The following is a 288,358-nucleotide window of genomic DNA, read 5'->3' as shown; positions in this document are numbered from 1 at the left end:
TATTTACCTCTCTTATTGTTTCTTTTGCTGAGTAAAAACTTTTTAGTTTGAGTAAGTCCCATTTGTTGATTCTAGTTATTAACTTTTGTGCTATGGGTGTCCTATTGAGGAATTTGGAGCCCGACCCCACCGACTGTAGATCGTAGCCAACTTTTTCTTCTATCAGACGGCGTGTCTCTGATTTGATATCAAGCTCCTTGATCCATTTTGAATTCACTTTTGTGCATGGCGAGAGAAAGGGATTCAGTTTCATTTTGTTGCATATGGATTTCCAGTTTTCCCAGCACCATTTGTTGAAGATGCTATCCTTCCTCCATTGCATGCTTTTAGCCCCTTTATCAAATATAAGGTAGTTGTAGTTTTGTGGATTGGTTTCTGTGTCCTCTATTCTGTACCATTGGTCCACCCGCCTGTTTTGGTACCAGTACCATGCTGTTTTTGTTACTATTGCTCTGTAGTATAGTTTGAAGTCTGGTATCGCTATACCGCCTGATTCACACTTCCTGCTTAGCATTGTTTTTGCTATTCTGGGTCTTTTATTTTTCCATATGAATTTCATGATTGCTTTCTCTGTTTCCACAAGAAATGCCGTTGGGATTTTGATTGGCATTGCATTAAACCTATAGAGAACTTTTGGTAATATCGCCATTTTGATGATGTTAGTTCTGCCTATCCATGAACAGGGTATATTTTTCCATCTTCTAAGATCTTCTTCTATTTCTCTCTTTAGGGTTCTGTAGTTTTCATTGTATAAGTCTTTCACCTCTTTTGTTAGGTTGATTCCCAAGTATTTTATTTTTTTTGAAGATATTTTGAATGGAGTGGTTGTCCTCACTTCCATTTCAGAGGATTTGTCACTGATATACAGGAATGCCTTTGATTTATGCGTGTTGATTTTATATCCTGCCACTTTGCTGAATTCATTTATTAGCTCTAATAATTTCTTTGTAGACCCTTTTGGGTCTGCTAGGTATAGAATCATATCATCTGCAAATAGTGATAATTTAAGTTCTCCTTTTCCTATTTTTATGCCTTTAATTTCTTTCATCTGTCTAATTGCTCTGGCCAGTGTTTCGAGAACTATGTTGAACAGAAGTGGAGAGAGAGGGCATCCCTGTCTTGTTCCAGATTTTAGAGGGAATGCCTTCAGTTTTTCTCCATTCAGAATGATGCTAGCCTGAGGCTTAGCATAGATTGCTTTTACAATATTGAGGTATGTTCCTGTTATCCCTAGTTTTTCTAGAGTTTTGAACATAAAGGGATGCTGTACTTTGTCGAATGCTTTTTCCGCATCTATCGAGATGATCATATGGTTCTTATTTTTAAGTCTATTGATGTGGTGAATAACATTTATTGATTTCCGTATATTGAACCAGCCTTGCATCCCAGGGATGAATCCTACTTGATCATGGTGTACAATTTTTTTGATATGTTTTTGTATCCGATTCGCCAGAATTTTGTTGAGGATTTTTGCATCTAGGTTCATTAGAGATATTGGTCTGTAGTTTTCTTTCTTTGAAGTGTCTTTGTCTGGTTTAGGTATCAGGGTGATGTTGGCCTCATAGAATGAATTTGGAAGTTCTCCCTCTTTTTCTATTTCCTGAAGTAGCTTGAAAAGTATTGGTATTAGTTCTTCTTTAAAGGTTTTGTAAAATTCTGCTGTATACCCATCCATTCCTGGGCTTTTCTTAGTTGGTAGTCTTTTGATGGTTTCTTCTATTTCCTCAATTGATATTGGTCTGTTTAGGTTGTCTATATCCTCCTGACTCAATCTGGGCAGATCATATGACTTAAGAAATTTATCTATGCCTTCACTATCTTCTAATTTATTGGAGTATAAGGATTCAAAATAGTTTTTGATTATCTTCTGTATTTCTGAAGTGTCTGTTGTGATATTGCCTTTTTCATCCCTTATGCTAGTAATTTGAGTTCTCTGTCTTCTTCTCTTCGGTAGCATCGCTAAGGGTCTGTCGATTTTGTTTATTTTTTCAAAGAACTAACTTTCAGTTTTGTCAATTTTTTCAATTGTTTCTTTTGTTTCGATTTCATTAATTTCAGCTCTGATTTTAATTATTTCTTGCCTTCTACTTCTTTTGCTGTTGTTTTGCTCTTCTTTTTCAAGGATTTTGAGATGAAGTATGAGATCATTTATTTGTTGGTTTTTTCTTTTTTTAAGGAATGAACTCCAAGCAATGAATTTTCCTCTTAGAACTGCTTTCAATGTGTCCCATAGATTCCGATATGTTGTGTCTGTGTTTTCATTTATCTCTAAGAATTTTTTAATTTCCTCCTTGATGTCTTCTATAACCCATTGATCATTCAGTAACCTATTGTTCATTCTCCAAGTGATGTATGCTTTTTCCTTCCTTCTTTTATCGTTGATTTTCAGTTTCATTCCATTATGATCAGATAGGATGCATGGTATTATCTCTACTCCTTTATATTGTCTAAGAGTTGCCCTGTGACATAATATATGATCTATTTTTGAGAAGGATCCATGTGCTGCTGAGAAAAAAGTGTAACTGCTTGATGTTGGGTGGTATACTCTATATATGTCAATTAGGTCTAGGTTATTAATAGTGTTATTGAGTTCTATAGTTTCCTTATTCAACTTTTTTTGGAAGATCTGTCCAGTGGCGAGAGAGGTGTGTTGAAGTCTCCCATGATTATGGTATGGTGGTCTATTAGACTCTTGAACTTGAGAAGAGTTTGTTTGACGAACATAGCTGCACCATTGTTTGGGGCATAAATATTTATGATTGTTATGTCTTGTTGGCGTATGGTTCCCTTAAGCAGTATGTAGTGTCCCTCTTTATCCCTTTTGATTAACTTTGGCTTGAAATCTATTTTATTTGATATGAGTATGGACACTCCTGCTTGTTTCCGAAGTCCATATGAGTGATATGATTTTTCCCAACCTTTCGCCTTCAGCCTATGTATGTCTTTTCCTATCAAATGCGTCTCCTGTAGGCAGCATATTGTTGGGTCTTGTTTTGTGATCCATTCTACTAGCCTGTGTCTCTTAATTGGTGAGTTTAAGCCATTAACATTTAGGGTTATTATTGAGATATGGGTTGTTCTTCCAGCCATATTTGTTTATTTCTGTTACTAAACATGGTTTGTTTTCCTCTTTGATTATCCCCCCCCCTTTACTGTCCTACCTCCCACTGTTGGTTTTCATTGTTATTTTCCATTTCCTCTTCCTGTAATGTTTTGCCGAGGATGTTTTGAAGAGATGGTTTTCTAGCTGCAAATTCTTTAAACTTTTGTTTATCATGGAAGGTTTTAATTTCATCTTCCATCCTGAAGCTTAATTTTGCTGGATACACAATTCTTGGTTGGCACCCATTTTCTTTCAGTGTTTGAAATATGTTATTCCAGGATCTTCTAGCTTTCAGAGTCTGTGTTGAAAGATCAGCTGTTATCCTGATTGGCTTACCCCTAAATGTAATCTGCTTCCTTTCTCTTGTAGCTTTTAAAATTCTCTCCTTATTCTGTATGTTGGGCATCTTCATTATAATGTGTCTAGGTGTGGATCTCTTATGATTTTGCACATTCAGCGTCCTGTAGGCTTCTAGGATTTGGGATTCTGTCTCATTCTTCAAGTCTGGGAAGTTTTCTCGTATTATTTCATTGAATAGACTGCTCATTCCTTTGGTTTGGAGCTCTGTACCTTCCTGTATCCCAATGACTCTTAAGTTTGATCTCTTAATGTTATCCCATATTTCTTGGATGTTCTGCTCATGGTTTCTTAACAGTCTTGCTGAGCTGTCTATGTTCTTTTCCAGTTGAAATACTTTGTCTTCATTGTCTGACGTTCTATCTTCTAAGTGTTCTACTCTGCTGGTAGTATTCTCCATTGAGTTTTTAAGTTGGTTTATTGCTTCCTGCATTTCTAGGATTTCTGTTTGTTTGTTTTTTATAACCTCTATCTCCCTGTATAGTTGATCCTTTGCTTCCTGGATTTGTTTGCGTAATTCGTTGTCGAAGTGATCTTTCATTGTCTGATTTTGCTGTCTAATGTCTTCCTTGATACTCCAGATCATCTGAAGCATGTATATCCTGAATTCTTTATCTGACATTCCATCTGCTGCAGCTGTTACCTCTTCTAAAGTTGCGTTGACCTGCATTGCTTGTGGTCCTTTCTTTCCTTGTCTTTTCATACTGCTTGCGTATTTTTCCTGCAGGTGTGGGCGGCGGCTCTGCTCTCTGCTACCATGCCGGCAGGTCACTGGGCCTGTTCTGGGCGCTGGCAGCGGCTCTGTTCTGCTCCTACTCCAATTGGGGTGACGAGTGTACCACGCCGGCAGGCCACCGGGCCTGATCCGCCGGTCGGTTGCAGGTTTGCCTACCCTGCAGGCACGGGCGGCGGCTCTACTCTGCCCCTACTCCAAATGGGGTGACGTGTCTGTCGTACCGGCAGGCCACTGGGCCTGTCCCGCTGGTCGGTCGCAGATCTGCCCACCTTTCGGGCACGGGTGGCGGCTCTGCTCTGCCCCTACTCCAATTGGGTTGTCGTGACTACCCCGCCTGCAGGTCGCTGGGCCTGTTCCTGGCAAGGGCGGCGACTCTGCTCTGCCCCTACTCCAATTAGGGTGGTGTGTGTACCACGCCGGCAGGCTCCTGGGCCTGATCCGCCAGTCTGTCACAGGTCTGCCTACCTTGGAGGCGCGGGCGGTGGATCTGCCCTGCCCCTCCTACCACGCCCATGTACCACTGGGTCATGGGTCTGCCCACCTTGCGGGTGAGGGTGGTGGCTCCGCTCCTCCCCCTCTCCAATTGGAGTCACGCGGTGAACATGCTGGCGAGCAGCTGGGCCTGCTCTGGGCCGCTGGCGGTGGCCCGGCTCCTCCCCTCTGGCTAGACGACACATTGAGGAGACTCGGGTGTCTGTGCCTCACCCCCGCTACCAGGAGACCAACTGTTTCTGTCGCCGCTGGTATTGATGAAGTTCTCTCCTCTGCCGCTTTCTGATGACATCAGATCTCTGCCATGTTGGTATCCTATGCAAATGGCAGCATTTCGTTCCCCTTGCCGGGCAACCAAAGCAACGGGTGAGTCCTGACCGGCCCTCAGCAGGACCCGGACCGAGAAGCAGTTTCCGTGGGCTCCTAGCCCTGGGTCAGGGCAGTTCCAGGAGCCAGAACTCGGCCGCTCCGCACTCCATGTAAGCTCCGATAAGAGTAGGCTCCTAGAAGCAGTCCCTGCGGACTCAGTTCCGGGAGCCGGAATTCGGCCGCTTAGTGCTTGGTGTGTGCTCTGATAGGAGCAGGGTCCAAGAAGCATCCTCCGCAGGCTCCCAGCCCTGGGCCAGGGCGGTTCCGGGACGGTTCCGGGAGCCGGAACTCTGCCGCCCCACGCTCGGTGTTCTCTCCGATAAGATCAGGTTCTAAGAAGCCCCCAGGCACTGAACCCTAGCTATCTGTCTGCAAGCCGCAGGCGAATGGCAGCCTGAAATTACCTGTTCTATGGCTGAATCTCTTTACTTCTTAAGTAGTCTGTTTCAGGTATTATATCATAGCAATGCAATGATGACTAATACACACCAAGCAGTCTAATTTTCACACTCAAATTCATGGTGTAGATTATGTAACTCAGAAAAGAGACTTGGTCAACAGAAGTGAAGTTAGACTCCTTAAAATGTGAAGATTATCCCTGCAGGCCAAATGTAGAATAGACAATCCTAGACATGTGGCAACACAGGAAGAAGAAAGGGAGATTTGTGGCTGAAGAGGGTCTTGGACTGAGGGCTCCAGAAGCCAGGAAATAAAGATAGTTTCTAAAAGCTGGAAACAACCCTAATCCAGCAGTCAGCAAGCAGACCCTAGAACCTGAAACCTACAAACACAAGGAACTGAGCTCTGCTCACAGTGTGAATGAGTAAGAAAATGACTTCAATCTAGTATATCTCTGTAGAAATATGGTAATGCATGTTATTGTTAGTGTAGATTGCTTTTTTTTTTTTTGAGAATTTTAATATTTATTTTTTAGTTTTTTGGCAGACACAACATCTTTGTTTGTATGTGGTGCTGAGGATCGAACCCGGGCCGCACGCATGCCAGGCAAGCGCGCTACCGCTTGAGCCACATCCCCAGCCCCTAGATTGCTTTCTTAACCCTTGTATTTTTGATAGTGTTTCAAAATAATTTTGTACTCATAGTTAAAAATGATCATGCTCATCAGGGAGTCTTGACTGATCAAATGAAGACTATAGTTACAGAAAATGCATGTCTTAAGAAAAAGAAAAAAAAATACAAAAGTTTTAACATATATTTACAATAAATTAATACAAATAGCTCAGAGGTTAGCCATTGATGATATACTAAATAACTTGTTGTTCAGGTTATATTAATAGATTTGTATGGAGATTTCTTGGAAAACTTGGAACGGAGCCACCATTTGACCTGGCTATCCCTCTCCTCTGTCTATACCCAAAGGCAATTCACAATAGCTAAACTGTGGGACCAATACAGATGCCATTTAATAGGTGAATGGATAAAGAAAATGTGGTATATACACACAATGGAATATTATTTTTTATTAAAAGAAAATAAAATCATGGTGTTTGCAGGTAAACAGATAGATTTAGAGAATATAATGCTAGGTGAAGTTAGCCAATCTCAAAAAAAAAAAAAAAAATCTGAATGTTTTCTCTGATTTAAGGATGTTGATTCATAATGGGTTTGGGGGAAGGGGGAAGGGGAAGAGTAGATGAACTCTAGATAGGGCAAAGAGGAGGGAGATAAAAGGAGGGGACATAGGTGTAGGAAAGATGGTGGAATGAGATGGACAACATTACCCCAAGTATGTGTATGAAAACATGAATTATGTGACTCTACTTTGTGGACAACAAAAGATATGAAAAATTGTGCTCTATATGTGTAATATGAATTGTAATGAATTCTGCTGTCATACATAACAAATTAAAATTAAAAATATGGTAAAATAAAGGAATTGTGTTTATAACTAAAAGAAAAAAATTAAATATAATTTTAAAAATCTTGGAATGAGATATGCTTTATTATGTTGTTAGTTTTTCATAAAATATATTATTTTTGTTGGATTCATTTAGATACATTCATAGGCTGAATAGTTACCATTTTTATTTAGAGTACTAATTCAAAATGCACTTTTTTCAACTTACAATTTTCTCCTGAAATCAGTGGTTGTTTCCTCAATTGATTTGTATATCATGAATGTTAGCATTTTCAAAACTTTCAGAGTGTACTTCTTTAATATATATATATATATATATATATATATATATATATATATATATATATATATCTAATATAGTTACAGACCACTTCCCTTATTCATAATGTGTGCATACCTGAAATCTTAAGAGACAATAAATAATTGGTTGAATTTAATTGTTAATAATAATGTATGTAAATTCCCATTTTAAAATTTTGCATGTGTATATTTATACTCATATATGTGCATGCATACAGTGCATATGTATCTACTAAATGCGTGTTATTGAGTTCTTGCCAGATTTTTATAAACGTTATAATATAATTGATGTAACACTTGTATTGATAGAAATTGCCATTTTCTAAAGATTTTGTCTTGAAATGTTTTATATTTATTCCAAAATAACTTTGCTATAATTCTTTTAATCATTTATCAACTTTGTGATCTAGAAAAAAAAAACAACATAAATCTACACACCATAGAATATAATATATAAATCCTGTTTTGCTACAATTGCTGAGGAGGATGAATGAGTGATTCAGCAGGCCTACCATGTCTCCTCCTTTTGCCAAGTTCCTAGACCACCATTGTTATGGTTGGAGCTGAAGTGTCCACCAAAAACTCACATGTGAGACAATGTAAGAAGGGTCAGGGAAGAAATGGTGGGGTTGCGAAAGTCTTAACCCAGTCAGTGAATTAATCCACTGATTGGGATTAAATGAATAATAACTAAAGTGGTAGGGTGTGGCTGAAAGAGTTGGGAATTTGGGTCATGGCTTTGGGGTACATATTTGCATATGGCAAATGAGACTGTCTCTGCTTCCTGATAAACATGTCTGCTGCACTCTTCCGCCATGATGTTCTGCTTTACCAAGAGCCCTGAGGAATGGAGCCAGACTTCTGTAGACTAAGATCTCTGAAACTGTGAGCCCTCAAATAAATTTTTCTTCTCCATACAATTGTGCTGATTGGGTCCTTTAGTCACAGCAGCTGAAAAGCTGACTAAAACAGCCTTGTAGAAAATGTGAACTGGGAAATCAAAATGTAAGGAAGGCTCCAATAGTAATCCAGAAGAATTAAATGCAAATTATTTAATTTTAAGATAAAATGTGGATCTGCATAAGTATTAATAACTTTCTCTAACCAGTGTGAATTTAGTTCATGCAAATGATGTTGATAACATCAAAGATAGTCTTTTGTTTCTTTTTTAATATTTTTTTTAATCTATCTAGGGTAAGTGGTAATCTGAGAATTTTTTTTCTTCTTTTAAAACAGATCAGAAAAAGCCATTTTACTGACCTGATTTTTAAATTCAAAGCAAATCATAAAGCCATATAAGAAAAATATAATAACTAGCATTCTGATGAGTGTTTTCTTCATGAAGTGGCTATTCAATATCTAAGAAAAGTTGAGGAGAGACCATTCAGTAAAAAAGAAAGAGGGAATGGTGGGCTTAGGGAGAACTCACTCCAGTCAGTGACCATTAACATCTTGTAAATTTCATGAAGTATCGATTACTAGTTTTTACTAAAAAAGAATCTTCTGTATATATACACACACATATATATACATATATATATATATACACACATACATATGTATATATATACATATATACATATATATATATATATATATATATATATATATATATATTATTTTTTTAGTTGTGTTTCTCAAATAAATATTGTATTTTTTGTTGGATTAAGAATTACATCTGAAATGGTAAATTAAAACCACTTATGAGTGGCTCTCGTTTTCTTACCTAGATAGCTCTCATTTTCTTACCTGTCTCTATATTTTGACAGGTAATTTTGATGTGTGTGTTTAAAAAAGTATAACAATGTTATTAATAGCACTAATGGTAATTAACATTTCCAACTCTTTAAATGCAGATAGAGAGGAATATGTTCCAATGTTGCATGACACAGCAGGATGACTATAGCTTACAATATCTTACTTTATCTTTTATATAGAACAAGAAGGGAGAGGTTTGAAGACTTCTAACACAAAGTTTTCACTTGGTTATACTGGTTGACTCATAGGCTTAATAAAATTTTGAAACAAAATTGTTTTTCCTTTCATTCTTCCACAACATAGAATTGTTTCTCTTGTTTGCTTCTGACATCTAGAGATGGGTGATAAGTTTGCAATTTTGGAAAAGAACTCCCAAGAGTAAATGCTGGTAAAAATCAGCTTCAATATGAAAGATTGGACTTGATAGCAAGATATTAGTTGGGAACAAAGGTATTATTGAGAAGGGAAGGCTTTTCCAGGTTATTTTATCATTCTTTTAGCTGTCAAGATCCACGATCAGAGGTCTGAAGTCCATATTTATATGCGGATTGGGATATACACCTCCTTTTATTGTCATAGAAGATGTTGTTCCAACTCAGAATGAAGATGTTGTATGGACTCTGGGAATGACAAACAGGAGTGAAAAGAGGAAGAAAAGACATTTGCATGGGTAGAACTGATGATCTGTTCCTTCCCCTGATCCTTTACTAGGGAAAAGAAGGTCATGTTTATTAGCAAGTAGAAGACTTCTTGAAGCTTTGTGTTGTCTCATGAAGTAATTTCCTGTCCAGGAATTTAAAGGCAACTATGTAAAGAGACCCAATACTAGAGAGTTACTGTGGTTTTAGACCTGAAGTTTGGTACCACAAGACGTTTTTCTTTCTGGAAGAAACCAAGAAGTCCTAAGATTTTTGTCTAGAAAAACTGCTAGACAGATCATAGACGTTTTTAGAGAATGCTTCTGAATGAATTACAGTGTCCCACAGTGTCAAGGATTTAAAGGTCACCTGAGCCAACAGGTATAGCCCCCCCTAGGGAAAACTATGTTCAGTAATTCTTGAGAGAGGTCATTTCAGTCTAGGACCACCTTAAATTTGTCCCCACAAGATTTACTTTAGCCACAAGATTCATTTACTAATAACTGAAGTCATATATATCTAGACCTATATCTATATAGAGTTTTAGATAAAGCTTTTGTAACATTAATATTATTTTGTAATAACCTTTTCTACTTAATATTTTTTTACATGTGGAATTAAGTCACCTCTAAAAGTTATAGTTCAAAATTCTAAGCCCTGGTACTTCATAATGCAACCTTATTGAAAGCCAGTTTCTTAGCAGAAGTAATTAAGTAAAAATAAAGTCATTAGGTCAGGCCTTAATCCAACAGGACTGATGCTCAACTATGAAGGTTAAATTTGGACCTATATTGTGAAGATGAGCAGAGTAATGCTTCTACAAGCCAAGGAATTCCTAGTATTTCCAGAAAACCACTAAAAGGCAGGTAAGAAGCTTAGAATAGAGGTCAGAAGAACCCTACCATAACTTGAGTCTTACTAATCAAAAGTTTGCCAGGCATATTGGCACACACCAGTAATCCAAGCAGCTTGGGAGGCTGAGGCAAGAGGAATGAGAGTTCAAACCCAGCCTCAGCAAAGATGAGGCACTAAGAAATTCATTGAGACCCTGAGACCTTAAATAAAATACAAAATAGGACTGGGGATGTGATTCAGTGGTCTAGTGCCCCTGAGTTCAATTCCTAGTATGAAAAAAAAAAAGTTTATATCGTTCTTTTTACCATACAATGACTCAAAATACCAATATTTTACTTTACTATTAAAATTTAAACTAGCATTATCTATATGGCATACACATGAAGAATTTTAAGACCTTCACATTTTAATAAAGTGGACTATTATGAATATATGAAGTACGGTTCAGGTCAACACCACTTAGGAATTGAATCATTTCAAATTGTTTGCTAAAATTATATATTATATCTGTACAAAAGCCATATACAATAACAATATGTATAACAATTAAGTTCTTGATAATGGAACTAATTTGGATGTGATTATACTAGATTTTGCAAACTATGGATATATGTTAGTACATAAATAAAATTTTGATACTAATAGGCATTTCTATAGTTAAAGCATTCCTTAACTAAGTATATAGTTTGGTTCAAAGACACTCAGCACTTTAATATTACATAAAAAGAAACATTAAAAATAATCAAATAATTTAAAACAAAATTAGTATAACTACCCATATAGAAGTTTAGGTGTATAAATCACATGATAATTTACATGTATTTTTGTCAGTCTTCATGACAGTAGTATTTAAGCTATCTGCGGATAGAACAAGATGACTTTCCTGCCTCTCACAATAATCCAACAATTATTCAGAACTAAAAATAAAAGTTTTCCTTCATTCAAGGCAACTTTGATCTAAAAAAATCTATTTTGAATTTTATTTTAACTTCTTTCCCCTCATCCACATTAATTTCAATAAATTGTTCATGAATGAGAGTATACTAAAATCAATTTTTACATTCTTATAAATAGAAGAATATTAGGAAGAAAGGAAGAAAAATAATAGAAGAAAAGGAATGAGAAAGAGAAAAAAACACCTTAACTTCTAAGATATTTTGATGAAAATTAGTCTTTGATCTTTGTTTATGAAACTAAGATGTCCAAATTTTTTGTAGATTTTTTATTAGTTATTTTTATCTATACATAACTTAAGGATTCATTTTAATATGATTATTAAAGCATGGAAGATAATTTGTTCTAATTCAGTCCCTAGTACTTCACTTTCACTCTCCTACTCCCTTGACTGTCCTGATCTTTCTGATATTTTCTTACAGTTTATTTGTGTTTTTAGGTCCTTGTGGATACACATAAAAGTGAGGTTCACTGTGGTATGACAAGTATGTATATGGGAAGGTCAGGTCACATAACCTGCATTGTATTTCCCAAGCTTTTAAGTTTTAACTTTTGCATAATACACCACTTTTTAAAATTTCTTTTATTTTTTAAATATATGACAGTGGAATGCATCACTATTCTTATTACACATATAGAACACAATTTTTCATATCTCTGTATACAAAGTATGGTCAGACCAATTCATGGCTTCCTACTTGTTTTTTTGTTTTTTTTTTTTTTTTTTGATAATGATGTCCATCACAATCCACCATCATTCCTAACCCCCTGCTCCCTCCCTTCTCTACCCACCCCTCTGCCCTATCTAGAGTTCCTCTATTTCTCCCATGCTCCCTCCTGCTACCCCACTATGAGTCAATCACCTTATATCAGAGAAAACATTCGCCATTTTGTTGGTGGGGGGGTTTGGCTAACTTCGCTTAGCATTATTTTCTTCAACCGCATCCCATTTACCTGCAAATGCCATGATTTTACTGTCTTTTATTGCTGAGTAATATTCTATTGTGTATATATGCCACATTTTTTTAAAATCCATTTGTCTACCAAAGAGCATTTAGGTTTGTTCCACAGTTTAGCTATTGTGAATTGTGCTGCTATAAACATTGATGTGGCTGTGTCCCTTTAGTATACTGTTTTTAAGTCCTTTGGGTATAGACCAAGGAATGAGTGGGATAGCTGGGTCAAATGGTGGTGCCATTCCCAGTTTTCCAAATAATCTCCATACTGCTTTCCAGATTGGCTACACTGTTGCAGTCCCATTAGCAATGTATGAGTGTGCCTTTTTTCTCACATCCTTGCCAATAGTTATTGTTGTTTGTATTCTTAATAGCTGCCATTCTCAGTGAAGTGAGATGAAATCTTAGAGTAGTTTTAATTTTCATTTTTCTAATTGCTAGAGATGCCAAATATTTTTTCATATATTTGTTAATTGATTGTGTATCTTCTTCTCATATACTTCTCTTCAGTTTCTTGGCCCATTTATTTGTTTATTTTGGGTGCTAAGATTTTTGAGTTCTTTATATGTTCTTGGGATTAGTGCTCTACATGTGTTAAGAATTTTTTTTTCCAATTAGTAGGCTCTCTATTCACGTCTCTGATTGTTTCTTTTGCTGAGAAGAAGCTATTTGGTTTGAATTAATCTCATTTATTAATTCTTGCCCTATTGGAATCTTATTAAGGAAGTCCAACCTAATTCAAAATGATGGAGATTTGGGCCCACATTTTTTTATAATAGACACAGTGTCTCTGGTTTAATTCCTAGGTTCTTGATTCGCTTTGAGTTGAGTTTTGTGCATGGTAAGAGATGGGAGTTTAATTTAATTTTGTTGCATATGGATTTCCAATTTTCTAAGCACCATTTGTTGAAGAGGCTATCTTTTCTCCTATGTACCCTTTTGGTACCTTTATCAAATATAAGATAAATGTAATTGTAGATTAGTTTCTGTGTCCTCTAATTCTGTACCATTAGTCTACAAGTCTATTTTGGTGTCAATACCATGCTGTTTTTGTTACTATAGCTCTGTAGGTCTGTTATAACAATGCCACCTGCTTCACTCATCTTGTTAAAGATTGCTTTAGCTATTCTGAATCTCTTACTTTTCCAGATGAATTTCATGACTGCTCTTTCCATGTCTATGAGGAATTCACTGTAATTTTGATTGGAATTGCATGAACTCTGTATAGTACTTTTGTAATCCAATATTTTTTTTAAAAAAAATTACTTACAAAAGACCCAAATTTGCAAACAATCCAGTACTGTATCATGGAGAAGAAATATAAGTTCTATGTGAGTCAGGGTAATATTTTATAACCAAATTTTCAAAAAATTATCAGATTAATGGGAATAGCTCATTTTACATAAATAAAATACAGTGATAGTTTATAAAATTTAAATACCAATAAGGTAAATTTGTAACTGAATCTCTATATATTTATTGCAACTTACCTTTGCATGGCCATGACTGGCCTCCTCCTCATTTTCCCTCTTCTCCACTATTTTTTTTTCTGTGCCCTTTTCTCACTTGTGCAAATAGAAACACACTTTCTGTTGAAATATTGGACTATTCAGTACCTACCATTTATAATACCTATTTGGTTTTTGTCATAATATTCCATGATATGAGAAGCTATGTAAATTTCTTTCCCTGTGTATATTTAATCACAGAGAAAACTGTGATTCAATGTACTGCTACCACAGTTATGATATAAACATTGATTCAGCAAAACTCAGATTTGCAGAGGGTCAGCACAGAGCCTGCCACCAGAGAACAAGAAATGCCTTAGAACATGCATATTTTCAGCCAACATTCTTTACAGACTTACAGACCAATGAAAATGTCAACTCAGCTGATGGAAAAGAATAAGAGGACATTTACAAAAAGAATGCATGAGCAAATCTGCTTTCAGCAAATATTTTCTTAGCATTAGTAAAAATGAAAGATTTCAGCAGTGTGCCACTTACAATGTGATTGAAATGAGATTTAAAGAAAGTGACTTTCATCTTGCACAAAGATGTACCGCATTAAATAATTACAGAGAAATGAATGGCAATGTATGGAAATGAGAAATTTTAAGAATTTGCTCTGTTAAATTCCTACATTATTGGTTTCATAGCAAGGATGAAAACAAGAAAAAAATCACTACTTCAAAGAAGGTACAATGCAAAAACTGTGATTCATTGGTTGCATATTAATCACTGTTGAGTTAAAAGTCATACTCAATAGAATTATTGATATAGTTGAAAGTGATTAGATTTTTATTCCTTAACATGCTCTACAGAAGAGCTACCAGTGTGTGCACATAAATTAGAGATAAGATTCTTTTAAAACTTGAATCATGCCTATAATGGAAAACACTTCATGAAAGCTATAAGACTATCTCAAGAGAGGGATTTCTTTTTTAACATTAATTCATTGGCCCTGAAAGGTTCTGGAAATGGAGAATAAGGTACACTCTTGCCTTTAAGGGAAGACATAACATTTCAGATTCACCTTATGCTTCTTCATATTAATAGAATTCACCACTCTCCATATGGTTCCTTTGGTACAACTCGTATATTATGCTGCCTACCATAAATATATGAGTGTGCCATTGCTTAAGAAATAGATACAAGGGCAGTGAACAATTATTAAGCACAGAACACATAGCCATAGTTTAACTAGTCATTTATATTCATTCATTTTTTTTTTTTGGTGGGGGAGAAATGGTGGGGGCAATAATCATGGGCACATGATTAGTAAGTCACATCCCCAGCCCTATTTTCTATTTTATTTAGAGACAGGGTCTCACTGAGTTGCTTAGTGCCTGGCTTTCTCTGAGGCTGGCTTTGAACTTGCAATCCTCTTGCCTCAGCCTCCAGAGCAGCTAGGATTACAAGTGTGCACTACTGTTTTTACTCTTATCTACATCACTTATATCACTTGGTATTTATTTAATATCCCTGGTGGTAATTGCTGGACAGAATTAAAAGGAGTGCAAGACTTCGTTATTAATGTCGTATGGCTTTCGATCTCTATTAATTTGCTAGAACTGCCATAACAGTATAATAGTAGGCTGGATGGCTTAAAGGACAGAAATTCATGTTATCACAATCTTTGAGGAGCCAGTTGGGTTGGTTTCTTTTCAGTTCTCTCTCCTGGAACTGCAGATATCTGTCTTCTTCCAGTTTCCACACATTATTTTCTCTCATTGCATGCAGGTTTCTGGCATCTTTATCTTGTATGTCTTGATATCTTCTTCTTATGAAGATAGCAGTGTTGATCGAGGGCTCACTCTGATTATCTCACTTTAACATACATAATCACTTTTTCAAGTGTCTTTCCTTCAAATATATTTATGGATTATGGTATTGGAGTACTAGGGATTGATTTTGGGGAAATATGAATTTGGGAGAAATCCCATTTAGCACATGACCTAACCTAATTGCTCATAGGAAGTTTATTCAAAGAGATTTCTTTCCAGATTGTACTTATTCGTTCTATTTTTTAGCAAACTTTATTAAACACACAAAAGTGAGTATGTGTATGTGTGCATGTGTGTGCATATATAACTTATACCTGGACCTATTTCAATTTGGCAATTCAAGGCCTTGCTTTAGAAAACACCTTACCCTCCTGCATCAGTTTTTATTTTCTGCTGAATAATCAAATTTACCTTAAAAATGTACAGTTATTTATACACAGAATGATACCAACTCTTGCATTCATTTATTTCTCCAAGTACTGGCACATTTGTCTATGCTTCAAAAAGAAATTTCTTTCTTTTTCTTTTTTTTTCTGTTTATTCCCTCTTCTACTCACTAAAATAAAGGCACTGCTTCATCAAAATGCCACTCAAGTTCAACAACGAACACTATTTGGGAAAATACAATAGCTAATTCAGAGACCTAACTTTAATTTGTATTATTAACAAGAAGTGATCAGTCTTTCAATCATTCCTTCTCTTGGAAGCTCATTATGGATTCAAGGGTGGAAGACTTGATTGTTTTGAGGTATTTGCTTGTTTTATTTTCTTTATATCACTGGCTTCTCATTTCTTGACTATTTTGCCAGTTGAGCCTCATTTTTCAGTTTTCCTCATCAAAATACAAAATATTTAATGTCCAAACTTTAACTTATACTCCTTTGCACTCAAACACACACACACACACCACCCTGTACCTCCCATCCAAGCCTCAGGCAACCACTGCCCTTTCCCAACTTTTAGTATTGGAGTTCCACTTTAGTCAGCTCTTTGATTTTTAGTCTAGGGACTCTGCTTCCCTTAAGGGAGTATTCTTACTAATTAAGAGTTTGCTCTCCAGATGGAGAAGTCCCACTTCAGAAATCACAGCTTGGTGAGAGGATAGCTTTGATTTCAGCTACTATTCACCTTTTTAGCAGACTGCTCTTATGCGTCACACTGCCAGCATATCCTGTTTTTATAGTTTAGATATGAAGTATCTCCTGAAAGTTCATGAATGGAGCAGTACAAGAAAGTTTAGAGGTAAAATGATTGGGGTTATGTGAGCCTTAAACCTATTAGTGAATTAATAACACAGATAGGGATTAACAGAGTGGTGACTACAGGCAGGTAAGATGCAGCTGGGGGAGGTAGGTTATTGGGAGTGTGCCTTTGGGATATGTATATTTTGAGCTGAGCTGAGACCCCTTCTCTACTTCCTGGTGACCATGTCCTCACCTGTTTTCCTCTACCACACCCTCCCACCATGAAGTTCTGTCTCACCGCAAGTCCAGAGCTATAAAATCAGCTGTTTATCGACCAAGACCTCGGAAACTGTGAACACCAAATAAAAATTTTCTGCTCTAAAATTGGTTTTGTTGCGTCTTTAGGCTGCAGTGGCAAAACATCTGACTAAAACAGCTCTCATGATTCTGCCTGTATATACCTCCATACTTAGCCATCTCACATAAGCTCCTAGCTTTACCTATAAGTTGATGTTTCTCATGTTTGCATACCTAACTTAGAATTTTTCCCCGAAGTCCATATTTATGTAGGTACTTAAATATAAATAGATATCTGAGATTTAACACATTGAAAACTGAATCTTCTACCTCAATAACTGCATTATAATCTCAGTTACTTGCAAGGCTCTTAAGTCAATTTCATACTACCTTCTCCTCCCTACCTGAAAAATTAGAATCACTTGTTATTTTTCTTCTCTTTATCTACACGTTTAATCTGACAGAATATGTTGTTAGCTTTATATTAAAAATATATAAGAATCCTGTTTCTCCTCCTCATCTTCAAATAAGCTACTCATATTTCTTCACCTTCAAACATCTCCCTATATTGCTTTTTTATAGTATATTTTTGCTTGTATCATCTCCTTACCATTTTCATCTCTTACATGTATTGGGACTAAGATTTAAATTAGTTTGTTATTACAGCATTTCAGAACACACTGGCATATTAATAGTAAGGTTTTATCCAACAAATTATGAACATCCATCTCAAAAGTGGTCAGTCTGAATCCACTCAGGTGGAGCTCAGGTAGGGCATGGTGACCCCAAAAGCTTCTTGTACTGCATTAGACTGTACCATGAGGTTTCCCTAGTCCCTTTTACATGTTTGATTGTTTTACTCATTTTAACTTAGAAGTTCTTTCTGCCACTCTGTGCTTGATGCAAGAGGGTCACCTCTTCTCTTTCCAAGAACAAAGAATATTATCTATATGTGATTAATAATTCATTCTTACAGGGTTTTTCTTCTACTTCACATATAATCCTGTATGTGACCTCTCTGATCCTCTTGCACTTTCATCCTATTTGAAAAGACTCCTTCTGGGTTTCATCAGAGTATTAAACCAACAAAAGATAAACTGACTTGGTCTGTAATGGCCAGACTAGACAAAAAGGGCAAAAGCATTGCCCAACAGGGTGGTAATGACTATGGATCTTATAATTCAACACTCTTCACAGTGGAATTTCAACTACCAACACTCTCACAATGAACAAAATGCATTTCTATCCATATTTCTTGATTCTGTTTACATTTTTTTTCACTTTTGCCTCCTGCATAAGTTTGAAAATTCTTATAATCTGAATCCATCTAGGCTGAGGCTACTACACCCCCTTGATCAAAACTTATTTATTGTTTTCATACTATTTTTTACAGTTATATAATTCTATACTGCTGCTTTGTTATATAATTTTACTGAATATGTTTGATACGTAATCCATATACATTTTTGCACACTCTACCCAAATATCCCTTGTGGAATTTTGATAAATTGTGAAGAATAGCAGAATATTTTCCTTTCTATTGGTACATATGCTTTTGACCATAAAATGATTTCTTAATAGAACAAATAAACTGTTGTCATAGGAGATTCATATCTCTTAATAGCACTTCGGTTATATTTAACCCTTTGCACCATATGGCTCCTCCATGGTTTCCTTATATTAAAAATAATCATCAAAATCTGAAATTGAAAAATGAGAGAATTTCCATTTGTCAACTAAGAAAGCTTAGTCCATTAAGACACCATATGTGTCAGATAGACATCTTTCCCAGTTTATGGCTGCTTACAGAGCAACTTTAAACTTTCCATTATGGTGTAGTGATTGAAGATCTGAAAGGCAAAAAAGGAATCTAGATTTTCACACTTTGAACATGAGGTAAACTTTTGAATCTTCATTTTTCTAACATAAGGATCATCTACAATTTTTTGTTTAGTTTTTAAGTATAGAATTTTTATCTCAAGATTGTTTGAAAAATGTCCCTGGCCACCTACTAATGATCAATTGGAATAAATTATCAAATATTCTCCATTTGTTATGAAAGGAGGAAATTGATGTACAATTGGATTTAGCTGAACTTTAGGGAAAAAGTAATTCTGGTCTTGTTACAGGTATTGTCACCCTAATTGTCCCAGGTGGACTGAGTATACAGTAAGTCAAGAAAAAAAAAAATCATGACATAAGCTTTTGTTCTGTTGTCTTCTGCAGAAAAATCACTTCAATTTCCATTTAAAATTAAAATTGGGATCCCCACTATGCTTACTTATAGGGAAAATTTAAAGAGAGTGTATCTTTGAAGATTAGAATAGGACATAAATAACTTTTTGTGATTTAGACATAGAATGCAATTTGCTCCATTATTTGATTCTACAGAAAAATACAGTATTAACTTAAATTTACTTTCCATCTCATTTCCCTATCATTCTAAGAGTTTCCCTCCAGTACTTTTCCAAGGACAAATGGCACAAATCACTTTAAATATGACTAGATATTAAGTCTAGATGATCTACTTACTTTAGGATGAAAACTTATCTATCTCTATTTATGGTTTGTTTGTTTGTTTATTTTCTTTGGCTTTTGTGGTCAGATTGTGACCAGTTTGATCCCAATTTTATAAAATCAGGATATTTGCATATTTTGCATGTTATTGCTTCCTAAAAGTTGTTAAAAAAAACAAAAAAAACTTTAAGGTCCTTACTAGCAGGATTTTACTATTCATAAGGAATTTATATTAAGTATATAAAAGAAAGGGACCATCAATCTTTAGGCCCTCAGATTTAAATTAGTTGTCTTCTTTGCATGGGAAATTAATTGCTTGTTAATAATAATAACTGGTCAAGTCAATCATGAGAGGTTTAAGTTAAAATTGTATGATTTGTTGTACTTGTAATATTCATATTAATATCCTCACTTAAAAGGTCCATTATGTAAATTTACACTATTCATGATAACAACTGTGTTTAGGTATAAAAATAATTGGAATATCCTGTTTCACTATTTACTATATCATGCTGATATGATATTGTCATCCTATTCAGTTGTAGAAAGAAAGGATACATACATTGTTACATACATGTTGTTACATACATACATACATACATACAAGTCATGTGATATATATATATATATATATATATATATATACATATATATATATATATACACATATATATTACTTAAAATTTAGTATTTTTTAATAAACTATCATGAAATATATGTTTTAATATAGACATATTTGCTCATGCAGTTGTTTGTATTCTATTTCACAGTGACACAACAATGAAAGAGTAATTATCAACCATAATCAGGCTTGTTAAGAGTTCATTCACAAAACAACAGAATATATATACAATTATTGTTTCTCAGGATCACGAACTATAAAATGTTCTTTAAATTTCCATCCATTCCTGTTGAATTTCTACTGTGTACATGATCTATTCTAGCATTTGACTAAGATCCATTTGATGAACTCTGTAGATGAGGATAATTAATCACACTTTAAAGGATTTTTGTAATTTGAAAATATATAATTCATTATCAACTTGTAGTTTAAATGAATTTGTAAATTCTGTTTCCTGTCTATACAATCATAAGAAATCCTTATTGGAAACTGAAAAGAAAAGAAAGTAATGCAACAATAGTTTTTAAGGGTTATAAACAGTCCCATAAATAATAGCATTACTTATCAGCAATTGATTTTGTAGCAATCTAATGAGAAAACAAAAATAAATAAGGAGTAGAAATTAAACATAATCTCTGTTTGATTTCTAATAGAAAGTTGCTATGCTTTGTCTAATCTTTCCATACTTTCTTCTTGGCATAAGTACTTCCCACAAATTCCAACATATCATCATTGTAGTTGATTACAACTACCTCATTTTAAAACTGGTCCAACAGTTACCATTATTAAAGTCTATCCTTAGTACTTATGTTCTGACCAGTTTCTGATTTTGCTTACATTCCCTCAGAAACTTGTAGTTTATTTGTAGTAAATTACATCACTATATTTTCAATTTGATTCTTAGCCACATTTTATTTTTTTTACAAGATTAATAAATCTTTTCCAAACAATTTTCTCAATACTCTAGGGTCTCTCCAAGGCAGCAGTACTCTGGTACTTATAGAGGTCATAAAAGAAATGAATTAAGATGTTAATGAAAAGTTGCCAACAGTGAATTTCTTCACAGCTAATCCCACTTTTCATTAATGTTCTCCAAGATGAAAAAAAATTCAAACTGTAATGGAGTTACTGTTGTAAGTATTACTTACCTAACAAATTTATTATTCAATGTTAAATATGTAATTTTATGGTGGTGTTAATAATGGTATTCCATATGTCAATTTTTTAAAAAATAATAAAAACTGTGATTTCTTTTGAGTCCATTACATTAAAGACCTAATAAAGAATTAACAAAAATGAACATGTGAGTTGTGAAAGTCACTCAGTGACTATCAATCTGGATCTTAATATGTTTAATTAAGTTAATACCAGCCAATTAGTCAAGCAGCTTAGCTTCATATTTTTCTGGGCTCTGCTGATGATAGAATTATAAATGTTTATAGATGAGAATAAAAGAAGTCTGCCAATATTCATAGAAATAAAACAAAACACTAACATTGTATTCTAAGACAGAATTTCAATATCTTTAGGGAAAATTCTAACATTGAAGTTAAATAGGGTCAAGTAACTTGTAGTCTTGCTTAAAAGAGATGGGATTAGTAGTTCAAACATCACATTCAGTAATGCATCATTGTCCAACATACATACCTTAGGTACATTGGATTAGATAATTAACTTGAATGTAAAGAATTGGATTTGTTTAGAATTAAAAAGTTGCTAAATGGCAGATGTTGGACCTTTCTAAAGAGAATTAACATATCAGGAACAGACAAACATGGGAACCTATCTGGTTTTAGATATCATAATTGGAATGAGAAAAAAATGGAAAAAGAATCTTGGAAGAGTAGATGACCAAGCCTTGAGGGTGCACACTTACCACAAACTGCCATGTCAATCACACTTTTATTCTCTTGTACATAAGGAGAAGTCTTTGTGACTCTAGTCATTTTCCCCTCTTTTTCATTTCCCCACTCACTCTTTTTTCACTTCCTCTATCATAAACTGCCACTGGGAATAGTTGTATCTAGGTTTATATCTAGATATACATCTCAGTTTATGTCTATATTTATATCTAGGTCCTACTAAATACTAGTGCACATTTGACTGACTCTTTCATGCATTAAAGAATCTAGTCACTGGGCTTGGGCTGTGGCTCAGTGGTAGTGGGCTCACCTAGCATGTGTGGGGAACAGGGTTCAATCCTCAGCACCACAAAAATAAATAAATAAATAAATAAATAAGGGTATTGAGTCCACTTACAACAAAAACATATTTTTAATAAAGAATCTATTCATTATTTAGTCAAAACCATTTATTCAACAAGAATCTATTAGTTTCTTTGGGAACACTGGCTCATATTCATGAAGGGTGTATAAATTTTCATTCAAATGCACAGATTTCCTATCTTTATATTGTTGTTTCCTTTTCTTATTTTGGTTGGTGTTTCCTTCATTTTCTTTTTCTTTTTTTCTCATTCTCCACCATGAATATTATTGCGTTAACTGGCACATCATAATCAAATTGTCCAGAATGTAATGTCTGTATATATAAGTGAATACAAGAAGACAGTGTACAGTTAATGGCCTCTGAAAATTCTCACAGTTTATTGGATAACCAATAATTACTAGTTGGCAAGATGCCCAAGAACACAAGTCAAACAAGTGACTTCTTTTCTTTTTCTTTTGTTTCCTTTGGTACTGTGGCACTTAACCACTGACTATATCCCCAGCCACCTGTCCTTTTTATTATTTTGTATTTAATATAGAGACAATGTTCCACTGAGTTGCCTGGGGCCTTTTCAGTTTCTGAGGCTGGCTTTGAACTCATGATCATCCTGCCTCAGCCTCCAGATGTGCCAGGATTATAGGTGTGCACCACTGCACCCAACTTTTTTTTTCTTTATATACATCATTTAAATTTAACAGATGATCATAAATTCCTCAATTTTTTATCAGTATATCATGTTGATAGCTAGCATAGTCTCAGAATATTAGGCAGTGGGGCCTAATAGTTGGTGCAAAAGACTGTTGAAAACACACACATTCAAACACACAATTCTTATATACATATACAGACTTACATATACCCACAGAGGGAGAGAAACACATGGACACACCCATGCATACACAGAGATACATGGGAAAAGGTTGTTCTACACAGTCAACATGTGATCTGTCCATATAACACTGTAACCTCTACTTACTTATATCAATATCATATTAACTTCTTATTAAGAAAAGCACATGATCAAACATTTTGAAAATACGGGAGAATATCACCCAGCAGGGGAATGCTGCTCAGGTTGTAGCAGGCTCAGACAGCCGAAAAGAAATGTTTTTAAAAACCTACATTTAGAACAATGCTAAGCAGGAAGTGTGAATCAGGCGGTATAGCGATACCAGACTTCAAACTATACTACAGAGCAATAGTAACAAAAACAGCATGGTACTGGTACCAAAACAGGCGGGTAGACCAATGGTACAGAATAGAGGACACAGAAACCAATCCACAAAACTACAACTACCTTATATTTGATAAAGGGGCTAAAAGCATGCAATGGAGGAAGGATAGCATCTTCAACAAATGGTGCTGGGAAAACTGGAAATCCATATGCAACAAAATGAAACTGAATCCCTTTCTCTCGCCATGCACAAAAGTGAATTCAAAATGGATCAAGGAGCTTGATATCAAATCAGAGACACGCCATCTGATAGAAGAAAAAGTTGGCTACGATCTACATACTGTGGGGTCGGGCTCCAAGTTCCTCAATAGGACACCCATAGCACAAAAGTTAATAACTAGAATCAACAAATGGGACTTACTCAAACTAAAAAGTTTTTACTCAGCAAAAGAAACAATAAGAGAGGTAAATAGAGAGCCTACATCCTGGGAACAAATCTTTACTCCTCACACTTCAGATAGAGCCCTAATATCCAGAGTATACAAAGAACTCAAAAAATTAGACAATAAGAGAACAAACAACCCAATCAACAAATGGGCCAAGGACCTGAACAGACACTTCTCAGAGGAGGACATACAATCAATCAACAAGTACATGAAAAAATGCTCACCATCTCTAGCAGTCAGAGAAATGCAAATCAAAACCACCCTAAGATACCATCTCACTCCAGTTAGATTGGCAGCCATTATGAAGTCAAACAACAACAAGTGCTGGCGAGGATGTGGGGAAAAGGGTACACTTGTGCATTGCTGGTGGGACTGCAAATTGGTGCAGCTAATTTGGAAAGCAGTATGGAGATTTGTTGGAAAGCTGGGAATGGAGCCACCATTTGACCCAGCTGTTCCCCTTCTCGGTCTATTCCCTAAAGACCTAAAAAGAGCATGCTACAGGGACACTGCTACATCGATGTTCATAGCAGCACAATTCACAATAGCAAGACTGTGGAACCAACCTAGATGCCCTTCTATAGATGAATGGATAAAAAAAAATGTGGCATTTATACACAATGGAGTATTACTCTGCAATAAAAAATGACAAAATCATAGAATTTACAGGGAAATGGATGGCATTAGAGCAGATTATGCTAAGTGAAGCTAGCCAATCCCTAAAAAACAAATGCCAAATGTCTTCTTTGATATAAGGAGAGTAACTAAGAACAGAGTAGGGTCGAAGAGCATGAGAAGAAGATTAACATTAAATAGGGATGAGAGGTGGGAGGGAAAGGGAGAGAGAAGGGAAATTTCATGGAAATGGAAGGAGACCCTCAGAGTTATACAAAAGTACATACAAGAGGAAGTGAGGGGAAAGGGAAAAATAATACAAGGGGGACAAATGAATGTCAGTAGGGGGGCAGAGAGAGAAGAGGGGAGGGGAAGGGAGGGGAGGGGGGATAGTAGAGGACAGGAAAGGCAGCAGAACACAACAGACACTAGTATGGCAATATGTAAATCAATGGATGTGTAACTGATGTGATTCTGCAATCTGTATATGGGGTAAAATGGGAGTTCATAACCCACTTGAATCAAAGTGTGAAAAAAGATATATCAAGAACTATGTAATGTTTTGAACAGCCAACAATAAAAAATTAAAAAAATAACTACATTTAGGCTGGGCATGATGGTACATGATGGTACATTCCTATAATCCAGGAGACTCAGGGTGTTGAGGCAGTAAAGTCACAAATTTAAGGCCAGTCTCAGTAAATAAGTGAGGTTCTGAGCAACTTACTGTGACTCTGACTCAAAATAAAAAATAAAAATAAAAATGTCCTGGGATATAACTAATTAGTAAAGTGCCTCTGGGTTCAATTGCCCAGTACCAATCATCATCATCATAATCATCATCATCATCCAGCAGTTTGAGCAGAAAAGTGAATGTAATAGTGAGAGCCAAGAAAGTGTACCTATCAAAGAGATTACAACCATGAAAGAGATGCTAAGTACTTTAATCAGAGGCAATAGAAAAGATACCTCAAAGACATGTTAGGAATTTGAAGGCTTAAAGCTGTAAAAAGGAAACTTTCTTTAAAATTTGAGAGCACCATGCTCACACAGGGTGCTGGTTTTGCAGGGTGCTAATGTTAAGGAATCGGGGGGCTTTCACCAAAGTTTCAGAGGAAAGCATGAGAGGTCATGCAAAGTTGTGCAGGATCAGAGTTCCTACAGGCTGCCCCTGAAACAGTGATGCATAAAGTTGTGCAAGTAAAGCTGAAGCTGAACTGGAGAACCCAGAATTAAGGAATGCCAATAATATGGACAGTCAGTTAAGGAAAGTTGCTGGCTGCAGAGAGAGCCAGGCAGAAAGGAAATCCATGTGTTCTGCAATAAGAATGGCCAAGGGGCAGTGCAGTTAAAGCCCTTTGGAAAGAAAAGGCTGTGGGCTGGGGATGTGGCTCAAGCGGTAGCGCGCTCAACTGGCATGTGTGTGGCCCGGGTTAGATCCTCAGCACCACATACAAACAAAGATGTTGTGTCTGCTGAAAACTAAATATATATATATGTATATATATATATATATATATATATATATATATATATATATATATATATATTTAAAAAATTCTCTCTCTCATTAAAAAAAAAAAGAAAAAAGAAAAAGCTGCCACAATTTATCTAGGTGCTGGAGTTTCAGGACTCTTTTTCCTTACTGGGTTGAGGTCTGGTTTTGGTTCCATCTTTTCTTTCTATTCTCATATTCTCAAAAGTATTCTCATATTTTTCCCTTTAGAAATGGGAATGCTTATTCCATGCTACTGTATATTGAATATGTGTAACTTGATTTTGATTTTCACAGGAGCTCACAGCCAAAACCATTGCCTAAGAGGAGATATTGGACTTTACCATTTTGGCAACATTGGAATATTTAAGACTCTGGGACTCTTGGAGACAGGCTAAATATGGCTTTCATTGTTAGACTGATGTGAGTGTTAGGAGACCAGGTTTATGTTATGGTTTGGATAAGAGATGTTTCCTGTAATTCCCTGGGTTAATGAAACAATGTTTGGAAGTAAAATGGTTGAACTGAGAGCTGTAAGCTGATTAGTCCATTCTGGTTTGAATGGACTGCATTATAGCTGTAGGTAGGTAGGGTATGACTGGAGGAGGTGGGTCACTGGTGGCTTGTACTGGGACAGTGCTTCTTCCGTGTGGTCCCTTTCCAGGCTTCTCTGTCTACATCATTGCTCCCATGAGGGGAGCAGCTTTCTTCTCTTATGCTCTTCCACCATGCTGTTCTGCCTCACCTTGGGCCCAGAGTAATGTAGTTAATTGTATGTGAACAAAGACCTATGAATCATGAGCCAAAATGATTTTCCTCTTCTAAGTTTTTCTTGTTGAGTGTTTTGTTCATAGCAAAGTAAAACCTGATTAAAACAAGGATGAAGTCCATGTTTGAGCTCGTTAATGAATATTCGTTGTAAGATTTATGCCAAAAAAGAAAGAAAAAGATAAAGGGAACACCCCCCCCCAAAAAAAAAAAAAAAAAAAGTTTTGTCTGGTGAATACATTCAGAGCACCTTTGAGATTATTTGATGATTATGGACTTTTCTGTCTACACAAAAGTGTAAAGCTTTTGTCTATATTTTAATATATTAAAACAACCACTTTATTATTTGTGTTAATTATGCATTCTTTATCATTTCTCCAATTGATCTGGTATAGCTATTTGATCATTTAACAAAATTCCAATCTATACTTGTCCTAATGAACACAGAAGTTGGACAAAAATAATTTCTAGAATAGTATTCTGGAAGAAAGTGGAATTTCCTTGTAAACGTAATAAAAATAATATTATTCCTGTTAAAATGTATGGTTTAGATTTTCAATTAATTTCTTTGTTGAGATGCAAGCTTCACCTATTGCCTGAGGGAACATGTGAAACAAAACTACAGATCTTTACATCCTCAAGCTCCACATACTTAATAAGCACTATGGATCTCTGCATCTTCTTTACTTTATTAACATTATTGAATGAAGGCTTGCTTTTGAACTTCTAAAAATATAATTTTTATGCCTATTACATTTATATTCTTAATGCTATAAAATATTTTAAGAAATTGTATGGAATTATTGTGTAAAGTTCAAGAGAAAAAACTGATGAAAAGCTTCAGCATGCTGCAGCAATTTTCTAAAGGAGAGATCATTTGTGAGTGATGAGCTGATACAGAAACAATTCAGTCTGTGGCTCCTTGGAGAAACATTTGAGCCAGATCACATTTTAAACCCTTTATATACTTTAGTTTCTGAGTTACAGAAAGATGGTAAAAGTAATGGCAACTTGTTGGGAAATACTATGTAGTTTTTTTTAAATTTGTGATCACATGGCAATCTGTCATATTAGTGTAAAATTAAATTGTCAGTTATTTATTTCTGAACTTGCAGAAAAAAAATCCACAGGTCAAAATCATGAGCACATTAAATAATTTCTAAAGAAAATTTGGACAAAAAGGAGGCAACAGCCAATTGAGTTCATTCCAAGCATATAAAAAAAAAGTTACATTCTTATTAAAAAAAAATCTATGGATGGAATACCTAGGTTCAATCCCAGAACTGCTAAAAAGAAAAAAAAAAGAGACAGAGTGAGAGATTTTAAAATAATAATAATAATAATAATAATAATAATAATAGACAACAAACACTATCCCCTGTAGTATAATTAGATTATTCAATGTTGTCTTCTGATTTTGAATAATATTTGAGGTTTTTGTTATCTGTCCATTTCCCTTACTCTTCTTTTAAACTTATGTAGTTTATTAATTTGGAATTTGTACTGATTTATTGATGATTGATTTAAAATTTTATTTTGAAAGTCATTTTGCTCACACTAATTTGAAATGTCAGGGTTTTTTAAATCAGAAAATAAATTCCCATGTGTACTTGTGTGTATTTCTAGGTTTTCCATTTCATTCCACTGGATAATGTATTCTAAAACACAACCTGTTTTAGCATCTTCAGCTGCTCGTCATCCTTCACACAACTTCTCCTTTTCAGGTTTCTTGGCTCCTTCTGCCTGTTTAACCTTCCAGAGGAAATTAACTTGCTAGTCAATTATCATAGCTTCAGAAAATGAAATCTGATGTTTTTATTGAAATTGCATTCTGTTTATAAATTGATTTAGAAAGAATTACTGGTGTTTTGTTTTCAAGTTTTTCTATCCAATGACATACGACCCTGCAGTTTTTCAAGGCAAAACTTGAACAAACTAAAATCAACCTTATGAAAATGCTGGAAATCAGATTTTTCAATCAATATGAAGAAAACATTCAAAACAATTACAACCACTTGGTAGTGGAAAGGAGTAACCTTTTCATGATAGTTAAGTTTCCATTATTGAGACAGAGAATAATGTAGTAGCTGAAATAAAGATTATTACATTATACTACTCTCTACAAATAATTTCTTTGGAGTGGCACATAATTCCCAAAGTCATTTGATTCTAACAACCAGGTCTTATAGAAAATGCTTTCCTTAATTGCAGCTCTGATAAACTAAAGATGGTATATACAACTAGCTTTTGGTATGCCTCCATGTTATTCTCACACAAAGAATTGTAGCTATACAGTTGTTTTTTTTTTCTTCATTGACTCACTGGGAATTTGAATTAAAAAAAAATGAAGTCCTTGTCATCTAAAGTACTATTTCCCACAAGGTTTACTAAAAAAAATTGTTTCCTTTCATTGTTACTAAGTGTTACCCAATTAAAATAAATTCAATTCTGGTCAACCATATATGAATCATGCTGTGTGAGACAGATTTCATTGCTTTAGGAATTCTCTAAATATATACTAAATTAGTATGATTTAACAACAAAGTTTCCCCAGATAAACATGGTCATATAATTTTATGTAAGATTTTAGATACTAAAAGTAATGAAACATGATAAATTGAATACATTTATGCATTGTCATCATGGCAAATATAAGTGTCCAAATAAATGGCAAGTGTCCATACTCTGGTCCAATGAGAGTAACAAAATTTCTTAAATGCCTAAGTACTATCTACAAATAGATTTTGAATGTTTTAGTTTACTTCCAGGAATAATGGCTCATGGTTATAATCCCAGAAACTGGGGAGACTGAGGCAGCAGGTTACAAATTCTAGGCCAGCCTCTGCAACTTAGTAAAAACCTTAGGGACTTAGTAAGATGATACAAGAGTTACTATGGATAAAAGTGTTGAGGATATAACCCAGGGGTAACTCAGTGGCAAAATGCCCAAGGTACAATCATATACATATACAAAATGCCCAAGGTACAATCTTATACATATTTACATTATACATATATAATTTGAAATTATTTAGTTACATATAATTTTGTAAATAAATATGCTTAAAATATCTTTTCCACAGTACATGTTAAATACTCAGTGGATTATCTTTCATTTTAGAATAATATTGTTTATTTCTCAGTTGCATTTGTAAGTATAATAACAACTTGTCACTTGAAAATAAAGATAAAGCTAGAGCTGAAATTTCTCATGGGAACAGTTCATATCTGCTGTATGATTTAATCATCTGAGCTGGTTAAAAACTCAATTAGAAAGTTCACTTCTAATATGTCCCAGACAGGAATGGCAAGGAAATATCTAGTTGGTGGACTGGAGCTCAGCTAGAGATATTTTAGAAAGGCTTGGTTTTGTCTGTGTCTGACACTCATGCTCTATTAACTGAAAAAGTCACAAGACCACACACCTTAAGTGGAGTGGGGTGGGGTGTAAAGAAAACCATTATTTATATGTGGAGAAGTTAGGAACTTGCAAATATATATATAAGAATATCCATGAAAATACAAATAACAATAAGTAATATTATGTTTTCAAGTTTCTGTAAATAAGGAACATTATTTAATTTAGGAATATAACATAGAGTGAAACTAGTATTTTTTAGTATTAAAAAGTATCTGTAAGATTAAAAAACTTAAAAAATTGCTGTGCATTAGTTATTAACTGCTGTATAACATTATTACCACAAATATAGCCTGTTACAGTGGTACTTATAGCACATTTTTTGTGTGTCAGCAATCTGGGCATAGCTTACCTGGGTCCCCTGCCTTAGGGTCATGTAAGGCAGCAATCAATGTGTCACCCATGCTGTGGTGTCATGTAAAGACTGGAATATGGTAAAGTCTTCAATCTCTCTTTGTGGTTGTTGATAGTATTTTCCCGTGGCTGTAAGAACTTAAGGCTTCCATTTCTTGCTATCAACTGGACGGTACTGTGCACTTCTGGAGGCCACCTGAAGATCCCTGCCCCATGGGGTTCCCAACATGACCATTTCAGTCCTCAATCCTGAATGATATTGAAAAATTTAGGCTACATGGGAATATGATCTTGTGCAATTTTATTCCATAATTATGGACATATGATCACAGAAATTGCCTGGTCTTTTTTATTGTGTAAATAGCAAGCTATGGTTCCCACACAACTTAGCATAAAGACTTCACACAAGAGCAAGAGCAGATGGTGGAGACCATAAAGTTCAATGTAAAGTTCTGCCCACATTATATAGGAATTGGACGACAATCCCAGCTGCTACTCAGACTTAAATTTGGTGAATTTACTTTTGTTTGTGCCAAACTAAATTAAAACCATAACATCGTTTTTGTTTCCTTTGTCTTGTCACTCTCTGAATCTTGTCAGTTGTCATGTTCTGTGGATTATTTCCCTAAATTGTGGGTTCAAATTCAAAGACCAACTGGATCCAGGCTGGAGGTGTATGTGATTGTGGTAGTCTCAGTGTTAGACTCCAGAAGTACATGAAGTCTATACCATGAAAGAGTCCAATGGGTACAGTCCCACAAATTTGTGCCCTCCAATTTAAAATATTTCTCAAGCCTATTCCTTCAGCATATCATTTATATGCTATATTTGCTGAGAGCCATAGCCAAGTAGGAATGACACATGGCAATTTCCTTGTCAGCCTACCCAATGTTGCTTAGAGGAAGGACTCTCCATTGTGGAAATGGGCTTGCCTTGGACCCAGGTCATTTGCAGTGACATTGCATGAATGTTTGAGAAAGGTGACCCTGCTCAAGGACCAGGGTGAATCAGGGTTTAGGGAGGATCCTGCTGGATTAGGGTGGGTCCAGGTTTAGGGTTCATCCTGCTGGGAATAGGGAGTATCCTGCTGCCTCAGGCACCCGCTCCTTGGGTTTAGGGTGGTTCCAGGTTTAAGGTGGACCCTGCTGGGAATAGGGCGGCTCCTGCTGCCTCAGTAGCCTGCCCACTCCTTGAGTTCCCCTTGAGTTCTCCTGGGATTCAGAGAGTATTTTGGGATGCAGAGCCCGGTGGAGGTGTGGATTTTCCCCAGAACGTGCGTGTAGAGTGCCGGTGAGAGTTTCGGGAATAAAGAATTGCTGTTTGAATCTACAAGGCTGTGAGTGGCTCATGATTTTGTGCCCAGCCAGACTGCGGCATTTGGTGGCCCGTACACTGGCACTCTACATATATTCATAAAAATGATATAAAATTATTAATTTAAAATAAGTTGTGAATATAACATATAAGGTGAAAATGACTCTAAAAGTATAAATAAAAGAATTAATAATATTTAATGTGAAAATTTGATATTATATATTTGAAATTATGAAATATTTGTCACTAAATATACCATGATGTTCTACTGAAAAATTATTCCAAAACAAATGATTTACTTAAATATGTACTATTTTTACTTAATATATACTATATGTTTAAATACATTTTTTTTATTTTTTAAGATTAAAATTTTAACTTCAAAAAATACATTAAATTTAAATGAATGGTTTGAAAACTGCAATATAGCCTTTATCCTCATTAGAAAAGTGCCTTACATATTATTTCATAGATAATAGATGCACACATTCCCATATACACGCAATTTTATATACAATTCTTTTCTTGATTATTTGTCATTTGAGAGGAAACTACAGACATCCTACACCTTTAACTCAAAATACTTCAATATGTGTTCTATAAGAAGAATATTCCTTTATATACACACCGTAGTTAATTACCAAAATGAAAAACTCCCCTTGAATACATATTGGTATGTAATTTCCTTTGAGATTTGCCACCTTTTACAATAATGTCCAATATGTGTGTGATTTTCTTGATTATATACCATATTTAATTGCTCCTACATAATTTTTCTTCATTCAAAAACAGAGTTCAGTTATTTAAATGAACACTATCTTTATTTGATATACAAAGCATGTCACATTGAACAATATATTGATCTCTTTTGTGAATGTTTCTCATAAAAATCTTTCTAAAATTGCTCCAGTGCTTTCTAAATACCACCTTAAATACAACTAGCCTAATTATGCCCATTTTTGTTTATAAATTTCATATAATGTTCTCTTAAATTATACACTCATTTTTATATCACTCTACCTACATGTGTACTATATCCTAATGTACAGAATTTTTTCCTATTGTGAACTTATATCTTTGTTACTTGCAAAATAATTTAAAATTCTGTGCCTATTTTTCTCATTTAGCTTTAAATTTAATTAACTGTTCTTCTTTATTATTAAACCTTCTTCATTCCGGAAAACTACATTGTACTTCCTTCTACTAATGCTTCATTGGACCTTAAACATTGTTCTCATAATAGCGCTGTCAATCTTTCTTACATGGGCCTACATGGAATATGTAATGTATCTATGTTTCTATACTGTAAGCAATTACCTTTAGGAATCAGTCTTTAGACTTACCATGTCAATTATAATTAAATTGAAATAGTCATGTTAAAAGTCCAGTAGGATTCTTATGAGGATTTAATTTTATCACATGAATGGAGACCAATAATTTTTAGCACTTATCATTATTATTTTGAAGATTAGTGAATGGAAGAAACATTGAAATAAATGTATAATAACCTCAGGTTTTGGGATTTGTTTTCATTGACGAATACTAATAAAAGATTTCAAACGTTTTCATGTCCTGTGTGAGGAACAATGGATAAAAAATAAATAGATAAATTATTATGTGTTTAGAATGCTTGAGTGCTTTTAGCCTCTCTGAGAATACAGATACTATGAAACTGTATATCATTGTTCCTCCCACTTTAATTAATATGAAAGGAACAGCTGGGAAATATGATGGAAGATTCTCTCTTTGCAGCACTATATTACTCTCTAATTGCCTTTCTTCATGTGTATATGACCATCACTCCTTTTCTTCTAAGTTCAGACTAGCATTGACCTTTGTCTCAAGAAATGAGAATTTATTCTCATTAAGCTTAATCGTGTAATTAATGTTTTCATTGAGGTGCCTGTTAAGCTCTCTGTGACATTTCTAGGATCACTTAAGGTTCCATACTTGTCACAGAAAAATGTCAGCCCATCACAATGCCCAATCCTCTTTTACAAATGTGCTACCCTGACTGATTCTCATATTTCTTTCTAGTAGCTTATTGACCCTGTTCACAGACCTGCTTTGATCATTTACCAAGAAGCTTGTTTCAAGGACCTCTGCTATGCTGTACACTTTATTTGTTTGTCAAATTCATGACCATATTTACCATTAACCTTCTAAATACCATTATTAATTTTTAAGCCAATATATGAATTAATATGTGTTTGCAAAACAGGTTCATCCATGATTGCTTGCTTTTTGTTGTTGTTTATTTGTGTTTTTGTTATTTTTAAATAACATTCATGGGGAGCAAGCCTTTGTAGCAAGTTCCCTGAGCTGATTGTTTCTTGTCACAATTCATTAATATGCCACTAATATTAATTCACTGAAAAACATGGAGAATGACTCCATTTCGCTCTTCCTTCAGAGCACTGCTTTATTTTTGTTTGTTTAATTAACTGTTGGTTAAATATGAAGGAAATTGTTGAGATAGTAGTTTTGATTTTTCTTATTGCACTTGACCTCTGCACTGTGTAGTACGTCCCTTACACACATTGTTACAGGCTTAGTATGTTGAGTATATTCATCTTCAGCATAGATCCTCAAGATTAAGAGAAAGTAATACACTGAACAAATTAACTTCATCCTTGGAGTAGTTCAAAGAAGGATTATGTGAAAGCAATCTTTATTCTTTAATCATTCTAACTTTTGCCAAATAGCTCATCATGTAATAACCCATATCTAGATTTATTACAAATTGGGACAGCCATTAAAAAATGTTTCTGAGCAACAATGTCAAACAGGGTTTTAAATAGTGACCTCCCTAATTTATTTTTTCCTCTGAAAAATTTATTTGACTTTCTATCTAATGGCAAACCATAATCAATTATTTACCTTCATGAGATAAGTGAACTCCTTGAATAAGGTTATGTCTGTGTATGAACATGGGTTTTTTTTTACAGAAAAACCTTGTAGTCTGATATTTTACTCAGAAAGTTTCACCCTCACTATTCTTTAATTATTTATAAATAGACACAAGAATTCTTAGGTTATTCTTATTCTGCAAAGTGTTATGTATGCATATAAAACCTCAAGATTTAGAATTTGGTAATATTGAATGATAAGTTACAGAAATACTTGACTACTTAGCTATGTAGAACAAAAGCTCTAGAAGAGTACCTACCTGTGCAGTATCATAACACTCCTTTCATACAGCAATTATATATATACACATGAATATTGTTTTTTTAGCAATTATATGATTGTGCATATTTAACACCTTTATATACTTTTAAAACTAAAATTATTTTGGAGATTATATTTCACTGCATGCTTAAAATATAAGGAAACTGATATTAGGGAAATAACATGAAGTCACTGGGCTGTTTACTGGCAGAGTTCACATTTTAGTTCACTGTGTAATGTCATACCAATATTTGGAAAATCATTACTCAATTGCCCAAAAGGTTCAGAATATTTGTGTCTCTTTTTGGTTGTTACTCCAATTGAGTTTAATAATATTAAAGTTAAAACACAAAATCATTTCTTATAAATTACCACAAACATTAAAAATATAAACAAATTTTAGCCTACATATAATAATTAAATGACATTTTTTTAATATTGATATTGATATTTAAGTCATTCATACAACTAAACTCAATGATTTGAGTTTAATTTTTTGGTGTTTATATGGATTACACCATAATTATGTCTCCAAATTTCAGCTGTTAACTTTATCCAAACCTATATTTTAACACATGGTAACAGCAGTAGAATCTTCCATTTCATTGAAGTTGTTGCTGTGTAGTCAATATCTCTAACTGTGCCAAAATATTTATACAATGATATTTTAACATTTACAGAATGCCTACTGAAGGAGCAGCTAGTGTTCAAAAAATTCAGATTCCATTTTTGTTTTGATAAGGAATTGCAAATATATCAGAACAGGTGTTCAAAGAAATTTAAAGGAGAGAGGTAGTTCAATTCTCCAAGTTCTCATGCGGATTCAGATCTATTGTTATTACTATATCCTGGGATACTTAGTATTTAAAGCTTAAAATTTGGCTTTTGAAATTCAGCATTTGTTTAGAAAGATATGTGATTCAAAAAACTGAGGCATTGTTAGGCAATCATTTGCACATTAGCACAACTAAAAAAAAAGTGTTTTCCAAAATGTTGTATTATAATCAAGTTAATGGGTGCTACTACAATTTCTAAGAAGCATTTATATAAATGTATTTCTCTAGAAAATAGCACCAGCAATTTAATTGTTTGAGTACATATAGTACTGTAGAGAATCATATTTCAAAAATATTTTCCTGTATTTGATATTAAGATGTTTATTTTCTGCAAAGCAGAACATCATAGTGACTATTTCTCAAATTTTCTCATAAAATATAACTTTGGCACATGGATTTAGGGCCAGTGTAAGTCTAAAAGACCGATATTTATATCTACATCTATAAACCTTTACCTTTATTCTAATTTAAAATTCTACATATCATCATAGGTGAAATATAGTTGGAAATAATTCATACCATTATTTTTTGTGATTGTGAAGGGAGCTAGCATGCTCATATATTATTGGAATAGTCTTGTGTATGTAAGAAAACATACGTAAATACAGAAAATAATTTGTCAATAGGTAGCAAATTAAATTATTTTATTAGATTCATATACTACAAATCTAAACTTTTATTGATTAGCTAATGTTACAGGGCTCTGAGACCTTCTGAAAAACTGAGGCAGCACAGAGGCCTCCCCTTCACCCTGTGTCTTACCATCATACCAGAAAGGTTTCATAAAAGTAGCTTAGTGTAACAGTGATGAGTTTACTAGAAGGTAAGAAAGGAGAAAAAGGAATACTTTCAAAGGAAAGAGAGGTTTCCCTCAGAGAGGAGAGGGAGGGTGTGCCTCTCATGCCATCCAATTTAGGCTGAGCAGGGATGAAGACACAATGTTTTTTAAATGGGAAAGCATGTGGGAGGTCAGCATATTAGGCCCATTTTACAGAATTACTCCCTTAACCTCATGTTTCCACCACTCACAGCTCTCTGTTCCCACCACTGTACACATAAAATACTACTTATCCATTCATGTCGTAAATTGTCATTTGTTGGATATTACCATCTACAAACCTATTAGAAAAGAGATTGATCAAAGAAAACTAAGTTTATTAGGTTTACTGTTTTAAGGCAAAGCTTTATTCTTCACTGTGTCTGAGCTGTGAAATTGAGGGCTCAGTTGTAGCACAATGGTAGAGTACTTGTCTAGAAAGTATGAAGTCCTGGGTTCAGTCCCAGGAGTCATACCCCCCAGCCCCCCCCCCCCCCCCCCCCGCCAAACACACACAAAGAGAAAATTAGGCAGAGATCTTTAGGGTTATAGGTTCTGGAGACATGTTGGAATGAGACAGATGTTAAGACAATAATTTGGAGTTAATTGAAATTGAGAAACAACAGGCTAAAACAGCTCATTACCTTGAAGGTGCTATTATTTTCTTGAAGCAAATAGACAATGAGAAGTATTGATTAGAATGAGACGAATTTCTAAATCAGAAACCTTTAGTATGTAAGTTAACCCAAGAAATTGAATTCATGCTCAGTACAAAACTCCACAGATCATGATATTTAAAAACATTTACATATCCTTTAAACTACAGCTTAATTACACAGTAAAATAAGTAATGGTGATTTTAAATTGAAACTGTATTTAGTGACCACTTTTTTTATCCTCTATTTTGAAAATGTGTAGTTATCCAGATTATGTAATTAAGTTTATTTAATATTGATACAAAATCTTAAAGTTGACTGAAGATCTATAAATTCAATTTTGGAAATTGCCTTGTCTTGATCATTTGTAGTATTATTATGCTCACAACATTAAACATGAGAAAAAGACATTAATTATTACAAATTTACTTAATTTATCCATGTTTGATATTTTTAATAACCTTTGGAAATAATATTTACATATATTGGGACTAATATAAAATATGTTATAGGTTTAAATCACCAGAAGTTTAATTGAAATTTTTTCAGATAAGCTATTCTGTTCTTGATATACTTACATAGTGATGAAATTTGGAAAAAAATTATAATTTGAACCTGATATAATTCTTTTTTTTTCCAGAGATCTGTTTATCAAAGATTTAAAAAATGAATTTGTTTACAAATATACAAATACCTTTTTGTTGTTGTTGTTCTTGTTCTTTTTCTTTTCAGGTGGGTTGGGTAGGTACCAGGAATTGAACTCAGGAGCACTCCAACAGTGAGCCACATCCCCAGCTCTATTTTGTATTTTTTTATTTAGAGACAGATTCTCACTAACTTTCTTAGCACTTCCATTTTGCTGATGCTGACTTCAAAACTGAGATTTTTCCTGCCTTAGTCTTCTGAGCCACTGGGATTACATTCATGAGCCATGGCACCCAGCCTGTTTTTTTAATATATAAGTACCTTTATTCATACATCAAGTGAAGACCACCCCAGCCCTGCCTTAACATTCACAGTTTCACATTCTGAACTTTCAGTTACTCATGGTGTGGAAAGCAGGCTGTGCACTATCAGAGCCACTTCATGATGTAAACAATAGTTGTAGGGCTGTGTCAAAACCTTAATTAATCTACTTTTTAAAGCAATAGTTTGCCACGAGCTACTCCCTTTTAGTTACAAGTGCCAAAGTAGAATGACTCTATTCCCTGTTTGTACAATTAAAGAACCTTCATCTGCCCAGCAAAACCATAAGGAATAAATTGGTTTAAAAAAATGAAAAGAAAAGGAAGAAAAAAAAACTTTTGTGCCAACTTATAAAATTAAATCACGGAGTACCTGGACACGTGGACATCCCAAGTCATATCCAGAACACCAGACACTGGAGTTAATCAATCTCACTAGACACCACTCCCTCACCTAAGACCCATAAAAGAAGAAACCCTCAAAACTGGATACTTGCACCTGACCCTATCACCTAATCATTTGTCAGAAAACTTGCCCATGAAAATCACCACAGTGACAAACCTCCAAATCTCTGTCCTTGGGCTAGCAGAATGCAGTTTCTCCTGCTTGTGAGGACCACACAAAGCCCACTCCTAGTTGACACGGTCCTTTGACACTCCAAGATGACATTTCAAGCTGACATTCTGAAGTATCTCCAAGTTTGTCAATGTTGGACTGCATTCATACCTCCCTTGCCTCTCCCTATGCTCTTGGAACAAAGTCCTTTAAATCTGCTGCCAGCTTTATTATTCTTAGTCTTTTCATGGCCTATATCTATCATTGCATAATGTACAATGTGTGATGAGTGCTATAGATATTGGAAATTAAGATTAGAATAAAAGAGATTGTGTTTGCTCAGTTTATGATCATCAGGTGACCCACAAGTATTCAGTGAAGTGTCAAAGCTGAAAGTGGTTTAACCTGTGAATTGAGTAAATTCTGACATTATGGAAAGACATAAACATGTTTGCTCTATGTTAATTACAGCTCATTCATGACACAATCTCAATTACTTATGGTCAAACACAGTCCAAAAATGTTAAACAGAAAATTCTGAAAATGCACAAATCATAACTTTTGAATCTCATAATATTTTGAGTACTCTGATGAAATCTTGTAAAGACCTTAATCATCCCTTTTGTTCACCATGGAATATGCTACCTAGTCTTTGTCTTTTTATAATTGCTTTAGTTATTACATTGACCATTATGGTACCCACAGTGCTTGTGTTCAAGTAACATTTATTTTAATTAATTATTGCCACAAACTTCAAGAATATTTTTTGTCAATTTTATTACAGTATATTTGCATAATTGTTCCATTTTATTTTGTTATTTTTGTCAATATCTTACCATACCTAATTAACTAATTAAACTTTATCATAAATATGTATGTATCCCTTTGCATACATATAAAGATGTAACATATATTAAGTTTGATATTTCTATAGTTTAGATGTGGTTTGTTCCTGCCAAAATTCATGTCAAGTGCTAGGCTCTAACATGAAGGTGTTTAGAATTGGTATGACTCTCAACAAGAAATCATATCATGGTGGCTTCACTTTCAAGAACAAACTAATGTAGATCCCACAAGAGAAAGATAGTTTTGTAAGATAAGTTTGTTATCAAGTATGCCTCCCTTCATTCCCTTCCAACACATTCTCTCCTATACCCACATATCTCCCCTTCTAATTTTCTACTGTGCATGATGCATACAAAGCCATCACCAGAAGCTACACTTATGTTGGTGCCTCCCCAGCCTCCAGAATTATGAGCCAGAATAAATATATTTCATTTATATTATACCAAGCCTTCAGCATTTTGCTATAGCAACATAGAGTGGACCAAGATGAGTTCTATGTATAGTTTTGGCATCCATTGAGGGTCATGAAACATTTCCCACACATGTAGAGAACTACTATAATTTTCAATTTTCAGAAAATATGGAAAAACAAAGGAGGTAAATCTCAATAGAGACAGGGAATAGGCTTCAGATATGTAGAAAACTAAAACTATATATAGTCAATTATCTTAGGTATGAAAGGAAGGTCACTTAGCTGAAATAAAATATATTTTGATATATACATAAAGGAGAAAGAGAGGGAGAGAGAGAAAGTCACTACACTGCTGGCATAAAGACAGTTATGGACTTGATAGTTCCTTCATATCATAAGAATATTAAGATAGTATTTACTAATTCACAAAGAATGGAACTAAATAAGAATATTGTCCTAGTCCATTTGGTCTGCTTTAATAACGTATCAGACTAAATCATTAAAGGAAAAGAAAGGTATCTCTCATAGTTCAGGAGGTCTATTTGACAACAGATTTATCTCTGGTAAGGACTAATTTCCTGACTCATAAGTGGTACTTTTTTGATATGTCCTCATATCATAGTAGGGAAGGTAATTCTTTGGGGTCTTTTATTAATGGGACGTGTCCCAGAGCCTTCAAGACTTGATCATTTCTCAAAGGTCTTACCTTCACAAACCATTTCATTGATGATTAGATTTCAAAATAAATTTTATAGGGAAACCTACATTTTAGACCACAGCATATATTGGCCTTATATCTAAATGAACTCTCTTATAGAGTATATTCTTACCAGGGTCTTTCTTCTTTTTTTATCTATTTTATGAAGTGTCATTTGATAAAAGATCTACCATGTTGGAAGGTTATGTGTAAACATAATGCACTTCTAGTTGTCTACAAATATTTTGAATTTGTACAGTATTAATTGATTATCTGACAAACAAATAGATAAAATCAAAGATCTTAAAATGGCTGTAAGGGGCCAGGCACAATGGCACATACCTGTAATTCCAGGGGCTCAGGAGGCTGAGACAGTAAGGTCTTATGTTGAAGAGGAACCTCAGCAACCTAGTGAGACCCCAAGCAAATTAGTAAGATCCTGTCTCAAAATAAGTAAGTAAGTAAGTAAATAAATAAATAATAAAAACGGGCTGAGGATGTGGCTTAGTGGTAAATTGCCTCATGGGTTAAATCCCCATTATATACCCCCCACCAAAAAAGTAGCTATAATGTTCAAAAACACTTGGATCTCATTACCTCCCAAGTCATTTTACTAATCCCTACTTATTCCACATGAGCCTCATTGGCTTCTAATTCCATCATGATCTCTGATTTTGTTTGCTGCACTTTTTTAACATTATCTTTTCCTCTGACTTTCTGAAAGGTTTACTCTCTTCATGCTCTTAAAATATCTTTGTTGATAAAACACCTCTTTGGGGCCACCATGCCAATCCCTTCACCACTTTCCCACTAAAAACTGCAATCCCTTCCTGAGGGATTTCTCACCTTTTAATAGACCATAAACTACTTATTTGTTATAACAAGTTTATTGCCTTTATCTGTCTGCCAACCATCCTGCCCCATTCACATGAGGTGAGAGACAACTCTTTAAAAATTCTCCAGAGAACAGTGACTTCATTATAACAAGTATGGATTAACTTTTATTAAAAGATTTATTAAAAGATTGAGAAGATTGAATTGAAGAGCACAAGTGGTTTTTCCTATGCCACCCATGTACAGTATGAAGACCACATTTGTAACATCTGCGACTCTTGCAATGTTTTGCTATAGAATAATATTTCCTATATTGGTTTCTAACATGAATAATTAAGATTACTAAGTATTGTACCACAATTTTTATCATGGGTATATTTGAGATATCTATATATCCAATTCTATGCTTCCAGGGAATAAATACATAAATAATATCTATTACTCTGGATTCTAGTTTTCTTTATTTGCTTTTTTTTTTTTTTTGGTTAGCAATATCTATTACACTGATTTTTTTCCTAAAAAGTTACTATGAGAATTTTTCCACAGACTTTTTCATGTTGGAAAGACAATATAACTGAGTCTAAAATATGAGCACCACATTCTTTATAAAAACAATGGGCTTTAAACCACTGCATTGCAGAAACCTGAAGGAAAACACTTTCCCCTTGAGCATTAATTTGCTTTTTTAGCCCAGATGTTTTTTGACTTCTTAAAATCCACTAATAGAACAAGTCTCAGTGTTCATTGTTCTACATTAAGATTTCTTACTACGAGAGGTGCCTTTTCAATATTCAGATATATATCTATTTTAGAATGCTTCTATGTTTTTCTGTCCCGCTCCATTCTTCTCACAACTTGAGAAATTATATATGGACATTTTGCTCTCATTGTTTTGCATAATTATTATCTTTTTAGAAACCGATTTCTATTTGTCCTTTCTATGTTACTGTCATTTTTGTACTTTCCATGTTATTTTTATATTGTGGTGTATTCAAGGTATATTCTATTCTGCCAGATTTTTTCAGTTGCATTTGTAATTATAACATGGCTATTTTTTCAAATATGCTTTATTTTTAGTTGGTATTTTCTAATTATTTTATTTTAATTCTGATTTCTGCAAACTCAAAATTTAAATCTCATGTGTCTTACAGTCTCAATTTACCTCATCATGTTGATATCTCCTATTAAAGAGAGAATAGGCTGTTAGAATGTGAGCTGAGCATAAGCAAGATTCTGGGTACAATCTCCAGTGAGAGGTGGGGGGAGGGAAGTAGTTACTAAGTCAATGGTGTCTTTGTGATTACCAGGTCAACTATTACTGAAAACTCTTTCTTGTCTCTTGGGAAATTTCTTTCTCAAATTGTTATTTCTCCTTGTTTCTGTGGGTATGTGTGATAATCAGATGAGTTCTTTAGGTTGAGCAGGGTGAAGTAAGAGATGGAAAAGGGGAAATTAAACAGGGGGGGTATCCAGCATCAGTAACGGTTTGTCATCAGTATTGCCATATTATCACTTTTTTTCTGAGGCCAACTTTAGGATAGTCCCAACCTGAATATATGTTAAGCATAATTTTCTGTAACTTTTAATCATATTCCTCCTCCTTTGGATAACTTATATCTCCTGGTTCAGAAGACATGTGAATAGTCGAGGGAGTTTAAACTTTACACAACATAATATCGAATTTCAAACAATCTCCTAAATATTTGCGAGAAGTAGAGAAAAGGGAAAGAATACTGATTTTGAATGAGAATTTACCTGAGAGATTTTCAAAGTGGAATTGTTTGAATTCTCAGAATCTTTGAATGGCCATATATTCATATTGTGGAGAAAATAAATGGTTGGCATTAAGGCCAAGTTGTGTAAAGGTATAAAGAAATGAAGCAGCTCAAGCTGTCATGCTTGGAACATTTCTATGTACTTTCACATATTATCTGCATTCTAGTGAAATAAACCTTAAATCCAACAAGCTCCAGTGATGCATAGTCACTATCTGCTGCCCTCTCTGCATCTCTGCAGGCTTTTCTGGCAAAGAATCAGGGCTGCAAATAGTTTACATAGCACACCCTCATGTCTCACCCTCTATATGTTGCCTTTGCAATTTCTTATTAATGGTGTAGTTTCTTATACTGGCATCTCTTTCCTCTATACCCACGGGTGCTCCTGGACTGCATTGCTCTAGCAAGAGTAGCCAATGGTAGGCGGTTGGAACTTAGACTCTGGTTCACCTGGTTATACCTTCCCTTCAGAGCATAACTTAACCCTTTTCTTTTTCACTTCAAGGCCTTCATACTCCTCTACTTTCCTGCAAATCTACCATATTTATGTCTCATATTCATGTGCCTGACTCTTCTACTGCAGCAAGCTCTGAGTAAAATAGCCTTTGTTCTCACTTGAGAGGTCTTCACTTATTACACAGATAGGAACCAAGGAGTAGGAAGAAAACAGCAAGACAAAAATCATGGATTTCAAATGATTGCTTGACCTGGAAGGAATACCCAAAGTACAGGGCATAAACAGTTCTGTTTTTAACTTATTGTCTACTTAATCCTGTTTTAAATTTCTTTGATCTCAGTGTAGCTTGCCTTCTTAGGAGCTGTCATATATCTGTCCTTTTCAAAGTTTTGTCTTCTAAATAAACAAATCATTCTCAGCAGTGAGCAAAGAAAGATTTATGGAGGCATCTGTGAGCTATTGGAATATGTCTACATAAACATTTAAAAGAAAAGTGAGGGATCTAGATATTTAATGAATTTAAAGACATATTTAGCATTCTTTTGCATACTCTGAAATCACTGTCTTATTATTTGTATAATTACAAATGCTAGAAATATTTTATATTTCTCATAAATTTTATTTCTCTGATTATGAACTTGATGTATTACTTTCAGCTGTGTCAAGAATAAATTTTTTTGTCAAATTGAAAGGCAAAGTTATTTCTAAATAAACCTAAAAGTGAAACTTTACCAATGATATTTCATATGTACAATATTGAGATGACACATAACTGGAAATTCTGTATTTTTCATATAAATCCTTGGTTTTTATAATGTAGTAATCTTTCCACAATTTTTCTAGAAGTTCGAAAACCAATTAATTTTAATTGTTAAGTGTGTTTTAAAATATTAGTTAGAAAAACAAAATCAATAAAATTTTTGAATAATAAACTTGTCTATATTCAGTCAATTTTTTGACTGAAAGTTATGTTTCAGAGCCCTTGCCTAGCATGTGTGAAATAATGGGTTCAATTCTCAGCACCACATAATAATAAATAAAATAATGTTGAACGACAATTAAAAAAAATTAAAAATCACATGATATATTCATTGAATTTGTATCATTGTGTATTACATAAGGTTATATTTTATTACTTTTTTTGGTCAAAAATCAAACAATTTGACAAACCAAACCTCAAAAAATAGGTTTCCCGTGGCTCTCAGAACACACAAATGATTTCTTATAAATTATCAGCCAGAATTGGTGGAGACACCTGTGATCTCAGTGACTTGGGAGGCTGAGTCAGGAAGATTGCAAGTTTAAAGTCAATCTCAGCAATTTAGGGAGGCCCTAAGCAACTTAGCAAGACCATGTCTCAAAATAAAAAAAAATTAAAAGGTCTGGGGAAGGGCTGAGTTGTGGCTCAGCAGTAGAGCACTAGCCTAGCACCTGCAAGGCCCTCAGCACCACATAAAAATAAATAAATAACATAAAGGTAGTGTGTTCAACTACAACTAAATAATAATAATAATAATAATAATAGCAATAATAATATTAATAATAGGCCTAGAGATGTTAATATCCACAGTACAAAAAGCAAACAAACCTATAAAATAAATATCATGTTTTCTACATGACAGAAAGAAATCCAAGCTTAGAACAGGATGAACACAAAACACAATGACTACATTGTAGAAAATAATATGGACATATGATTAACTCAGTAAAAATTAAGTTAGAAAGAACAGGGACAATAATGGATATTATGGCAACTGGACTCCAATATTTAAGGAAATACCAATGTTTTGTTACATGAAGTATCTTTGTGATGGTTAATGTTATGTACCATTCTCAATGCACTATGGTGTTGAGATATTTAATCAAGCATTATTCTTTATTTTTTGTGTGAATGTGTTTGTATGAGGTTTGCATTCAGAACCTTTGAATTAAGCATTGAGTTAAGCAGATTGAGTTAAGCAGATTGACCTCTAATTCTGGTGGGAGTAAATCCATTGAAGATCTGGATATGACAAAAGATTGATCTTCCCTAAAACAAAATGAAATTTTTGAGCAGATGTCCTTTAAACATGGCTGAAAAATGTTGGTTCCTTCCTGAGTCTACATCTTGATGATTTTCAGACCTGAATTGTAATTTCTGCCCTTTACTGTGGTACAGTCCTGTGAGACTGCCTGCAAATTTTGGACTTTGATCATTCTCCATAATCATGTGAGCCAATTCCTTAAAATGTATTTTTTATATGTTTACGTACACACTCCTACACTTCTTATTGGTTCTGTTTCTTTTGAGAACTTTGACATACACAATGTGATTTTCATGCCTGAGACGTCAGAATTGCTGAACGTATAGTGTTATTATGTTAAGTTCCTGGTTTCTTTGCTAAAACAATCAAATTCAACTCAGAAATTTAATGCATGTAGAATGATGAAGATCTTACATAGTATTCATTTTAACTAAAATCTTTTCAGACTATTAACAAACCCAGAGTACATTAAACATTATAAGGGGTAAATCCAGAGATATTTTAGAATATTAATTTTTGTATAATACTAATTAGAACAGAATACTGAAAAAGTGAAAGTGTTATGTATGCCTTCAGTGCAAATTAAAAGTGCATCTGTATTTAAATTTACAAATTATTGTGTCTTGAAAATAAAGTAACTATCACTTTGAGTACTTACATAATTTTGTGAGAGGATCTACTTACTTTTCATTAAAAAGAGAAATCATTATTTAATATCTTGTGTTCCCAAAATTGTTCTTGGAGGGAAGTTAATTATGAGAAGAGCTGAAATTTATAGTATGTTCACTATATGCAAGGAATTAAAATTTCTCATTTACTCTTGTAAGAGATTTAAAGTGTTAAATGTTTTAGGGATATAGATAACATATCACAAAGGATAAAATTTGTCACAAAGTATAAAACTATTTCCCCAGGTCCACCAGCCACTGACCTACAGATTCTGAACTTGACCTCAAATCCCGGACTGTTAATCTCTAAGTGAATGGCAGCCGTTATGTTTATGTTTCTATTCAGCTTGTCCAAGACAAGTTTACTCTGTCTAAATCATAGCTTGAAGGTCTTTATTAGCATATCTTTATTTCATCTTTATATTTATCATTCAACTGCTTACTTATGAACGTTTCTAACTAAGGTTTTCTTTTACAGTGTATAGGTTTCCAACTTTTTATTCCAAAGTTGAATTTTAAAACTGATACAGGCATATAATTGGATTTAGAGATAATCCTTAGGATTTTCTCATTCTATTCTCTTGAAAGTCACAGAATCTCTTTAGCTATTACTTATTAGAAAAATGTAAAAAGTATGAAATGTATTACCAATAAGGTTTAGGAACATTATTTCCTAGATGAATTTTCAGTTTTGTGATAATTAAAAAAAAATCTTGGCCTGGGTTTGTTTGGGGTAGGTGGTTCAAATTATTGGCTAACTAAATGTTATTGACTTGGAATTCTTTAGCAAGAAGCAATTGCATATAATTAATCATTTAATATCCTGTCAGAGAGAAAGGAGATTTTTCTAGTTTATGTATAAATGATAATTAACCATGTAAGAATTTGAAAACTAGTTATTTCATTAGTATTTGGAAGCTACACAGGTTATTATAAAATATTCAATGGTATCATTAAAAAAATGTTTAATTACTTGTTTCCTATTGAGAATGGGGGCACCATACACCTTTGCCAAAAAGCACAGCAGGGTGTCTGACTTGCTTCCTTAACAATTATTCTGACCAGCAAAGTGAGGGCTGCCTTGAGCTCAACCACATTTGGAGAATGTTGAGTCAATTTTCCATAACTCTGAATTTTGCATTCAAAAGGTAATGTTGAGATATAAAAGTATGAAAGGTAATGTGCAATTTAATTTAATTATTAAAATATACTAATATGTATGCATTGTTGTACATATGTGCATGGAACATAGATTTCTATACCCTGTATAACAAGATAACAAGACCTCAGAACCACAAACAAAAAGGCTATTGTGTTTTAGCTCCAGTATAGACATTATTTGATTTGAGTACCTTGGGGAAGAAATAGTTTTAATAGGTGCAAAGCCATCAAAAGATCACCTTACAAAGCTTTCTATATGATCTTTGCTCCAAATTTTGAAGACTTAATTATGAAGCAAAATTCAAGGGATCTGAATTACTTGCATGTCTTACCATGCTGAGAACATTGAATGACTGACACACCTTGTCAAAAAAAAATATCTTTAAAGAATATAGGAAAATACTTCAAGTGCTTCTTCTTGAAGAAAGTACTTTTAACATGATAATAGTATCATATATATGTATATGTAGACATGGTTGAAAAACAATATGTACTACAAAATTATCAGCCATGCATATGCATCGAGAAATGTAAATAAAATATTTTGTGTGCCTATCAAATATTTAGAATTCCTCAATATATGTCATAGCTTTTGAAAATACACAAACTTGATGAACTTTGAAATGACTAAAATAATCCCTTTTCTAAGGAAAAAATATGATATTTTCAGATGTGCAAGTTACAAAGAAACCAATGGCATCAATGGAAATGACAGGCAGGACAGCCAATCAGCCCATGAGAGGGATGGCATCCCTCAGGGCAACTCCAGATATTGAACAGCTGAGCTGACTTCTTCATTGCCTTATGCCTAGCTTTGACATTAGAATCTTGAACTGAGGTTGAGAAAATACATGAAAATTAAACACAGCTTATTTATCTTCATGCCATTTAATGTTTGATATATTTAATAATAGTATACATGTGTGGAAATGTACTTCACAATTTCATGTCTATTACCTAACACACAATTCAAACAGTTAAATTAGGTAGTATTTTAAATTAACTCTAGAACTTTTATTACCTATTTCCACCTTTAGAAATAAAAAAAAAACTTTTGATATATGATTGCTGTATAGTGATATTAAAATATACTGAACTTCTAAATTCCAAATTCTACTACTTTATGATTATGTATTTAATAGTACCTGGAAGTAGATATGTAAATACATGTGTGGATGTTTATATAGTTGTATATTCATTCTCTAAATAAATTAAATGTCTTATCATTTTCAAAATAAATGTTATTGATCTAGCTCTGTAACACCAACATTTTCACTCAAAAATTAAAAATAAATCTTGAAACCCACTGACATATGTATATGGAAAAAAATAGGTTTGTATAAAAGGAGAACGGTGTAAGGAACTGAAAACTGTGGGTTTCTCATTCATGTTCAAAATGGAACATCAAGTAGAGAGGTGCATCACAGTCCCTGGAGGTCTAGAGGAAAGGAGCTCTGACCTGCTGTGGCCCCATTGTTTTTAGGTTCTGCCAGGACATTGGTAGTCCAGAGGTCCAGGAAACACTGAAGCCAAAGCTGTCGGTGTTGCTGCTGCTGCCAGAGCCACTGTGCATTTGCACTTAAGTAGGCAGAGGAACGTGAGCTCCCTTTCTGCAAGTGTTCTCATGTCTGCTACAGCTCACACTTGGTCACAGCCACTTCAAGAAGAGCATCCTCTGCATCTTTGTCATCATTCCAACTTTCTTCTTAGTGCATCTCAGTGACAAGACAGCATCTTGAATATATACTGTTATTTGAATAAAAATTTAGGTAACTCCTTGTTTATCTCCCCCAACCCATGAAATGCAAAAACTCATGTAATAGTAATGGAAAATGTTGCCTAAATCTGTTAGATAACATCTGGTACCATACATGGCTTTCCTATTTCAGACCAATACATACGACTTTTATACAATATTTGAATGTGAACACAGCAATGGGAAATATGATACCAGCCCATTTAATATACTAAAGTATCAATTTGGTTACTAAAAACATGCTAGCTCCTTGTCAAAAAAAAAAAATGTAGGTTCAAATTAATCAGCCCTTTTTCTATTTCTATAGAATACCCATCCTCATTTAGATTTGGGTTCAGTGTCACTGTGATAAACTGAAACATGAACACTAAACAATCAAGAGGACCATCATCATCTAATGTCTATAAAATAAGGGAAGAGGAAAGTAGCATGCATACAAATAAATGCAGGTGCGTGTTAATATTTATGTAAGTGAAACATAATATTCCATAGTTCTTATTTCTGCTGTTGTTCACAAGAATATAATTGGTCTTCATTTTGCTCTTAGATATCACTTACACTTCTCAGTACTTTGGACTTAAGCAAATGACTCAAAATTCCAATTTCACAGGTCACAATCCTTTTTAGTCTTGTCTATTTGGCATCACTCATACAAATGGACTTGGGACTACAAAGCCTCACCAGAATTTCCCATAGGTTCTAGACATATGCTTCTCTTGGTTTGCTGTGGTTCACCAACCTTCCTTCCTCTTGTAAATCAGGATCAGCCAATCTGAAGAGCAAACACTTTGATGAGGTAGAGATTCAGGGGTCAGAGGATCCTCAAATGGCCTATAGAGTCAATTTCATCCCTTGTTCTGTTTAAAAATATTTCATATTTGTTTCCAATATCCAGTAGTTTAAATGTCAGATTAATCTAAGTTCTATGCATAGTATGAAATTATTCCATAATTTCTTATAGTAACATTGATATCTCTTTCCTCAAGATACTATTTTACTTTCGAAAATTCATCCTCAAATTAATCACTGAAAACATAGAGTTGTTGTTTTTTTTTAATTTTAATATTTATTTTTTTAGTTTTCAGTGGACAGAACATCTTTGTTTGTATGTGGGGCTGAGGATCGAACCAGGGCCTCAAGCATGGCAGGCGAGCTCCCTACTGCTTGAGCCACATCCCTAGCCCTAGAGTTGTTTTTAAAGAGGAAACAAATCACAGTTTTCCACCAGCATACCTAAAATTAAAAATGCATTAAATATTCTTCACACTACATCATTTCTATCAACAGATATAAATGAACAATTTGAGACAAAATGTGTGAAAAAAACACCAGGAAAAGTTGACTTGAAATAAACAAAATTATTAGTTGAATTTTATTCAACCTCACCAGAATTTTTTACACATACATATGTACATATGAATGCATACATTTATAGCAAATATATATTCTATACACAAAATTTAGTTTTTCATATTTTAATTTACTCAGAACATCTTCATAATATATTTTTATAAACACTATATATTATATTATTTATCACATTATCTTATATTACACTATGATAAAAATAAAAAATTTATTGCTCATTCTTTATATTTACAACTAAACTTAGGTTAGAATACATAACAGCATAATTATAGACATAGCTGCCTTCTTCTTGGTATTTAACAGATTAACCAACATTTAAACTAGAAAATCTAATTGTGATTGTTAAAATCAGTGTTCCATAATTTGCCAATATTCATGGTAATAGTAATAAATTTCTGATTATATGTGACTAGCTTTTGTGTTTATATATTTATATTTGAAGAAAGATTAATTATTTCTTTCTTGTAAAATATGTGAACATATAAAATTAGATATTTAAAAATAAGGCAACAATTTTAAAATCATGAGAATGTCTCAAATTGACCAGCACAGAAGAGATCAAAACCACATGAAAATTTTTACTCTTTAAAAATATTACCAACATATATCAAAAAATATAGTGTGTATTGATTTAAAATATGATGCAGTTAATATAATAATTTAAATAATAAAAGAAAGACATATGTAACAAAATTATCAAAAAAAATTAAGTCAATGTTATCATTCTCTCAAGAGTTTAAGAAATATTTTTTGAAAATAGTACTGAGCAAGTACTTGTAAGATGTTTGCATTCTAGTTAATAGAACAAAGAAAATAAAGCAATTACACAGTAATTGTAATGAGAAAAAATTCCATATATACATATCTTTCAAATTCCCTATACTTTGAGAGACTTTTTGAAAACTAGTTATTACTTTATTCTAATTTCCATTTTTTTTAAATTATGTATAATAAGAAAGTGCTAGTATTTATTGCAGCAATCTGAAAGCCAAGATTCTAGGAAAATCTTGGGCTTTCCACATTCTAATAGAGACTATAGAACAAATTGACTCAGAGACATAACAAGACTGAGTATGTTTTTAAAATTAAAATTATTTTATATGTTTGAAATTATAAATTTAGAACTTTGTTATATAGAACTATTTTAAGTGTCTCTCACATAAATGTTCCTTCACTATGGACTTGACATTGTGCAGATGTGATGACCTGTGCAAACACTGGCCTTTATTCTTCATTCCATGCAGTAAGGAGGCAATATTCCTTACCATATTGAATTTTAATCAATGCCCAGTATCAGATTCCAGAAAGATAATGGGGCTCCTCTTCTCTTTGTTAGAAAAAGTTAACACTTTGGATGGCCAGACACCATTACACACTTGTCATTTTGAATGAAAAACCCACAGAATAAAAGTTTTTATTAATTCATGCCAGCAGTCAATTTTAACACATTGGTGAAAAGGTAGATAGAGAATGGAAACAGACATGTCAGGAAAGAGAAAACAAAGACAGAAAAATTAATAACTATAGTCATAATATGCCTGGGGCTTGAAATAATGGAGAGAATGAGATAGACAGATGCTACTAAGAAAGAAATGAAAATATTCATTTTTTTCTATCTACCCATCTTACCTTCCAGTGTGTTATTGTCATGTGTCAGAATCGTACCTTAGCAGTAGTCTCCCATTTGACATCTGTACATCATACAGTTATGTTAAAGGCTTAGCTTTTATGTTTTATTCCAAGAAGGAGAAATAGTTCAGTTGGAGGCAGTTAATACTTTTTTTCTTATCATTTTCACTGAATACCATTCCCCCCAAATACTAACTTATACCCTTCCTGCTTCTGCAAAACTATCCACAGAGTATTATAGGGAAAAAATTACCCAACAATTCTTACATCTTACAATTTTAATTTAATTTAAAATATAGCACAAGGAAATTTAAATAATAAATTACTAATCTCAAGCATTTGGAAATCTCTATTAACATAAAATATGCAATAATATAAATTCCACAGATTCATTAAGTATTAAGGAAACTGGATAACATAATAACATTTTTATATATTTAAAATTGCTGGTAATCTTCTCTGCAATAGATACCTGGTATAGACACTAATGTGTTAAAATTATTTAATATTCAAAAAGAAAACATTTCAAAAAAGTTTTAAGAACATAATAAAAATCATTCATAATTTGTTATATTATCATTTTAACATCATGTAACACTTCAAAAAGCAGCACAAAATATTCTAAATGTCAATGTAAATGCAAACATTCTAATCAAAATAATAGAAAATCAAATCTAAAAATAACATAAAACACATTTAATAGATATAATAATTGGGACTCCCTTAGTACAGATGAAGAAATACAACTCAATCAGCTTAAGCAAAATTGGATAATAATATTATGATAGTCAATTCCAAACTTGGCTTTAAAAAGTCCTTGATTCTTGTCCACTTTATATTCAGATTTCCTTTATGAGAGTTTCTTTTTAGACAGTTTTTCTTTGTGATGACCATGATGGCCAGCATCAATCTAACAATTACCTTGTATTACATGAGTAGCTCCAGTGAAAATAATCAACCTCAGCGAAATCTACGTGAGGGGAAATATTTATCAGTGGGTAGAGTGCTCACCTAGCACATGAGGGGCACTGGGTTTAATCCTCAGCACCACATAAAAATAAAATAAAAGTATTCTGTCCAACTGCAACTAAAACTATATATATATACACACACACACACATATATATATATATATATATATATATATATATATATATATAAACAGAGAGAGAGAGAGAGAGACAGAGACAGACAGAAAAGAAAATCTCAACCAGTACTGTGACTAAAGCCATACATGTAACAACCTCACTTCTGGAAACAGATTTGAAATTTGGAGCTTAATTCAACTGATAGGTTAAAAATAAGGAATGGCTTTCTCCCCAAATGAAATTTAGAATTTTGTTACGAGAAGTTATTTGAGCGAGGAACTTCCCTGAGACATGTGACTTTGCTTTGCAGCAGATGGGACCATTGTTACAATTTCATAATTCCAGGCAAAACTAAATTTCCTCCAAATAGTCTATGTGATATTTTATAATTCCACCTGCCTTATTGTTATATAAGCCACTAAAACATACTTCTGTATTTGCTATAACCAAAGCATGTTCTTCTCTCCTGATTGAATCCTGAATAATATCATAATCAAAAACAAGAGGTGTTCAGAAGAACAAGGGCAAACTAAACATAGTATTAGGGAAAATCAAAGTTGGCCCATTTCACTATTATAAAATAGACCATATAGCTTATATAAATTTTTAGTATCATCTTTCTAGACTAAAAAAATAAACAATAAAAAACTTTTAAAATTTACAATGACTATGAATATGTATGGGTATACATCTTTTAATATCAATAACTTTCCTTTGTGTCAACACCAACCACTTGAAATTTTAATACCTCAAATAAAAGTACTAACATATAAATATTCATGAATGTGTCTTGCACAAATTTGACGATGACAATCTCTGCTGAAAGCTTTCCTAGTTATAAACACAAAAATCTTAAACTTGACCTACTAAGGATAGAATAATTTAATGTCTACATTCTCCATTTGGCTCATTTCTACTAGTGATTGCCAAAGGTCACAATTCCCTACTTGACATTAACTTTCTAGGATCTAATTGTGTCTGTCCTTTCATACCTCTATATCAATTACCTTGGTCAATTGTGAGAAATTCAGTAAATGTTTATTTGAATCATTGATGAAACATGAAGATATTTTTGTATAATGAAAAATTAGAATATAAAAATGTTAGGAAATATTTTATTATTTTAGGTGAAAAATCAAATATTGTAAAAATTCTTAATCTTACCTAATTATTTTAAACAGTGAATTCAAATACAGTCAGATTCCTACCAGGCATGGTAGTACAAGATTCTTGGGAATTTGAGGCAAGAGGATCACTTGAGCCCAGGAGTTTGAAATGAGCCTTGGCATCGTAGGGAGACCCTCTTACACCTACCACAAAAAGAACCCCAATGGATGGACATTGTTTATTTTCCAACAAAATTAAATGAAATGAATGTTCTTGTAAAAATAAATCAGTATACACAGACACATTCATACATGTAATTATGTTTAATCATAGACCAGAAAAATCATGATGACAACTTCTATTGACTGTTCAAATATATTGTATAAATTATGTAACTGAAATCAGTGTGGTTCTGATATAAGAATATGCAGGCGGCATAATAAATAAGAAACAGCCAAGAGACACACCTTAGTATGAAATGTTGACTTTTTGGTTGCAGTACTGGATATTGAACCCAGGGCACTAAACCCAGAGCCTGTGAATGCAAGTATTCAACCACTGAGCAACATTCCCTTCCCTAAATTGAGTCTTAAATGAATAAATTTACATTGTTGGCAAGACAAAAGCAGAAAACACTGGTATAATAAATGCATACCTTGTGTTAATTGATACTCACTGCCTACTAACTTCTCAATAAACAGCAAATAGGCTGAAGATCCAACAGCAGCCCTCTCAACTGCTTTTTCTGACTCCATTTTTCTCCTTCAGGTATGAGGTTCACCACTTCATTATAGGCATTTAAAAAAATTATTTCATTACTCTCTGTAGGTCAACTTGTAAAATGGTTTCTCTTGGCCCCATAGTTTTCCTAGCCAGTGTTAAATAATTTGACTATAGGTTAAGAGCTGATTCCTATATTCTGGGAATGATAATTGATTAAATGATCTTTGCCAGGCATGGAGTCACATGCAAGGCAAAGGGAACCAAAGCTCTGAGATTTAATTTGCAGGAAATAAATTTAGAGGAAATAAATAGGATCAATAGTGAGGTAGAGTTTCCAACAATGAGTTAAGATAATCAATGACAACAGCTGGGAAAATGAGTTAAAACTTTTGAACAATATATTAGCTTAAGACCTAGTTCTCAAAGGTAAACAAATTTTAGTTGGATAAAATAAATTATGAAATCATCAGTATACTAAAATAAAATATAAATATTACAGTCAGGTCTTGGATTGAAGATCTTCCTACGCACAACATAAGACAAGGAAATGTTGGGCAGCATATAAAGTAAGTTCCCTATTTCATCAAACAACATGGGTGACAATGAAAACACAATGGCACTTTCACAAAGATTGTGGGGGATATTCACAAACAAAATGATAATATTCTTGCTACTAAACAGAACTTACAAATCAGTAAATTATATAAGGCATGTAAGAAAGAAAAAAAAAAAAATATATATATATATATATATATATATATATATATCAACTACCTTGGCCAATTGTGAGAAATTCAGTAAATGTTTAGTTGAATCTTTGATGAAACATGGAGAGATATTTGTATAATGAAAAATTAAAACATAAAAATGGAAGAAAATATTTTATTATTTTATGTTTAAAATCAAATATTATAAAAATTTTATAATATTTATAATCAAATATTATAATTTTTTATTGTGCTGAAAATGTAACCCAGGGTCTCACCTATGGTAGGCAAGCACTGTAAAATGGAGCTATACCCCCAGCCCAAAATAGCATATTGAAAAGCAGGAAAAAAACATAGACAATAAGTAATCTTGAGGACAAAATTACCTGACACAGCTGATCTAGAAAGGTGAGATAATTGGATATCTAGGCACCATAATCAAAACAGCAATAATCAACAAAAACCTTAATTAACAACAAATCACAAAACTATTTTGACAAAGAATATATAGTAAACAAGATACCATGGCACATTGTTGAAACTGTTCACTGACATATTTCAAGATAGAATTCAGGAATTTCTTTAAAAAGACAGAGAAACATGTAAGAACTCAGAATATAGTAACAGGATTAATGTACTCTATATTTTATTTTATTTTTTCTCTTTAGCACTACTGGGAACTGAACTCAGGGGTGCTCTGTCACTAATCACATCCCCACCCTTCTTTTCATTTGTTATTTTGAGACAGGGTCTCAGCACATTGCTAGGCTGGCCTTGAATTGGCAATCTTCCTATCCCTGGAATTGCAAGCATGCAACTCCTCATTCAGCTCTGTTCTCAACATTAGAAATGCAGTTGAAGTCAACAAGCTTACAAGCAAAAAAAAAAAAAAAATAGTATGAATTGCCACAATATTACAAAGAACAAGATAGGAAAAATCCAATGCCAAAAAAGGGAGTTAGTTAGCTTATGGAACATTCAAACAGTGTAATACCATAAAAAAGAACAACTTGAAGAAATCTATCTACACAATTTGAAAAACTTGGAATACTAGATTAAGTATAAAAATCCTATCACAAAATAATGTACTAAATATGTTTTGATACTATTAGCTATCCACAAAAAATAAATTTGAAAAGACTTACACTGAGATGTTAACAATATTGTGAGATATTGAGCAGGAATGATTTTTACTTTTTTGGTAATTTCTTCATTTCCATATCTTAATAAATATCTTTGAGAAGTTGAAGTACAACAGTTTCATCAACAATGAAGAGAAACAATTAGTATTATGGTCTGACATTGAAGAATGAATAGAGTCAGCAAGTTTAAGAGAAGTGACATTAGGTCTTAGAGGTAATGAGGCTATCTATACTTTTTAAGAGGACTTGTTTCATGTTTTGAGGGAATCAGGAAACCAATGAGTATTTTGAGAAAAAAAAAATAACCTCATTTGAGCCCACAGAATGCCTACTACATACATCTCAGACAGAACATTGATCTATAGGATATAATAAGTGCTCAAAAAAATACCAAAAAGCAAACAGCACAATCAATTACTGGGATATGTAACTGAACACACACTTGACAGAAGAAGACATACAATCAGTCAAAAATATATGAAAAAGGTTCAATATCTCCCACAATTAGAGAGATAAAAATCAAAATTACTCGAAAATTTCATCTTACTCTAGTCAGAATGGCAATTATCAAGAACAAAAGCAACAATAAATGTTGGCAAAGATGTGGGGAAAAAGGTACACTCATACATTGCTGATAGAACTGAAAATCGATGTGACCACTATGGAAAGCATAGATTATTCAGAAAACTTAGAAGGAAACCACCATTTAAACCAGCTATCCCACTCCTCAGTTTATATCCAAAGGACTTAAAATTAGCATATTAAAATGATGCAGGCCCATCAATATTTATAGCAACTCAATTCACAATAGATAAAATATGGAACCAACCTAGATGCCTTTCAACATATGAACAGATAAAGAAAATGTGGTATATATAAGCAATAGAATATTACTCAGCCTTGAAGAAGAATTAAATTATGTTATTTGTCTCTAAATGAAAGTAACTGTAAAATATTATGCTAAGTGAAACAAGCCAAACCCTAAGACCCAAGGCCTAAGGTTTTGTCTAATATGAGGATGCTAATTCACAATGTGCCAAGGTGGGGCTAGAGAAGAGTAGAGGTACTTTTGATTATTTAGAGGTTAGTGCAGCGAAGGGAGGGGGTATTGATATAGGAAATATAGTAGAATGAATCAGACCATAATACTCTATGTATATATATGACTACATGACCAGTGGGATCCTATTTTATCTACAAGAAGAATAAGAAGTTATACTCTTTATGTATGATGTGTCAGAATGCATTCTACTGTCTTGTTTAACTAATTAGAATAAAAATAAAGTACAATAAATATTATTAGAGTGAATAAAAAAGAAAAGTTGAGTCCACAGGAAGAGAGCATTCAGTTTTATTTATGATAAATAACCTCTGACAATGGTCCTTGCCTTTAGCACTGGGGAGCTGAGATGACTTCTCACCAACAACAGATTCAGTGGAGTGGAAGAAGAGAAGGCCCACTGATATGGATACAGGAGAAGTAGGGAGGGGCAGAATTGTAAACAGGATGTGAAGATTGATTTACAATGATTTTAGCTGTAAATGAGGTGCCAAGAATGGTGGGGCAGTTGAAAGCAGAAGGTGAGTCAAGTGAAAGTATATTTGGTGATAAAAGGGACAACAGCATAAGAATGGTCTATCAGAGGATGGAAATTGAGGGCATTACAGAATAGAAAGCAGATTTGCCAGAGTGATGTCTTCAAGCAGGAAAGAGAAGGTTCTCACACTTAAGAGTTGTTCAGCTCAAAGATAATTTATCGAATCCTGAGGTCAGGTGGAAATGATATTGTAGCTCCAGTGGTTTTACCTTAGCAAAAACTGAGTCTTCTCAAAAGGAGGACAGGCTCTTCTTTGCATAGAGATACTGTATAAAGATTAAGGCCCTGGAGCAGGGTTTGGGCAAGAGTGCACAAGTACAGAGGCTGGTCATTGTAATACACACTGATGGCTAAGTACGTGGGTACAGATGGTTTCAGGAACATTGATGTGAGGGCAACTGACTGGACTTTACTTCTCAGCAAAAGAAAGTGAGCTTAAAGAGAGCATGTGGAGAAGTGGGGTATTTGAAGAAGGAAAATAAAACACAGAATCGTCATCTATGAGAAGAGAAGAGAGAAAATAATATCTTAACTATTAAAGAGAGGTTAGACTGAGATCAGGTGGCACGGTTGCTTTTCTTCACCATGTCAGTGCTCCTTAATCAAGTCTAACTTCTCTTTAATCAAGAACAGGTTGTTAAAAAGTTCAATTTAAGTATAGCCGAGGTTATCCATGTGGAATGAGGAAATTAAAGAAGAGAAGTATAGTTGAGGGTCCATGCAAAGGAGTCGTTTAAATAACTGATCATAGAATGCACACCCAGTTTTGATTAAATATGAAAATATAAACGTGCTGAGGGAAAGTAAAAATATTGTAGGATCAATAAATACACTTCCCAGTGGTATGAATGCTTATCAGAGTGGGATTGCTATAGGCAGCAAGCTATACTCAAGAAGTCAAGAAGTCGAGCTGACAGAGTGTGAAGCATGAAATTGAGATTAGGGAGGAGTGGCAGTTATAGACATTGACAAGGTCCAGGTCATGAGTATTGAATCACATAGATGAGGGAGTATGTACTATGAGTTCATTGTAGTTCAAGCAATGGACAAGTCAAACTGTAGGTAGGATTCCTGATCACTCTGAGAATTGAAACCATCAGAACTCTGACAGAAAAAGTGATAGTGAGGCTGGAGCTAAAAACATCAAGATTTGAAGTGAATTCCAGATGTCATTGGATGATGCAATAATGAAGTGTACTGAATGATAACATCTCATAACAGGGGATTCAGATCCCTTTTTTTGTTGGAGAACAGACTGGAAAAAACAATGAGGAGTGTAAAGCAAATAATACCATTGGACTTTCAGGCTCAGTGATAAAAGAACTATCAAGCATAATAGTAAGACATATAAAAAATCCTCTACCACAAGGGAACTCAGCAGGGGAAACAGTATCCTCAAGGAAAACAAAACAAAACAAAGCAAAACAAAACAAACAAACAAACAAACAAATAAACTCAAACCTTTATTAGAGCAAAATTGCAAAGTGCACTTTCAGTGAAAAGGTGGGAGAATGAAGGATATTTTAAAAAATGCACTTAATATAGGCAGTGTCTAGGAAAGAAGATAAATGCTTCTAATTTTCACTTTAAGTATTGTATTTTACAGAATATTTTCTAGTTTAGTATTTAAAAAAATATTGAGTGTCTTTTAAATATCAAGATATAAAAATGAATAGAATAAATATATTTTCTCAGGAAACAAAACAGCAACATGATGTGATAATTGAAAATGGTTCACGATGTACATTTCAGACTAGGGATACAAGGTCTCTTGAATCTTTCCCATCACTCAACCTTCTTTTCATTATCTTTTTGTTTGGTTCAATGTCAACATTGTTATTGTCTGCTACCTGCTGCCATTCTGTTGCCAACATTACTGTTACAGCCTGTGTTGTCAAGAGACTAGAAAATAGTAATTCCGAGATGACTTTACCCAAGATAATAGAATGTATTTGGAAATAATGGCTTTTTAGGTTGACTGCTTTCTAACATTTCTGAATTCCTTGCCGGAGGGCTGGGGTTGTGGCTCTGCAGTAGAGTGCTTGCCAACCATGTGCAAGAACCTGGGTTTGATCCTCAGCACCACATAAAAATAAATAAATAAAAATAAATGTATTGTGTCCAGCTACAAATAAAAAATAAATGTTAAAAAAAATTCCTTGTCTGATTATTGTAGTATAATTTTCAATGCATCTTGAATAACATGTCTTAAATTTATCAACCAATCATATATCTTATTACCAGGTTTAGTCTATTTTTATATGGGCCCTACTTAACGCAACTATTGAGTAAACAGCTTAGCTGCATAATGACATAGTAAATTCAGTAGTGTCAGACTATATGGCTAATCTACCACTGACATATTTACTCAATATAAGGTGAAAGAACCATTATCTTACAAAATCATGGTTTCACAGGGGCTGTAAATTATATCCTGAAGGTTGTTAGAAGCTATTATACAAAGGAGAAAATGTCCAGTCCTTAGTTGGCAATGCAGAAAATTCTTTTGAGAGCAACTTTGCAGAGACCTTGAAAATATATAAATATTTATCAGCTCATTTGGAAACTGTTGTATTTCAAAAATACAGAGGAGCATGTCTAAAGGAAAGGAGAAAACATGATGTCTTTGTCTGATTATTTCTAAGGAAGTGGAAGGAATCATCAAAAGATGAGTCAAAGATGCCAACAAATGTCAGAACCAGCATCTGTAATGACAACTGGAGAAATATACTCATATCTTGTTGAAAGTGAAAAGAAATTTAAATATTTTAAATAGGGAAAATGCCTACCAGTCAAATGTGTCAAAAATCAAATCTGTATAAATAATACTAGAACCTCAAGTCATTAAACCCTTCTCATGGAAAACTTTTATTTTTTTGTATTATTTATTTTTGCATTATAATTCTTAATACACTATTATACCATAATTTATCATATTTCTGATTCTATATAAGGTATGTTGACACCAAATTTACATCTTTGGAGGCCCTCATGAAAACTTTTAGTATTCCTATTTCAGTATTTGGTAAGAGTTACATGTTTTTTAAGCCAAAAATTAGGAAATCATTCCCAATTCTTTCTTTCTCCTGTCATATTCAAAAATATAATTACACACTCATTGACTACTTGATTCATTAATTAATTCACTCAATAAGCATGGCCAGTATTCTTGGTAGAGTGGTAAAAAGATCTTACATTATAGTAAATGTCATTTTTGCTCATTTTGCTCAATCCTGATGCAATTTCCATAGTCCATTACTGATTTATCCAACTGAACAACTGCCAAATTCTCTTGGCAATTTTTAAATTTTTTGATTCCTAAAACAAATCTCACTTTTTGTTCTCCATTTTACAGCCATAACACTATTTTCCTCAATACTTACTTTTAAGTGTTATACCTTGAACTCTGAATGAAAATATTACATTCAAATATGAAAAAAGAATCTTCTCAAGTTTGCCATTCTGAAAGGCAGAATACAATGCATTAGTATTTGAGGAATTACCGGTTAAAGCAACAATATAAATATAAATTGTTAATTAATAAAGGCAACAAACTATGTGCTATCAGTTAACTCTTTATTATACACTTTCATTCTATAGTTGTACTAGTAAAGACATAAGAAAACAGTGGTTTCAGTCACATATGCATGGGTGGGATATTAAGCAAAAGTTTCTGTTATACTATATACATGACTTCAGAGGTTTTTTGATTACTATTATATTTTTTTTCAAATACTGGCAAATATTTTTTTTTATTATTCTTAGACCTTCAGGGAAAAATCTAGATTATACCAACAAATATTGAATGCAATTTTGACTTTAGAATGAGAGATCTAAAAAAAATATTGTTATCTACAGTTATTGTTATCTATTCTGCAGTGTTTTGCAGAATAGCCAGATTGTCTCATACATTTACAGAATCAAATAATCACTCTTTTCATTCATTTCATTTTTCATTTATTTTGATGCAAGTTTTGAGTCCACACAATGGTACTGGGTGATCTTCTATTCTGTTATTATCCGTTTCATATTATCCCTCTCCATTTTATGCAACCACACAAAAAATACCTTTATTCACCAGCTATAACTTCAGAGTATTTATTAAAATATTTACTGATCATTTTATGAGAACTAGGAGAGTAGAATGCATTCCTCTTCCCATTACACCAATGGTAAAAACTATTAAGATTTTAAGTTGGCTGAAATGATAAGCCTGGCTCATTATCTATCTGTGATGACAGGCATGATGAAAGAGCTTAGCAAAGATGTCCATTCCTCTAAAGTATGAAAGTCCTATGCCTCACCCAGAATATAAACAAGGAGAAAAATTCTATTAAGATTAGTGTCACCAATGATGCATCACTCCTTGTGGTGAAAAGACAACTCACAACAATCAGGTTGTCTGTACATAACTGGCATTAGAACAAAGTGGAATGTGTGGCTGTGACTCACTTTGTCTACAAGGAGCTTCACATAAAGATGATTTAGTGATGGAAGGAACTGCAACATTCTGAACTGCGTTGTAATTATGCTCTTTTAGCCAATATGTGTTTATCTAAAACTATGTAAAATAAATTGTTAGCTATAAACATGCTTTAAGATGCAATTTTATGTTCTAATACATAATTTATACTGTGACAGGGAACTCAGATTCAAATAGAGCTTCAAGGCTGCAAGATTTTATTGATTTTCTGATAAAGACCTTCTAATCTCAAATAAGAAAGGAAATCATGTAATGCACAATTATACCCCTGCATTGTACAAGTTGTGGCCACATAAATCAGTTTACTTTCACTAATTACACGGAAGTGACTTCTCATTCTTGATAATCATTACTCACTGATAATGAAAATGGCAAGGAATGCAATTATGCCTAATTTAGAAGATTTTTAAATGTTCATAGATTTGTAAGGATGATTAGAAAGCGGGGAAGCTGCCTTCCATTCTGAACAAACAATATGGACACCTATTAGAGACCAGACAGCCCTTTCAAGGGCAGCATATATGACTGAAACTACTGTTTTTTTATACCTTTACTAGGATAATTATAGACTGAAAGTGTATAATAAAGAGTCAGTCTACTGATAGCACATAGTTTGTTGCCTGTATTAAATAACAATTGATATTTAAATTGTTGATTTAACCAATAATTCTTCAAATACTAATACATTGTATTCTGCATTTCATTTTCTTAGAATTATGATGAGTATATTTGCATTTATATTATTGCAAAATTTGAATGGAATTAAAATACAAGACATTAAAAAACTTATTATAGTCTCTCACAGAAAACACTTATGATCAATATACCACCATTATGTTCATACAGATTCAATAAACACAGTGATATCCAAAAGTTGATATATTGATCAGTAGTGCTAGATTCAAATGGTGATTAAAATATATTCAATGAAAATGAACTTTATAATATTTGATTTAGTTTCAGTTCTCTGTAAACCATTTCTAAATATCAAACTAATCAGTAATATTATTTGCAACATTATATGAATTAAGGTATTGGTTACCTAACAAAATTATTAAAAAAAAATGTAACTTGAAGATGTCGCTAACTTTTTAAATTAAGCTTCATTTTTTATAAGAATATGGGTTGTTGCTTATAAAATATTCTGAGATAAAATGATGCTTTTATATTTAGCCATATTTATAGTCTTCTATAAAAAAGGAAAGGTAAGACTTAATTTTTGTTATTATTCATAGTTTGCAAGAGTTTTTCTTATTGACGATTATATTGTTGTGATTATCAATAGCTGTAACTGATTCCTTACTTCAATCTTTCCCTTCTCCAGTATATACTGGTCTTCCCTTTGTATTTTACTCTAAGTATCCTCCTCCTCATTGATTCCTCTATTCATTCTTATATGTATCATACCTGGGGTATAACTTGTTTGTGTAAAACATCACCTTACCCTCTAACCCTGTTTGGGCAACCTCATGACTAACCATCCATTCACATGTTTTTGAAAATCACAATTAACTCAATACCTCTGTTCCTTTTAGTTCTCACCTTTAATCAACATTTTTATACCTAGAATTGCACTAATCCCTTACTGCTCTACTGAAATTACTAGGAAACTTTCACCAATAGCCAACTAATTATGAACTCAGATGTCTTCTTTCCCATTCTCATATTCTTATTCTCTTATGGTATTCCATACTTGACTTTTCATAAATCTGAATTGTATCAACTTTTCTTCTTTCTTTCTTTTTTTCTTCACTTCTTTCTACAATTTTCTTTTCTTCTCTATTTTTCAATATAGTCACTTTCAAGGCTTTATTTTCAGCACAGCTTCTCCTTATCTTCTCATTCTCCATTGGTATTCTGAATTATTCATTCTGTTCTAGTAATCACCCCAATGTTGATAATCCACAAATATATTTCCTTTCACTTGGGGTCAAGTGCAGCCTCAGAATTTGTAATGTAGATAACCCATAGAATTTTTAAATGTAAGAATTGAACATTATTATTATCTTCTTGAAAGTCTCCTCTGCTGTGTTCATGTCTGAATTTCTACTTTGTTTTTAAAACGTTTTTTTTTTTACTTTTTTATTCATTCTCAATGTCCATATTTAGCCCCCTTTAATTTTCAATAACCAACTTTGATTTAGTCAGCATTTTTTTCTGCTATGACCAAAACACCTCACAAATGCAAATTTATAAGAGGAAAAAGTTTATTTGGCACTCAGGGCTTCAGAGGCTTATTCCAGAGATGGCCAAATTTATTGCTCTGGGATACATGTGAGGATGAATATTATGTCAAAAATCATGACAGAGAAAAACAGCTCAGGATATTGCACCAGGAAGCAGAGACCACCTTCACCATGGATATAATATGAACCAAAGGCATGTCCCTAATGACCCACCTCTTCTAGCCAACACCAACCTGGCTACAATTACCACCAGTTAATCCCTATCAAGGGATCAATTCACTGATTATGTTAAGCCTTTCATAACCCAATCATTTCACCTTTTAGCTCTCTTAGATTGTCTCACACATGAGTTTTGGGGGAACATTTGATATCTATATCATATCAGTTTTTATAGAAAACAGCATGCTGACAGGCAAAACCTTTTTATATAAGTCCTCAATGAACAGTGCCTATTTCAAAGAGCTAAGTGCTTATGGAATTATCTTCATTGTCTAATTCTGGTGCATACTTGCATAACATACATTCTATTCATTCAAATGCACTTCCTCATTGCATACAACTGCCACACATCTGTTCATAAATTTCACATGTACCACTTTGATGGAGTCATAGGAAAGACTTGTGTTTTTTCATTTATGCATACTTGAATTAGCATTGGCCTGTTCCTTTTCCCATTGGTTGATTCATATCTATCAAATTAGTCTACTATATATGGTGTTTGCTAATAAGCTTGAAGTATTTCTGTATCACATGCATCACTTATCTCTATGGGAAAGCATGAGAAAATGCAACTTGAACAAGATAAAATACTACAACGAAAAACAAGGTTTTCATGTATTTAAAATGCTCAGCAAGATTCATAGACTTGTTTCAGAGGTTGGTGATAGTTCAAAACTTTTTCTCGTTTCTGTAATTTGCTGATGTTTTCTCTTCATCTTCCATATATCCTCTGGCTGGTCTTTGTGATGTCATAAGGCCCTTCAAATGACTGAAGTCTGCATTGAAAAATAGATGACATTGCTCATTATTAAAGTTCCAACTCACCTTTAAGTTCAAATCCTAAAACTTTGTCTACTATCTGACATAATTACATAGCTTGTAAAGTATTATTTATTTATCTATTGTTTTTATTAAACATTACTCCAAATCAGAATATAATCAATCATGAGTGAACATTTTTGGCAAAAGCCAATGCTTTGAAAACTATTTTGCTATGTTAAACACAAGTGATGTTTTTCTCAACTATATTTAAAATAATATACCCCTAGCAATTTTTCTCTCAATCACATGACTCTACAATAAGATTATCTTTTAAAATGCAAAATAGAACAATATTAAATTTATTGATAGAGGCTGGGAATGTGGCTCAAGCGGTAGTGCATTCGCGTGGCATGTGTGCAGCCTGGGTTCGATCCTCAGCACCACATACAAACAAAGATGTTGTGTCCACCAAAAAAAAAAAAAAAAAAAAAAACTAAAAAATAAATACTAAAATTCTCTCTCTCTCTCTCTCTCTCTCTCTCTCTCTGAAAATTATTAATAGAGTCTAAAGCAGGAATAATACAATCCTAATCTTAAGATCAGGAACACTTAAACATTATGGTGGGAAATAAAATTAGAACTACTGTAGAAATCAATTTGTAGATTCCTCAAAGACTTGGAATGGAACCATGATATGATCTAACAACTCCACCCCTGGGTATTTATCTAAAAATAAAAACCCTGAAATCTGCATATTATAGTAACACATGCATTTCGTCATTAGAGCAGTGATATTCCAAAGTGTCAAGCTATGGAACTTCCTTAGTATCCTTGATTAGAAGAATAGAATAAATAATATGTGGTAGACATGCACAATGGCATCCTTTTCAGCCATGAAGAATAAAAAAATCATGACATTTTCTAGCAAATGGATAGAAATGTGGAACATCATTGATAGTGAAATAAGACAAACTCAAAGTCAAGGATCAAATTTTTTCTCTCATTTGTGAAAGCTAGAAAAGGAAAAAAGGAATAAAATAGGTAATCCCATGAAAATAGAGGGAGAACAATAGAAGAGAGGAAGGGGATAAACGCAGTGGGAGGAAGAGAGAAGAAGGTGAGATATTTTGGAATGAAATCAACCAAATTATGCTATGTGCATGTATGAATATATCACGATGAATCCTACTTTTAGGTATAATTATGATGCAACAACTAAAAACAAAAAAAATAGAAGGAAGACCAGGAAAGCAGATGATTAATGTGTGGGAAGAGATGAGAAGGGGCATACTGGGCAATGAAATGAAACTAATTATATTACATGAATGTATGACTGTCACAATGAACTTCACTATGGTGTGTAATTAAAATGTACTAATAAGAAACACTAAAACAGGAACAATCAACATTAACCAGATTACTTCTTTCACAATTTGGTTAAATCCTTCTAATCAGATAAGTTACTGTTTTTTTTTTTTTTTCTATTTTTTCATCTGCACAATGTAGATTATTATAAAAGCAAATACTACATGGGATTGTTTCATTTTTTACTTATCTTTAATATATTTTTAGATGTTGATGGACTTTTATTTTATTCATTTATTTATATGTGGTTCTGACAGAATTCGACCCAGTTCCTCATACATGCTAGGGAAGCAGCCTACCTCCAACCCACAATCACAGCCTCCTACATGAGTTTGATGAGTCATTAGTGCAATTAAAGCCTTTTCACAGTGACAGGCACTTGGTAAGCACTCAGGAAAACTATGAATATTAGTATGGTCATTATAACTGTACACAGTTTAGGATAAAACTCAAATTCTATGATAAATTGATTTCATTTATTTAGAAATGCTAAGTTTTGGAGAGAGAAAGGACTTTTCTTAGAATTTTCAAAACTGATTTAAAAAAATGAAATTTCCAAAACTGAGCATAAAAGTGCACATATAATGGATCATTGATACTGTGCTTAATTGATTTCTCTTGCTCAAAGGTAAAGAGATTTTATGTGCTAAATAAGCAGACATTTACAAAACACAAGAGCAACGGAAGAGTCAGAGGATGTACTGAAAAGAAGTCCTCAAATGACTGGGGATGTTGCTCAGTGGTAGAGTACTTAGAGTACTTGCCTATCCTGTGCCAGGCCTTGGGACTGACCAGCAGCACCCACCCCACCCCACCCCACCCCCCAAAAAAAGAAAATGAAAACAGAAAGTTGAACTCACCCTAAAATAAATTAACTGTAGATATTATAGTGCTAAACAGGAGGCTTGGGGGAATCTCCGAGCATGTTAATACATAGCTTCCGAATATCATGTTATTTAAGAGTTTCTCTGTATCCTGGATGGAATTGAAGTATTATTGTGACTAGGTTTGAGACTGTGTGTATATATATTGAGTATATATATATATATATATATATATATATATATATATATAGAGAGAGAGAGAGAGAGAGAGAGAGTTATGAACAAACCTGGAGATTTTAGCAAACCTCAGAGTTATGTGAAAAAGAAGAAATAAATACAGGGACTCAAAGATCACCAAGATGAGTTAAACCTCTTATAAAATAAAGCAGAGGCCACCATTTATTAAGCAAATATTACATGTATTGGTTATTTCCTTCTTAAAGAACTTGAAAATACTATAGGATTTGCTACAAGGATATAAAACACTTAAAATTTTCCTTTACATCTTCAATTTCAAGATGCTCTTGCACATGTTCTCTAAGTTTCTAACAATTTTATAGTAATTTTCTCAGGTAATTGGTGTGAGAAGATGAACATTTATTTACTATGTCTTCTTAACTCTTGTTTTTCTTCAGAAGACCAATATTCCCTTTGGAAGTCATCCTCTGTATATCATTCACATTCTGTTTTTTACTGTCACAGTGCTTGGCAAAGTCAATATTTTCTAAAGGTTCTTCACCAACTTTTTTTTTTTCAGTCTTTAAGCCAGAATTATCTTATATTCACACCACAAATTTATTACCTTAAAGCACTGTGTATAATAAACTGCTAAACTTCTGGCTTGCTACCACAAATGAGACTAGAACATTTCTCAAAATTTTACATTTCTGTGGGACTGCAAATTGATACAACCACTATGGAAAGCAGTATGTTGACTCCTCCCTTGGAATGGAATCATCATTTGACTATCCCACTCCTTGGTTTATACCCAAAGTTATCCCACTCCTTGGTTTATATACAAAGTACTTAAAAGCAACGCACATACAGTGATGTAGCTATATCAGTGTTGATTCTATTCACAATAGCTAAACTGTGCAACCAAGCTAGGTGCCTTTCAACAGATGGAATGAATAAAGAAAATGTGGTATGTATACACAGTGGACTATTATTTAGCCTTAAAGATGAATGAAATTATGGCATTTGCTGGTAAATGAGTAGAGCTGGAAAATATCATGCTTAGCAAAATAAGCCAATCCTAAAGAAGCAAAGCCTGAATGTTCTCTCTGATATGTCGATGCTAATTCATAATAAGGGAGGAGGCTAGGGAAGAATACAGGTACTTTGGATTAGACAAATGAGAGTGAAGGAAGGGGAACCGGGTATATGGGAGTGGGTGTTAGAGTCTGTAAACAAGTCTGGATGGTGCCTGGCATATTGCCAGAGGGAGTGGTTTGTGAAGTAACGCCAGCAAGCCATTAAGTGTGGAGATTCATTATTGGTTGACTGATGTATCTAGTTTATGCTAATTAAGATAAGCTGTGTGGAATGTATAAATACCACTCCTGTCCTACAATAAACGGCTTCCACTCCTGCTGTATCAATGTACACAAGTTGTTCGTCACCCCCCCACCCCCCCCCCCACCCCCCGGTTATTTTGCTGCAGCCGGACTGCGGAAAGTGGGAATAACAATGGGCTGAATTGGACATATTTTATTACTGCTATTTAGCAGTAGCAGCAAAGGTTGGGCCTTCTTACTCTTATTCCTGTTTTAAGATAAGATAAGGATTATCTTGTATTTTTAAAATTGGAGATTTATTTGTTCTTAAGATTATATTCTAAAATGGGAGTTGCTACTTATTGGACATTCTGAATTCTAAGCCTTCTCTACAGCATTTAGTCTATAATCAACATGTTCTTGATCAAAAATCATAATAATTCTGGGTTTTTGAAAGATTCAAATAAACAAAATCTTTTCTTTTCCTTTTTTTAACTGTATAAACTAAATTGCAGTCTTTCTGAATCTTACTTTTTAGGAGGAATTTTGAAAGCAAAAAAAAAAAAAACCTTGAAATAAGGAAAAATTCTAATATTTATTTTAGCTAGCTTTTTTGTTGTTATGACCAAAATACCTGACACAAATAACTTAGAGAAGAAAAAAGTCTATTGGGGGATTACAGTTTTAGAGGTCTCAGTCTATAGATGGCCAACTCGATTCCTCTGAGCATAAGATGAGGCAGCTCATCCTGTGGAATGGCCCAGGGAAGGAGCAAACTGCTCAAATATGGAAGGGTCAGGAAGCAGAAAAAGATATGGAAGGAGAAAGGATGACAGGGAAGAAGCACCCTTCCACAGCACACCCCTAGTGATTCACCTCCTTCATCCTTTCCCATATGTCTACATTACCACTCAGTTCATTCAAACCAGGATGGATTGATTAGGTTGTATCTCTCACAATCCAATAATTTACCCTGAACATTTCTGCATTAACAGGAGCTTTGGAGGAATACCACAAACAATAACAATATTCAAGCCATAGCACAGTATTTATTTAAAGAATTATGCATATAGTTATCTATTGCCTGCCTTTAATTATTATATGCATATCTCAGCAAAGCAATCAAACTTAATGAGTCTTTCAGAGTGGAAATCTAATGGTTATTGCTTGAACTTAATGATTTATGTATGTTTATCACTATTTATTATGCTTTGGGCATTGATATGGTCAAATATGATCCACCCAGGCTTCATTTTTTTCCTGTGGGTCACTGGGATATATTATGAAGTTATATGACATGCACAGGAGAAGTCAATAATTCATATATGGAAAGTTTAGGTAAAGGATTCTGGATCCTATGACCTAAGATAAAAGCATAAATGGAATTACCCATGTGGCATGTGGCACGAAAAGAGTCCTCGTCAGAATCCACAGTATTTAAAGGACCAGAAAACTAAAGAAGGCATGACAATTCAAGAAATTAAAAGTAAGCACAAGTCACAGAGAAAACAAAACAAATAGGATTGATTAAACTGGAGAGATAAAAGTTTATCTAAATTCTCTTTCTGATTAAGCAATTTGACAATAAAAAGAAAAGCCAATAAATTTGAATGCCAAAATACCAAATTCTCTGCATGTTACAAGAACATAGTGAGAAGGGCATGGTGACTTGCAACTGTAATCCCAGTAACTCATGTAATCCCAGTAACTTCCTGCTTCAGCAGGAAGACTGAAAAATCAAGGTTAACCACAGCAATTTAGTGAGCTCCTAAATAACTTAGCTAGATCCTGTCTCAAAATAAACAATAAAATGGACTGGGGATATAGCTCAATTGTAAAGCATCTCTGGGATTATTGCCCAGGACTGCCCCCCCGCCTAAAAATAGTGACTGACTATTGATATTTTTTTTTTTTTAAAAATACATGAAATATTTCTCCCCTTGCTAAAAGGAGTTAATTTTCAAAACATTTTTAGAATGGTAAAGTTAAGACCTCCAAAATCTATTTCTCCACAAAGTGATGAGAGACACCAAAAGAGTAAACATCAAAATCAAGTTTTTGAGCTGCGGAAAATAAACAAAAGATTTCTATTAACTATCCAAGTAATGCTTATTAAAGGGAAATGGCAGAAATTTAGCAGTAGCAGCAAAGGTTGGGCCTTCTTACTCTTATTCCTGTTTTAACCAGTTCTGTGAAGTCTAGATAGGCAGAACTTCACAGCTCTGGCAAAAGTGAAAAACAGCAACTCAAAGGCCAGTGCACAGAGTAGAAGGGGATGTGAGATCTCAAATAGTCTCATCACTAGATAATTGTCACTGTTTGGCCTGTGTGATGCTCTCCAGGAAAACCCACTCACAGATTTTTTTTCTATCTGACCTGACTCTGAGCTCACTCGGAAAAGACACATCCAAAGCACATTTGAAGAAAATGCTCAAAGACAAATAATTCAATTGTTTAACATCACAGTTAGGTGAGTTAAGGGTATCAGTTGAAGCACATAAGAAGCTGCTGAAAGAAGAAAAAAAAAATAAATAAATGAAGAAAATAAGTCAAAAAAGCAGATTTTAAAACCTCTGAAATATTTCTGCAGAATATATAAAAGCTCACTCAATCGCAGGACTGTGACCATGATTAGGAAAAAAAAAAATGGAAAGCTCTAATGTCCGGTTTATTGCTGAAATTCAGGTTCTGTTTGTCAGTAAAGAAATTGAATCAACAGCAAGTATAAGAATCATCTTTAACCATGAAGAGTGTGATTTCTAGAGTTGATAATTTGTCGCATGAAACAAATTTAAATATAATTAAAGCAAGGTTCAGTTAGTAAAATATGAACATTTTTTTAAAGTCCAATTATTAGTGATAGAATATATAGAACCAAATAGATATTCTTCAGTTGAGAAATAGAGTAACTGAAGAAAAAAAAGAAAAGTAAAATCCACTAAAATTGCACATAAGCAGATTTAACTAACTTAACTGACCCCTCCCCTCAATCAATCAATCAATCAATCAATCAATAATGTGAACTTAAAGATAGGTAAATTGGAGAGATAGAAACTAAATAGAGACTAAAGAACACAAAATAGTAACTTTGCATAATTTGTGGTCTATTTGCATATATTCAACAAGATAATCTTGAAAAGAACAAGAGAAACAAACCATTATATAGGGAAGAACTTTGCATGTCAAAGATTAAAATGAGAGTATTGGCAAGAAATCACAAAGCTGCGTTTTTAACTTAGTCAATTTATTGAAAGAAAAATAAGGTCCATAAATATCCAGGATCCAACAAAACTCTCCCTCAAAGTATAAGGGAAATCAAGACACTTCCAATAAACTAAACTGAGGCAACTGTTAGCTTCCCTTCTCTATAAAAATACTGATGGAAGTTTTTATCTCTTTGCATGTATTATCCTAGTCAGTAATTCAGATTCATCCAATGAAATAAATATAACACTGACAATGAAAATTACACAGGGAAATATTTTAAAAGTAACATATTTTAATTTGTAGCACTATTCTTAACCTATGTCATTTAAATGACAGCTGCATAATAATTAGGAAGTTTGGTCAATAGTCTTATAACATATAAAGTTGCACTTTTTATGATGATAATAATACCAAGGAGGAAAAAAAGGTAAATCAGAGTTTTGCTATTCCACTAAAATATAAACTAAGTTATATTGTTTTAAGTTGTCTATAAGGGCTACACTTTAGAGTAAAAAACAAAATAATTTAAAAATAAGTGTGTTAGATGCTCTTTTATGCAAATAATGAAAGAATAGTTGGCATGAGCATAAAAATAAGAGACAAATATGATTTAAGACCCAGGTTTTTCCTAGATTGAGTTCACTCTTGTAAACATACTTTGACATAAGTGAGTCTCAAAATACATGAAGCAAAAATGGAAAGAATTGAAAAAAGAAACTGATAATTCAATAGTTGTAGTTGAGACTCCCCTGCCAATCATGTATAGTAATAGAGAGGAGATCAATAAGCGAACTGAATAGATTGAAAAGCATTAAAACTCTACTAAACCAAGTAAAAAGACATCTGCAGAAAGCTGAAGCCAATAACAAGATGAAACCCATTCTTCCCAAGTGTATGTGGGAAATTGTCCTAAAGAATCTCATGATAAGGCATAAAACAAAAATCAGTAGATTTTGAAATACTTGAAATCATACAAAGCATATTCTCCAAAGCCATGAGTTAAATTACAAATCAATACCATAGGGTAATTTTGGAAATTCTTAGGTTAGGCTTTAATAACCAAAGGCCAACAAATAAGTATTTTCTATACTTCAGGATGAATAAAACAAACAAAAACTTATGAAATAAACCTACAATTGTTCCTAGAAGGAAACTTATAGATGTGAAAACTTGAATATAAGTAAGAAAATATCAAATAAATAGCAAATCACAATCTTAAGAAACTAGCAGATGAAGAAATGTTGGAAATGCAGACTCGTGGACACTCCCTGAGCCCCACATACTTTATATTTAAACATGATTCTCATGTGATTCCTGTGCTAAATAGTTCTTGAGAAGTACTGGTAGACTGTGGTAAAATAAGCAATCTACTACAATGCAGGTGTTAGGACAAATTTTAAAAATTTCAGAATATTCACAAAATTTATAAATTCTTGTAATATTTGATGCTTCTCTTCTATGAATGTATATTTCACTTACATTAGCTATTATGCATTTCATAACAGTATTGTTTTATGAAATCTAAAAGGAAAAAATAAAACACTAAAAATGAAGGAAGTGCCCTAATCTAAAAGACTGACTGAGTACATCATTTTGCATCCAGGCAATGAAAATTTGGTCATTGCATAGTTCTCCTTATGTAGGTGGGGTATGTTGCAGATCCCTAGGTGGATACTTTAAACTCTGCATAATACTTAACCATACTATGTTTTTTTTTGTACATGTGCATACTTATGATAAAGGTTAAATTGTAAATTATGCACCAAAAATTAACAACAATCAATAAAAAATAGAATGATTATGAGAATATACTTTGATGAAAATTATTTAAGTACATTAATTATTTATTTCTGGAATTTTCCTTTTAGTAGTTTTACACTGTGGTGGGCCACAACTAAGTGAAAATTGGAAAGGGACACCATGATAAAGTGGTACTTAGTATACCTTTTGAAAATGGAAATTTGGAAACATGTGAAATGTTCCTTTTCAAGTGGAAAGAAGCAAATTACAGTTTAATGTAAGTGTGTGGCTTCCCTTTTCTATAACACATTAGAATTATCTAGAGAACTATTTAAAGTACCCCAGCTGCTACCAAGATCAATTAAACTGGAATCTCTGGAGAAGAAACCTTGGCACCAATGTATATAGCTTAAAATCTCCCCAGGGGATTTGAACATATAGCCAAGCTTGAGAACCATTTATTTAGGTAGCATATGCAGAAATTTATTTTTGTACACATTGATTCTGTCTGGAAGAAAAGGGAATCTTATAACAATGTCTCCAGGGGAAAAATTGGCACCTTCCCTGCTGCCCTATTCAACTGAAATGCTTTCAAATGTTACACCATGTGGATGCACTATGTATGCAATAAATATGTGATATATATATATATATATATATATATATATATATATATATATATATATATATATATATATACTGTTTTCAGTAAAGTGAGTGTATTCCTCAGGGAAAAAATAGATTAAATATTTTTATGAGTTCCAGTATAAAAATGCTTCTTAATAATTATTTTATGCATATAGTAGAAGGAATTAATAAAATGTCGGCAGCTGTGTGTGACTTATCTACTGGTTTTTGTGATTTTCTGCTGTATCAAGTATCATTATTAAGGAGTCTTCTTCTTAGTAAACTAGATTTTTAAGTAATGTCTTGATTTAGAATGCCTTTCCTTATCCTCCTGTCCAGATGACCAGAAAGAGTAAGGACATATTAATTTAGACATGCACCATTGTGATTGAAGATGCCAAGGGGTCTTCAGGGTCCATTGAAGTAGGAAGATTTTGGGTTTAATTTTTATGCCCACAGAGATATCAAATCATATCTGACATCATTTAGCACGTTCCCAAGTGGTTTTGATTTTGTTGAGAATGGGACATTTAGATTTTCATGAATAACCTCTATTTGCCTTTATGACAAAATCACTTGGATTGAATTTGTTAATTCAATAAATAATGTCAGTTCAAAGCAAACTAAGTTGTATATTTTCACAAAGACAAGGAATTATATCAAGAAGCACAATTTTGGAATTCTGTTTATGTGCCATTCCTCAGCAGACAAAATCTGATAAAATTTAAGCATAGTTCAAATGATTTTTTATTCAGAATTTCTTAGGTGAAATTTATTTCAGAACAAGGGAAATATTAAAGATGTTAAGATCACCATATTCAAGCCTACACTATAGATATATGTAACTTTGAAACATAATTTGCTTGTAATTGATACTCTAATGGTTGAGAAATCTTAGTTGTGGATCTTAAGACTTGAATCATAGCTTAATCACACACTGTTATATTGTTTGTGAAATACTTCAGCCCAAGGAGCCTAACCTAAAAATAAATAAATAAATAAATAAACAAATAAATAAATAAATAAATAACATTTACTTTCAGGATTTTAAAAAATATAGAAGAATTAATTTGAAGACCAAATCTTTTCTCCCAAATTCCTCCTCTACATTTTCCAACTTGTAAGAAATTAATTGAGCAATACTTTCATAAAAAAAATAAATTATTTATAATATAAAAATTACTGTTATGTTTTCTTATAAGCCATCAAATGTATAGGTATGTTAATTCCATGAAATGTACACGGTTGGAAGCCATGTCTGTGTTAAACAACAGAAAATTGCAAAAATTAAGGCGGTCTGAGAAAGATAAAAACTATTGCTTTGTATAAAGATATTTATGATGAAAACACTTAAAAGTTTAATTTCGGTAGTTACAGATGTGAAAATGCATATATATGAATTCTACTGGAAAACTAAAATAGAATGTGTTTTACAAAGTAAACGGTTTAATTTGAATGTACCTAATTATGAGAGAGACAGAGAAAGAGAGAGAGAGAGAGAAGCACTACTTCTGAATACCTGACTGCTGTGTAAGCACATTGATCTGTCTTGCTAAGAGAGTATGCATCGTCTTACTCTCTAGCCCTTCTTTTCATTATATTAAACATTTTATCTTGCAGATTGTTCTCTAAATGTTCTCAAATCACTTTGCATGTTGTCCTGCATACTAATTCCCTAGTTTAGAGCCTTATCAACCTCTCTTCCTTCTGTAGTAATAGCTTTTTAATTTGTCTCCCAGTCTAGGTCTTGCTCTCCTTAAATCTGTCATCATATTGAGAGGAAAGTGATTGCTCCAAATTACAAATCTGACCATGTCCTCATTTCTCTGTAGCCTTCAGTGATTTTTCTCAACTAAATCCACATTCTCTAACTCAATAAGGGCCATATGTAACTCCTAGTCCTGCAGAAAGTAAAAAGTCCAACAACTCTTTCTCAATTATTTGATTTTGGAAAATTTATTTATTGTGGCTTCCATACCAGTCATTGTTTGTGATTTTGGAAATTGAGTGATTAAATGAGCTTTGGCTTGCATTAAAGAACAAATAATGAGCCTGGTGTGTACTTTGCATATTCTTTCTGGGCATATCAAGAAATCATAGCTCTTATCACTACTTAACTAGAATAACTATGTAGCTGGGTACTGGAATAACTATGTACCTGGGTTTGTAGCCAGCAATCCTGAGGGATAATGCAACTTCCTTGGTCTGGTCTCAAAGTGGTCTTATTTCTGTTTGCTCTAAAAGAAGTGAGTTCCAAACGTCCAATGTTGCTGTCCAGTAATGAAGCAATGTGCAGACATCTATCATGGGCCTGTGTTGCTCAATGGATGCTTGGGAGGAAGCACATGTCAATAAAAATCTCTGGCTATTACTTTCCCTATGTGTAGTGAACTACACTGTCTTTGACCCAGGAGTCTGACACCTCTGTCAGCATCCATGGAATAATAACAAGCTAGTTTGAAAGCTACCAATGAGAGTGAAGTCCCAGACTCTTTGTAATCCTTCAGAGCAAGTTCTTCTTTATCTCCCAGGCAAACTATCTCAAATGCCAGTAAACAGAAACTGAAAGCCTCACAAATCAAATTTCATGACAAAAGGAGATCAATTTAAAACATACATTTTGAAAGAAGAGAACAGGTGGGTTAAGATAGGTGGGACAGATGTGAGCAGAAAGGCCACACTCTGGAGTCCTGGCCTATGATACCAATGCATCCTGTTTCTTTTCTAACACCTCAGCTTCAACACTGATGCAGTGTTTACAGGGTGATCCTGCATGGTTTATGTAAGTGGCCCCAGGACTAATGACATGCACCTAACTTACTGGAAATCGACAAGCAATATCACACCAGGCCACAGCTAGACTCACCAAATGAGTGACTGGTGTATGGGTGACAGTTACCAATGACATTATCATGACTTGGTCTTTTCACTCCTCTTATTGTCAGATTATAATTTTTAAGTTTGATTTATTTTTAATTTTAATTTTATTTAATGTATATAATTAATATTATAAAATTCTTCCTATTTCACTATCTATTTATTTACTCATTGTATATAATTAGCATATTAAATACATTTTAACCCTTTCTAGAAGATACTAGATTTCTTTTGACATAAGCTTAATTATTCAAAAGTCTTCTCTCATCCAGACTTTTGTTGTCTTTTCTCTATGGAAAATTTAACATTCTTAAAATAATAAATAAAATGCATATTATAGCCCTGTTTAACATGCTGAAAATATTAATCAGAATTGATCCTACAGTAATATAATTTTTAGGAACTGACTTGGAATTCTACTGTGTAATAAGTACATTTATTGTCTCAAACTCTGTGAAGTGTATTTCCCTAGAGTCTTGAAATTATTTCTAATTCTACACATAGAGAATTTTTACCTTTTTGTTTTTGTTTTTGTTTTTTCTTTCTTTGAGCTTTATATTTCTTTATGTGGTTGTCTTAGGAAAATATGTACATAAATAAATAGGAACATTTGTACCTCACCTCATCAGTTATGTTTTTCTGGCCATATAGATTTTTACAGCAAAAATTAATTTTTTGCATCATAAAGTATTGGATCACATACCTTTTTATAGCAATGAGTCTATGAAAACAAACATTTATATTCCCGCTGTCTGGGAGGTAGACAGTGAGAAATCATTAGGGTATTTACAGTGTTTGATAAGTGTCAGGCAGAATCCCCCCAAATATATATATATATATTTTGTCCATTCTCTATGATCTGAGATACCTAATTTTCTAGGTAAAAATGGATTTCAGTCAGTGTTCATTTTTCAAATTTATGGATTCCTTGGCAATAGTTTATAAATCCTCATAAAGTTAGAAAATTAATTTTCAAGACGGTGCATAAAACATTAAGAAAAAAAATCAACCATGACTTATTGAAGGTTGAAAATGATTTCAAGGCCAATAAAATTATTCACACAAATTAATGTGTAGTATATTTCCCTTGTTATCTTACTATATGATTATTTTTTAAAATAATATAAACTGAAGATAAAACTTAAAGTACATTTTAAAAACCTAAAACATCCATAATTACTTTCAGAATACCTTATGTGTGAGTAGTAAGTTAAAGGATACATTTAAACATGTTATGTTTCTCTTACTAAAAAGAACAATGAATAAAATTAAATTTTTGTGTGTTAAAATAAATTTCACTTGATAAAATGAAACTAAACTAAATGGAATTTGAATGCCAAAGTTTTTGGTAAAATCAGTGTGTATCTTAGTTAATTTCTATTGCTATAGCAACATGCTTGAGATTTGTTGTTTTTAAGGAGCAAACATTTATTTCCTATAGTCCTGGATGCTGGAAAGTCTAAGATGAAGGATTTCTGACTGATAAGGGCAAAGATTTTCACTTTCCAAAATGACACCACCCAAAGGGAAATACATGGTGTCAAGACATGGCAGAGGCATGAATGTTAGAAAGAGCGAGATGTTGCATGAAACCTCTTCATAACGGTAGTGGGAAGTCTTCTTTGCCTAAATTATTCTTATGTTCTTCATTTCTTAACCATTAATTTTTGACATCTGGATTTTGGAGGAGATACTTTCAAACAATAGTAGTACAGTAGATAAATTTGTTGAATAAAGAAAAAACTAAAAGAGAAAGACATTGAGACAGAAAAAGTAAAGATAATGGGAGAAAGAAGAAAATAAATAAGGAAACAATAAACAGAAGGAAAGTCAAAAGAAAAATGCAAAGCAGAAAAACAAGTTCCAAGTAACAAAGACTAGATTCTAAATTTTATTTAATAAACCAATTTTCAATTATGCAACTAAACTCTGTAAAGCAAATTGTACAACATCCAATAGTGCTCAGCATTAGGGAGGAAATTCCACATTAGCAGTTTTATTCTATTTTCTGAGGTCTGTATGTGAAAGACTCCATCACACATTCAAGAGTTCATTTTCTATTTGTTAATTTATTGCCAATAACATTTAAAGTTTCACAAAACATTAATGATTTCTTTCAAAGAAGAATAGACAATGACTATGGCACAACTCACCCCAAAGTTGTGTGATACTCTTTAGATGAAACTTTTCAAATTTAGAAAAGTTATAGACATTGATTTTATTTCCTATATTAATAAATTATGAAATATATCATCAGGAAATAAAGCATTCTACATTACTGCATTTTCTGGATAATGAGAAACTGTTATTTACTTAGATAATTGCAAAGAAACATTTTGAATATTTTTTTCTCTAATGCTGCAAGTAATTCTGGCTCTTTCTTGAGTACATATCATAAATGAACTATATCTTAGTGAATGCTGACAGAGACTTACTGCTTGAAGAGGATCTTGTCAGTCTCATTTGAGCCTTCTGTTCCACAGACTTCATTTTTTTCATGAAGTTTCTCAATAGTTCTCCATCTATTCCTTTCCCTTACCTGTCGACAACAGGTCTGCACTCGTCCTTCTTGTTTTGGAGTTGAATTTAGTTTCTCTGTACTGTAGTATTCTTGACCTCGATTGAAACAGTCTTTACTAGAGCCTTTCTTGCCATTTTTAACAAATGTCAAAATTTTCCTTTATACTTCAAAGTGTTATTAAAAAACAAATTATTCAGTATGATGCTGACATTTTGATGTCAATTTGTAACTACATATATACTGTCAACCTGCATATTCTCAGCAGTCTTTACTCTTTTAATTTTCTCTTCTGAATCTGCAGTGCTTAAAAAATCAGATAATCAAAAATGTTAGAATCGTGTGCAAACTAAGGAACTCTAAATGATGTTTCAATGTTTAGTCTTCATAACAGTTATTTCAGTCACCCGGAAGTTATTTCCTCTATTACATAAATTCTAGACTATGTTTAGAAGGCTGGAGTGACAGAAAGTGTCCAGTGTGAATGCATAAACTGCTACTGTATTATAACTAGTGCATAAAAGCATAAGAAAATATAGATTTGATTTGCCTTCAATAAAAAGCTATAAATGGTCAGCAAAGTTTAGTACTTCTGCATCTGTGTGCAAATGATAATTATATATAAATAAATAATATTTTTATAACCAACTATAAATTTTGGCTGATATATTTGTGAATACATAAGAGGAAGAATTCAGTTTTACATTTAACTTCCATAATAACTACAGACTAATCGCATTTTTAATTATTTTTTGTAGATGTAAAATAAATAAATAAATAAATAAGTTAATTTTTTTTTTCCTGTGCTGAAGATCAAACCCAGTGCCTCACACATGCTAGGCAAGCACGCCTCCACTGAGCTATAGCGCCAGCCTAATTGCATTTTTATCAAGTGTCAAAATTTTTGACTATTTTGTGTTTCTTTTCTTCATATAAAATTAAGTCTCACTGAGAAGAAAAATGATTAAAACAACAGATATTATTCAGATGATCCTAATTTGAATATTAACTGTGGATGGTGAGGTAAAAAAAAAAAAAAAAGAACATTGGATTCCATATTTTTCTAAATGCCAACCACAGACAGTCTTTCAATCTCACTTTTCTCAGGGATTAGATAATCTGATATAACAAAAATAAACAGATAAAACTAGTTTGATATATCTAGCTACACCTAATAGAGCAGATTATAAGCTACACCTTTAATATGTTTTGTCTACATAATGAATATGGTAATATTTCATTTTAGATTCAGTGGGCCTTAAACGCTCTGATCAGAGACTGAATTTTCATTCATTAATTGGTTTATTTGAACACACATCTATACATGCCTGGTTAATTCCAGGGTCTATGAAGGAATGAATAAGGAATGATTTTACTTTCAGCATCTCAATCCATTGCAATAAAGGTTAAAATGGTCCCAGGTCAACCTACTTAACAAATTTCTCAATCTTGATAGGGTAGATAAATATATTTTTTTCAAAAATAATATTATTTTGTTCTGAATAGGCCATATTTACTCAAATGTATACATCAATTTTGAATATATAAAGTTAAAAGTAAAAATGCTTCATGCACCCATAGATTGTACTTTTTGCATCTGCTGAGTTCAGTTCAGAATTGATATTCAATACTTGATGTTCAGTTGTACTTCCTGTTTTAAACCTGTCAGCAGCATACCAAAAGTTGTTTAGTATTTGCACATTTCTGCCAACTGTCTTCAAGTTCGAATTACAGAGTGGAGGAAAAATTTTATAGCCTACTGTCAGGAATGTTCTCTTCAAAGAGACATTTACTATTGTCTAGACCTTTCCTTAATGTTTGTATATTGCCATTTTCTTCCAAAGGATCTGATACTGGCAAACAAAGGTTTCCACCTATGTTAAACTGCTGATAATCTTGCCTTCTTTTTTTAGTAAAATTAGTCATCCTCTTGCTCCTAAGTGTAGATTTTCCTTAAATGTTAAACTTGATCTGGGATCTGGGTAAGCTTCTCCTGCCTGTCACACATTACTCAAATATTTGTTCTTATATAAACTCATGTTCAGTGAGATGAAAATATGTCTTGTTTATATATATAATTTATATACATTAATATATAATATATAGATATTATATATTTTTTAAAAATCTGATAAATGTGAGCTATTTGAGATGCATAGTGTTAATTTTATTACATTCTAAAAATGTTCTCCCATTTTCTATTTAAATCCTTTTTTTAGTATCTTTGTCGTTCTTGCTACTTTGTCTCCTGACCATAACAGAAACTGAGATGTTAGTTTTTGAGATTTGTCTCATTTCATTCAAGAATAAAAAAGCAGAACATATAAAATGATTGAATCTTCTAAAAAATCTATGAAGCATTTTGTGTTTAATATATGCTTAAGCCTCATATTTTGAGGTTTTATATTGAAGAATGCACACAAGCAAAACCATAGCATTCAAATAAACACCAATTGTGCTTATTGGTTTTCTACTAAATCTTCTGATACCTTTAAGCTTTAGTTTCTGAGTGAATAGCAGCTAAATAAATAAGTGTAGATTCTGAGAATACATATGAGATTCTTACAGGGACTATTCTGAATATTCAGAAATTCATATTTATTTTTCATATAAATCAACAAGCACAATCAAAATGAAACATTGGGTAGGAACTCCCCATAATGACCATAATGCACCCAGGAATTATTGTGTGGAAATAAAGAACTAGCAACAAAGATGGTTAGAGTTGAAAAAAGCTTGATGTAAATTATAATCCAAATGCCTTTTTTGCAAATTTGAAAATCAATGTCTGTAAATGAAGAAATAACAAGATGGGAATTAAACTCTCACACTTCCCACCTTCTAAAAAAGTTAGTAGGCTCCTTTAGTATTGACTAATGGAAACAACATCCTATAATTCCACCACTTCATCATTAAATCCAATTGAATTATTTTTATTTAATGGGGAGAAAAAGAAAACAAGAGAGAATCAGAGAGAGACAGGGATGGAGGTAACAAATTAATTTTTACTCTGTTAAGAACCACTCAAGATCAACAATAGAATTCTTGGCTTAAAAAATGTTCACCAACTAGAGATAGAGAAAACACAACCCTAGTAACTAAAATATGAGAAAGAAAGGCAGATTCCATAAATGCATGATATTACATGGAAAAATAATATCTAAGAATTAGGAAATAATTCTTAAGAATAATTAATAATTATACATGAGTTACTGTGAATTTTTACTATCAGTTACTACAAAGAAATTCTGTTGTGTACCTAAACAAATAATGACACCAGACATTCTCTCCAGAAAAACACTGGATACGTATCTTGCATTTGGACATCATTAAATATCCTTGAACCACAAAAGAAAAAAAAAAGTAAGATGCTGAAATGGTCTAGGATATACTACTATGAGAACATGTACAGCTTTTATGGAAACTGTGACCATGGAGCCTGTCATGATTAAGAATCAACATTGATATTTTAAATAATCCTTCCATATGGTTAAGTTTAACTTGGTAGTTCCCAATCATAGTTCTATAATTTATGATGTTTTTTTTTATTAAAGGAAAAACTAAAGCATTTGAAAATAGTCCTTTATATTTATTTTCTGAATGATTTTATTTGCAAAGATATATTTTAGAATTTGCATCCATTTTGGTGGTGTAACAGAGCCCATGAGTTGTTTTTTAAAGAATGTCTGTATATTTGATCCATTCAGTCAGAATATTTGTCCACATTCATCAGCCAGTCTATCTATATTGTTGGCACTTTTCTTTTGCAAAATCATTATTTCTCCTATGGTTTGCAATGCCAGGAGTACAATAAGTTTATTCTGTGAGATGCCTTTCTGGCAACAGTCAATAACTGCTAGACTAATTAAACCTTGGTAGGAAGCAAGTGTTTTTCTTTTTTCTTTTTCCTTACTTTAATTTTATTTGTTTTGCTTTCCTCCTATTCCATAGTTTGTAAAGATTGAAGAGGAAACCGTTGCTAATTTTTATGACACAACTTGCCTTCCTACATAATTCAGAGTTTCAGTATCATCTAATGTGAGATTATCCCCTTTAGAGGTGAAATAGATAGAAATGCAATTCTTGTCTACAAATAATTCCATGATAATGGAAACATAGATTTCCATTATTTTCCATCCAAGGAAATATAATTTTTAATGAAATTTAGTTAGAGGGCTCTGCTTTATTAGTTCTGATTACACTTTCTATCATAAATCAAAATGTGTATCTCATTGGACTCTGTTTTAAAGTTGTAATTTTGTATTGGAGATTACAGTTAAGCATTTTAAAGTTATTCTTATAGTGCATCTATGCTTCTGAATACCAGAATGCCAATAAAATTCTCACTGTGAGAAACAAACCATGTTGCCAGGTGTATCACATCCATTCTTCACTCATTAAGTATCATGGATCCCTGTCATGAATTCCCTGTTTTAGTAATGCATCATGAATACACAGCAATCAACTATGCAGTTAACAATAGAGCAATTAAGAAATAATTTAAAAGATAAATAAATATGTAGTATTATGGTTCTTGTATTTGCACAAAAATATTTATATTCTTTTATGTGCAGGAACCTTAGCATTGCATATAAGAAACAAATCAGTCATATTTTTATTAATGTTATACACATGTTATGCACCAGATAATAATATATTGATTGAATGGTATTGAAATTTAGCAACCTAGACACACATAATTTTATATTTTCTAGTCTAAATAATAATTTATCCCTCAGTTTTCTCATTTGCAATATGTATTTTCCTGTAATCAAAATACTAATAAAAATAAACTAGTTCTTAATATTTTGCAACTGAAGAAAGTTAAAATAATTTAACTGAGAAAATAATTAACTGAGTACAGTTAAGGAAGTTAAACTCATTGAATTATCTTTACTCTAGGTTTGAGGTTGGAACCAAAATTTTACTATAACAATCTGACTCATTTTCATCTAAAATTCATATTGTTATATTAAATTAATAATTTTTAATAGCTTTCTTTGTGTTGCTCTAATGCCTTCTTTAAAATAAAATAACAGACATACACAGATGCATGCAGAAAACTCTCAGTATCATTTCACACATACATGAAAACACATAGCACCCAGACTAGCAATGTTGATAATGCTCTAGATTACATATATGTCAATGATTATTAAAGTAACATAAATGTGAAATACATTAATTATAGTTTTGTTCCATTTTCACATTCATTATATTATCTACTTTCCACACAAATACCTGTAATTGCTTTTAAAGATATCATAAGTTTCCTTTAGCCTATAGATGAAGATAATATTAAAGTTTCATCTGTATACTTTCACAGAGAAGCAACTTGAATAGAATACAATTTAAATAGGCATGGTGGCACATGCCTGTGATCTCCCTATGTTGGACCTGAAGCAGAATAATTTCAAGTTTCTCACCAGTGTGGGTAACTCAGCAAGAACCTATCTCAAAATAAAATTTAGAAATGGCTAGTGTTATTACCCAAATGTAGAGTGTTCACCTAGTGTGTGTAAGGCATGGGCTCCAGCCACAGCATAAAAAAATAATAATAAATATAGCCTTGTTAGTCCCCTGTTTAGAATTATAGAGCTTTTCTATTATTCAGACTCACCCTCAATTGGGCATTGGGAGATTTTGTGATAGGTCCTGTTTAAGTTTCCAAGCACCTTTTGTATTCATTCCACACATAATAAACTCTGGAAATATATAAGATAGATCAACCTCTTAAGAGCTCTCTGTCTTTGCAAATCAGTGTAGTCTTTCTATGCTATGCTCCCCTTGCCCTAACTTCATTTTAATTATTCTTCTTTGCATGTTTTCCCAACTCTGTGACTTTGGAACTTGTTTTGTTTACATGCACTGAAGGGTGCTTAGCCATGTTGAGGTCTCAGTGAAGTATTTCTAACCAAATCCCTGTGAAATCAGTAAAAGTGAATATCTGATTTTTAAAAAATACTCTTGCTTACCTCAAATTATAGAGGCCAATAAAATGGAAAATATCAAGTATTATTGAAAATGAATTGCTCCTAACTGCATGTTTAAAAACTGTAAGATTTCCCCTTGTTTACCCCACAATACAATTTAAAACAATTTACTCCAATTTCTTTCTTGAATTATCATGGTCAGATTATGGCCGCATTAATCTTATCCTGATACCATGATCTCTATACTTGATTCTCTTCATGAATCAATAATTGAGTTACCAAATTACTATGAGGGTAGGTAGTTCACTCATTTTCATATTTCACAATTACAAATTCATTATTTTCACTGGTAGAACACAATGGATGAGGAAAATAGAGAAAAAAATCTTATATGTTCTTATTGCAACATAACTACAATAATTCCTAAATATAAAACTTTAAAAATGTAGGCAGTATCTACTCTTTTTCCTTTCAATAAAAATTATCTATATGTTTGGAAGTACTTCCAAAGGTATATTGTAATTTTCAAATATGCTTCCCCAAACTATTTCTAACTATATTCAAGGTTGAAAATAATGTGAGAATTATTGAACACATTGTGCATTTTCACAGCAGAGAAAGCAAGAAATGTGGAATGATTAATTTTACAACAGCATTATTAAAAAAACACAGACTTTGTCTCATGTTATGTTTTAGCAACACTGTTTTAACAATAAAACAATTATGCTGCTTAGAGTTAATTCAAGCATAAAAAAGGAGTTGAGTCTGTTACAATGCTTTAGATTGTTGGTTCCACTTGATCACAGCTATGAAATCATTTAACAATTTTTTAATTAATGTACATTAAATAAATGAGGAAAAGCAAGTAATAATTTGAAAATAACAGTCCCCTCACGTTACAGAACTCTGTGTGTGTGTGTTTGTGTCTTGTATATTTATGTCTTACTCTGATTACTGATCAACTATGTCTTAAGACTTTTGATTCAGAACATATCCAACAATCCTTTTTAAACAAATGTCTATGACAGTTGAAGAACAAGACATTATTAAATAGTTTCAGGAATCTGGCAACTACACTTCTGCACAACAATTCTCCATTGCCCTATTATTATGAAAGTTGGATTTACTGATGTAAAGCTACTGGCTCCTGACAAATATACTGGTATTTAGTTTGATGCAAAAGTGCTAATCAATTATCCTATTTGTCAGTATCATCCCATCTATATCTTTTTCCTGACCAAATATGCATATGTTGCTAATATCAAGAGGAAATTACAGTAGAGGTGTTTGGGATTTCTGGTTCATCAATTAAACAGACCTCTCAAAAAAAATTCACATAATCAAGAGTTTTGATGAATCATCACATTTGTTGAGCACTACTAATTTGAGTTAAAAAAATATTTTTAAAATGAGAAATGGAGTTGATAGATATTTCATTATTTTCATTTTACAAGTTATATACATACCTTAGTTTTCAGTGTTTTTACACATATAATCCAGGTTATAGTGGAGATTCAGTAAATCCTTATGAGGGAATTGCAGACTGTTCTAGAAAAACTGTGTGGGTGGAACTAACGAAATAGGCTAGGATAAAAGGCAGAGCTAAAGATCCAGGTCTAAATCAACCCAAAGCAATGGAAGATACATGTAGCAGGCTGTTACACCATGATTATTCAGGAAAATCATTAAAATAGGAAACAAGAGCAACATACTTCTCATTTATTGTACTGAGTTTCAAAGTTCCGATGTTATGCAAATTTATCATGTGCCTTAACTGCTCCATACCATCTTATAACACATTTACATGAGTATGAATGTATTGATAACTATCTTACTCAGATCAAAAGAGGGGTTTACATTGAAGACTGTTGATATTAATATGTTAATAGGTGAATCCTAAAGCTTATGCCAGGTTAATAGTTAAAAAATCTAAACCTTCATTTTTAGGATACTTGGAAGCAATCTCCAAAAAAGTTTCTCATGGAAGCATAAGCTCTACATGAATTTACTTTCTGCCTCATTCTGTTAGGCATTACTTGTCTTTTCAAAGAATGGCTAATTTTTCACCAACATAAGAACACAGCAATATATTTCAATCAGACCAAGAAAACATGTCCACAAACAAAATTTAGTCCTTGATTCATTTGAAAAAGTAATGGAGTTATTTCATGCATAATAAGTATAAATCAACACGTGTTTTTAGCCTATTTGACTTACTAATATAATGATGTCAGTACTGTAGCAATAAAAGGAACAAAACTTTTAGGCATGTCACTGTGAATAATTATATATGTTCATTTTATAATGTCAAAAATTGATTTATATATCAGAGGAAATTTATATTTGCCTTTGCCTTATCAACTTTTAAATTTTTCTAAAGTATTAAGTAGACTGACATGGTAGCAGAATAAAATCATATTATCATAAGTTTATTTATTATACACACAATTTATTATATATTTATTTTATTTATTATATATTTGTCTTTAAGTAATGAAGAAGTTTTCCTTTAAGGTCATGACTAACTCCATTCTGTTAATCCTGTTTCATAAAGCTTGAATAAAATTTACCTTTATTTAAAATATATATTTAGGAAAGTTATTTTTTGCTTTTTAAAGATGTCCAGATTAGCTTTGAATTACAGAGCTTGCAGCTAAATATTAATTTACTTTAGGCTTATTCATATATGGAACATTGGATTCAAATTACTATATTTTAAAGTCAGTTCTGTTTCAATGAATTTTACAATATCAGGTTGTGTATTGTAACCAAGGGACCACTCAAAATGAGTACCAGGAAGAAATTATTCTATCTATTCTGAAGTACAAAGTCACACACCAATACATAAGAACATTAATATGCATGTCATCAATTATTAATCCTGTAAGTTTCTCTCTTTGATCATGAAACAGTTTCTCTGTAGTATAAAAGAAAGTTCATTATTAATATTTTTCTAAATTGTGTTGCTTTTTCTAAAAATAAGAGCCTAGTTTCCAGTATCATGTTGAATATAGTAATTGAGGACTAATACTTCTCAAGATCTAAGCAAGAGGCTATAGAGATTACAGAAAGTACATAATGCAAGATGAAAAAGTTTTTACATTAAACATAAATATATTCATGTGATCACCTTTATCTCAGCTATTTAACCTTATGTCATTTTTCCCTAAATGATTTATTATTAGATTGTCAACTTAACATCGCATATGAACCCTTCACCTTCTTTGTTCATCTAGCAGTTGGTTAGCAACAGACTAATGACAGATTCTTTTTTATTTAGAAATATTTAGTTTTCTGTCTGTATTTGCTTTTTATCTGTTCTACAGTTAAGCTTTTTTAAATGTAAATCATTGTCATTCTGCTACTATTTATTGAAGTTTTAATTTTTAATTCAAAACCAAGTATTTCTTCTGAAATAATAATTTGTCATCAGTTACTATGGAAATATATGCATTTCCATTACCGACATGTTTTGAGGAGTTTTTTTTCTCTCAGTTTTCACATCCATCAAATTCCTAGAAATCACCAGAAGCAAAATTGTACGGAGCCAAGTTAATTTTCAATTAAAAATTTAATAAATGTATCTTTGTATTTATGTATGTCTGTGCATATATGTGTTTATTTATATCTATTTGTATTATATGCATATATATTTATTTATATCTATTTGTATGCATACATATATGCATATGTGTGTGTGTGTATATATATATTTTAATTGTAGATGGACCTGATACCTTTGTTGAATTTATTTATTTATTTTTATGTGGTGCTGAGGATCATACCCAATGCCTCACACATATGAGGAAATAACTTTACTACTGAGTTACAACCCTAGCCCCTCTAAAATATTTTTTAATGAAGACTTGCTTTATGAGTTTTATAAATTTATGGCATCTGTTCTCAGGACAAATGAGAATGCAATGAAAAATATACTGTTTTTCACTTCACTGACAGAGGATGTTTAAAGACAATAGCCACGATTATATTCATTGGAACAGTGAAAGAGTTAAAGAAGATTAAACCCAGAAGAGACATGCTGTTGAATATATACAGGAACATAATAGGAAGAGGTGTGGTTTCCATTTCAACTTATACCTCACTTTACAGGGCAGAAGGGATGGCAAGGCAAGCTGACTCCCCACAGCATAATGGAACAATCAATGGAAACAATTAACAAGTGTTTCTGGCAGTTTGAAATGCTACTTCATTTTCTGGAAGTGAAGTGAAATGGATGTTTCTAATCATTTATCTTCCTTTAGCCTGCAGTTTTGGTTATTAAATAGCATATGGTAGTTTGTCAGAGATTGGGAAAGGTGATTTTAACACAACAAATACATAAAATTAAATATTTAAATCATGTGATTTTGGGGGTGATACTGGAAATTGAAATCCCAGAGACTTTCTATCATTGAGCTACATCCCAAATCCTTTTTTACACTTTGAAAGGCTCTTGATAAGTTGCGGATTCTGGCATTGGACTTGCGATCTTCCTGCTCCAGGCTTCCATGTTGCTAAGATTACAGACATGCCCTTCTATGCCCAGCCACTTTATAGCATGTAAATCTAGTTTGGTCACTTGTGAATCACATGCTTCTACCTATAATATCTTATGTATTTTAAAATTTACCTATATTTCAATCAGATCTAACTAAAAGCAAGTATTAACATAGTAATGACAATGATGATAAAAATTCACTAAAGTTATCACTTAGTGAATTCCACAATAACTGTCTGTTGGATTCTGCTTTTATATATTTCACTAATTTCAGAAATTGCTACTATACATATTTGTGACTTTTAAGTACCTTAGAAATTTTCCATTATTTTTCTTGCTTGCTTTCTACACTTAATACTTATTTTGCATTATTTGGGAATGTGGTGTCAGGATATACCTGTATTTTGCTAGTTATTTTTTTTCTAGTTGATAAGCATTTTAGGCCGTTTAATTTTTTTATTAGTTCTAATCAGTTATATATGAGGGTAGAAAGCTCTTAAATTCATTATACACAAATGAAGCAGAAATTTTCGTTTCTCTAGTACATGAAGTAGAGTCATACCACTCATGCAATCATATACATATATACATACATACATACATACATACATACATAGGGTAATGATGTCTATCTCATTCCATCATCTTTTCTACCCACTTGTCCCCTACCCCTGCCCTTTGCCCCATCCAAAGTACCTCCACTCATCCCATCCCCCCCATTTTGGATTAGCATTCATTTATTGGAGCAAACATTCTGCCCTATTTTATGGGAATTGGCTTATTTTACTTAGCATGGTGTTCTCCAACTTCCTCCATTTACCTGCAGTGCTATGATTTTATTCTCTCTTAATGCTGAGTAAAATTCCACTGTGTATATGTACCACAGTTTCTCTATCCATTCATCTATTGAAGGGTATCTATGTTGGTTCCACAGCATCCAGGAAGACTGTGAAAATTTGTACTGTGATACACAAGATTTTCTTCAATAAAATTTCCATAGCTTATTCCAGGCAGTCTCTTTGACTTGTGAGTCTGTGTAACAATACTGGATATACAACCGACATTAGTCACACCTATGTTTGTGAGTTTGCAAGACTAGAGACATGGATATAGAAAATTATGGTTTAATTATAAAGTAATTCTGCCACAGGGTGTGCCTGATGAATGTGAATTTTGAAAATACCCATTCATTAAATTTTTCATTCATGAAGCATGCTGCTTTTTATGTATCAGGTTATTTTCTTAGTCCTGAGGATACAAACCCTGGAGACACAAAATAGAACAAGATTAGGTAATTGCTTGCTCTCTCAGAGAAGTAGAATTCATAAAAATCTGGCATGTCAACAGGTGATGACACATTGAGGCCATTTTAAAGACATTTGATAACCAAGGTGACATTTTTGTTTACACTGACCCTATTATAATAAATTGGAGTTCATGTGGGAGCAGGGGTTCACAATTTCATGCCTGAATTGCCTTTACACATTGATACAGTCTTATTTATCTGCAACAGAATTCAATCTGGCTTGTTTAAGGCCAAAAAAAAAAAAAGAAGAAAAGAAAAAAACACTTTCTTATAAAAACAACATTCTTGAAGAATCCTTAGGAGGACAGTGAAATGGAATTCTTTAGCAGGACCAGTACAAACTCTTCACACTGGACTGCTCAATACAAGATCAAGTTGCTCCCTGACACATACCTGTGATTCTCAGAGAGCAAGGGGTACACGGATACTCTACAAAGACACTTACTGTGAGTACCCTGAATGCTGAGGCCTCTCTGAAACACTAACATATTTTGCATTTTTTTTTATTTCATGAAAATTGTCTACCCACTTACTCTTTCATGAAACAAAGTCTGAATCTACTAGGTCTGATCAGAGAATCTTAGATCTATTACCTACTCACAATAGTCTAAAAATAGTTAAGTAGCAGGATATTAAATATATTTCTAGTTGTATTGGCAGTTCTTCTACATGCCATTAACTTACCCTTCCATCAACAATTAATTATTAAATCTCATTTTCCAAAAAGTGCTAGGTGATGGGGATAGTCATCAAGCAACGTACATCAACATTTTTAAAAAATTTGCTATTAAAGTGCATTGTAATGATTGCATTCATTACTTGTTATATAGCAAATTATTTTTTCTGATGTCCTCCTCATCAAAACTTAACTTTTCACAGATAATCAGACTCACAGTTTAACATGCACATATAAGATACTTGATCGAAATTTTTGCGCTAACCCTATCATTGGATCTACTTCCAGTCATTCAATGAGACTAGAATGCTTCTGAATGGTTTCCATCCACTGATTTAACCTTCCACTCCAAAACCATTTTGTACATGGCAGTCACTGTTCTAAATACTGGAAATAGGGCAGCTCAAAAACCATTCATTCTCTTAGAGAGCTTTAATTCTCACATCAATGATCATATGATATGATGGTTTTAATTCATCCTCCATGAACTTTTTAAAATTTTTTCTCATATTAGAATTTTTTATTAAGATTTTTATTAAAACACTAGTTTGTTTTTAGCTCTTCTTCAACAGATTTTATTACTTTGTCTTTCTAAAACTGGAAATGTTTAAAAATCCAATTTGCAGACATATTCCTTTTCCCTCCACATTTCTCCCTTAAGTATTTCAGCTTCTCAGACAGACCTGGCAATATTTTCCAAGACCAATCAGAAATACATATTTAGTTTCAAATTTTCTGTTTTTGTATGAGTAAATACTAGGCAGATATATGTAATTGCATTTGCTATTTGAAACTTAATAGGCCAAAGCTTTAGCCAACAGCTCTATTACTCAAATATCTCCCTGATGACTTAAACATAGAAACCTATTAAAATGTGTTTTTCCATTTCTATACGATCCATTGCTTGTTGTTACAAACTATTCAATTCATCTTCAAATCCCATTGATGTTTTCTTTGCAATGTTTCTCACCTAATACTCCTTTCTAGATATACCTGGTTTGTGTACAGAAGAGAGAAACTTGAAATAAAACTTAACATAGAAATAAGGAATGAGTTAATTCTTTAAATACAAATAAAATTTCAATATTTGGAAATATTTCTTTAGTAGACTAGGATGAATTAACTAATAGACTGAGACATGTAATCCCTGACAACCCCTGGAAGTATTATGCTCGCTTATGTAGAGTTTTCTTGGGTTGTACTAGGGTATTAGGTGAGGTTCCACCTTGAATAATTCAAAGACTCAGACCCACTCCTCAGGTCCTTACTGTTTGCACCTGACTGGCAGAAGAAAAAGCACTTTTTTCTTAAATAGCTCCATCTCGGAAATCTCCCACATCAACTGAAGTTCCTTTTCCCTGACTAGTATCAGTCATGTGTTTATATATACTTGGAAGAAAATTTAGGGACTAAAATCTTAAGAAAATAAAATTATAGTTGTGTAGACCACCTAGCAGCCTATTCCATACTGAAGAATGGAGACAGGCATTTCAGAAAACCTAGTGCAGACTGGAAATAACTTGTTCAGTGTTCTTGAAATACTAATGGATAGTATTGATTTAAAAAGTTTCAGGGACTGACATAGTACCAAGGGAACGATGTTCTTTGTTGCAGGGAAGCATTTATTTAGCCATTAAGCTGTAGGAATATATAGGGTTTCACTAATTTTTACAGAATGACCTTGAACTTATGATTCTCCTGTCTCAGCCTCCTAGGTCACTGGGATTATAAGTATTGGCCAATGTGCCTGGCTGAGATAATAATTTTTAAGCGACCTTAATTCCCTCAGAAGGCTGAATGCATCATGAAGGCACATTTCAACTCATCTTTGTATTAAATATGGAGCTCAACAAAATAACAGCTAATTCAGCACAAATTAGGCAAAATTTTTAACTGTATTGTAGTTTGAATGTGGTTTGTCCAACAAATGTTCATGTGCTGGAGCCTTGGTCCCCATTGTACTAATGTGAGGGGCTGTGTCCCCTTTAAGAGGGGAGACTAGTAAAAAGTGTCCTGAAGCCCTTTCCTCAGAAGAGATTGAGTAAGTGCTAGTGAGATCTGCTTAATTCTTGACAGAGGATTGTTTCAAAACAACAAGACTGATACCCTTCAATCTCTCTCTGGTTTCCCGCTTCTTTCAACACGTAATCTATTTCTTTTCAACATGTTTCTACCATGATGCCATCCATTATCATGTGAAGGTCAGCAACCCATACCAGAACTCCTACATTATGCTCTTTGTGCTTTTAGCCCTCAGAACTGTGAGCTAAATAAATATATTTTTCTTTATAAAAGATCTGATCAGGTGTTTTGTTATACCAATGGAAAGTGAATGAACACAAGCCCTTTTACAGCACTTCTGAATATAAGTGTGTTGGTGATAAGACCATTAAAGAATTATTTATTTTATTTTTTTTTTTTTTAAAGAGAGAGAGACAGAGGGAGAGAGAGAAAGAGAGATTTTTTTTTTTAATATTTATTTTTTAGTTTTCGGCGGACACAACATCTTTGTACGTGGTGCTGAGGATCGAACCTAGGCCGCACGCATGCCAGGCGAGCGCGCCATGGCTTGAGCCACATCCCCAGCCCAGAATTATCTATTTTAAAGTAGAATCATTTCATTAGATTTTAACCCAGTTTAAATTGTGCTCTTATACAAAGAGGAGGTAAGAACACAGCACACAGGAAGAAAATTATATGTGAAAATAAAAAGAGAAGGCTATTCTCCCAAGCAAAAGAGAAAGGCTTTATAATGAAACCAACCTTACTGACATCTTGATCTATAAATTCTACTCTCCTGATGTGGGGAAAAAAAATACATTTCTGCAATATTTGTTACAGTGCCTTAACATGACATTTCCTTATAAAAGAGCTGAATATATACTTATCACAACTGCTGTATTTAATCTAAATTCATTGGGCATTCCCAGCTTTCTCATGGTTCCAAGTCCAAATGTGTTACAGACCACTTTGACTTTAATGTTTGCTTACAACAGTTTCCCTCATTCTCAATGTCAGATTGATATTAGACTTTGAATGAGATCAAACACTGAAGAATAATAATTAGTAGCTTAGCAAAAACAAGTGCTAGTAATTATGGCACTCATGCCTTAACTAATCATCTCTAAAACTCTATCTTTTTTCTTTTCATATGGTTCAATAATCACTAGGGAAATTTTGCATGCTCAATGAAGCCAGAACGTATTCCACAACATTACAGCATTACAGCAAGATTTTTAAGTCATTGTGCCTAACTTTAAGCTAGTTTCTGTCATTTAGTAGGTTAATGGTCGCAAGAGTTACAATTAAACTTTAAAAGCATCCATTTTGTTTTGGAAAATAAAATAGGAAAAACACAGAACACTTTCTAGGGCCATTGTTAAGTTTAAATAAAACAAATCAAGGGCACTTTCTACCTCAGTTATTTATGTTGTGCTAGCTTTTTCTATGTGCCTCTTTCTCATTGGAGTGCAGCAAATCAATTTTAAACAAAAGGAGACCTTTAGACAAATTAAATTTAACAGAGTTTATTTGAGCAAAAAACAGTCATGAATTGGGCAGCACTTAGACGTTCAGAGATCAACAGCCAGGCACAAGGAGTAAAGTGCTTCTATCAGCTGATCACAGAAGTAAAATAGAGAATCATCTGGTTTGGTTGTCTCTAGCTAGGCATCTAACTTTTTGGGGCATGTGGGATGAGATTTCTGCTTAATTGTACATAGTCTGATGGGAGAACCTTAGTTTTATAACCAAAGAGTTGGTGGTTTTTCGTTAAGGGAAGAGGTTCATTATTTTAAAATCAATTACAAGAAATATTTTTGATTTAAATTTCAACCCACTTACATTCACTTTTTGCTTGTAGAGAAAACTCTATTCAGAGTAATAATCAGCAGCCTCTTTTGCTCCAACACATTATTCTTTAAGAATTGTAACAGTTCACTTAACTATAATATTTAAGAAAATAACCACAGAGTGTACATAAAAATTGTCAAATGTCATGCTTTCCCTTCAAACAAGGTTAATTCATAAATATAAAACATAATAGGAAAAATAAATGGATAAACTATTGTCTTTCTTCAAAAACATTTAAAATATAAATAGCATTTCTTCATATAGTATTTATAACACTAAAGACTTCCATGTTTTCTTTAGATGGATGAATTGTTAATACAATGCAAAAGTAAAAGGTTTAAATTAGAAACCAACAGAGGAAAACGAATTAAATATTCAAAGTGTCTCTGTGTTGTAGGGTTAAATCCATAGAGAATCTTCTTTCATACTTTGAATGTTGATTCTACGTGTTGAATTTATATTCACTTTTGGCTCACCATCTGTTTAGCTTGAGGCTTTAATTCTCTAAACAATAAAAAGGAACAAAGATGAAGTATCCCATTAATATTAAGATGGAAGTAGTATCTAGCTTCTTTACATGTATGTGACATGAAACATATTTGGTTTACAGGGAGATATTTTTACACGTGAGAAATGCAAAGTAGACAGATGGTAAGCAACTAACAAGGCCATTGAATCATAAGTGGGATGTGACTTTCTGGCTACCACCTGTGACTTGAGAACAATATGTAAGATTGAAATCAATATCTGCGATCTCAGAGCTTCATGACCACAGCTTGTCCACTTGAACAACCTTAATTTCAGTTTACCCAACTATAAAGAGGGATGATTCCTTCAATGCCTTCTCAAAAATCATGAGCTTATGTTTATTAATATAAGTACCCCAAAACTTTAATGTTATATAAAATAATAAAGATTATATTCTTTCTTTATGTACCTAACTTCTTATATGTCTAATTTTGAACTAAAATTATAGGATTAAAATGAAAAGAATATTTTTACATAAAAACGTAGATGTGTAACCGACGTGATTCTGCAATCTGTATTTGGGGTAAAATTGGGAGTTCAAAACCCACCTGAATCAAATGTATGAAATATGATATGTCAAGAGCTTTGTAATGTTTTGAACAAACAATAAAAAAATAAAAATAAAAAGAGAAATTAAAAAAAAATAAAAATAAAAAAATAAAAATAAAAAAATAAAAATAAAATGAAAAGAATAATTCTGATTAGAAAGTCAATCTCTTGACTGCGATAGGGCAGCATTTTTCTTATGAATACAACCAAAATATATTTATAAAGAGTCTTGAAATATTTTTGGGCCTCAAGTTGTTTCTGTTCTTCACTTAAGAATTATTATATTTGAAATAATCAATTTCTGAAGAAAAATTTTGGGGAAATAAAATTATACAAATATTGCATTCTTTCTGAAATATACTCACATCAAAAATATTTATGAACCAAAAGATTTCTTTGGACTGAGCATCAATTCCCTGTCAAATTACTTTGCTGAAAAAAATTCCTATTATTATTTTTATAAGTATTTCACATATTACACTTTATTTAGAATCATAGTGTAATAAATTATTTTTATGCAATTATATTCTGACCTAGGGCAATGCAAAGTGCCATTTCTTTTGACTTTAATGATTGCTATTTACTGAAAAAATATATTGTGTTAATATTATATAAACAACAGTTCATATTTTCTCAAAATAGCTGAATCTTCCTGTCTTTGGCATATCATGCTGACAGCAACATTTGAAAATTGACATCTTCCTTGTGTTTCCACTCATATATTTTTAGGGTTTGTAAGGAGTTTCAAACACAGTAAAGGAAAAGGGATAGCCTGGGAGTACACTTGAAATAATTCAGCTCAGAAATGACTACACATAGCTACTAGATTTTCATTTATATAAAAGATTCCCTTTAGTGGATTAAATAATTTAGTTGGTCAAATTAGAGATTCTAAAATATATGCTCCTCTTCTATCCTGTGAAAATAGAGTATGCATTGTGTTTGTTCTTCTAGAACTAAGGAATGTTTCTATTCCCTCTTTCTCTGCACATTCTCTTTTCTTAAACAACAATGTAAAAAGCCTGGTAACTTATTTGATACATTTTTTTTCTCCTTCTACTGAAATCAAATCCCTCTGGGTAGAAGAGGTATGGGGAAGAGGCAGAATAGTTTTTCTACCACTCAGAAAGGCTGTCTTCTAAGAAATTTTATAGGAAACTTGCATGGGCAAAAGAGAATAGCAGTGTTTCCCCTGAGGAGGGAGATTGGATGAGAACATGCTCAGAAAGGGAAGCAGAGCAATCAGTGAAGGAACGGAGGAGTGTTATGTTATTTTATACTCCCATACAGAATGTCAATATTTTATAGGCTTCTCCCTTGGGAAAATGATAGAAGATTCTGTCTCTACTAAGTAGCAATATGCATAACTCTCTTTGAGGAATTTCCTGTTACCATTTGTATGGTGAGAAAATTTAAGGAAATTCATTCCATTTCCTTCTCTTGCTTTATGTCCCCTACATGTGAGAAAGAATGCCTAGGTAAAGCAGCAAAAGAGGGACTGAATAAGACAGATTATTTGTGATCTATTATGCTTATATATGCTCTGTATGAAAGCACACTGGGTGAAAAAGTAGATTGATAATTGTCTAATTAGAAAACTCACAAATTTTGTTTAATTAAATTATAACTTCAAAGTGATATAAATATTGTATTTCTGAATACAGATTTTAGAATCTCTAAAATATTTCAATTTATTAAATGTCTCAATAGATTTATTCAAGTTACAAATTTATAGTCAAAATTACTTTTTAAAAGATAGCAAAATTTGTGAATCTACATTTTGAAAGTAATGGAGCAATGATAGTGAGCTTGAGAGGAACAAAAGTAAAAAGAATAGAGGGTAGAAAGTGGAGAGAACTAAGTTGGCAAGGGACTGAGTCTTGCAATTATAACTCAATACTGTTTTGAGCCATATTATTATTTAGTAATAATCCTATACACAGTAATGGAGATGAATTCTATTCCAGAACCACAGAGTTGCATCTTCAAATTGCCTTTCTTCCCTCAATCTATTGACATGATTTATTGTGAAAGTACCTCATTATGAGGCTGTTTTACTTAAGTTCAGTAGGGGAAGAAAGGAGGATGACTTCATATGTTCAAAATTTCAAGGGATGGTGTGTTTGGCTTTTTCCTAATATTAAAACAAACAAAATCAAACATGAAATGAGTGTATAATGTTATATAATATTAAGAAAAATAAACCAACTTCTTTTTTGTTGTTTTGTTTTGTTTTTGTTTTTCTGGGATTTGTTTGCCATCCATTTGTACAACGCAGCCACATTTCCATCATTTGAAACTGATTAGGGGCTTCCCTTGAGAAATTTGAAAAATGGACAAAAATAAAAATAATAATATAACAGACACCTGTTTAATCTTCATGAAGGCATTTGCCTTCATTTTCTAATGTTATAATAGAATATAATGTATTCAATAAATTTTAAACAGTAGACATTTATTTGGCTATGATTATGGTGGGCTAAAAACTCCCATTTCATATTGCATCTGGCCTGGTATTATTGCTGCTTCATAACATGGTGAATGGCATCACATGATTATAGTGTAAGAGAGAGAGAAAGAGGGTGGGGGAAGCAAATGTGTAGCTTTATCAGCAGCCCACTACCAAGATAATTAATCTATATTCATGAGAATGCCATTAATTAGCCATTAGGTCAGACACTTAATGACCTAATGACCTCTCAAAGTTCATACATCACACTCACAAATAGATTAAAATTCAGTGTGAGTTTTTGTGGAGATATTGGAACCACAGCAGTGTTTAAATTTTTACCTTTTTAAAATATTGCTTTTGAAATGGTTTTGGTGTCTATTGTTATGTTCATGTTCAAAGATGAGGATTAAATTCTTTAGAAAGAACCTGAAGGATTTTTGAAATTTTAGTTCTAGTACATTTTCCTTTTATATTATACAATTTGAGAAATTCAGAAGGAAAATAGAAAGAAAAATATTTGCAACTGAGGGGTGGTTTTGCCAAGTGATATGTCATGATGTTATTTTTAAAGCCAATTTCTTGTTGAATTTCTCTATGAAAATTAGATTCAACAGCACCCCCCCAAAAAAAGAAAAAAATAGATTCAAAATTGGAAATCTTGGGATCTATATAGGCACATGTTTTTATGACCCTCGTTTCTTATTACCCTTTATATTATTCTGTCCTCAAAATAAATCAATGCAAGGGGAAATGTCAGTAGGTACAGTCTTTAGATTACTGCTCTCTTCACTATATTGAGTAAACATAATCATTAATATTAAATGTACCTTTTCTTCAATGTAGGTTCCTTCTGCCCCAATTAAAATATATAGGTGTTTATTTTATTTTTAAAAAGTGACAGTAGCTCAATAACCTTCATATTTTACTATCTTCCAGATACAACCTTCTGTACCAGTTCACTTTCCATCAATAAACTCCTTGTCCAGTCTATCTTCCTCCCTCCCCATCATTTATATTTTACAAGAAACTTCAGATGAACAAAATTATTCTGCCTTAAGTGTGCCTTGTTTTTTTTTTCCCCCAATGCTGCATCCTCACTCCTGTTCAAGTTATCTCTCTGCATACTGATTCCATATTGAAATCCATGAACATTTCAAACTAATCTTATTTTAATAATGTTCCCCCCCCATGGACCTGAGTCCCACCAAATCTGTAAGAATTCATTTTTTCTTCCTCAGTAATCTTTTGAGGCATTATTAATATGTTATAACACATACTTTTCATTGTATTACCAGTTCTGTATTTATCATTCATCCAAATAAGCTAGGACAGTACTACACATTATAAAATCTTTATATTATAAATTTTATCCTGAATTTTCTTTATTTGATGTTGTCAGGAGATGCACCTAGAGATTTACTGCCATGGACTCATTTAGACCTTTTCAGAGAAGGTAGAGAGGATTCAAGCTTCTGAGTTCTCAGAAATGTCCACTATAACACAATGGCTTCATAGTTGTTGCCATAGATTGATTTTTAATGTCTTAAATTTTTGTATTAAATATTAAGTTCAACTCAAATTTCTAATACCATTTGCATTTCGAGTAGCAGCCTAGAAGGTGTGCTCTAATCTTGTTCCATTCACAGCATACATAACTTAGAATATAAGCATAAATTATTCTCACTTACATGCAACAGAATGAATGGGGTGCAAATGCTTTCTGTGGAATAGCATTAAACCTCATCTTCCTGTTCTAGAAAATGCAGATTCATAGATTATATCTTGTTGCATTTGTGAGATAATTAAATTAGATAGTGCTTAAAGTGCCTATAATAGTGCTCAGACAACAATAATAACTGGAACTTTGAACAATATTTAGAACAACAATAAACAATGGAATTTAGAACAATATTCATTGTACCCTTAATATCTAATCAATTATACCAACCACACACATCAGAGCTCAACAAAATTCAGCAAGTATCAGGAAGAATAAGTATAGCTGATCCTTAAAATATCTGGTGAAAACAAAGTCTTAGAAATCTTGATCATTTATGAAGCTTTCTCTGAATTCATAGGAACTATGTACAAAAAAGTCTTAGAATTCTTCCTTATACTTGTATATTGGTTTGAATTATATATTCATTATTGTGTACCATACCAGTTTTAAATAAAAGGCATTTTCATTCCATTTTATGAATACCCATGTGAGTAAAATGGTCCTTTCATGATGATATGTCCTGTTTATTATATAGTCCCAGTTGACTTAAAAGACATTTTTTCTTTTTAAAATTAAACTAGATGATTTCAATAGTGCTTTTTTCTTCAATGTGCAATTATTCTAAATCATAGGCAAATTTTTAGAATTGAGTACAAATAAAACTGATAGGTTGAGGGCCATTTTTTACATTATATCAAAATATTTGTCATAAATTTAATTGATTGCCCTTATGAGTTATAAATTTGAATATGAAAAAATGTTTCATATGGAATACTAAATTAAAATGTTCAACAAATTCAAATTTTCATTGATATAATCTTATGTCTGTTCTACTCTAATTTACCAACTAATGAGTAATATATAATTTGTTGCAGCTGACCCTCATAAGGTCCTTTTCCTAACAACATATCTAGATTTCTCTGAGGATAACCAGCTGCTGCATATTGCCTAGCCGTCTCCGTGCAGAATTCTTCATTAGCAATTTTCCTTAACAAATATTGCCCTCCATTTAGCACAGCTTTACACATGCTAGTCCAATCTGCTGGCATCATGTCCAAGCTGGTAATGGATTCCACCATGCTTACAGTGAAGGGTGCTTGGGGACCATAGGTTGTTACAGCCTCTTTCAGCTGCTTCACTGTTTTGAAATCTAGAGCATGGTGAATTCGCTGCCCTCCTGCCTGCTCAAGTACAGGGCATGCTAATCTTTGAGGTCCTGTCTCAGGATCACATCTATCAACTATGGTGGTTGGGGGCCCCCCAGCATATGTTGTCTCTATAGGTGGAGCTGTTGGTTGGACACTTACATCCTCTGGTGATAGAAAGGTGTTAGTAGCAGCCTCCTGTTGTAACTTTTTCCCTCCTGATGGCCCTTCTTCCTTTAAATTTTCTTCCTCTCTCTGACTAGCTCGAGAGATGTTCTCTTTTACTTGATTTAAAATGTCTTCTACCATAGTCTGAACCTCTAACAATTGACTTAACACTCTTTCAGTTTGTTTTTTACTAATTTCTGATCTACTATAAAGATAATGCAACCCAACAAGATAACACAAAACAAAACTGAAGCAAAATGGAACAAAAAATTGTTGTATCAGTTTTTCTATTTTCTTGACATGTGCATTTGTGGTCTATCTCTATCTCTTCCTCAGGGCCCAACAACTTCAAACCCTGAGCCAACCATTTTTCCCAGTTTGCCTGAGAAAGTTCTAGGGACAGGCTGCTTGAAACAAAAACAAAACAAATCAAAACAAGAACACATTGTTTTTTGAAATGGTCACCTATTCGCTCACTCGCCCTCCCTCAGGGCAGGGGCGAGCAATTTCACTTACCTCTAAGCTTCAGGCTTTCCCCATACAGGCCACCAAATGCCATAGTCTGGCTGGGCACAAACAACTAAGCTGCCACGAAGCACTTGTAGGTTCAAACAGCAACACTTTATTCCCAAACTCTCACCAGCACTCCACACATGCTCCCCGGGAACACTCTGACCCTCTACCAGGCTCTGCACAGCGCACTCTCTCAGAACCCCCCCCCGCGGGAGAACTTAATGGGAACTCCAAAGTAGCAGGCACCCAAGGCCGCAAGAGCCGCCCTATTGCTGGACAGCAAAGGTCTATATACAACTGAATACACAGCTTAACATAACTATCATCATCTCAATGGCTCCCTGGGGTCACCTATCAACCACTCCCTTCTGGCAAAATGCCATGCTTCATCCCTACATGGCTGTGGCCCTCAACATACCTCCAGCTTTAATATTCTTCTTCTTTTTTTTTTAAAGAGAGAGAGAGAGAAGAGAGAGGAGAGAGAGAGAATTGTTTTTAATATTTATTTTTCAGATTTTGGTGGACACAACATCTTTATTTTATTTTTTGTGGTGCTGAGGATGGAACCCAGCACTGAGCGCATGCCAGGCAAGCATGTTACCACTTTAGCCACTTCCCCAGCCCTCTAATATCCTTCTTATAACTTTTGGTTCAATGTATATTTGAGGTTAAATTTACACTACTGTATAAGTGTTTTCTATTTTATCATTCTATTCCTGTATTTTTTCTTTTCTTTTTTTTCTGGAGATAATATTGGACTTATTTTTAAATATTAGTCTTTCAACTTCTTTAATTTGTATGATATATCTCAGTGCACTTTATAGACAGTGAAAATTGTTAGACGTTCTTACATTTTCAGTCCTCACATGTGCATCTAGGGACATTCCTTCCAGTGCCCTTCCACATCCTGCTCCAGGTGGGACCAAACAGTCAATGTGCCATCTGCAGTGTATAAAACTGGAGTTCATATTTGCTGAGACTTCCCTGTTCCTTCTTCCTGTTCTTTTTGTAGTGTCTGAGACCCACGTTGTCCTTCATCTTGGTTTACTTTCTCATTTAGATGAAGCAGAATTTACAGTATTTTTCCTGGAAAAGGAACAAAGAGATAATTTGAACCTCTATAGTTCTGAAATGTGTTTGTGCTTTCTCATGTGCATGACAGTGGCTGGTAGAAATACATATGCCGTTTATATTCCAGATGAGAACAGATTTCTTTCACTCAGAATTGTCTATTAGAAACTCTTTTATTACTTTGGTTTTGAAATTACAGAGTAACTAGCCTTAACAAAGAATGTGGTATCTGAATTCTGAAAAAAAAAAAATGTGTTACTGTTTAGACCTCATCTATTGCCACATTTTTCTTCTCTTTTTTCAAAAGTTTTTATTTAGTTTTACAAGGACACAATATCCTTATTTTGTTTATTTTTATGTGGTGCTAAGGATCAAATCTAGTGCCTTACATGGGAGAGGCAGATGCTCTGCCGCTGAGCCACAGCCCAGCTCACTATCTTCTTTTACTAGAACTTCTACTAGTGGTCTTATTTGTAGTCCTCCTGAGTTGAATCTCTAATTTTCTTGTGTATTAAAGTTATCATACATTTTTATTATCTGATTTCTGAAGATCTTCATTTTTCAAGTTCTTTACTGACATAGTTTTGAAAATATTAGTTTCCTCAGATTATCATTCTTATTTTATAGATAACTTGTCTTCGCACATGCCTTGGAGTATAGAGTACTTATATTTGCTCTGATATTTTACTATCATTATTGATCTTTTGTCTTTATTGTATTTTGTGTTTTTTTAATTTGCTTATTGACCTTGATGATGGTAATTTTCCACAGGTACTTGGCAATTTTTTGGCTATTTCAATTGAATGAAATCATTTAAATATTCTTATTACAGGTTGTGACTGAGTGTGTGTGTGTGTGTGTGTACCCATAAAAGTATAGCCGGGAGATGGTAAATTGGTGACATATACTGTATGGGGATAAGGTAGCAAAATAGGCATTTTGTTGGAATCTTGGATTATCAGTGTTATTAATCTTTCCTCACAAGTGTTAAGCATCTGAATTAAAGTATCATTCAGTTCCTGCCTGATGGGTATACCTTTGCAGGTGGGATTTCCAGAATGGAACTGGAGAAGGGTCTTATATTCCAATTAAAAAATATTTTCTTTTGAATTTTGATATTTATTAGCAATTATAGTTATAAATAATAGTGGGATTCATTTTGACATATTGATAAATGCTTGTAACGGTTTGGTCCATTTCAACATGCAGCAATATTCATTCTATTGACTTCCACTCTATCTCTATATTTTTAATTTGTAAAATCACTATTCCTTTTACCTGTGCTCAGTGTTTCCAAGTTCAGAATTCTTTGTGTATAAATCTTGTGTGGAATAAAACTTTTCTCCTGAAACTGGAGAGGAGAGTCATGTTGATGGTGAGGATGTGAAGATCTACCTATGTGATATGGTATCTTACAATCAAATATCTTTTGTTGTTTTTGTTGTTCTTGCTACATTTAGGGTAAAGAAAGTTTTTTAATATATACATCTTTATAGCAACACATTATGAAACATACATTTAAATATATATATATATATATATATATATATATATATATATATACATATACATATACACATAAGACAAGACCCATTGTTGTGAAAATCATATCTATTATGGCCTTAAAATCTGTAGTCCATCATGGCTAAAAGCCGAATTCTTCTGATGATATTTCAAAGGTTCTCATACTACAAAACCAAAAAAAATACATTTCTAATAGGTGTGTAGAGGATTCAAACAGATGACCATGATTCTATCAGTGCAGTAATTTTGTTGGAACTTTTACACTTTTTTGGTATATATTTGTGTGTAGACACATATTTGTATTTATACTTATATGAATATGTGTGTGTGTGTATACACAGAGATGTGCTCTTTGCTTGTATTCGTTCTATTACATTATTTCAAATTATTCCAGGACTACAATATTTGTTTGATTTAAATAGAACACATTCACTTTTAACTTTTTTTTTCAACAAAGGTAACATCTCTAAGACTACTGATAGTAACATATAATTATACAGCTTTTGCAATCTAAATGACACCAAAATACTTATATTCCACTTATTAGTCATTATAGTTATAAAAAATAGTGGGATTCATTTTAAAATATTGATAAATGCTTGTAACAGTTTGCTTCATTTCAATCCACAGTACTACTTCTTTCCCTCTCCTTCTTCACCCCTCTCATTCCCTTCTTTTACCTTGTTGGTCTTAGATTTTTAGAAAACTGACAGTTTTTAAAATAGTATAATAAAATACATAAATATCAGGATAGTCTTTCATATAACTTAATTTTATATTTAGTACTCTTCTATATTAACATTCTTTTCAGCACGTACTCCTAAATACCCCAAGTCCTTTGAGAATGACCTTACTGTGATTGACAGTGCAGAGCGCCACCTTCTAGTGACACCTTACCCCCTTGTCCCACTGCTCCTTCCACCTGAAGTGTGTAAATACTATAAATAAATACTACCAGTTGTTAATTTTTCAGCCTTTGTAGTGAACATTGGGCATATGCTCCTGTTCTAGTCAGGGAGGATGTTTGGGAGGATTTCTTGGAATGAGGTTATTTATCTGATAAGGATAAGTAAGAAACCTTTAAGCTGGCCATCCTTCTTGGTTCCTGCTCCTGGAACTATTTATGGTACATGAAGCTGCTTCAGTGATCTTGTGCCCATCTAATAACGGAAATTGAATCAAAATCCATGACCTTTAGATGGTAGCACACGTCCCTTAAAAGGGCCTGAGTCTAGGTGAGAATATTAAACAGAAATAATTTTCTCCATATTTCTTACTTTTTTGTATTTTCTTTTCATATTTCTTCATATTTCTTATTAAGCAGTGAAAAAATTCTAAATCACAGCATTTAAAAGTCAATAGTTGTACATTTCTTATTATTGCTTGTCAAATACCACTTAAAAGAAGAAAATTCATGCATCATTCTTGAGGGAAAAAATATGAACTTTTAGCAAAGTACTTAATTTATAGAATAAATTTCAAGACATCAGAATTTCAGATTTCAGGAAAAGGCCATTGGCATCTCTAAAAATTAAAGATATTATATAAAGTAATTTATTTTGCTGACTTATTTCTTTTAGGGAAAAAGCAGTAAATGTTATTATAATTCTGTATTAATATGTTCGTTTTTAAGAAGTCAGAAAATAGTCCAAGAATTTTATAAGGAATGAAAAGATTGAAGAGTTTATAGTAGATTGTGTAAGTGGCATGTAGAAAGAGATCTAAAGCAATTTTGACTTTAGTTTATGATTAAGACTAGTTCAGAATATAAAAGATATCATTTATATTTTTGAAATGATAATACTACAAGGACAAGTTTTACTTGTCCATTGAGGAATTATATCTGAGTGTCATTTTACAGGGATTTGTTAGTAAAAGTTCTATTTTTTACAATACATCTCCCAAGAGAATAAACAAAAACTTGAGTTGTCTTCTTTTTAGTACTTTAACATATAACTATCAAATATATAACAGCACATAAAGTTGAAATACACTGATTTTACACTTGTTGGAGCATTTCTATTTTTTGTTTCACTTAGGTCTTCTATAAAGAATAAGTCTTAAGCTCTTGTTATTTCTAGTAAGGGAATTTGACTTTTACAAAGAGGAAGTGTTAAAATGGTTTAAAAAAAAAGATTCTGGGAAGCCGTTAACTAACTTTTGCTTCAGGCAGGGAGTGTCAGTGAGTTTAGTATATTGAAATTCAAGGCTGTTAAAAAGATGTTCAAAGGAATCACATGGCATTCCGTAATTTTATGGCCAATACAAGTGTTGTAAAGTTAATTAAACAAAATGCAGCCACTGGAGGCAGGAAGTATAGATTTACATAAACTTCTGTCTTAGTTAATGTTGAACATTATTCTAAGAGTATTTAAAAAAAAAAACAAGAAACAAAATAAATAGAGAAAATAGTTGTTGCTTTTGGGTAAATAAAAATTCATTACCAGAGAAGTGCTTGTTTAATAATCTCTTCTCAGAAAGAAATTAACCTACAACATTTTTTCCAAGAAATCAATATGTAAGGAAATAACAATAATAATGAGTGAAATTGTGAATTTAGAATGTAAGTCATGGGTGTAGTTACATCATAGAAAGCCTTAATATAATATAAATATAAATATATAATATAAATATACATATTTAAATTAAATATATAATGTGCATACACATGTAATATATATACATATATGTATATATATTACACATGTTATATAGATATAGATAGATAGATAGATAGATAGATAGATAGATAGATAGATAGATCATGGTTCTGCCTGTTATGACAAAGTACCACAGGGTGGATGGCTTATAAACAACAAAAACTTATTTTTAACTGTTTGAGAAGCTGGGATTCTAAAATCAGGGTTCTAGTAGTGACAGGGTCATTGATTTCTGGTGAGTGCCTCTTCTAGGCTCCAGACTGTGGACTTTACCTTCTCACATGTTAGAGAGAGAGAAATGGAAAGTAAGCGAACATACCCACTTTGAGGACTCCTCTGTAAGGGCATTAATTCCATTAATGGGCTTTTGCTTTAATGACCTAATCACTTTCCAAAGGCCTGTATTTCTAATATCATCACATTAGAGGTTAGGATTACGACATAAGAATTGAGGAGATAGGAGTAAACATTAAATCCACACACAGAGATATGCACATATATGTGCATGTATATATACAAGCAGTTAAGTTTGTCAATTTGCATTCATTATCAATTATACAATATATTATCGGAGTCTTTCTTCTGGACATATATGACAGAATGAATTTCTATCAATTAAAAATTCAACTAGTCTCAAAATTTCTAGGTAAAATTAAGACTTAATACAATGTTTTTGCTAGCAAATGCAATTTCCCCTCCTGCATGCAGGTGAGGTATATAGCTTTGCTATCTGTCTCTGAGAGATTCCTAGTGTGTACTCAGATAAAGGGTATTAATATGAGGGGTCAGCATTGGCATTTCTTTCTCAGGTACAGGGACATAGCAATTGGTAACACAGTGTAGCATAATTGCATATGAACTTAGGACAGTAAAGGAAGCAGTCTTCACAGTGGTCAACTTTCTTCAACTTCAAGGCAGAGAATTACCCTGCACCCACCCATTGGACCAAATGAGCTGCATACTGTGTATTTTAATTTTTAAGACATTCTTCATTTGTTATTTCTAAACATCAAAATGTGGTCTTATCCTCACTTAATACAATCTAATTCTGGTTGTAGAATAATGACCATGGGTTGTAGGGAGTCATAGAATTCTGTTACTCTTATAAATATAGTTTAGCTTTAAGAGTCGTATCTTTTTCTGTCTTCACTGAACTAAACATATTTTATTCCTAAATTTTGTGATTAGTAATAAGCAAAATGAAATTAATAAAGAATTACTTGGAAATAAATGCTTAGGAAAAATCTGATCATTATTGCAAAGAAAATCTAAGTTTATGGCATTTATATTATAGTTGTACTACATTTCCTACAGTAAAGAAACCCACTTATGTTATTAAGTATACCTCAGATTTACAAACTATCACCACATTACAGCATGGAAGAAAAAATTTATGCAAATTTAATACATATTTCTATTTTCAAGATGTTTAGCTATGGATTTTGCGCTCATGTATTTAAACAGGTGATTCTTATTCACATGCTTCAGAGGATCTCATTCAATGTTGAGTTTGGGAAGCTAATATTTAAAAATTTTGCATATAATTCTTCTCTAGTGTAGTGCTTTACCCAAGTGTATCTATATAATATAATATGTACATTCAAGAAAAATATGTATAGTTTTTACACTTCTGTAAGCTTAATAATCTGACTTCCTTTAAGTGACCATAGAATTATTTAATACATGATATAAGACACACCTCAATATTACTTTAAGTTTTCTTATGCTGTGAACATTGTGATCATGTTACCCTATACCAAGATTTGAGTGAATATAGAATTTTATTTCATACCAGTCTTTTATTCTAGAATATTTTACCAAGTGATCTAGTATTATATCTCCAAGTTTTTGGTCTATATTTATGTTGAGGCATTTTTTTTCCTAGTGCATAATTTTATGACTAAATATACAACTAACTGTGTCAAGCTTTCTTCTTTTTGATTTATGCACTTTAAATGAAATACTTTTATTCTTCCATAAGTAGTATTATCTTTCTGAACAAAGGAACTATCTATTAATTGTACATGTTTTTACACCAATTTTCTTTTTTCACTCCAATTTTTTTTGTATATAACATACTTCCATGAGATTTTTGAAAACTCAGAAATATAACTTTTTTCCTAAAAGATGAAATTATGCAATTTTTTTTCATATCATTTATTTTGTTTTGTCCATTTCACTTTGCATGTCTTCAATACTTCTCCATGTTGCTGTGTACTATAGGATTTCCTTATTTTTCAAAACTGAATAATATCTCATTGTAGATAGAGGCCACATTTTCATTATTAATTCATCCATTGATGCACATTTAGTTTGCTTGGTTTGTTTGTTCAAGACTTATGAATAGGGTTATTATAGGCATCATGATTTCTCTTCAAGATCTTCATTTCAATTCTTATTGATGAGTACTCAAAAGTAGGGCTATTAAATCATATGGTAGTTCTACTTTTAAATTGCTGTGAAATCTCCAAACTTTCCTATACAATGGATGCATCAATTTGTATTTCTGCTAAGAGTTGCATGGGCTCAAATTTTTTCATATCCTCACCAACACTTATTTTTGCTTCAGTTTTTGTTTTTGAATAAGAGCTATCCTAATAAATGCAAAATGGTGCTTTCTTTATGGCTTTGATTTGTGTTCCTTTAAATGTGCTGAGCACATTTTCATTTACCTGCTGACCATTTATTTACTGTCTTTTGAGAAAAATGTGCAGACTTTATTCTTTTAGTCCTTATGTCCTTCTGTATTCTCCTTTTCCTCTCTTGCCAACTTCTGTTTGTCTAAGAAAGTCTTTATCATTTCTCATTTTCAAATGATAGTTTCCTGCATATAAGATTGTTCGTATATAAAGAAAATCTAATTGCCAAGATTTTCCTTTTTGTACTTTGAATATGTCATCACAGTCCCTTCTAGCTTCAAAAGTTTCCACTAAAAAACACACTGATGTTATTGTGAATGCTTCCTTGTATGTAAAAATTCTCTTTTGCTGCATTCAAAATTTGCTCTTTATCTTTGACTTGAAAAATTTGATTGTGCCACAATTCGAATTCCATTGGTTTCACCGCCACGTTTGAGGGGTCCTATGGTCTTCCTACATGTACATTTCCTTCCTAAGAATTGGGAATTTCTCACCCATTTATTGTTTTGGAATAAAGTTTATAGTTTTTCTCTACTTCATTTCTACAACTCCCAATATATATGAATATGCATATAAATATTATATACTTAAATGTATATATGCATATATCTATCTTCTTGGTTGCATATTATAGTTTCTTTAGGCTGTTTCAAGTCTCATTCTTTTTTAAATTTTGCTTTACTGATTTCATAATTTCAAATGACCTATATTTGTGTTGCTAAACTTTATTTTATTTGGTCTAGTCTACTATTGAATCATTCACTGATGTTTTAAAAAACACTTATTCTTGTTTTGGCAATCAGAGATTTCTTTTTGTTTCTTTGAATTTTTGCTCATCTCTTCATTCATATTTAATTTTGTCCATTCATTTTTTTTTCATTGAGCTTACTGCATATTATAATTACAGTTATTTTGCATTCTCCATTCTGTATTTAAACTTCTTAATTTCACTAACTTTCATTGATTGTCTCCTTTAGTTTTATCTTGTTCCTTTTGATGCACTGAATTTATGTGTATTCATTTTCTATGACCCTTTGAGTTATTATCTGTGCATTAGAAAAAACATTCACCTCTTCTAGTCTTCGCTGATTGTTTTCATACAGAAGTCTCCCACCAACTAGCCCAGCCAGAGATTCTGGGAGCCTCTGAAGTCATCTTGTTGATGTAAACACTGTGATTTTTTTTCTTAGCAACCCCCAGGTGTCTAGATGTGCCAGAGCTCATCATCACTCTGGGATAGATAGGTCAGAACAAATTCTGTGCTTAAGTGTAGCACTTCAAAAATTTGAAGCATTGGTTGTATATTCTAAATAATTCCCTCCTCTGGGGGGAAAAAAAAGTAAAAGTAGGGTTTTTTCTTTTTCTTTTTCTTTTTTTTTTTTTTCCAATTAATGAAAGCTGGGAGTAAAAGCTAAAGTCTATGTCCACAGTGGTCCCCTTGCTGTTTTTTTTTTTTTTTTTTCTGTGTAGCCTTCAGGTATCCAGTGTATGTAGGGTCCCATTAGAGTTCTGAGACAGAGAAGGGAGAAGCAAATATTTTAGGTAGTTCTGGAAACTATGTGAATGGTTAGCCATAGATTAGCTCTTTCTTTCACTTAAGAAGAATTGATTTCCTCCCTATAGTATACTACTGTACTAGAACAGGGCATAAATTAAGTTGCCTGGAATATTCCAACCTGTTTCCTTGCATTGGGTTTTGCACTCTTTTAGTGTGTTAATCTCTGAAGTCTTTTCTGTGTTTCTCAATAAGAAAACTCATTTGTTTATTGTCATTGAACACGTGTGTCTGTGAGAAGAACAGCCTTTCTCCCATCTTACTCTTGTACCAGAGAATTTTGTAGTTTGATCATTCTTGAAAACATATTAGCATACAGGTATAAAATGCTATCAATGATAGTGCTTTCTTTTTCCATTCATTCAATTGTTGGTCATTGATACTTTTTAAAATAATCAGTTATTATTATTCTACTTTTTTGTTTGGCTTTTTGACATTTTAATTGAATTATTTATCTCTGATGATTTTAATATAACAGTTTCGATTTAAAAAACTGATATAATAAGCACATGAAAATAAATTCCAAATTTCTAATTTAAAAAGTACCTCTCCCTTGTGACAGCCTTAGTAAAGAGGTGGCCTGATATCTTTTACTTTTAGTTTAGATTTTGTTACTAATACTTTTTACTGAATTCCTTAAAGGACATTGTTTTGTTTCTTTGCTCGATTAATTTTTCTTCATTTGAATTATATTTCATTTTTCTTTTATAATATAGCTTTTTATTTTAGTGATCAGTTATTTGTAAAACAATTCTCTACAAAGCTCTTTGTTTTTCTCTGTTATATGTTTTATTTTATATCAGGTTATATTATAACCATCATTGGGAAAGGAAGCCATGCATATAACAGACATTTGTTACATAAATAAATAGACCTTTTTCTGCATTTACTAGGAATTTCAAAAGCAACATTATAATAGAAATATTTTGAAACAAAATTAACAAATACTAAAAGAAATCTGTATTGAACTTCAGATCACTATACAAGGTCTGTGTGTTTATGTGTATATTCAAATATATCTATATAAAGTGTTTTTATTAAATTTAATATCTGTCTTTTTTGAAAAAAACATAGACGATTTTCAATTCTTTCACTTCAGGAAGCAATAATGAGTATACAAACGTATAAAAACAAAATGGTTGTGAGTTTTACAACACAGTTTTTGGATAAATTAAAACTTTTCAAAATCATTTCTGGCACTAAGTATTTTAATACATTTTTGAAACCCAACTTCATTGAAATTAGTTACTTACATTTTGACTCTGCTTTCCTAATGTGGTGTCATTGCATGGCATTTTAAATTATCCAAATGATAAAAGATTAATGTAGGTGAATTCCCCGAGAAACCATTTTAAAATATTGGGTGAGGTTTAGAAAATCAAATAAATGACCCTTTCCCTTAGGAGTACATTTAGAAAGCACTTTTCATTAGAATTGCTGAAATGTGAATCAGATAATGGAAGACTGTGTGCGAATGTTAAGTAACTGAAAAATCACATTCATGATTGCCTAAGCATTTGTTTCTTTCATATGCCCTTGCCCAAACTTAATAAGAATAAGTTACTTGATTTGATAATAGATGAGATATTGATTTCAAATATAAAATTAAGTTCAGTACTCACAAGGTTAGCTAAATAAACTATATTATTTATTTGTGAATATGTTACTCTATTTGAAAATATCAAATAAAAATAATAACCCAGTTGTGAGAATTACAATTACAGTGTAGCCTTCTATATTCACCAATACTTTGGTGGTGTTTATGTTTGTAACTTTTTACCTCCCCATACAAAAGAAAATCCCACTTTTGTACTAAACTTACCTTTAATATGTGAATCTGACTAGTATTGATGCAGAAGCACTGTGTCACTGCTCGAAGGATAAAAGATGATGAAGTGGATCTAGGGTTTGCATTACACCAGTAGGGCAAGCAAAAGTTCATTTCACATCGAGTTATATTCTGTGAAGTAAATATGCAGTGTGCCAAGATAATTAGTTTAGCAAGGTTAGGCTGGTAACATTTTCTTGAATAGACAACACATCATGATATTCAAAGGGTTGAGAATACTCTGTGCATAGAAATTCTGGGAAAGTTCTGTGCAGTCCTAAAAAGTCAATGAAAATGTTATAAGGCAGAGCTTAGCATGTTCTAGGAACAGAAAGCTCCTAAGAGTAGAACATTTGCAGTGATTAAAAAGAGGAAATTCAGGTGAATGCGTGGAAGTAGGAAGAGCCAGATCAGAAGGCACAGCTGCTAAACAGTGGGTTTGACATTTTACTATTAATATAATTAAATGCCCCAACATTTATCATTGTAAATATTACTTGTATTATAAATTAAAATATAATAATTTCAAATAATTTAATTTTTAAATAACTAAATTTATACTTTTAAATATCATTCTGGCAAATGTGTAAATTAATTTTATGTAAATTATTGGAAGAATGTAGACCAATGAAGTTAATGGAATAATGCGATTACAAAATGATGGTAGTTTAAGCTAAATCCTAGCAAAGAGGGTAGAGGAGAGGTATGGTGGAGATTTCATGAATAAATTGATCAGAACATGATGAAGAATCATATAGGATATGAATAAAAGTAAATAAGGAGGTATTCCAGTTCATAATTTGATCAATTGGGTAGTAATTCTATAGATTCTTTATGTGAGAAAATGAAGAGAAGAGGAGGAGGATATTTTGAAAAACGGGGAAAGAGAGATTTATGATTTGACACATAAACATTGAGAAACCATGTTTAGGAAACAAAGCCAGAATTAGAGAGTGTTTAAACATCTGTCCTTCTACATATAGAAAACTCAGGTTGTAGTGTAAGGTAAAATTTGAAAATTACCATTTACATGATGTTGAGTAACAAATTCTGTAAGCACTGCATTCTCTGTAGGCAATAATATACATAACATATAAATTTTAAAATAAATTTCATGATAAACATATGTAATTAATTACATATAACATATGTAATTAATTAGAGCTCCTTTACTATACCACTTCATTATAGGTATAAGTATATTCTGAATCAGAAAATTCATAAATAAAGTTTGCTTTTTTAGCAACACCCCTCCAATACTATATCTAGACAATAGTTTACATGATGCTGCCCTAGATAAATAATTTGCAATTCATAATCATGCATAAAATTTGAAATCACAAAATTCGAAATCACAATTTTTTTCTCAGAATTTATCATGACATTTTGTTGGGAAACATAAATAAATTCAGGAGTTGCGTAATTTAAGTCAGCATGAATGAAGAAAAAGGTGGTGTTTAAATAGATACAGTGACAAGAAAGAAATTTCAATTTCAGTGTAGATGATGGGAAAATCAATTTGATTTTTTTTTTTTTTTGGCTGTTTATTGTTTTTCCTTTGGATTGTTTTTTTTTTTTTTTTTTTTTTTTTTGAACAGAAGTACTGATTTGCAGGAAAGCAGCTTCTGGGCACTAATAATATAAAAGGCTTGATTTGGGGCCTGTTGACTATGAATCAACTATGTGGAATGACTTTAGAGGCAGTGGTTATGTGGAGAAAAAGATCAAGATAGATATAGAAATAAACCTGAGCAAGTCAAAATTGCTGAGTGTTGAATAAATCAAACCCACCTTGAATATTTGTAAATAGCAAGGTTAAAAAAAATTCTGGGACTACTGAAACAAACATGCCCATATTTTGTATCATCAATATTATAGTTTGTATCATGTATAACTGACCTTGTACACATCAACCAACACAATTTTGTTTTAAAATATCATGTTTATATAATTAACTATATTGATTTGCTGCCAAAGTATTCTCCCAGGCTTTCTAACATGAAAAATGTTAGAATATTAAAATGTTGACTGGGGCTGGGGGTATAAGTCAGTAGTAGAGTGCTTTTGTAGCATATGCAATGTCCTAGGTTGAACACCCAAAATGGCCAAAATAAAAACTGAAATGTCAAATGTTAGAAAATAAAATACTGCTTCATTTTGAATAATACTTCTTCTTTGAATTCTTCAAAGGTTGTCATTTCCTTTATGGAAAAAAATGTAATTATTCACCTATGTTCCACAAAATGACATCATTCACCTATGTTTTAGAATGGGAATCTAGCCTGCTTCTAGACAGACTATATCTGATTTATAAAGTACTATGTAGTAGTACTATTACTAGTACTACTACATAGTACTATTACTATGCTCAGTGGAGAGAAGTTATTTGCTGAGTACATTGAATGCATAAGTGAATTAATTTAAATGCTCATGTAAGCCAGATGTGGTGGTGCACACCTGTAATCCCAGCAACTTGGGAGGCTGAGGCAGGAAGATCCTCAGTTCAAAGCCAGCCTTGGCAAATTACCAAGGCTCTAAGCAATTCAGTGAGACTCTATCTCTAAATAAAATATATATTAAAAAAATGGCTGAGGATGTCGCCCTGGGTTTGATCCCTGTTTCAAAATAAATAAATAAATAAATAAATAAATAAATAAATAAAATACAAAATAGGGCTTGGGATGTGGCTCAGTGGTCGAGTGCCCCTGAGTTCCATCCATGATACCCACCTTCAAAAAAAAAAAATTCATGTAAAATGACCTGCAATCACAGTTTCCATACTTTGGCATTCTAACCTCCAATATCTTTTTTTTTGTTTGTTTTTTAACCTCCAATATCTTTATGTTTGCTCTGCTTAGCCAATCTTTACCCATGCTACATTTGTAACTTGCTTCAATAGATAATTTGTATAATATTACTAGCACTTTATCAAAACTAATAAGAACTAATAAAAGCTTACCAAAAATAAATTGAATAATTGTGATTTTACATTATTTTTCGATAAAATCTAATAAGTAAAAAAGTAGCTTTACTATTTTCAATTAGATCTGTTTTTCTAGAAAACAATTTTTACTGGTATCAAACACTACAGTTCAACAGTTTCTTTATGAACGTGAGTAATTATGACTACTCCCAGAGTAAGGTAATATGTTATTTAAATCTATAAGTAATTTTAAAACATAATGCACATCTTTTCTAAAATTGATGTCAATATAAAATTTGCTTGATAAATATTGCTTATACTGTGATGACCATAAATCATAAATAGAGCTCCTATGCAGATCTACCTGAATATCTGAATTACCCACATATCATATATACTGACCTCCAGCTCTCCTCTTTAGTCACTGATTGAGTACGGTTTCTTTGATGAAGCAATTCTATGCTATGGCTAGTAGAATTTGATCATTAAAATATGAAATGGAATATTGCTTGTGGATGTATGAATATGAGTCTGGATTGGATTGTGACAGCATGATGTGTGTCTCAGAGCAAGATTTCCAGTTTGCAAGTGATGGAATATCTATTATACAACATACATGTTAGATACCTTGTTTGTTACTTAGTATCTTTGGGATAAATTTTTATGTGTCAAATGAGAAAAACGATTTCATTCTCCTGAGATATTTAAAGATATTTAAAGATAAGGAGTCTGCATGTAATTAAGACTATATAATCCGTACCTGATAATTGGTATCTCTCTGTCTTTATTAAAATATAATATTACAGTAGGAATACATCTAATATTTATTTCATATCTATTAATGTTAGTCTCCATATCATTTCCACTTCTGAAATTAACCTCTAATTTATTTTATTTAAAGAAAAGAAATTGAGGTTCAGAGAGATTGAACAACTTTTCAATGATTACATTAAATAGTGTAAAATTCTATCCCCACATTGTTTTTTCTACATGTTATTCAATTTCTGAGAAGAGATATAACTGAATATATTCATTCATGTTTTTATGAATTCTGTCTTGATTCTGAGTAACTCATTTCCATTACTTTCTCTTGAAATTTATCCTATATCATATTTCTTTTTGTTACATGGAATTAAATTAATTTCATACTCTATCATCAATGTTGTATCTTTGACAAAAAGCTATGGTGATTTAAGAATTAAGAACAATTAATGATAAAAGAGCAAATAGAACTACTTTAATGTTCATTTATTTGATTCTTAGTTTTCTGTTTCCTTGATCTTTGTATTAGTTCTTCCTTCAAGTGCAGAGTTCATATCAGATGATGTATTGTTCTAGTGAAACAGGGATGCAATGATCAGGGAATGTGGTATGGTTAGTTTAATTGCTTTTCATGCTAGCTGCCATGCTTTTCCCTTCTGAGAATCTGCTAATCTTTTGGTTATACAAAGCAAGAGTCTTGGTTATAGTCTCTGCTCCTGTGATGATAGAGTAGTATTGAAATTGGGCTCTGTTGCTCCTCAAACTTGACCATTTTATAGATTGTATCTCTGAATAATGTATTAATAAAAATTAAACTAAAGTTATTCACAGATACTTAAATTAGTCATTTCAAAAATGTAAATTGTATATCTATATACATTTTCAGAAAGAATGAAAGGTTGTGATGTTATTGCATGACTATTATTCCATTTCATAGTAAATACACATTTTGAGATCATTCCTGAAGAAGCAATTGTTTTAAAATGCTATATAATTTATACACAGAGAAATACTTTATTTATAGCTATAATTTACTAAAAATGATAAATTGTTAAATAAATCGACTAAACTATCCTGATCTGTAAACCAATTTAAGGCTATAATGCTTGTTTGGTAGCTAGTAGGTATATGTGATTATTAAACATGTGAAACAAGTTAGTACTACTGAGGAAATTAATGTTTAACGTTAATGCATTTAAATAATATTTTATGGAGTGCAATAATGTGAGATTTATCTTTGTTAAGCATGATTGCATTATTTTCCTACAATTTGAAAATTCAATATTCAGATTGAAATTTACCCTAAATGTCAAAGGTGCATGGATTTTTGAAAACTTTAAATAAAAAACAAGAATGCAAACTATTGCATAAAATTTTAAAATATTGAATGCAGATTAAAATAATAGATGTTTTCAATATAATTTCTAAAATATACCAGCACAATTCATTGGATCCATTTTACATTTATAAAAAATTAAATTCACAAATTTAAATTCAATGACTTGAATTGTCTTTCTGTGTGACAAGTCTAGAAAATACATCAAAATTGATCTAAATAGAATATTTCTAAACCATGTCCCCAGTTGCTTTAGTTAATATCTTCAGGTTTACATGTTTACATGAATTAACAATTTATAAAATCATCTTTGAGCTTCTAAGGCTAGCTATTTGGATTCAAATATTAAAATTCTATAGTTAATTTTTTAAAAACCTGCATGTATTAAAAAAAATTGATGCATGTGAACTAGGTTCACCTTTTTTATGGAGAGAGAGAGAGAGAGAGAGAGAGAGAGAGAGAGAGAGAGAGAGAGAGAGAAGCTTTAATATTTATTTTATTTTATTTTTTTAGTTTTCGGGGGACACAACATCTTTGTTTCTGTGTGGTGCTGAGGATTGAACCCGGGCCGCATGCATGCCAGCGAGCATACTACCGCTTGAGCCACATCCCCAGCCCGGTTCATCTTTTTTATACCTAAATAATTATCAGAATTTGATGAGCAATAGCTAATAACACCCCATTATTGCCTTAACAATGGCTAAGCAATAGCTTACCAGGGGCTTACCAGTGACTAAGAAGAACCTATTATTGAACACCCCATCTTAAATAGCACCATCACCCCAATTGTTATGTATGTTAGAAAACTTTTTAGTCCAGATAATTGGGGAACCACTTTTAATTAATAAGAAATAAATAAGTATATTTGTATATTCAGTGACATGACAGAAATAAACAAGTCCAAGTGTTCTGAAACATATACTTTGAATAAACATGTGTTTTGAATTTGCATTATCAAATTTTATATAAATCTAAAATATAATATTGATGTAAAGGGAAATAAAGAAGGGACATTCGAGTCTGACTTTACTTTTAGATGACAGGTTTATGTCTTTTTGTTCTTTATTTTCAAACTTGTAATTATTCTTCTAAAACACGTTGCATAGTTTTATAAATAAGTTATTGAGCTGTCAAATGTGGAACTTACTGATTTATCAAGTGAAAAATAATTTGATTATAGAAGTTCACACATTATGAGTCATCAAACAACTTTCAAATCAAACTATCCATTTTCTTTAATCGGTACATATTAATTATACAGAAGAGTAGGTTTCATTGTGGTATATTGACATATGAATAAAGCATAGTTCAAAAAATTTCATAACCATATGTGACTCCCTACCTGCTCTTCCTCCCTGTTCTCCCCATAATTCCCTTCTTTTATCTTGTCTGGCCCCCTTCTAATTTTGTGATTTTCTTTAATTTTTTTTTATTTTTTCCATTAGCTTCCATGTATGAAAGAACATGCAGAGTACTTCTCTCTCTGAATCTGACTTGCATCGTCTAACATGATACTATCCAGTTTCACCCATTTTACTGTGCATGACACAATTTTCTTCTTTTTTATAAGCCACACTATTTTCATGTCAAGGCATTCCCACACATGGCCTACTGAATCTTGATTATTTGAGCACAGTGTAGTGAGGTACCTTGTCACCTCCTGTGCCCATTAGATCTTCCATGAACATATATTTATGTGTGTATGTGTATGTGTGTGTGTGTTTCTTATGACTGTCAACATATCATCACTGTGTGATTGTCTCTCTTTTTATTTTTTTTTTAAATATTTATTTATTTTTATGATCGAACCTAGTGCCTTACACATGCGAGACCGGCACTTTACACTAAGCTACAGTCCCAGCCCTGAATGTCTTTTTTGATCATCATTTTGATAGAAACATTAAATGTCATATCTGCATAGGTGAATTCATTGGAGAAGAATATATGAAATTCTGAATGCCTGTTTCTGCTGTATTTTCCCCTTGGAAAAAAATGTGCAACTCAAGTATAAATTAAATATCCAAAGATTGATCATTTCTGCTACATAGTCATAACTATGGTTATGTTTCTGCAATGTTAATATCAAGATTTTTATTAGATTGAGAGAGAAGAGATTAAAATAATTTTTTCTCCATTTGTCTAAAATATACCATCATGATCTTTTGTGCATGTAGGTTGATCAAGTGATTGTCAGCAAGGCAAAATTGAAAAACCTGGTAAGACTTAGGATTTTCCTTTCTGCATTAGGAAGAAAGTGGAAACAAATTATTTTGTTGCTTATCCTGCAAAACCCAGGATCCTAGTTAGTACTGGGATTCTCAAAAGCCTGCCAGCTTAGCCTAAAGAGGTCCATTGATTCTCATGCTGACACAGTGCCTGTCAGGAATGTTTTGGAAATTATTTTGCATCAGTTTTCAGGGAGAGAGTGGTAGGTACTGGCGCTCAGAGCTCTTGGATCAGGTTTATTCAAAACAACTAAGGACAGTCTCTCGGGTTTTTCATAAGGACTCTTGGCATTTGTTCTGTCTGATTTGTCTAGCATACACTGATCATCAGGAATTCTCTGGCTTATAAATATCCATAGCAAGTGATATAAAACTTTTAGTGTGTTCTGGATTTCATGGTTAAAAAAAATCCAAAACATCCCTAATAGAGTGAATATTTATTTACCAATAAGAAACTATGCCACTATTTAATATAGTCAACTACACAATATTGAAAGTATTCAAATATCTGCTCTTTGTACTACTGAAAAAGAATATGAGATGCAACCACTATGAAGAATCCTATGGAAGTTTTTAAGCAATTTCCAGTAAAAATACCACATAATCCAGAAATCCATTTCGACGTATATAATGAAAAAAACTGAAATCAAAAACACAAAGAGGTATCTATATACTCATGCTTATTGCACCGTTACAATAGTTAATGCCCAGCAATAGAAAAATGGGTAAAGAGATTGTGGTATACAGATATCTCTTAATGTACAATAAGTCTAATTTCTGATAAACCCAACGTTACTTGAATGTATTCCAAGTAAAAAAGTGCATTCCATTCACCTGGTCTTCCTAGCATCATAGCTGAGCAATACAGTACACTGTTTATCCTCCTGATTACACAACTTACTGGAGGCCGAGGCTCCCTGCTTCTGCCCAACCTCATGAAAGGATATTGCAATTCACACTGGTTTCCTTTCCTGAAAAAAATCAAAACTCCAGAATTAGAAGTGTGGTATCTATTGAATGCATATTATTTTCACATCATTGTAAAATGCTTAAAAAGCTGTAAAAAAACAGTAAGTTGAAATACCTTAAGTCAGGGATCTTCAGTATACATATAATTATGGTTTCAATCTTCACGAAAACCACACAAGCAGTTTGCTAAGTGAAGTAAGTTTATCACAGAAGGACACACATGGGGTGATTTCACTATTGAGATATGTAAAATATTCATTAACTTTTTTTTTCACAGCACTTGTACATTTTCATGTCATTTACTATTTTCACAAGTGTATTTCTATTATTACAAAATACATTCTGTAATTATGTGGTTAGTCAACATATTTTTAACAACATTTTACTTTTCATTTTTCTTTAGGGGGAAAATTATTCCCAAAAAGGCATTTCAGTATGACAGCAAATTAAAGATACAAGCAAAAGAGCATTGTGATACAATAGCAAATTAAGCATTTTATGCCAGTTGATAGCTAGAAACTATTCTCCATCCTTGTTGATACTAAAAGGAGCTGAAAAATTGAGAAACAAAACAAAACATAAATACCACATAGTCCATATTGTGATGATTCTGAAAAATCTCTTTAGCCATTTCCAAGTGAAGCAGGGGATTCTGTCAGCCTTTGAAAGCTATGAAAAATATTTCTGGAAAAATTGTTTCTTTGATATATGCTCAGCATGTTCCCATAACATATGGATAGTTACAAATTATGCCTAAGCTTTAATTTTTAAAGCACTTCAATGACTGATGTTTAAATATAATTTTGTTTTGTACATTCTGTTCTCTAAATTGACCCAACAGTGCTAACTCAGAATATCCAAACAGAAAAACAGCACACACATAAATATTTTTTTCTTGTAAGACAATACTTAAGGTCAAAGGTCACTTAAAAAAATTAGCAATAATATAGGAAAAGATTAATCCAACTAAAAATGTAGAAAAGAAAATATTTTCAGAAATATTTTCAGATAGTTTGGGCCTAGAATACAAGGTATGGCAAACAACCTGTGTCTACCTACACCTACTTTCCAATAATATGGCCCTGCTAACACTCCTAGTTATCAATAGGAGAGTCTCTTTTGGGATGAAGATTTAATAGGCACCATAACACTCATAGTGAAGGAACTGAATGACTTGCAGAAGAACAAAAAATGAAAGGAAATTTGTTAAGAGTGTGTTCAAAGCAGTAGAAAAAAGAACAGACAAAACTGCTATCAGAATATGATTTACATCATAGTAATGCACATAAGACTGGCCTTTAGTTTGAAAAACAGAGTAAAACCACTGTTGTTTGAAGTGTTTTGTTTTCATAACTTGTTCCTGATAATATCCTTGAACAGTCATCTTATTACTTCCCTGACTACATATTTCTGATCTTGCCCCTAAAATTCAAGCTCCATTTCTCACATGTACATTTTCATAAAGGGTGATGATTTCTATGCTTGCTCATTTCTATGACACCCCTTCTTTTGATCATGCAAAACTTTCTTATTGGTCTTCCTATAATGCATTACTATAACTGGCATCTCTTGCATAGAATCTACAATAATTACTATTCTTCACTGTGAAAGAAAATGTCTGTCCTGAATTGACACTGTTGAACAGTGTCTCCCTCTATTAAATTGTTAATTTCTCCAACATATACAGTTAGACCAACTATTGGCTGACTCTCAGGGTCATCCAATGAGCTGTTTCTTCTCCCCTGATGCTTTCACTTATTCTCTTTCCTCTTCTGCCTTTCTGTGAAGTGCTAGACATTTTCTAGGGCTGAAATATATCACTGAATATATCATTGAAAACTGGAACACATACACACACAAAAAATTAAAACCAATGCTCTCCTTCTTATAGAATGTGGGGAGGCAATAAAGATTAAAAAGTTAATTATATAATATGTTGAAAAATGTACATGTGGCAGAAAATATATAAACAGAAAGAGGAGGCTTTGGAGCTGTAGGCAAATAGGCAGATATAATTTAAATTGATATTTACCACGATCCTTCCATCCTTAGACAATTCTCCCACTTTCCCTACATTACTGACTTCCTGGTTCCAACATAGTTTCTGCCCAGCAAGATCCAGCTAATCTGAGTTGTGATACTGTTTGGATGGGCTACATATTTGTCTGCTATGGCAGCTATAACATGGTTCATGGCTTGAATGGCATAAGAAAAATAAATTTATTTTCTCTCTATTCTGGAGACAGGAAATCCAAGTGCTGTCAAATTTAGAGTTCCTGAGGCCTCTCTCCTTAGCTTGCAGGTGTCTGCCTTCTCAGTTATCTTTGCAGGGACTTTTCTCTGTGCCTCTGGACCTCGGGTCTCTCTGTGCATCTCAGTCTCTTTATGTCACTTGGCCAACCCTAAGGATCTTATTTTACCCTATTCACTTCTTTAAACCTTTTGTTTTCATCTCTTTTCTTCTTTTTTTTTTCCAAGTACAATATATTCTGGGATATTGAGATTTAAAGTTTCTCTATGTATAAATTTGAGGAAGGCAAATAATTCATCCTATAAAATGTCTCATTGGCGTGAATATATAAATAATTCAGACGGTCGGTGTAGAAGAGTTTCTATAGTTAGGTTTACAAGCTGATGAGCATAACCTTTTGCATTTTTTTTTTGAGGTTAACTCTTATCTGTCTCTTACTCAATTTTGAATTTTGTTTGACAATAGTCTCATTTCTATTATCTTAGAGAGTAGATAGGTTTGTGTAATACATCAGAAATTGGAGGGGAAGTAGAGACTCTATTCCATATAGACAAAATAAAAATGTATATTGATTTATTATACAATATTTTTAAGTTGTCAATTAATTAACTGTTATATGTTGAGTACTTATCATTTCTCTCTCTTCAAGGTTGTTCTCATGTTTTGGGTACAAACGAGGCCACTATGTATTACATAAAGATAGCACTGTATTTAAGAACCTAAATTGGCATTTATTAAGAGTTTACTATAGCCAGGCACTGTGCCTCATGCCTATAATCCCAGCAGCGTGGAAGCCTGATTCAGGAGGATCACAAGTTCAAAGCCAGCCTCAGCAACAGTGTGAGTTTGCTTAGCAACTTAGTGAGACCCTGTATCTAAATAAAATACAAAATAGGGCTGGGGATATGCCTCAGTTAAGTGTCCCTAAATTCAATCCCAAGTACAAAAAAAAAAGTTTACTATGCATCAGACAGCTACCTAAACATTTAACATAACAACCCTGTCTTTTTAAAATAAATCCATAATTTATCTGTCAAGCAGTGACATATGTGTTATTATTCAGGTTTTTAGATGAAGAAATTAAAGTTTAGAATGCTTAAATACCTTCCTGAAGTCATATAACTGGATTCTTGACAAAGAATTTGAACCGAGATTTGCCTTACTTCAGAATCTCTGGATTTAGCTGTGGTGCAAAACAAGTTCAAAGATTAATTTCTAACATACTTTCAGCCCATCCATCAAGATACTATTAAATTGACAAATATATTTCTAAGAGATGCTATATTTTAGATCTAGCTATTTCCTTTGTGCTATTTCTCCCCTCATTTTGCAAAGATATCTACTTTGTGCCTTTAGCCATCAATCATTAGAAGCCATAGTCCAACTTTTGCTGAGAGAAAACAATAAAAACACTTGAGATACTTTATGGAATCCAGATATTGGAACGAGTTGCAACTGTTCCATCATATTACCTTGTTTTTTTTCAGGATCCATAGAGGAGGCCAATTTAGCTTCAGTGATTGGGGTCACAACCCAGGGCTAGCAGGCTCACTCCTCTTTCTTTCTCCTTTCCTTGTACTGATCTTCAATGGCCAGGAATAATTTATGGTTGATTTTCTCATATTCATTTTTAACAGAGTATCCATAGTCCTAGTTTTACATTTTTATTGACTACCTTTTATAACAGCACATTGGATCTGTTTTTTAGAAAATTTCCTACATCAGCACATGTAGTAATTTTTAGAATGCATTCATGTATCTGAATATGTATTTCTTTATTCCATTTGCCATTTTGTATTTATAATTAACTTAAAGAAAATATGTCTACTCACATTTTCATGGAATATTTCTTTGGTATGTGTATATGTTTGAGTATACAATTTTTAACTGTGTCATATTATAAAATAAGAAAAAAGGTCTTATAGCTTTTTGATGTGGCCATAGCATTCTGTTACATATATGTTTTGATGTTGAAAATATGATAGCCGCTAAATAGAATATGAAGTTGACATTTGTCACTGTTAGGAATTATTCCACATAACTTTACAAGAAAAAGGAAGGATATGTATTAGAAGAAAACAACTATAAGTTTTTGATACTCTTCTGTGTTTGAGAGCTGATACAAATTTTACAGTTCTCCTATAAGTTTTATTCAAGACATCAACATTGAAGTTTTTTAAACACATTCATTAGGAATGCCCTTGAATTTAATATTCTTTGGTAACAGCCAGTTTACGGAGAACATCAGGAAAACATAGAGTAGGAACACAATGCTCTTTTTCTGAAAGAACCATTATTGACATTCAGCCAATTGGCAGTATTCACAGTCCTGTCTGTAAGGTCCTTAGTGGATCAAGATTTCTGGATAGTGCTGGGTAATTAAGGTCTGATAATTTTCCTTGGTGTTCTTTTTTATATTTTAGAATGTTTTCTCAACCCTTGTTTATTGGATTTTGACTAGAAAAGCCTCAGGTTGAATACACCTAAGACATTGAAAGCCAAGTGGTCCTATTCTCAGATTCAAACCTATGCTAAGATCTAACTATCTGTGATTGTAAAGGGTTTTCATTCAGTTCAACTGCAATGAAGAGCTAGAATCACACTCCACAGCACATGTGTTTGGCCTTACTGATGTCAAAATGCTTAGGAATTACCACACTTGAGTTTAAATTCTAGCTGGGTTGGAGATTTAACTCCATCATCCCATACGTGCCTAGCACGTGCAAGGACCTAGGTTTCATCCCCGGCACTGCAAAATAGATACACAGATAATAAATAGGTAGACAGCTATCTCCAGTACTATTTTAAGTTTTTTTGCATAAATAATTTGATCTTTGCACACAAAAATTTCTGTATACTAAACCACACAAGGCTGCTTTTATCGTCCCTGGATGATGTGCCCTCAAAGTAAAGATAGCCATCTATTAACAAAGTTGACTGAGAAAAGGATCCCCTTTCTTCAGCCAGATTAAGAGTTTGTGATCTCAGAAAAAAAGTTTATCATGTTCTCACTTTTTTAAGAAGGAAGAAAAATGAATATTGACCAAAAGAGAAGCTTTTAAAAAAATCACATTCACTATTGGGATGCTCATATAGCATATGGTGGTAAATATGAACTTTAATTCTGATATAAGGAGCTGATATATAAGTCTTCTGAGTCATAGATTTTTAACAATACATATGTTCTTTATTAGAAATATTAAAACAAATTTATAAAGTCTGAAACTTCAATTTAAAATTTTCTTTCAGTCTTCCACATTTATATGTTGCAAAGGACATAAAGGAAATAGTGTTCTGTACATTGTGATGTACTTACTATGGTATCTTGCAACTCATGGCAAACATTTTCTTTCACTCACTGTAGATGTATCAGCTACTCTTCAAATACAGCTCCACAAAATTATTCTCTGTTCAACAACTGTCTTTCTGGATTTATTAAATACTTCTACAATGGCATAGACTTTATTTCTTTTATGATTCCAGACATGAAAGCTTGAGACAGCTCAGCAAAGGGTCAACTTTCACTTTGACAGCCTACAATTAGCTAATATATCAGGAATGTGCCTGTAATATGTAAAGAATTAACCTCAAGTGAACCAAGCAAGCTGATCATTTTGTACCTAAAACACTGTTGCAAATATCTCTTCTCAATTATTTTTTGAAATTAAGTTTATAATGAAATGTCTTACTTGAAACCAAAATAGCAATGCAGAAGTAAATAAGTTGCAAGTTTAAAGAGATGAATTATTGTCTGATAGGGATAAATATTTTGCATGAAATTCCATTTTCAGTGCAATATCAAAATTGTATTGGAAGCAAATATTGAAAAATGTGCTAAAATTGGATACAGGACTATGAGTTTGTTATGGAGTAAGCTGTGTTATACTATCACACAAAGTGACTAATTCAAAACCAGACTTCCTGTCACTGTGTGTATTGCCTGACCTGTTTATATACAATGATGCCGATGATATGTACATCTAAAGGACATAATGTGTATGCTATGACAACAGAATGCATTAGAATTCATATTAAATGTATACATCACAATTATTCATATCTCTAGTTGTATACAAAGTATAGTCACATCAATTTGTGTCTTCATACATATACTTTGAATAATGATGACCATTACATTCCACCATCATTTCTGACCCCATGCCTCCTCCCTATCCCTCCAACCCCTGTGCCCTATCTACAGTTTGTCTGTTCCTCCTATGCTCCCCCTCCCCACCTCACTATGAATCAGCCTCCTTATATCAGAGAAAACATTCGGCATTTGGATTTTGGGTATTGCCTAACTTCACTTAGCATTATATTCTCCAACTCCATCTATTTACCTGCAAATGCCATGATTTTATTCTTTTTATTGCAGAGTAATATTCTACTGTGTATAAATGCCACATTTTTTATTCATTCATCTACTCAAGAATATCTAGGTTGGATCCACAATTTAACTATTGTGAATTGTGCTGCTATAAACATTGATGTGGCTATGTCCCTGTAGTATGCTGTATTTAAGTCATTTGGGTATAGACCGAGGAGAGGGATAGCTGAGTCAAATGGTGGTTCCATCCCAGTTTTCCAAGGAATCTCCATACTGCTTCTCAAATTGTCTGCACCAATTTGCAGTCCCACCAGCAATGTATGAGTGTACCTTTTTCCCCATATCCTTGCCAACACTTGTTGTTGTTTGTATTCATAATAGATGCCACTCTGACTGGAGTGAGACGAAATCTTAGAGTAGTTTGGATTTGCATTTCTCTAATTGCTAGCGATGATGAACATTTTTTCATATATTTGTTGATTGATTGTATATCATCTTCTGAGAAGTGTCTGTTCAGGTCTTTGGCCCATTTATTACTTGGGTTATTTTATTTTATTTTATTTTGGTGTTTAGCTTTTTGAGTTCTTTATATGCCCTAGAGATTAGTGCTCTATCTGATGTGTGAGAGGTAAAAATTTGCTCCCTAGATGTAGACTTTTGATTCACCTCACAGATTGTTTCTTTTGCTGAGAAGAAAGTTTTTAGTTTGAATTCATCTGTTTATTGAATTTTGATTTTATTTCTTGCACCACATGAGTCTTATTAAGGAATTTGGGGCCTAATCTGACATGTTGGAGCTTAGGATTTACCTTTTCTTCTATTAGACACAGGGTCACTGGTTTTATTCCTAGGTCCTTGATCCATTTTGAGTTGAGTTTTGTGCATGATGAGAGATAACGTTTTAATTTCATTTTGTTGCATATGGATTTACAGTTTTTTTCAGCACCATTTGTTGAAGAGGCTCTCTTTTCTTCAATGCATGTTTTTGGTGCCTTTGTCTAATATAAGATAATTGTAATTTTGTGGATTAGTCTCTGTGTCCTCTATTCTGTAACATTGGTTTACTTGTCTGTTTTGGTGCCAATACCATGCTGTTTTGTTACTGTTGCTCAGAAGTATAGTTTAAGTTCTGGTATAGTGATGCACCTGCTTCACTCTTCCTGCTAAGGATAACTTTAGCTATTTTGGGTCTCTTATTTGTTCATATGAATTTCCTGACTGCTTTTTCTATTTCTATGAGGAATGCCACTGGGATTTTGATTAGTATTGCATTAAATCTGTAATGGTGCTTATGGTAGTATGGTGATTTTTATAAATAATATATAAATCATACACACATACACTCACACACACACACACACACACACACACACATATATATATATATATATATATATATATATATATTTGGTTCTGGGGATTAAACTCAGGAGCACTCAGCCACTGAGCCACATCCCCAGACCTATTTGTATTTTATGTAGAGACAGGGTCTCCACCAAGTTACTTAGCACCTTGCTGTTGCTGAGGCTGGCTTTGAACTCATAATCCTGCTGCCTCAGCCCCCCAAGCTACTTGGATTATAGGCATAAGCCCCCACACTTGGCTAGAAAGTTGTATTTTATATGAAAATTAAAAACTGAATATTATATTTTGAACTGATATAGTCCCTATAATACTTATATTTCTATTGTCTACTCATAATTCATCAATATATTTAGAGAAATTGATTTTTTATTGATGTTGATTTCTTTTTTTTTTTTTGTCTTCACCATGTAGTATTTTTCATTTATTATATTCCAGGACTTGGACTCACAAAGAAAATTAAATTATTTGCTTCTAATTATGAGGTTTCAGTTAAGTAGTGAGAAACCTATACAATCTTTCTTATTGTTTCCTTATTGATAAAATCATAGCAACCATTTAAAGAATATCTTGTCAGGAGGAAACTACTGGAAAGAATTATGGATAGCAGTATAGACACCACCAATGCATTCACCTACTCTGTACCAGTTGCACACACTTTAGACATAATTGTGATAATCATGTGTATTAATTCACAAATAAATGTGAATACACAGAATAAATGAATAATTTAATACAAACCATGATGGGATCATAAATAGAAGGAAAGGTAAGAATGCATATGAGAAAACCATAAAGTAAAATTTTAAAAAGAGTAAAAGAGAGAATGTAAGGATGAAGAGAAGAGAGAAAAAAATTAGGAGAAAAAGAAATGACAGGAATAAAAGAAAAGTGAGAGGATAGAAGAAAGAAAATGAAAGGAAACAAAAAAATATTTCTAGTTTATTTTATTTAAATTTGTTTGCTACTTGATGCAGTAGATTTTTAAGTCCATACTGAGAAATGATCACATTATTTAGTCTCAGTATTTATGTAAATATCTGTTAAAAGAATGAACACATGTATGAATTTTGCAAGCACATTTTGAATGTAGTTGATGAACTAAACTAATAAAATTCTGCTTCCCACCATACAGAGGGGAAGCTATTGTTTACTTCAAATTTTTTCTCATGAGGTATGTTTCTGAAATCTTCAATAGCTAGACTGGTTAGAAGACAAAAAAACATGTAGAGAGGAAATTAAGTATATTAACTTTATTTATATGTATCAAGGAGGAGATTATGTTCTACTGATCAAAAACGTTTAAAACACCACATTATTTAAACTTAATATATATACCAATACTTATGTCTCAGGGATTTGATATGAAGGAAGTGGTCTCTAGTGAAGACCAAAGTGATTCTATTCACAACAAAGATTCATATACCAAGATCTATAATATACTTGGGAACATTGATATAATATGGTTCAGTCATTGTTGTTATAGGTTTTCTTGTGTCAGAAACTTTTTATTTTCACTTTCTAATACTTTTTTGGGACAGTAAGGAATGCACAGAAACATTTACTTCCTGCTGTCAGTTGTCAGTTTGACTACATGTCTCAGCTCTGCTTCCCAAATAGCAGATAATTAATGCACATAGTCCTCCAGGAAGTAAATAAATGTAGATTTTAAATATAATTATTTTTCCCCAGCACAATGATTGAGAACCACAAAAGTAAAAGATTGCATGAATTTCATAAAGCATATATAAAATAAATGTGTTAGATTATAAAGACAGGGCAACTGAGATGAAGGAAAATCCGAAAACCTACAAGAGGTGGTAAGAATAAGAATGATACTTGTACGTAAAACTGATGGCATTACAAAGTGACACTTTTTAATCTCTCAGTCCAATATGGTAGTCACAAGCCTCATAGAGGTATTTAAATTAAATTTAGTCACATTGTTAGTGTCCATTCTAATGCTAAAGAATTATATTAGTACATACACTTCAAAGCTAGTTGTACTTACTGAATTCACTGTTTTATGACATTTAATTAAATGGAGGAACGTGTGTGCAAAAGGAAGTTTAGTCTTAACTATAGATTTACACATTGTTATCATGGTGTTTTTTATTGGATAGATTTTTCACAAACTGCCATTATTATTTTTATTTATGAAATAACATTCAGAGAAAAGTTACATCTTTCTCTGAAGGTTTGTTTATTCAGTACAATATTTGGATTAATGATTCTTGGTTCTAAAAAACCCAGCTTAAATTGAATCAATATAAAGAATGCTGGAAAGAACTAGAAAATTCAGTAATATCTTTGGAACTGCACCATACAAAAGGAGACAAGTTTCAGTCAATGTAGCTCTTTTTGGAATACCTGAGGACTCCATAGATTGGACTCCAACTCCAAGGTGTCTTCAGATCTCTCCTGGTCCAAAACAGCAATTGAAGAGAGCTTCACAGAGTACCTCTGAAAGTGAGAAACTCAAGATTAGTGATTTCTTGCTAACTGCATTCTGTTTTACTCATTCAATAAATACTTACCTTCTTCCAAAATCCACCTGAAATAATCTAATCCTCATTCAATAAATTCTGAATAATATAGTTCAACATTGATGTTAGTTTGTATCCCCTGGGAATGTCTACAAAAATAAGGGATAAGGCACTTGTGCGTTTTGGTTGAAAACACAGGAACTGAGTTCAACAGACCTTTAATCTACTTTTTTAATGTGTCAGCAGCAGCAGAAGAAATCTACCTTCCTAAGCCTCCATATCCTTGTGCACTCAAACCATTAAGCACACCACATAGTGTGTGGTAAGTACTCAATGACTGCCTTTTGCAGGAAGTAGACTAAGATCATCAGTATGCTCATTTCTGTCTTTGTTCTTTGGTGCTTAACACTTTTTCTGATATATTTGTCAAAATCTCTGATTATTTTATTACTTAGTCATTTGTATCTTGTTTGATTTTAAAAACAATTTTGTAAAAGTCTTTCTTAGTGCTCACAATATCTTTCAGGAACATATAATTAGGGCTACTTAATAATGAGTACTAGAGATTGCCAATAAGATGCCCCATGGAATATTTGATCATTTATTCAGTGTGATAGCTCTATATTTCTATGTTTATTCATTTGTTAATTTGCAATTCTACTATATGAAAATCACAAACAGTCTTGGTTCTACCAAGAATTCCCTTTTCTTTTTGTGGAGGAGACTGAAATTGGGCCATTTATTTCACTATTAATATTTTTTATTACAAATGTGAAAATATGATCAAAACTTAAAGTGATGATTTGCAAAAATTTCATAGATCAATTGCAACACAACCTCGGAGGCACAATTTTTTTTTTTTTATCAAATGGCAGTTATTTGAGAAAACAAGGAAAGACAGATATGAAATATAAGAAATGGGATTAGGATTTGGTACAGTAGTAGTAGGTTGACAACAGCATTCTTTGAATTCATAGGGCATTCCAAACAAAGGGAATAACATTTTAAAAGGTCCTGAGGAAGAAATGAATAGAGCATGTGCCATTCTCTACCCATCAAAGTAAAAACTTACTGCACATTAATTTTATGTGGGTCTTGCTGAATTCTTATTACAGCATCCATTACAGGAAGATCTTTAAAAAGTGACTGAATGACTGACCCCCAAGATTTACACAGTCAGAATAAGGCTTTGGGCAATGGTCCAAGGACACTGGATGTGAATCTCAGCTCTTTACTTCTCTATGGTTTAGTATTTTAATCTCTAACCTGATAACAGTAACTATAGTGTAGATTTGACATAAGAATTTAATGTGTGAACAGATACAAATTATTTAATAAAGTCATATTACATAGGATGAAAAGATGAAGATGATAAATATGAGCTAACGTATCTGAATACAAAAATGCTGTGTTAATTTCAAGGGGAACAATAGTCATCATTTGCTGAAGGAAAATCTTTGAAGTCTATATATCTGTAAAAACAGAAGACAATGATAAACTGAAAATTTATTTAATTTTCCTTAAGTGAAAGTTTGATTTTCATAGTATTTTACTTCTGCTTCTAACATCCAGTGGTAGAAAAATCTTTGATGACCCATGTCTTAATAATCAGACATGCAGAGGTTACCAGTGGCCCTCTGTGGCTCACACATGGCACAGAGTGTTGCTACAGTTTCATTGGACAAAACAACAACAAAGTTTGTATGATTATCCACATTCCACAATAATTCCTCCACACTGGCTTCTTTTTTCACAATGGAATACGGAAAGCTTATAGTATTATTGACAGCAAAAGGTGACTTTGTAACATTTCACAGTAAGTGAAAAAACTAAAATGAAGAACCTGGTGTCTGACATTGAAAGTGAGCATTTTCTGAGAAAAGAGCAATAATATACTTGGGAATTTAAAAGATACCAAGTGAATTGTCCTTTTTTTCTGTTTATTTAGATAACATCTTGTGTCTTTCTAAATTTTATTTCTTTCTTTTTGCTCATTGCAATTAGTGTAGGATATTTGTACCCACATTTGAAAGACAAATGTTGTCGGTTTTTCTTTCTCTTTATTTTCCTGTGTGTGGCAGATAAAACAATTTGGATTCCATTCAATAGAGACTATATTTCCTTTCAATTTCTTTTCTTTTTTTTTTTTTTGCCTTTTAAACCTGCATTGGGATTTAAAAGACATTCAGTTATTCCCTCATCCTCCATCCAAGGAATAAAAATCAATTTCCAGGATTTCTATAGCTCTTTTTTGGTTCCCATAGCAGTCAAGGGCAAACTGAGAAGAAATAGGAAACAAAAAAAGATTTATTTCCAAGTCTAAGCAAAAGCTGAGTCCCAAGATTAAAGAAAAAGTCAAGCATAATGAGGAAAAGGGAAAGCAAAAGAAAGAAAGCCACTACAGGTCCACACTGAACATGGCCTTTGTTCTGAAAATTCAAAGAGTAATAAATTATAAGAGGACACAGGACATCATTTGTGTCATTGAAGCTGTACCTACTGCTTGACTGGGGCTCTGAATGACAATACACAGACGGAGGGCGAAAGGTTTATGAAATGATGTGCCAGCTCCCAGGATAGGACATGAAATGTGCACTTGTGGTTGGCACCAGAACTCGAGCTTTGTTTGATCCAATGCTGGTGCTACATGTGCTCACTCTGGTTTTTCTGCCAAAGTTAGATGCTCAGATCTGAGAGCTTAAATTTATCAAGTTTTAGCACTCTCTCTCCAAAGCCAAATGATAATAGTATAAAAAGATACTTTCTAAATTCGAATTCAAAAGTAGAACTACTGCATTAAAATAAATTCACTCTCCTCAAAAAATCCACATATGAAACATTACTCTGTCAATGATTTCATTTAAAAGATGCTTAGAAAGCTGTTTCTGTCTCTGCTTCCCCCACTCCAATTTGGAGTCATGTGGATGTCCTCTGGCTTTCAGATGTAGACATAGATTTATTTTCTGTCAGAAACTCTAGTCATCCAGCAATCTTTTTAACCACTTTCACATAAACAGTGATTATTCAGAAGAAGTTAAGGTGATTGTGTTCTATGAAATAGTCTCCAGCTAATTAAAAAGAGATTGTTGTTTTGATGTAAGCTATGATCTCACTGAAACATAATATCTGGGGGCAAAAAATCGTTTTGTATTTTACCATACCAAAGCTCTTTCACATCTTCTTCTCAATACAGCATAAACATAATACAAAACTCCACAGAAACTCTCAAAACTCACTCTAATAAGGAGCACTTAGTGCTCACACATTACGTTTTGAGAATCCTACAGTCTGTGTCAGCAATTTCCATTGTCTTGCTGCACAATGGGATCATATAAAAAGCAACATAAAAAGTACTTTTGCCCTGACCCAACCCCAGACCAATTATATCAGAATCTCTGAAGGCAGGGTTTAGTATTAATGCTTTTTAAAAACTTTCCAGCTATTCTAATGCATGGAGTTGCAGAGTTGAGAATAGTAATCTATATTACAGAACATCCTGTGTTTGATGGAAACAATGGAGGCTATGCCAAGTGAATAAAAGCAAGCATAACAATTCTATATTGATCACCCTAAAATGTCACACGCACACACACACACACACATTAGGTGTCAAGTCACTTAATAGTTTTTGGTACAATGAGAATTATGAATGTTATAAAATACCACCAGATTTTTTTTTAGTTTTACTTCACTTTGCTTTGTTTTTAATGTATATTTCTTCACAGGAACATTACAATATGAAGAATACCAAAATTTAAGATTTATTTGTACCTGGAAGGGGAATGTGTACTGCAGTATACTGTCCTGTAATTATCATGCACAGCTTGTGTGCTACCAAAAAATAAAAAGTCAAATACCATATCTGCTTAACCCTCCCCTGCATCCCATAATTAGAAATCAGGTGTACCACCAATTACTTCTTTTGTGTGACCTAACACTGTAGGCCAGGGCTTGTGTTTGTTGCTATGTGATCTGGCACAATGGGGATCAAATTTCCTATTCTGGCATCAGGATACAGAAGCTTCAACTTTTCTCCTATTGTCATGGGGACAGTGTCCTTGAAGTTTAGTGACATTAATTTCATCAAACCCAGTCTTTGTACCAGAGACCAACATTTTTCTTGAGAAGCTAAAATGTTGTGGATCAATCTTGAACAAGCTAATACTAATCCACTGTCTTCACTTCTCTCCTTCAAAGAGAAATTCCTTTCCATTCTGACAATAAGTCAGTCAGATTAGCTCATGAGGCTGCCAGGCTAATGACTAGTAAACAAAGTGACACAGAAGCTGCTTAAAGTGCTCAAGTTTCATCCTAAGGGTACAGAACTCACATACTTGCAGCTGTCAGGGAAGGACCCTGTTTAAGAAAAGACAGGATATGCATTGATGCATTGTCTAGTTGAGGATGTCTAAGAAATGTGGTCTTCTACACAACCTGTATCTACCTACAGTTTGCAGTAATTGTCCTGCTGTGCCTGACATTCCAATCATCCTAGAGGAAGGAGGAACAATTCTGCATGTTTGCTTAGTCATAGGTTCTAGTGAAATATCTTCCACTTAGTTGGCATTAACTGAAAACAAATGAACTATAGTGTCAGCCAATGTGTACAGAAAATTAAATGAGGGCTAGGAATTATTCAAAGTATTTTTATTGACTCACTCATTTTTCCTCATAATAACATTCTGCCAAAATTATTATTTTCCATCTTTTATTGGAACAAATTGTGGTACTAAAGATAAAGTCACTCACCAAAATTAAGAGGCATGTAAATAACAGCTGGTTTCAAATTCTGCAGTCTGAATCCAGGATCTTCACTGCTGGTGCCATAAGCATTTTTGAATGAACAAACGAAGTTCAATTTGTGACAGGTGAACAATAGGGACAGTGGAGAAATTAGTTAGGATGCTAACTTGCAGTCATGAATACATCTTACTTTACAACATCATTGGAATACGACAAAGTGGTACAAGATTAAAGTACATCCAAAAGATACTATGGAGGTTGAATCAGCAAGACTTGGTGATGGAATTGTTGTGTCCTGTAAGAAAGTAAGAAAGACCTATCAATCACTATGCTCTATTTTGTGCAGAAAAATAGGGAGCACTGGAGATAAAGGAGGTGAATGTCAGGAAGAAAGTGAATTCAGTTTTGGACATGATAAATTTGAGAAGACTGTTGTGGAAGTGATCAAGCAGGTTTTTCTGTATTTCATTTATTTCCCTTCTGCTGTCCACTGAAAATACTTTGGCTGGAATTTTGAATTCACTATTCCATTGAATCTGTGGGCATAAAATAAATCATAGGGAAGTAAAATGGAGAAAAGGTGTTCAGAAGGCACCCCACATATCTTGTCACTTAGAACCTGGGTAATGAGACCAACGATTCATATCCAGAAAATCTGCCTATAGAAGTAATCACAACAGGATGCTTAGAATTAGGGACTCCTAAGTATAAACAAGATAGAAGAAAGGCAAAGTGTATTTTAATAAAATAAAAATAAAATGAAAACTAAAAAAGCTTCATGATTACCAAGGATTTAGTAGATGTCATTTAAAAATACAAAGAAACTTACAAGTTTTATAGTGTGGATGTTGTAGAAATAATACTGAAGTTATTGAAAAAAGGTTTAAGCTGGTGTGTGAGATAAATTTTGACTTAATTACTAAAAGAAATTCATTTTAAATTATTCATCAATCAAATCTTGTGATGATTAAACTATGACAATAAGCATGTGAATATAAATTTTGGAATGTAAACACATGGTGACTTTAAACCTAGGATTAAGAAAAGAGCACTTTTCTTAAATACATTGAAATTGAGCAGGAGTTTCCATAGGAGACCAGCCATTGTTATGCACTCATTATATGTGTTCCCTCTGTTGAAACCCAAGATAAAACGCAATGGTGTTTGGAGGTGAAGTCTTCAGGAGGTATGCAAGGCAATCAGGATGAGGTTAATAGGGCACAAAATTGTACCTCTAAAATCCTAGCTACTCTGGAGGCTGAGGCAGGAGGGATTCAAATTTGAGGTCAGTTCTGAGAACATACTTTGACCTTATCTCAAATTGAAAAATAAAAATTGTCTATGACTGTCACTCAGTGTTAGCATGCCCCTAGCTTAAATGCCTGTACCAAAAAAAAATGAAAAATAAATAGGATACCAGAACACTGCTCCTCTTTTTCTGCCTCTGTCATGGAAGGATACAAGAAAGTCACAATCTGAAAGATGGAATAAATCTCCACTAGAACTCAACCAAACTGGGAACCTTATACATTTCCATTGTTTGAATCATATAAACTATCATATTTTGTTATAGCAATCTAAGCTGATATGACAGGCATTAAAACATTTTAACCACCAATTAAATTTAAGGGTCACTACAGAGAGTCTTGATTAAATTTCATAAATCCTACTTTATGCAAATACTTTTCTAAACCCATGCCTAGTCCATCCTCAGGAAACAATACTGCTTCATTGAGTGGCTACCGTTTTATTTTTAGTCAAATACCAAATGCTCAGGTCCCATGTAGCAGTATGTCTCCCCAAATACCATCCTACTTTTGTATTTGCACTATTAATACCATTATCCACTTTCCATTAAAACAGTTGCACAGTATATTATGGAGAACACTAATAGCTGCAGGAATAAGATTTAGATAATTTAATATAGATATGAGTATGTTTTAAATACAGATGTAGAATGCTGATACATAATCACTTTTCAAACTTCAGCATTTAAAATACACTGATAAGAGTCTGAAAATATATTGTAATACCAATTCTCAATTTTAAGGAAATAACTCTGCTTTATTTTATTTCTAATCCTACACAAAGTCAATACTTTTTTAAGTAGAAAATACTCAGCATTCCTTAAAAATAAATATGCCCTCATAAAAAAGAATATGTACTAGATAATATCTTAATTCTGTATTGAATTATTATGGATAAAAATCTTTTAAGATTTATTATTTATTCAATGTGTATTGCATGCTGTGTGTACTCTGGTGAACACAAAAATACATAAACTGAGTGTTTTTCTATCCCAAATCACTTATGTAAAAATGTTCAATTAATTAAAAAATGATTACTGAGACCTCTAAATAGATTACTTGTAAGAGCAATACCAAAAATCAGAAAAAAAATAAAAGCATCTCCTTTCTCAACTGAGCTTTCCTTCTTTATTTTAGGAGAACAAGAACAAGGAAAACCTGGATTCTGCCCTCCATTCTGTCAAATATAGATTGTGTCATTTATGTAAAGCTACTGAATATTTGAGAATATTATCATTTGTATTTGCAAAATGGAAATGGTCATGCCTAACAGGATTTAAATGGGTTAAATATTAGTATTTAAAATATCTAGCAGTTATATTTAACAATGCTTCAGAAACTAAAAAGTGAACAGATTTATTTTAGACTAGGATGAACGGGAATCTGTCTTGAGTCTGTGGGAGTTTCAGAGGCATCTAATGGAAAGGGGGATTTGAAGCAGCAGCAGTGGTCTAATGCTATTATACACCCTGGATGAAAGGCTCAAAGCAGGTAGATAAGAGAAGAGGAACAGGAGGTGAGCCAAGGAAAGGTGAAACTGAAGTGTCCTGGGTTGTTTAGGTAAAGGAGACAAAATGACAGATTTTATATAAGACAGAGACATAATCCTAATGCTTTTGAAACTATTTTCACAGTGGTGCTACATGATGGTTTAGATATGAATTTCCCCCCAAAGCTCATGAGTGAGAAAAATGCAAGAAATTTTAGAGGTGAAATGATTGGGTTATGAGAATCTTGACCTGATCAGTCCATTAATCCACTCTCATGTATTCCCTGTGTGGTAACAGTGAGCAGGTAGGGTGTGGCAGGAGGAAGCAGATCACTGGGGGTTTGCCTTTAGGGTACATATTTTGTTGTTACTGCAAGGAGCTCTCTCTGTTCCTTGTTGTCATTTCCTGAGCTGCTTTCCTTCACCAAGCTCTTCACCATTATGCTGTGCCTCACCTCGAGCCCCAAAGAATGAAGTTTATTGTCTATGGACTGAAACCTCTTAGCCCAAAATAAACTTTTCCTTCTTTAAAATTGTTCTTGTCAGATTTTTTAGTCACAGCTGTGAGAAAGATTACTAAAACATGCTGAGACCAATTGGAAGTGTTGAAATAAGCAGCAAATGACCTAATACAGGTTAGAAAGGGTGCTACCAGAAGGGTAGCATTGGGAGCACATAGAGCATTGCACAGGCAGGTGGAACACAGAACAGAAGCAAAGCCTCCCCAGGGTCCCATTTTTACAATAACCTAATTTTTCTCCTATTGTAACCACTCTGTCAATGGTACTCTATTTCCATTCCTTTTTCTTTGCCTTCTAAATCCTAGTAAAGTCCAACTTGAATCCCATATGGAGCATGTGTTGTACAAAGGAATATCTGGGTTCAGTGGAAAATTTTATCAAATCATAGATTTAGAACATTGGAAATTGAGTTTGCAAGGAAAAAAGAAATTTAAAAAAATGTCAAATGTTCTCAGATCTTATGTTCTCTCCATGGCCAGGTATCTGTTGACTATGCTCCAAATAACTGGAACTCAACATACTTAAAAAGGAATTAACCAGGGCACTGGGGGTGTAGTGTAGCTCAATGGTACAGCACTTTCCTAGCATCTAGAATGCCTTGGGAGCTCCTGAGTTCCATGCCAGCACCACAGAAAGAAACCCAGCATCCTTTCTCCCAATTCTTGCTTCATCTTCTTTAACCTTGTCAGTGGTGTATCCATCCACCAAATCCAAGTGGAAACAATGGAATTTTCTTCAATTTATAACTTTCATACATTTGTAGTTTGATGTCACCTATTAAGCGAATGGCAGCAAAAAAAACAAATGACTAAGATCTTCCATTTAAAAAACCTGGAGCAAGTATAGAAAATATATTGATTTTTTAAATAGCTGAGTAGTTAGTTCAGATGTTTCCAAGGCATTGTATAAATAGTATCTTTGTTAAGGTATTCCTATTATTAAGTTCTCTAGTAAAAGTTTCATTCCATTAAGTTCACTCCCACTTTATGTTGGAGTTGTGCCATGTTATATCACACCTATAAGTTGGTTTGGCTTCAAGAACAGTGAATGCGAGTTACACATTTTACTCAAAAAGGAATCTTGTTTTATGACCAAATAAGTAAATTTAAATTTGATGTGATTTTTTTATAATTCATGTTTAACTTAATTACATTCCTTGATGTTAATTTGCAATTTTAACTTTGGGGAGGATATATATATATTTATATATATATAAATAATCTTATAATCTTATTACATTTTCCAATATGCATATGATGGGCTTTTGGCAAGGATGAAAATAGTAATTTCTTTTTATTGTGTTGTTTACAGACAATTAAAATTGTTTTTGAAGGACATTTGTACTAATGCTTACTGTAGTCCTTCTAGTATATTTATTCTAGTATTATTTATTGATTATATGCTCTAAGATGTGTTTAATTTTTTTCTCATTTTTTTACTTTGATTAAATGGAAACAATATAAAATAATGCATTATAATGTGATTTGAAAATGTTTGTTCAGATAAACAAACCTATAAACTAAAAATGAAGTAGAAAATATAGATTCAGTTCTAAAACAACATGTAACAAGTAAGGTTTTTGTTTTTTATATCTTTCCCAATGTAACTGTAAACTAGCCAGTTCATAAGGTTTAGAGCTATAGTTATCTCTTTTGAGGAGAAGAAAGGCAAAGTATTTTCTAATTAAACCATATTCCTGCCAAAGATAGGTATTCTCAATATATTTATAGTTTCCTCAATTTATTTATAGTCATAAATATAGCTTATTTATGACGCGCAAAATACTTGAAATCCGTGGACAATAAGTTTACAATTTTAATGTCTTAAACATTTATACCAATAATCCATATTTAATGTTAGGTAACTCTGCTTACAGTTATTTTCAATTTAAAATGACTTCTGTCTCCTAAGTTGCTTTTTAATAATTAATTATTTTAGCAAGAATTTTGGTTCTGACTTTGGCATACCAATTAAGTTTTCTATGTTATTCTAGCACAACATAATTTTGCAGCTATTCCCTCAATTTCTTACTAAAGCCATTTATTTGAATTGTTACCATTGATAAGTCATACACTTATTTTATGAAAAATTGGAAGAAGAATTTGTAATATCAGTTATGTTGATATAATTAAGTACAAAAATTTTGATGTGATTACTTTCTTCTATTAATACTTCTAGTTTATCTTTCAATATAGATTCTCTTTATATGTGCATATCCAAGTCTCTTAGTATTTTCTCATATGGTAGTATAAAAACTCACTGATTTTAAATATTCAATTACAAGGATTTAAAAGCATTCTTGTCTTTAAATATTTCTCTTTAATTTTTAAAATTTATATGACTACAAAGATAGGTGAATAAAATATTTGTTTTTCTTGTTTTATATTTCTTCTGTAAAAATGTTTAAAGAGGTCTATCTAGAAGCTTTACCTATGTAAAATATAAAATAATAAAAATAAAATAAAATAATAATAATGTAACTTTGAAAACAATTATTCCCATAAAAGGACAAGCTTTCCTAATAGACAAAATTATTAAAAGTATATTTTGGCATATTTAATCTGCTAATTATGTCATCTTGAGCACATGCTCAACTTTAGTGATGAAGGATAAACCCAGATCTTATGCTGTTGCTTTGATAAGGATTATTCCATCCAGAGTAGGGAGAAATTATATGCACTGTCTTATTTAAATTTTTGCCATTTGGCATCTAAGCCTGAGGGCAGAGTTCCAACCAAATTGTAAGCAGGAAGGATGCCAACCTAACAGATGAGCTGAACATGCCAAAGCCAAGAGGCCATGCTCACCTATCAAATGTGTTTACTTAGGGCAGGGATCCCACTTCTAAATCTTCAAACATGCTCAGAGAATCTGTGCCAGCATGAAGAGGTTGTTCCTCCTTTAATCCATGTGGAGTAAAGATTAACCTTGAATTCATTTTTAGGTATATATCTTACTCATAAAGGGGAGTTATCTTTTTTAAGCTGATGAAAGAATAAGTAATTTTAGATTCATGCATTTATTTACTCTATCCTTATTCTATAGTTTATCTAATAATTTATTTAAGCCCCTAAAATATAAGCACAACTAATGCAAAATTTTGTATTGATTGTGTTTATGCTAAACTCTTACATATACTGAAGTGGAATAAGACATTGGATAGATTTTTAAAGAACATTAATAGATTTTTCCCCAATAATCCTATAATATTCACACAATACTGTAAATAGGCTGTAAATAATAATTTACACTTCAGTTTTGCAAGATAGTAAAAATCAATGTTTCATAAGGAAGAGACACTTTAATACAGAAGACCATCAATAATGAATGTGAATGTAACCATTTTAACTAATGTATTGAGTCAGTGTTACAATTTAAAAAAATTTGAATTTAAAAAATTACATTCTAGGAAATGTAGGGAAGGATGTTGAGAAATTACTATGTTTACCAAAATGGACTAATGTATATTCCAAGTTTGGTTTGAATAAATGTATAATAAAACCTGCTGAGGTTGATTCTGATTCACAAATACAGTTAAAACATTTTGATGACAACTTTCCCATAATTTACCAAATGGCAGAGGCATTAAAGTTCAGGATATCTAAGTATTGAAAGGCCAAAGTTAAAAAAAAAAAAAGTGCCAAAAGGTAGATCAGTCTTTTAGCAATTTCCAGCTTAAGAGTAATGTGAACTCTCAAAAGACAAAAATTCTATAAAAATAAAGCTTCTAGGTGCTTTATGTTCCATATGAAACCTAAATACTAACTTTCGATGTTTTTGGTTAGTTTCCTACAACATTAGAAACACTGTCTATATAAGTGTTAGCATTTTATTAAATGATCAAAACATACTAATTTTAGAGGTATTAGAAAATATAAATGTACACAAAAAATCATTAATAATTCACTCCAAGTCCTATATGAGAACTTTGTGTATTTGTGAGAACACAAGAAATATATAGTATGGAAATCTGTTTCGTCTTCACTTAAAAATTTGGGACAATATTCTAATTTCAAAAACTTTTCACTCATTCCATCAATTTCAAATAAACAATATATTTCAGAACATTTTTGTTGGCAATTCTGCACCTTTAAAAATATTAAAACACCAGTGACTCAGGAAGCTGAGGCAGGAGAATCTCAAGTTCAAAGCAGCCTAAGCAAAAGCCAGGCACTAAGAAACTCAGTGAGACTCTGACTATAAATAAAATACAAAATAGGGGTAAGGTTGTGTCTCAGTGTTCAAGTGCCCCTGAGTTCATTCCTGGGTAGCAAAAAATAAAAATAACTAAAGGAAAAAATCTTGGCAATTTCCTTAAATTAATAGGAATTCAGGTTAAAAGTCTGAGTGTTTTCTCATATTCTGATCCTGGAAAATTATTGTCTGGACAAATGTTATATATTTTCTAAGTATTTTGAATTGCCCTCTAGAAATTTAAGGCTAGTGAAAACTTAGAGGGACAATTCATAAGCTTGTGTTTCTCATCCTCAAAAAAAGAAACAAACATCTTGCTATAGTCAGAATTTTTTTAATAATTTATCACTTCATAGGAAAGAGAATGCCATTTTTTCTTCCTGAAGTCCCATAAATTTTTTTTGGCCTAAATTTCATTGACTTTTTTTAATATTATGTGAATTTTTACTTAAGTATAAGCTACAATTATAAAAGATTATTGTGCTTTGTTCCAGTGTTATCTCTAGAAACTAAAATATTTTTTTGTGACAGGAGACATTTATATTCAATAATTTGTATAAATTAGCAATTTTTATTCATGTCTTATTCTTGTAATATCTCTATTGGAATATTTTTACATGCTTGTTGACTTGTAAAAAATTTAATTGATTTTTTTTGGGGGGTTGGGGAGTTAGTGATTTTACTGTATACTTACTAGTTATTACTTTTTCTGTCATAGTTAATACAATTTTCCCAAATTTTGATATTTGTTTATAGCACTTAGAAATTCTTAAGTTTTCTATGTGTGTAATAAGAATTGTGATGCATTCTGCTGTCATGTATTTAAAAAGTAAAAGCAATTTAAAAAAAAATCTTAAGTTTTATTTTATTTTATTTCATATTTTGTTATTGGGAAATGAAACTATGGGCACTTTAACACTGAGTTAAATATCCTGCCCTCTTATTTTTTTTATTTTTTATTTTTATTTTTTTTTTTAAATTTTGAGATTGAGTGTCCTTAAATTGCTAAATATTTGGCTAAGTTGCTGAATTTGACTTCAAACTTTCAATACCTCCTACCTCAGTTTCCTGAGCTGTTGGAATTGTAGACATACATCACCAGGCCCAGCTACATTTAATTTTATTCTTAATTGCCAAATAATAAATTTACATATTTATGAATTAAAATTTCTTTCTTCTTTTCTTTCCTGTCCTACTTTACACTTTTACCTGTATGCTGTGATATAGCTTAATTCTGTATCTTCTTTTTTGAAGAAATAGTTAAATATCTATCATTTTCCTTAACCTCTCATAAATATATATATATATATATATATATATATATGAATGTATATTTATATGTATTTATAAAGGAGAATGCATGATGTTATACCTCTAATTTATAAAAGTTAATAACACATGTATTTTATTATACTATATAGTATATACTATATTACATATGTATGTAATTCATAACATATATTTATCCTATATAATATTTAATATTAATAACATTTATTGCATACATATTATAAATCTCTGTATATATGATTTCACTTGGAATTTTTTTCTAATATTTTTCTCTTCATTTTTTAAAAATTTATATGTTCTAATCAGTTATACATGACAACAGAATGCTCTTCAATTCATTGTACACAAATAGAGCACAATTTTTGACTTCTTTGGTTGTACACAAAGTAGGGTTACCCCATTCGTGCAGTCATATATGTACCTATGGTAATGATGTTCTTCTCATTCTACTATCTTTCCTATCTCCAGGCCCTCTCCCCATCCCACCCTCCCCTTTGGCCCATACAAAGTTTCTCCATTTAGCCTCATGCCCTCCCCCCAATATGTATTAGCTTCCACTTATCAGAGAAAACATTCAGCCTTTGGTTTTTTGAGGATTGGCTTACTTCACTTAGCATGATATTCTCTAACTCCCTCCATTAATAAGCAAAAACCATAATTTTACTCTTTTAATGCTGAATAATATTCCATTGTGTATGTATACCACAGTTTCTTTACCCATTCATCTATTGAAGAGTGTCTAGATTGATTCAACAATATGACTATTGTGAAGTGTGTTGCTATAAACATTGATGTGGCTGCATCCCTGTAGTATGTCATTTTTAAGTTTTTTTGGTATACACCAAGGAGTGGAATAGCTGGGTCAAATGGTGGTGCCAGTCCAAGTTTTTTAAGAAAAATCCATACTTCTTTCCAGATTGGCTGAACCTTTCCCCCACATCCTCTCCAAGATTTATTGTTGCTTGTATTCTTGATAACTGCCATTCTGACTGGAGTGCGATGAAATCTTAGAGTAGTTTTGATTTGCATTTGTCTAATTACTAGAGATGTTGAACATTTGTTGATTGATTGTATATCTTCTTCTGACTTTCTCTTCATTTAAAAAAAATTTTAGTTGTAGATGGACACAATAACTTTATTTTATTTTTATGTGGTGCTGAGGATCGAACCCAGTGCCTTCACATGCAAGAAGAGCATTCTACCACTGAGCTAAAACCCCAGCCCTTTTTCTTTATTTGTAATTTGCTTGTAAACACTTTATCTTTAGTTTATTTTCTCAGAAATAGATTTATATATATTTATGCATGCTGAATGTCTAGGTGTGCTTAGCTCCATTTTTTGTAGCTCCTACTCTATTCTGTGGACATGTTTCTATCATTATAATAAGACCTGTATTTCATTGTCAATGTCTTTTAATGATTCATAAATTTTATTTTATCTTTTTGCTATGTAAATTACTAGAATTTTTAATATCTGTACACATTCATTACTCATTCTTCATGAAATAGATTTTGAGTTATCTTTTTATATTCAATTTTTATTGTTACTTTTTAGTTATAAATAACATTTAGATTTATTTTAACATAATTATAAAACCATGGAATGTAATTTGCTCTAATTCAGTCCCCAGTGCTTCCTTTTTCCCTACCATCCTTACTCCCCTGTTCATTTCCCTCTGCTATAACAGTCTTTCTACTATTTACTTATATTTATTTTTAATTCATGCCTTTTAGATATACAGAAAGGAGAAATTCACTGTAGTATATTAATTCAGACATAGGAAATTAGGTTCATTTCACTTTTCTTTCCTTATTCATTCCTTCCCCACTTTTCCACTGGTCTTTTTAATTGACTCTTTATGGAATCCCCACCACTGAACAATTTTTTTTCTTTTATGTTGTTTTGAGATTTACTTCATACAGACTGTTTTTAATTTCCTACTAATTTTTAAAACAAATTTTAAAGTTCTGTTTACAAAATGAGTATATCGATAGTCATATTTTAAAGTAATATCAAGTACATTTTGCAAGTATATATACTATTAGATTTAGGAGAAGCTTACTGCACATCTGGTAAATCAAAATCATTGAATGTGGGCTGGGTTTGTGGCTCGGTGATGGAACACTTGCCTAGCACATGGGAAGTTCTGGGTTATATCATCACAACCACATAAAAATGGATAAATAAAATAAAAATAAAGATAAAAAAATCCTTAAATGTGCTAGTCAACTTTTAGCATTTTTAAATTTTGCTATTTGGACTGCGAAGAATTGACAATGATATGTGACTCCTGTCCTTTAATAGGTTTACTCTGTAAGTAGTACATTATAATTAGTGGCAAACTTCCCAAGAGTTGGAGGTAAATATTTGGTTTGGGTGCTGGGGTTGTGGCTAAGTGGTAGAGCCCTTGCTTGGCATGGGCAAGGCCCTGGGTTCTATCCTCAGCACCATATAAAAAGAAATAAGTAAAATAAAGATATTAAAAAATATTTGGCTTGCAAGTTATTCACACATATAGGTAAAATTCTAATTGCATAAACATTTAACTACAAATATCTAAATATAATTTTGCCTTACTTTTGAGATATTGTTTTCCAATTTATGAAGTATATTATAAGGTGTTTTATTCTTCACAAAAGAAAAAAATCTTAACCATAATTAATGACGAATAAGCACTTTTCAAAGTGTGCTCCAACATCCCCAGGAAAAGAGTTCTTATAAAAAAAATGCACACTTTGGCCAAAGATATTGTCATTGAAAGGAAAATTAATCTCTCATGCACAGGCTATACTCTTTCCACATGTGAAATGCCTCTCTCCAATTTTATAAAATTACACTTTAAAATGTTTCTTTTTATTGTATTATTTAATTGTTTTTTTTTTCTGTAGTGAGTATTTGAAAGGATCCCCAAAACACTTTGAAAACTCTACATCCAAAGCTGATTAGTTTCTTTAATTTATGATTTAAAAAAAATGTATTTTGATGTTACTTTAAACGATAGTTCAACATCTGATGGAAACTTGAAGCTAAAAGCATTTTTCTATTTTCCTAAGGAAGAATATATATATATATTTTATATATAAATATAAATATATATATATATATATATATATATATTTTTTTTTTTTTTTTTAAGGAAAACAAACTAACCAAGAAGCCTTTCAGAATTATTGAGTCCTAAGATTAGGACAAGGGAGTCCTTTGCTTTTAGTACAGGGAAGCCTGTCTGCTTTCTTCCCTATTCTTCAGCCCTGTGGTAGAAAGGATGAAAGGATGAAGGAGCTCTTGGGACTCAGCTGATCCAGAGTGCCAGAAAAGACAAATTGCAGCTTTAAACAGCTGGGAAATAGTCACCAAAATGAATCACCCTTGCTAAGGTGGTAATGGCTGATTGCTCCATGATAAGCGACTCCAGAGGGATTCTGTTGCCAGCAGCCTGAAGGTTGAGGACAAAAGCTCAGGAAGAAGTCTGATTAACAACAGCCTGAATTCTGGGTGAGTCAGAGAGAACATTCTAATAAAAGATTTTATGTAACACTAGGGCGGTTAGGATGAAGATTTAAACAGGATTTAAAGGGTAGTTTGGGCATGCATGTTGTTGCGCCTGCTTTGAGAGGATTTTAGTATGTGTTTACCAATTCTGCCTTTACTTATTCATTAATATAATTTAAAATACAGGAAATGGTGCATAATGCCCTATTAACAACCTATAATTTCGTAAGGCACACATCTGTCTCACTGAAAAGTGATCTCTGAAAAACCTCACATCTCTGATAAGCACAGGCTTATCAATTAAACTCTCATGTTCCCTATGTTCAATATCAAGATTCATGGCTGTCTAAATCAGTCAGTCCAACTACAATTCTACTTGTCCATATACACTATGGGGATAATGAAGCCATCATTGTAATAGTTTGATGAAAAAAAAAGTCACTTTTGAAGACATTGGTTGTCATGATGCAGAAAGTGCACAACATTCTTCCCTCTATACTGCTGAAGGAGCTTGAGATCTACTTTATAAGCTTATTGTAGAATCACTACAGTTAATCTAAGATGCTAGACTTCAGCAGTACAAATGAGGTAAGGGCTTCCTCTCTCACTGCCAGCTTAGCTTCTTCAGGAAAGATAACTTTAATGGAAATGCTGGGCTGTTTAAAAAGTTTAAATAGCATAAATAAAACAAAACTCAAAAATATATTATGTCACTAACAGAATTTACTTTAGAATATGAGTTGAGTTGTGATTCCAAACTCAGCTGGTGGCAACAAAACTGCATCTCTGGACACAGCCACTGAGACCTCCATTTCACGGTAGAGGATGATATCCTGTCCCTTAGCTATTTGTTATTTGTTTGTGGTACAAGGAATTGAACCCAGAGCATTTTACCACAAAGCTACATACCCAATCCTTTTTAACAATATTTTGTTTTCAGACAGGGTCTTGTTAAGTTGCTCTGGCTGGCCCTGAAATTGCTATCCTCCTATCTCAGTCTGGAAGTATAAGCCTGTAGCACAGCATCTGGTGTATCAGTGACCATTTTATGTTGACATGATTAAGCCTTGTCTTTCATTTGTGGAAATTGTATTTTCATATATAAGCTGAACAGCAAAATAATTTTGAGCTACTATATACTGATATTATACACTCAATATACCTATCATAAAGATTACATTCTTAGAAAAAAGATATAAAGAAATAATGAGATGTACTAAATAAAGCACAAATATATCTGTATCAGAGTATATGCTTCCATTTCTTCAGGTACCTCAAGCATGTATAATCTTTCAAAAAACATGAGATATATAAATTATCCCTATAGTTCTAAGAAAAACTCAGAAAAAAATATGGAGGGTTAATCTTTGTAACATCATTTTAACCCTTAAATAAATAATAATCTATTGTTTATGTTATCAATTGAAATTAAAATATTTTCTAGAAATTAACTTTGTATTCATGAATTCATTCAGCAAACAAACAGTTTCTGGGTAGCTGTGAGGTGTTGGGTACAGATCCAAGAACTGTATACATCAGTGAACACTGTAGACCAGATCTCTGCCCACGTGGAATTCACATTCCAGTACAGGGGAACAGAAAATAAGCAAGAACAATTGTAACACAAAAACCTAAATGTAAGGAATGCACATGATATGTTAGAAGGGGATAAATGTCAGAAATAAAAACTCATTGTAAGAAGCAAACATTGTGGTGAGAGTTGCAATTTTAAATTGAATGTTAGGGTCAGTACTCTGTGAAGTAACTTGTGAGCACTTTGGTAGAAATGAGTAAGAAAACTACTTTTTAACTTATGCAAAATGAAAAGATTTAGATTAATTTTGAGGCTTTGATTCAGTCGAAGTTCCCTTTCTATTTATTTACCCATTTTAATTATAAAGAAGCTATTTTTTTTTTAAAGGGGACTTTTAAGAGGAATCATAGTGTGAATGACTCTGGTGAGCAGCTTTGTTTTGGTAATTATACTTCCTCTTTTTCTCCCCCCTAAATTCTAAGCCATCTCCTTATCTTATTCTTTCTCACAGTTTGAAATGAATCACATCAATTCTTAAATAGAGGTCTGGAAGTCAGGAAATACAGCAATGCACAGGGTATAGGCATGATATGAAAGCCTGTACAAGATGGTTATCCCATGATTGATTTTTATGTGTTTATGGACTGGATATGGTACTTTAAGAAAAATAATTACCTTTATGAAATAGTATTACAGATAATGATTTTTGTCAGACTTGAAGAACAGGAAATGAAATAAATATTACATTGGAAAACTCAATTTTATTCATTTCTATAATTTGCTAGTGACAGTATGGCTGGAAATAAAATCTCTTGTATTTTGATTTATCTAGAGTAAGTAAAAGAAGCACATCAGAAAATTCATTTATTAATAATAATCAATGCTTATTTTTTATTATATATCTCCAAATAAGAAGCTAGGTAGTACCTTTAATGTGCAAAAAATAAGAAGCATTTTTTGAAAAGAATGCTTCCAATTAAAAAAGTTATGCACCTTTTCATTTTTTTTAATTTTCATATTTTTATATTGACAGATAAAATTGCACTTACTGTGTAAGCAATATGGTTTGAATATATAGACATTGTGGAACACTGAATCTAGTTTATGAACATTTGCATTACTTTGGATAGCAATCACTTTTATGGTGAGAAGATGATAAATATATTAGCACTTTTCAAGAGCAAAATTCATTATTTGAAGACACCATGTTGTACAATAGAACTCTTGAACTTATTCCTCTTGTCTAAGTAAAATTTTGTAGACTGGGACCAAAATCTTCCCATTTCTCATGCTCAAACATCCAAACCCCTGTTAATTACCATTTACTCTCTACATCTATGATATCAACTTTTTTAGATCCTGCATCTGAGTGAGATCACGAAATATTTTTTTTTACATATTTCGTTTAACACAATGTCCTCCTGATTCATTCATGCTGCTGCAACTGACAGGCTTGTTATATTATAGATTAATGCTGTTCTCTTGTATTTATCTCATTTTCACTAGATATTCATTCACTGATGGACATGTAAGGTGATTCTACATCTTGGCTAATGTGAATAAGGCTGCAACAAACATGGGAGTGTCAGTGTCTTTAAACATATCGATTTCATTTATTTTGAATATATGAACTCAGAAGTGGGACTGGTGGGTCAAAATGCAGTTTATTTTTAATACTTTGAAAAATCTCTACACTTTTTTCACTTTAAAAAATGTAGTTGTAGATGGACAGCATGCTTTTATTTTATTTGTGTATTTTGTGTGTGTGTGTGTGTGTGTGTGTGTGTGTGTTGCTGAGGATACAACCCAGTGCCTGCCATGTGCAAGGCAAGTGCTCTGCCATTGAACTACAGCCCCAGTCCCACACTTTTTTTTTCTTTTTTTTTTTTTAATGGCTGTACTAATATACATTGCCATCAGTAGTGTGGAAAGTGTTTCCTCTAAATCCTTGTCAACACTAGTTAAGTTTTTCTTTTAAGTTATAGCCATATTTACTGGGCCAACATAGTATTGTGATGTACATTTTCATAATCCTGATGACGAATGTGTTGATAGATTTTTTTTATATACGTGTTGAACATTTATACTTTGAGATGATGCATCAGAGCATTTGCCCATTTTTTCACTTTTTTAACTGAGTTATTTGTGTCCTTATGTATTTTAGATATTAATCCTTATCAGAGTTATACTTTACAAGCATTTTTTCACACTCTACAGGTGATTCTATTCTCTATGAATTGTTTCCTTTGCTTTGAAGAAGATTCTAGTAAGGCATTTAATACCATTTCCCTATTTTTACTTTTGTTGCCTGTGCATTTGAGACCATCTCCAATGAGTTATTGCCCAGAACAATGTCCTACAGCTTTCCCCCTATCTAAAAGTTTCATAGTGTTCAGTCTCTAATCTATTTTGAGATTATCTATATCTATATAATATACAGTGTGAGAAAAGAGACTAACTCCATTCTTTAAATGACTATCATTTCCCTTCTCTTAGCCCCTTTGATCTCATATTTTGATGCTCATTCTAAAGATATAAGTAATTTATGTACCACCATTATATATCATTACAGTATTCTGAATTCGATATTGCACTTATTTTTCCCTGTGATTTTTATGCTTTCAATTGTTTCTATATTATTTATTAGCATCTGTTTCTTTCTGCTTCAAGAGTTATTTTGTATTTATTTCATGCCGGATAGGTTGGGGATGAATTCCAACAGCTTTTGTTTATGGGGTAAAGTCCTATCACTTCAAAATATATTTCCTTATTATTGTACTACAACCAGGTTCTATGGCTCTCATCTGATTTTTTTAGCCACAGTGAAAGTATTTTTGAGCATGGAATGCTGTTTAAATTGATGCTTCTATGAGGGAGACAGTTAATGGGAGTGCTTCTTTACCTTCCTACTCTGCCTCTACTCCACAAATTTGTTTTCTAGTAAAAGAGTCCGTGTTAGAGTGAATCAGTCAGCAAGGGGATTCCTTAGTTTTTCTTCCTGTCTTCCTTTTAAAATTTCTTATCTAGATATACAAATTTTATATCAGATTTCAACTTTTCTTGGAGGCAGTCTTCACAATTTTTACTTTATGTCAGGAGGCTATGTGAGACAAGCTGCCGGCCTTGATCAGCTATGACAAATGCTTTAAAATCATGCATATGCCAGGGACAGTGGAGGATGTCTGTAATCCCAGTGGCTCTGGAAGCTGGGACAGAGGATCCTGAATTCAAAGCCAGCCTCAGCAATATAGCAAGACCCTATGCAACTCAGTGAGACCCTGTCTCTTAATAAAATACAAAGTAGGGTTGTGGATGTGGCTCAGTGGTCCCCAGTACCAAAAAAAAAAAACAACAAAAAACAAAAACAAAAAAAAAAACTGCCTTGTATGGTATATATTATATTAAATATATATTTTATATATATTTTTATATATTAAAATTTGAGATTTTACACATAAAGTTATAACCCTTATTATATTGGTTCTAGTTCATTCCTTCCTAGAGCATCAGAAATTACGTTGAAAATATTTCCCACTATTTTTCTGTGTTAATAGATATTTAATATAATTTATTCCTAGCTGTGAAACGATGTCTTTTTTCTTATCTTTTGAAAATAAGACATGCAAAATGTAATGTTACATATGAAAGAATAACATCCATTAAGTATATAAATAAGCAGATAAAAAAATTGTATCTTGTAATTTTTGTGTATTCCCAATGTTTGATATACTGATATTACACATCCTTTTCATGTCTAGTTGCTATGAATACAGAGCCCAAGACTTACTTTCAATAATCTACTATTTTATCTTTTATCTGTGCATTTGAACTTTTTTGCCTGCTGGATCAAACACTTTCTTTTATCAATAAGATGAAAAGATTTTCCATGCATTATTCTCAATTTTAAAAATAAAACTATCTTCTGAAGATTAGAAGCAAATAAAAGAGGAAGTAATTTCAAAAAAGTTCATGAGATTTGCTTATCTATTAGGAGTGTGTGTTGCATATGACTTTAATAACATTACTTGAGAAAGACAGAGTAGAATTTTTTAAAATATTTTTAGTTGTAAATGAACACAATATCTTTATTAATTTATTATTTTTTAATGTGGTGCTTAGATTGAACCCAGTGCCTCACAGGTTCGAAGCATTCATTATACCACTAAGCTACATCCCCAAAGCAAGATTTCTTTAATTCCAAAAGAGATACTGGCTTATTGTACATGTCTAAAATTTCAATAAAATGTGAAAAGTAACATATAAACAAAAGGACCTTTAGAATTTGCTTTTACTCCTCAATGACCAGAAAACTAGAATTATTCCTTTATTTATGGTACATGGGATGAAATCATAGACTATAAAAACATCAACTATTGAGTGGTCTTCATTTCACATGACTATATCATTGTTAAGTTTAATAAGTAGTGTTTTCCTTTAAAAAGTTGATAGATACTGCTCATACAGGCTCTAATTTTAGTGAAAATCAGATGCCTCCTATAACTATTTCTATTCTCACAAAAGAAAATATACAACATTCCTGGACCTCTTATTAGAAGAATCTGGTGTTATATTTTGTTTTAATTTTCTGATGATGAAAGGCTAGGCAAAATTCTTCCTTCCACTGTACTTCCAGGGAAAGGGGGTCTTGTAAAAACACATTAGATTTAGTGTTCCCTAAAGCAGTATCTTGTCTGCAGGCTAGCAATACCGAATTCCTCCTAAATTCAGAAAAGCCTTGGTCCTTCTCTTAATGATGCCACCCACTTAGCATTGTCATGCTTTCCATTGTGAATTTTCTCAATTTGAACAGCTGTTTTTCTCAGTGTGACATAAATGTCCTCATTTCATTCACAACACTGCTACCTGTTCAAAGTTTCTGTCTTGGAGGCATTTCACTTTACATTGTTCCAATCTTGGGCATAACAATAAATTATCTCCCCTAGTTCTACCCAGAATGTAGTGCCCTGGGCATTGCTACCTCCAAATACTAAAACTTTACTGTCTTTCATGAATTATCTTGAAAATTTTATTCAAATGTTTTCCTTATTACCTACACTTTGCATTCATATTTTCTCTTATGCTGTAATACAAAGATTTGTCTACATGTTTGTTTTTGAAAATTATGATTAAGCAATTACTAGATGTCTTTTGTTATTAATGAGTTTGTAGCTCTGCATCTTATGATCAATTTCTTATCCAAACATGCTTAAGTGTGATGTTATATATGGATTTTAAAAAATCCTATAAGTTGATTGTAACCACACATTTATTAGAAGATCAAAACCCAATGGTTGGGAATCCTTTTTATCATTCCACAATAATACTATTTTTTTTCTTGAAGGAAAAGTTAATAATATACAATTATATTCTCTGTGCCCTCTATTTTTTAATTATAACTATAGTTTATCCTTTCTTTGAAGGCCCTCTGTTTAATTAAAATGTTACAAGCACTGTGCCTTAGCTTTCCCTCCATAAAGTAGGAATTTGTTGGAAGTAAATGGATCCCTTTTAAGAATATTTAATGTAAAGTAACACAAAAATAAAAAGTGTTGTTAAAATTTCTTTTTGTTCTCTAATCAATGTTTTCACATGTTTTCTATCCAGTTGCTTGGGTACCCATATTTTCATTATCATTTGTCTACTGAACAAATATTGGTATTCTATTATGTTTGAGATTCAACACATCATTGAACAACATAGGTAAAAATTTTTATTGATTCTAGTGGTTAGAAAAAATAATCAATGAAATAAATTGAAGTGTGCCTCTATGATATTATGAGAAATAAAAAGAAAAAGCTAATGGAGCAGAGGGAGTGATGAAGAAGTGAAAAATCTCATTTTGATAAGAAATTTAGAAAGTCCTTGCTTGAAAGGTGACCTTTAAGTAAAGGTCCAAAGACAGTAAGGGTAAGGACTGTGTGAATACCTACTGGTAAACTGTAGCTGGCAAAGGGAATAGCCACCCAAAGAGGAGGAGGTTTTAAGACACTTGTCATGCTGGAGGAACAATAAGAAGGTCATCATAGCTAGGGGAGAAAAAGGAGAAAGTAGTGAGACATGGAGAGAGAAGCATACTGGGTCAAAGGGATCACACAAGTGCTCTTTCAATGATTGTGTGGGATGTGGTGGGAAGCCATAGGTGATTTAAATAAAGTTTACTCTGCCGGTAATAAAATCCAGAAATTAAACAGAGGAAACAGATTCTCATGGGGAAATTGTCACCATCTTCTGGGGAAGAAGCATCAATGGTATCAGCCAAAATGGCTGTTGTGCCATTGTAAAGGGAAAATTCTCCTTGAATTTTAAGGATAGAGATGTCAGTGTGTGGTTGGTGCAAGAAAAAGAAAGGGACAAGGAGCTGGGCATGTGGTACTTGGCTAAAATCTAGTCATTTAGGAAGGAAGAGAAGGGAAGGGAAAGGAAGGGAAGGGAAGGAATACTTGGAGTATCTACAATACTCTAGAACAGACAAGATGGAAGGACAGTCACTCTATTTAAGATGGGGAGAAGTTACTTATGCAAGTGTTAAAATGATGGTATTCATGTTTGTTGCAGTGTTAATTAGGAGGGTTTCTTTAATGATAACTTTAAATTAATCATTGCATAACAAAAAAAATATAATCAGTACTACTATCTACATTTACCCCATAAATATTTGGTTGTCAGATTCTTTTGATTTTTAGGCTTTTAATTGTTATGAAACCCATGTGTTCTCTCTCTTCTAACTAATTGACTTTACTAAATCTTTTTTTGCCACAATTGCTAAAACAGTCTCTGATCATCTTTTGAGGTTTCTTACTAGCTATTCCATACCTCTTGGGCATTGAAGTCAGATAAATACTTCTAGAATACAGAAGTAATTCATCCTAGATATTTCAAGACATCACCTTCCCCTCTCCCATTATCCCCTACAGTAATATTGAAGTTATTTCTTTGTTGGACCCATTTTTTTAAAATTCTAAATTTATTTGATAACATTACTCATCAAAAATTAGAATTTTATAAATTTAAGTGGTTATTAATTTCTGATAAGAATGACTTCTCTTATAAAAAGATGTAAAAGAACTTCCTCCTTGCTCTTTAATCTTGTTAACTTAATCAGATTCCTTTTCCTTCAATACACAATTCTAATTTCCTTTCAACAAATGTGTTCTCAACTTAATCATCATCATCATCATCATCATCGGGGAATATGCAATCTTAATGAATCTCTCATTTTTAATTTTTTATGTTTATTTACCTTTATAAGTTTTGAATTGTATCTTTTCTTACAAAATTGTATCTTTCCTGGTGTCTTCTCCAGAAAGGTCTAGCTGGGCAATAAAAGATAATCCTTCAATGTAGTTGGGGCCAAGACACACAAATTGTATAAAGACATGAATTGGGTGTCAACATACTTTATATACAAACAGAGATACAAAAATTTTGGTATATATGTGTATTAAGAATTGTAATGCAAAAAACACAACAAAATACATGTATAAAGGCATAAATTGGCATGAACATACTTTATATACAGAGATGTTAAAAATTGTGCCCTGTTAGTGTAATAAGAATCATAATGCTTTCCACTGCTGTTGTGTAGTTAAGAAAGAAAGAAAGAAAGGAAGGAAGGAAGGAAGGAAGGAAGGAAGGAAGGAAGGAAGGAAGGAAGGAAGAATCACAATGAATACTAAAAAAAAAAAGAAACTGCATCAGATCTTGGTTTATTGCAAGCATACCAGTGGATCTGATGTCACTTAAATTATTTAAATATTAAATGCATTTGTCTTCAGTATGATTGCTATGATTAATATATGAGGTGTCTCCCTAAAGTTCATTTGTGAGACAATATACAAACAATCAGAGGTTTAATGATTGGGTTATGAAAGTTTTAATCTAATCAGCATGTTAATCCGCAAATAGCAATTAACTGGATGATCACAGTGGATAAATAGAGTGTGGCTGGCAGGAGTGGGTCACAAAGGGAGTGCCTTTGAATTTTATATTTTGTCTTCTGGTGTGACGAGCTCTTTCTAATTCCTGGTGGCTATGTTCCATGGTGATTGCCTCCTCTGTACTCTTCTATCACAGTGGGCCTCACCTTGGGCCCAGAGCAACTGAGTTGGCTCTCTGTGAACCGAGACTTTTGAAACCATGAACTCCAAATAAACTTTCCTTTGTTCCTGTTAGGTAGTTTGGTTGCAGTGGCAAAAAAAAAAAAAAAAAAAAAAAAAAAAAAAAAAAAAACTGACCAAAGCAATCATTGGCTTCATCTGAATTGAAGAAATGAATTTCTTCATAATAAGATGGATGACAAATATTACTATTATAAATAAGAATGAAAATGTGATCCCATACATTTTGTACATTCTCATACAAAAATACATTTCTTATAACTATCTGTGTGTGTCTGTGTATGTGTGTGTGTTGAGATAAACTCTATACCTATTATATAGACATATAACACTTTTTTGTGTGTGTGGTGCTGAGGATTGAAACCTGGACCAAACCTAAGCCAAGCAATCTCTCTACCATTAAGCTTTATCTCCAACCCAAGTTATAACTGATTTTGCTAGCTTATTTTTCTTAAGGATTAGAACCAATAGTCACACAGAAGCACATACTTAAATGTTCATCAGGAATGGCCTTTCATTATAAGAACTATATTTAGATGTTTATTATGATGGACAAAGACTTAGTCTAAAAGCAGTGAAAGAATCAATAAACCTATTTAGGGATGATAAAAGATGAGGTAGATGATACAGCTGGAGCATTTGAGAGCAGGAAAATGAAAGATGGGGTCAATTCTAACAGCAAAATATAACAAAAGTCCTGCAGTGTTATTATCAGGGCCAAATCAAAGGAAACATATAACTTTGAAAAAGAATCTTATTTGAATATCCTAATAAATAAATATGTGGTTTTAATAATGATTGTGATAAAATATGTGGGATAGAAATCAAATAATCATGTTTAGGGAAAAAAAAAAAACTAAAATAAGGAGAAGACTAGAATTATATGTGGGCCAAAATGTACCCATGATCTCCTTTCCCTAGGCCTCCCTAGAGGAGCATGCTTGATTTGAGACACAATGGGTAACATTTAGGTATATATACTAGGTCGACTACTTTCTAGCAGGGAGGTATTCCCTGTTTTTATTTTTATAAAGAGAGTTAGAGAGTATTCTTAGAAGTGAGAGAGAAAAAAAAGACATCTGGGTAAAATATACTCTGAATTGAATTTCTATAAATACGTTACTTTGAATACCAGATGGGTAGGACCTTATAGCTCAAGGAAGTTGGGTTTAAATATAGCTTCTCCAGCTGAGATGAGGGTGAACCACTGGTTTCAACTAGCACATCCTCAGAAACGGTTCTGTAGTCAGTCTTAGATTATTTTGTTTTTCTACCACCAAGAACATATGTAGAAAAGTCAGAGTTAAATTTAATGTCTTCCATAATGTTCAAGCTACAAGATGATGATCACTGGCATTAAGGCATTTTGAATATATAGTAGAGGTTTCGAACAAAATCTTTGATAATTGGTGTTAGCCCTATCATTGTCACCACGAACAAAATAGCTGAAATAAACAATTGAAAGGAGAAATAGCTTATTTTGGTTCATAGTTCCCAAGGTTTCAGTTCACGGTTAGATGGTTCCATAGCTTTTTGTCTGAGGTGATATGGAGCATCATAGTGGAAGGAGGTGGAGGAGAAAAGCTGCTCTTCTCATGACATCCTGGAAGTAGGTAGGTAGGTAGATAGATAGACAGATACACAGAGGGAGGAAAGGTCCAGGGACAAAAATATCTTCCAGATGACACACCCAGTGATTTTCTTCCTCTAACCATGCCACTCCCACATACATTTCCCATCACCTCTCAGTAGTCCAATTGAGTATCAATGGATTAATCCACTAATAAGTTCAGAGTCCTCATGATGAAGTCCTTTCTAAAAGCCCCACCTCTGAACCTTGCTACAGTTAGGACCAAGCCTTTAATACAAGATCTTTTGTGAAACATTTCATATTGAAACCATAATGAATTTTTAGAGGCCAAGGAGCCCCTCCCCCAAAGAAAAAATATTAAGATTACTCAGTGCTCATATCAGTAGCAGAAACCTGGTTAGAAACAAAATCTTCATTTCTGTTTTTCCTAAATAATTTGAATAAATTTTTAAACAAAAAAAAGAGGAAGAAGGAAGAAAGGACAGAAGCAAGAAAGGAAAGAAGGAGAGAGGTAAGAAAAGGGAAGGAGGAAAGGAAGAAGGCAGGCAGGCCAAAATAACTAAAAGTGGAAATTGCTATTAAATATTCTGTGTTGCATGTAAAAACACAAAGAAGAGGAACATTCAAATTTTAGAGATTTACATCTTTATTCATTAATGTTTTTATTTCCTGGAGTATATCTCTTCTTTATCACCATTCTTAGCCTCATTCCAAACTTTTAAATCATTAGTTTAGAATTTCCTAAAGTGTGCTTTGCGGAACATGAGCTCTGTGGTAGCAAATATTAACAATACCTTCCCAAGAAACACACTGTGAAGAACTCTGTAGGAAACTAATATTTCATTAAGGGATTCATCATCCAGTTTTGCTTATATGATATCTTCAAAATCTACTTTTGATTATTTAATTGCATTACCTAAGTCTGTTATATCAGCAAGAGGTCTTTATCAGAAAAATCTAAGAATTAAGGTAAGCATGCATTAAACATATAAATTTACTATATGGAGACAATAAATTATGGTATAGTGCAAAGAAAAACATTTACTTTTAAAAATACATATTTATCTCTATTTTGACTCGACAGTTGCTAACATATAACTATTTTTACTATTTGTAACAGAATTACATTTGCAAGTTTTGTCTGTATTTAGGATAAATTATTTTATCCTCATAAATATTATTTTACTAAGATATCCAGAATCTGCTTAAGCTTCAATTTCATGTGCTCTGTAAAACACGTGTCTGCTTTTTTTCTGAAGTTTATTAATTAATTTTCTAAAATATTTTAGTACATATCCTATAACATATAAAATATTATAATATACAAGTAGACTGAATGTCAAGGTTTATTAAAGGTATCTTCTCCCATGATTATTTTGTAGAAATCTTACAGTAATATTGGATTATTTCTGTATCACTCGTTCTTTTCAAAGTTCTCTGATATTTGACCACATATCTAATTTGAATACACAGAAAATTTTATAAGTGATTTAAAATTCAAATACTGGAACCACCTAAAGTTCAGTATGACTTCAGAAGGGATCTATCAATAATGATCTGCTGTTCATGTGCAGTGTTTGGCCCCTTAGTTTCTCTCATGAAATCTTAACCATTCATGGCCTCTGACTCAGCAGCATTTTACAGAACCCAGTCCAATCACAGCTCCACATTGAAGACCCCAAGACTGTTTCCTGGCTATTTACCTTCTTTTACTTAGGGACAGATATTAGGTACTTGTGTGTGCATGTTGTTTTGAATAAATCTGATATAGAAGAACTGGTTACCAATGGCAGAAGGTGCTGAGAGACCAAAGAAGAAGGAAGACAGATCCAGAATTGCCCACAGTAGAATATATTAGGATCTTACACAAAGAAGCAACCTTGGAAGACCCTAGACTGGTGTATTTCCCCACTGCCAAGCAGCAGAAAGTGGTATATTATATACTCCTAAACAGGGTGAGGTTTGGGCAAATGGAGTGGACCTGGGCTTTCTTGGACACCATGAAGTATTCAAATGTTATTTAAGAAATATTCCAAGCAAGACACAAAATAATTCGCTGGATTAGCAACTTTGTTCATCCTATAAGATTTTAAAAGTTTACTAAGTTATTTGATAATCAAAATGTAGTTACAACTTGGTTGCTGTAGTCAGGTTAAAGTAGATCTCTGAAAATGGATAAACATGACTTAAAACTTAGATTAAACACTTAGTAACTTTAATTAGTGATAAATTTGTATATCTCAAAAATTGCTATATTTAATAAAAGTATAAGTATAGAGAGTATGTGTGTGTATTTAGAAACATGAATTTTATTTTATTTATTTTTTTCTTAAGGAGAGAGATAGAGAATTTTTAAATATTTATTTTGTACTTTTGGGTGGACACAACATCTTTATTTGTATGTGATGCTGAGGATCGAACCCAGGATGCACGCATGCCAGGCGAGCGTACTACCACTTGAGCCACATCCCCAGCCCATGGACTTTATTTTTAATGTAACTATATTGACACATTTGCAATTAGAACATATCAATCATACTTATAGCTGCTGAATGAGCAATGGGATAAATCAACTTATCTTGTTCTCAGAGAATTTTTTATTAAAGAAGCCTAATAGTTAACATGTTAGGATTTCATTAAGTTATGACATTTATCTTCTGTAGCACCCAAATAATGCAAATGTTATTAGTATATAAAAAATATTTACTTGAATTTTCAAATGGTTTGATTCAATGAGAATTTTTTAACAGCACATACATTTTTAATCACATTTTTTAAGTGTTAAAATTAAATGTTTGCATTTAGAGACATGTATGAGTTATCCAATCATAAAGTTAAAAACTAGTGAGAATAATATAATAAGAAATGAATTAAAATAATTAGAGAGAATTTAGAAATATATAAAAGTACCTCAAGCCATTTGTATAGATGATCACTTATACTGGGAATTTCCAAATATTGAATATTAGAATAATTTGTTATACTTTGTGAAAATGCCGATATAGTATATAATACAGATAACGAAAATAATTAAGCTTGAAGGGATCATACATAAAGTATGATATAAAATTCATCTAATGCATATCAATGTGTTTATAAAGTGAGGACCAGTGACTTAGATGAGTTTATAAACGGCAAATTTATCACTAGGACACAGATCTATAAGGAAGAGTATCTAGAGAAAAAGCTGAAGAGAGCACAGTATGTGCCTGGACATTCAATTGTGAGAGAAAGAGAATGAACAATAACCATAAGGAAAGAGGAATTTCTTGAGGACATCCAGGAGCCAAAACTGAATGCATTTCTCACTGGCAGCTGTGCAGAATGAGGCTGAGAACCCATGTAAATGAGGTCCAACACAGATATCATGTTGGGTTTGGCATTATTACATTTTGGGTAACAGAAAGCAGATGTTTAAGTACATAAAATTTGATGAACATCACATGTGGACAACCATTGGTTATAGAGTGCATGAAGGAGCTAAAATGAGAGTCATCTGTGGAAGTGGTGCTGAATCTTGAGTAATGCCCTTTGTTTACTTGTTTATATGATGGAAAAGGCGAGAATCATTTAAATGCTGAAATATGTGATTTAATGGATTGAAGGGTAAAGAGGGAGAACAAAAACATAACACTGGAGTGGCCCTAAGAAAAATGGGAAAGGTGAGGGCTAGAGTATGGTCATAGTGGGTGAAGGTGGAGGTACAGAAATATTTGTTCTGCTGTGATTATTTATTTGTTTTCATATTTGATCCCCAATGACTGACCATCTAAGATACAATACACTGCATATAGAATATAGAACAAATAAAATTTAAAATGAGACATTATCTTATCCCTTTCCATCTGTGAGAAAACATATTACAAAAAAAGACAGACAGGTGAACAAATTATTGTTTTATGGTAGTGACTATAATGGAAGTCAAGAGGATATGGTATTCAGCTATAGGGGATTTGCACCCAAAAGAAGTATCTTAAAGACTTGTCTAGTCAAGCACAGTGGTGCACATATGTAATCCCAGCAGCTCTGAAGGCTGAGGCAGGAGAATTGTGAGTTCAAAGCCCATGTTAGCAACTAAGCAAAGCTCTATGCAATTCAGGGAGACCCTGCCTCTAAATAAAATATAAAAAATTACTTATGATGTGGTTTAGTGGTTAAGCACCCCTGGGTTCAATCCCTGACCCCTTGAAAAAAAAATAAAGCCTAGTCTAATGGATAAAAAAATAGAATAGGGCATCCATCAGAAAGAGCAAATCAATCATTTTGAAAGCCTGACCAGTGCCAATAGGAAACTAGGAATTTTACATTCTTTGTAAGCATTCAGCACAAATTAACTATTATCACTAATCCAAAATTATAAATAAAGAAACTAGGCTTTCAAGAAAGTAATTATTAAAGTTATTAAAGTTGAATCATAATTTTCATATGAGTATAAAATAAATACAATCTGAAGTTTTCAGTTCACTTATTAATGAGGGAACTCATAAGATGCTAAAATTGAATCAAAAGGAATTAAAAGTTTTGTACACAGACACACCTATAGAGATAAAGAATGCCAAAGTAAATGTATATGTAGATGTTCTGTTGCCTTTTATTTAGCTAAATTATCTTTTTAGATGGAAAATTTATTCCCCATCCCCCACACACAACAGTTTGTATTTGTATCTTTTTGGACTAAAGACATAGTCCATAGGAACCTCCTCAAATCAAAAAATCAAAAGATTATTCTAGACAATTCCTTGTCTTTCTGTGGAGGCTCCTGTTGACATTTGGGTGGACTTGCATGTCTGGTATGAGATTTTTTTCAGCCTTTGCAGAGGGCCTGAATATTTCTCCTAAAAATTTGGCATCAATAAATTGGATTTTGACTAATCCCACTATGTTATACATTGAGGATTGCTGGGTTTGATTTCTTCTTTTAAATTATGTTATGTATATGTAATGCCATTGATTGAGTTTAGACTTATGTCCATGAAACTTCGAGTTTTGGCACAACAACTATGCCTGAATGAGAACCAATGCTGCCACCTTTATTTCATTAACATGTTGCTTTCATAGCACTAATTGACCCATCTTCCCTGTGATTACTGTATAAGCATTTCCTTAGAATTTTCCTTTATGAACATGCAAGTGAATTAAGATATAGCACCAGAATTCTGAATACTGCAAAATATGGATTGTTGTATCTATTATACAATTTTTATATTTTTCATGTACTTAAAAAATAGTTATAACTAAAAATGTTTAGAATAGCATTTCTTAATACAATGTTTTCAGAAAAATAAACAGGAGGCATTCCAAAATGCATAAATGCAAATGAAGTAGTATATTCAATTGCTAGGAAATACAATAGAATTTGAGAAAAATTAACTCTTGTTATAATGTATACTTAAAAGCAAGAGAGTGTTTTCATTTAATTACATTGTTTGATATGCTCTTCAAAAGTCACATGTTGGGGGGAAAAAGGCACATGTTGGTAACATAATCCCCAGTGCCATGGTAAGTAGTGACTAGGTTTTGAGGCTCTGTCCTCATGAATGGATTGAGGTAAGGGTGGGTAGTCACTGTGGGAGTGGGTTTCTGATGAAGGATCAGTGTGGCTTTTTTTCCTTTCTCCTGCATGGGCATGCAGGCTCACTTGTCTTATTGCCTTCTGCCATGCTATGATGTGCCCTGTCTTGTACAGTTTGTGTCCTCAAACTTCAACTTCCTACCCTGTAAAACTATATTGTTGTAAATTACTCAGGGTCACTTATTCTTTTATCACAGAACAAAATAGACTAAGACAGTGAGTGTGAATTTTACTTAAACTGGGTTTAAAAATATATCTTACAGTGTATTCTACTGAATTTCTAGCACATAGAACAAACAAAACAGTACTCCTGATAAAAGCATCCCATGCATTGTTTAATGTCAGGTGCATTTTCTTGAAGCTGACTGAAATTACTTGCTTTTAAAAAAAATGTGTAAATGGTCTCTTAAAGGCAAATGCTATGTCAGTCATATAAATTATAAATGAAGGACCGAAGGTCCTCAAAAATAGCACCTTTTTACATAATTCTTAGGCCCAGAGATGAAGAGTCTACTTACTATCTATTATATACTAAAGACTGTACAGCTAAGTTGTATTCCAGAGTACAAATGCATGATTTAAGAAATGTGTTTGCAATGATTCTAGCTGATGCTCAAAAGTATTAATTTTTCTCATGCTTGGCTTATTTTCAAGTGCTTGATCCTTTTCATTCACCACAGGAATTACCTTTAAGTACTTATTCACATTTGAGATTGAATACAGACTGTATGACAAAGATCATCTGTGTGGAGTCATTTTAACTGAATTTCTTTTGAATCCATTCCATAAATACTATACTCTTTGCTGAACCAAAGGATGTTCTACCTAGATTTTTGTGTTAATTAAAATAAAGGTTTACTCTTAATGTTTTGACATGCAGTGTTACAAATGAAATCAAAGTACTGGCAACTGTCTTGCAAATTGTCTCCATTATTCTATTTTCTGTTGACAGTTAGTATAATACGTTTCTTTATGAAGCCTGTAATTTCAAAGTGTTGCTACAAAAAAGCCAAAACAGAGCAGTTAGAATTGCTCTGTCAAGCTGCTTTTTGTCAATTCATTGTAGTCTTTGAAGCCTTATTTTTCTGCTTCTGACTTACTTTGGATCTTCTAATAATAAATCAGTTTTAATTTTACAAAATAACCAAGTTTAACATATTTGAAATTTATTGAGCATTTTCATGTTGGGCACTACTTAGCACTCTGTGTACGCAACCTCATTTAATTCTGGCTTGACAACATGATGTATAGTTAAGATGTAAACTGAAGAGGAGTAAACTGAAGCCTTAGGACTTCAAAGAAAATTTTCCCAAGTCATATAATTATGAAATGTCAGAGCTGAGGCTCACCTCATACCTGCTTGACAACAAAACATATGTTTTTAAATAGATTACATACGATGATAGATGAGAAATTAACAGCATTTTTTCCTTGATATTTTGGACAAATTAACATCATTTTTTTCCTGGTATTTTTGACAACTTCAATTTTACTTTTATTTCTTATTCTATTTGGAATATCAAAAGCTATTATAGTAACTAAATTGTGATTAATTACTGATTTGAATTCATTTAGTCTGCTTATGTGAATTCAACTGGAAACCAGTAGTATTTATTCAGCAATGCAAGATGTGGCATTATAACTTCAGTTGTTCAGGTTTATAGTAAGGAAACTGGAATTCATTTATTTTACTGCATAAAATGCTATTTTGAAAGAGAATCCTTATGCTTCTTTCTTTAGATTTAAAGCCTATAAACACTTCCTTATAAGAAACAGAATCTCTAAGTGAAGGTACAATACATTTGGAATGTATATTAAGTTAACCTTGAAAAACAGCAAAATGGGGAAAAAAGAGAGAAAGAGAGAGAGAGAGAGACCATCAAACTTGTGAAAACAAAGGAGTTTGCATTAGCCATGTTAGGAAGATGGGAGGACAATTGGGAACTGGGGTTGCTTGATTACAAGTAAATGATTGGGGTGGGGGGCTTATTAAATTTTACTGATGACAGATTTCAGCAAACTTTGTTTTCTTGGTTTCCTCTTATGAATAGTGGACCATTGTTATGGTTTTCTCAAAAATTTCTTGATGAAAAGACAGGAAGCAAAAAGTGAAGGGAGAAGAGAGAAGAAAGGAATAGCTTTGGTTTGTGGGAGTGAGGAACATTGAAACAGTAAATTTTAATAAGCACAGAAACATAATAGAAAAGAAGTAGTATTTTTCAACAATAATATAAACCAGAGTATTTACTAATGTAATGCGGCATTTTCCTCTGAGGAGATATTTTTCTTCTCCTTGAACTTCTACTTGACTCTTCTTTACATTTGCCCAAAAGGAAAATAAATGGGTAGCAAGAAGCAGCTTATAGCTATTTTGAAAGATTCCAAATTCCAAATGTCACCTTTTCCCGGGTGTCTGAAATACTAATTGCATCCAAAATGGCAAAGGAAGTTCAACATGACAGAGGATAAAAGGTATTTTGAAACTGGAGAATGAACTTAGAAAATTACCTTCCCAATACTGTTGATAGTTCCTTTCAGGAATCTCTTCCTCTCCCACTCCTAGACAGGAGAAAGCTCTTGGAAAAACATTGTTTTAACATGTGAATATGATGCTAAATGTGAGTAATTTATACTTGCTGAGTTTGGTAACCTATAGACTATAAAGGATATGTTTGGTATTTTCAGGGAAAAATAATGAAGTCAAGGAGGGGAAGGGGAGAGAATGACTGATGGGAAAGAGAAAATATCAGTGTGAAATTTTATAAAATACGTATCAGAAATTAGATGCATAGCTGGGACAAGACTAAGAGTGTGCCTGTCCCTTTGCTGTATTCCAATCCCCTCAAAGGGGAGGAATCTGGAGAAATGGAAGAATCTCAGGAATAAATCTGGGGACAAGGAATGAGATGGATGCTTGATGTTGACTGAAACTGAAACTATTTTGGAATGACAATGACTGGGTTTTCTCTGAACAACATTAAGTTTTCCACTCCCAAGCAAAAATCGGGCTCCAAAACCTTGATATATTTTAGGCAAACAGAGTTTTAGGTTTCATACTTCGGTTTTCCAAATGTTTAGCTCATTCATTTTCCACCTATAGACACTTTGGTGGGAGCTAACCTCAGCAATGCTTGGAGTAGCATTTTTCATGTGACAATGCAAAATGTCTTTGTCTTATTCTTAGATGAAATCAAGGTTTATGTTAGTAAAAGTGCCTGTAGGAGAAAGATGAATAAGAAAAGTATAGCATGCCTGGCTTCTGATTTTATGAAAATACATATCAAAGATTCTTAAATATATTATTCTCCACCAATAATACATACAAGTAAGCACATTCAGATATTTATACTATAGCAAAGGTAGCTTTGTCATTTTCTTAAAAAATGAAAAAAAAAATAGAATGTAGACTAAGAAATTGATTAAGGCTTTAAAGCAGGAGTAGGAGAGAGTGACATACATTGACTGTCTTCATAAATCATTAGTTCTCTGACTAGTTCTTACATAAGTTTATCACCCCTGTACTACATAGGGTTTTTAAGTTACAAAAGAGATATGCCATGCTTTAGACTATTTTCGAGAGTCAGTTCTATAGAGAAAGTTAGGCCTTCAGTCTGAAAGACAGTGAACAGTATCATGTACTTCACATTGGAACCCCATCCTCCTTTTTGCTACTCTGTCAGGTTTTTGCTAAGATTAAATTATTTTGTGTTTCTGCAAGTCAAGTCCCTGGAAATGAAGTATGCATAAAACAAGAAATGTATAAATTTCCATTCATTCACAGGGTGTAAGAAAACAGATTTAAAAATGTAACACATATAGGTGACTTCCATACGAATACAGGGAAGCCCGTGGAAGAGCTAGCATTCAAACTGAAGCTAGGAATGTGAAGATGGTTTGGTGATATGAGTGTGAGTTTAAAATTGAAGGAACAAAGTACAAAAGAGAAAAATAATAAAAACACTTTAAAAGATTGTGTTTGTTTTTAACTTGATCATGGATCATCAAAAATTGAATAGTAAAAGATTAATAAGCTAGTGCCTGGCTAATGTATGTGCACTTCTTATGGCCAATAGAAAAAAATGAAGCATCAGTAATGAAGAATGAAGAAATAAGTACTTTGTACCTTAACAAAAGATGAAGTAAAAATTTTGTCTAGAAATCATAAAATGATAGCAGCTTCTTGTGGAAATCATAAAGCAGAGCAAGTACGTTTTCATGATGTGGACAAGCAGATTAATGTGCAGAGTGTGAGGCACAAATTGAAGGAAGGATAGGGCAGTTAAAACTTTCCTAAAGTTTCAGAAGCTATGTGCAGAGAGGAATCCCTGGAAGATACAGCAGAAAGTCTAATGATGGAAAAACACTTCCAAGAAATTTTCCTATTTTATAATATTGATTGGGAACCTCAGAGGATGGTTTGTTTTATACAGGCAAGGAAGATGTGACTGTGATTTTGTTGGGAGTTTGTCAGTAAACTCCCATTTTGATAAAATTAAAAAGATAACACAAAAGGGGAGGAAAAAATGAAGAAAATGATACTGTGACTTCTTTTTCTTACATTGTTCTTGATAAACATGAATTTTCTATTCTCTCCCATCAAGATAGATGGACATTTCCCAGAGGTCCATTCATGTTGCACTAGGTGCTAATAGCTGTTACAAAATAACATAAATCCAATAAACAATTACAAAAAAAGCACCTCTATTGGCAAATAGAGTTGTGAAAATGTCAAAAAACAAACTAACGAAAAATAAACAGTTTAGAGTATTTTGTGTTTTGAATGAATTTAATAAACTAACTTGAATTTTAAGGTTCAAGAATATATTATTCAGAATTTTCCAAAATTATTTCAACATAGATTCAATTTTGTTTTAAAAATTAACAGACTATTTTCTGAGCATTAGAGACTGGTAGTCATTCCCATCATTGTTTTGGTAAGATTCATGCATGTGTTAGAAACTATAATGATCTGAACTACAATATTCTTAATATAAAATATGAACAGCCCAACTATACCATGTTTTATTATAAGTGAAATCTGTCTTTGTTTCCCGAGATTATCATTCTGCAATATGCATAAAAGTCTATGTTGAACTTAACTTGTCAGCATTGTTCAAAAATAATTTCTACTAATATGAGGGCTTGATAGTCAAGGCATATGCCTAATTCAATTAACTGCATTCTCTTGGTAATTCTTTATATTAAATAATGAGGATCATTTTGTACACACAAATATTTGTATTAATGAAAGTATAATATTTAGTGTTTAATTTCTGAATTTATAACCTTAAATTGTTTACTTTAAAGTAATTGTTTACTTTAGATGGAGGAACAACACTATATTTATTTTAAAATGTAAAATTTTAAAGAGTTTTCTACATTTTTGCATAGCTACAATTGTATTTCCAAGTACAATAACATGAAGTTGCATTTAGATGAATGCTTCTTTACACGGCTGTCAACATGGAATTATGCTTCACCTAGAATATATTCTGATCTGACATTTGCTGAAATTTAATGATGTGCTTGGACTTTATTGTATGATTACATACATGCTTGTCAGAAAAGGTGATGAAATTCTAAAAACAAAACCAAGGTTTAGTGGATTTAGAAAAGCATATCACAGACAAAAGTAGTCAGTGAATACTTTATTATACTTTTAAACATTAATAAAAGTTGATTTTCTGTATAATTACTGGTTCATTTTGCTTTCATTGTGGTGACTTTCTGATTCCTGGTACTTTTGTCCTAAAAAAGTATACCATTTTTTAAGGACAGGACGTCATCAAAATTTTCAATAACAAACAAACAAAACAAAAACTCTGAGTGCCTTAAATATCCAGAGATGGAAGTATAGTACTTTATAATAAAATAAGTTAGGGAATATATGAAATGCTATTCATGCCTCCTTGATTTCTTTCATTTCCATTTCTCTCATTGTTATAATATTTTTCTTCACCCTCTTCATTCAATTGCCTTCTCTTTTGTCCAAGGTCAAAATACATATTACTCCCAAGTTAAATGTAAGGCTCTAATTAGTTTCTTATCTCATTACAAAGCCAAATAATTTTCAATTAATTCAAAATTAATAAACTTAACTTCTATTGAGTGGCAGAACTGGCTAAAATCACCACAATGCTTTTCATTAAATACAAGTAATTATGTAAATTCTGTAAAACAGAATTTGGACTTTTAAGGACATAACACTAATCAGCATTGCAATAGTCTGAATCCTATAACATAATTTCATTTAAAAGCACAATGTCATAATTATTGAAACATAATATGATAATAAGGTAACACAATTGTTACTTCTAGCTGTTTCCCAGCATCACGATTTTTTTAGCTACTTTTTAAGTCACTTTCCACTATAGTTATAGGATTTGTAAAAATTTCTAAATTCTAATTAAGTAAAAATCGAACAACTTTGAAGCTAGTGTGTTAAAACAATTCCCTGAAGGAAAAAAAATGTCATTATTTTATAATTATATTAAATCTTGAAAGTGTCTACTCAACCATCACCTGGCTTTACCCCATCCCCCTTTTATTTGATGCTGGGGATTGAACTCAGGGTTATTTTATCACTATACACTAGTTTTTTTTTTTTGTTGTTGTTGTTGTTGTTGTTGTTTTGTTTTGAGAGTGTCTAACTAAGTTGCTGAGGTTATCACTGAATTGCCCAGGCTAACCTTGAACTTGCAATCCTCCTGTCCCTCCCCCCCACATCTCTGGTCCTCTAGTGTACACCATTGTGCTCAGCTCAACCACCTTGTTTTATCTAAGACAAAGTTGAATATCTACAGGGCTCTCTGTCTTCTTAAAGTACACCCTTTCCATCAGAAGAGTCAGAATTAATTCTGTCTTCCATTTTAATTCATATTTAACTATGTCATGGTTGCTTACAATTTATTTATTCACTCAACAAGTATTCATTAAGATCCTAATGGAAGTCAGGCATTATTTTTAGCACCAGAAAAAGAACAATGAAGAAAGTGATCTTCACTTAGGGAGGTTATACTTTTCCAAAAGAAGTGAAACACAATAAAAAGTAAAGAAAGAAAAAAAAATATTTAGACTCATGAGTGACAGGTATATACTCATACAGACACACTTAGGAGAGGGACCTAAGTGTAATGAAGTAGACATCACATAGAAGTAGAATCTAGATTATGGAAAGATGTTTTGCTAGTCAGCTTTCCAATGCATGGAGTATATGTTGGAGAATACTCCTCACCTCATGACTAAGAATCAAGAGAGAGGTGAGAAGGGCCTGGAGTTCTACAATACTCCTGCCCTGTTTTATTACAATCATTATTATTGTTGTTTTTGTTACTGGGGATAGAATTTAGAGGTACTCTATCACTGAATTACATCCAAGCCCTTTTTTATTTTGAGACAGGGTCTCAATAAATTGCTCACAATGGCTTCAAAGTTGAAGTTTTCCTGAATTAGCCTCCAATGTAGCTGGGATGACAGGGGTGCACCACCATGCCTATCTGGCTCTACCCCTTTGAAGGCAAACCCCAAATGACCTAAAAACTCCCACTAGGCTCCACCTCATAAAGATAAAACCATCTTCTAAAACCAATCTGAGAAACACCCCTTTAACACCTGGACCTTGGGAGACATTCCACATTCTAACCATAACAGCTATCAAACACAGATAAGCATTTAAAATGAATACAGATCACAAAAGCAGAAAGAACTGCAAGTACAAAATCAACAAGGTAGGAGGGTTTTTTTTGTTATTGTTGTTTGTTTGTTTGTTTTAGAGAAAAACATTGTCAAATGCACTTTAGTGAAGTGGGAGGAGGGACGGTTAAGTGAAGTCAGAAAAGCAAGCAGGAGGTTGATTATATAGAGGACTCTATTTACCCTGGCTAGAAATCTGTGTTTTATGTTTTATGATTCTGTGTGGCATTCTGGCCTTTATCCTTATAATAAAAATAGTAAGTTCAAAGCAAGAAATAAAATGGTATGGCATTTTGCTTCAGGAATACCATTGACTAATACTGGAATTTAGGACATTAGGCAAAACAAGGTTTAATCAGAAGGACAAATAAAAGACTACTGCAAATGATGATAGAAGTCTCAGCTAGAATCGATGACTGATTAACCCAGGAGAGTGAGAGAAATGGAGAAAATTTGAACTATTTCTAGGTTTTTGGCTTCAGGAGTTAGGTAGATGGTAGTTTTTTTTTTTTTTAACAATTTTGTGTGTGTTTTTGTTCTTAAACTTGTCAAAATAATTCTGCGTAAATCCATAAGTGTCATTATTTTAGTAATTGATAAAGTTTATTTCATGATTTGTGGTCAAATTATTAAACACCACTACTTTTGTTAATAGATTAGCTACTACTATAAATAAATACTGTTTTATGATCCATAGTATTTTGTGAAGGCAATTAGCATTACATAAATAACATTGTGAAATATTTATTTTTGTTCAGAAAATTTTCAACCAGTTGATAGTTACTGGTTGTGCTCTATAAATGTGTATTGCTTTGTAGAATTAAATATAATTCACATAAACTCAGAGATTATGTGTGTTAATAAAAAGATCAACTTAAACAATAATTAATAAAGTACTTTTCTAGCATCTTTAAAAACAGGTATAGTGTACATTTCTTATTTATTCTACTTATCCAAAAAGCTTAAATTTTAATGAAATGACTATTGTACTAGAAATAAACAGCCTTATGATGGTAGTTTTTATAAATTAAAATGCCACAGACTATTTATAAGTAATATAATCACCTACCTCAAAGTAAGAAAACCTTTAATTCATATGCATTTATATTGACATCAGTGTCCATAATATTTCAAAATTTTCCTAATCAGCCTTTCCTTTTAAAACTGCATGCAAGAGAGGGGCTGGGCTTATGGCTTAGTGGTAGAGTGCTCACATAGTGCAGGTGAGGCACTGGGTTCGATCCTCAGCAACACATAAAAATAAATAGATAAATGAAAGGCATTGTGTCTGCTTACAACTAAAAAACATATTTTTTAAAAAATGCATGCAAGAGAAAAAAGATAGGGGCTGGGATTATGGCTCAGGGGTAGAGCACTTGCATAGCATGGGCAGGACCAGGGTTCCATCCTCAGTACCACGTAAAACAAAAAAAATAAAGGCATTGTGTTGTGTCCATCTACACCTAAAAAAAGAGATAAATATATTGATAACTTATATGCATATAGGGAAACATATAGATGACAGGGAATTCATAGTTAAAATAGGACTTTGTTCTGAAGTTTAAATATTTAAATAATGGGTTGCAGTCATTTATTTTTTGCATGAAGAAATGAAGACTTAGTAAGCCCAAGGCCATATGCATCTTGATAGCACACACACACACACACACACACACACATACACATACACAAAAAAATAAATTTTTAAATTTAGAGGAATTACACAATTCTGAAAACACAGGGATCAGTAAATACATTCTTAGCATAAATGTTCAACATATGATACCCATGATTTTGTTACAAAATATTGAGGAATCCTGGAAATTTAATGTAAAATTTCATGTACAAATTTTTGAAGAAAATTCACATATTTTTTTAATATTTGCAAATAGACCAATTACCATAGTACTTTAAGATTCATTGCTTTAAAATGAAAAAAAGCAAGAAAGAAAGAAAGGGAAAGAAGAGAAAGGAAAGAGTGGCAAAGTGCCTGTGAGGGTGTACCGCTCATCTTTGGTGGCAGTATCACTTGTTATTCTTTACATTCATAATATTATTATATAAAAACCTATGTTGGTAGTTGTCTATAAATGAACAAGTATATATGCGTGCATATTTGCATCTATCTATCTATATGTATGCATATCTATACATATGTGTTTACTTATGCCCACACCCCTACACAAGGAGGCCTCCTGTGTGTGTGTGTGTGTGTGTGTGTGTGTGTATCTGCATGCGGTGTGCTCACGAGCACACAAAACCCTGCTCCTTTGGAAATCATTAATCCCTTAACCCCTCCTGGACAGGGTATATAAAGAAATATCCTGTATGCACTGTCCTCCATATCCCAAAAGCAGAGAGGCACTCAGGTCAGAAACATTTTGCTAAATTTCTTAGAATTTTCCTTTGGTATATTGGACACTGATTTTTTGTGAAAATTATTTGCCAAGTATGCTCTGACTTATTAATAACACCATTGTAGTACAAATCTGATATTAAATAGTTTTATATTTTAAGTCCCTGATACACTTTCTCAGTTCTATTTTAACACAACATTGCAATGTATAATGAGTGATTTCGTTTAAAAAAGCAAATTTAGATGTTATAATTTTACAAAAAAAAAAAAAACGTAAAATTTGCTTGAAATTAGTCAAATCAAATGAGAAACTTATATTGATATTTCATTTCTGGCATTTGCATTAGAGAAGAAAAAATAGCAAAAGAAGAGTGGCAGAATGAGAATAATCTGATTTAAGAATGAACCTAATATTAAGTGAGGCAATATGTACTAGTTAAGTGAGATATTAATATTCATAGAAAACGCTTTTTAATATGCAATCAAAACTCTTTGGTATCTGGTAAATGCATAAACCTCAGAATTATACCTCATAAATTTCAACTATAATCTTTTTTGTACATTGAAGTTATTGAAAATTATTTTCTCAATGAAAAATTGTTTACATTTGGAATTTACCTGAATCGCTTCTACCCCATGTGTAACTGTTTAACAATCTTCCAAACATTAGGATGGATTAAGTCCCTGCGGGGCATAAGGTACTGTTTCAACCCTGCAGAATGTAATCCCCTTCTTTATCCTTGTTGAGTGTACAGAAATAAAGAATCATTTACCAAAAAGAAGAGAGTTAAGTATGGCATGAATGATGGATCTAGAATATGAAAAAAACAATGATGAATAAGCTTCAGGTTTGGGAAAAAAATAAGAGAACAGCTGAAAAGTATGTTTTTTTTTTTTTTTTTTTAAATAGTGTTTTAAGCCATCTTTCAGCTTTTATTAAAATTACCAGATGAGAAGTCTAAATTATAAATTTGTATCCGGTTATTAAAGGACGGTCATGAAAAGGACTTCCACTTTGATGTGGCTGACTTCAGGGAGACCTTGGGTTCTTGAGGAAGAGCATCTATAGGTTATATCCTGGGACAGTATTAGGGCTAGTAAGGTGGATACATAGAAATCAGCAAGCACTGGGTGGCCAATGCATAAAGGAACATTCCCATTATGTAGTAAATACACAAAGTCAAAGGCCATTTGATATGACTGCGTGTTTTTTTTAATTTGTTTGCTTTTCTTATTTTTTTATTTTTAATGTGGTGCTGAGGATCAAACCCAGTGTCTCACACTTGCTGAGACACAACCACAACCCTATGCTTTTATTTTTAACTTTTAAACAATTAATTAAAATTAAAAGGAAAACAATATAACACACTGCCAAATTAATTATCAAAACTAACTGTTAGAAGAAATGAATGAAAAGAAAAGTCAAGGTAGGGTTCTGGTCAGCATGTTTGTGAAGCAGAAACAACCTCAATATCTTTAATGTTCATTATTAATGATTATTATATGTAACATTTTATGTCATAAATGTTTGTGTTGATGACTGCTTTGCTGTTAATGAAACTAATGGAGCAATCATTGTCTTGCAAAGGAACAACTGCTTAAACAGAAGGAAAAATATTGGCAAATATATATAACACATCAAATATGCTCAAAACTCACTGAATATTACTGAGTACATGACCTCATCCATACACTAGAGAGGGCTGAAGTGTGATCCTTCATATGTTCAGTAAAGAGGAAGCTAGATATTTTTAAGATTTCTACAAAGAAGCAGAGTAAGATTCTTTGAAAGAATTCAGAATGATACCAGGATTTTCTGGTTTTAAAAGCACAGAGTATGTTGTTGGGTTTGACTTCTGATTAGTTGACCAACTGCTGCTAAAGCAGTAAAGAGAGGACAAGCTGAACGCTGTCATTAATACGGCAATTGAATAGATATAAAATATTGGAATGAGTTTTTGTCATTTTATAAAATATATAGATGAAACTACAGAATTGGAATTTAGTGAAAGTGTGAAAATATAGAGAGGAGAACACAAAGGTGTGTACAAATTGTCAGTAATTGCTATTGGTATGGAAAGAGTTGCCAGATGGACAGAAGAAAACGAAGCATCTAAGTGTACTGTCAACATAAAAGACATGTTTCAAGAAGTGTATAACAGAGTGTAAAGTTAAACAGAAAATGCTAGTGGAGTTGGCATGCTGACAATATTGAACATGCAACCAGCACTTACTCAGTTTCAGACCCTTTTTTTAGATATGTGTGTGTGTGTTTTCATCTGATCTTTACATATACTTTCTTTTAAAATATTTTCTTTTAGTTGTAGGTAGACACAATACCTTTATTTTGTTTATTTTTATCTGGTGCTGAGAATCAAACCCAGGGATGTACACATGGTAGGCAAGCACTCTACCACTGAGCTTCTACCTCAGCCCTTTCATGTTCTTTTTGACATTGAGGTAATATGGGGTAACAAGCCTGAATTCACATTACAGTAGATTGTAGAGATAGGATTTCAATCAGCCATTCTTCTTGCACAATTTCCATACACTCCTAAACACTAATTTTTAGTATATTTTGGGTCACCTATTTTTTTTTCCCAAATAAAACAGAAGAATAAAATCTGTATAGCAAACTAGCGTGAATGCTAAATGAGCATGAAAGCAAGTATGGACTATGTGTTTGAGGTTTTAAAGGACAAAACAACATACAATAATTAATGTTATTGAGTAGAAAAAAATAGTAAGGCAAAGTTCAGGTCTTTTGACCTGATTAGTGATTTGAATATAAGACATCAAAATATAATTAGAAAAGAAAAAGGGAGAAAGTGATTTAATTTTGTAGAACACCTGCTATTTATAGTATATTTCATTAAGCTGTTACATGTATTTTCTTATTTAATTCCTTGAAATGTGAGGCACTATCCATCCTCAATTTATAGGGTATTGACAACGTAATTCACAGGCATACATCTTTGGTGTTAGAGTCTCTCTTGCTGTCTTTGTCCAACATCAGAGAACACAAAGAGAAAAACCTAAAAGGGAGAATGAACACCTTTATGTATTTAATAGAGGGATAAAGAGGAACTGGGTACAAATGCTAGAATTCAGTGAAGTGAAAACAATTGTTTGGTTTCTATTTTCTGCAACTGAAAGGAAAGCTCTCAAAAACATGGGGATAGCAGTATACTGGCGGGCAATGAGTATGCAGGAAGAGTCAAGCTAAATTACTAGTTCTAGTAAAACAAGCACTGACTTCACGTTTCAAAATAATTGCTACCTAGCAATGAATTCTCAAAGTCAATGAGGACACCTTCATGATTGCTGCATAAAATTATTATCAAAAATGGGGTGGGGACATTTCTGGTTTAGGTCTGCCTTATGTATGTACATACCAATATATTTATCTGTCTACATTTCTTTTTCTACAAGTTGGGCAGCACACATACTGTCTTCAGTTATTTCCTAATTGGGAGCTAAATCTTTTTAGTAATTACAATCATGATAGAATTATCAAATCAGATATATATTTTATGCTTACATATTTTTCCTTGAGATTTTTTAAAAATTTATATACTGTTGTTGTTGCTAATTCTGTTACCAAGAAGGTATTTTATCTCAGGCTTTTTAGAGATGTCATTTTGGTTGACAGCCAATCATGGCAACTGTGTCACCTATTGACACACTTATGGTCTGCACTAGGCTATGCAAGGTGGAGATCCTGAAATGAATGGATATTTTCCCAGTGCAAGATCATTTCTTTCTTCCCCTCTAGTAATACTTAAAGGAAGCCCCTTTCCTTATAAGCTGTATGAGATAGAACATTGGTGAGCAAAACACTGTGTCAGGACAATCTTCAAGATGCTCAAACCACCTCTTCTCTGTGTACAAGTGGGTACATGTATGAACAGAACACATCTGCTTAATTGGCTTCTTATACCCAGCACTCTGATTAGAGCAGAATCTCTATCCACTCTGAATAAAGCAAGTAAACAACCCAAACATTATTCTCCTACATATGAAAATCAAAAACACATGATCTGTGATCACTTGGTCATTGACATGCATGCACAAAAAAATGACAGATCATAGAGAGACATTCGTGTAATATTAGGGGACATTTGGCCATGGATCTCTATGGCCTGAATGAAACAGTTCTCCTACTATTACAATAGAGTGATGTGAGTTGCTGTATTTTAATTCTTGTGCATTCTTGATTTAGAAAATAGATGATTAAAAACATAACTCCTCAGCAAGTACTTTGCTTGCTTTCTAATACTTGTTTCAGTGTTCCCTTTAAATTTCATTTAGTTATTCTCAGGGTTTACAAAAATTATTGAATCAAGGCAACCACTTCATTTCTTATTTCCACACACAAAAATGCTTTAGAAATTGAAATCTTCTCTATAGTTCTTCTATTGTACTGCCTTAAACAGACTTAAAATGTAAAAAGTTTGCTAGGAAATACAGTTTAAAAAACAGTCAACAAAAGCAATAGACTTCCAAGAAGCAAATAAACAAGTGGAAACTACATTTCCATGTATTATGCTTTTGAAAAAAAAAATGACTTTTCATCTTAGTGTACAATATCCATCTAAAAAGCTCAATTTAGCTGAATGCAACAAAAATAAGTATTCTTGCTTCTAAATAAAATAAATTTGATTTTATATCAATGTATGTGTATATATATATTTTTTTCCACCTCACATAAAACTCATAATCTATTATATGATTCATGATTCTTGATGCTACCTTCTCCCAATTCACATTTCTGTTTTTGATTTTTGTCTTCTAGTTTACTCCAGCAACACATATTGTCCCATTTTTCTTCTGAGATGTCTCTCTTTAGATATATTTTGGCATTTAAAGAACAAATCATGAATGCCTATATTTTACCCAAATTGTTTTCTTCCACGGCTCTTTTATGTCCATATATAATATTGCCTTTTGGATGAGAATGAGGCAACTTTTTCATTGAACAAACAACTCTCTCAAGTACTAAGTAATCAAACAACTCTTTTACAATTTCAATCTTTTTTTTTTGGTTGCCTTATTTCTTTATTGAGAACAATGATAATATTCATCTCATTAAAATCATCATCAGAGTAAAAGGAATTAATATAACTAAAGCTTTACAACTGTGCTGGTATCATAATAAGCCCCCACAAAAGCATTCAATATAGATGATTTCTGAACATGTACAGTTTTAATTTCCTTCTTTATGCTTTTTTTAAACATCAGAAATTTATTAGTTGCTCAAAACTAATAAAATAAAAATTGATCTTGACAATTTCAATCTTATTAATTTCTCTAGCATCTTCATTTTTGATAGTTGTCAGTAAATATAAACATTTTTTTAAATTAATGCCTTGTAGCACTATCCATTACCAACTATACTATATTTATATTTGATGGTTTGGTGAGACATGAAACAATAAATCAGTACTTTTCTGGATTAAATATTCTCCATGTGTCTATTTTAATTTTATTAACTAGGAGATTTTAAAAGATATACACAGTTTTCTTTTTTCTCTGTGGGACTAAATTATGATACTTGTGAGCATATTTATTTATATTAAAAAGAATTTCTTAAAGAAAGTTCCAGGACCTGTCCTCAGACCCACCTCAGTATTGAGGTAAAATTATTTTTCTAGAAGAAAATTTGCATTTCGCTTTATTTTTCTAAGGAGAGAACAAATCTTAACTGTTAGATCAAATTATTATAAAATAATAGGTTTTAGAATAAATTAGCAAGAGAGATGTCTTTTAATTACTAGAAAGAATAAGAGAATGGCAGATATAAAACAAAATCTCCAACCCATTGCTATACAACTATTTTCATATATTGGTCTGAGAGGAAAGCTCTCACTTGAGGGCAGTCTGAGGGGAACCACTTATTCAACCATTAAAATGAACCACAAATTCTGCAAGAATGTCAGAGAGGTGTCTGTTTTTGGACCAAATACCCCATGATCACTATCTAACTCAGACCAAATTTTCTCTTCCGTAGAATTTCTCTTGATTGATACTTTTACTGAAAGATGGTCTAAGAAAAACTGATTCAATTATAGTTACTTTGTTGTAAACCTGGAGTCGAGAATCTTTATATTGAGTGGTGCTCAGTTTATGGACACTCCAGGGATAAAGCTTCTTGCATTTCTGGTGATTCTCCAGAGCATCTGGACTGTTTTATGTTATGGATACTGTGGCTCATTAAGTGGATTCTGTTTCTTTTCTTGAATAGGCTCTCATAAAAATTAAAGTCAAAGTCGCGGTCCTCTTCCAGGAAAAAAGCTTAAAGTGATTTTTACTGGCTGAGTTCAGGTTTTGAAGTTAGACTTGTTCAGTTCAAAGGCAGCCACCTGCTCACGCCATGTAGTAGCAGCACATTAGCTAGAGACTCGGCCACTCAGTGTTGGTCTCCTCATATTCAGTGAGGGAAGTTCTCTCAGGAAAAGTTATGATTATATGCAGTAATTAATAAAAATTCTTAACCATGCACAAAAACTAGAAGGGGGATCTATAGGATCATTTTCCAGCATTATATATAGTAACGTCTTAAATTTATTGATATATCACTGTTCTATTATTATGTTGCCCCACTTCATTTACTTCGGCAATGTATATTGTATATTTGTGTTAGTTTTTTTCTTGTGTGAAATATTGAACACTTTTTGGTAAGTGGTATGGTTTATATGTGGTATCCCCCAAAAACTCATGTGTGAGACTCAAGAAGTATTGGAGTAGGAATAATTGAGTTATAGCCTTAATCTAATCAGTCTATTGATTTCCTGTTAGGATTAACTGAGTGGTGACTGGAGGCAGGTGGGTTGTGTCTGAAGGAAGTGGTGCATTGGGGGCATGGCTATTTGGTATGTTTTGCGTCTGGAGAGTTGCATCTCTGTCTGCCTTCTGATCATCATATGAGCTGGTTCCTTCAGCCACACTCTTCTGTCTTGATGTTCTGCCTCACTTGGAGCCCTGAGGAATGCAGCCAGTTATCAGTGGACTGAGACCTCTGGAACCTTGAGCCTTCAAATAAACTTTTCCTCCTATAATTGTTCTGATCAGATCTCCTAGTCACAGCAGTGTAAAAAGCTGACCAAAACAGTAAGACAAGAGGTAAATAAACAAAATAAACATGAATGTATCTATGTCTATCCATCTCAGTATGTAGAATATATTCACAAAATAATAATTCAATGCTTATTTAGTAATAGAATATGTACTGAATAACAGATTTTGTACTTCATTAATAATCATAATTAATAATTATTTTTCATCCTTATTTCAAACTAAATGGTGAATGCTTGATTAGAACTGTGGTATTATTATTTTCAAAGATGGAAAGAATGGCTATGTTTTGGGGAATTTCATCCTGAGTTCAAATTGTTTGAAGTAGGTGCTATAGTTAAAGAAGAACTCAGATCCCCAAAGTCATTAAAGCAAAAATATATATATATATCTGCTATGAATTACAAATTAGTTTACTAATAGTATGAAACATTGAAATAAACTTAGAGTCAAATTGTTTTATATTGATGTAATTTAGTAACATTATAACGTTCTATAGATATAGTGGTAGAATTATGAATTTTGGTCATAAAATAATTAATTACTGATACTTGTCAGGAGATTGATTTGCCTTGTTGATTGTGATCATAAATGTAGAGAACCTAATTTGCTATGAATCTCAGTATAAAATTATAGAGCACCTTGTTGTCTTTTTTTTTTTTTGTACTGGGGATTGAATCCAGGGGAGATTAACCTCTGATGTAAATCCCAGCTCTCTTTTAATATTTTATTTAGAGACAGGGTCTTGTTACGTTGCTTTGGGTCTCAATAAGTTGCTGAGGCTGGCATTGAATTCACAATTCTCCAAGCCACTGGGATTACAGGCATGTACCACCTCTCCTGACATACCTTGTCACCTTTAAGCCTATGGCTCTTGATGTTCCAGGATAATTCAGCCCTACACTCATTTCATGTGTGTTTATTTCCCAAGGTAATTTGGTGCTTCCCTAAGGCTTGCACTTTCTCACAATTCTAATGGAATTGGTAACCATCCAAAAAAACATTTGATTTTATTTCTCATTTTCTGTTAGGTACTGTTGCCTTTTTTCCAACTGAAACTCTTTCTGTTGCCATCATGATTACAAATAAACTGATACTGGGACTCTTTCCCAGAGATATGAAAGGCCAATACACTAGAATGTGATACATTCTGGGATGCAACACAGTATCAAATTATAAAACAGCTAGTTTACTTAGGCAGTGTGGCACTGGCTTGTAATCTCAGTGGTTTTGGAGGCCCAGTCAAGTTCAAAGCCTACCTCAGCAAAAGCGAGGTGCTAAGCAATTCAGTGAGACCCTGTCTCTAAATAAAACACAAAATGGTGGGGGTGGGGCATGAGGCTCATTGGTTGAATGCCCCTGAGTTCAATCTCCAATACCAAAAAATAAAATAAAGAACAAAAACAAAAAAAAACATTAGCTGTATTTATCAAAACCATTTTTAAAGAGAGAGAGAGAGAGAGAGAATTTTTTAATATTTATTTTTTTTTAGTTTTTGGTGGACACAACATCTATATTTTATTTTTATGTGGTGCTGAGGATCGAACCCAGTGCCCTGCACATGCCAGGCGAGCATGCTACCGCTTGAGCCACATCCCCAGCCCTTATCAACACAATTATTATTATTCTAAGATAGTTATGTGTGATGGTCAAGGTGTATTTCAATGCACATTTGTGCAACTTTAATACAGGGGCTTCAATAACATTTTCATCTTATAAATTAATCTTTTTAGCAGAGTTTCATTAAGTAAAATTATGTACACAGAATTCAAAGTTCATTTTCAAAAGTTCCCACATTAATCATGTGTAATACCCAAACTGAAATTATAACCTTGAAATAAGTTTGATGACTTGATATTTCTTCTCTTTTTTTTTGAAAGCACACACACACACACACATCTGACCACATTGAACATATTTTAAACTAAGAGTTTAAAATTTGTTTTTTTGATTTCCATTTTGTAGGTTATTCTCTTAAAAATATGTAGTGCAGTTCACACAAAGTAAAACATTAAGGGAGGCAGAAAATAAAAGCAGGACAAAAGGTAAAGTTAGGTATAAAACATTGAATATTATCACCCATTGAAATGAGGTCAATCAGTATAGTATACATTTTGTTGGGATCAATAATCGTTTTTCATTACTGTGACATTCTTCTCATACATAAATCAAAATTAGTCATCACACCCTTTGTAAGTTCAGGATTCAATTTCTTTGCACCCCAACTTATTGATTGTCCTTTAAGGGGAAAGCAAATAAAATTCTACTACACATTAACAAATGAACAGTTACATTTGTGGTGCACCTTACTTGATTGATATTCATTATTGCGTTCCTGTCATGGAATAGCAGGATACATTAATTCACCTTTGAGGCTGCTTCATGTGCAAGGAAAATGGAAAATTATTTGCTATTTTTTTTTTTGTGGGAGTTTGTTGCAGAGTTGGTCAATTATTAAACTACATAGCTATGTTTGATAGATAAGAGGGTCTATAAATGGGCACTGAAGTGCTTTCTTAAGAATACACTGTTATTACTGAACTATTAAAAACTCACATATGCAAATATTAAAAATGATCAATATGTGGCTCCAAAGCAATTAATAATTACTTTTTTATTATTCTAAGATAGTTATATGTGATGGTCAAGGTGTCTGAAATTGTAAAAATATAGTGCAAATACTTTTAACAATATGTATTCATTAGAATATTTATTGAGGAACAGTTGTATGTCATTTAATTAGTAGAAAATAGAAAAGACTGAAAGTAGGTATGTATGTTAATGAAAATGAAGATGCCCCAAGATAACATAAACCAATCAGCAAACCACCACTATACTTCTAGTCTACCTACAATTATTTCCAGGTTTTGTGATTTCCTATAGGTGTTATATGTTGAGCCAGACTTTATAACATAACATTTATATAAAAGAAAACTCACAAAAGAAGCATATTGCATAAACTATTGTTGAAAAACTGATTATGCTAAATGGCAATATTTTATTACTATTTATATTAATGTACTTAGACTTCTCAAAATCTTTTATAAAATTGATAATAAATTTGCATTTTAATCCATCTTTTAGTATCTACTTACCCCTTCTTGGATATGGCAATATATGAAAAACCTTTTCCATAAAGTTTTAAATTACAAATACTCCTCCTGAAGCACAATTACCTACATTTTTAGTCATTTTTTCCTTATTTCACAATCTTTTTCTTTCTTATATGTTGGTGTTATTTTTTTTTTCTCTTTAATTCACCACATGTTTCCTCCTTACCAATCATGAATATGTTTCATTGAACATTATCATGCTCTTGTCTCCTTTTCTGTACCTATTTGATGATATTGTCCCTGTCGCCATATTAAACATTTTCAATGCAATCTTTCCGTTTTAATGGGTTTAGTTGTGTTTCAGAAAGAGATATGCTGAAATTTAACCTCCAGTATCTGTGACTATGACCTGATTTGTAAATAGGATCTTGTCAAGTGTTTTCAAGTTAAAATGAGATCAACAATTCGGATTTGCTTGTAAAAAGAGAAGAAGAGACATGGAGATAGACATATACAGAGAGAAGATGACAAGAAGATAGACACAGAAATGTCATTTGAAAGAGGAAGCAGAGCATGGAGTGATATTTGTTTCAAATAAAGAATCTAACAAGTGTTAGCAAAGCCAGAAGGCAGGAAGAAGTCATGGAACAGATTCCACATCCCCCCACGAACACAGCCTTCAGAGGGAGCATAGCTCTGCTGACAAATTGATCTCACACTTCTGCCTCCACAACTGAGACAGAATAAATGCTGTTATTTAAAGCCACCCATTTTGGGGTTCATTGTTGTGTCAGCCTTAGGAGAGTAATATCACTGCCAGCAGCCTCCTCCTCAAAATCTACCACCATAACACAGAGCCCTTGCAGGAAAACAACAAGTCAAAGAGAAGACAATTTCACCCCAGCCTCTGCATGTCCTGTAGGCTCTGGGTGATCACTCTCTACTTTGATCAGAGACATTAGTTTCTTTATTTTTCTACTCAGCAACTCTATCTCCTCAAATTCAATTACTTTTTGCTACAAGTAAGCCAACAGTTTTTGCCAATATGGGAAGCTAAAATATCAAGTATCACCTCCCAAGAAATAAAAGCAAAGGAAGCAAATTCTCTGCTATTCTCCCTTTCTCCATGCACTTATAGACTTTGTCATTCTCTATGGACAAATGGCTTTCATCTCTTCTTCAGCCTTTTGAAATATTTTTTTCTGCTTCCACTGCTCTGATGAACTGATTTTGTCATTGCTTTTGTGATACTGGGGCATTCCACTAGTGAACTGCATCCTCAGCCTTTTATAATTTTTGTTTCTTTGTTTGTTTTAGAGATCTGGTCTTGCTAAGCTGTTGAGGCTGGCTTCCACTGGAGGTACTTCAGTTCAAGGCTTGTGAGCCACTGTGCCTGGCTATCCAATGGTCTTTGTATTGTCAAATTCAAGGCAGTTTTTGACATTGGTTCATATACCTTATAAGCTATATATTATTCTGCTACACATAGATCCTGTAACCACCTAACCATCCTAAAGACCTTCCTTCATTAACAGTCTCCCTGGTTTTTCATCTTCTTCCTCCTGATCATCCTCCCCTACTCCTCCTTCTTCTTATTTCCTAGTCTGTTTTTTACTTTAATCTTTGGCTCTCAATCTCTGAGAGATGACCTCCAATTCAGATGGTATGGAATCTATATTGTAATAGTGCTCACATCAGTATTTCTAACCTATAAATTCCTTTCAATTGAAAAAAAAATTGGTATTTTCTAAGCACCTTAATGACTTGTTCCGACTGAAATGTGTCTCCACTCAAGAATAGACCTTCTATATTGCACATATTTCATTCGATGCATGAATAAATATCACCAGAAATCCTGTTTATTCTTTATCCATACTATAACTCTTGTAGTCAGATCATGTTTTTTTTTTCTCCCTGTCCATTTCAATATCTTTATAACTGAACCCTTTGCATCTAGCCTTATCCCTGTTAATGCATTCTGCATTGTGCTTCTGATACTGGAATCTTAACATATCACCAGTTTGCTTGCAATTTCTCAGTGATTCCATAGCAACAGAGAATCCAGTCAAATTTCATAAAATAAGGGCCTTTCTCTGAAAAAAAAGCACACACCTTGCATCTCTACAACATAACTTATGCATCTGCTTTTTGGTTTTCTACCATGCTAAATGACTACTTCCCATTTTCCAAAGAAGTCAGATTTCCTAATGTTGCCATGGCTGTGAATATTGTACCTCTGCTTCAGTAAAACACTGTCCAAGTCATTATCTCCTAAAAGCATCATGCATATCAGGATGCTGCTCCAAGTTCACTATTTGGGAATTATTTTAGCCTCTGTAGGTTTGATGAGGTATCCTGTTTTGGGAAGTTGTATTAGTCCAGTAAATTTATTGAGTATACAAACCTGTACTATGTTTTATTTACTTTTGTGATATTAGCACTTAGACCAGGACTGAATCCCGAATAACTATTTAAATATTTGTTGGATATATTTTACTTCCTCTGATCTTCCCACTCCCGAACTTCACACACATATCAATTTGCAGAACTACAGAATCACTGAGGACAGACTGCCTATTCTATTACACAACAAGCTTACTTTCTCTGCTGTTGGCTTTGTTTGTTCATTAAGCAGTGATTTTGATCTCTAATGTTTAGGAGGCTCTCTAGGACAGTTTGTGAAGTCAGTTAACTTGGACTTATCTCCAGAGGTCCCCATCCAGTAGGCTGTGGTGGGGCACAAATGGAGTCATAACAGGCTCACAGGTGCTTTTGATGGTTAGTGTTTAATTTTTGAGAACCAATGTGTAGAACTCACTAGAGAAGAAAAGAAGGGTATTTCTTCCTTGATTTTGGGAATTATTCAGAGAGAATATCAAAGTTCTCTTGGTATAATAATTCTGTTTTTTTTCAATTATGTCTCCAATTTCAGAATTACCCTTGTTTATTCTCATACTCTTGCAGGTAGAGTGATGAGATTATGAAAAGAGAAACAACTCTCCTCACATTCCTTCATGCACGCTTCACTTTGCCTACCCTTCTTCCATGCATTAGCTTTTCATTTTTCTTCTGGTGCTTCTTATTATTGTTATGATTACACAGACTCTAGAAGTTAATATGATCTATAGCACCTTTCTAGGTTGTACTTCTATGGTTATAGAAACTTCAAGTTTTGCCAATTTAAAAATTACATTTTAAAATATATTTTCATCTATGGTATATTTGAGGGCACTACAAGCTAAAACATATGATGGGTTAGATATTTCATGCTGTTTTCACAAATAAGGTCAGTGAGATTCATTGACATGGATATTTTGATTGTGGTTCTATATTTAGGAAGTTCCAAAGTTGTACTGCCACCTAGTGTAGTAGGCTATTAAATACAATGTCTATCAGACTTGACACACCCACAAACATTTGTGAAAATCAATGATCATTGCCCACTGACTTTAATATCACCCATAGTGAAAGTATTTGTAATTGGGAAAAATAGGACTTTGTAACTAATTTTCTCTAACTCAGAATTTTAACTGTATGACTTGCCACTAATTGCATATCATTGGGAGAGTGGGTACATATCTTATAATTGACTAATGACTGTCATCTAATAATTGTGTGTAAAATGGAAATAAAATCTGTTTAAATATTAAATGAATTACTACATATAAGTAGTAAATGAACTGCTATACTTTTAATATTATATTGGGTGCTGGAATATAGTTGTGGATTGAATTTTGAAAAAAAAATTGGTAAATGAGTAGAAAGGAGTTCACTGAGTTGGAACCATTATCTGATTCCATGAATTAAACAAATGGTTAAGAAAATTAAACATGGGCTGGCTCAGTGGTAGAGCACTTGCCTAGTATGTGTGATGTACTGGGTTTGATCCTCAGTACCACTAAAAAATAAATAAAATAAAGTTACTGTGCCCATTTACAACTAAAAATATATTTTAAAAAAATAAAATTAAAAATGACACAGGTTCCATGGAAAAGATAATCAAGACTATCCTCCTCAGATGACTAAAAATACCATTGTGATTAAAGAAATGTGATTAATTAAATATGAAAAAATATTAATTAGGACAAAAATTAACTTGTGGAACAGAAAAATTTGATCAAGAAAGGTAAAGAATTTTTCTTTGAAAATGTATTTAAAATGTCTACCTAAAATGTGAAATTTTACCAGATTCCACTCTCCTGAAATTCCATCCATACTGTTTTTAAGTATAAAGGGATATGCATGTTAGGGTACATGGCTCTCTGTGTAGCTTTTTTATGACTCCAAATAAAATTCTTCTGATGGGGGAGTTAATATCCAAAATACATAATGAACTCCAGAAAATGAACAGAAAAACAAATAACCTGATTTAAAAGTGGGCAGTAGATCTCAATAGATTTTTCTCAAAATAAGAAATACACATGGCCAACAGGTGTATGAGATGCTGCTTGGCATCATTTAATCATCTGAGAAATACAATTCACAACTACAATGAGATATCACCTCATCTCATTGATTTGCTATTATCAAGAAGACTAAGATGCAAGTGCTGGTGAAGATGTGGAGAAAACTGTATGCTCACAACTGGTGTTGGGAGTGTACATTGGTTTAACCATTATGGGAAACAGTATGGAGGTTTCTTAAAATATCAACAATAAAATTACTGTATGATCCAGCAATCCCCTTCCTGGGTATTTAATCAAAGGAAATGAAGTCAGTATGTTGGCAGACATTGAAAGTCTCCTGGCCCTTACAGCACAATTCATAGTAGTCAAGAAATTAATACAACCTTAATGTCCTTTGATGAATGGATGAAGAAAATATGGTACACATACAAAATGGGATACAATTCAACCATAAAAATTAATGAAATGCTGTCACTTGTGACAATATGGATGGAAGTAGAGATCATTATGTGAAGTGAAAAATAGGTACACACGCCATGATTTTATTTGCAGGTAAATGGTTGGAGTTAGAGAAGATAATGCTAAGTGAAGTTAGCCAATCCCCCCAAAAAAAACAAATGCTTAATGTTTTCTTTGATATAAGGAGGCTGATCTATGGTGGGATAAGGAGAGGGAACATGGGCGGAATAGACGAACTCTAGATAGGGCAGAGGGGTGGGAGGGGAAGGAGGGGGCATGGGGTTATAATTGATTGTGAAATGTGATGATCATTATTATCCAAAGTACATGTATGAAGACATAAATTGGTGTGAATATACTTTGTATACAACCAGGGATATGAAAAATTGTGCTCTATATGTGTAATAAGAATTATAATGCATTCTGCTGTCATATATAAATAAAAAAGAATGAAAATAAAAAAAAAATAGGTATAGAAAGACCAACACTGCACAATCTCACTCATATATAGAATACTGAAAAGTTCATCTCAGATATTGAGACTAGAATCATGTTTTCCAGAGGTCTGGGAGGTTAGGGGTGATGGGACATGGGAAAATTAATCAATGGGTGCAGAAGTTAAACAGGGACAGAAAGTTCTAGTGTGCTTAGCAGAGTAGGGTGATTACAGATAGCTATTGTGTAGTGTACATCTCAAAAGCTAGAGGAAAGGATTTTGAAAGTTTTCACCATTTGTGATGAAAACTTCTTTAGAAGTAACAAATGTGTGAGAATATAGTTGTGCTTAACCTGATTACATAATGTGTACATGAAACAGAACATTACACTGTACCTTATCAATATGTACAATATTTGTGTTTTCATGTGCCTGTTGATAAAAAAATTAAAGGTACAACAAAAAATCTAATTTATTATCATGATTAAAGATCTATTAAAATAAAATTAAGCATGCTTTACCTTTTGCCACTATTTACTTTGTATTTATTTAGGTATTTCTTTTCTAGTGGCCTACATATACTGATTAATTGATTTTCATTCCATGAGACTAGATCACAGTTGTGCTAGACCTAGCCTAAGAATGACAAATGGTCTGAACAAGAAGAAACAGAAAACGGTCCATTGCCCATTCTATTTTTGCTTCACTGGTCACATTTTTTACCGGGGTACTAGAAAAAAAAAATGCTTGTATTTTATGAAGGAGTTTGATTACAACTAAACATACTTTACCATATTTTTACCTTTGCATTCACTCTCACAGACATGCTCAAATCCTCATAAATGATTTCTGTTACAGTTAAAGATTTTAGTTGTCTGAAAGGGTGCAATGCAGTGACATTCTGCCTGTGAATTGGTAACACTTCATTCTTTATATATTGCAAAATGTATTCATACAGAAAAGGAATTTATGCCTTCATTTTCTATGTAGGTTGTATTGCAACTTATGCACAATGACAGGAGAAAAATGAGTCAAGAATATCTGCAGTATATTTGCTGAATGTTAACAGCAGGTTTGGATGTGTTTCATTTCTGACCTTGTAAAATGCTTTCCTCCTTATGCAATGCTTTATATATCAAATATATAAACTGCTATGAAGACTTCAGCTACTTGCACACAGATAAATTTGAGAAAACAAATGTTGTTCAGGTCAGTTTCACCAATGCCATTTTTCTTGTATTATTTGATGGCATGAAAAATGCATGATATATTTTATTACATTTTAAATGTGATACAGAGTAATCATAACGCTGATTTGTTTCATGTGAATGCATCTTCGTGTATAATGCTAATAATAATGCATATGATCACTCAAATCAGCTAATATTTCAAAACAGTTTTATAGTTATTAGCTCTTCGTAATTCAATCTGTGTGTATGTATACGTGCATGTGTATATGGACAATATACTATGTGAGTTGAGAGTAGAAGTACCTAAACATTATAAACCTCAATATCATTTGGAGTTTTAAATGTTTGTAGACTGCTATATTTACAATACTTCATTTGAGATAATATTTACAACTCAACAGATGCAGGAAAGTTTTGTTTGTCTTAAAAACATTATAATGACCATAGAAATGTAAAATCGTGCCATAATTGCAATGAAACAAAAATGCATTCTGCTATCATATATATACCTAATTTTAAAAAATTAACATATAACTGAAAATAGTCTCCAGAAATCAACAGACCAGGAAAAGTTTTAGCATATGCAGTGACCTCCACCCACCTTTTTTAATGTCCTCTACATTTATCTGTCAACATTTTTCTCTGTCATTTTTCTTATTCCTAGACTAATAAATATTAGCATCTATTTACAGAAAAAACATAACAAACCTAAAAGTAATACTTCATTACAAAAACAGACATCTGTGGAAGAGGTAGAATTGTGTCATTCAATAAAAATCTGAGTCAATAATTTGTGGCATATCCTATATATATGATATTATAAAGTACATGACTCAGAGATTGATCAGTTTGATCTGGGTTTGGTAGATTATAGCATTAATCCTGGATTGAGTCTTATCTGGGGGTATACAAAATATCTTCTTTATTTTTAAGTATAGAGTTGGTAAATTTTCTTCCAATTAAAAAAAACAATTTTAAATGCAATATTTTGCAAAATACAGATATCTATTAACTTAGGCATAAAATCACAGTTTATGCACAAGAATTCCAAGAAAATAGGGTGAAAATATAGTTCATAGAGGCAATGAAATATCACAATGTGGTTTTAATCCATTTAATTTAAAAGAAACCACGTTCAACTAAACTGGAGGAAAAAATAAGCAAAAACAATTATTACCTAGGTTACAAAAACTATGAAGAATTAGAAACAATGAAGAAATTAAAGTGCAGTTTGACAACAGTTTGTTGCCGACCAATGACTTTTATTTTACAGAATCGCTGTCTTTGGTGCAAAGTTTCTACAATATCTATTCAGGCATTGCACACTAGCACCTGAGCAGTTTCAGTGATCTAGATCATACACTTCATCACCAGAGAGGAAGGCAGAAAATAAGGAAGTATCCTGCAAGCTGGTCTGCTGAGTCACTTCTGTCTGGGATTCCAGGATGGTTAAAAGTATTTGCTAGTATGGCAATATGTAAATCAATGGATGTGTAACTTATGTGATTCTGCAATCTGTATAAGGGGTAAAAATGGGAGTTCATAACCCACTGGAATCAAAGTGTGAAATATGATATATCAAGAACTATGTAATGTTTTGAACAACCAACAATAAAAATTAAAAAAAAATAAAATAAAATAAAAAAAAAAATAAAAACTGCCATAGATGAGGACAATTATGGTAAACCGGGCTCATCATCAAAGATTAATTCATACCATAACTTTGAGTGGTGTTTCCAATCTGGAATCCCCAAGACAATAAATATGAAGCAATCTAGCACAAAATACAGCTGAATAGAAAAATTTATAATTAGTTTATCAATTTCCCAACTAATCTCAATTTTTTTTGAAATTGAATGGTACTGCAAAATAATCTAAAGTATTACTATCTTTGTACAGTATTTTCTATTAAGCATAGTTATACAAACATTTATTAGATTTAGCTAAATGACATGTATTTTTTTTACCAAGATGGAACTTCTTTTTTTATTTATATATGACAGCAGAATGCATTACAATTCTTATTACACAAAGAGCACAATATTTCATATTTCTGGTTATATACAAAGTATATTCACACCAATTCGTGTCTTCATACATGTACTTTGGATAATAATGTCCATCATATTCCACCATCATTTCTTTTTTTTTTTATTGGTTGTTCAAAACATTACAAAGCTCATGACATATCATCTTCCATACATTTGATTCAAGTAGGTTATGAACTCCCATTTTTTACCCCAACTACAAGTTGCAGAATCACATCGGTTACACATCCACATTTTTACATAATACCACATTAATGACTGTTGTATTCTGCTACCTTTCCTATCCCCTACTATCCCCCCTCCCCTTCCCTCTAATCTTCCCTCTCTACCCCATATGCTGTTGTTTAATTATCTTACTAAAAATTGGTATTGCTGTGTGTACCAAATTACCTACCCAATTTTGAACTCATAAGTCTCCATCAATATTAAGGTTTCTATTATCAGTCTCAATAAACTTTTATTTTAAAAGAAATTACATATATTTAAACTATGCTGATATCCTATTTGAAAAATTTTATTTCTAAGTTAAATGACAAATTACTTAAGGATGAAATAATAATAATAATAATAATAATAATAATAATAATAGAATCATTCATTATTCATTTATTTTCTCTGTAAAATAAGATTTATTTCAAAGGAAATAGTTTCACATTCATTGATTTTTATCTTAAGAGAACAGATACTAGCCCTTTTTTCTTTTTTAAAAACAAATGCTTTTGAACAGTAAAACACATTGTTTCACAGAAAGCAACCAGAAATATTATTTTTTGTTTTCAACAATTTACTTTAAATATAATTTCTAATGTTGTTTTTTAAATCATATATGTCAGAGTAAGCACATATTTTGAAAGTGCAGTATTAATAGTTTTGCGGACTTACATTAAAAAAGTAGACTTGCTTTTGGCAAATTTGTGTTTATTCTTTTTTTTTGCATATATATATATATATATATATATATATATATATATAATGCAAAATTTACTATTTTAACCATATTTAAAAATACAGTATGTAGCATCAAGTACATTTACATTGTACAACTCTTACCATGATCCATCCACAGAGCTCTTTTTACTTTTTAAGACTCTCTGCTCTTAAACACTAACCTCCCAGTGTCTCCTTCTCAATCCCCTGCAGGCACCAATTTACTTTCTATTCCTGTGAGTTTCTTTTCTCCAGAAACCTCACTTCTGTGGAAGCATGCAATGTCCTTTGGTGGTTGGCTTGTTTCACTCAATATAACATCCTGAAGATTATCTGTGTTGTAGCATGCATCAGAATATTTTTCCCTTTTTGTGGATGAATAAAATCCTATTTTACATACAGAATAAATTTTATTTATCCACTCATACATCTATACACTCTTTGGTTGCTTCTGCTTTCTGACTGTTGTGAATAATGCTACTATAAACATGGGAGTGCAAATTTCTGTTGGAGATACTTATTTCAATTATTTGGGACATATACTCACAAATGGAACTCCTGGACCATATGGCAATACTATTGTTCAGTTTTTTGAGGACCTGTCACAATATTTTCCAAGGAGGAGTGATGAGGCATGCTGAATCATTGACAATGCACAAGGATTCCATTTGTTTGTTTGTTTTTAAATATTTTTTAGTAGTATATGAACACAATACCTTTATTTTATTTAATGTGGTGCTGAGGATTGAACCCAGTGCCTCACAGATGCTAGGCAAATGCACTACCACTGAGCCACAACCCCTGCTCCAGGGTTCCAGTTTTTCAACATTCTTCCAACTCTTGTTATTTTCTGTTTCTTGTGTGTGTGTGTGTGTATGTGTTTGTGTGTTTGTATGAATTATTGCTGTTTTTTATAACAGCTATTCCAAATCTGTGAAGTGGTATTTCTTTGTAGAACACATACTTTAATATTTAAATAAAAATATTCTACAGAGGGCTGGGGATGTGGCTCAAGCAGTAGTGCACTCGCCTGGCATGTGTGTGGCCCTGGTTTGATCCTCAGCACCACATACAAAACAAAGATGTTGTGTCTGCCAAAAAACTAAAAAATAAATATTAAAAAATTCTCTCTCTCTCTCTCTCTCTCTCTCTCTCTCTCTCTCTCTCTCTCTCTTTAAAAAAATATTCTACAGACAGAAAAACAGATCAATAACCCAAACCTTCCTTGGGACACTCAAATTCCAAATAATACATCCGAGGTATGACAAGAAAACATGTGCATTGGTTGAGAGAAATGATATCATTCTGTTTAATGAATATTGTTAAAGTTAAATGTTTTTACATTAAGTAAAATGTAGGTTTAATTTTTTTTCTTGCACCTCAATTGATAAACTTGTATGTGTGTTATGAACAACTGATTTGAAAAAAGAATGTTGAATTTAGTGTTCATCCCTCAAATATAAATACTATTAATTCAGTGTTCTATGTTTTCATCTTTAATACACTTTGCATATACCCAAAATATAAATCAATATACAGATAAGATATCTCAATTTTAAGTTTTAAAATTTTATTTTTCCAAGTAATAAATGGTCTGAAATATGCTACAATTCATATGGCTCTTTCTCAGAGACTGAGAGCAAAACATTCCTCAGAAAACAGTGGTTATATGTAATCAATTAGTGTCCTAATTTGGTGGGAGAAATTGAAAACTGAATAAATTTTCTTGACCTGTTATAACCAAGTGTAGTCTTTCAAAAATTTGATTCTCATAGAGAAAGTTTATAATTGCTACATTATAGATTATCATTGAGATGATAACACATTCATAATGATAGAGCCCATAAATGCTATTTACCTAACACAAGAAATACAATTGTTACAGAGCTGAGGTTTTTCATGACAATGAAGTAACATGAAGATCCCCCTTGAAACACTGATTGTTAGGATCAACTCAGAAAGATTTCAGACATGTCACTCAGAGTAACAGGAATAAGTTCATTGAAGGGACAGGAAAAGGGAAAGGGGACACTCAAGGGAGAGAGCGCGTTCTCACAGAAAGGAAAGGGACAGGGTGCCCCTCTTGCAATCCAGTTTTATAAAGGATTCCAGAGTAGTTTCCAGAGATCCACCCAGGCTACAGCATGATATCAGACTTTCAAGTATCCACATGGCACATTTAGGTCAACCTGGCCAATGCTGCCCATTTCCAACTTGACTCAACCATATATTATTAAAGATTTTATTGTTAGGAAGAGTTATCCTTATCTCCCTGAGTTTCAGGATCTGGTCACAAGTCTCCTAAGTTCTTCCCATAGACATTAACCTATGCCTCCATTTCTCTTGTGAATTACAGGTAGTTGCTGAGGATTGTGACATATCTTGTCCACTTAAACCAATCAGAGCAACAGGTAAATTGTCACTTAATCCAGACAGTACTGAAGATAAATGGCTTCTTGGAAAAGAAAGCATGTGAGGATCAGCACAGTGGGTCCATTTTATAGAATGATTCCTTTAACCACCTGTTCCCACTGTTCTCAACTATCCTTCCTCTAACACAATGAACACAGAAGATGTCCTCTGTTTATGTGAAGGTTTAGTTATGATAAATATTTGGACAAAATATATAAATGGTTACCTCAGAGAATGATTTCTATTTTGTATTGATATCCATGTACAAAATAAAATATATCAATATTTATGCTTGATTTTGTATATACGAGTTTTACGTTTTTTAAAACTCAAAAAACTGAATTTTAGTACACCTTTATAAGCCATGTGCTATCCTTATGTTTTCTGCATTATGCCTCTGAAAGAGATCATAAATGTGCGAGTCCAAAGCACTAGTTTTTTCATTTGCTATAGCAATGGCTAAATTAGCATGATCTCAGAGAACATTATTAAACAGGGTCAATCCAGTTGGTGATCCGACACTATAGGTTGCTGGTACAGGACAAAATTTACCTTACGAACAGAAGTTCATTAGTCTTAGGAGAGGGAATGGCATAACTCACTCATAGAATGAGGTCTAACTCAACTGTCAATCTTTCCAGTTTCTGTAGGGAAAAAACATAGTTTACAAAAAGACCAGTATACATATGTATAAGTGACAAAGAAGCATGTTGATATTAAATTTATATCATAAATCCAAATTATAATCTTGATTATTGTTAACAAAGCAAGAAAATTAATGGAATTATCTTCATAGAAGGTATCATGAAGGGTGATTCTTTGATAGGACTGAAATGCAAATACATTTTTATGTCTGAACATCATCTCTCCTAAAAACTCTTGTAGAAAAGCTTAGTTAAATAAATAGTACAGATGGATGCTCATCTAGTTACTTTTTTCACTAGCTTTTTACTCAGAGAAATTTGGCCCTTGTTGAAAATGAGTAAACTAGTACCTACAAATTGTTTGAATCAATTTGTTATGCCCCACATGTTTCTCTCCAAAAAGTCACAGTGTAATTGAAACCACCACCAAATGATCCAGCAGGACTCTTCTAAGATCAATGAGAATTCTACTGTATATTGTGACACTATTGCTTCCATAATGGATAATACCACAACCTGGGGATCCAAATCAATCAATCAATCAATCAATCAATCAATTGTATTCACCATTTTGATTTCTGGAAGTGGTCTTTCGTCTTACAGATAAACACCTTCTTGTCTCTCCTTCACTCATGTGCATCCATCGTTTATCTTCTGTTTCTTGTAAGGACATTAGATTTATTGAATTAGAGTACTATCCTTGTGACTCCTTTTATGCTTACTTATTTTCTTAAATGTCATATTTCCAAATAGAGCCAGAAGCTAAGTCCTCTTAAACTTGTCAATTTGAGGGGACACACATCAATCTCTCGCATTCTACAAAGCAGCAAAACTGGTATTACATGCAAGAAATTAAAAATATTCTATATCATTAAAATATTCAATTTATATTTCTTCATTTGCTTGGTCTTATATATTTTACCTTTAAATATGGTTCAACTGTATGTTAACATTGTTCTATTCCACTGTATTAATTTATGTCATACTTTTACTATTTATACTGTGAAAACTTTGTAACTCATTTTCCTATTTTTCTCTGAAATTCATATTGTTACAAAAAATAGAATATCATGACTAAAAAATATGTCATACTTTCCTACTCCATTAAAACATTCTGTAATATATTCATAAAGGTTCTCAAGAGAAACAGAAATAACAGGATGAATGATAGATAGAGGATAGATAGATAGATAGATAGATAGATAGATAGATACCTAGAGGAGTAGCTAGATAGATAGGAAGACATTTGATAAGATGGATTGTTAAGGGCCACCATTCAATTCTGTGGAATAAGAAGTCCCACAATTTGTCATCTTCAAACCACATGTGAATGGTAAATAACATCTGTAACAGCATACTAAATATTATATACTGAATATGAAACTGTAAATATCATACATAAAATAGTTGTTGTCATTCTAGTATGAATGTATTGTCATTCTAGTACAAATCCCAAATCCTAAGAACAGTTGCACCTTCTTATTCAAGTCCCTGCCCAAATATGAAGGCTTGAAAACCATGAGTTTGGTACCCAGGAGTAGGAGATGGATGCCACAGCTCAAGTGGGGGGGATCCCTTCTTTACTCCATTGTTCTGTTCAGGAGGCTTTCCATACATAGGATTAGGCCAGACCTCTGGAGAGGGCAATATTTACTCATCCTACAGGTCCAAAGGCTAATTTCTCCTGAAAACATTCTTACACACATATTCATCCATAATTCTTCATCAGCTATCTCTGACCTAGCCCAGTCAAGTTGACACATAAAATTAAACATTACATGTCATGTTTGGTTGCTAATAACAAGTGGGTAAAGAAAGATGGACATTGCTTTAATTTTTATGAAAATCTACTATAGTATAATGATAAAATAATAGGATTTATCTCTATGGTTTATTTATTTAGGTGCCAGGGGAATAATTCCAGGGGTCCTTAACCAGTGCACCACATCCCCAGTTCTTTTTATATTTTATTTAGAGACAGGGTCTCAATGAGTTGCTTAGGGTCTCACTAAATTGCTGAGGCAGGGTTTGAACTCATGATCCTCCTGAGCCTCTGGGATTACAGGTGTGCACCACCACACCCAGCTTCTATCCCTATTTTTCTTTTAATTTTATAAATTATAATGCACAACTATTCTAGAAATGTGAACTCAGTTTTCCTACTAATAGATACATTTTTAAAAAATGTCATCTCCTCAGACTTGGAATAAGACCAAAATTTTAACTTATTTCCTGAGCATTCTGAAATAAGCCTGCATTTGCATTCTGTGAACACTTCCTCTGTTAAACAGAAACAGTATACATCCAGGTAAGTGCAAATTGTGTTTCTGCTCCTAAGTAGATAGTTTGTCTAGGGTGTTTGGGTTTTCTTTTCACAATGCAAAATACTATTCACATTAATAAAAAATAACACAGTTTATTGTATGTAGCTTAGAATTTTTCTCCACTATTAGAAATATCATCCTATTAGTGAAACCCCTTTTTTGTATATAAACAAAAAAATCATGTTTTTAGAGAAATATCAGCACTAAAATAGGGGAAATGGGTAAAGAAAAAGGCTCATGTATTAAGAAAGAACAATGAAATAAATTTAATTTCTAAGTCACCTTAGTCAAAAGTGAATTGCTGATACTGTATCTTCTTAAATTCCAGATGATGACATTCATTTATCTTTGCTGAGTTTTCCTGATGCTGTTTTCAAGTCTTGAGACACTTTTTAGTCATCCTGAAACCATTCTTCCTTTTTTCCAGTCTTTCTTTGTATTGTCAGAAAATCATTCTCAGGAAACCTAGATATGCCAATAGATTTGCTTATCTATGAGATGGAGAATTTAAACTCAGCCTGCTGAATATCTCAGTCTTCATACATGCTGAGCATATCAATATCTTCAAGTCTATCAAATAAACACTATTTTTGTGTCACTCTAAAGCCACCCATTTTTCATAACCAATATTTTGAAATTTTAAAATAGACCTAATTAGTGTGTGTTTCAATATTAAGTTATTTAATAATGAATTGGGTTTACAAACTATTCATATATCTAACATAATCTCCCTATTTTATACTATTTAACATTTTGTCATTTATCTCTGTTTTTTAAAATTTCACATAATCAATTTAAAGAGACACATCTCCAATGGCTGGTTTCACATGATGTAATAAAGCTCACTATTAGTATTCTATAAATACCATAGTAAAAGGGGTCAACAAATTTGATAGCACTGATGTATCTACTGCTAAGTGTTTTCATATTTAACATCTGGTTTGCTTTTTAAAGGCATTTATGATATAATCATTTGCTGAAGTGATCATGAAAGAGACATGATTATATTCAAAATTTTTACTCTTTTGAATAATTTAAAGCACTTTTTGATTAAGGACCCCCAAAAGACTTGATATGAAAACTAGAAAATAGCTCAAAAATATCAGTATTTTCATAGGCAATATTTGATATTTCATTGAGGTTGATAGTGTGGTTGCAGCATTTTAACTGGAGGATTATCATATCTTAAGAAAGGATTAGTTCTCTTAATATCAAAGGAAACTCACATTATATTAAATTAATAGTGAATGTATTATAGAGCTTCATTTTAATGGACTGGGTTTTCATGAGTTCTGCATTTCTGTTAAATCTTTTTTTAAAAAAGAAACAAATATTTAGATTAAGTAATATAATTTAATGACTACCTTTTATCAATAGGATCGATATACAACTTATTATATATCTTATTTGTTCATGCTTATATATTTAGGAAAAGATCGTTAAAACAACTATAACCTTGTCTTCAGTCAGGTGTAAGCAACTAAATGCTCATACCTGATGAACATAGTAAGTTCTCTTTTCCTACATGTGAACCAGTATGTGTATTGTTTTATATTGGTAGATACATGAAAAACACTAAGAAAAAAGTAAAATTTGTAGTAAACACAGGGATTACATCTGAAATCCAACTGATATATTTGCAAAATAACAAAGAGAAAAAAGGAAAGAACTGGAGTAAAGAGAGTGCCTATAACTTTTAAAAATCATCAATTTGGGGAGAATCTTAAAAAGAATTAAATGCCATGATCATAAATGTCATATATTTATTTTGGTTATGCAATTAGTACAGCAAAAAAAAATATGTCTTCTTTTCCTTCAGGTAATTAAATTTTTCCAGCAGTACATTTTCATTGAATAGCCAGGGGTAAAAATATGACATAAAGGAAAAACCTAATAGAACACACTCATGGTTCATTTTCATGTTCTTTAGACTTATAGAAAATAGAAAATTGGTTTAAAAAGTGATCTCAGTCAATATCACTAGTGTATTTCTCTAAAAAGTGGCATAAACTTTGTCCTATTTGACGTTTGTTATTTCAGTTACCTCATTTCTACTGAAAAAATGAGTTTGTTTGACCAAACTACTTGGGAATTTTAATAAATTATAAGACCTGAGAAATTTTCACAGAGAATACCATGAACTGATTTTGAATACATATGTTTAAAACATTACTTCATTCATGTTTATTCCTCAATGAAATTTTCCTCTTGTAGATAACAGGTATTTAGTTAAAAAAAAAAGAAAGAAAAAGAAGAAAAGAAGGAGGGGGAGGGGGCGGGGGGGGAGGAGGAGGAGGAGGAGGAGGAGGAGGAAGAAGACTAAGAGGAGGAGGAGGAGGAAGGAGAGGAGGGGGAGGAGGAGGAGAAGAAGGGAATGTGGGCAGTGCTGTTCTTCACGTTGAAAATACAATCAACGCAGTGTTCTCTGCTAAGGAAGGGACCTGTAATTCTTGAGATCTTGTCATCTTTTTAGGCTTCTCACATTAGAGAGTGAGAAGTGCTAGTATATCATTGTAGCACCATTATACATTATTCATAGAGAATAGACACATGCATAAATCTAGATAATTCATCCACTCCTTGGTTTTACTTTATTGTTTTAGTCATCTCTTTCACTGCTGTAATCAAAATACTTGAAAAGAAAGATTTTAGAGCAGAAAAGTATAGTTATTGCTCATGTAATAAGATGTCTCAGTCCATGGTTGGCCAACTCATTCCTGGAGGCCTGAGGTACACAGAACATCCTGGCATGAAAGTGTGTTGGACGAAAGCTACTGAGTAAATCCATGAGGAAACTGTGAGAGAGCTAGAGTTCCTCTCAACAACAACAAAATATAAACCCAAAGGCAAGAGGTCAGTAACCCACCTTCTCCTGACACACCCTACAGTTGCCATACTCTTAATCCCCTGGGGGCTGAGAGGTATAATGTACTGATTAGTTTAAGGTTCTCTTAACCCAATCATTTCATCTCTTAACCTTCTTGTATTTGTCTCATACATGAGCTTTTGAGGGCACTATATGTCTAAACAATAATAATTTTTAAATTATACAAATGATTACTTTTAAAATCCATAATGAATAAACAATAGTAAAGTGGTGATTTGTCTGCTCACCAAAGAGCTGTATCTCCCTAAATCCCTCTTACCTCATGACCTTCCCTCTTACACAGTTTTATCATTGAGCTGAATTTGATGCCAATGATTTCCTTATTTTTATCTGATGGGATTGTAAGTAATGGAAACCTTCACTTTTTCATCTGATAAATTTAAGAAATTGGTATGATATATTTTACTTACTGACTTTTCTCCTCCTTAGATTAATAATGTCAGTGAAGGTAGCTGTAATTTATTCATTTTTGCTGGTGTAGATAATATGCATTATATAATTCCACTACATTAGAAAAAATATATTACATTGGATGAACACATTAAATATTGCCTCCTTTTCTTTTTTCTGTCTTGGTGAATATATGGAAGGGTCTCTCTGGAGTAAATCCAAAAAGTAAAATAAAAATAAAAATGAATAAATAAATAAATAAATTGTATAATATTATTTATAAACAACGTATACATGGATATTTTTATAACCATTAGTAAAATGGTATTATATGATTGTTCACATTTTTATAAATATAAATAAAATTAATTTTTGTTTGTATTGCATGTTAAATTGAACTAATACTAAGGAATAATAGTTATTATATTTTTAGAAAAATTGTTTGCTTTATTAGGAATTGCTGTCTCTACCTCTGTCACATTTAGTACCAAGACTAAGACTTTTTCTCCCCTAGTGATTTGCAAAGTTTTTTTTTCTCTTATAATTAAGGCTTATTGATGCATTGTAAGTTATGTTTTTAAAATACCATCCATAAATGAGAGTTGGTATTCATCTTCTTAGTACCTAATTGTGCTAAACAAAATTTTAAATTCCAATCATATTTTTTTATATTTCTTCAAACTTTGTGACATTGTGATATACATACAAATTTTACTTCAAATGCATAAATATATTGCCTTGCTTTGTTTTCTAAAGACTTTTTTCATACATAATCATGTAATCCTTCTGGATCTCTTTTTTGCTATGGAAAAATGCACAGTATTACTTCCTATAAGCTTAGTTATCAATAAGATATTTGTTAAAAAAGTTCTTCACATTGAAAAGTACCTGTCATATATCAGATATGCACATATGCTTGCATTTTTTTCAGGTTTTGTTTTGTTTGACCAGTCTACTTGTCTTCCCATATCAATCCTGTATTGAAATAACTAGAGAAGTGTAATAGTTACCTTCCTTTGTGGGGAAAGTTTCTCTTACTCTATTGTTCTGGATTAAGTGTGTTTTAACCATATTTGAAGGCTGCATATGCTCCTACATTTCAGTGGTGGCTTGCAGAAGCCATCTCCACTTAAAAGTTTGTGGAATCCCATCAAATAATTAATAAATGTGTTGAATATTTTAATTAGCTTTGGTGAGAAATAAAATCCCACACTATTAATTTTCCTGTTTTTAGGTATCAGCAATGTAAAACCATCATTTTTTATATTGGAATTTTTAATAATTATTTTGTGAACATCCTTTAATTAAATCACAAGATAATTTTTTTTCTAATCTCAAGGAATATTTTTTATGCCTGAAATCTATTCCTTATGGTATTCATTTAGCAACACAACAACCTATTTTCTATTTTTAAATTTATTTTTACTCATGTAATTTATGTGAGTCTATTCTAATGAGTTATCAACTGTAACATTAAAATTCAATATGAAAAGTTTTCCATGTAGCTAAAGAATTATTTCTGCTTATGTTGTTATAATTTAAAAATATGATATTTGACATCCAATTTAATGAACAATGTCACCACTCATTCTGAATTTGATATGTTTGTTGTTACAAAGTTTAATGACACATTGAGGTATTTTTTAGTTTCTATTTTTCTACTTATGATCTTAAAGGAGGAATTTTACTAACTTTATTATAACCGTATTCTGAAACAATAACCCTTTAAGTTCCACTGTGTGTGTGTGTGTGTGTGGTTGTTGTATTTGTTGTTGCTTTCTCTCTTGCTTACTTTTGGCTCAGTCTACTTGTCTTTTCCTATTCGTCTTCTCCCCATGAAAAAGACCTGTTTTGTCTTCAGAGACCTGATGGCCCAAGTACATCCTTATTAATACGTGGGTGCCTTCAATATTTTAACATTTTGACACTATTTGAATTGTTTCTGTGGAATCTATTTGTGGTATTTGTAGGAAAGAAATCTGGTTGTTTTCTATATTGTTCTAATTTTTTATTGTGCACATAGAGCCACTATAGTAATCTTTATGTTAAATTTAAAAGAATCAAATATATTTGTACTTCTAATGCTGAAAATAACATATGAAGTATTCTGCATGAAAAAACACTTATTTTCCTTGCATGTTATATTTTATTGCATTTCATCTATTAATAAATGCTTTAATAATAAAAATTACTGAAAATGGTTTTCTAATTTTAAAGTAACTATGTTATTATTTCAAAAACTAAATCATTAATTTTGCTTATACAGTATAAGAGTATAAGCAAAAACGGCATTCATACATAAATAATATCCACATATTATCTAATTTATTCATTTTTTAATTACAAAAGGCATTAATTTAAACTATTGTTTTGTGATATACAATTTTAAATATCATTTTAAAATTGTAATTATAAATACCCTGAATTGTCCTTATCCTTATGTAGAGTCAGGGTTTTCAGAGTCAAAATTAATTGGAAATACCAAATCAGATTTTGTTCCTACCAACCACAGGTTATCAACTTCCAAAAAAGTGTTTAATACATTTTAGTCTTCCATGTTTCTAAATAATCACCACATTTCTTTTCTTTTTAATTATTTTTAATTTGTTTTAATTAGTTATACATGACAGTAGAATGCATTTATGCACTTTGATATACATAGATGGGATATAATTTCTCATTTGTCTGAGTATACATGTTGTAGAATCATATTGACCATGCAGTCACATATATACATAAAGTAAAAATGTCTGTTTCATTCTACTATCTTTCCTATCCCCACATCCCCTCCCATTTCTTCCCTTCAGTTCCCTCTACCTAATATAACGTAAGTCTACTCTTCTCTAGGGACCCCATCTTATTGTGAATTAGCATCCACATATGAGAAAAAAAAACATTTGGCCTTTGGTTTTTTCGGTTTTGGCTTATTTCACTTAGCATGATATTCTCCAACCCCATCCATTTACTGGCAAATAGCACAATTTCTCTCTTCTTTAAAACTGGTAGTATTCCATTGAGTATATATCTCACATTTTCTTTATCCATTCATCTATTGAAGGACACCCAGGTTGGTTCTATAGTTTAACTATTATGAATTGAGCTGCTATAATCATTGATGTGGCTGCATTACTGTAGTATGCTGATTTTAAGTCCTTTGGGTATAAACCAAGTAGTGGGATAGCTGGGTCAAATAGTGGTTCCATTCAACGTGTTCTAAGGAATCTCCATACTGCTTTCCATTGTGGTTGCACCAATTTGAAGTCCCACCAGCAATGTATGAGTGTACCTTTTCCCCACATCCTTGCCAAGATTTATTGTTGACCATATTCTTGATGATTACTATTCTGACTGGAGTGATATAAAATCTTAGAGTAGTTTTGATTTGCATTTCTCTAATTGCTAGAGATGTTGAACACATTTTCATATATTTGTTGATCAATTGTATTTTTTTTTGGTGTTAAGTTTTTTGAGTTCTTTATATATCCTAGAGATTAATGCTTTTTCAGAGGTGCATGTGGTAAAGATTTTCTCCCAGACTGTAGGCTATCTTCTCACATTGTTAATTGTTTCTTTTGCTGAGAAGAATCTTTTTAATTTTGATGAATCTCATTTATTGATTCTTGATTTTACTTCTTTCACTTTAGCAGTCTTGTTAAGAAAGTTAGATCCTAGGCCAACATTGTGAAAATTCAGGCATATTTTTCTTCTATTAGGAGCAGGGTCTCTGTTCTACTGCCTATGTCTTTGATCCACTTTGAGTTGATTTTTGTGCATGGTGATAGATAGAGGTTTAATTTCGTTATACTACATATGGATTTCCAGTTTGCCAGAACCATTTGTTGATTAGGCTATCTTTTCTCCAGTGAATGTAATTGACACCTTTGTCTACTGTGACACAAACTTATTTATGTGGGTTTGTCTCTGTGTCCTCTGTTCTGTACCATTGGTCTATAAGTGTATTTTGGTGGCGTTACCATGTTTTTCTTTTTTTTTTTTTTAACTATAGCTCTGTAGAATAGTTTAAGGTCTGGTAGTGGGATGCCTCCTGCTTTACTTTTCTTGCTAAGTATTGCTTTACCTATTTGGGGCCTCTTATCTTTCCAAATAAATTTTATGATTGCTTTTTCTAACTGTATTAAGAGTGTCATTTGAATTTTGATAGGAATTGCATTAAATATGTATAATGCTTTTGGTAATATGGCTATTTTGACAATTTTAACTCTGCCTATAGAAGAGCATTGGAGATCTTTCCATCTTCTGAGGTTTTCTTCAATTTCTTTCTGTAGTTTTCATTGTACAGGTCTTTCACTTCTTTTGTTAGATTGATTCACAGGTGTTTGTTTATTTGTTTGTTTGTTTGAGGCTATAGTGAATGAGGTAGTTTTCCTAATTACTTTTTCAGTGGATTCATTGATGATGTATAGGAACATGTTTGATTTGTGTTTGTTGTTTTTACATTCTGCTATTTTCTGAATTCATTTATTCTAGAAGTTTCCTGGTAGTACTTTTTTTTTTTTGGGGGGGGGCTAATCTTCTAGATATAGAATAATAACATCAGCAAATGGGGATAGTTTGAGTTCTTCTTTACCTATTTGTATGCATTTAATTGCTATCTTTTCTAATTGCTCTGGCTAGAGTTTCAAGGATGATGTTGAATAGAAATGGTGAAAGAGGAAATTCTTATCTTGTTCCAGTTTTTGGAGGGAATGTTTATTATTTTTCTCCATTTAGAATGATGCTGATTTGGGTCTTAGCACATATAGCTTTTATAATATTGAAGTATATTTCCCTAGTTTGTTTTGGACATGAAGATGTGCTGTATTTTGTCAAATGCTTTTTCTGCATCTATTGAGATGATCATATGATTTTTGTTTTTAATCTATCACTATGAAATTATGTTTATTAATTTTTGTATGTTGAACCAACCCTGCATCCCTGGAATGAAACCCAATTGATCGTGGTGCATGATCTTTTAAATATGTTTTTGTACTCGATTTGCCAGAATTTTATTGAGAATTTTTGCATCTATGTTTATAAGGGATATTGGCTGAAAGTTTTCTTTCTTTGAAGTGTCTCTGTCTGATTTTGATATTAGCCTTGTAGAATGGATTTGGAAAGGTTTTGCCCATTTCTATTTCATGGAATACTTTGAGGTGTATTGGTTTTAATTCTTCTTTGAAAGTCTTGTAGAACTTAGCTGAGAAAATACATCTGGTCCTGGACTTTTCTTCGTTTATAGGTTTCTGATGGAGTTTTCAATTTCATTACTTGAAATTAATCTGTTTAAATAGTGTATGACCTCCTCATTCAGTTTAGGTAGGTCATATGTCTCTAGAAATTCATTTATATCTTTGATATTTGAAATGAATAAAACAGTAAACCAGATTATAAATTCAGTAGAAAGCATCACTAGAAAGCCTACACTACAGAACATTCTCAACAGAATATTTTGTTGAGAATGTTCTGTAGTGTAGGCTTTCTAGTTGTGAATTCTTTTAATTTTTGTTTATCATGGAAGGATTTAATTTCACCTTCAAATCTGAAACTTAATTTTGCTGGATATCAAATTCTTGGTTGCCATCCATTTTCTTTTAGAGTTTAAAATGTATTATTCCAGGATGTCCTAGTTTTGAGGGTCTGGGTTGAGAAATCAGTTGAGATCCGAACTGGTTTCCCTTATACATAATTTGATTTTTTTCTCTCACAGTCTTTAAGATTTTATCTTTATTTTCTGTGTTAGTCACTCTCATTATAATGTGTCTTGGTATGGGTCTGCTGTAATTTTGTATATTTGGGGTCCTGTAAGCCTCTTGTATTTGATTTTCCATTCCTTTCTTTAGGTTTAGGAATTTTTCTGCTATTATATCATTGACAATTCCTTCGGTTTGTATCTTTGCTCCTTCATTTATTCCAATAACTCCTACATTTGTTTTTTTTCATATTATCCCATCATTTTGGGATGTTCTCTTCTTGTATTCTTATCATCTTCTCTGCGTGGTCAACTCTACTTTCAAGATTATTTATTTTGTCTTCATTGTGTGAGGTTCTGTCTTCCAAGTGGTCTAGTCTGCTGGGTGATGCTTTCTACTGAATTTATAATCTGGTTTACTGTTTTATTCATTTCAAATATCTCTTTTTTTAACAATCTCTATTTATTAAATTGATCTTTTACTTCCTATATTTTTTCCTTTGATTTACTCCTTATACTATCCTTTACTTCATATATCAATTTAACTCTGTACAATCTTAACTCCTTCTTGAACATTTCTTCTACTGTGTTATCAGTGACTTCTGTTGTTGAAGCATCTTTATTTGTTTTGGGGCTCTATATTCTCTTGTTTTTTTTTCCATATGTTTAGTGTGTTTTCCCATCTAGAAGTATGAATTTAAGGCAGCATAAATTCTACCCTGTAGACCTACAGTGTCCATGGAGGTATTTAGCACCTCTCCTTCAATGGTGTGACCAATATCAACAGCACCCTTGCAGACAATACATAGCCTTAAACCTAATAACTCCTACTATGGTGTGTACTGCTTTCTCACATTAAACCGAAATGATGAGCTCAATAACTATGTATACTACAAACAGAAAATATGTTAAAACGGTTTACAGTTTCAAATGGTGGATGACAGAACAGAGGTAGTGTAGTATGCAATATTTTCAAGGGAGGAAGAGAGAAGCTAGAAGTAAAAAATCACAGAAGAGTGGTAGAGGAGCTGACAGAGAATGGCTGTGGGTTGGAAAACATAAAGAAAATAGACAAGAGAGAGGAAGAATATGAGGAGAAAAAATAAAAGACATAAGAATACAACAAAAATGCAAAAGTGCATTCATATATCATTGTCCTCAAAACACTGATGCATAGCAAACATCCTTTTCCAATATGGTAGAGATATTAGTGAATCAAAAAATAAAATAAATCTTATTGTATTTCTGATAATTTGTAGCTTTCAGAGTTGAACTCAAGTTAGTGCTCATGTAGATTAACAGCACATCCATAATTATGTTCTTTGACCTATTACACTTTTTGCATCAATTTGTCCAATATAATTACTGACATTATTTTACCATGAGCAGTGGTTTTCTTACAATTTTCTTCTTGGGACAAATTTAGAATCTTAAAATGAATCAAGGATCGAAGGTCTTTAACAAACGTGATTTGTATATCTTAAAATTGTCTATATTATAAATAATAACTATGATTTTAATGTACATTAGCTTTAAAAATAATAAGCATAATATATTGACATAAGTATTTTATCAAACATTTTATGAGACCAAAAATCAAAACTATGTATTTTTTTTCCTACATTTGCAAATCTTTTTAATGTCTGGATTAATAAATATGAATATTCATATCAATTCCATATTTCAAAACTTGTGATATATTGATTAATTAAGTCTAAGAAAATGTCTGTCTCAGAGTGAAAAGTGAGGTATTTTAAATTCTTTTTCAGATAATTGAACTTTTTTTTCCTTTTTGATTCTCTACACAAATTCAACATTTTTGCCCATTTTTGTTAAGGACTTTGCCAAGCATGATCTGAAACAACATTACTGAATTCTTCATTTTCTGCTCATTAAAATCCATTGTTCATCCTTATGCTTTGACTAAATGTTTTATCCGTCCATGCTTTTGAAAATCATTCATTGATCTTTTGAAAGTATTTATTCACTGAGATTCACATATCTTTCAAATATTGACATATTTCATTATAAATAATTCCAGGTGATGACATCATCAAATGTTTTATCATTAATATATCTAAATATTGGAAACCTAGCAAAGTTAAGGGGAAGATACAAATTTTCCATAATTTTTAGATTTGTTAAAAATATTGATTATCACAATTCACAGAAGCACGATCAGTGGTATTCCTTGAAATGGTAAGTTCCCTTTGTTCACATTCAAAAAATATCTACTGAAAAATTAAAAAAGGAAGAAATGAAAAAAAAGAAAGAAAAACACGATTAAAACAGGTTTTGGTTTGGAAATCTTTTTAAAGTCTGGCTTGTAGCTTAATGGATGTGAGTTTTTGAATCTGTTTCTATATTTAGGTTTACTTTCTACAACACTATAATCACAGTTTTTATTTTTTTACTTTGTGACAAGTGAAATTATATTTCATGATAAAAGAGTTAGATTAGCACGCATGTCATCGCATCATGTCAACTACACATCTTTCCTGAAGATGATCATGTCATTTCATAGCGTGTTTCATGTATATTTCCTCTTATTATTTATAATTTGTCATTTATTAAGGACAAACTTACTTATTTTCTTCTCCATTCTTTTCTGTGGTTTAGAGCCATTTCCTTGATTTATACACTTAGGTGCCAGTATTTTTAATACATTATTTGTTTTAATTGAAAAATAATAATTGTGTTTCTTTATTCAGCAAGCTAATGTTTTATATTGATTTCTTTTTGAATTGGTGCATGATAGCTATACAAAAAAGTAAAATTCATTGTGATATGTAATTCATGCACGCGAAATATTTTGGTGAATTTTGTTGCATTGTTCCTACCTTTCTTTCCCTCCTCCCTCTTCTTCCCATTTATCTAGTGCCCTATTTCCCCTTCAATTTTCTTGAGATTTCACAGCTTTTGAGACTTATTTACTTCTAGCTTCTGTATATAAGATAAAACATTTGAGCCTTGACTTTCTGAGTCTGGCTTATTTCACTCAGCATGATGATCTGTAGTTCCATTCATTTACCAGGACATGACATAATTTTATTCCTCTATAAGTTGTACTAAGACTCATTGTATATATTTAAAGGGCACAAGTGATATTTTGATATATGTCTACCTTGCGAGATAGATGAAAGAAAAGCACAATTTTTTTTACACATCATTGTTTTTTTCCACTAATATCATTGTCAACTAGTGAAAATAGAAAATGCATCTTTTAATTTTTACAAAAATTACTTTGACATCACATTTTACTGATAGTCTTCGGGATCGCCATGGATCTAGGGACCACACTGCCTTACTGAAATTTTCTGTGTCACATTCTAAGTATTTTAAATTTTATACAAATATATTGTATGGATAAACAACACAAAACCTGGCATAACTGCATAATTTAGGGATGCACTTTAATGATTTTTTATATAAAGTAATTACCATATTTGGACTCTCAGTTATTATATCTCTTCCTACACTGTAAAAACAAACTGAAAGGGATTGGCCTAGTTATTGCTCTGTGGCCCTTTATGCCAGGGACACTAAATCACTGTCATTTAAGAATATAATTAGCACATCTCATTAACTAATGAAGATAACGACCATTAAAATTCTTACCCAATTTATGATTTCCCCTTTATCACAATTTAACAACAATGTCATTTCAGGGTAATAACAAAATTGGCTTACAAATGACCCTCCCACTAATGAATGAACAGCACCTTGTTTCAAGGAGCAGAGGATTATTTATTCATTGCACTCCTAATTATATTATGTAGTGGAGTTGTATTGCTCATGACTTCCAATGTAATTCAGTCAAAAGGGGCTGTTTTATCACTTTTATGTTGGAAGTACAAAATCAAATGACACAGAGTATGACTATTTTACTTCAACAGTCCTTATTTATAGAATACTTAGAATTCATTTTTTATTCCAAGAGCTAAAGAAATGGATGAGCAATGATCATACATTTATAGTCAATGCAAACAGACCATGAAAGTATTTCTTAAGAAACATGGTCTTATTTGTAACTTGAAGTTGCTCGGTGTGTTTCAAAACCTTTGTGTTGTCCTTCTAAATTTTTATTTTCCACTTTTTTAATGTGAAATACACATTTAAGAATATATAAAATGTTTAAAAATTGTCTACTGATAATTATTACCTTCCTTAAAATAAAATATTAAAAAATTGAGACTAACATTAAAAATGCATTTATATCTTTCTATGTCAACTAGTTAAACTAGGAATTTATTTCTTCCTAATATCATTTTGAAGTTGATATACAAATTATTAATTGCTATGTAAAAATTATCACATACTTACAGGATTATAACAGCATCTATTTGTTATCTTGTATTTTATAGGATCAAGGTTTTCTACAATTCAAAACATTTTTGAAAATGACTTAGTTTTTTGCAGTTGTGAAACTTCGTTCCTCACCTTGCTGGCATTATCCAGTGGTCTCTTCCACCCTGTAGAAGTATCCTCAGGTCTTGACCAATATAGTCATGAAAGATAACAATGTTTTTGACAAGAAAAAAATGCATTAAGGAAGTCCCAAAGATAAAGTGAAGTTTTCAACACTTGGTCATGTTGTAACCATTATGACATCATAGCACAATGCACTGCTCAAACGTTTTTGATGATGCTGGAGTGAACAAACCTGTTGCACTGTTAGTCACATAAACTCTAGCACATACAATTATGTATACAACATAATACTTGATAATGAATGATTATGTAATTCATTTAGATATTCAATATAACTATGATATTTTTTTCATTAAGAATGTCCTGGTGGTAGTTTTATTCATCTTATTTATCTTTTGGTTAATGCATCTTCTAATAACAGAATTTCCCTTTGTGTTTGATTTAATCTTGTGTTTACATACATGCATATATACCACATATGTGTACAATCTATGATTTCACACCATGTGGTCTAGGTTTGTTGTAAACTGTACCATCTAGGTATGTGTAAGTATATTCTATTATGTTTCTATGACAAAACTACCCAAGAATGCATTTCTCAGAATGCTTCCTAGTGATTGAGTCATGCATGACTATACTATCTTAGTTCTGTAAAGCCTTAGGAATCAATCTACCATGATGACATCTTACACAACGTCACACTTATATAGCATCATCACAGCCAGTATCCCATCATATACTTAGATTTTTGAACACACTCAAGGGAAGATGATTACTTAGGTTCTATATCACAGATGTGGGAATATACCACCCTCTGATTCAAAACTATTTAAGTCATTCAGAAGAAAGGTGAAATATATTTGCCTCCTTCTAGAGTCTCCTCTCATTAGAATTTCAAATCCAAGTTCAGCAGTTCGTCAAAATCTCATCAACTTGATATCAAAAATCTAAATCAAATCCACACATAATGAAAGGCCTGGATATAATCCAGTAAGTAGAGCTCCTGGTACACAAGTGTTCATCCAAAGGATGAACTAAAAGAAGAAAACTTCTAGCTTCCAATCCTCCCAATTGATAATGATGGGACAGCTGTAAGACGATAGTTACAAAGTTTCTGGTACAAAAACTGGAAAGATGGGAAACAAAAAAGAGTAACTGGTCCATAACAGTTCTGAAATGTTGGATTTTTTTTTCATTGCCTTTCAAGTTCTAGAAGTTTCCTCATGGCTATTGGTTGAGAAAATCTGTAAAGCATACCTTTAATCTCCTAAAAGGGAAACACTGTGATTAAGTCACAATTTCTGGATCTTTCTAAGTTTTTGGCTAAAAGTTATACAATTACATCATCATTTGTCCCCACTGATATAATTTCAGCTGCCATATTTGAAGGGTATCTTGGATTATTTAGTGAGGCCGATTATTTTTCAAATCATTCAGTTTAATGTTTTATCATTATCTCTTCAATTTATCTCTCATTTCACATTTTAGCATAAGCAGGTGAAGAAAGCAGGCAACCTTTTTATATGTTTGGCATATAACTGTATATTCCCATCAATCTTATGTCAATGTTTTGCTTAGGTTTCTCATGAGTTCATATCCCTTCTTCTAGTTCTTAGTAACATTCCTTACTTCCTTCAGATCCTTCACTGTCAATATATTCTAAATAGTTTTTAAACAGTCTGCCCTAGGATATTTAAGGCTTTTTGCAAGTGTCTTAAAATCTTTCCAGGCTTTACCAACTTTCTGATTCCAAAGTCACTCTTTTCCTCCCTTACACCACCCAAGGTGTTTTTATGCAACAGTACTCTATTTTCAAATATCATAATGTGTATTTATTTTGTCTGTTGGTAACAAGTCATCCTAAAGTTTCCATGGATCAGGAGTTTAGGTATGGTTTACCTAATCTATCGGCTCAGAATTTTATCATCTAAAATCAACATTTCATCTAGGACTGACCTTATGGCAACCTCAAGGACAAAATACCCAGTGTTTTGCTTCATAACTAATACTTGCTTACACTAGTGCTCTGGACACAAATAAGCCAATATTAACCTATTGGCTATACATTTCATAGTATAGTACTCTTGATCTTCTTTTTCTGCCAAATAAATATGATATTGGCATATATTATGGCAATAATAATAATCTCAAATATTCATATCATAGAGTTTGGGAATTGTATTTGAAAAGAACTAAAAGCAATTATACTAATGAATGCCCTAGTTAATTTGTTCATGAATTACTTATGAAATTTCTGCTGACCCAATATAATGTTATAAGTTTTAATTTAGAAGCTAAATGAAGTTTTAAAATTAAAATATCTAAGTCTATGTGCAATTTTAACATTATATATTATTCTAATATTTCACATGGTGGATTTGCCCTTCCATTTAAATTATTGGATGCTGACTAAAACCAATGGCTTAGTAAAGATGGTTCATGCATTAAATAAATTATTGATGAGAAAATGATTTTTGAATTGAGTTTTCCTGAGAAGGGGACTTCATTTCGGAAGAAGAGCTTACATTAACTGAAATCTGTGTGTGTGCCCATATATAAGTACGTATATATATGTGTGCATATGTACATATGTATAGTTGATCCCGGTTATTGACTGGTACTATGTCTGAGAAATTCTAAAGGATTAAAATACAGTTATGAACTCTTACATTGAATTGACCTGATATTAAAACCACAACTACAAATTGTAGCAAAGAATCCTGAGATAGTTTTATTATTCTGCCACATATTGTTGTTGCTGTTTTTCTTCTTTCTGGACAACTTGCAAAAACTTTAGTTTCTGTGAATGTGTAATAAGACTAAATTGGAGAATGAACTGAAATGAAGTGGAATTCACTGTAACATGAATAGCTTTGAAACAGTGACCTATATAATAACCGAGAATACATTTAAGCAACTACATATATATTTTCCAACATATTCCTTCTTCCTTCTCTGGTTGTGAATGCACATTTTTATTTTTCCAGGAACTCAGAAGTGCAAATGAGTACTGTGAAAATATTCTCTAAAATAATTGCTGCATTTTAAAACATTAAGTACCCAGAAATTGCTGAAGTAGTGACAAGAAAGTGTGATTTAAAGTGAAAGTGAAATATGTTTCTCAATAAGGATAAAATACTACAAATCCTCTCCAGGAAGTGTTTGACTGGGTTGTTCCATTTTTTTTGAATAAAGGTATATAACACAGGAAATGGGGCTGTTTGTTCACTGAGGACAGTTTCTGATGAACAGAATTGATTCCACTACTTCAGAACAATTATCAAATTAATTTTCTCTTTCTGTATTTAAATAGTTAAATTGGCAGCCTGTGCCACAATCAGAGCTGTGCATTAGTGTGACTTTCTGTTAGGGAGCAGCTTATTCTGTTCCAGCAATGGAGCAGAGATAGATAAGTCATATGCTATTAACCTCATTTAGTGTGGACCTAAATTTAACACTAGCAGGAAATAGATGCTACATATAAATTGTTCCTCCATTCTTACATGTGGGTTTCCGTTTAGTAGAATAGTCAAATATCTCAATCTGTAGCATTACTTCTTGGAAACTATTGCTGCTCACCAACAATCTTGTTTCTACATGAGTGACAGAGAGTATGCCATATCAGTAATGATTGATGCTAGTTCATGATGACAGAGCATCCAAACACTTTCTATCAGGAGATCCTGAAATTAAACTTGCAATAGACAGATATAGAAAACTCCAAGCTGCGACAGATTTATTTCTCTTCACAGCACTTACAGAACATCGCACACTGTCTCCAGTTTTCCTGTCGCGATGAGTATCATTTCTCTTTCCCTGGACCTTCCTGAGCGTAGTTCTTAAGTTTCAGGTTCTTTGGTTGACGCTTCCCAACTCAGTACTTTACCAAATGTTTTTTCAGCTCCCTTGTTCCACCTTGATGACAAAATCACCTATCTTGACATTTCTAATTGTTTGAACAATCCTATTTCTTAATCCCATCTATTTTAATTTTCTTTATATCATTTAAGATGATGCTACATAAAATAGATATTTGCCATTTGTATGTATACTTGAGTCTCCTCTCTTCTTTTCACCTCCCCAAACTTTGTATCTTCAGGTAGATGCTGTTATCTCTTTGTTCCACTGTTGTATTCCCAGTAAAATTTATGTTTGGCATATTGTAGATACTCCAATCATGGCTGGATGATAATCTGTCCTGTTGATTTATTCCCAATGTGCTTTAGGGATCTGTTTGAACATTATAATGTTCTTTTTCACATTTTAGGAAATGGACATCATAAATCAAAATACCTTTTAAACTGAGAACATGTTATGCTGATTTTTGCTAAGAAGATCAAGGGAAAAAAAATTCTCATGTCTTTGGCTTTTAGTTTTGAAAGGTCTTCATTAGCCCTGAGATCATACCTCTTAGTTTCATGGCTTTTCAATGTTAACACTTCAATCCAGCTGAAATTGTGTTTCATATATTATAAAATATTGAAGACATTTTATTTAATTTGTCAAATGTCTAATTGTCTTAACTCTAGAATAATGTACTTACTGATTGATAGTATCTTTTATATATACAATATTTTATTCTACAATTTAAAATTTAATTGATTTCTACAGTGATCTTCAATATCCCATTCGTTTCAAAATGTGTCCTTTATTGACATCAGAATCACTCTAAATTTATTAATAGTAACGATCTTAAAAACGGATTTAAGATCATTACTATGTTATTCGAAATTACTAAAGATAATTTATACTATGATATTGAGCTTTGTTGGGGCCTGGCTAGGTTTTCCAAAGTATGCAACACTAAAGTTAGTACTCAGAGCTGTACAAGGGGCACTTTTCATGTTGATCAGTTAATAGAACAAAGATTCAGAGAACAAAACTGGACTACTCAAATCTGAACAAGTACCAACTCAGCTGAAATTCTGTGGTTTCTTTCTCAAAACTCTGTGCCATGAAACACTAAAAATAAATGAAAAATTTTTAAAGTCCATTCCCTTAAAAAATAAATGTAGATTTTAAAACCTTTCAAAATTTTACAAAGTATATTTACCATCTCACCCCAGTTATTTATAATATATAATATAATATCTATTTGGTATCAGGGATTGAACCTGGGAGGGGGGTGCTTAACAACTAAGCCACATGCCCAGCCGCCCTTTTTTGTTTGTTTGTTTTTTACTATGAGACTTGGTCTTGCTAAGTTGCTTAAGGCCTCTCTAAGTTGTTGAGGCTGGCTCTGAACTTGCAATCCTTCTGCCTCATCCTTTTGAGTCATGGGGATTGCAGGTGTGCACCACCAGGCCTGGCAATAATGTTTTACTTGTAGTGACACACACATATATGTGCATATTTTCATATTTTTTTTTCTTTTCTGTCTCCCCTGCAGGACTCAAGTACACCAACATATAAGAATACATGACATCAAATATTCATAGAGGGAATTGTAAGGTAAAATTTGTAACATTTGTTATATTATAAATGATATAGAATATCAAAATTGTTGTCATATACTTCTCTTTAAAAATATTGTATATCTATTCTGAGTTATATAAATATTTGGCCATGTGAATTTTCTTTTGTGTTTTAAAATTACTCTTTTAAAAAAATCATTCAATGCATTATTACCTCTAATAACTTCTTGAATTTTATCAAGTAGATGTACTTTTTCAATTATCATAGAACCAGCAAAGGTGAATTTTCATTAGGTGACTTCTATAGGAAATTCTAAATTTCTTGAAGAGCCCATCAATGAGGACTTAACAATTTTTCTCATTAATCCTCACTTGTTTGTGTCAAATTCATGTTAAAAATAATCAGTCCCGTCCGTAAGGCTCTAGGTAATTGTAAAAAAAAAAAATTATGTTTACACTGAATCATTTGTTCTTCATGTTGGAACTAAGTTTGATAGTACAACCCCAGAAAGAATTATAATAGAGCTTATAGAACATCATCATTTATTGATTTGTATAAGAGCAAGCTTACTCACTTTTAATGTTGGCCTGAACTTGGATGGACTAAGCCAAATTTATACAAAGTTCTATGCAATACAAAGTTAAAGAATACAATATTGTTCACTTAGTTACTTATATAAGTAAGTGGAAAATAGACAAAGTTAATCATTGAAATTTCAATATCCATTCAAATATTTTAATAATATATTATAAATTAATGTCTTACCTTTTAAATTTGTATTAAAAGTTGATGGACATTTTTTTACAGACATGCTCAAAACTATGCATATTTTTAAATAATTAAGCATAGTCAGGATGATAAGTAAAGTTGTGCTCATTTGTATTAAAGTGTTCAATTAATTGTTATGAGAAGTAAAGTATGTAAGTTGCAAAAGCATTTATAAAATGAATGTCAATACATAATTTACACAGATATACACTGGAAATTTACTTGGGATAATTTTTGGTGTTTTTAAAATACCCTTTGGAATATCACAAAATGTCCTTTTAGTCAGTTACATTATTTAATACTTGCTCTTTCCCATTTTCTTCCTGAAACAAGTACTAATATATATTTCTTATAATCAATATTAGGAAAAAACATAACTAATCTACTGAACTTAATAGTGCTTTGGTTATTTATATATTTTTACATGCTTTGTTCACCCAATAATTAAATATTCCCTTTATTTCATAAGTAATCCAAGTAAATTCATTAAGTAAGTACCTTTAACCAAGTAAGCCAAGAACTTCATATATGTCACTTTGATACCCCCAGTAAGCGGTGACAAGTCCTGCTTCTTCACTTGTTGAAGTATAACATTAGAGAAGCATGCTGAGGCAAGCATATAAAGCAGGGTTTATTTTTTAATAAGGGTAACCTAGACTTCTCCCAGGAAACAGAAGGGGGCAGTAGCTGGTATTTCATTATTCCCAGAAGTGAGGGCATTATGCCTTTTTATATGTCCTTGGCTTCCTTTATTCTCCTGCTTACTTCCCTATCTCTCTCCTTCCTGGTAAGTGATTAGACCCCAGAAATGGTGGATGGATAGGTTAAAAGGTGGGAAACAGGTAGGCTGGAAGGGCCAAGGAAGAGTGATCTGAGCATGAAGGGGGCATGATTAACAACTCCCTGTAGGGAGGGACAATCCCTGGGACAGGTTACCTTAATCAACAGGTTGAAGCAGGGGTAGGCTCTCTTGATAAGGGAGGAGGAAGGTTTCTGAACAAATTAACAGTTCAATTCCTTCTTTCTCTAGATCTTGCTCACACTTGTATTCTTAAGTACAGAGGAATAAATCCTGTCAAAGTTTGCCAAACAATAAACAAGGGATATGGACCTGAAGAAGAGATTGACTTTTTGCTCTGATTTCTTTGGAAAGGGAAAAACTCTGGTTTCTAGTTATGAGTGTTGAGATGTTTCTGTTCTGTGTTATGGAGAAGCTCTGTACTCTAGAGAGAGACAGAAGGGACCTTTCCCTCAGACAGCATGTGCTGAGGTGAGGTTGTGGCTCAGTGGTAGAGCGCTTACCTGGAATGTATGAGGCACTGAGTTCAATACTCTGCACCACATAAAATAAATAAATAAAGTCATTGTGTTCATCTACAACAACAACAAAAAAATATTTAAAAAAGAGAGAGAGTGCTTGTGCTACTGATTTTTCATTGAGCAGGATGCTGCCCATGTGAAGCAAATAAAAATGCAAAGAGAAATCCACTTGTTGTGTAAATGGGCTGGGTTTATAAGCCTGTCTCACCCTCTGGGGATACAATCACATTGACAGTTGATGAGAAGGAATATGATTATATACTTTCAAGTTTCTTGCACATTTGTTGGCGAAAAGCATTATTCATGTAGTTTAATGTCAAGCATTTACCGTTTCACTTACTCAACTGTGTCAGCTGTTTGAAACACGTCTCATTGAAAAAAAATAACCCAGATCTAGTTGGAAGTAAATCAATCACTGCAGTACCTCAGATAAAAAAAGTATCTTTAATTTCTCACAAAAATAACCTCATGCTAATATATTTTTATGTTCCACTATTGTTCACAAGTTTATTTCACATAAATTGATATAAACTACTCAGTATTTATAAAAAAAAAACTATATTTTTTGTGATGATTGTAAAGTAAAAAAAAATAATTATCATTTAGGAGTTATTCCATGAATACTCACAAGTACAATGTCATCTTTGATCTAATTGTACTTTTTCTCATACATTTCTCTATTTCAAAACATTCTACCACATCCATTTTAATTAATATTTTTCATTCTCCTTCCTATTACTACTTTATAAAACATATTTATTATTGAAAAATAAGAGTGCTTATATGCTTTGTCTGAAACTATTAAAACTGTCCTTACTAAGGAAAAAAAAAAACCCTGCATATCTTTCACCTATTACAGACTGGCAATTCCTTCTTACCCTAGTCTCAACCTTTACAACTTTAGAAAACATCATTGTGAGGAAAGCATCCTTTCTATATTTGAATATATATTCTATTTTTATGTTTCCTCCAGAAAGGTGCTCTCTAGTTCCCAGGGTTAATTGTCAATACTTTGCATAAAATAGGATTAGTAAATATTAATTGAATTGAAATAAGAGGGACAAATATTGAAGGGTCAATTTAATAGAATATACCTACAAAATAGTGGTATCAGAAGCAGATATTTAAAGGGGGATATGGGAACAATGGCATCTTGCTTCTTGACCCATTAACATAAACTTTCTTATTTGATTAACACATTATTAGGATTCATTGTCTGTGAAGGAATGAATTACAGTTATTTGTCTCCAGTGAGGGACAACTGAAAACCAGAAGGAAGTGACAGTAGGGGCTGAGCTGAGCTCAGAACAGGAGCTGGGCTGCCAGGTGTTGGAGTAGCTGACTAACCAACCATGTGATGTTTCCTTGATTACAGGAAAATTTCCCGTATGTCAAGTTTTATATTTTTTAATATAAATTATTGGATGCCCACTCTAAACCATTTGCCATGTAATAGGAATACACAATTTCATTTAATATTTAGAACAATGTAATTAAACAGGTTTCGTTCTCCTTTATATTGATGAGGACACTAAATGCTATTTGGTTGGAGCTCCTTCTGAAGCCAGTCTTTTGCTCTAAACCAACCATAAATATGGTGATACAGGCAGTTTGATTTATCCGAATATGCACATTGGTTCAGGTAGGCTGGTAATCAGAGCTATTGGCTTCTTTCTAAATAGTTATTGATGATTATCTCCTTTGCATATTTATTTCCTGTATTTCTTTATATACAATACTAGACTCATGTTTCAAATCCCTTCAAAACTTTACATAATTTTGTTTAGCATTTTCTCTGCCTAGAGCTTTTAATAACTTACACCAAACTCCCAATGAATCTGCGAGTAAAAAGGATTTTAAGTAAATAGCAACAAAAAGGGATAGACAAAATTTTTAAAAAATTGCAATGACATATGGATCATTTGGAAAACACAGCCATGTTTGTAAGTGGTTTCTTCAATACAGTGTTTAATAATTCATAAATGCAAATAAAAAGAGCATCTGGAAAAAAAACTTGTGCAAACTCAGATGAGATTTTTTTTTTTCATTTTCCTTTTTCTGTGCTGGGGATCAAACCTAGAGCCCTGCACATGCTAAGCAAGTACTCTACCACTGAACTATACTTTCATCAATAAAATGAATTTTCATAAGTCAGCTTCATAAAATATGTTCCAAATGAAAATCTTTTGAGTTAACTGTGCTGTATGTTTGATAGGCTGTAGAATTTAACTGAAGGCCAAATTATGTGATAAGCACTGGTTTGAAGCAATTACCAATTACAAATCTATGGATGCTCTTCACTCTATTTCTATTTACTGTTTCTCCACCTTTCTCAAATTTTGAGAATTATTCTTTAACTCAGTACCAAAAAATCACAACCCCTTATTAAAACAAGAACAACATCAAAACATCTCAAAACAGTGTCCATTTTCTTTCTTTTAATTTTTTTTCTTAAGATCTTGTATGTCAAAAATAGTGACAACATTAGCATTGCTATATTAGTGCTTTGTGAAAATATGTGCCATATTGCAGTGAAAATTTAAGTCTACTTAGAAAGTAACTGTCAAGGACCCACACACTTGTGAAGATATTTATTATGATTTAACATATGTTTTAGTCAGTTTTTTTTGCTGCTATGACCAAAAGTCATGACAAGAACAATTTTAGAGGAGGAAAAGTTTGTTTTTGGTTTTAGTGGTATTAGTCTATAGAGAGCCTACTCCATTCCTTGGGGCTTAATTAGAAAAGCAGAACATCATGGAAGAAGGGTATGGTGGAGGATATCAGCTGGGAACATGGTGAGAAGAGGGGTGGGGTGAGGAGTTCTTCTCACAGTGGATAAAATACAAACCCCAAAGGCTTACCCCTAATGATTCACCTCCTCTAGTCTCACCCTGCCTGCCTACAGTTAATCTCTTTTCTGGGAATTGATGCACTGATTAGGTCAGGTCTCATAACCCAATCATTTCAAATCTAAGCATTCTTGTATTGTCTTGTATGTGAGTTTTTTTGGCGGTGCTAGGGATTAAACCCAGGCCTGTGCATGGTAGGCAAGCACTATAGCAACCGAGCTATATCCCCAGCCCTGCATATTTTCTTAATATGTGGTGTTGGATGCTTATATAGGGCACTCTGACCTATCTCATATCATTTATTCAATCCTATGAAACTTTCTGAGTAACTGTAACATCATACCTTGGGCTGGGCATGTGATATATGTTAGATGTGTCTCTGACTGTTCTTAATTACCTAAGGTAAGTAATGGTAATCATAATTGCTTCAGATAATTTACTGAACAACACAATCTAGATCAAATGAGTATTCATACTTAGGTTTTCTGCCTATAATTTTAGAGCTTTATCTTGTATCACAACTGGTCTGTTTGACACCTTGTCTCCATTGCTGTGATTTCTATCTCAGAAGAATAAGTCGTTTGGGGTAACCTTTGTTCTTGGATTCAAATCCAACATGATTATGAGCATATAAAAATGTTTTAGAACCTCTTTTGATATAACTTCACTTGTTTCAAACTAGAATATACTGCAACATAATGCCATCTGGTTCAACATGACTGCAAAAATCATGTATCCAGACTTTTCTGTTTGTAGGTAAAATAGAGTTTGTGACTAGTTCTAACATGAAGGTGGGTTTTATTTATGAAGTTTACTCTGCAAGGACAAGAAAAGCCATTTTATAGAACTGAAGACATATCCACTAACAAACTGCCATTTAGTTCTGATTTAATGCAACCCTTGGGCTCCAATAAATCACAGGAGGAGAGATCCTGAGTCAAACTAAAATGTTCAGGCTTTCAATTCTCTTGTCAATTGTTACTTTATATAGACACAGAAAAAAAATCTATTCTTTAAAGAACAAATTAGGTTAAATAAAAAATTTAGGAAATACTTTAGTCTTGATTTAGAAGATTGTTTTTCTAGTTTTATTGTTCTACTTATATGATTCTAAAAAGTTATAAGCAGAGAAAAGGACATAAAATGAAAACACATATTTCATAATACACTATGTAAAATCATGCACAGGTCAAATAAATTTTTTTAACAGTGGAGAAGTTTTGAAAATCATAAACTATCAAGAAATTATGTAATACTTGAATTTATTTGTTATAATGAGCCTTATTACTTTTTTCCCACTCAGTCCAAATTATGAAATTTTGTGATTTACTTAAACATAAATTATTCCTTCAAGTTTTCTTAAATATATCATGAATTGGAATTTTCTGGTACTTGTGGAAAGGGAAATGAAATGTGTTTTGGTTTTTCTTTTCCGTTGCCACAATGATAAGCCTAGTCCAGTGGGGACAGGGAAGTTGGGTACACAGTGACAAGTCTGACTATTTTCAGGCAGAATGCATTACCATGTTGGAAACAATTTTTTTAATAACAAAAATAACTGCAGTTTATGATCGTGCAACATTGTTTTGTTTGGCACTCTGATTCTTAAAACTCCTCTATTTTTATTAGGCTAGATTACACAAAATATTATTTCAAATAAAAGATTCAATTACCCTTAGCAGAGATTGTTATTAAATAGTATGTTGGAAATAATTTTTGGCAGGTGATATTAATTTGTTTTTATTAATTATATGTTAAACTTATAATATTTGGAATTTTTTTTCTGAACAAAATATCTGAATATCTATAATGCTCAATATTTCAATAAGGGATCAGAACATTTTAATTGAAAATGTTGGAAATTTTAAACTGAGGGTCTAGAGGTCTCAGCATCACTGAAAACACTTTCTTTTAATCTTACTTTTTTGTGTGACCGTGAGTGATTAGTGTACCCTTTCTGAGCCTGAGTCTCATTATTTGATAATTAGTAGTGGGAATGAAGTTGAAATTATGAAGTGCTGATCCTTTGAACTTACACCTTTCCATTATGATGCTTCACTAGTGTAGGTCACAGTAATAAACATAATTTGGGGGTTTATTGTAATTATACATTTATTGCAGTTTTAAAAGTTCTGATTCATTTAGATGATTTTAAACCTTCAGTTGGATTTTCTTAAAAATTGAAGAGATTACAATAATTTGAACTTGATGATAATTCTTATTGGAACAAAAATATAATTATAATTTGGAGACAGGTGTTTCCTGTCTTCAAACAATTTAATAGCTAGCAAAGAATAAATGATTTTAATAGCTATAAGAATGATAAAGTGTTTTTATGTAAAAAAAAAAATGTCTTGGAATGTAAGTGAAAATCAAACAATTCCTACCTTGTCCAGCTGAGGGACATTTCCTATGATTGTCCTCCTGTTTGTGTCATCTTGCTGTCTGGATTGAATTGGGACACATAGATACATGGAATTTATGTATTCAATATAAACAAGCTTCTGACAGGTCAGGTCTTTGAATTACTTCATAGAAGAGGACTACCCTGCTAAATTAGTCCCTTGACCAGTACTTCCACGGAGCACTAAATGAATGCAATAATTAGAAGCATTATAATCTTAGAATTACAGTAAAAAGAAAACTAAACTGATTGTAAATAATACAGGGATTTTGTTTTGTTTTGTTTATAATTTGTTGATTTTCATGAATGCATTACCAATGACAGAGTAGAATGGTGTAAGTTTGAAGAAGGAGGAAAAGGTAAAAAAATAATGTTAGATGAGATCATTATGGTTTGCTATCTATTCAAGTTCAGTGGGAAGAGCTTATTAAGAATGGTTCAGAATCAAAATTTAAGGGGTTGGGGTTGTGGCTGAGTGGCAGAGCAATTACCTGGCACATTTGAGGCAGGGGGTACCAGTGCTTTCAGCAACACATAAAAATAAACAAAATAAAGATATTGTGTCCATCTATAACTGAAAAATATTTTTTAAAAGTCAAAGTTTAAGCTTATAGTGGCAATTTTATAATGTTATTTGCAAAAACAACAGGTTAGCAATTATTTTTAGCTATTCTACTTTTAGATAAGTTCATTCTGTTTAAAATTGTCAAATATTACACAAACTAGATAAACTTCATTAATATTAAAAATCAAATCTTAAATCCATTCCAATTTAAACCTCGCCAAACCAAAACATCACAGAAGAAAATTATGGCTTTCAGGTCTGTCTCCACTTATCCTATGAGCATGTGACTACTGCATTTTTCATTGTAACAACTTCCTTCTGCTCCAGTTTTCAGAAATCATAAAAAGTTAACAAATGTGTTAAATATTCAAAGTGTAACAGTGCTTGTAACTAAATAGGATTTATGTGTTTTAAATATGTAAACTTGTTTCTGTGAAGATGGAAACACTTATTTTTGTGGAGATAATACCTCATTTTTGCAATTTGGAGTACTTGTTATTTCATTTCTAAACCTTAGACAGTGAATAATACACACAGGCACGCACATATACACAAATGTACACACATACACACACACACCATGGTAAGGCACTTCATACTTCTCATCTACTTTCAGGATTAACACAATGTAAAAAAAAATGTGCTTGAACATGGACTTTGGTTTTAGAAAGGCATGAGATTTGGGTTCAAATCCCACTTTTGGTGCTTAGTGGCTATTAGGGTTTTAAGAAGTTGTGCCTGAATATTCTCATCTATTATAAAAAGTTTTGGTTTTTATATAGCAACAAGAAGTTCATTATGCAGAAATTGACATATTTGAATTTCTCAATGAAGAATACACTTAAATTTTCTCCTATCATTTATTATACAGAGGGAGAGTGCAAAAGTACCAACTTTTTTCTCCATAGTTCCAACAGGATGATATGTAAAATGTTTGAAATTATTTTACTTGATTGGTCATTTATCTTAATAAAGAAACAAAAGAGAAATCTGTGATTCTATTTTCACTGGATAAAAATATAAATCTTTCTTTAACTCCACTGTTTGTGCCTTGTCTGCATATCTTCGGTATCTTCAAACATTTTGCAAAATATAATTATTTGCTCTTATGGTAGTATATAGGAGTCTTCTCTTTAATTTCCCAACTATGCAGCACAAAATAAAAGACAGACTTGAGAATAAAAGATTAGCTTTTTAAGCCTTTAATAGATTACCCATTCTTAGTTCTAACTGGCAAAGACTTTAGAAATGAAAAATAGAGTGGATGTACTAAACTTTACAGATTCTAAAATGAATCCAAGTATAAAAGAGTATAATTAGGGACTATTGTTAACATTTTGCTATAAAACTAATATATTTTAAATTGCATCTGAGTTTTTAAAATATATTCCAATATTGTGACATAGTAAATATTTAACATTATTCAACTATAAATTGAAAGAAAGAAGTCATCAAATTTTACAGAGTGAATAATATAATAAGACAATCCTTATTTTAATATCTATATTTGATTCATACTGCAAGGTAATATATAAAATAAATACTTCCATGCACATTATTTTCATTGATTTTCCATATGTACCTTTCTTTATGTAATTATTACACAAAATTTGAATGAAAAATTATATTGGGTAAGTTTTCTTGTAAACTAATTTGTGTGTGTTGGGGATTGAGTAATGGTGAATCAAACTAAGTATCCTGCATGTGCTAAACAAATGACTTACTGCTAAGCTATATATAAAGGCCAATTTTTAAAAGTTAATTAGTTAATTCATTAATTATTTTTCATGATAAAATCAAAACCTAAATTCTTTTCTGAAAAAAAAAATGAAATTCACACTTGTATTAATACTATCATTATATTTTCTTGTGTATTTACAATTATGTCATTCTTGACCTCTATTATTTATTATTATTATTATTATTATTATTATTATTATTATTATTATTTTATCACTATTTGTTCTATTTAGCTGTACATGACACAAAATGGAACGCAATATTTCAATTCTCTCATTATACATAGTGAAGAGACTCATTATTTGTGCAATCATACATGTACCTATGGTAATGAAGTCCACATCATTGTACCACCTTTTCTACCCAAATGACACTTACCCACCCTCCCCTTTGCCCAATCCAAAGTCCCTTCATTCTTTCCATGCCCCCCACCCCCATCATAGATTGACATCCACTAATCAGAGAAAACATTCAGCCTTTAGTTTTGGGGGGATTAGCTTACTTTAGTTTTACTTAGTAAAACTCCATCCATTTGCCTGCAAATGCCATAATATACATGCAATCGACAAATATATGAAAAAGAGTTCAACATCTTTAGTAATTACATAAATACAAATTAAAACTACTCTAAGATTTCATCTCACCTCAGTCAGAATAGCAGTTATCAAGAATACAAGCAATAGTAAGTTTTGGAGAGGATGTGGGCAGAAAGATATACTCATACATTGCTGGTGGGACTGCAAATTGGTACAGCCAGTTTGGCAACTTGTGTGGCGATTCCACAGAAACTTGAAATGGAACCACCTTTTGACCCAGCTTTCCCACCCCTTGGTCTATACCCAATGAACTTAAAACCAGCACACTAAGTGACATAAGCCACACCAATGTTTATAGTAGTTGAATTCACAATACCTAAACTGTGGAACCAACCTAGATGCCCATAAATAGATGAATGGATAAAGAAACTAGTATATATACACAATGGAATATTACTCAGCATTAAAGGAAAATAAAATTATGGCATTTGTAGGTAAATGGTTCGAGTTGGAGAATATTATGCTAAATGAAGTAAGCCAAATTTTTTTTATCCTAAAGTACATATTTAAAATACCAAAATAATATTTGCTCATTCACTACATATTTTCCCACTTTAATCCTGTTTAATTCACACTGTAAAATTTATTTTTTTTGAAATTCTAGATTTTCTGTAATATTTTTTTCTTTAACAACCCTTTACTCAGAAACATGTTTAATTTAGTGTATACATGTATAAATATTTTAAGATTCAGCTTTAGGACTTTCAATTAAACAATGAAACAAACAAAATGATATGAGGAGATAGATAAAGATACAGGTTGAAATATTATTAAGCATCTTCATATGCTCACTTAACTATACTGTTATATCACCACTGAGGTATAATTGACATACAAAAGTACACACGTGAAGTTTAAAAGTCAATGTGATCTGAAGTAAATGTGCACTGTGAACTCATTTATTCAATAACGACAGTAGATGTTTTCAATGTTGTCTTTCTGCTTATCAATATAACTAGAGGTATGAATAAAAACTTAATTTTGCTTTTAAAAAGCAATAATTTGGGGTATAGAATTCTTACCTGACTTTTAAACTTTGGTATTTTAAAGACATTGGTCTTTTTTTCTATAATTGGAAATTTTTCTGAGAATAAAGTTATTGTTATCCTTACTTTCATTTCTCTTTAACTATCATGTCTTGCTCACTTGGATGTTTTTAAGTCATCTTCACCATATTTTGTTTTCTTCAAAGTGACCATATATGTCTGGAAGACTCATCCTATATTTTGCCTCTTGTGATGCCACTCAAACAGAAATCTGTGTCTCAAGTATTGTTTGTTCATGTTCCTTGTGCCTGTGATATGTTAAAACCCTTCATCATGGTCTGGGGTTGTGGCTCAGTGGCAGAGCCCTTGCCTAGAATGTGTGAGGCACTGGGTTCAATTCTCAGAACCACATATACATAAATAAAGGTCCATCGACAAATAAAAATGTTAAAAAAATAAAAATAGAAAACAACTCTTCATCGCTTATTGAAAAGTTTTCATTTATTTTGGGACATTTCTGCCTTCTTTTTATCCAAATATCATTTTTACTGCTCCCTCTCCTATTCTTTGAAGGACTCTAATTACACCAATAATAATTATTTGAAATTGTGGTATAAATGTATTTTTTAAGAATCTTATTATCATTTAAGAACTGTCTTAGTGAGATCAAGTTGATATAGACAATTAACATAGATGGGTGACTTATACAAGATTTAGTTCTTAGGGTTCTGGAGGTTGGCAAGTTCAAGGTCAAGGTACTAGCAGATCTGTTTCTGTTTAGGGCATGCTTCTTGGCTTATGGATATATGTTCTGAGGTGGGGAACAAAGAGAGGATGTAAGCCTCATGTCTCTTATTATATTATTTGTTTCATTCATGAGGACTTATTATCAGGAACATAGATAGAGCAGTTCCCATAGTGCATCATAAACTAAAATCATAGGTGATGTGAAACATCTATTAAGACAGAGAGTTTAATGATGGAATAGACCATAAGAGGGGGTGGGAGAAGATATGTAAAGAAGATTGAAGAATATTGAAGAAATATTCAAAGAGAGAATACACAAGTATTTAGGCCTTCTGTCTACACCTGCTTGGCAGATCCTATTTACTCAACCTGGATAATTTTGTTTAAAATGACCTCAGTCTGTGGTCAGCATGTGTGGGTGTAGGTCTGCCCTGACTGGGTAGAGTTACATCTGCTCAGTGTTCTACACCCTTGTTGGATGAAAGGCTTCCTGTGATGTGGGAAACAGGTGAGACTGACAGAGAGAGAGAAAGAAGATTAATCCAGAAGAAGAGAAGAAAAGATCCTGGAAATTCTCAAGGTCTTCTGAGGCTTAAGTCACTTTGGTCACTTCTATCATATTTCATAGAATAAGAAACTCCATATTAGATCTGGTTCAAGATGTAGATAAATTTACTTCACATTTTGATGGGGAACCCTACGAAATTATAAAGTGATGGTAAGGACTCACAGAGAAGTAAGAATTATATTAATTTTTAATCTATCTGTCACAAAGATTTGTTTTTAGTATAAGGGGAAAAATTAAAACATCCAAAGATATAATACTAATGCATGCTAATAAGGTAGAATGATAGCAAGCTTGACTCAACAAAGAAAATAAATACATTTCTAAGCCTATTTAGAAAACCATGCCAAAACAAAACATCACAAACAGTTATTCGTAAGTTTCTCATTAGAAATAAAAAAAGAAGAAAATAGGATATTATTTATGGGATTAGCATACTTTATCTGATAAAATTCAATTTCTACCTAAATAGATTTGATTAAAATGCAAGGGAACAATAACAACAAATTTCAAACAAAGAATATTTGATATTATCACCAAACATCCATGGAAAGATTGAAATACAAGGAAAGTAATGCCAAAAACAAAGAGATTAAATTCATAAATCTGTGCATGAACTTGAACTTTAAACTTAAACTTTATGTGTATTTATATGTTTTACTTATATCTAGCAAATGTATTTTAGTATTTATGAGAATCGGTATATATTAATAGAATATGTAATTTCCCTAACTCCATGTATGTACATACATAACCAAAGTATATGTATGTACATACATGGAGTTAGGGAAATTAAACAAAATAGAAATATTGTTATATTTATACAAAAGGCAAGTAGGAATAATTTGTACTAAATCTTATAGGTTTCTTAGAAGGGGAATGGGAGACAATGATTAATTTTAGGAATTTTAAACTCAAGTGTGTTAATCTGATCTCTGTTTTTGAAACTTATATTCTTTTTCTACTGAAGACTCTGGTAGATGTAAGATAATTACAGATGTGTAAAATATGGTTTTCCAAACTAAATTTGCAAGGCAAAATCAGAATTACAAGTATTCTCATCTCATATTTCCCAACTTTTGTAATTTGGTTTCTTTAGGTGGAATCATTAATTCATATAGCATGTGTAGTGAAAGACCACTTTTTAAATAATACAAAAATGTATAAAATATTTCATAGTAAAATTTTTATTTTGTCATTTTGTTTCTAAAACCATTGAGTTCCTATTTTTTTAGCAGTTATATATGTGGCATGCATTTATATCAATATAATTTATGTAAATAGATCAAAAGCAAAATAAATCTTATTTAACAAGGTGATGGCTACAAAGAGGAAAAGAGACTTACTGGTAAAAACAGCCCAAAGGAGTAGAACTGTTTAAAGTTGTTAAGAATACCAACAAATTCCAAAACAATTTAGTTGCACATTATAAACTTAACTAAAATTATCTTCAATAGAACTTTGACAAAATACAATAACTTTAATTTACAGTTAATTGGACCCTGTTTTTGTTTGTTTCCCAATGTATCATAGTTATTTATGCATGGTACTTCTGTTTATTTCAAATAAATGGGTTTAGTTTAAGCTTTCTTCCAGAGCCCTTTGCCTGAGGATTTAAGTTTGTAAAGTAATGAAACATATAGATCATTTGTGACAGTAAGAAAATTTATCAATATTCAGTCCTCAAATTGCCTTCTTTCCTAGCCTGTCTGAAAGTAAAGGTCACCTATAGAGCTTTACTGTTTGGGGAAAAAAGTAAAGAATGAAGACAAATACTTTAATAAAAAAAGTTCAAAATTGCTGTATTTTGCTGTCTAGTCTTGAGGATACCAAACTTTTTGTGTTCATATTTGGTAAAAAGAATTCTCAAACTAACATTATTTTTACTTTTTACATTATACCATTCATTATTTTTAAAAGATATTAATGTGGCTTAAAATATTACTGCAATTTTAGTTTGAACAATATAGGTATAGATACATTATTATTATGGTGTTGAAATATTAATATTAGCTTAATATGGAATAAACCAAAATAATTTTACTGTTATTAACAGGTTTTAGTCTGGAAATCTGAACAAATCATTCTGGTGCTATGCAATTTTATAATATTTGCAGGCTACATCAAGTTCACAGACTTGTTTCAAAATGTGTAAAATGATGAGATTTTCAAGTTGAGTTGAATCAACTTGTTTCAGTCCTGTAAAAAAATTGTAGACATTTGATCATTCAGTTACCACTAGGGGGAACTCAACCTCTGAAAGTTTGAATTTGGTGTTTCTTTAAAGTTTCCTGAATTATAATAAAATTCATAAAACTATATGGGTTTGATTTCAAATTTTGTGAGCAAAGTTATTTTGTACATAAAACATTCAAACAGGTGACAGTAGTGGGAATAGAACTTACCCTTTCAAAGAGACTATCTCAATACCATCTAAAGTATTTGCTGGGCTCTGTGTTCCTGACCTCATGCAAAGAACATTGAATGATTACCTCACTTGAGAGACAGATTTTAACACCTGAGCTTTTTTTTCTCTTCTTCCCTTCTCAGAGTGCATGTTTATTGTTTTTCTATCACCAAAATAATCCTTCAACAACATTTTAGACTGCTGATACTGTCTAATTATTTCTATCTTCTGCTCATTGAGAGAAAAGAAATGATTTTTAAAAAAAAAAAAATGATTGTTGTATTAGATCTCAGTTTAACAGTCTAATATAGAAAATGAGACAACTTATTCTAGAAAATTTGGAATGATGAAGATCACCTTATCAACTTAAACAAACTAGAAGGACTGATTGAATACAGTTAAAACATAATGTCCCACAAATAATAGCAATAATTAAAATGATAATGAAGAAGAGAAGGACAAAGGAGAAGGAAGAAGAGAATGTACAGATGTACAAATTCAAAGTATGCTTGTGACAAGGTGGTAATCAATTAGCAATGGAAACTTGAGTTTATTTTTATTTATAAACAAGATGCTTTAAGCAGATAAATTAGAAATCTCACCTACTTTGTTCCCTGAGTTCTGGATATCAAATCACATTCTGGCTGAATTTCAGAGAAAGAGGGGTGATTTGTTTTTAAAAATGTATTTTAAAGTGGAACCAATATTTTATAAGCCTTCTTGATCCATTCCATGTCTCTATACCCTGTAACACCTCAGAGAATGAGGAAGTTTGGCATCCTGGGTTCTCTGATTCTAGTTCATTGAAACTCTCAATGTTCCAAACAAATAAACACAGGGCTTTTTCACATATGATTATTAGAAGAGACATAGATTCCAAATATTATTCATAGTGAATGGAACACCAAGCAGCCTGGATCATAAAGAATATTACTGTCCAAAGAATTCTGAAAAACACATCAATTCTACTTCCCATTTTAAGAAATAAAATTTGTATGATTAATTCTCTAAAGTAAAAAAAAAAAAGGACTTATAAATACAATGCCTGAGAACTGATCAAACTGTATTCTCATTTGCAGTTAAGTACCAAAACCAATATACCTTAGTATGATGGATTCTACAAAAAGTAAATAATGAAAGTAACACAGTAATCATATGATTAATTTATAATGCTCCTCTCTACATGGAATCTGGGACACTATGTGAAGAACAAACAAAAATTACACCAATCTGGGCTCCTTGCCCAGAAATAGAACCACATGAAAAAGTATATAACTAAAGAGAAAAAAGAATCTATTGCAGAGAAAATACACTTGGAGAGAGAGAAAAAATAAACATAAAAATACTACATTCAAAAATAAAATGTGTTAATTTAAAATATTGGTAAATCTGAAAGGATGTGTTGATGAATTATCATTAGGAAATTTTAAAAAATGATAGTGAGGGCTGGGGATGTGGCTCAAGGGATAGCGTGCTCGCTTGGCATGCATGCGGCACTGGGTTCTTTTCTATCCTAAGCACCACATACAAATAAAATAAAGATGTTGTGACCACCAAAAACTGAAAAAATAAATATAAAAAAATTCTCTCTCTCTCTCTCTCTCTCTCTCTCTCTCTCTCTCTCTCTCTTTAAAAAAATGATAGCGAAATAGAAAAAATAACTTTTTCAATGAAAACTTATATTTCTACGAAAACCTACTTTGTGGATAAAGTGAAGGTTTCAATAGGAGACCAAAATATATAAGAGACAGCACAAGCATTGTTAAATGTCTGGTCTTGTCTTCCAGCTGAAATGACACTTTGCCTTATTTGGAAGTGCCTGGTGAGCAGATCTTCCAATCATAATCAATATTTGTAAAGGTTTGGGGCTTTGTGATAGTAGGATACTAAGTGAAATACAATGATAAATTGCTTAGGTGAATTTTATGCAAAATCCATGACACAATAATGAAGATCTTTTGTTAATTTCAGTAAACCTATGAGTCAAAATTCTGAGCTGATGTTTTTAATCAACAATCTGATATCATACATTTCTCCATAAAATTCAAAACTTCAAGGTATGGAACTCATTTTTCTGTGCTCCAGGTTTATTCTCTCCCATATTCCCATGGGTAACCCAAATGTCATAAAAACTAAGTAGCAAAATGTACACATCTGGAAAACAAAATAGATCAACTATCAGACAATTCATCAACCTATTCTTAGAATTCTACCTAAATATAAATCAAATTAATCTCGGCTACCTTATGTTCCTGTTGTGATATTAGGGCATCTAATTCTACTGGTAATATGAAAGGCCAGTGTTCATTTTCTTACCCAAAAAAGATAGGCATGCAATTGGTACACACTAGGTTAACATAAACAACTTATATGATTACCCGAAGAAAGAAAATTTAGATGAATGGTGAGGATGTGACATCAGAGGGTCACAGATTGATGAGGGGACAGTAGATAAAATGGAAGTGATGCCTATGGCAGAACAGAGATGCAGCTGCAGACAAATTGGGGACTTGTGTTGGCTTGCTAGGTTAGAGACAAGAGATCTGAAGACATTTAACACTGAGTCTAATTGAGGAAGGGTTGAACTGATAATAAGGAGAAAAATAATGCCTTATTTTGGATTTCTGAGAGGTAAATGAAAATGATTCAATATATAGCTGAAGGATCAATGGTAGAGACAGATTGGAGTGGATACAGAAAGAATATGGTACACCTTATTCATTGTATCTGTTGTGTGAGGACTGATTCTTCAGCCATAATATCTTCTAATCCTTATGAACTGAAGACATAGTCAAGTGCTGGTCATGTATGGGAAGGTGCTGGATGATGACATCTGTAGAGAGGACAACTACAAAATAAATTCTGAGAATGATAGTTGGCAAGTCTCAGGGAACATAAAAGATATTAGCAGAATCTCAAGATTACAGAATTGGGGTTTGATCTCACCAATAAAGATAGTTGATTTGGATGGAAAATGATGTTAAAGTAGGAGGAGCTGAAAGGAGAAAATAGTTGATTGAAGAGATAAGAATTTGTGAAAGAGAACATTTGTCCTCAATGGGACAGAGTGAATGAGACATTGACAACTGTTTGGGTCTAGGCTGTAGTTTAATGTAATTATATGGTTTTTGTGTGTTAACATATTTGTGTATGTATATATGTGGTTTTGTGAAGTATGTCAGATGTTAATAATTTAGTTAAAATCAAGAAGGTGAGAATCTATGTTTTAAATAGCACTGAAGAGAACAGAATCTTGTTGGAGGACACATGGAAACATTAAGTTTAAACATGTCAGGTTGGTAAAGATATAAGTTCCAGTGGGTTCTGAGGAAAGACACTAGAAACAAAGAGCCAGTGGAAAGTTAGAGTTACATACACAAAATAAAATACCTTTGAGAATGAAATAGGAAACAGAAGCACAGGCAAATGAAGGTACAGGATGAAGGCGAGATTTACTTGCATGTGTTTATGTTTTGTCATGAAGTTCAGGGTCAAGGGAAACTGTAAAGTTGTGAGTGATAAGGAAGTTTGAATATTTAGGAAAGAGACATTATAAATGATTAACTGATAAAATAATGAAGAACAGGGGATGGAGTAGTATTTAAAGGAGAAGGCATCTCTTTCCAGGGGAGAAGACAATATCTTAACACACTGGAATTATTTTCTTCATCTCTTCATACAGTGGGTTAATACATTCAACATTAATACTCCACCATTGGGACTTTGTCACGTATTTCTATTTGCCATACATGTATAGTATACAACTTAGTACAAATTATAGAATATTTGCTTTCTCATTTCCATTCATGGAGAAAGTATCTACTAACAATTCATTATAAAATAGATGCACACATAATTGCTTTGGTTATAATACATGATTGTAAGGTTAATTTTCTGATAAGTAAACATAGCAAACACATTTCAGCACAAAACATTAATATAATCTAAATGAAGAAAATTAACCAACAATATAACTTGATTTCAGTAAAAGTCATATATAAAGTTTGCATCATCTGCTGTCATTTCATGTGAGTAAACAATTCTGCTAATCACTTAAGGAACTATAATAGGTTTAATATTGAATTCTTTAGTTTACTAAAGAGTCTAATTTAAATAATAAGAAAAGTTGTAATAGATTTTAAAAGCAATTTTAAAGTTTCTATATTCAAAGCTTCATTATTTCCATATTTTTAAACAAAATACTTCCCTAAAAAGTGTTAATTATTTCAATGTTGAAGTCTTTCAACTCTATCAAGAAGTGAATGTTGTTATTGCAGTGTATCCATGATATAAGTCATGTCAATATAAATGTGATTCATTTGAACAAATAATTATTGAAGTTAACATATTCATTTTCTTTTAATTATAATAATCACCCAAGATCACTCTGCAATTGAAATTTTCATTGTCAAAAATAATTTGTTCTAATTCATGACAATGACAGCTAATTCTAACCATTCTTTTATACACTATTACTTAAAGTAGTTAATTTAATGGTGTGGATTAATCTAAAAATATTCTTTTAACTAGTCTCATATTCCTAAGCAAGAATAGAGACTTCAGCAATGCACAGAATAAATGCAATGCCATTGTTATTATTCTGGTTCAGTAGAAAATGTTTTCTACTTGTAGAAGACAAATATTATGTCAGAGCAGGTAATAAATGCTGTGAATTAAAAATGACATATAAGGAGGTAGACAGAGACATTGTGAGCTAATTATGTGTTAAGATGTTCAGAGACTACTTCACTGGTTTGGTGACCTTTTAACCATGAGGGAAAGTTAGTAAGTGAAGCAGTTATCCAAGAGTGTTTCTTCTGAGTGTGAAGTTTTAAATTGTATATTTACTTGACAGCTAGAAGGACACTGTGGGGCTGAAGGCAGGGTACAAGGAGGAAAATAAGAGAGAATGAAATCAGACAAAGTATCCATATGAATAAACGATTATGCATTAAAGTGAATATTTATAAAACAACAGAATATTTAAGAAATTACCATTTTCTCATTAAATGCTGGAAAATCATTTCAAAACAGACTCTTGAAACTTAGGAAAAAACATACTTAACATAAAAATTTTCTAGCAAGGTTTTACATCATAATTTGAACAATTCATTAAGTCAGTAAAAAGAGAAATCCTTTAATATAAAATAATAGATGTCATTATGTTAGGAAAGCTTTAAACAAAAGCCACATAAATTGAATAGAATTAGTAGAAAATTGTAAATAATATTAATGAGGGTTTATCCAGCACAAATTGATTTTATATAAATAAAAGATTCAAATAAAAAGAGAAAAAAATCTGAGATTCTGCTGAGCAAAATCTCAAGCTGTCCTTGTTGTGCAAGCTCATATTAACATATTCATGTTAAGAATCTGACATAAATCCAAAAATACAAAAAATGAAATATGTATTCAGATGGAAAGTCCCCCTCCTCAACAAGAACTCAAATATCCTAGATAAGATAAAATTCCAGATTTACTTGAGCTAGGAACAAAATAACCTGCTCTATTACAAAATAACCCTAGGGTTTTCTATTGTCATGAAAAATGTAAGTCTGTTAAATATCTGTAGTTGTTTGATGATTAAACACTTGACCCATATTTCTAGAAACAGGAGTGAGACAACTATCTGCCAGAGTAATTTTGTATGTTCAAAATAGGAACTAGATTCCAGAGAATCTGAAAATCACAAGGGCATGGTTAAAAGACACCGCAGTTTATCTTCTGTGACAGTGAGGTTTCTACAGTTGGAGGCAGAGTAGGTACAGAAATTGGGCATGATTTCATGAATACTTAATAAAAATGAGAAGCAAATCCTGAATAATTATGATTTTTATCATTTCAATAAAAATGTGTTAACTTCTAAATTCTGAAATCACAAGAGAAAGATTTTTAATATTAAGACATAGAAGCCCTTGATTAAGTGACCATTAAAGTAATTTGGTAAAAAGGTAATTTTTATCAAGCTAATAACTTACGAAATTAATATAAACCTAGAAAATAATTATTTTAATATGTTTTAAAAAGTAAATAGGATAAATGGTAACAAGGAAATCAGACAGCTTTAAACAGCATCAAAAACACAATTTTGATTGTTTTTTATTTATTACTTTAAAGGAACTAACCTAGAGCTTAAATCTTATTGTGTTTGCAAAACAATCTATTAATATTGTAACTGGCGGACACATTATTGATTAAAAAGACTCCCATAATTCCTGGAAACCAAAATAAGTTAAAACTCAATTCTAGAATCATATTTTGTATTTACCTTATTGTGACCTTGTTTCTTTTCTTTACTTTACTTCTGCTACTTTATCATCCAGTTAAAGATAAACAGAGATCTGCATTTTTGTTTTCTGAATCTCTTTTGAAAGTGTGTATTCCTCACTATTTCTTGCTAGGGAGGCTCAGTTCACAGATGAAAATACTGTCTATACTCAGCATGTTTGGCATGGGCAAGTTTCCATCACACTTTGCATGTAGATATTGTGAGGATGAATTTTGCTCATGTGCATTGTAATTATTCATATTTTTAGTTTTCATTTGTGAAATAATTAGGATTTTTGCTTAAAAAAAGAAATGCAGTGATCTTCTGCAAGATCATTTGGCCATTGGGTTTATTTTCATGCTTTCAGTCTTCCTGCTAACATCTCTATAGAACAGACAGTAGAGCATTGCCTCTGTTAAGCATGTCTCCTGATCTCCTAAAACTTCTCAATCTAGCATGATGCTACCTCACCAGCAGAGTGCCTGATCTGGCTGAATCAGGATAGTTGGAAGCAAGACAATTTTCCCAGATGTAAAGGTACTGATGAAGGCAGTTTTGACTAGGCATTGATGAATGAAGAGGAACATTCCAGAAATACAGGACAATATGAATGGCAGTAAAAATGAACAATTGAAATAAGAACACATGGGGGAAAAATTGAATACTTCCAATTGATTTTCATTTGGTCCTGTATATGGAAGAAATGTGGAAAAATGCTAGTATCACTTGTTGGAGCAAGATTATAAAACAAAACTAGATATTGGTTGTTTTATTGTTGTTCTTGATGCATCTAAAGTGATGTTGCTATTTTCTCTGACAGAGAGCAGGGAGGTATCCTTAGGGAAGCATTAGAATATTGTTGGGAGAGAAAGAAAGCTCCAGGAGGAAGCTATTATCAATATTATGGACAATCATTTTAAGAACCTAAATTTGGATAGCTGTATTACTAAAGTAAACAAATGAAATAATAGGAATAGTTATCTATGATATTAAATAAGAAGTAAGATTTGGAAATCAATGCTGGGTTCTGAAAGGGTGGACATCTCTCTTGAAGTTCTAACTTTCTTTATGAAGAGTAATTTAGGTTGTTTCTCACTGATCTTGAAACTGATGGCATTATTTTTTTTTTTTACCTTTGTATATAATTAATATATAACATGAACTCTGAAGATGCAATTTTAGAACAGGAATAAAATTTTATCATGTCTACTTTCAGTATTTTTTTCATTAAATAAGATAATTTTATACCAGTAAGTATTGTTGATGATTAAAACATAATCGTCATGACCCATTTTAGCAAAATATACAGTGTTGAAGTGGTCATGTATAATGGTATTAGAAATATCAAGATAACTCATATAAATAATAATTGTGAAATATTAAAAATTTTCTAAGTATTAAAACAAACAAAACCAAACCATATATTTTACTAGAACTAATGATTTTAAATATGTATGCACTTTTATATATAATTTTAAAGGTATTATTTGTATTCACTGAAGTCACTATTGACTATGAAGTTAAATGCAAATTCACAGCCACTATTTAGGGAATAGTAAAGTTAGGATATATTTTTTTATCAAGTTATAAAATGCACACAAGTGGGGCATATTTGAGCAACCATGTAATCCCAGCGGCTCAGGAGGCTGAGGCAAGAGGATAGCAAGTTCAAAGCCAGCCTTAGCAATTCAGTGAGGTGCAAACAACTCAGTGAGAAGCTGTCTCTAAAAAAGATGCAAAATAGAGCTGGATTGAGGCTCAGTGGTAGAGAGCTTTCCTAGCATATGTGAGGCACTGGGTTTGATCCCTGGCACCACATAAAAATAAAAAACAAATAAAATAAAGGCATTATATCCATCTACAACTAAAAAAGAATATTAAAAAAAATAGGGCTGGGGATGTGCACCAGTGTTCTTAGTGCCCATGAGTTCAATCCCCAGTAATTTCAAAAAGCAATAAAAAAAGTTTTTCTACTCAAATGAAAATTTAAGATCATAAATATTTAAAATTTTCAAGCAGATAGAACTTAAAAATCATTTTATTAAGCATTTTCTTAATTAAATTTGAAATGTATAACAAGGCAAGATTTTGTAAGTTTTATGGAGAAGTAGAAAAGTTGTGCAAGAAAGGTAAATATAATCTCATTTCAAAACCTCAGAGGAAGAATATAACTCTGAAAATGATACACACAGGAACCTGAAAACAATTCAGAAAGCTCTTCGGATTTCTATTGCAAAAGAAAAATGGCTTCTATGTCAAAAGAGGATAAAGGAAATAAGAAACTTAATAACTCAGAAATAGATAAAGCCAGAAAATTGACCAAATTAAAAATTGGTTACTCCCTCAGGAGAATATCCTATAATATAATGTTTTGAAAAGCCACTCAAGCATGTCTGGGATAAAAAGAGGAAACTACTAAAATCAATAATGATAAATTGGATATAGTAGCATACCTGAATCATTTTAAAAAATTAAGAAAATACTGCTCAAAATATTATGCTAATGATATTCAAAATTTGATACATTTGGTGGTTTCTATTCATCTCACTTTTATTATTAACATAGATATGTGTTTTAGAATTGTCCCAGGGATCAAATTAATCACATAAAAGTGTGCATATTAAAGTAGAAAATCAAGAAATAACAGAAAATACTAGAGTGTAAAAGTAATAACAATATTTGGGAACTATCTTAGCAAACTACAGAAAGACCTTAACGAAGGAGAGTAAAATTCATCAAGAGCAAAAGGAAAGTTTGTTGTATTTGTAAAATTTGTTTTTTCTCGATTTTTTACTAAAATAAATAAATATATATATATACACAAACACACACACACACACACACACACACACACACACACACACATATATATATATATATATATATATATATATGTATATATATATGGAGTTTTCTAGTTTTTACAGCTTTGCAGCATTTTAAAAAATAAGGTAAACTGAATTCATAATTGAGAATAATCTAAATAGAGAAAATGTGGAAGGTATTGTAGAAGTATAAAGCTATACAAAACTTTCAATCAAGATATAAAAATCCATTTTAGATTTAACTAATATGCCAAGGATTTCTAAGCTCTTTTGGTCCATGATTACATTCACTTTTCAATAGTTTTTTTGTAGTACCCCAGGCCCAAATCCTAAAAGTTCTGTTTTTAACAAAATAGGTCTAAATAATCTCAATAATCTAAGAGCAGACTATTAAATTCTTACCAATGTCAGTGTGTTTTCCTCAAATTTATAAATGTCTTGGGTACTCCCCTCTATGAGTTCACCCTGATACTGCTGGGAAATTCAGCATAGCTGCAGGCATCTGTTAACATAGAAAGCTTATGGAGCTAGCCTAGTGCAATCACCTTCTCATAGGCCTGTTTGTCTCCCGATTTTAAACCCTACTCTACATTTATATCCAAAATGCTGACAAATATGTTTGTATAATTCTATTGTTTTTAATAGTATCTCTAAATTCCCAGTGACTGTGGAATCTAATGTATACTTTTCTCCTTCCCATTAAATTACCTCTAATCTGCCCAAATGTATACCTAATGTTTGTTTTCACATATCCTCCTGTGAATAAGGCCAATATTTTAATTGTCCCTAAACCCTGTGATTCTTTTTTCTCTGACATTTTCCTCCTGAATAGAATGAGGTTATCCATCCTTTATAGTCAAAAAAAAAAAAAAAAGAAGAAGAAGAAGCAAATATAGTGGCAAGGTCAAGTTACACTTGATCTGGATATTTTACTTGCTCAACATAGTTAAATAATTACATTCTCTATCAGAAAAAATCAATTACCCTGACTTTCATTATTGTATTCTTCCATTTTATCATATAATTCTTTTTGTTGATGTTATAAATGTTGATATTATATGTAGCTGTTGTGCATATTGTACAGCAAAGAATAGCTATACACTTATGAATGTTCAAAAGTGTTAAATAAATACTAAATTAACAAAAATAAAACATAAACTCTCAATCAGTACTCTCTCTATATGTTTGTGTGCTTATATATGTATATGTATACATATGTTTTCATATATACATGTTTGTGTGTGTGTGTGTGTATATATATATATATATATATATATATATATAGATGCAAACATATTTTGAATATTTTAGTGTTATCGACTGTACAATTTCTGGCAAAATGTTCCCTTGAAGATAGAACCATTAGGAACTGCAAATGTGACCTCATTTAGAAATAGACTCTTTGCAGAAATAACCAATTAGGATGATACTATTAGAGAAAATACCATCTGATCCATGATGACTATATCCTTATATAAAGTAGAAAACACTACATAAAGACAGACCCAAAGGGAGAACAGAGCCATGTGACAGAGACAGAGATTTGAGTGATTCATCTTAAGCCAAAGATCACCAAGGGGAGTTGGCAAACAGCAGAAGCAAAAGGAGGCAAGGAAGATTCTTGTCTTCAGGTTTCAGAGGGAGTATGGCTTTTTAATTTCATGTAGCCTCTACATCTATGAGACAAGAACTTTCTCTTTGTTTAGCTCCCAATATATGGGACTTTGTTATAGCAGCCCTGGGATACTAGTAAAATTATGATGCAGGGAAATAATAGAGATAAATACATTTTACTTTAAACCAAGAGACAAAAGATTATGAGGTCTTTTTAACCATGTGTGATTTCTTTTCTTTTTTCTTTTTCTTTTTTTTTTCATTTGGAATACCAGAAATGAGTAATAATAATCACTTCCATCCGGGTGGTAAAACCACTTTAAATTACAGTATTTCAGGGAATGCTTTATATCACAGGATATATCACATGAAGTAAGTATAATAATTTCATGTTGCATGTGATAAAAGTCCTGAGGAAGTTTAAATATCTGGTCACTGTTACTGTATTCAACAACCTATTCTATCTGAACCCATACAATTTTTAAGAGAGTCAGAAATTATATTCTTATTGCTGATTTGAAGCTAGATGTTCTATATATAATGTGCCTAAAGGTCTGATGTATTCAAAAGAGATTCCATCTCCTTGATTGTTTTCATCAACTAAAAACAAGGAGAAAGGTGATATTTTAACTATATTTTAAAATATGTATATTTAGAGAGCATTTTTTAATTAGTGAAATGTTTGGCATTATGTTTTTAAAAAGTCACTGTCTTTGCAACGTCTGGCTAGCAGTCAGGTGCTGAAAATTTAATGCTGCTTTTTAAAATTTGCATCTAGATATCTTCTTTATTCTACATGTAATATATTTTCTCTCTATTATTCATAGATTTTTCTGCATTTAATAGCTGCCAGAAGTAAGTGGCAAGCCAAAATTTCAGGACTTGGCAATATCAAATAGCAACATCAGTTTGATGTTGTAGGATAAAATCATGATCATTGCCAGGGTGTATGGAGTTCATACAGGGGAACTTTCTGTTTCTTCCAATCACAGATTCTCCAGTCTGTTATTCTTCAGGTCAAGAGTACTTGGAAGACTGAGTGTCTTATGAGTGGTCATGTAATACTTAAAATTTAAGCCAGCAGTCATTTGTCATTTTTCACTTAGATGATTATATTTCTCTACATACTTTGATTCATTGTACAGAAAGTATTATTCATTTGCTGCAAATTTTAGATATCAAGAGGCTCTTCAGTGCAGGGGAAGTGAGGAAGGAAGGGATGTGTCATGCACTCTGTCATTTTCTCTTCTTGCTGCTAACCTGTTCTTTCCTCAGTCTAATTCCATACACTCAGCACACAAATGTGATGATTCAGGCTCTTCTGAAGGTTTAGGGGCAAAATTTCAGACGACTACAAAGAACTATAATAGCAGAGACTGGTGAATGAGTTACCTGTGAAATGAGTAAAGCTGTGACCATGTTCCAGAACATGATTCCATTAAATTATTACAAGTTTAGCATCCCTGTATTTTTGAGATTTGAAAATTGATAGATTTTTCTTTAAGTGGTTAAATAAATGTGGTTCAACATTTATGAAGACTCTAAAGTATTTAAAAATTATTATCAAATAAGGTAGTACTATATTTCTTGAGAATATGTCCTATTTAATTAGTCGAATTATGAAAGTTAAAACGTAGACATTTTAGTTATCCTCAATCACAATGTAAAAGCATATAATGCTTCATTATTCTTAAACTTTTTGGAGGAAACAAAAATTCTCTTAAAGACCACATATTTATTCAGTGACAAACATACTAAGGTAGGATAATACATTTAGTCATTCATATTCCAAGAGATCTATCTATACAAAGAAATTTGTCCATAATTTGCAATATTAATTATTTTGTTGCACTAACTCTAGGTTACATTAGTGTACCAGAGTAATATATCATCTTACATATCAGGATATAATTACCTTTTTTATGTTGAGTGTTAATTAGCTAAATTTAGCCATTTTGCAAACATTTCAAAACTCTGTGTTGTACTTGATAGAAATATAAGATTTTCTATCAATTTACAATAAAATTTAAAAAGTAAATGTATAATTACAATTAGTATAAATTACGTTAGAAATTATAAGGCATGCTATAGTCAATTACTATCTAATTAAATGAATCATCAAAAGGATAAGTACAGATATCATAGGAATGTAAGTAAATTAAATCTGAGAGATATAAATGCATTCAAATAGTGAAGGCAATTCTGTACTCAAAATACTAAAAGTCCTTTCTTTAATTGTAACAGTAAACACTAGGAAATTTCACATAAATGAATTTCCTGATTCACTGGATGTTAGCTTGCTCATGAAATACAAATCTCAATCTATAAAGATAATTGTGTAAACACATAAAGCTGACCACTTCCAAATAAGACATAGGCAGTATAGGGCTTCTGTGAATTATTACTTTTTAGACTTTAATTTTCTTTAAGCTTTTCAGTCACATTGTTGGATCTATTTTTCATAATAAAAATAGTAGTTTAAAAATTACAACCATTTAATTTATTAACCAACCTAACTACAGATCTTGAAAGGGGCTAGATGAAAACAAAAGCTGAAAAGTGAATCTGACAATTTTAACTAAGGACAAGAAGCCTAGAGGGAGAAAATTAAATCAGGCTTGAAGTTATGGTGATGAAATGCAAATCTAAAATTGCCCTTTGTCTCTTAGGAGAAAAAGTGCAGGTAAGGGTAGTAAGGGAGGAAAAGAATTACCTCCTAGCAACCCAGGGCAGCTGAATCAACTCGGCATTCAGAGAGATATTAACCATTCCAGAAAACTTGCAACTCTTCCTGGTCTCCATCCCACTGTTCAAGATGCTATTTTAGGCCCTTAAATCAATTCACCATCTCTGCCCCTTCAACCTATCAACAACTTCAGATTTACACAAATGATGAGGAATACTGTCTTTTTTTCCAATTACTTATAATATTCTATGCTTACAGTGTCATTCTAGTTATTTTAACAATCACTTAAAATAGCCACAGTTTAATTCAAGACCAAGATTATCTTGAAATGGTATTAAAATAGAAGTAATGTCAAGCAGGCAAGGAAATTTATTTTAAAGGTGCCAAGAGCTTGTAAATGGCAAAAATAGTGACTACTCACTTTGGAGCAAGTGTTTGAAAAATTGTGTATATATGTGTAATATGAAGTGAATTGCATTCTAACATCATGGATAATAAATTAGAGTAAATAAAAAATTTAATTAAAAAAAGAAGATAAATTTTAGAGTACATAAGCCAAGACAGTGGATCACAATTTCCCTTCTTTTGTTGTTTGTTTTTAATCCATGATTACTTAAAAAAAATCACCAAAAGTCATCATTTTTTTAGATTAATTCAAATTAGTACTTAAAATTGTATGAACTTATAGATTCATGAAGATGGAAAATCATGTGAAGTGTTGGGGAAAAGGGTGAATACTGCCACAGTAATAAGTGCAAAGATAATCACATGATTGGAAGCACAGTGAAACTCAGAGGTCCTTTTGGTAGATCTTTTCCATGAGATCTCAAAGGATTAGTATATATGCAAGCTGATACTAAGAGAGGAGAATTTTAGAGAGAATACTAGTGTGGCTGGTGTATGGGGCAGCAGGAAAAACATGTGTCAGATGTAGCTACTAGTGAAAGAGATCAAATTACCTATTAAGAAGATTTAAATTTTTGCTGAGTTAGAAGGAGCCAAATATTAGTTTATCAAATATTTCTTTATTATTTTTAATAAAAACATTTTTTTCTATTGCTCAAGTGATATGCTTTAGAAATCTTCAGTTAGAAAACTAATCATAAATCATGTGAACTAAACCAGCAACTGTTCAAACTGTTAAAATCAGGAAGTTGAACTGATTGAGGGAGACCACCCAGGTATTGTTGAAGACCCTTGACTGATAGAGTGAGGGGACAGAATAACTATATGATGTATCTGAGGCTGTGGTAGCATTAAAGCTTCAGAGTTCAGTGAGGAAAACAAAAAGCATACCTAGTATATCAAGCCAAGGCAAATCAAGGCTGAGCATTGATTACACAGAGATTAGAAGGATGTAAACAAAAAAAGAGCAAAATAAATAAGTTGAGTTTATTGATTTTCTAATTTATAACATGAAAATATTGATTATCTTCTTCAAAAGATTGTTTTGAAGACTAAATCGGTATACACATTTGTATGTGTTTGTAAATAATTGATAAATATGATAAGTCACATGTATAAAGATCATAAAGAAGGTTAACTATTATCATTTAAATATACTTCATTGCATAGAGCTTGAAGCCAGTAGAAGAGATGACAGATCCTTGAAGCACAAAGAAAACATGTATTGAAGGACATATAGTCCATCCACATTTATATTGTTGCTGGCAGTGACAGCTATTCTTAAATATGAAAGGAACTGGAGGGTGATTGTGTTAAGAAAACCAAAGATGTATATTTAATGGGAACAGGGTGGTCATTATGATTTAATGACCAAGAAAAGTAAGCAGTCAATTAAAACCAGACCAAGTAGAAACAATTGGGAAATAATTTATTATATTCTTAAAAGGGTGCTAAGGAGGAGTAGAGGCTGAATAATGATGCCTACATGAGAAACTAATCATAGCACTTGCCATTCCTGTTGGCTAAGAAAGACGCCAGTAGAAAATAAGCATCTGAAGTCAGAGGAAAAATATCAAGTGAATCAATGACACAAAGGAAGTGGGAAGAATGTGACTGGGCATTCATGTCAAGGTATTTACTGTTTAAAATTGGAAGTGTATATACTTCACAAACACCTGGGTATATTTAGCATAGAAAATCAATAAGTAAGCCATTGTTTTTTGTTTGTTTGTTTGTTTGTTTTTCAAAATAGGAAGATTAGTAAAAGAACTATTGCAAAAGCCTACACCACAGAATGATTTTGTACTTGGATCAGATGCATAAGTGAGGAAATGAATGAATGCAAACTTTTAAGAAGGATATTGTAATAAGACAGTGAGGTCTGCATCCAAAATGTCAGTCTCACTATTTACCATCTGCCTAATCTTTAACAAGCTCTTTAAGCCACTGTGACAGCAACAAAGATAATAATAATTTTTTTCTCATAGGAGTACATAAGTATTTAGTGCAGTTCTTGACATACATCGTAAGTAGTTCATTTTGCAAATGATGAAGATAATGATGATGATGATGATGTTGATGATGAAGACAATGGTGATCTGAATTTTGATGGTGATAATGAAACTGGTCAGCATTGACACTAATGTGGCTGGGAAAATGTAGATCCTGAGTGAGAATTATTAACATAAAAATTTTATAGCGATCAGTAAAATGTAGAAAACATTTAATATGTGAATCACCCTCTAACATGGATTTGGTTGGCTAAATATGGATCAGTTGTTTCTGTGATTTGAACCTGTCTTTTTCTTTACGTTTTCAAGCTGTGATTTCTTAATTCTATACCATTCTAGAAACTTAGGATTCTATTTGACCAAAGCTGACTATATTATTTAATTGAATGGGACATATTTAAACATATATGTGTATGTTTTAATTATAAAATAAGTCATAATTGGTGAGGTAAAATACTATAAATAAATTCTATCATTTGGATATAATTGACAGTACATGTCAATTTTTAGTAATGCATTCTTACTTAAATGCAATATAATTACATGGCTCACAAAGGATTAATCCTTGGCATTATATGCTTTCTCATCTAATAGGACAATTATACACACTAGTAAACATATATATTCAAATAAAGTTTTGGAATATTGATAATTTTCAATAAGTAGATTTATTTTTAACTGATCATTTTAAAGAAGTATTTGAAACATATGTGAGCCTAGGTACTCCATATACAAACAATTCAGAAAATGTTTATAATTATTATTATTATCTTGATATAAAACAGTCTAGTAATCCAAAGTTTCATCTGAATAGAAACTTGATTACACTTTAAAAAAAGTCTGTCCAACTAATTAAATAATATTTGGAGATATCCACTAAAAGTTAATTAAAAAGATAATGCTTCTTATATTATTTTTTCATCACATAGGAGCAAGCATGCATTTGGTAGCTGCAAGAAGGAAATTTTTTCTTTTTTTTTGTTCCTTAATTCATATGAGAAAGGAATAATGATAACAGAATTCAGAACTCACATACATTTAGATTAAAATCAACCATTCATAACTTCTATTACTGATCTTGAGAAAATTGTCTCAGACCAATTTTCTTTTCTTCAAAAAGGGAAAATCACATTGTAAAGATTATTTAAACAATAAGTAACAAAACCAAAGGAGACTTGGTGTGGCTGAAGTGAGCTGAGAGAGCAGAGAGAGTACTGTGAGAAAAGGCCAAAGATTTAGAAGAAGCCAAGGTATGCTAGATTGAGGTGTTGTAACCTAAGACTTTGGATTTCATTCTCAGTAACATAGAAAAACAAATGAGTGCTTTGAGCAGAAGAGTCTGATTCTATAACATGCAATTCAGCAGAATCACTGTGAGTACTGCATTGTAAATTTCCTGGGTGGTTGGTAGCAAATGTGGATATAAACTGACAGCTTAGGATGTCACTATTATAGGTCAGGCCACAGACATTGTGGTGTGGATGAAATTAGGTAATAAATGTGGTAAGAGGTGATCTGATGGATAAATTATTTTAACTTTATCTTCTAGAATATAGGTATCAAATTGAATTGATATGGAATCTTATACGAAGGAAGCAATACAAAACATATGGTTTTGGGACTAAAAAAATGATGACTTACTGGAAAAAAAAATAGAATCTCTTGAGAAAGCAAGCTGAGATGGAAAGATAGTAAATATACCAATTATGCACTCATCAAGTATGTGAGTATTGTAACCAACTCAGTTGGTATACTTCATGACAATAAAATTTGGATCTAGAGTGAGATTTAAAGGATACATACTTTGCTTTCAGGCCAAAGGCATATCTTATAAGACATCTCAGGATCAGGAAGCTATAGTGAGTTGGGGAGGTCACATATCTAGTTAAGTATGGAAGACTCCTAGGTTTTCCCTCCTGAGCTGGAACATAAGACTCTTTGCAGGAATTTCCTGCTACTATGATTTCCAAAAAGAATGTCTTCCAATGGTTGCCTTTAATTTTCAATGGAAAAGGTGCATTTTAAAACATCTTCAACAGGCAACTAATTATTAAGACATAAAAGTACACATTAAAGTAAATGTTTATCGCATGTTTAACTACAGTTCAATTCTAACAAAATCTGTCTGAGTTGTGAGCTGCTAAGAGAATCACAGCAGGCCAGACACATAACCTTACAGTGATTTTCATAATTTGCTCTGATAGAAGCAGTGATATGTACAGACAGAATGACAATGTTAGCTGCCTTAAGGTTATGTTAGCAATTTTATTATTATGATTGTTTTTGAAAAACAGATAAAAAATAAACAAAGTGGGAGACAAGATTTGCATTTTTTGAAGAAAAACTATGAATAAGGCATGCATTTTATTTTACCATTCACATCAGGGAGTATTGAAATGTACTGCTGGGGGTCTGGATAGAGACTGAAAACCAAATATTAACAAGCAATTTCTTTTTCATTTTATCTCAAGTCTTTAGTCAATGTTTGTTCATTAAGGTGCTTTCATTAAGCCCAAATATATAATTAAGAAATTTTTTCTATATCATTTTTGAAAATTCATGTTTCTAGATGAGTCTTCCTTAGTTCAAATATGTTGGAAAGTCAATAACTTTCAAAGCATTATACTGCTTCTGATACTTCAGTTTCTGATACTGTTTGTTCTCAATGAATTAGGAACAATTGATGTTTTTAAATGTCATTCAAGCAATAAAATACTTAGCATTTACTGTATATATTCACATAAGTCATTTCTTATTGCAATCATAGATATTATAAAGTTTGAGGAAGATTTATTAGATAAAATCAATATTACCCAAAACAATCGTATGTCTAATATCAGATAAATCATGCAGATTATAGTTTATTTGCTCATTTATTTGTTAAATAGTTAGTGAGTTAATGTAGAACACTCTGCTTTGTACAAGAGTGACAGTACTGAGTAAGCAGACTCTGGATCCCAAGAACCAATAGTCTAGTTAAAGAGAAAATTGTGCAAATGAATCTGTAAAATGTGCTAACTGATGCAATACAAATGAGCAGAGGGGCTTTGAAAACAGATAGGAAAATAACTACTGTGCATAATTTTACCATGTCATCCAATCTGGAAATCTTTTTCTTTTCTTTATTTTCATGTTTTTTCATAATACATTTTATTTCTTCTGTAGAGAATATCTTTGTCCATTCTGGTCAGGACTCAACTGAAATTTAAAAAAATAAAATATAAATAAAAGAGTATTAGCTTATAAAGGTAATATTAATAAAATTAAATTATCCTTCATCTTTTTAAAATGAAATGACCAGTGATTATGTCAAAACCATCTTGCTCATTCTACATAATGACTGTTTTGAAACCAAACTTCCAACAGAATTTTAAGAAGTGATTTGGTTCTCTATATAAGAATCAAAATTCTTTTGATTTTGAAGAGGAAATTATTGTTTATAATAGCAATGACAATAGCAACCCTGGTGATCAAAGCCAACCCTGAGAGCTTTGTCTATCTTAAACATTATTCTGAGCATTTTACATATAGTAATTTTCCTATATCAACAAAAGAAATGAAGCTAGTGATAGTTGAGGTTAGTTGTAATGAAACAGCTCCTATTATTATTTTCATTAGGTGAATGGTCAAAGTGAGGGCCTGGGGAAAGGTCTGGAATAAAAAAGATACAGGATCACCTTGGCCATTTGACCCCTTAATCTGAGCTCTTCAGCAATGCCATTATACTGTCTTAGTCTGGTTATGCTGCAATAACAAAATAACTGAGACTAGGTGGGTTTAAAGCACAGATACGTATTTCCTCACAGTTTTTGAAGACTGGGAAGTCTCAGGTTAATTGTGTCAACAATTGCTCTCTTTTGAGGTCTTTCTTGCTGTATCCTGACATTTCTGAAATCAGAAGAAGAAAAACAGGCTAAGCCATAATTCCTTCCAGTTCTTCAATAAGACATGAATCATGTGTAGCTTGAATAACTCCAATGCTTTCCCAAACTCTCTACTTCTACTTTTCTTCAAAATTGAGATGGTTTCCACATATGAATTTTGGGAGACATGCAGACCACAGCAGGGAGAAAAGGTATACAGGTATGTCTTCCTATTTTATTAGCAAAGTTGAAGGGATAATAAAATGAAAATTATTCAGACTAGAACAACCTATAATGTCATCATGATTCTGTTACTAGTTCTTAAAAGTGAGAGAGTATTGATTTGGAAAGAGTTGAGTGTCACTTTTGCCAATTCATTTTTCCTCCCTAGATTTAAAGGATTTTCAAGACAAATTTGTAAGTGCACATTGTCTCTGCTTTGTCCAATGGCAGGCCTAAAGACAATGTCTGCTTCCATTGCCAGGGACCCTTAAGTGAAAGTGCATTTTGAGACATAGTGGATAAGGAATAAAATTTGATATTTAACTGGATACAGATTGTGATGCTGCAAATTCCTGTTTGGCATTAGGCTCCCAAAACTCTCTGAGTCCTGATTTCTTTAGTTCTAGGATTAGGCATTAATGTTGCCTAATAGCATAGGTTATATGTGTAGGTTAGGAGACTAATGTGGGAAGGCACCAGTATAGTATATTAACTTAAGTAGTACCTGATATTATCAAATAACTGATATTATGACCATGGAAAGCTGTATGATAATTTTATTGTTACTGATGCTGTTCATTTTAATAAGATGGAGTGACCGTTTTTGTAAGTCAAAAACTATATTTCTCAGCCGAAGTGTGTTTTTCAGCTGAAGAGCATGGTATGCCCAAAGCCCTAAGTTTAAAACCTCATCACTGGAAAACAAGAAAACAAATGAAAAATCTGTTTTTCATAAGTTACTGTTTAGCCTCACCAAAATTTAGTGGTCTGAAGCACAATGTGTTATTTCCCAGGATTCTAAGGATTATCTCAGCAGGTCTTCTGCTGATGGTGGTGTTGGCTCTGGTATCTCATGAGGTTACACCCACTTGGGAATTCAGCTCTGTGTTGCCTTCCTCCATGAGCCCTCTCACTCTATGCAGTGTCTCAACCCCCAAGGCCTCCAGATGAGCTCTTCTGTCCTGTAAGAAACCCTGGGTTTTCTAATAATGTAGCAGATGGATGTCAAGAAAGCCTCTTTTTCAGGCAACATTTCCCAATATAAAAATGAATATATACTTCTGTGAATTCTGCTTCTTCTTGTTCCCCTGACTAAAGTGAAAGATAGAGCCGATCCTTGAGAAAATATGGGAAGGGAATAACACAGTCAATAATTCACTCACATAGGGTCACCATTCCGTGAGTCTACAATGCTTTCGATTAATGTTGACTAATGTTGACTGCATATGGAAATGCTCCAGAATGCCTACATTTGCAATGCCCTTATGGAATTAAAGAGGTACTAGGAGAGAGTAACCACCTTATCACTTATGTCTGTCATCAGACAGAGTGACCCACTATTGGAGAAGCAGAGGTGCAGCAAAAAGAGGGAGAAAGTTTGGGGTAAAGTCATATGTTCATATAAAACAGTGGTTGGATTCATGTCATGTCCAAATAAACAGGTAATTTGTCCACATCCATGTAGACCAACAATGTCTTCTGATGATGTTTCCTCCAATGATTGGCATCTGCATCTGTTTTATAAGAGTTTGTCCTCAGACTTTCAGACCTTATTGACTTTCAACACAGAGAACTGGAGCCCTCTCTCTGTCCAATCTTACATTAGACAATTGATGAAAACTACAGAATTATAAATATTCCCTGACTGGAAAAATTTTGAGGTAAGACCTACATAGTCTCAAAAGTTCTAAAACTTAAAGAGACTGAGTCAAACTTAGATTGCACGAATTTTACTTTTATTTCTTGGTCTACTCACCTTTTAGAACAATATCCCATTTCTCTGGCCTTCGTTACCCTCCCAAGAATTCTTCTTAGAATTCTTCTTAGAATTCTTCAAGAATTCTTCATGGTGGCACATGCTTATAACCCCAGTGGCTTGGGAGACTGAGGCACTGAGGTTCAAAGCCAGCCTCAGCAAAAGTGAGGTGCTAAGCAACTCAGTGAGACTCTGTCTCTAAATAAAATACAAATCAGGCTGGGAATGTGGCTCAATGGTTGAGTTCCACTGAGTTCAATCCCAGTATAGATACACACACCCTAAAAAAAAAAGAAAGAAAGAAATTTTACTTGAGTCTTCCTCTAAAAATCTGCTTCCAGAGAACAAAATCTAAGCCAGCTATATATAACAGTGCATAATTTAGTAAGTCTTTGTTTATTTGATTCCCAAACTCTAAAATACAAAATTTGTAATGAGTGAAAAAAGCACTATGTACTTTGCTCTTTATTTATTTAATAACTGCAAACTTTCAAAATATTCATGAATTGTTTTTTTCATCATACAGTTACTCCCAGCCTCCAAGCTTTAGAACACAACATTTTCTTAATGTCATATAACCATCAAGAAGTTATATCTCTGAGTCTCAGTTTCATTAATTATGTTAAAATGAGGTAGTACACTTTTTCTGTCCAAATTATTGTCAAAAATAGCAAATATTTCAAGAAGGTTCCTTATACCATGTGCTTGGTAAATGTTGGCAGCTGTTCCTTCTGTTATAAATATTAATATTTTAATTAATATTTTTCCTTTAAAGTATGTGCATTAAGTACCTCCTTGCAAGGATCTATAATAATTAACCTAGTCATACATTAGCTTATGTAGCTATATTTGTTTCTCCAAATTTAAACCCATCTCCTGTCTTTTGCTGCAGAAATCCACTAAGTCTTACTTATTCTTTTTCTTTTGAGTGACTGTCAATTCCTTCTTGAAAAATATAATTAAAATGCTCTGCCCATAGCTGAGTCATTCCATTGCAAGAAGAGGTGATTTATTTTCCAAAGACCCAGGCTGCAGTTTTCATTTTGCCATTTATTTATTTTTTGCAATGCTTTAATTTTCTCATCTGTGAAGGGTGTAAATATCTACTCTACCCCCATCTGGTTATTTTTTGTGACTCAAATTTAGTTAGAAATGCTCTGGGAACTACAAATTACAATGCATGGGAAGTTATTATTATTGTCTGCACATTCCTGCTGTTCTTACACATTTTCTACTCACTATTTTACCACCTGGTGTGTGATAAACATGGCACACTTATTACTTAAAGATAAAAAAATGAGAGGAACTCTATTTACACTAATTATTGAAGAAAGGTTTGGTCTCACACCTGCTCTAGGTATTGCATGTTTTCTTTTCTTTTTTTTTTTTTCCTTAATTAGATCTTAAAAGAAGCCAGTTAGTTTATCCTAAATTAGCTAGCAGAGAAAAGAAAAATAAGAAAAAAAATAGTTTTAAGCAGGGTTCTCCATAGAAAGAGAACTAAGGGGATGGATGAAGAGATAAATAGATAGATAGATAGATAGATATTTCAAGAAATTGGTTTTTGTAATTATGTTGGTAGAGAAGTACCCAAGACAAACCCTCACAGATATATCCAGATTAATGACTGGCCATATGGTAAATGTACCTCCTTGCAATAAACTACAATAACTCACCTGCTCATACATGGACACTCCATGGTCCAGCCACATTTATACTTAAAATTAATCATTGCAAATTCTGAGGAAGGGAAAAGCAGCCACAGAGATTGAATTTCTGCATGGAATTTTAGATGCTCATATTTCACATTTTCAAGCTAAGAGTATGCTCTTAGTGGATTTATGGGTAGGAAAGAATCGGATAATGACCCTCAGATTTGAACACATCCCCTATTTTTCTGCCTTTGTTACTAGTCCTTACTGGTATGTTCTGGCTCTAAGGCTTAGGTAAGAGCAGATGGTCACTTTTCTGACCTATTTATGAGGCCACTACTTACTTTCACCAGTACTGCCCTCTGCAAGAAAATCAAATACCCATAAAAACAGAAAATCAGAAATTGACACTACTGGATTTGTAATATGATAAAGCCAGTTAAAACATAGAGTAGAACAACCTCATGTTCAATTGCTTGTTGCTTTTCACAAGTTAAAGATTATCTCACATGAGCATTTTAAATGATTTAAATGTATATTTATTAAAATAATAAATGGAAAGAAAATCAAAATACAAAAAAAATAAATAAATAAAAGAGCAAACTAAGCCTGCTCCTCTAAATAGAAAATTTTTTTCATATAAAGGTACCAAAGAAAATAGAATATTTCTGTTAGTTTTTAATATAAACTGATATTTTTCTAGAGTATGGCAGATATTTTGCAAATTAACTAAACAACATTTCCTTGGCTGAACAGTTATTTCAATCCCAGGAAGAAAGACAGGCTGATTTTAGCTAGTAGAGACAGGGTACTTCTAAATTAAAGCATTTTCAAGTCATCATTTTAATACCTGAATTAGAAAAATCACATAGAACAAGGATGTAATTTATAAGTCACACTCTTCTTGTAAAACTATATAAAGCAGAAACCATGTTTAAATATATTATGATGCTTTCAGTTTTGTATTTTACCCTACTTGCATTCAATAAATTTGGAGAATTTGTATAGAATTTACTTAAAGACTCAAAAGGTACACATTCACATTTCTAATCTAAGTCTTGTGGAGAACAAAAATTATCTCTATTTGGGGAAAAATGTATGCTCCTTAGAAAGATTACACACAGAAACTGAACACATATTATTTACATTTCTTTAAACTCTGCACTTCTTAGAAAGGAGGGCTATCAAGAGAAATAATTATCTTGGTCAATGAGAACAAGCAATAACTGATTTACATATCATACTGCTAAACTAATTCTCATATGTGCAGGAAAAATGTCAGCAGATGTCAGTAAAATGAGCTATTTGTTTAAAAACTACTGATATTGTCAGTGTCATACTCTGAATTGTTTTGCAAATAAATTCCAAAAACTCAATGTTTTAGCACAGTTGTCCTGTTGTGGCACAATCCAGGGCAGTTCTCTGGGAGGTTCATCTTCATAGAATCATTGGGGAGGTCATGTTAAGCTAATTCTGTGCTGTGGGTTTTCTATGTTCATCAGAAAACTTGGAGGTCAGCAGTGAATTATCCAGGTGACTAGTGGCTTGGAAGAGAGGGGTGTACAGAAGGAGGTGCCTCAGAATTCAAATGATACATACATCTATCACATTTCATTGGGATAAAATGATCACAGAGCCCATGGGAGTTGGAATTGAAGCCTTCAGTTCTCAGATGTTTTTAACAGGATGAAGGAAGGTCAATAGTGCTCAAGTTGTCCAGGCTTCTGGCTCATGAACCATGGAGACTCACAAACCAGAATGTTCTTTGAAGTCAAAGCCAAGGACTAGAATCTTAATGATAAAGTTAATGAGCAAATAGGAGATTCAGATAAAAGAATGAAGACCTCAGAAAGGTGGATCCTATAATTATAATCTAGATGAAAAGAAGAGAATGGGAACTTTATAGTGAAGTTAGAAAACTATAGTTGTCCATTCCTTTCTCTTTGAAATAATATTTATTTCATTTAAAATCAGCTGTAGACAAAATTATATAACTTTAGTCTTTGAAATAAATACAAGAATAAAAATAAAGAAAGAAAGAACAGACAAACCCTTTGAAGATTAAGAAGCATGTTGGAAATGCAAGTCCACAAAAGAAAAACACCAACTGATATAAAGAAATAAAGGAAATGATAGAGGTCATGAATTAATGTAATTTAGAATCATACGATATCAAGAGTGAACTTACTGGTGAAAAGAAGAATATGAAAATTTCAATTAAGAATTGGAATGAATACTTTTATAAAATTTGTATAACAGATTGACCTCTCTGAAAAAGATAAAACAAATGGAATAGAATGAACAATAGAAATCAAAATCAAAGTAGATTTTTTGAAATAACAACAAAAAAATAAAGTATTGAAACTACATAATAAATGGAGCACTATGTGTTCCTTAAAAAGTCCTACAAGAGTTAACTCTAAGCAAATTCTAGTAAAATAACTAGATTTCAAAATAGAAAAACAAACCTGTTAGAAATTCATAATAGTGCATTGAATTTTTAAACTTATAATTCAAACTAAGACTGCTAAACTAAGATATATAAGATGTATTTGTGTTTTGGTTGGAACAATAGCATGAGGAGTGCTGGATTGTTTTCATATTAGTAAAGGATTTATTGCTTTTGGGGGGATAGGTTCTGAAAGTAGTTGTTTTGAAAAGGGGGAATCTTCATAGAGATATATAATAAAGTATCCAAACATAAATTAATACTAGGTACATTATTTGTTGTAAACAACTTTCATGCAGATAAGAAGAGTATGGGGGAATGGACAAAATGAGATTAAACAGGAATTGAAAAATAATTGAAGCAAAATGATAGTTAGTTCCATTGGGGATTTATTAAAATCTTTCCTCTTTTTTTCATTTATTTTGAAAGATTTCGAATATAAAGTTTTTGGAAAACAAATGCTTCTCCATTATTTCTATTTGATTTGTCATTCCTAATGTATGAGTTGTAGTTTCCCACATCATGGTTTATTTTGTACATTTAATAATGCTGTTAAAGGAAATTCTCATTTGCAATTCTGGTCTCAAAGTTTTCATCCACCACTATCTAAATTAATCTATTTGAAACTTCACTGTTTCCTCTAATTTTAAACTATTGTCAATGAATGAAAATATTAATATATATTTTTATATTTGTATTTTTAATGCAAAAATTATGTATTATTTTTCATTATTACATGTTTTAAGGATTAGAAATGCAGAAATAGTACATCTATGCTACAGACATTTTCTTATCCCCACTAATGTGATCTATACAATCTGCTGAGAGTTCAGAAAGCAAACTTGCCCACAATACCTTCCTGCTTATAACCATCCAGTAGATTCCTTTGAATCTTGCTATGTAGAGAGAAGTCTTGAACCTGCATTTTCTAACCCCTCGACACCTCCTCAGTTTGTCCTACCCACACTCCAGCTTCTGTCCACAGGTCTAGATTGTTTTTCCTTTTTTGAAGCTAAGCACCTACTGCCTGAAGAGTTCCCCAAGCCCTCTTCTAGTAACTTCATATCCATCCATCAGAACATGAGTCCAGTAGCACTTTCTGGGACATTGGTTTATTTGCTTTTTTTTCATAGTTTCCTTGATGTATACATTTATTACACTTGGTAATTTTGGTTTAGAGCAATTTTCACAACTCATTCTATATGTCATTTGTCTATTTATAAATGGTTGTCATTGCATTAGACAATAAGGATCATAAAAAATCATGAAGATTATACACTGAACAGTTCCCAACTTCCCAGGACAATTGGTCAATTTGGGCACTTACAGATTTATTGATAGCACAATTTATGGAGATTCTGGGTGTTTGTATTTTGTACTTCCATCAAACAATGGATATTTTCTTAAAAATAGTGATATTAATTCTGATCCATATTCTTTTTTTTGGGGGGGGGGTATGACTTCTTTCACTTACTTTTTTCCTTTCCCCTGCCATCTCCCTCAGTCTTTTCCTTAGGAAATATTTGTAAAATTAACAGAACTTATTTATACATTGGGTTCACAAGAAAACCACCTTGGTCTCAAATGTGACATATACAATTCTGTCATTTAAATTTAGCAAAAACACAAATACATTTCAAAGTTGAAGCCTGTAAAGTCCACAACTGAGTTTTAGAAAATAATGAAAAAACATATGTGGAAGCAAATAAGTATAACATAACAATATTGAAATTATGAATGAAATTATGACATACTCTCTTAAGCGAATGGATTTGGATTATATTATACTGAGTGAAATAAGCCAATCCCAAAGAAGCAAAGGACACATTTTTTCTTTGATAAGCAGATATTAGCTCACAATAAGGATGGGGAAAATAGAGGTATTTTGGACTAGAGAGAGAAGAGTCAAAGGATAGGAGGGGCCACTGGCATTGGAATGACAAAAGAATGGACATTACTACCCTATGTGCATAAGATTACATGATCTGGTAACTTTCCATCATGTAAAACCAGATGAATGAAAAGTTGTACTCTATTTATGTATGATGTGCCAAAATGCATTCTACTATAATGTATAACTAATTAGAACAAATTTAAAGAAGAGAGAGAGAGAGAGATAAAAAAAGATAACATGTCTGGAATTATCTTGCCAACACATTACCAACTTTTTATACTAAGACTTGCATAATGTTTACTAATATTGAGAATTAATTTTGTAATATGAAAATGCTTGAGGCTGAGTAGGAAAATAGATGGATCAATAGAGGGATCAATAAAAATTAACTGGGCTGGGGATGTGGCTCAAGTGGTAGTGCGCTGACCTGGCATGCGTGCGGCCGGGTTCGATCCTCAGCACCACATACAAACAAAGATGTTGTGTCCGCCGAAAACTAAAAAATAAATATTAAAAAAATTCTCTCTCTTTCTCTCTCTCTCTCTCTCACTCTCTCTTAAAAAAAAGAAAAATTAACTTAAAAATTCTTTATGGTTAAATGTGACATTTAAATTCCTTTTTAGTTTTTATAATTCAAAGGAGAATTCACCCCAAAGATTATCTGACAAAAGTCATTATTATTAATACTAAAAAAACTACTTCCTTGAATTAAAACTAAATATATAGTATGGATACATTTTGATGCAACTTGAAAAATAAAACTAAAATAAATATTTTCTCCGTTATTTGAGAATATTTTATATAACTTTGTAAAATACCTACATTTTATTTAATAGTATTTTTTTGGGGGGGTACTAGGGATTGAACTCAGAGAAACTAAACCACTGAGCCACGTTCTCAGCCCTATTTATCATTTCATCTGGAAACAGGGTCTCACTGAGTTGTTTACCACCTCACTTTTACTGAGGCTAGTTTTGAACTCGTGATCTTCCTGCTTCAATCTTCAGAGCCACTGTGCACCTGGCTTATTTAATATTTTTGTCATAGAAAACATATTAGAAGGATACACTTTGAAAGCACAATTAACAGAGTAAAATGCCAGGGATAATGTATCATATTTTAATTATTTTTTTTTATTTTTATATATTTATTATTTTTTTAATTTTTATTTTTTAAAATTTTTATTATTTTTTAATTTTTATAATATGTTGCTGTGTACCAGATCCTATATCTTGTGATATCATCCCCTGCAGAAATTTTATTATGCATACTGAATCCACATAATGGCATCTGCCTCTCAAAAATAAATACTAATATTTATTTGAAAGCATAAATATATAAATTAAAACTTCATGTCCTTTTAAATGGTAATGATTATTTTTCAATTTTATATTAATTTATAAGTATATATTTATTTCTTTTATGTGTTCATTTTAATCCTTGCTTGAATTATGTCTATAATTAGCTACATTAAAGTCTATTATCCTGGGCACTTTGGGCCACATTGGCAGACTCATCCAAGATAAATTATAATAATATTTATAGATGCGCAAAAATGGATCATTGATTTCTAATGTGGAACTCAAATTTCCAATGATATGCATATTTAAAAATATTAAAGAAATTCTATGATGAACTTGCTTGGTGAAGCAATTTTATTACTTCATAAAATGGCATTTGGGGGATTTGAGCAGTAAATCAAAGGAAGCAAAAAAAAAAAAGTAAAGACTGTCTTTCAAGGATATTTTCTATTCAGTCATTCATTCATCCATTCAAAACATACATATTCTGTCCAAAATATTTGCTCCTGTTCCCTCCACATCAGCATCCTTCATTGTAAACTCTGTTTCCTGACCTGGAAATCTGACCTGTGTGTCTGGTTCATCTTGCTCTGCTTCTTGCTGGGTTAAGCCAGTTGGCCTAGCAGGCAGTATGTGGATGAGGTCAGAGTGTTTCAACCATCTCCCCAAGAGAACTACTTTATCACTGGTTTCTTTCATGCAACCTCTTCCATTCAAGGAAACTTCTTTGCATACATTTCTCTATATTTTCCTTTTGGGTTTAGTATTGGCAGCACTGATTTATTGCATGACCATGTATCTCTGTAACTCCTTTCTGCATGCTCTCTTTTTGCCTGGTTCCCACATTTAGTACATCATGTGTTTACTGCTGTGGCAGATAAATATCATTGTCTATGATGTACCCGATTGGTTCTTACTATTGTAGAGGCAATTCTGTTTTATTTATTTGGCTACTATTTATTACACATTTATTCTTTATTTACTGATTCACTGATTCATTTATTAAGAAAATACATGGGACAGAGAGGTTTTAAATTTCTTATACCATGAATAAAATTTAGTCATAAACATCTCTTAGCTTCTGCCATCTTTCAGCAACCATCTTCACAGACATTCAAAATTTCAATCTAAAAAGTGAAATATATCAAAGGAGAACCTGGGAGCTTTAAATTTTAAATGTATGAAGACATTTTGGAACAATATTCTAGTTTCCCTATCAGGATAGGGAATATTTTATAAAATAAATTCAAAAATGCATAGTACATTCCCTCTTTAAACACTATTTTGGTGTTTTTGTTTGGAAGAGTATATTCATGAAAAGATCCATTATAAAAATTATTTGTGATAATCAAGTAATTTGAATCACCAATGAGGGTGGTTAAAAAGAGTTGTTTGTTTTTATGAGTTCATAATTACTTCAAATATTAAAAGTATTCCACAACTGTATTATTATAATTTACTGAGCATTCTCTCTCTCTCTCTCTCTCTCTCTCTCTCTCTCTCACACACACACACACACACACACACACACAAAACACAGACATGCACACAACCTTTAAAACACAGTTGCAAAATATATTCAATATTTTTAAGTTACATGTCAAATAGTTTATACTAAGAGTGATGAACTATTCAACTCAAATTTAACAATGAGTAGTTGAAGTTAATAAGAACAATTAGAATGGACAAAATCACTGGAGGTTGTTATTGAGGAATATATCTCTTTTCCTGAAAATTCATTGCATTAATCATCCATTGCCTCAAAATTTCAAATATTCAACTGATGATTTTTTTTGCACTAATCCTTAAAACATTTTTGAAAAACTTAAGTTTTCAAGATATCTTGGAAAAATAATCACTGTTAGTAAATTAATTAGAATTTAAGTAAATCACCCCATAGTATTTCTTAGCACATAGTGTTTTAGTAAATTTCTTATAATTTAGTTCTTGCTTCAAGTATTGTTTGGTAAGGATGATTCATTTAATCAAGGAGATTAATTTGTGTCCATAAATTAGAGAATGTATTAGAAAAGTCACTTTTGCAAAGAGCAAACAATAGAAAATGTTTCTTTTCACATATTTCTAATGTCTCCCATTTTCATTGACCTTGATTTTTTTCCTCAGATTCTCCCTTATGAAACCACTTATCTTTTTATGTTACAAACTCCATTCCTCAAATACTCTTGGTTAAAATACAAAGGCAGTTAATTTATGAAAAACTCACCATTGTGTTTTTTTTTTTTTTTTTTTTTTTTTTTTAGTCCTTGGGGAAGAACTCAGGAGGGAAAAAGGCAGGCACAATTCAGAGTGTGACAATGAAGTTTATGTTCTATTCATGTACTCAACAACAAAGTGAGTTAGATGATGAAAAACGAAGTTTCTTATAGTTTAGTTCAACTTAGAAGAAAACTTTTTTAAAAATCAGTAAAAGATTTGAACTCATCTCTGTGATAACTGCATTTCAAAGTATTGAAGATTCATATTCAAAAAGAAATTCTTTGGAATTATCACTACTTTCTTTAAAATTGTTCTTCTCTTAAGCTAATTTACTCAACTTCAACTACATTATTTTGTCTGACATAGTGCAGAACTAATACCAAAGATGAAAAATACTTCTCTTTAACTACCATTTGTGAAAAAATAGATAAATTAGAGTTTTCAGAAATTGGATTATTTTTGAAATGTAAATGAATGAATTACACTTTCAAAAGGATTATTGACATTGTCTTCTAAGTAGATTATTTCTGAAAGAAAAAGAACATCAACCTAGAATAGAATCAAAGACTTTCTACAATGTACCCTGGTAATATCCTTTCTCAAAGCCAATGTGACACTCTACAAATGCATTGACAGGTAGGGTTACAGCAAGGGGGACACATAGGACCATTGGGTTGGTGACCAATATATGTTAATCTCTTAGTTGTGAACAATGAATGGCAACATGTGTGATCATAAATAAAAATTTTTGTGCACACATGAGCATTTATAAATAGTAAATTGCATCCATCTTCTAATGCCTAGTGTATGTGTGTATAAATGTTTATATATTTTATAATATTAATATAAAGCTTTATATTTAAAATGAGACTTTCACAAAAGATGGGTGTTTTATTATAAAATTATGAATGCCAAATATTACAGGCTGTTTTATATTTGCACTGTATTTAGCTAAGAAAACTTTATCCAATGTTTTCTATACTGCTTTTCTTCTAATTTTTAGTCTTTGTACTTCATGGAATTCACCCATAGTAGCTTTCTCTTACAGGACAATTGCTCTTCAGTTTCTGCCTAACCACCCATTTGTTACTGAGGGATAAATGAGGATGAGAATCTAGGAATGGCCAATGAATTGCCACAATGTAGTCCCCGGTAACCTTTATAGGAACACATAAAAGGAGGTTTGAAGTTGCCTAAGAAGTGTGTGAACAAAGATTTTGAAATTTCTATACTAAATAAATAAATAAATAACCTATTTTCTTCAATAAGACAAAGGAATAAAAACAGTGAGAGATCAAAGCTGTGCTACATTAAAAGAAACATATGCAAATATGATATTGAAATTGATTTAAATAAACTATAAAACTTTACTTTTAGATAACAAGGGAAATTTCAATGTGAGCACAGTATTAGATAATACTAAATACCTTTAATATTGTGCAGTATGGTGAAATGATTGTACTTGTACAAAGCTAGGTCCATATCCTTCCAAGATGCTTATAAAAATGTACAATATAAAGTGATTTAAAGTCAGGGCTTTTATTTAAAAGGCAGAAAAAGAAAGGATGAAGCAGTAAGACACAATTTTCATAATGATTATATGTAAGTATAGACAGTACAGATAAATTATTCTTTCTTTGATGTATATTTGACTTCCTATACGAGTATATGTTGTTTTATTTTTTTCCTAAAAATCTTTAAGCTTGGATATATTATTAAAGGTAACATATTGTTTTTTTCCAGCATAATGCAGGACTACATACCACAGCTATCTTCCTTCTGTAAAGTACTAAACAGACTTTATAAAATAAAATAAAAAATAAAAAAGAGAGAAAACACACTTTGTGATTGCATCAATGACCTGGCATGAAAACAAGGAATCATGAGACCAAAAACTAATTTAAAGCAAGAAAGAAGAGTGGTAAATGGCATTAAACTGGAACTGACTTCTTGTCCTGTGGGCATCATAAAACAAAACCTGAGGAAATTGAGCTTTGTTTTTATAAGTTTATGGGAGTAGCTCAAGGTGTTAATCCTAATAGGAGAACTTCTAAATACAGTGGACACTTACCATAATTATAACTTCAGTGTAAGAATGCACTACACGAAAGGCTGATCTTGCACTAATCCCCCCCCAAAAAAATCTGTCTACCTCAAAATGAAGAGCTAAGTGAAAATAAAAAAAAGCAATCCCTGAGCACTAGTAAGTTAAACCAGATTTTCATAGTTCTTTATTCTGAAATGACTGTGTATTCTTTAATTAAACTATTTATTTATTCTGATCTGTTTTATTGTTTTAAAATTATAAAGTTGCAAATACTGATGTCTAGGAAGTAATTACATACCTCAAGGAAATTCTATGGATAAAGTTTCATGGAAAATAGGCTCACAATAACAATAATGGTACTGCAGGTTACAGGTGATGAGACCTGCTTCCTCACATGTTGAAGTATAACATTAGAAAGGCAGGGATTATTTAAAAAGGAGTAACATAGACTTCTCCTAGGAGGGAGAAGGGGAAAGAGCTGGTACCCTGGTATCCCAAGAGTGAGTTTGTTCTGCCTCTTTAATTCTAAGTTTCCATTGTTCTCATGCTCTCTTCCCTCTTATCTCTCTCCTTTCTGCACACATGACTAGGCCCAGGAGCTGTTCAGGCCAAAAGTTGAGAAGCAAATAGACAGGGGGAGGGGCTCAATGGAGCAGCCTAGGACACATTAATTAACAACTTAAAAAAAATTATTTGTTCTAATCAGTTATACATGACAGCATAATGCTCTTTGATTCATTGTATACAAGTGGAGTACAATTCTTCACTTCTCTGATTGTAAAGGAGAAAATTAATAACCTTTATAACTTCCTGTAGGCAGGAAAAAAATTCCTGGGACAGGTTAACTTAGCAGCAGATTGGAGCAGGGGCAGGTTATCTTGATAAGGGTGGTGGAAGGGCTCTGAAAGCATTTCAATTCCTCAGGGGTGGTCTCTAACTTCCCAGACTCAAATTGGCCTCCTCCATCCCACCTGACACAATTTACCTATCTATCCTGACTGCATGTCTAATTCTGGCTTCAGTATCACAACACACACACACACACACACACACACACACACACACACCAAAACAACAAGAAAAGACCAGTGAGAACACAAAACTAAGTGTTAAAGGTGCCACTTAGATTGGTTGCCCCCGGGAACTGTAATTTCCACTTTGCAGGATTTATTTAGTCATTTCCCACATTGCCCCTGGAGTTAACAAAATGTCTTTCCTTAGTCCATGGGAAACTACCAAGTGTAGTGCTAATGGAGTCATGATAAACATCTATACAATGGGGTTTGTTCACCAGAAATTTTCCTCTTTAGAAAGAAGTTTCTATTTGCCAAAAAGACTTTCTCAGCCTATGGAATGAGAAGAGGCAACATAGATTGAGCTGGTGGAGTGCAGAGATCATAATGTTGCAGTCTTAGCCAGGCACACAGCTGAATGAAACCAAACACAACTTCACTCATGGCACAAGGAACTGAGTCCAGTCATCCCACAGAGACACAAAAGTTAGTAAATCATTATAGGTTCAAAGGAGGTGTAGACAAGATTTTTCTGTATAAAGGACCAGGTTGTAAATATTTTAGGCTATGAATGTCAAACAATTTCTTTGTTTTCCAAGCCTCCTATTCAGTTATAAAACAAAAATAGCCATTGCCAATACAAATACTAATGAACATTACTCTATTCAAATAAAACCCCATTAATGGACACTGAAATTTGAATTTAATACATTTTCCCATCCAAAACCTACTTTTTATAACCCTTTAAAGATAAAATAAATTCTCAGCCAACAGGTGTGACAAAATATGTGTTGGGACTAACTTAGCCTACAGACTATATTTTCTGACTCCTAAATAAGCTACTAAATTTTGTATTAGTTGTTACACATTAATAAAGAACTGAAACAAAACTTGTCACTGGAAGTTGGGTGCTGCTATAAAGAGCTTTTTAACTACAACTCAGACCACAAATTTTTATTCTCATGTCATTTCTATTGGGAATTTTTCCATTTATGTCATATACTTCATTTGTTTATCTACCTTCTTTCCTAGGATACAATCAAAATGTGAATTATGTGCTATTTTTAAGTTGAGAGTACAAAAGAAACACTATTCTTTTATAAAATACTTTTAAATTATAGTTCCATATTCATGTGGAACATTGTATAGAGGAGGAAACATGCTATGTTTAATAAGCCAGGCATAATACTGTCAGTCCATTTGAAAATTCGGCTATTGAAAGCTTGTGATTAGGCCCAATCCACGCTGTCAAATTTCTAGTTTCCAAAGAACTATTATATTCCACATTTTGCTCATGGTAGTTCAATTTTCTGTTGTCAGTACAATGTTTCTTGACTTATTCTACACAGATTCCAGGCTGGACTATATGGAAACTCTGAGAAGATTGCCCAGGATTGATCTACCAGGGAAGTTGACAATCATGTGCCATTTAAACACCATAGAACAGAGAAGCAACTGGAACACACATCATGAGTTCTGCTGGCTCTGAGGTTATTCTGACTTAGTTGTGTAGAATCTAGATTGAGGAAATTCCAGGCAGAGTTATAATCTCTGAAACTGTGCTGTTCCCCAAAGATGAGCATTAATAATTTGGAGGCCAAGAGCTCCCTATACTTCCCTAATTAAGGTGTGAATTAATGATGTGCATAAGTTGTCCTGAAGGGCAGAGCGTACCCAGAGCTTGAACTCAAAGGGGGCCATACAAACCGACATACAATGTCTGATGGTGTAGCTCCTGGATTTCTAGATTAAAAAAAAAAATTGTAGTTGGAGAGGATGCCTTTTTTATTTGTGATGTGGTGCTGAGAATCAAACCCAGTGTCTCACATATGCTAGACAAGCTCTCTGCCACTGAGTCATGCCCCAGTCTGGATTCTAGATTTTACAGGATATGAGGGTACACTTGAAAGGTAAAAGAGACTTTGTCCTCCCACTTTGCCATACCTTACCAAAAGTTAGGAAAATTAATTGTGATATTTTAAAACTTCTTCTGAAGTCCTGGAGTATAACTCAGTGGTAGAGCCCTTGATCAGTAAGAATGAACTTGGATTCAGTTCCTAGGATTGGAAAAACAAACAAACAAACAAAACAATAACAACAACAATAAAACACACACACAAATTAAAAAAACATTTCTAATTGCTAGTCAATTGTCTGATGGAAATTTTCAGTAGATTATAAGAAGCAGTTTCGTGTTTGAAGAATGAAAAACACGTTGCAAACAAGTTTGTTATTGACCTAATTTTTCTGTTAAATATCTTCATGAGATTAGCAACTGCTACATCAAAATAGTGTTCTTTGGGAGGGTGTTTGGAAAATTCATATCACCATCTTGATTCCATAATGTTTATCTTCAGGAGAACACTTTCTTATGAAAGTTTATTCATGTGGTAAAGCCTAAGGGAAATTGTGAAATTAAATATATTGAAATGAACATATCTCCACCTTGGGTAACTTTTCCATTGATCTCCAACAAAGTATTTCAACTCCTCAAAAATATTTATGGTATTTTAAAAATAAACTGAATTAATAGATATTCTGATTTCACTTTAAAACTTTTCCATTATTGAGTGAATTTTCTTAGGATAATTCTACTATGAATCTTAAAGAGTACATATGATGCCTCTGGAAGGACTCTAGATTTCTTTGAGTATGTGGGATCTTGTACAAGTTATTTATCAGGTCAGTTTGTTACAGAAGATAACTTTTAGCCAGTCATAATCTGAAATCTGACATACCAAATACCTATGAATTACTGATGTATACAAATCCACTCCAAATCATGTCACCACTTCTTTGTAGTAAATGATTCATATACTGTCTGAAAGACAGTTACAAGGAGATGGCTTTAAAAAAAAAAAAAAGCAAAATCAACAAGCATTTAGGGAACTGCAGCTGTACCTGGTCTTAGTTTCATAAAACCAACCTCCAGTTAAGGTAATTGGGACATCATGGTGATATCAGTTCAGTATAAATCTCTAGAACCATCTTGGTTTCATTAAATATATTTTAAATTTTAATTTAATTTACATGAGAATTTCACTAGAGTCAGATTTTTTGTTGTTGTTGTTTTTTAGAGACTCAGAATTAGCCCATAGCAAGCAGATAACTTCTTATCTTCTTTTAATAAGCTTTTTATTTTTGTGGGAATAGATTGGGCATTAGATACAGGTTTACCAGCTAAAAACCCAATCTTCACTCTGCAGCCATTGGAGAGAAATTTAATCTTTATGCCTACTAAGAAATTGTTCCAAAACTCTGAGCACTTATTTTAATTCTGATATTAAACTCTGTAAACAAATGTGTAATACAATAGACAAAAAAGGTGTTCATTGGATGCCAAAATTGAGAACAGAATGCCTTGAAGTAATTTAGGTATTCATATTGTCTTAATTTGGTTGCAATCCAAAAAGTAAAAATTTTGAGTACTCAAAAATGTCCTTAGCATTATTATTTCATTGTTTCTAATAATTACCATAGATCTATGCACTCAGCAATTGTCCTTCAATGCTTAAAATAAAATAAAATTTAATTAATAATCCAAATATGTATACTAAATTCAGTGGTCGTTAATGAAGCTGCTAATTACTGACACTTATAAAATGCTTTTAATTATTAATATTGAACTCATGTGATATAATTCTAAGAGAGTTCTATTGTAGCCATTGTCTTTAATGATTTAGATGTATTAAGGACTTAAAAGTATTCCATATTACTTCATGTATTCATGAACTATTTAGAGGAAAATGAAACTTCCTATATTGTTTTGAATAGAACCTGTTCATGTGACGGGAGGAGGACATCATAAAAGAAACCAAAGAAAACATGTAGGTAAATAAAATACAGGAAATCATGTGTTTACCAGATTGAAAACAATCATCATCTTTTGATTGCTCTTGTCACTAGTAAACATGATGATTTTAAAGTATATTACAATTTGAAAACAAACAAACAATTAAAAAACAAACAAACAAAAAAACAAACAGCTATGCTACAAGCTTTACACATACATTTAGATTATCAAGATTATAACATTAGAATTGGATGTTCCTGAGAAAAATGTTGTGGTTTTTTTTTTTTTTTTTTTTGTCTCAAGTCTTCAAAATAGCCATTGGATCTTTGCAGAAATTTTTTTACAGAAAGCCACATAGAAGAAAAATAAAATATAAATATGATCATAGTGGTAGACCAGTAACCCCTATAAGTACTTCATAGGAAAAGAAATATAAGTATAGATAATACCTCCAAATCTGTACTATGTATCTTATTCCTGCCATAACCCCTTCCCTCCTTCCACATGCAAGCTCATTCTGGACTCTATAGTTATCACATTCTCATGCTTCTTTGTTTTATCCAAATTTATTAAACTTTAATCACATCTCTATTTTTAAGCATCCTCGTATTAACTACAAACTTTCTGGCAAGATTTGCTTCAGTATCCTGTACATACACAAAATTAGACTATTTCATCTCCAGTGACATAGACTTTCACATAATTGAGGAACTATAACAATGTTCCAATAATTCTTTCCTACAGGTTATATGTATAATTCCTTTAAGCCAGTTCCCAAACAGATGTCATAAAAAATTACCCAGAGTGCTTGTTACAAATACTATTCTTAGATCTGCGTCCAAGTTAGCTGAATAAAATGAAATAAAATAATAAAAAAAAAAGCAAGATAGGAAAAGTTCATATTTTTTTTGGCCAACTCCCAATTTAATTATAAGTCACTTGTTCTATGATGGGTGGTGAAATTTGCATGGTACTAGGGATATCAGAGATGAAAATTATATTCATTTAGGAAACTAACTTGCCATCTTGTTATCATACACTTAATTTTTCCTATTTTTTTATTCTTCTTCTAACCTCCTTTCCTTTATTTTTATAATACCTAAGACAAAGTTATGCAGATGAAAAATAAATTACTAAAAATGTGAGTGGCAGAGAATATATTAACATGCTAAAATTTTGTAGAATATACTTTTGAAACTTTCCATCTTATTTCAGAGTATACATCAAAAATGTGCCTTCTTGAACAAATGCTGGAGAAAAAAGAAAAGAAGAAAGGCAGGTCTTGTGAGGATGATCTGTGATGTCTTAGATGGAAGGGGTACCAATAGGAAAATCTTGCTCTCGTTTTCATTACCATTCATAGACATAATAGTCCTTGGGACAGATATGCCTAAAATTTATAACAGTATCAGCAATAACATTGTTCATAAAACTTGCATTCCACTCACCAATCCTCTGCCTAATACCTTTCTTCAGAAAGAGTCAAATGAAGCAAGCACACTAAACCAAGAGAGTGTAGCATCTGAGTCCTAAGTCCAGGGAGTGTTGATCAAGGAGAGCTCATGCTTCAAAGGGAATTGGGGGGAAAAATTAAGCAACATAAATAGAGGTAAAAGTTCATTAAATTTATTGACAGGGAAAATTCAGATGCCCAATAAAAGCAGTCTTAATATAGTAAAGAGGAAAATAACTACACTGGAAAGATTGATATGTGCATAGAATATGAAGATAGGTTGAAAGAATTCTGTGTGTACAAGTACTCTTAGGCTTGTCTGATCAAGTGGTGGGAGAGATAATCTTCTTGAATAAAGAACAAGACTTTTGTTTTTGCTTTTTTTAATGTTGTCTATCTTTGTGGAGTAGAGAAAGTGTTTTTCTGCTTCAAGTGCAAGAAGGTTCCAGTATGGTGCTTTAGTAAGTAGAAGAAGGTGTGAAATTGTTACTGCACTGGATAGAGTCTTTAAACTATATGTAGTACAAAGTTGAAATTATTATTTTCTACATTGTTGCCACAGAGAAAAAGACTAATTGGGTTAACATATGGAGCCCTTTCAATGCACTTAAGTAGAAATACAAAATGTTTTAAAACAACAAAATATTTAGCAAGGGAAATTCATGCCTAACATTGTTTTGTAATAATGAAATTCAAATGTTCAAACAAGTAAGCTGACAAGAAACTATAGTGTGGGCAGAAAATAAAATTATTAGTGATATGAGAGTAAAACCATTTCCATAGTAATATGAGTATGATTAGGAAGAGGAGCAAGAAAACTTAAATGGAAGTAGTCAAGTTTCAAGATCTTGGCTGATTTACTGATTGTAATATCAAATTTTGGGTTGGGAGTGAAATTAAAAGTGAAGTACTGAGTCTTTCAAAAATTAAAGAGAGATAAAGTAACTATAGAGAGGAAGAATGTGATAGACTCAAGAAGTCAAGAGAAGAAAGAATGATTTTTCACCTATTTATATTTTGCTTATTTATTCATTGCTTTTATTTTATTATTTGATCATTTATTATTTTACTTATAAGCACTATAAACTGGTACTTGCCTTAATGAAATTGTGAGAAATTAAAGACTCATTACTTAGCTCCATGATTTGAGAGAATTTAAAAGCTACCATTAAAAACTGATATTTTGTATTGATATCAGAGTGAAATGATATTTTCAGAAATGTCAGGATTCAGTTTAAGTGAAAGAATAGAGGGGATTCAATCAGAGAGGAAGTATGCTACAGAGAATCATTTAACAAGATTATTTACTGTCAATTTAATGCAGTGAATTGGCTGCCCAAATGGGAACTACATTTATTACCTATTCTTGCAGTAGGAGAATACCTAAGATGAACTTCCAATATATGAAAGGTGAATGAGAATTTGTCCCATTGTAGGCCTGGTCCAGGTGCATCTGTACTTGCTTCTTCCTGCAGTTTTCACCTTTTATAACTGGATTGAAGATTCCAAGAGGGAAGAACTTGGAATCCATTCACTAGGTAGACAAGGGTTTTGTCAGGTTGAGCTCTTGTCAGACAATGCAGAACAGGGCTCTTTCATGACCTGTTTACTTTGCCAATACTGTTATAAGAACAATTAGGTATTTTCGTCTTTAGGTGAACACAATATGGTTTTGACTAATAAAAATGGAAATAGAGCATTAGGCATATTTAAACACTCAGTTTCTTTAAGCTTGTGGATGGAGGGTAGAGAGATTTGGAATTTTGACAGTATGATCTAAGTATATGCAACTAGGTAAAAAACAACTACAAAAATAAAAAACCAACCAAACAAACCAGTCATTTACATAAACTACTAGTTTTAATTTTATATTTTAAATTTAATTGTGAGTTTAAAATCACAATATGTTTTACTTCTCCCTTTTTGTGCAATAATGGAATTCTTTTTAATGAAAATGAGACTACCATTTGCTGCAGAAGACAAAGTGGACTGTCACAAGAATAAAAGGAAAAATATTTTAAAATATTTAAAAAATGCACACACAAATTTACTCTTACCCATTTGGCACTATTGCCTGAAATATTTTAACTTATAAAACAGGCTTTTGGTCTAAGAATCACAAAATATCCTTTGCAAGTGCCCTATGTGCCTGAGCATTTCACATTGCAAAGTAAGAGTAATTGCCATCAATTTCTTTGCTTTTGGTCTTTTGTGGCAACAGCATAAAAAAAATTTAGGTTCTGATTTTAACTTTTAAATTTTTGAAAATACATTTACTGAAATTTTGTCTTGTTCTCATTTTAAACAAAGAAGGGAATGTCTAAGAGTAATGGATTAAAACAGCTTTCATTCTGAGCCTTAATGCAAGGGAAAAATATGTCTATAAAAGAAGAAAATAGGAGAAACTAAATGAAAGCAAAAGGTTTCCAAACATTCCATGTGTGTTATCCACATTAAAATGTAGATGTTGTTGCTATTATGTTTGGAATATCACCAAATTTAGACCATGCTGACACAAAACAGAAAGAGAATTTATTTACAGAGATTAAAGGATTAGCAATTTTTAATACTTTCTTATCCTCTTCTCTTGTATTATTTTTATTCTTCTTTTTAATAAATTTATTTATTGATCTATTATTCTTATTTTAATATTGTAACCTAATGATTCTTCTGGTGGAACTGGCGAGTATTAAATACAACCCATTTATTTCTGCTTAATAACTTGGCAATGCCTTGGTGTAAACAATTTTTATATTTGTTTGTACACTAACTTTAAGAATTCTAAGCTGAAAATAAGGAAATTTTGAAATACCAAATCCCTAAGTATGCTTTGAAACAACCTTATTAATAATTTGATTATGGAAATTAACCACAAGCAATAAGCATATAAAATATCAGGTAATCATTTATGTGTCTTAAGCTGGGAAATGAATCAGAATTCCCCTTATACAAACTTCTAAAGACGTGCTTTTCTTTAACATGAAATATCTTAAACTTTATTACAAACCGAATATTGAATGCCTTTTAGAAATAAACCCTGGAAAAAAGATGTGCATACCTTTAGAAATAATTAAATTAACCCATATTTTTCAATATTTTCTAATGAAGTTAAGAACAGTATTTAAAAATATGTAGTAAGTAATACCTAAGATGTAGGCATCTGTCAAAATTGCAAAAAGTCATTGACTCTTGCTACTATTTTCAAAATGAGGACTGTCACTTATCTGAAATAAATTATCGTAACTGAAATTGTTTTAGAAATATGGTACTACTAGTTAATACATCTTTAATTAACTAAATATTAGCTACTTAGCTTTTTTATTTCTATCATGTACTAAAATGTTATGATATTTTTGTTGGGTGTAATAAAAATACATTTGGGAAAAATTTATATTAAGTATCAACACCAAACACTATTCAAGGTGCTGGTGTTGGAAAAAGAAAAAAAATGTTTGAAGAAGTTTTGTCATCTTGAACTTCAAATCTTAGTGATGTACATAACAATATACACGTGGATAATTATTAAACTAATATGAAATTAGACAATATAATAAATTTCAGGATGGTAAGTAGGTGGATAAGTGAATGGGTTGGATTTAAAATGTTAAAAATTCTGCAGAACAATATGTGACCAAAAAAAAAAAAAAATAGAGAAGGGGCCACCAATCATGCCTAGAGAAGAATTAACACCTTGGAGAGGAGAAGCTTCAGGAGCAGATCAGGAAACAGCATTAAATGGAAGATACTAAGGGTTCCTTAAGATTAGATATGCTGACAATAGTAATCATCTGATCAGATTGATGTCCAAGAACACGGACAAAAGAAAAAAGTACTTAAAATTGTTTTGATTCTTCTATTAACCATTATCTTAAAAGGTGTACATGGTTTCATAAATAAACAGTTTAATAGTGACCTATTTTCCTTATTTGGATTTTTCCCCACAAAAAATAGGTAGATAAAATAGATTGGAGAATTATTCAGTATGTTTTTTTTTTTTTTCTTCACAAAGGACGAGGACTTCTTTGCTTAATATGAGGCAACAGGTCTTGTCTTCCTTTCCTGCTTTTGCAGTTGTGCAGAAACTCAGTGAACAGCACCAGACCAAAATTTTTCAAGTTACCAGGGCTGCTGCAAAACTGGTAGCCTAATTACCAAAGCGTGCTTCTTCATTCCTTGCCAGAAGCACAGACTTACTGCAGAGGACACGTTAATTATGGGGGAAAGGAAATAATGGGGGAGAAGCATGTCTCGTACTCAGGATGAGACAGATGACGGGGAGGACAGGGAGGCCTAGCTGAGGGCATTCCAGACAGAGAAGAGCTCTGGTGAGGGGTGGGCTCACAGCAGACCCTAATCTTGAAAGTCATTAGAAGCCATCTGAGAAAGTGGGGCATTTAGCCGGTCAAGTTCATCCACTTGGGGTGGGTGGTGCATTAATATCTCCTGGTCCTCCAAGACATCCTCCCCAGCAGCTACCAGATTAGTGAGAGATTTGCTTCGAACACACTGGAAATCCACATGACGACTCTTTCCTTCTTCCTTTTCCCAGGACATCTGTATAAAGGGGAGCTGCACATAATTATAGATAACATCAGACCGACGACCAGGTCTTCTCTTAATTTTTTCTTGTAGGGTACCCTGCAATCCCAATGCGAATGTTTTTCAGGTGCCGTTCCTTCAACACTGTCTTAGCAACATCTCGATTCTCAATATATTTGAAGAATCTGTACAGCTTGGAGCTATAAAGAATTTGGGAATATTCTTCCACCATGGGTGGGGGGTGGTCCTCATCCCAGTCCACAGAATCTTCCAGTCAGCACAACAATGTGGCACTCCCGCTCCCCTTTCTTGGCACAGCCCACCATGATGGGCAGAATCAATTCTTCGAGGTAGTGATCAAACTGCTTGTGAGCACCATCATTAGACAGTTCATGCAGCAAAGCACTCAGATCTTGACATCGAATAGTGTTGAAATCAAAGTTAATACAGAGATAATCGCATGTATCTCTAAGGTCTGGAATAGAGATGCCATCAGGACAATTGATGATACCAGTTTTATAATAATCCAGCACTGTGCGAAATACAGTTGCACTGATTCCTTCAGCAATCTCATACTCTCCCTTCTCATTGGGCCCAGTGAAGTTGTACTCTCTTCCTGGTCCAAACATCCTTCCCAACATGGTATCCGGATAAGCAGTGAAAATTTGTGGATTCACAACAAAACGTGTGCCATCTACAAGAAGGGTCACTTTCTCTGGTGCCTGGGAATGAGGGTTACTGCCAAAGCCCATACTGCTGTTTCCAAATCTTTCTGGAGCAATAAAGGATTCATGGTTCCGTTTATTCCCACTTTGGAAGCAAGAGCCTTTAATGTCTTCATTCCTGGGACCTAGGGGATAAGTAAGATTGTGAAGACCAGGTGAAGCCAGGCTATTTGTTTCTTTTTCCTGAGCTGCATCTGAGGTATCATCCACTAGGCAGCTGGCCTCTGGATGCAACAACCTGTCGCCGTCACTACCACGATGAACATTCATTCTCAGACCCTGTATCCTCAACTGTCTGCTTAACCAGAGAGGAATCTCCTAGCTCCCCGCCGCGCTCCCGCGCTGGGGGCCAGAATCCGCCCGGGAGGCACGCGCAGGCCGCGCCTCCACCAGCTGCCGCCAGGACCGGCAGTCCAGTATGTTGTTTCATTGGATTATTAATATAGTTTTACTTTCTTTTAGAGAAAGTCTAAGGTTTTCGAATTCATTTATTTTGTAATCTGTATAGATAAGAACTAGGTTAGTACTGTGTTCCTTAGAGTGCATTATGTTTTACATAGTGAAAAAAAAAATGCAGCACAAATCATTTTACAGTGGTGCAGAAAATCAACACATGATGGTCAATAGTTGTGACTAACACTTCAGATAGCAATGAGTACCTGAAGCAATATTCATCTAATCCTACCAAATTCTGAGGATTGGATTTATTCCGTTTGTATTCCTGTTACAATTATACCAGACAATTTTTTCAGGGATTAAACCATCTCCACCTTGAATAAATTTTAATGTTGAAAATACCATAATTAAGAGATATAAAAAAATCATAAAGATTCTTTATGAACAAAATTAAATTGAACTGAATCTATTATATAAGAAGACCACATTCATCCCCATGAAGGTACTTATAAGTATGTCATAATTGATATGAATACTCACATAGAAGGAAGAGGTGTGAAAGAATCTAGAATATCCCTTCAATAAAAACTAAAATCAAACTGGGAAAAAAGAAAACAGTAAGACAAAAAATTAAAAGTACACTTAAAAGTCCTATCAGATACAGGGCTCCTGAGACATAATAATCTTCATATAGAGAAAGATTACAGACTTTACTTACAAAGATTAACCATGTGGGGTAATGGTAGCACACAAGTATGCAAAAAATAATCAGTAGTACAATAGTTTTCTACCACCTGAAACTTTCATGTACTTATGTATTTGAATAAAACAACATTTATTATCAAGGACTATGCTAGTTAGAATTTACTAGAATATTTTATAAATGTATAACTCTCTCAGATAAACTAAAAATAATATTTAAATTTAATTACCAAATTTTGATGGATATATTTCATGATTTTTTAAAAAAAATTTGTAAGAAAAGCTTGATTTCTCTAATTTTACTTTTTCATATAACATTGGATTTGATTTCTAAAGTTGCCAAAACAAAGTACCACAACTGCTGTGGCTTAAACAACAGAAATCTCATAGTCTGGGTGATGGAAATTCACCATCAAAGTGTTGGAAGACTTGATCCCTTCTGAGAACTCAGAGGGACAATTAGTCCATGTCTCTCCCCTAGTTTCTGTTTTTTTGGGGTTTTTTTTTTTGGCATGTTTTGCCCTTTTTCAGCTAGCAGAGCATCCCCCCAACCTCTGCCTTCAAGTTTGCCTTGCATTCTACCTGGACATCTCTACATTTCTCCTTTAATAGAGTTTTCACTCAGAGTGGGTTAGATTACACCCTAATGATTTCATTTTAATTACATTACTACTGTAAATCCAACTCTAAATAATATTGATTACCTAGATGGGGGAGTTAGGATTTCAACAAATGAATTGTGGGGAAAAACAAATCAACACATAACAATGTACCTTTTAGCTTTGCAAAATTCATGTTCTTCTCATGCCAAATATATTCATTATAATATTTCTAACGATCTTAACTAATTCTAACAACTCTAAATTTAAATTTTTATGTAAATATCATCTCAATCAGTAGGAGTGATATTTACTATGACTTCTCCTGAGGAAAACTTCTCTTCATCTGTGAAACTGTGAACCAGAAAAATTATCTGATTTCAAAACACAATGGTGGTATACACATAGATTAAGACATTTCCAATCAAATAAATAAATAAACAAATAAGAATTCCAAATCCCAAAGACCAGGAAAATCTAAGTCTTGAGAGAATTCCAGTTTAGATCTAATATATTCTGTCTCTGGGGCTCATCAGGGACACAGCCAGCCCTTTAGAATCTAGATTATGCTCTATATTGTTCATTATTCCTTCGCAGAGGTAGCCCTATTCCAGAGGCCCTGCCTTCTACATTCCATGGAGGTGAATCTGCTTCCTATCTGGATCCATGACTCAATCCTCAAAGTCATATTTCCTTCCATTGTTTGTTCTCAAAGCCATTCTTTCTTCAGTAAATATTTTAACTTTATAATAATATTATAATGCTGAATTTTTTTACAATTTTATTTTTTTATTATAGCTGTACAAAATAGTCTGCTCTTTTGTTACATATTTATACATGCACACAATATAACAATATAATTTGTTCAGTATCCTTCGCCAGCACTTCCTCCTCCTCCCTCTCCTCTCGTTCCACCCTCATTCCCCATCCTCTACTGATCTCCCTTTGATTTTCATGAAATCCCCACCCTCTCCACCTTTCTTTTCCTTTTTTCTCTCTAGCTTCCATATATAAGAGATAACATACAAACTTGATCTTCTGAATTTGGCTCATTTTGAAAGACCAAGTGCTCTCAAGTTTCATTGATTTTCCTTAAAATGACATAATTTAATTTTTCTTTATGGTTGACTAAAACTGCATTGTGTATATATATATATATATATATATATATATATATATATATATATATACCATTTTCTTTATCCATTTATCCTTTGATTGAAACCTAGGCTGTTTCCATGGTTTGGCTATTGAGAATGATGTCGCTATAAACATGGATATGCATGAATCAATATAGTATGACTTTAATTTTTTAGGATAAATAATAAGCAGTAGTTTAGCTGGGTCATATGGTTGTTTCATGCCTAGTCTATTTAGAAACCTATACCATCTCTGTATTTGTCCCTCCAGGTGGAATATTTCTGCCATTACAAAACTATCAAAATCTACTTTATCAGATATACAACTCATAGAGGTTCAATATTTCACACAAGTGGGTTCTATACACATATTTCCTGAATCTCTCTCTCTCTCTCTCTCTCTCTCTCTCTCTCTCTCTCTCTCTCTCGCTCTCTCCCTCTAATCCTGGCTTTCACTCAAATGTTTGGTTGATTGGATTCATGCATGATATACCTAAACTCTTCAGCACATATAAATGTCCAGCTATTCCTTTGGCTCTGTGTCAAGGGTATGGTATCTTAAAGACTGAAGTCTTTTAAATTATTGCTCTGGTTTTCTTTTGGTTTATCAAATTCTTGCTCTTTTCCAATTTACTTCTATCTGATCTTGAGGAGTAAGAAGAATCCACACAGTGCCTTCAATATCTTGCTTAGAATTCTCTTCATGTAAATATCTCCATTCATTACTTACCAGTTCTACTTTCTGTCCAATGCAACACAACTTAAGTTCTCTGCCAATTTATGTTAAGATACACCTTTCCTAACATTAACATTTGAGACCTCATCTGAATCTTTGTCAACATTCGTGTTGGTAGCAACATTCTCTTCATATCAATAAGTGTATTTTCTAAGATGATTGATGTTTTCTCTTGTTTTGGAGCCCTTAACAAAAACATCTTTAAAGTTAATGATCTTTACCTATCCTGTCTTGGAGAAAGATTGAAGCATCTAGGCATTTACAAACCAATCATCTCAAATCTCTTCAAGCTTCTACTTACTTACTTTCCATTTCTAAAACTCCTTCCAGATTTTCAGCTATTTCTTAATAGCAACACTCCATTTTTCAGTGTCAAGTTTTTATTAGTTTCCTAGGGCTGACTTAACAAAGTATTACATATTGATGTTATAAGCAGTATAAATTCAGTATCTTGCAGTTCTGAAGTCTAGAAGTTCAAGGTCAAGATGTGTAATGGGCTGTGGAGAAGAGTCTGTTTCATCCTTCTCTCCTACCTTCTGGCAGTTTGCCGAAAATCTCTGGGATGTCATGGATTAGACAGCATCACTGTAGTATCTGCATTCACCTTTGAATGTTATTTTCCCTGTGTGTATGTCTCTGGCAAAATTTATAGAAATTCATGTAATTCATGTTAGATTATAGTCCTTTTAAGGACCTAATTTTAATCAGATTTGTTTATTTTACTATATTCCAATTTAGTCACATAAACATAACTAAAAGTGAAAGGAGATAAAGTCCTTTTTATGCATATTCATTCTGTTATTTCTATAGTATTAGATATAGTGGCAAAGAGTGCTCAGTAACCAACTGATCTGTTCTTTCATCTTATTCTCAGTCTTCAAATCATGGGTTTTCTCTTACTCTATTGGAAAAAAAAAGTCTTATTCTGCCCCAATATTTACTTACCATTTCTAACTATTTTCTACATATTCATTGCAATTGGATGGTTTAACAAAAATTCTAATATCACATGAAAGAAACAACATGTTCAAACTTTAATTTACCATTCTGAAGCATTGTTATTTTGAATAATGTTTGTTCTTCTAATAGTCTCCTTCTGTGATTTTGATAATTATTTATCTTCCTTTCAATTCACTGTATAAAACCCATATCTTGTCTTTATTTTATTTTTTTTAACCATCTACTCTTTAGCCTTGACATGTCCCCATATAATTTGGACCAAATAAACCTTTTTTTAACAATTGCCTTCTACACCTCAATTTATATTTCGATCTTTAGGATCCAATAACTCAAAAGACTGGCTAGATATCTGTCACAGCACAGACTCCAATCTGTTCTCTGTTAAAAACTCCCTTATAATAAATCTTCCTCCTGACCTCTCTTTTACTACTGATGTTATCCAGTGTGACCTGGAAACCATGGGGATTCTTCCATCATTCTTATTTCATAACTTTTAAACCAGCAAGAAAACTCATCCTTAAGAGAAAGTGAGGCACAAATACGTTAAGAAACAAGAGTTTATTTAGGCTTATCAGAGCGGCAACCTGGAAACACTGGTTCAAGTCAACTGGAATATGTGCTCTAGGGTCCTACAGATTTTGAACATTTTTAAAGGCAAAAAAAAAAAAATGTGAGAGAGGAGAGATTGTTGCAGTCACTTCTCAACAGTTCAAATTAGTGTAGGAAGTATAGCAAGCTGTCTTACAGGAAAGGATTGGGTAATGTAAATATATATGTATATATAAAGAAGTTCTCAGAAAGGGAAGGTGGGAGAAGGACAAAAAAAAGTCATTCCTAGAAAGAAGGGAAGCTTGAGGTGACGCTGGTGGCTATGTACTGGATAGAAATTTCCTAGTAAAATGAAAACAACAGCTCTCAGCACGTAAATTACAGTGTGAAGGGAGTTGTGTGCTTCATTCAGCCTATCCTGAGAAAAGGATATACAACTACATAGTGCCATATGTTTATTGCCAGGCAGATGTGACTGAAGAGTGATCTCTCATGTCCTCTCAGCATAGTATTTGAGGTACTTTGACTTTCTGTATATGTTTGATCTTAATTTTTTTCACAATAGTGATAGATTTTTTCTTCATATAATTGGTTATATCTAAAGTTTGCTGTGGGTCCATTAATAAAATGCTAGCGTAAGTTCCTCTTTATTGGCTTATTTTAGTATTCTTCCTACTTTCATGTTCATGATCTGCTTGCCCCAATCCTTCCTACCAGTACCAACAAATCAATTTAGTCAAAAATTATTAGTCAGTTAAAAATTTGGTATGATTCTACTCAAAAGTGCTACTGTGAAAACATGAATAGTATGATTATAAATTCTGTAAAATCAGAGGTTCTTCCTGGGGATTCGGAGTAAATTTCTTGGTGGATCTGGAAATGGAAAATGAGTAGGAGTTCAGTTGGTGGATGAACACTTCTGAAGCACTGGAAAACTGAAGTAAAACTGTATTACGGCATCTAAGCATGCAGAAACTTATTGATTGGCAGGTGGTTATCAATGCTAGAAAGAGAACAAAGCCTAAATTGGAAAATGCCTGAAAATGTTGGAAAGTTGGATGAAAAGGTATTTTATAACTCAGGGTGATAAGTATAATAAAGAATTAGTTTAATAAAATTAACTCAATGCATTCCAAAAGGACACTTTTCAGTTTGAACTCAGACATACAACAAGGTGGAAAGCCATTGACTTATTTTTACAAAAATAAGTAGAAGTAAGATCAATAGGGGGAGTTAGGAAGG

The 288,358-nt window shown here is 32.5% G+C and overlaps 1 pseudogene; it reads right to left on the bottom strand.

Moving 5' to 3' along the window:
* Positions 1-280,777: 280,777 nt before the first annotated feature.
* Positions 280,778-282,352, bottom strand: LOC124081262 (BTB/POZ domain-containing protein KCTD20-like; annotated as a pseudogene).
* Positions 282,353-288,358: the final 6,006 nt, after the last annotated feature.

Source organism: Marmota monax, unplaced genomic scaffold (assembly GCF_021218885.2).
Source record: "Marmota monax isolate L192 unplaced genomic scaffold, Marmota_monax_Labrador192_F-V1.1 WCK01_AAM20220418_F8-fsc00325, whole genome shotgun sequence".
Lineage (NCBI taxonomy): Eukaryota > Metazoa > Chordata > Mammalia > Rodentia > Sciuridae > Marmota > Marmota monax.
This window is presented reverse-complemented; position numbering and strand designations above follow the sequence as displayed.